Genomic DNA, 288358 nt, shown 5'->3' on the forward strand with positions numbered 1-288358 from the left:
AGTACAATCTGTGGAGGCCATGGGAACAAGTCAGCGCAGACTTCGGGCACCTTCCAGATGGCAGATATATGCTCGTCATAATTGACGACTTCACCAAATACCCGGAGGTGGAGATAGTAACAACGCTCACTGCCAAGGAAGTCGTAGCAAAATTTGAGAAGATCATCGCCACACACGGCATCTTCGAGCGAGTCAAGACCGACAATGGACCGCCCTTCCAGGGACAAGAGTTTGCAGACTACCTCAAGGAATGGGGAATTCAACACCGGAAAGTGACCCCCCCGGTGGCCTCAAGCCAATGGGTAAGTCGAGAGGTTTATGCGCACTCTCAACAAAGTCCATCGCCCACGCTGAAGAAGCCCCTTTGGAGAGGGCTATCTACACGTTCCTGAGAGAGTACCGGCTCACGCCCCATCGCATTACTGAAGCCGCCCCAGGCCCGTCGGCAATGGGAAGGATAGTCCGAGACACACTCCCCAACCATCATACCTGGACTCCAAACAAAGTGAGCCCCCGACGGACTCTGATCAACAGGAGGCGATCAAATGACTACGCCAGTTTCCGACGCAGAGCCAAAGAACCCTCCATTCGGGAAAGAGATCAAGTCTATGTGAAAGACAGATACCCCGGGAGCAAGTTCAGGCTCCCATTTGAAGCGAGACCCTGGACCGGCACCATGGTGACAGCTCAAAGGAGCGGAGAAACTGTCACGCGCAACGTCTCTTTCTTCAAGAAAGCCGCCATCCAACCAGGTGATCACCCGTTCCAAGAGCCAAACCAAGAGATACCTACTTCACCGGAAGGAAATAACAGTCTGCCAGGAAGCGAGCACGGAACCCAAGCGAACAGCCCCACAGCGAGTCACCCGGCCGCGGAGACGCCAAGAACCACCAGCCCCCACTTCCCTACGGGGCCCCGGCCTGCTGGAACACCACAACAAGAGGCCCCGCGGAGAGCCCTATTCCGCGGAGAAGCAGCGGGCTATGGACTGAGAAGAAACCCGGCCCCATCTTCACAACTGGCGGACTTTGCTGTGGACTGAGACCAGAATGACCAGCCCCCGGACTGGTAACAGGCCGGATGGCCTTTGTTTATTTTATCAGTGTAGATCTGCATAATTACTCCCAGGTGACTTTTGTGTTTTTGTTCAAATAAAGGTTAAAAGGAATGTAATGTCCGTGGACTGCGGGTTAGCAGCCCAGTTGATCGCGCACGCAGACGTGCGCATACGTGGGTGTGATACGTCACCCGCGTACGATATAAAATAAAGGAGACGTGGCCCGAGTTTAGTTCGGACCACGCGGATCAGCAACTTGGTGTACCGGGTCCTTATGTCCGGCGCAGTGCTAGCGGCCCTGCGTACATGCGACACAAGGCCCGACACCTGTCACATTGAGCGGAAGAGAAGTTAAATACAGTTAATTTAAATAAAGGAATATCGACTCGCTGTTCTGTTTGGCGTGCTATTTGAAAAGGTGTCTCCGTATTTAGTTCTTTTCTGAATATGCTGCAGGATAACGCTGAAAGCCAACATCCAGACTAACAAACTCTCACCGCGGGCATAGTAATCCTTTCCGTAGTTAAAGAAAACTCCCACCGGCTGCACTTGGCCACAGCTGCAGTCCCTCCCCGCTAGGGTTTTGAACATAGAGCCCGCTGAAAACGCTTACTGCTTCTCCGTCGGTAACCACCAAACTGCAGGAATCCTCGAGTGTCAACAATCAGCCTGTTCACGGTGGTCTGGCAGTGGGAAGTGTATTGTGGGTGTGTGAATGTGAGTCGATATGTAAAGGAAGAAATATGGGGCACGGTGACAGAATTGGTGAATGTGGGTAAGTGAGTGTGCGTCAATAATGTGTATAGGTGTAAGAAATTGTGTTGGTGGACCAAAGCCTGTTAAATATTGGTCAATGTTTGAATAATCTAGCCAGGTCTGAAAGATAGACTGATGCAGTAGTTCTAATTTTAAGCTCCAAAGATTAAAAGACAAAGTGCACTGTAGGAAAAAGGACTTCTCTTTGGCGATGTCTCCCCAATTTTTCCCTCGTTTTCAACAACTAGAAGCTGGTTTTCGACTCAGCCAGTGCATTGAAACCTGCTAAACTGGCTGCAGTGCCATTGTTCCTTGTCTTAAAATATACACATTTTAATTGTAACCCAGCTGGCGAGGACTTTAGCATCCCTGCAAGTCCCTGCTAAATGGTACCCATGGTACGCCTAGTATCTAGGGCATGGGCGCAGGTATTAAAGAGGGTCTCTAATGGCTGCAGTAGGTATTATGCCACCCCAAGGGACCCACACACAAACTGCATGCAGACTGCCATTGCAGGATGTGTGAAATTGTGCAAGCCATTCCAAAATCATATCATCGCTCACCCCCCTGTGTGCAACGCCCAAGTACACTGCATGTACTATATGTAATTTACCCCTACAGCAGGCCTCTGAGCCCCAGGGCAGAATGTATTATAATACATGTGCTGGCGCATCTGCAGAAGTATATTTGTCCCTGTGATGTCTAGTTCAATTGCTACACATTGCAAGTGATCAGGAAGCCATGTTTAAGGTATGTACTGATCACTGGTCATACGAGATACCCAGCTACATAATGGCTTCACTGACACAGCTGATATTTGGTATCAAACATATTGTCTTAATAAATCTGTACTGATGCCAGTGCCAAAATAATAAAGACATGCACCCAGAGGGCACCTTAGAGGTGACCCCTGTACCTCTACTAGTCTCTTAGTGTGCTGGCTGACTGGTATTGACCAACCTGCCACCAGAGATGAGTTTCTGACCCCTTGCAGGTGAGAGCCTGCACTCTCAGAGGCCAGGGACAATGCCTGTCTAGAGGAAGGTGATCATGCATCCTCCAGCAGGATGGCTAGTGAATTTAGCATATCAAATGAGAGGCTTCAAAGGCTTTGCCACCTTTGATATGCACCCTGGCTTCCCCCAGTCCTAGGGAATGCCACCCCCTGCCCTGAGGCCCATTTGGCCCCAGAGCAGGTGGAAGATTAGATAGTCAGAAGGTGTGTCCACTTATAGGCTAGGCACACCCCTAAAGTGGACCACCTGAAGTGGACAGTGGAAGAAGGGTTTCACCATCTGTGGTTTGGGTGAAACTACAAACTCTGGGTCAGGATTATTCATGCTCCTCACCGGAAGTGGTAATATAGGAGGTGTAGACACCCCAGGGGTAGGTAGCCTATTGCTACTGCGCTAGCCTCCCCTAAATGCTCCTAAATTCAGTATTTGGGGGTCCTCTGACACCAGAGCGACAAATTCATCTTACTGGGAATAGAAAAGGTACAAAGACATGACACTGCAAGAACGGAGGACCTTTTCCGAAATCGGCGCCAATCCCCGCCTGGCTGCTGGTAACCTCGACAATTTCTTGACCGACTCGTCCAGAAGCTGCACATCATCCTAAAGCCCTTGGAGGACTGCCCAGTGCTTCAACAACCTCACAGCATCTCATTTGGGGTGGAGAAGCCATCCCTCTTTATTTGCAGACACTGTCTGTACTTGTTCGATACTTCGTTTTGCTGCCCATCAGGCCTGCCAAGGGAGCATCTCGTCTGGAGGTCACCATGGTCTCAGGAGGCTAGCTCCACCTTTCCACTGAGTTTCGAGATGCCAGACCCTCCAGGAGTCCCCCAGCACCAATACCCTATGTACCGGAGCATTTATCGCAACCAAGTGTCCACCAACGCAAAAACTGACCTGATGATGAGGGATTTCAGGACCGATGAGGCTCACACCAAGACTGACCCTGCTGCCCTCTTTTGTTCCCCTTTCCAGTCCACCCAGAAATGATGAGAGCTTAACTCAAGCAGCCGCGCTGGACAAAACACCTCTGCACCTGAGCCCCTAGCCCGTATCCACAGAAACTGACTGCGTCCCTTCGCCCCAGAGACCCTCAGGAGCTGACTTCCCTTTGGGTTCTGCCGGACTTGTCACCAAGTCCTCACTTGCAGACTTTTTGTTACCAGTATCCTTCCATTGACTTTAACGTGTCGCACTGAGGCTACCAACGCAACCAGCACCTCAGCACCCAGACACCCCAGAGCAAGTAAAACTGAACTACTGGTGAACTACCTTGGCCCCAAAGCACTTTAAATCCTAGAGGGCACCCTCAACAACCATTCACAAGTATATGAATGTAGTGTATGTTTCTCCAATCAGATAACATTACCGCATTCGAGGCTCATACCTAAAAATCTGTTATTTGAGCATTTTACGGTTTTACTGTAAAATCCATATCTCTGAAAGTACTTACCTGATTCTGATGATCTTGGTGTCCAAAATTATATAAAAAACTGTACTAACTTTCTAAATTGGTCTCGAATTTCTTCTTACCTGTATGTCTCATTCATTGCCTTTGTGTGTGCAGAAAATGCTTGATAAGAATCAAAAGGAGAGGGAGGAAAGGTACTGGAGCCAGTTCACTTCCCCTTGTATATATGTTTTATCAAAGAGAACTAGCTCTGGAGTTGGTGCTCCTAGCGTATGTTTGTTTTGGAAAGGAAACACATTATGTTTATAGTAAGGCACTCACTCACGAACCTAGTTGGTGGCATGCTTTATCATCGGGCCCCACCCAAGGCACCGAGTGCACCTTGGGTGTGCTACGACGCCTGGATACAGCAGAGCTGGTATTGTGCCATGAGAGTGCAGTGAAAGGAAGTGAGTGAATGTTAAAAATGCTGTCCTAAGGGTCCCTGAGATAAAAAATGACTATATTAATGAGTGGGCCCTTGGCAGTTAATAAAAACGAGAGTCGGATATTTAAGGAGATCTTAAGGTAACTGCAATATCCTAGTCGGTCAACATGTTTCAGCCATACTCTCTTAGTGGTATGGCTTTCTTCAGGACCTATGTGTAGTGCAAAGTGAGTGGTCTAAAAATGTGTTATTAAAAGACCATGTATGTCGCATATGCGCTAAGGTGTGATATGTGGTAGAGGAGAATTTCCTCTAGTGGCGCTTTACTGTGGGGAAGGGAAAGACAAACAAAGAAACAGAGAAACATTTAACATACTGGTGTAGTTGTTTCAGGAGTGGAGTGTCCGTGCTCTTATGCGGGCGCAGTGAGGACGGGGTGTGGTGTAATTAGTTATAATAGACGCCTGGTAATTTATGCTGTACCGAGTGGTAATCAAGATGTGCTTATGTGGTGCATCGTGTAACTTAAAAACGAAAAGCGAAAAAAGCAAAGTATCTTACTCAGACAATATCCGTAAAGTGCCTCATAAGTTCCATGTGGGGACCCGAACTGTAGTAACATATGACAAAAATTAAAAGAGGAGACAAATGCGATTTAAAATTTACCCGCATGCTTGGCTGTGAGAGAATGCCAACAGCGGGGTGGAGGGGCAGTGTTAAATCATAACCCCCTTAGGATGTTCCCACTTAATTCATCAAGGTCTAGGACCCTTCTCAGTACCTGCTTCAGTCGCCATGGAGCTCCGTGGTAGAATGAGTGTAGCTGGGCTGGGAACCGCTGTGACTGGTTCAATGGGTTTCAGATGCTAGTTTAGGCTGTCTTCTGATGAGTCTGCAGGAGAGACTAGGCATAGAAAAAAGACTCGACCCTAGACATAGAGAAAAGACACGCCCCTGTGGACGTGTCGAGTGCTTGTGTGTCAGAAAAAATAAAATATACTAAACTAAAGTTTAACTCATAAAAAGACCCAGAGGCACTGCTAAATTCAGCAGGTGTTGTTATTCTCAATTCAAGTGTGCCTACTTATTGTGGCTTAAAAAAATCTGGAATGTTTCGTGTTAATTTGGAAACATCACAAAAGAGAAGAAAGGTTGAGTGTAGTGTAGGCATACACTTGGATTCACACTGTTGTGTGAAAAAAGGATGTTTCTTTTATTAGGTTAAGTGGTGCTCTTGACGCTAAGGTGGTTATATAATTTCTCATTTTGGGGTGGCCTGTTTAGAAGTTAAAACAGGCAGTGTTGCTCACACTGAGGTGATTATATGACGCATGGTGCTGTGGTTCAAGTTGGATTCAGGCTATTCCAAGGTATGTTGTCATTTAACCCTGTGACGTTTGTGGAAAGCCAATAGATCCAATGTTGCTCCTTAAGTAGTAGGATCCTGTCATTTGAAAGGGTCTGGCTGTTGATATGTTCTAATACAGTCCAGTTTAGGTCATTTGGGGTGTGGTTTGCTCGGATGAAGTGGTCTGTCAGTTTACTTATGTTTTTTCAACACCGTATGGTGCTGCGGTGTTCCACAATTCGGGTTCTGACTTTGCGACTCGTCATGCCTACATAACGTAGGTGGTATGTGCAGGTGATCAAATAGATGACATTATTGGAGTTGCAGTTAGTGTGGTGGAGCTGTTGCCACATTTTTCCTGTCTCCAGACTCAAGCTTTTTGTTGCTTTTGTAAGGTGGCAGACACTGCAGTCACCACAGGGGTAGTGACCTTTAATGCTGGGGAACCCCCATGCATTTAGTACAGTGTTAGGTGCTGGAATTCTGGGTATAGGTGGTCTGGTGGAGACCAGGCGGTCTCGAAGGCTACCTGCTTTTTTGTATGCCAAAAGTGGGCGTTTCCATTTCATGGTGCCATTATTTATTGTGTGCCAGTTCTTGTTCTTGGCTACTTGATTAGAGGCCACATTGTAGGTGGTGACGCAGGTCAAACGTATCATGGTGTTGTCCCGTGTGGTGTCCTCTAGGAGGGCGTCCCTCTGTTGGTTGTGGGCCCTCTTCTTGGTGGTACTGATTATCTTCTCCGGGTACCCGCGTGCTCGTATTTCAACCGCTAGTTCAGAGGATTGCAGTTTGTAGTCTCTGGTGAGACTGCAGTCACGGCGTATCCGTAGAAATTGCCCTATGGTAGGTTTTCTCTGAGGGGCCTCGGGTGGAAGCTACCGAACTGCAGTAAGGAATTACATGATGTAGGTTTGTGATATGTGCTAGTCTGAAGTTTACCCTCTGTTGCCTCGATTTTTAGGTCCAGGAAGGCTGTCTTGGAGTTGCTAGCACTACTTGTGAACCGTAGGAAGGGATCCCTCTGGTTAAGCCACATCAGGAAATTGTGGAGGGTGTTGATCGGCCCTGTCCATATCATGAGGATATCGTCAATGTAGCATCGCCAAAATTAGATGTTGGTGCTGTTTGGGTGGGTAGCTGCCAGGATGTGTTGTTTCTCAAACATATATACTTAGAGGCCAGCTACGCTGGGGCGAAAACACTGCCCATAGACGTCCCGTTCGTCTGCAGGTAGAACTCTCCTTCAAATTCAAAATAATTTTGTTTAAGTGCTAGGGTGGCACACTGCAGAATAAATTCTCTCTGTGCTGTATGCTCCAAGGTGGTTTCATAGACCATATTCCTGAGCATTTGTAAGGTATCGTCCTGTGGAATGCTCGTATATAGACTCTCGATTAGGCCTGGGCGGCGATCTGTGGCTTCGCGGAATTTTTTGCTTGTTCGCTCTTTCATAATGCGTGTTCGTGAGATATTTCTCCCCGAGCACGCAAACAGCATTCGCTAACAGGAAAAAAGCATCGCGAACGGGCGGAACAAGCAATTCTGCGTGTTTGCAGAACTTTTGCGTGCTCACAGAGATTTTTTACCGTTTCACTGAGTTTTGCGTAGCGCGACTACGCAAATTCCACCCACCCCAACTCTCGATATCCAAACCTAAGGGGAGTTGGACAGTAGGGTCAAAATCAGCCCAAAATGCTTAACACAATAAGCCTAAGCTGCTCGACCACACTACCATAAATAAAGCACTTGTGATTAATCAAGTAAGCCCATTAAACCAATATGGGTCATATGGAATTTTTGCATTGTGTGCCCCCACATTGAAACATTACATAAAAAGCCAACTTCCTGCAATCACCTGCTGTGCTTCAAATATGTGACTAAGGGGACAAAAACAGCCACCTCTAAAAAGATTGGTCCCACTTACTATTCTTGCTAGAAGAGTGCAATCTTTTGTATGAATTTATGCCCCACCACATTTTGCACTCACCAAGCATCACTGTATTACAAGCAGCACTAACATAGGTCAGACATGCCACATAGGCAGCAAGACCAGACACAAACTAACATTAACTTCTGGGCATCTCTTTGATCTAAGAGATTCGTAATCAAAGGGTGGAATCTCACTGGTCACGCCTCTTCCACTGTAAAACCAAACACAAATACTCACTTCAATGAATAATGAATACAATCATGGTGCCCTCACCACCATTTTTCTGTAGGTGCCCATCTTTCTTGGTCGTTTCTACAGCACATCTTTGCTGGTTGAAAGAAACTGTGTTTTTTACACTGTTTATTCCGTAGGTTTTTAATTTCGCATTATTTAAATAGGAATTATTTTTCTGATCGCCCATCTGCACAAGAAGTGCCATCAATGGATTCAAGCTAGCCTGGCTGATGAAGGGTGATGCCCTGAATCCAGTCCAGGGATGCTTGTTTCCGGTCTAGGGAGGACCTGGCTTGGCAGTTCGGGCTGGACTGTTCCCAAAAGGAACACGGTCAAGACTGATTTGCGTATGACTGGGTCCAAACTGGAGTGGTGTGGTGAGCAAAAGAATGATGGATTAAACCCAGATCCTTGTGACTGGGGGTGAATGTTTGCACTGTCCAGCATTCTGTCCATCAACTGTTTCTTTTGCATATGTCACCCTAAGTGGGAAGGGTATGCCCAGTCGTGGGTCCCGTGCTCACTACACCACTGGATTGAAGTTAGCCTGGCTGATGAAGGGTGATGCCCTCAGACCGGTCCCAGGATACATGTTTCCGGTCCAGGGAGGACCTGGCTTGGCAGTTCGGGCTGGACTGTTCCCACAAGGAACAGGGTCAAGACTGATTTGCATATGGCTTGGTCCAAACTGGGGTGGTGTGGTGAGCAAAAGAATGATGGGTTAAACCCAGATCTTTGTAACTGGGGGTGAATGTTTGGATTGTCCAGCATTCCGTCCGTGATTCTTTTGCATCAATGGATTTCCCATCATCCATTGGCACAGGAAGTGACATCTCGGGTTACCATCCAAAACCCTCTTTAAAGAAGAAGCCAAGCAAGTATGAAAACGAGTTACTTACCTGTAACTACGGTTATCCAGTATTGGTATCTTTCATAGATTCACATGCCTGAATCATTCCCCGTCGTCGAGGCGGGAGTCCCACGGTAAATAATATATATAATAGCAGTGCCTAAAATTTCTTGTAGTAGGCTGGAAAAGCCCAGAGGCCTAACTAGGCCTCCAAACTTAGCAGCCTATCTACATCATTATGTAAAAAGACCTGAAATAGTAGCCTCAGCCAATCAGCTGTCCTCACCCTCTAGAACCTTCCCAGCCCAGGCAGTTCTCCTCAGATTTTCCCAGCACAAGTGAGAATTAGTATCCATAGAAAGAACTGCCCTACCGGGGAGGAGGGTGGGTGCATGTGAATCTATGAAAGATACCAATACTGGATAACCGTAGTTACAGGTAAGTAACTCGTTTTCTTATCCAGTATTAGGGTATCTTTCATAGATTCACATGCCTGAATCAGAATAGCAAGCAGTAACATCATGTCTGTCGATAGAGGAAGGTGGGAGACAAAGAAAAAACATATATCTATCCCCACTCAACCAGGAAGGTAATAGAGTACAAAACCTGTTTAACATAACATATGCATCAAAACCTTCAAAATATGACTGATAGGACAGCATTATAAATATGTAAACTTTAAAGCAGTATAAGAAAGACTATAAGCTATCCAACCTTAATGAAGAAGATGCTGCAACACTGCATCACCAACAGCTGTGTCATCCTGAACCGCCGACTGCAGACAGTAATGTTCGGTAAAAGTGTGGACACTTTTCCAAGTAGCAGCTCAGCAAATGTTCTCCAGCGTCACTCCAGCGAAAAGGGCCGTAGATGTCGACACTGTTCTTGTGGAATGAGCTTTGACCTTCCTTGATAAAGGTCTGTTGGCCTTGTCATGACAGAAGGTAATTGTAGAAGACAACCACCTGGCAATAGTTGCTTTTGTGACAGCTTGACCGAAGGTGGTTCTTCCATAGGCAACAAAAAGTTGTGTAGATTTACGGATGTCTTTTGTTTTCTGCAGATAAAATTTCAAACACCTTTTCACATCCAGAGAATGTAAAACCCTCTCTGCAGGAGTTTTTGGATCCGGGAAAAAGGTTCTGAGTTTGACTGGTTGATTAATGTGGAATTGAGTGGGCACTTTAGGAATGAATTTTGGATTGGTCCTAAGCGTAACAAAGTCCTTAGAGAATTGCAGAAAAGGGTGAGTAATAGTGAATGCCTGTATTTCACTAACTCTGCGAGCAGAAGTAAGAGCCAACAGGATTGCAACTTTCCAAGTCAAAAACTTCAGTTCCGCTTTATGGATCGGTTCAAAAGGCCTTTTCAGAAGTTGGGAAAGAACAACATTAAGATCCCACTCCGGAGGAGGAGGACGAACTGGAGGGAAAGCCCGGAATAGTCCTTTAAGGAATTGTTTGATCAAAGAGGATGAACATAAGGATGGTTTGTTGGAATTCTTCCTGAATCTGGATATTGCTGCCAGATGTACTTTAATAGAAGAAAAGGCTAGACCTGACTTAGCCAATGACAGTAGGTATGGAAGGATGGCTTCAGGAGGAGCCTGAAGTGGATGAACCTCATTATCTCCACACCATGAACAGAACCTCTTCCACTTGAAACGATATGTTTTGATGGTACTTTGCGCACGTGCTTGCGACAATATCTCCCTGCAGTCCGAGGAGATGTTTAGGTCTTTGAACTCTAGGAAGTCAGGAGCCAAGCGTGCAAGTGCAGCGATTGAGGATCTGGATGATGGATTTGACCTCCCTCTCTTGTCAGCATCGACACTGTCGGTCTGAGCCGAAACGGAGGTTGTTGAGATAGTAGGAGAAGCTCCTGAAACCAAAATTGCCTTGGCCAACGTGGAGCAATGAGGATGAGAGTGCAGTGTTCCCTCTTCATCTTTTGCAGCACCCTGGGAATGAGCGGAATCGGAGGATAAGCGTACGCAAACATTCCGGTCCATCTCATCAGGAGGGCGTTTCCTCTTGACCCCCGTCCTGGGAATCTGCTGGCATAAAACAGGCACTTGTTGTTCTGCTGTTTGGCAAACAAATCCAGCGTCGGCTTCCCCCAAAGCCGAAAATTTTTCTCTACTTGATGTTGTTCGAGTTCCCACTCGTGACAGCCCAAAAACGTTCTGCTGAGACTGTCTGCTAGAGAGTTGCGAACCCCTTGTACATGCTCTGCCCTGAGGGATATGCCGTGACTTAGGGCCCATTCCCACATCTCCTGAGCTTGCAGTGACAGGGTAAGAGATTTCGTTCCTCCCTGTTTGTTTATGTAGAACATGCTGGTGGTATTGTCCGTACGCACCAGCACGGACGAATTCACAATCCTTGGTAGAAAAGCTTGTAGGGAAAGAAAAATGGCCCTTAGTTCCAAGATGTTGATGCGCATCTGTTGGTATTGATGAGACCATCTTCCCTGGATCCGAAGGTCCTGAAGGTGACCTCCCCAACCTTCCATGGACGCATCCGTAGTCAGGGTAAACTCCGGAATCTCTTGGAGAAAGGTGAGGCCCGGGGACAAGTTGTGTGCCTTTGACCACCAGAGAAGAGCCTGTTTAATTTTGACAGTGACTTTGATGCGGTCGTCGAATGATCCCTCGACCTGCTTCCACTGACGAAGTAACTCTTCCTGCAACGGTCTCATTCTGAGTCTTGCCATAGGAATGAGGTTGATCGCAGATGAACACATCCCCAGAAGGGAAGCATATATCCGAACTGAAAGTGACTTTTTTGCGGATATCTGTTTTGCTAGTTTTACGAGCTTGTTTTGTCGCTCCTGTGTCAGGTATGCCTTGCACTGGCATGTGTCCAAGACTGCACCCAGAAAAGTCAATTGTTGACGAGGTTGGAGCTGAGATTTCTTGGAATTGAGGGTCAGTCCTAGATTCGAGAAAAGTGAAAGCGTTCTGCTGACCGCTTCCATTGTCGATTCTCTGGTTGGACCTTTTAACAGCCAGTCGTCGAGGTATGGGAACACCTGCATTCCCAGGGACCTCAACATTGCAGCCACTGGAGCCAGGCATTTGGTGAATATTCTGGGGGCCGATTTTAGGCCGAACGGGAGCACTTTGAACTGGAAATGGACGCCGGCCACTTGAAACCTTAGGAATTTGCGGTGGTTCGGGTGAATAGGGATGTGAAAATATGCGTCTTGCATATCCAGAGAAGCCAGAAAGTCCCCTTCGTTGAGACAATTCAGAATGTCCTTCAACGTCACCATGCGGAAACTCTGTTTCTTTAGATATTTGTTGAGTTTGCGCAGATCCAATATCGGACGCCACTCTTCTAAATTTTTCTCCACGAGGAAGAAGCGAGAATAAAACCCCATCCCTTTTTGAGAAGGAGGGACTCGTTCTATCGCATTCTTGCGTTGCATCTTTAAGGCTTCTTTGAAGAGTAAGCGCAGACGAGGGGGAGGGGGACCCCTGGGCGGCGTTGTTGGAGGCTTCTGCAAAAACTCCAAAGTGTGTCCCTTGCTGACCAAATCCAGGACCCACTGATCTGAAGTTATCTTCCGCCATTGGTGGTAAAAGGCGGAAATCTTGGCGCCCACGGGAAGGGAAAGGTGAGTGGCTGACATCCGGCAAAGCTCATTGGCGCTTGTTAGAATCTCGCCCTTGATTGCCTGAGCATCGTTTCCCTCCTTGCCGAGAGAAAGAACCAGATTGGTAATAGGGCTTGTTGTAGTTAGATTGATACTGTCGATTTTGTTGGTTGGAATAATTGCCTCTTGATGAGTATCCACGGCCTCTTGCTCCTCTAAAGGACCCCCTCTTGTATTGCAGGGTTCCAAGAGATTTAGCTGTATCGGTATCAGTTTTAATAGCCAATAAAGCGTCATCAATGTGCTTCCCAAACAATGACTCACCATCGAATGACATGTCCAAGATTTTGGTTTGGACCTCAGGTCTGAAAGTGGTTGCCTTGAGCCAACCTTGACGTCTAAGCACAATTGCTCCAGCCAATTGTCTAAAGTTGGTATTAGAAATGTCCAGGGCGCAATCAATAATTTCTGATGCCGCCCTTTCGCCTTCTTGCACAATTCTGCGCACCTCCATCTGTTGATCCTCCGGGATCAATTCAAGATATTCCGTGAGCTCAGACCACATTTGTCTATCATAACGAGCCAGGATAGCTAATGAATTAGCAGCCTTAATGGATGCTGCTGCATTTGCTGAAAACTTCTTTCCAATTGCATCAAGCCTTCTTCCCTCTTTGTCAGGTGGCGTTGAAATGGGAGCAGAAGGATTTTTGGACTTCTGCTGCGCAGCCTGAGAAATGACCGAATCCGGTCGAGGATGACCGATTAAACAAGCAGGAGTATCAGATGGTGCTCGATACTTTTTGTCTATCCTTGGCAAGACTGCCGGAATGGAAGCTGGAGTTTTCATTATGTTGAGACCTTCCTTCCATATATAATCAATAATAGGTATGGCCCTGACCACTCTCCGATATCCCTCTTTAAAGTCATGTAAAAAGCAGTCCGACTGCTCAACTGTGACAACTAACTCAAATCGATTAGCAGCTCTCTGCATAATATTGTGGAAACCCCCAATATCTTCAGGTGGAGAGTCTGAAGGACGGGGAGGAGGTGGAGAAGGCGTAGGGATGATATAATCCTCCCAAGGATCCACCGGAGTGTTATCCGGTAACTCTCCCTCTTCCCTGCTGTCTTCACCATCATTGGAAGAACTGTCTACAACTTGAGGAAGTGGAGCAGTATGTTGTTGTGGCGACAATGGAGCTCCTGGCGACGGAGGCCTTGGCACAGTAACTGGAACAGGTGACCCAGCGGGCGCACCGTCATTGGATGGAAATCTCTGGCGATAATCTGCCAACATAGCCTGCAAATCCTGTATTAAGGAAGTTGGTAAATGTGTCGTGTCCTCAGACCGAGGAGGTCTAGTATGAGGTGACTGATATGGTGTTGAATAAACGTCATGCATATATTGTTCTTGAACTTCCTCTTCATCATCCTCCTGATATTTAATATTTAATTGAGAAGGGTGACGGGAAATCCCAAAGGGACCATCATCCTCTTCCCCTTCATCCGACTCTTCTTGCATGTATGTCTCCAAAATGTGCGATGGCAAAAGTGGAGAAATATGGGAATAATCCTGCCTTTTATACGTTTTCATTTGAAAATGAGTGAATTGTATCTTTGCTGGAGGGGAACCATGCATTCGATGAGCAGAAGTCCCGGTAAACGGATTCTCCGTCGACGGTCCTGTCAATGTAAAAGATCTTGCCGTCGACGAGGCTGTCAATGGTATCGTCGTCGACGAGTCCTTCGTAGTCGGGACCGTCGATAATGTCTTCGTCGACGAGTCCTTTGTCGTCGGAACCGTCGATGATGTCGTCGACGGGTCCCTCGTCGTCGGGACCGTCGATGGTATCTTCGTCGACGAGTCCTTCGTCGTCTGGACCGTCGATGGTGTCTTCGCCGACGAGGCCTTCGTCGTCGGGACCGTCGATGGTGTCTTCGTCGACGAGGCCTTCGTCGACGGGTCCGACGTTGGAGTTTTCGTCGACGAGACCGTCGATGATGTCTTCGTGGACGACGAGGCCGTCGATGGTGGCTTCGACGACGAGTCCTTTGGCGTCAATGGTTTCGTCGACGACGGCCTTGTGGTCGTCGACGGAGCAGTAGATTTAGTCGACGGGGCCTTCGTTGAGAAGGATTTCGACGACGGTAACTTGGATTTAGACAGCAATGGTGGTACAGACATCAAAGGTGACGTAATAGCTGAAGTGGTAACCATAGAAGTAGAAGAGGAGGTAGAAGTCCAAGTAGTAGTAGGTACAGACACCAGAGAGATAGTCTTAGCCTGGGTTGTACTCACAGTTGAAGAAGCCGGTGCACTCTTAGAGGGTTCTGAAGCTTTCTGAGAGGTTTTAAACTTTTTCTGTCTCTCAGGAGAAGCATTCTCTGTGGATCTAGCTCTCTTGCTAGAAGTAGAGGCTTTGTCCTCATCATCTGTGGATGAAGACTTCAACCACAAAAGAACCCTTGCCTCCCTATCCCTGATGGTTTTCTGAGGGAAGGTACGGCAAATTCGACAGTCCTTCACCACATGTGAAGGGTGCAGGCAATAAATACAGTCCGAGTGCTTGTCATCCACATGGACTCTCTTCTTGAAGCAGGTCCCACAAGGTTTGAAAAGAGCCTTCTTTTCCGACATTTTAAGGTTTGAAGATCAAAAAACTGAGTAGGCACTCAGGGAGACTCCCTTACACACGAAGTGCGGTGAAAATCTGAGGAGAACTGCCTGGGCTGGGAAGGTTCTAGAGGGTGAGGACAGCTGATTGGCTGAGGCTACTATTTCAGGTCTTTTTACATAATGATGTAGATAGGCTGCTAAGTTTTGAGGCCTAGTTAGGCCTTTGGGCTTTTCCAGCCTACTACAAGAAATTTTAGGCACTGCTATTATATATAATTTTTACCGTGGGACTCCCGCCTCGACGACGGGGAATGATTCAGACATGTGAATCTATGAAAGATACCCTAATACTGGATAAACTTTATTTTCCATTACCCATCTGCATAGGAAGTGACACCTGTCCAGCAAGTGATATCACTGGTTTCCCTTAATGGCACCCTGCACTCCTCCTCCTCCCAAGACATAATTATTGGCGCCAGTAGCACAGACGCACTACGGATGCACACAGCAAGCACACTCAAGGCAAGAAACCCTGGTTTCCCCATTTCCCACCACTCCCCTGCCACGCTCCTCTGTGCTCTTAACCCCAGCCACTACTCGCTGTACTGCTGCCACACTGCATCACACAACACAGAAGCAACACAGAAGGAGCATTCACATGTGTCTAATGTAAGTTCTCATGCACTCTCCCAAATCCTACACCCACCACAGCCACACCAATAGCACCCAACACCCAACTTGCTAACACAAACCATCCACCCACTCACACTTAGCACAAGCCCAGGGGTGAAGTCGCCAACATATTCAAAGATACCATCAGCTGCATCAGCTACAAGGACACCACCACCAGCTACACGGAATATCTCATGTTCAAGATAGGATAAGATAAGCCAACATTTCCTTGGGTGGAACCCTCATATACAGACCACCAGTTTTGTCAGGGATATCATGGACTTTGTCTCACCCTCATCAGCAACGGCAGCACCTTCACCCTCCTTGGAGACCTTAAGTTTCACCCAGAAGACCTGCACCGACCCAAACTCTACAGCCCTTCTAGAAAACCTCTAAAACCTTGGCCACCCCAGCACGTTATCAAACTTGCCCTCACCACCTATTGGCCTTGATTTTCTGCTCAATCAGCAACATGACAGTCAACAAGCCAGAAACTATAATGTAGCCTAGAGTTAATGTTTAACTAAGAACTGCAGTTAGTAAGTAAGGCTTTGTTTAGTTTACATTATTATCAGGATGAAGGTTGAAGAGCCTGATAATGTGCAGTGCTCCACTCAGATTTATGACCCATGCGGGTCACAGAGGTTCACAATGGAAGCACTGAGTAATTTAACTCAAATAAATTTTGTTCTCAACTCAATATTGGAGCATGAAAACAAAATTATATTTCTGAATGCTTTTAATTGAGACAAAATGTAAATTAAGTATTATCTTAATGATTAAGTAAACTCTTCATTTTAATTTTCTCCCTTTTGTAAATTGTCACATTTACAAACAGCAGGCATATTGCTCCCAGTGGCTGGTAGACACAGTGACATATTTATAACTGAAAAACACAATCCTTTTCTTTTAAATGGGAGAAATTTGAAGTGGAGAAAAATGTTTCTCTAACACATTGTCTTAATGTTTTTCTCTACTTTAAATTAAGCTAATTAAGTCATAATGTTTTATGAAGTATGTTTCTTCAGTTTAAATTCCTCACATTTAGACAAATGACTGTATTTTCCTGTTATAAATGTGGCACCTTGGCTACAGGCCACTGGGAGTAAGATGCCTGCTGTGTTTCAAGACACAATGACATTGGAACAATTAAAATTATGAGTTTATTTCATGCATATACTATAAACATAAAGTTAACTCTTCAGTTGAATTTTCTCCCATTTCAAAGTGTCACATTTGCACTCAGCCGGCATCTTTCTACCAGTGGCTGGTAGACACGTTACCACAGTTATAATGGAAAAATACAGCCATTTTTTCAAATGGGAGACTTTTAAAGTAAATATTCCATTAAGTGTAGAAACATTTTCCTTATTCTGAACAGTTTTGCAGAACATTTTTCTGCAGTTTAAATTTCTCCCGTTTTAAAAAGAATGATTGTATGTTGTATTGTACATGTAACAGTGCCACATATGGTGAACAATATGTCCTGTGCCACAAGTACACATGACACAGGCTTTCAGTCCTCCATACACATATACCCCATTCTTTCACACACATGTTCATATATTCCCACAGACCATGCACTCACTAACGCACATGGCAGCCCTATCATAGTACCCCTAGTCAAAGTATTTTATTCAAACCATAGTATTGGGCTCCATGGACATTAGGTTTGAAGTCAATGACGCTGGGCGAGGGGGTGTCTGGTAACAATGCACAAGTTACTTGGCCTTCAGTAGCTCACAACGAGTTTCACTGATAAAAAGTAGTTCTCATTACAGAAAAGGTTAGTGACCCCTGACCAAGACAGACCACACCCTTATCGGTTTTAGCATATACACCCTGCATCACCACAAACCTACCACCACCGGAATTGCGCTGCACATCTGGAAAAGCATGAAGAAGTGTAGTGGGCCTCTGTCCTCTCTCTGCACCAGCCCGAGCACACCAGCAACTTGCGAAAGCTATCAAGAACCTCAGCAACTCGATTACCACATGTGCCAACACCCTGACTCCTTTCAAGTGCAACCTAATGGCAGAGTCCAACCACAGGCCAGCTGGTACACAGAGTAACTAATGCTAGCGAAATACACTGCGAGAAACTGGAGTATAAATGGAGAACAAGTCAAAACACTACAGATAAAGGAATCTTAAAATCAGCCCTTAGACGCTATCACCAACAAATACGGAACACCAGTTGCATAGATCTTGCTATCACATCGACTTTAGCACTAACAGCATCAAGTAAATCTTCGCCATCATCAATGATTTCACCATGCCTCCTTCTGCCTTCAGCAACATCAGACAAGTCACAAGACCTTGGCAACAAGCTCTCTGAATTTTTCTATAACAAAATCATCTCCCATACAGCAACTTTGACACTCAACCAGACCTCGTTATCGTCACAACTCAACTTTCCATCAGGGCTGAAGAATCAACCCAGACCTCATGGCACACTGTCACACTGTCAAAATCCCTACTACGAAGACCATCCACTCGGGGGATCCATGTGACTATTGCCCCCATCATTCTTTCTCCAAAGGACCCCCACTGATCAGCAAAACACTAATACCCATTGTCAACGCCTTCATTGACTCAGCCACATTCCCGCACATCTTGAAACATGCCACCATCATGCCCCTACTCAAGAAACCATCCGCTGATGCAGCCAGGCTTTCCATCTCCCTCTGCCCATACCTGGCCAAGATCTCAACTGATGCCTCACCAACAAAGTCAACAAACACCAGCTCTTCGAAGTAACATAGTCCGATTCAGACCCTACCACAGTACAGAAATAGCACTCATCGCAACCACAGAGGACATCAGCATGACCCTTGACAGAGGGGACACATCAGCCCTCATTCTCATGAACCTCTGCAACATTTGATACTGTCTCACACCCCATCCTCATCTGGATCTTCCACGAAATTGAAATGCATCCAAGAACCCATTCTCAGGTGGATGTACTCCTTCTTAACAAATACAACACAAGTTGTCAGCCTGGCACCTTACTCTTTGAAAGCCCTAAAACTCATGGGCAGAGTGCCCCAAGGCTCATCACTCAGCTCTACCTTCATCAACAAATACATGATCCCTCTGGCTAACGTCACCCCCCCACACGTCAAGAATATCCTCTCCTATGCTGACGACATGCAAATCGTGCTCTTTCTCTTCGACAAGACCCCCAGCAAAAGAAACAAGTTCACCGCTGACATGACTGAAGTCGCTAACTGAATGAAAGCCAACTGTCTCATGCTCAACAATAGCAAGATAGAAGTAATGATAATGATCTTCAGCAAGAACACCTCACCATGGGCCTCCAACTGGTGGCCGGCTGAACTCGGACCCACACCCAGCACCCTTGCCACGAACCTCAGTATAATCATTAACGGCAAACTGGACATGACCGCACAAGTCCACTCCATCAATGTATACTGCTTCCACACCATGAAGATGTTGAGGAGAAGCTTCAAATGGCTCCCAAGCAGCACTTTAAAAACCACCACCCACACTCTAGTCACCAACAAGTTTGTCAATGGGAATACCCTCTACCCTGGCATCACCAAGCAACTCAACAGTATACTACACACCATCCAGAACTCGGCTGCCAGGCTCACCTATAACTTCTCACAGATAACTCCCATTACACCACACCTCAGGCAGCTCCCCTGGCTCCTGATACACAAATGCACTCATTTCAAACTCCTCCCACACACATTCAAGGCACTACACAACTTAGTTCACACCTACCTGGGCAGTTGTATCTCCTTCCATCAACCACCCAGACACCTCCACTCCGCAGGACTCCTACTCATACACATCCCACGCATACACAGAGCCAGATAAGGAGGACAGGCATACACTTACAACACTCCTAAAGCATGGAATGGCCTCCCACTCCACAACAGGGGGCCCTTCTTTCTTCCTGAATTCCACAATAATCTGAAGATCTAGTTTTTCAATTAACCAACCAACCATAGGTGGGGCTAGGAACAGACTCCTGCTCAGCACCAGGATACCCTCTTGGGTGGTAATGTGTTTTACAAATACACATAACATAACAACATGCACTGAAAGAATTAATAATCAAACCAAATTTGATAACGTCCAAAGTTGGCCTGTTCATGGTACCTGCATTGGGAACAGCCCATATCGCCATACATTGCATCTTCCCTCTGTGGCCTCTAGGCAATAGGCATACTACCTACAACATGAGCCTTAGACCTAGTCTCCAGTTTCATCTTCATTACACACTGGGCACTGAGATTGACCGTAGCCCATTGCAGCCCAGTACCTGTACTGTCAGTACCCAAGTGGCATGGTTCGCGGACATTGATGGCATACCCTGTGCACAGCATGTACTTTTTTGGGGCTTTTTAAATGTCCAGAAAGCAAATTTCTTTTTGTAACTCCCAAATATTTAGTTTAATTGCGAACTGTACAAAATTATCCTATAAAAACTGCCCTGGATCAAAGACATTCCAGGCTCATATGTAGGCACATGTATACGTTTATATGCAGTTTTATACAAATTAATCAAGCTAGCCAAAGTTAATAGTGATAAATCTAAGCTCTTCAGCTGGAAGGTGCAACCTAACCAACATTAGAGTTGTATTCACTGTAATGTAATGTGTAGTACCTAAGCCCTGGGTACCAAAGAATTGTGATAGCATATTTTAGCACAGTGTATGTACCTTAATAATATTAATTGTATCACGTTTAAAAGGGTGCAAACCTGAGTTTGGTTAGCCATAAATTCAACATGTATTATACAGGTTACTAGTGGTTCATTTGTGCTGGTGTTTACCAGAGTTGAGCAGTGGCACTTATTTCTAAACATAGCCACTTACTTATGACAGTCTACCGCCAGGTGGTGCTGCCTGACTACTTTTTAACAGAGCAGAGCATTCAACACTTTAACCTTCTTTGAAAAAAACTGAAAGTCAGTTCCATGATTTCAGCGTAAGGTGATCTTAAACAGTACAAATTGTCCCACTAGTAGGGTATGATAGGTAGAGCTGACACTGGCATACAGGTAGTGCCGGCTTGGTCAAATGGGTGGTGCCAGGCACTGTGGTTCATGAAAACTGTTCTTGTACTCTGGCACTGCAGGTTACTTACAGATCTTTGCAGTGCGTGCAATTAAGGCACTCATCCCTGTTGCCAGTTTTGACGGGAGATGTCCAACGCTAAATAACCAGCGTTTCCATTCGTTTTTGTGTGACAGCACTTAAGTCTGTTGGCTCTGGGAAGTTTCCGAGAGAATCGAGGGAGGAGCGCGTGCCTTGGGCAGGCAATGACACATGGAAATTGGTATTTGACAAGGGGCACACGGAGTGATGGACGAGCTTTGGAGAAAATTGTGCTTTTCTTGCAATAATGGCACTGAAGCTGTGCTAAAAACGACACAGATGACAGTGAATGGATCATTACGCCATGCTGAATCATTACTCATCCGTGTAATATCGGCTTTCATCGGTGACGGACGTTAGTATAGGCATGTCTGCTTTTGAACGACCGAAGCAAAAATCGCCTGCGGGAACGCGTGTTATTTTGGGCTGTAAATGTATGCTCGTGAAAGATTCGTGAGTGCGCGCGCTGGGGGCGTCGGTAGCAGAGAGAGCTTCTAACATTGGCCGCAGGCACAAATTAAACTTCAAAAGACATTCATTCATAGTCATTCACTCTGCTCAGACTGATGATTCTGAGGGTGGATTTTTAATAAATCGACCCATGCCCATGGCAAACTGACTCTGCGCGTCCAACTTCGAGCCCGTTAGCTGTCGAGCAAACTCCCCATACACTTGTTTTATTTTATTTTTTGCGGTTTTCCATAGAGCAAACTTGGCCCAACTGCATTAGAGCGCTTTACACTAGAACCAAATTACTTACACATTTTTATGCATGGGAATATGCCGTGATTTGCCCACAACCATAGGATGCTGAGTCGAGGCCAGATTCGAACCTTATTCTTCAGTTCCAAAGTCGGCAGCTCTGGTCATCAGCCACACTTCGTCCAAACCTGCAATTTTCACATAAGCAATACAAAACACCGTTAGTCCAGCAGCTCTTATCACATAGGCTGTCGCACAAAGTACCTAACCACCAACTTTCAAGGGGTCTAGTAAATAAACAACCAGACACACACATTTGACAATAGGCATCGAATAAACTCTTCAGAGCATCTCCTCCTCTCGTCTATAGAACAACTACATGCCCTATATTTTCTGTGTGGGCTGTTTAGCAAAGCACAAGACACATTTCTTTCATGTAAGGTGTAGAGCAACTCACCATACCAGCAACTTAGGTAATGCTAATGTTAATTATTTTTTTTAGAGAGCCCACATCTCATGAATAGGTTCTCACAGCGCGAGACCTACGAAGCAGTTAATTAATCAACAAGTTTTGGGAACAGTAACCTGTTGAGGGCCTTTCTAAAGGAGAGGCAGTAAAGGGTAGCACGAAGTCGGGCTGATAAGAAATTGCAGCATTTAGGATGCAAATTCTGAAAAAGAGTCTCAACCCATTCTTACTTTCCTCGATCAAGGACAGGGTACCAGGATACTGAAGACTGAATGAAGGGCTCTCCTGGAGATGTGCTGCAATGGCCGAAGTTGAAAAAAGAAGGGGGTCTTGGCACGAAGTGCTTCGTGCACTATGCAAAAGACTTTAAATTTAATTTGACCAGGAGCCAGTGTAGCTTATACAACAGAAGTTTAGCATGGGTAGATCTAGCTGGCAAGAAGCTGTACTGGCAGCTTTGGTTTGGACCACTTGCAGCTTCGTCAGGAGAAGAACAAGAATTGCAGTAATCTGATTTGGAACCTACCAAGGCCAGAATAGCCATGTTGCACCCTTCAGAGGAAAAGAAGAAAAGAAGTATGGTATGTTGTTTAAGTTGGGAGGTACAAGCTGAAATTGCTGCATCTTCTTGGGGGACTAGCTTGAGCCGGTCATCAGTTTTAACACCCATTCGTTTTGCTGACAGAACTAGGACACGACACTGTCTTATTTCACTCGACCAGAAAGCACTGGTTTACAGCTCACCGCAAACAATTAGAACCCATTTTTTTCTGAATTGAACTTCAGCCAATTGGTGTGCATCCAGTCTCTAACTTCAATGAGACACGATTGGAGGGCAAATGCAGAAAGACCACTTTAACACATTTTCAAGAGGATCTGGGTGTCATCAGCAACGTTGAATGCCGCGAGATTTGATCAAAGCTGTCAGATTAGCATCAGAGACATTGATAAGGCTTGGAGATGAGGCTGAATTTTAAGAACTCCAAAGCCACACTCTTTTGCCTTCGACATGAAAGGAGGAGGAACATTTTCTGCTAGCAGCCTGATTGGAAGAAATTAATCAAATTCCAAGCAATGCCTTGAAGACCAATATGAGGTAGCCATTCTAAAAATATAGCATGGTCAGCAGTGTCACACACCGCTGATAGACCTGAGAGAATCAGGGCACTGACATTATTGACACTGACTGCAAGGCACAGGTCATTCAATATAAATACCAAGATTATCATAGTAATTCTATTGCGCCCATAGCCTGCCTAAACCTCCTCCAGAATAGAATTGTCTTCATAAATAATATCCAGAGAAGGCTCTGGCTAAGTGTTGCTCCTGGATTGACACAAGCTGGAGCTTGTGGGGAGAGGTTGTGCATGTGGGGGAAGCACTGAAGAAGTGAAAGAGATGGATTCTATTTTAATTAAAATGGCATTTTGCATAAAAATGTTCCAAACTAAAATCTCAGTAAAAACATACTTGTACAAATCACAGAAAATTTGTTTAAAAAGCAATTGTTTTAAGCGAGTCTGCAAATATCAAATTGTGTGTGTAAATGCATACTGCACATTGTTAATAATGCACAAAAAATATAAATACCTAACATTCTTTTACAAATACCACTCATTATTCTATAATCACACAAAAAAGCAAATAATATATAAATCAGGAAATTATAGCACAGTCAGCATCACTTTCTGTTTTTTTCTAGTACTCGCCTCTATCAATTTCAGTTGGTTGTAAACACGATCTTTAACATTCTACATCTCAAATTCTTTTTCAAGTTTCCTTTTTCTTTTTATAAATCTTCTTCCTCCCTGACTCCAGAAATTTTTTAACAGACACCCAGAATTTTTTTATAAAAGGAGTACAACAGTTGCACACATCATTATGATAATCAAAGAAGTTAAGATTAATCTTAATGTTTCACCTCCATATTATAAATCCTTTCACGCACCTTGCTAAAACCCTTGCCTATCTCACTAACTCAGGAACCTACAATCTCCCACAGGCCATGCTCTTCTAAAGCTTGAAGTTCACTTTGTTTATATAAGCGTTAATAACCCTGCTATTAACAGGCATGAAGGTGCAGCATCTTTTAATCTTCAGTACCTTGCAAACACCGCCTTCCTTGACAAGAAGGATATAAGACATTAGTTTACTGTTTGAGAGTGGTGAAAACATACTCAAGCAGTAACCACATACCTTGTCAGGGTGAAGTCACAAGCAAACCCCAAATTAACCTAGGCAACACTCTAGACAAAACTCTCCCCCAAAAAATCTCCTGTAATCCACGGAACAAAGCCACCTCCCCCTGGTTCACTGATGAATTGCGACTCCTAAAAAAAGCCTGCAAAAGATCAGAAAGAGAATGGAGGAAAAATTTTGACCACACCAGGAAAATCGTATACAAGACTACTCTTCTCACTTACAAAAAAGCAATCAAAGCTGCACAAATCCACTATTTTGAGGAGAAAATTAAATCATCTCTCAACTCAGCCCGAGAAACGTACCTAATAGCTAGGAAACTCCTCAAAATACCGCCCCCCCCCCCTGGTGGAACCCTCAGTTACTCGCTGCAATGAACTTGCAGAATTTTTTAACTCAAAAATTGTTAACATCATCAAATCACTTCCCCCTACCCCCCCGGATGCCCTTAGTGCCCCCCCGGACGTCAACCTGCCCACCACTCAGCTGTCAGCCTTCACCCCGCTTACAACTGACACCACCCTCCTAACACTCAGCTCCATCAAAAGTGGTAGCCCAACTGACCCTGCTCCACTTAATATTTTGAAACTAGTCGGATCTACCATTCTACCTTATCTGACAAAACTTATTAACAATTCACTCACCCTAGGCATCGTCCCTCCCAGCTGGAAAAAAGCAATGGTGAAAGCATTGCTAAAAAAAAACCACCTCGATCCACTGGAACTCGGCAACTACAGGCCGATCTCCCTACTCCCAGGTATCAGCAAAATAGCTGAGAAACATGTCAACCAAAATCTCTCCCAATACCTCGAATCTAACAAACTACTGGAACCCTCCCAAACGGGATTCAGGCCAGGCCAGAGCACCGAGACCGCAATATTGGCGGTAGTCGAAGAGGCAAGGAAGATCATGGACTCAGGGGGATCAGTGGCAGTGATCCTCCTGGATCTCAGCGCTGCATTCGACACCGTCAACCACTCAATCTTGATCCAAAGACTCAAACATCTTGGAATCACAGGAACGGCTCTGGCCTGGTTAGAATCCTTCCTCACAAACAGATCCTTCCAGGTAACAGAGGGCACCTTTACGTCCAGGCCTACAGCCATCAACTGCGGGGTACCCCAGGGCTCATCCCTGAGCCCAACCCTTTTTAATGTTTATATGTCCCCCCTCGAGAAAGTCGTCGCCCCCTACGGTATCAAACTACTGACCTATGCCGACGACACTCAACTGGTGGTCTCCCTCAACCAGCAAGACCACTCCATTCCCAACCTTCACACTTGTTTGATCGAAATAACGAAATGGATGAGTAGTTCCCACCTCAAGTTAAACAACGAAAAAACCGAAATAATGTTTTTAGGTAACAAATCTCTATACAGCTCCATTTCCGTATGGCCTTCAGCCATGGGCCCTCCCCCTGTGTCCAAACCAGAAATTAAGAGCTTGGGCATCTGGTTAGATGAAGAGCTCAACTTCTCAGCCCAAGCGCGGAAAACTGCTGGAACCTGTCATGGCCTGTTAAGATCAGCAAGGAAAATACTACCCTTGCTTCCGGCACAATCCCGCAAACTCCTCATCCACGGCCTTGTACTTTCCCGATTGGACTATGGCAACGCCCTATACCTGGGGGCCCCCAAAAAAAAAAAAAACTTCTAGCAAAACTTCAAACGGCTCAAAATGCAGCAGCCCGCATTCTCACAGGAACCCATCGCCGATGTTCAGCCAAACCATCCTTGAAGGCCCTCCATTGGCTCCCCATTCAAGAGAGAATACAATTTAAGGCACTCTGCACGACCCATAAGATTCTGCACGGCAAGGCCCCTCTCATACTCCAAAACCTTATCTCACCTCATACCACCTTAAGAACGCTCCGCTCTTCCAACTGCAATTTAGCCTCAGTACCCAGGATCAGAAAAGCCCGCTCAGGCGGCCGACTGTTCTCATTCAACGCGGCTAAACTATGGAACTCGCTCCCCTCAAACCTTAGAGCCCAACCTAACCTTCTCTCATTCCGCAGAGCACTTAAAACATGGCTTTTCCCATAAAACATTTCTCACTAGGTTATCACTAGGTTCTCACTAGGTTCTTGTCTATTAGCGCTGGGACGCCCATGGGCAGCCATGCGCTCTATAAATCTGTAAAATAAATAAATAAAATAACCTGTGCTCAACCCTCTGGTAGCTTTGCATAGAGCAGTCAGGATTCACTTAGAGGCAATCCATAAAGTATTTATGCAGCACTTCAAACAGTAATAAAGTGAATACACAACACAAGAAAAGTCCCTACCAATTTAGAAAAATTGAGTAGAATTTATTAAATAAAACTAGACCAACATAACAAAATACACTCAGTAGAACCAGAGGAATGCAGTTTTGAAGATTTAGGTGAAAATAGCTCCTAGAAGCACAGAGCGCCACTTGTGGCTATCTGGTCGTACAAGACCGAGAGAAAGCCACAAGTTCAAGCTGACCGCGATAGAGCACAGGTCAGATACAGGGACCAGGTTAGTATTGCTGAAAAAGTTACCTTCTCAATTTCCTTCATGGTGGAAGGGGCCTTGAGGAGCAGGGAGAGTGTCACGGATATCTGTCCGAGTAGCACATAGCTCCGGCCAAGCATCACAGATGGTCATTGCTGTAGCATGAAGATCCTGTTGGCATCGCTAATGGTCGTGGCTGGAGCATCACATTGGCAGTCACTGCGGCAGTCAATGCTGTGGCGTGAAGAGTTGGTTCACAGGAACTTTGTGTTACTGGTAACCAATGTCAGCGTAGTCTTGGTACAAACGGGCCCGTTCGCAAAGAGTCCAAAAACGTCAGAAGAGCTCAACTGAGCCACACCAGGGGTCCACGTTAGAGGGGCACCACTTGGGGGTCAGGAATTCATTCCAGCAGAGGCCAGCAGGGCTCAGACAAGTCCAGTTGCAGGCCCAGGCAGCAAATCAGCTGAGCAGTTGCAGGGAGCCTCTGGAGCTTGATAAGTCCCTGTAGTTCAGAACAGGAGGCCTGGCAGACCCTTGGAGTCACTCCTTCCAGGGTAGAAGGATGGAGGTTCATTCTTCCTTCTTGGCGAGTCACTCCTTCCTGAGAAGAAGGATGCAGGTCCATTCTTCCTTCTCGGCAAGTAGGGAAGCAGGCAGGAGAGCAGCAGTGCAGCAGAGTGGTAGTCCTTCTAACAGCAAAGCAGCACAGCAGTCCTTCTTCTGTAGTATCCTTAAGTCCAGGAGTGTACTGAAGAGTTGGTGTCTGAGGACCAATATTTATACCTTTTCCCTACTTTGAAGTGTGAAGCTTCTACAGGTTTCTCTTGAGTGCATAGCTTTCATGCCTCTCCTGCCATGACTCCAGACTAACCACAGGGTGTATGCAAGACTTTGTGTTAAGGCAGGACACAGCTTATTCAGGTGTAAGTGAGGCTGTGCCTAGGTCAGCCGTCCTATCCAGCCAGTAATGGCCCATCCAGACACCCCTAAGCTCTCTATTGTGTGTGACTGTCTAGGAGGAATACACAAAGTCCAACTGCCACTTATCCCCTAACATGTAACTCAGAAGCAGGCTGCAGGCACTAAATTGCTAAGGTAGGAAAATGCAACATTTCTAATAGTGTCATTTTCATCATTGGAATAAAAAATCTGACTTCACCATAAAGGAGGGATTTCATTACAATTCCAAAGACACCAAACATGAATTGTTTAACTGTTACCATTTGGAAACTACAGCTTATTACATGTAATAAGGTTACTCCAATGTTATCCTATGGGAGAGGTAGGCCATGCAATAGTGAAAAACAAATGTAAGAGTTTTCACTATCAAGAAATGGAAAAGTTATAAGTACATATCCTACTTTCTAAATACACTGCACCCTGCCTCTGGGCTGTTCAATGTCTACCCTAATGTGGCTTGTATGTATGAAAAAGTAAGGGTTGGGCCTGGCAAAAGGTTTGTTTTGCGAGTTGAAAATGCAGTTTAACCGCATCGCTGCGGCGTCTTTTCCCGCTGTGCGCGGCAATTTTTAAAATACCGCGTTACATGACGAGCTCAGCTCGTCATCAGCGCGCGGCAGGTTACGCTCATGACGAGCTGAGCTCGTCATCAGCCTGGAAGGGGTTAAAACTGCACACACAGGCTGCAATGTCAGGCCTGAGACAGGTTTGCAAGGCTACTTAGGCGATGGGACAACGAGTGCTGCAGGCCCGCTCATAGCATTTAATGTACAGGGCCTGGGTACATGTAGTACCACGTTACTAGGGGCTTATAAGTAAATTAATTATGACAATTTGGGAGAAGCCCATGTTACCATGTTTTAAGGAGTGAGCACATGCACTTTAGCAGAGGCTAGCCGTGATAAAATGCATGTATTTCCCTCAATGCCTCTTTTGAGCATTCCTGCTACACTATTGTGCGATCGTGCAGCAGGAATGCCCACTAGACGCCAGGGATTTTTTTTTTTAAAGGTGCCACTGTTTGTTTGTTGCGGGAGCGGACCCTTGGGCAAGGGTCCCTCCCCATTATGCGGCAATAAAAATTGCGTTTTCTGCCCTGGGGCTGAACTTAAATATATATTTTTTTAAATCGGCATACTGGGCCATTGTTCTGGGGAGTGGCCCCTTGGGCAAGGGCCACTCTCATGGGGGCCATTTTAGGGAGCCCATATCAAAATCTTTAGTCTTGGGAAGCGACCCCTTAGGCAAGGGTCGCTCCTCTTTTGGGTGCAATGCTAGATCGCTTTGTTTGCCCCCCTGAGGGGGGCAGAATTTAAGTGTTTTTTTTTAATTGGGCCAATGTGCTGCGGAGTGGCCCCTTGGGCAAGGGTCACTCCCATGGGGGCCATTTTAGGGAGCCCATATTATAAAATGTAGTCTTGGGGAGTTACCCCTTATGCAAGGGTCGCTCCTCTTTTGGAGGCCTATAATTTTTCTTTGTTTGCCCCCCTGGGGGGGCTGATATAAATTTTAATAGATGTATTCGGCCCACTGGGCCAACTGAATAAATGTAGTGGGGAGTGGCCCCTTGGGCAAGGGTCACTCCCCTTTTGGGGGCATACATTTTGGCTTTGTCTGTCCCCTTGGGGGAAGGGGGTAGATTTAATTATTCTTCCATCAGCATGCTTTAGCTCACTCCACCACCCCAGTTTTGACATGGCCATATGCAAATGAATGTGACCATGTGCCTCATGGGAACAGTCCTGCAAAACCATGTTTTCCCTGGCCCGGAAACAACTATCCTGGGACCGGTTTATGGCTAATCAGCAGTCATCAGCAGGCTAGCTTGAGTCCAGTGGCAAAGGGACCCATGTCTGGGCATACCCTACCAACTTAGGGCAATCAAAGCGTACCGGGTCAGACTGATTTGCATATGGCCATGTCTGTACTGGGGTGGTGGAGTGAGCTAAAGAATGATGATGGATTAAACTCAGATCAGTTGACGGGGGGTGAGAGTTAGATTTGCTGAAGTGCTTCGTCCATCATCCCTTTTGATATCCCCCTGAAGGGCAGTTCGGCATATTTTTGTTTGTGTAGAGTCAGTAGCCCGCCACAGTTTATTTTTAATGGTGGGGAGCCGCCCCTTGGACATGGGCTACTCCCCTTTATGGGAGGATGATTGTGACCAATTCTAGTAGCAGTATGTTTTTAGGCCCATCTGCCCTAAGGGGGGCAGAAGCATCTAGACACCAGAGTTTTTAAAATTTTTGTTTTGGGGGTGGCCTCAAGGGCAAGGGTTGCTTCCCTTTTACAGGGGTGAATATTTAATTTATACTCTTAGGCCCACCTACCCCTTAGCTTGGACGGTGGTTTGGTGCATTGTTTGCATATGTGATTGTAATGTTTTTTTCTCCTTTTTATTCTAGTGTAAAGCTTTTGATTCCTATTTGTGGTTTCGACAGTGGTTGTTCTGCAGTTTTGCGTACTTGCAGTTTTTTGGTAAGTAAAACATTAGTGTTGTATTTGCTCCATATTAGTATATTGTAATATACTAATTATTTTTTTTGTAAGTGGTCCCATAGTGGCAGCATATTTAGTTAGTGTTTTGAGCAAGAAAATCTTTGTGTTGTGTTTTGCATTGTCTTATGTCTTTTGTAATTTTCTTTTCTCTTTCTTATTTAGTGGGATATTGTTGATCCATACTGTGTCTGTGCAGAGTACGTGGTGGTGAGTTTAGCTGCTTCTGGCAAGTGAGTGGTATCGTTTTGGATTGTATAGGTATTTTTGATAAAGGTGAATTTTGTTCATTACTTATTTTACATAGTGTTTGTTGTTGTTGACTTGTTTGACAAGTTAACTTTATTAGTAATCATTATGGCTAGCCGTAGAATGACTGCTCAGCAGGTGGTTGGTATACTTCTTGAATCTTCCTCTGAGCCGGATTATGAGACTGACAGTGCATTTGAGGGAGAGGAGGGAGGGGAAGATTCTGGCAGTGAGTTTTCTCTCCACATGGAATCATCAGATGATGAAGGTTCTCTCAGTGCAGATGAAGTGCCTGTTTTAGAGCAGGATACTTATGTGCCAATGGTGCAAGAGCCATCTGGATTGCAGCCTGAGGCTGCTAGGCTTCCTACTGTAAGTGCTAGACTCTGGGTGATCCAAATATGGTGCAGCCTGTGTTGCCTGCATTTAGCGGTGATGCAGGGTGTAGAGTGGATTGTGAATTTTTTTTGCCTATACATTATTTTCAGTTATTTATGGACGATATATTTTTGGGTGAAATTGTTGAGCAGACTAATTTGTATGCTGAACAGTTTTTGAGGGACAACAGTGACAAACTTAGACCCCACTCTAGAGCTACCCAGTGGACTCCCACAAATCTGGAAGAGCTGAAGAAGTTTTTGGGTTTGACTTTATTGATGGGTTTGGTAAGGAAGACAAACCTGGCTTCATATTGGTCTTACAGCCCCTTGATGGCAACAGCCATATTTCCTGCAGTTATGACTCGTGATCGATATTTACTTTTGCTACGCATGCTGCATTTTGTGGATAATTCTTTGGCGTTGCCACGTAGTCATCCTGACTGTGACTGTCTTTTCAAGATTCAGCTTGTTCTTGATCACTTTGTTGATCGATTTTCAGAGATCTACATTCCAGGGAAAGAAATATCTATTGATGAGTCTTTGGTTTTGTTCAAGGGTCATTTGGTTTTTAGGCAGTACATCCCTAGTAAGAGGGCACGCTATGGAATTAAGCTGTATATGTTGTCTGAGAGTAGGACAGGATATGTTATTAATTTTCGTGTGTACACTGGTAGAGATTCCACTATTGAGCCCCCTGGTTTTCCGTCCACTTTTGGAGTTTCAGAGAAAATTGTGTGGGATCTTGCTAGAAGACTGTTCAACAGAGGCCACCATTTGTACCTTGATAACTTCTAGACTGCTGTGCGATTGTTTAAGGAATTGTTTAAAGTGGACACTTTTGCATGTGGCACAATCTGCTCTAACCGCAAAGGTTATCCGAAAGAGCTTGTTTGCAAAAAATTTCAGAGGGGTCAGTGCAGTTCCTTGCGTAGTGAAGAACTACTAGCTGTGAAATTTGTGGACAGGAGGGATGTGTACATGCTGACTACCATCCATGATGAGAGTATTTCACCTGTGCCTGTTTGGGGTCAGGTTGCTGAAGTGCACAAACCTGTGTGCATCCTAGACTACAATAAGCACATGGGCGGTGTTGACAGAGTAGATCAGAGGTTGGAACCTTACACTGCTATTCGGAAGGCCTATGTTTGGTATAGGAAGTTGGCCATCCATTTTTTCAACTTAGCAACTTTCAATGCTTTTATTGTGTTCAAGGAGTGTTCTCCTGCGTCAATGTTGACATTTCCTCAGTTTCAGCACTCTGTGATAGCTAGCCTTGTTGTTGTGGAACAGGTAAGTGTTCCTAGATTTGGAGTGGTGGAAGATGTGGCTCGATTGAAAGATCGCCACTTTCCTAATTACATTCCTCCCACATCTACAAAAGACTTTCCCACTAGGGGATGTAGAGTCTGTTGGCGAAGAGGTTTGCGGAAGGAGACTCGTCTTTTCTGCCCCGGGTGTCCTTCTAACCCTGGGCTGTGTGTGCCTACTTGTTATAGAGCGTACCACACGCAAAATCATTTTTGGGAGTATCCATGAGTGGTAAAATGAACTGCCTGTCAGGTATTGTTTAAAAATGTGTATTCTGTTTTAAGGTTGGCATTAGTGCAATGTATTTAGTTTCAGATTTTGTGTGAGTAGATTTGAATCTATTTGCAATTTGTTTGTGTTTGTTTTGTATAAAAAATGGTAAATGTGATGGCGGTGTGTGTTGGCTGGCGTTTGGCTGGTGGTGTGACTGGACTGGCGCTTGGCTGGTGGTGTGCGTGGACTGGCGATTGGCTGGCGGTGTGCGTAGATTGGCATTTGGCTGGTGGTGTGCGTGCATTGGCGCTTGGCTGGTGGTGTGTGTGGATTGGTGCTTGGCTGGCAGTGTGCGTGGATTGGTGCTTGGCTGGCGGTGTGCGTGGACTGGTGCTTGGCTGGCGGTGTGCGTGGATTGGTGCGTGGCTGTCGGTGTGCGTGGACTGGTGCTTGGCTGTCGGTGTGCGTGGACTGGTGCTTGGATGGCGGTGTGCGTGGATTGGCGCTTGGCTGGTGGTGTCCGTGGACTGGTGCTTGGATGGAGGTGTGCGTGGAGTGGCACTTGGCTGGCGGTGTGCGTGGACTGGCGCTTGGCTGGCGGAGTGGGTGGACTGGCTCTCGGCTGGCGGTGTGTGAGTAGTTGCTTTCTGTTGGTCACTACACACACTGCTAGCTGACCGCCATTCCACACAGTCCATCACTTTTTGTAGTTGCTGTGTCAGGAATGTGGGCATGTGAAAGTGATGGGCCCTTGAATGGCGCTGTCTGCTGGTGTGATGGTTGTAATGTGATGGGCCCGCGGCTGGTGGCGTGAATGTTTTGTATGTGTCACACGTATGAAAGGTGTATGAATGGCCTGTAAAGAGGTTGGTGCCTTGACGTGGCTTTACATCTCACGAGCTGTGAGTCAATGGTTCAGTTTCTCGTCCTTTCAATTATTAACAGTGCATTTCATTTTTGTGAAATGACTTGCTAATACAATTGTATATACTGAATCATCACTCACCCTTGTGCCAAATCCAACCAGTACATGTGTGTGCTTGAGGATTAGATGGCTGTGAGGTAATATTTGTCTTTTTTCTCTTCTCTTTCTGAAGCAGGGTGTACCTTTATCCCTTTTTGTGAATGTTGTAATGTGTTGGTGTTGTGCCTGGTGGTGTGAATGGTCTTGTGTGTATCAGGTATGAAAGGTGCGTGAATGGCCTGTAAAATGGTTGGTGCCTTGTCGTGGCTTTACGAGTTGCGAGACACTGGTTCAGTTTTATGCATTTAATTATTGACAGTGCATTTCATTTTTGTGAAATCTCTTGTTAATAAAATGTTATGTACTGAACCATCACTCGCCCTCATGCCAAATCCAACCAGTATGTGTGTGTGTTTGAGGAATAGATAGCTGTCCTTGAATCTTTGTCTTTTGAGTCTCTCTGTCAAGGTGTACATTCCATCTTAGAATAACCTACCAAATGTAGATATTATTGTTAACCCATGGGAGTACATGGTGATGTCTTTCTTGTGAATTCCAACTTATTTTTTTATCCACAATGTCCTGCAAACCTAAAAATGTCTGTCTCAATTTCCATGCAATATTGTGCCAAAAATCTCACGCTGCAGAAATGAACCCATAATTATGTCAAAACAATTTAGTTTTGCAAGGGAGGTCACCTGGGTTTTTGGCCCCGTGCTCGACGGCCATCTAGGGAAACCTACCAAACCCACACATTTCTGAAAAGTAGACACCCGGGGGCTTCCAAGGAGGTATGGCTTGTGTGGATCCCCGAAATTCCCTTACCCAGAATTCCTTGCAAACCTCAATTTTAGCTGAAAAAATCTGTTTTTTCACACATTTTTGTGTGGGAAAGTGTGGCATCACCGGGCTCACACAAATTTCCTACCACCCAGCGTTCCTCCAGGTCTCCCTTTAAAAATGGTGCCTCACTTGTGTGGGAGGCGCAAGTACCCGCGACAGGCAAGGGCCCAAAACGTAGTGAGGCGACATCAAAATTGCTTATCTCAAAACCACCTGCTTTTGCAAGGGGGGTCACCTGGGTTTTTGGCCCCGTGCTCGACGGCCTTCTAGGGAAACCTACCAAACCCACACATTTCCGAAAATTAGACACCCAGGGGCTTCTAAGGAGGTATAGCTTGCGTGGATCTCCCAACGTTCCCTTACCCAGAATCGCTTGCAAACCTCAATTTTAGCTGAAAAAAATTAGTTTTTTCACATATTTTTGTGTGGGAAAGTGTGGCATCACCGGGCTCATACAAATTTCCTACCACCCAGCGTTCCCCCAGGTCTCCCAATACAAATGGTGCCTCACTTGTGTGGGATTTTTCAAAAAAGGGGAGAGTATGGCCCATGCGGACAGAAGTGGGGTAAGGGCCCAATAACTTTACACGAGAAACAAGAACCCACACTTCGATGAATTTCACACCATATGTTTTTTAGGGATGTAGATAATTCTTCCCCTCGTTTTATTTGTGAAATGATATCACATAAGGACGGTTGTGTATTACTTTTGCACATTTTCACAATTTATGTATGTTTTGTTAATTTTTTGTTTAAATCACATCGTTGCATTGTAAATATTGAATCTTTCATTGTAAATATTGGACACTAAATGGCCATTACGTTTAAGGCTTTGATATTTCTCTTGACTATAGTGACATGTTCTCTTTTTGTGAATATTGATGAATAAAACTGGCGCAACTAATCGCCAAGGTAAACACATTAAATAGTGCTTATCTTTTTTCATCCCTAAAAAACATATGGTGTGAAATTCATCGAAGTGTGGGTTCTTGTTTCTCGTGTAAAGTCACTTGTGTGGGAGGCGCAAGTACCCGCGACAGGTAAGGGCCCAAAACGTAGTGAGGTGACATCATAATTGCCTATCTCAAAACTACCTGCTTTTGCAAGGGGGTCTCTTGGTATTTGGTCCTGTGCTTGACGGCCATCTAGGGAAACCTACCAAACCCACAGATTTCTGAAAAGTAGACACCTGGGGGCTTCCAAAGAGGTATGTCTTGCGTGGAACTCCCACCGTTCCCTTACCCAGAATCCCTTGCAAACCTCAATTTGAGCTGAAAAAATCAGTTTTTTCACACATTTTTGTGTGGGAAAGTGTGGCATCACGGGGCTCACAAAAATTTCCTGCCACCCAGCGTTCCTCCAGGTCTCCCGATAAAAATGGTGCCTCACTTGTGTGGGAGGTCCAAGTACCCGCGAAAGGCAAGGGCCAAAAACATTTTTTGATAGGCAATGTCGATGTTGCCTCAAAATGTTTCGAGCCCTTGCCTGTCGCGGGTACTTGTGCCTCCCACACAAGTGAGGCACCATTTTTATTGGGAGACCAGGTGGAACGCTGGGTGGTAGAACATTTGTGTGAGCCCAGTGATGCCACACTTTCCCACACAAAAATGTGTGAAAAAACAGATTTTTTCGGCTAAAATTGAGGTTTGCAAGGGATTCTGGGTAAGGGAACGTTGGGGGATCCACGCACGCCATACCTCCTTGGAAGCCCCCTGGTGTCTACTTTTTAGAAATGTGTGGGTTTGGTAGGTTTCCCTAGATGGCCGCCGAGCACGGGGCCAAAAACCCAGATGACCCCCCTTGCAAAAGCAGGTGGTTTTGAGATACGCAATTTTGATGTCGCCTCACTACGTTTTGGGCCCTTGCCTGTCGCGGGTACTTGGGACTCCACACAAGTGAGGCACCATTTGTATCAGGAGACCTGGGAGAACTCTGGGTGGTAGGAAATTTGTGTGAGGCCAGTGATGCCACACTTTTCCACACAAAATTGTGTGAAAAAACAGATTTTTTAAGCTAAAATTGAGGTTTGCAAGGGATTCTGGGTAAGGGAACGTTAGGGGAGCCACGCAAACCATACCTGCTTGGAAGACCCCGGGTGTCTACTTTTCAGAAATGTGTGGGTTTGGTAGGTTTCCCTAGATGGCCGCTGAGCACGGGGCCAAAAACACAGGTGACCCCCTTGCAAAAGCAGGTGGTTTTGAGATAGGCAATTTTGATGTCGCCTCACTACATTTTGGGCCCTTGCCTGTCGCGGGTACTTGCGCCTCCCACACAAGTGAGGCACCATTTTTATCGGGAGGCCTGAGGGAACTCTGGGTGATAGGAAATTTGTGTGAGCCCGGTGATGCCACACTTTCCCACACAAAATTGTGTGAAAAAATTGATTTTTCCTGCTAAATTTGAGGTTTTCAAGGGATTCTGGGTAAGGAAACGTTGGAGGATCCACGCAAGCCATACCTTCTTGTAAGCCCCCAGGTGTCTACTTTCCAGAAATGTGTGGGTTTGGTAGGTTTCCCTAGGTGCCGGCAGAGCTAGGGTTCACAAACTACAGCTAGGCACTTTGCCAGAAAAAGGTCATTTTTCACTGTGAAATTGAGGGATGACCATGTTGCGTTTTGCACCGTTTCCTGTCATGGGCACTACGGCGACCCACACAAGTGAGGTACCATTTTTCTCAGAAGACTTTGGGGAACGCGGGGTGGGTGGAAGTTTGTGGATCCACGCAGATTCCAGAACTTTCCACCACAGAAATATGGGAAAATGTGTTTTTTTGTCAATTTTTTAGGTTTGCAAGGGATTCTGGGTAACAGAACCTGGTGGGAGGCAGTCAAGTCACCCTAGTAAAAAACAAGCGAGTGTCCCTTAATTAAACAATGCTAGGAGAAGAAGGCAGGGAATTACTATCAAAAAACACAGAAGACCTCTCCTAGAACATTATAAATCTATAGGTAATATATACATTAATTTATATACACCATCATAGTCCCACACAAGCAAGATTCTTTAGAAAACATATTATTTTATTCTTTGGAATCCATCAATGATAACTGTTTCATAAAAAAAAAATATATATATATATATACAATGTAATTCAGTCAAATGAACATCATACAGCCCCCAATCATACTCATACATCCAGGCATCCTCTCAAGCAACCACAACGCCATACACAAAAACACGAAAACAATACGAATATAACCAAACAAGGTACAGGGAAAGGAACAAAATAATACAAGCAAAAGAGCGCGTTTCGGAAAGGACAAATATCCACAGTTCCTTCGTCAGGGCACAAGGAAAACCATATCATATATACAATATCTTGAAGGCGTGGATTTCTTCAATTTTCAAATAATCAGTCCTAAATAGGAGATACCAAAATCACAAGGGCTGTTTCTTGAAGCTGGTAATAGCGAAAATATACAGTCTCAAGAGGTCTAGATCCAACCCGCCTCTAATCAATATAGCAGGAGGCCCCCTGAAATCCAGGGAAACGTGCCCTAAAGATTCTCTCAAAGGGGACGTCGATTTCAATAAGGGGCTAGTCAAGGTGGACTGCAAGGGGAGCTCGCTAAGACCGTGGTGCTGTTCAATTAAATAACAGGGGGCCAGAAGGAATATGTAGACCCTCCGAGGCACCCAGCAAGTACCAGACGGCCAAGGCACGGAGAGCTCCCTTCAAAACAACGGGGCTGAATAAAGTCAAGTCATCCTATCCTCGATTCCCCTGGGTGTTTAGTTTTAAAAAATGTATAGGTTTGCTAGCTTTCCCTAGGTGCCGGCAGAGATAGGGTTAAAAAACTACAGCTAGGCACTTTGCCAAAAAAGGTCATTTTTCACTGCGAAATTGAGGTGTGACCCCGTTGCGTTTTGTGCTGTTTTATGTCGCAGGCACTAGGCCGACCCCCACAAGTGGGCTACGATTTTTCTTGGAAGACTTTGGAGAACGCGTGGTGGAAGGAAATTTGCGGATACACGCAGATTCCAGAACTTTCCACCACAGAAATATGGAGGAAATGTGTTTTTTTGACAATTGTGTAGGTTTGCAAGGGTTTCTGGGTAACAAAACCTGGTGGGAGGCAGTCAAGTCACCCCATCCTGGATTCCCCTAGGTGTCTAATTTTCAAAAATGTATAGGTTTGCTAGGTTTCCCTAGGTGCTGGCAGAGCTAGGGTTAAAAAACTACAGCTAGGCACTTTGCAAAAAAAGGGTCATTTTTCACTGCCATATTGAAGTGTGACCACGTTGCGTTTTGCACTGTTCCCTGTCGCAGGCACTAAGCTGACCCACACAAGTGAGGTGCCATTTTTCTCGGAAGACTTTGTGGAATGCGGGGTGGGTAGAAATTTGTGGATCCACGCAGATTCCAGTACTTTCCACCACAGAAATGTAGGGAAAAGGTGTTTTTTGGACAATTTGTTAGGTTTGCAAGGGATTCTCGGTAACAGAGCCTGGTGGGAGGCAGTCAAGTCACCCCCTCCTGGATTACTCTCGGTATCTAGTTTTTAAAAATGTATAGGTTTCCTTGCTTTCCCTAGGTGCTGCCAGGGCTAGGATTCAAAAACTACAGCTAGGCACTTTGCCTAAGACCGTGGTGCTGTTCAATTAAATAACAGGGGGCCAGAAGGAATATGTAGACCCTCCGAGGTACCCAGCAAGTCCCAGACGGCCAAGGCAAGGAGAGCTCCCTTCAAAACAACGGGGGCTGAATAAAGTCAAGTCATCCTATCCTCGATTCCCCTGGGTGTTTAGTTTTCAAAAATGTATAGGTTTGCTAGCTTTCCCTAGGTGCCGGCAGAGATAGGGTTAAAAAACTACAGCTAGGCACTTTGCCAAAAAAGGGTCATTTTTCACTGCGAAATTGAGGTGTGACCATGTTGCGTTTTGCGCCGTTTTCTGTCGCGGGAACAAGGCCGCCCCACACAAGTGAGGTATCATTTTTCTCGTAAGACTTTGGGGAACGCAAGGTGGAAGGGAATTTTTGGATCCCCGCAGATTCCAGTACTTTCCACCACAGAAATGTAGGAAAAATTTGTTTTTTTTGGGACAATTGTTTAGGTTTGCAAGGGATTCTGAGTAATAAAACCTGGTGGGAGGCAGTCATGTCACCCCATCCTTGATTCCCCTGGGTGTCTAGTTTTCAAAAATGTATACATTTGCTAGGTTTCCTTAGGTGCCGGCAGAGCTTGGGTTAAAAAACTACAACTAGGCACTTTACCAAAAAAGGGTCATTTTTCACTGCAAAATTGAGGTGGGACCACGTTGTGTTTTGCACCGTTCCCTGTCGCAGGCACTAGGCTGACCCACACAAGTGAGGTACCATTTTTCTCGGACGACTTTGTGGAACGTGGGGTGGGTAGAAATTTGTGGATCCACGCAGATTCCAGTACTTTCCACCACAGAAATGTAGGGAAAATGTGTTTTTTGGGCAATTCTTTAGGTTTGCAAGGGATTCTGGGTAACAGAACCTGGTGGGAGGTAGTCAAGTCACCCCCTCCTGGATTCCTCTGGGTGTCTAGTTTAAAAAAATGTGTAGGTTTCCTTGCTTTGCCTAGGTGCCGCCAGGGCTAGGATTCAAAAACTACAGCTAGGCACTTTGCCAAAAAAGGGTCATTTTTCACTGCGTAATTGAGGTGTGACCACGTTGCGTTTTGCGCCGTTTTCTGTCGCGGGAACTAGGCCGACCCACACAAGTGAGGTATCATCTTTCTTGGAAGACTTTGGGGAATGCAAGGTTGAAGGAAATTTGTGGATCCCCGCAGATTCCAGTACTTTCCACCACAGAAATGTAGAAAAAATGTGGTTTTTTTTGGACAATTGTTTAGGTTTGCAAGGGATTCTGGGTAATAAAACCTGGTGGGAGGCAGTCATGTCACCCCATCCTTGATTCCCCTGGGCGTCTAGTTTTAAAAAATGTATAGATTTGCTATGTTTCCCTAGGTGCCGGCAGAGCTTCGGTTAAAAAACTACAGCTAGGCACTTTTCATAAAAAGGGTCATTTTTCACTGCGAAATTGAGGTGTGACCACGTTGTGTTTTGCGCCGATTCCTGTCACAGGCACTAGGCCAACCCACACAAGTGAGGTACCAATTTTCTCAGAAGACTTTGGGGAATGCGGGGTGGGTGGAAATTTGTGGATCTACTCAGATTCCAGAACTTTCCACCACAGAAATGTGTGAAAATGTGTTTGTTTGTCAATTTTATAGGTTTGCAAGGGATTCTGGGTCACAGAACCTGGTGGTAGACAGTCAAGTCACCCTGTCCTAGATTCCCCTGGGTGTCTAGTTTTCAAAAATGTATAGGTCTGCTAGGTTTCCCTAGGTGCCGGCAGAGCTAGGGTTTAAAAACTACAGCTAGGCACTTTGCCAAAAAAGGGTAATTTTTCACTGCGAGATTGAGGTGTGACCACATTGCGTTTTGCGCCGTTTCCTGTCGCGGGCACTAGGACGAGCCACACAAGTGAGATACCGTTTTTCTTGTAAGACTTTGGGGAACGCAGGGTGGGTAGAAATGTGTGAATCCGCGCAGATTCCAAAACTTTCCACCACAGAAATGTGGGAAAATGTTGCTTTTTTGACAATCTTTTAGGTTTTCAAGGGATCCTGGGTAACAGAACCTAGTGTCAGGCAGACAAATCACCCCATCCTGGATTCCCCTGGGTGCCTAGTTTTCAAACATGTATAGGTTTGCTAGGTTTCCCTAGGTGCCGGCAGAGCTAGGGTTAAAAAACGACAGCTACACATTTGCAAAAAAAGGATACATTTTCATTGTGAAAATGTGTTGTGTTCAAGTTGGGTTTTGAGCCCTTTCCAGTCATGGACACTATGCCTACCCACACAAGTGAGGTACCATTTTTATCGGGAGACTTAGCGGAATTCAGATTTGTAAAGCAACTGTTATTACCTATTGAGTTTTGATGCATTTCTGCCTTCCAAATGAAAGACATTGTGTAAAAAAGAAGTCATTTTGAAAAGTGACCAATAATTCTCATGTAGTATGAGTATTCCCAATTTAAAAAATGTGCAAATGTGTACTGTTTCTAAACTCTATAATTTGTACCCATTTCAGAAATACATAGGTGTCTTTCATACCGATTTTTCCATGTATACATTTTCACACAATAATTGCTATATACACCCGGTACATAATAAAAAGCCATTGCAAATTGCTACTCAGTATTAGACTCTGGGTTCGTCTGGTTCTTGATGAACCTACAAGTCCTATATATCCCCAGAACCAGGAAGGTCCAGCGGATGTAACAATATATTGCTTTTAAAGAGCTGTCTTAATTACAAGAAGTTACAGGTGAAAACGTTGACACAAAAGGCTATTTTCTTCAACTAATTTTCAATTTTTCTAATATTGAACTGTAGGTTTCTATAAAGAATCCTTGATGGATCTACACAAATGACCCCTTTCTGAATTCAACATTTTGTCTAATTTTCTAAAATGTGTAGTTATTTAGGATCCATTATTGCTTTCATACTCATTTTTACCATTAACTGGAAGGAGGTTGAAAGCACTAAAAATAACAAAACTGGGCTATGTCCCAGAAAAATGCCAAAACTGTGTAAAAAATGTTGGTTCTCTGACAAAAGACTGTCATTCCCTAAAAGCTGGGAAAATGGTGATATCAGCCCCATAAACCCTTTTTTGATAACATTTGCAGGGGAAAACCCAGACGCTTTCATTTGTAGCCCTTTTTGCCCATTTTTCTCAAAAAACCCAGAAATGTTACTATATTTTGACTAATTTCTGGGACCCCTCCAAGGGAATCCACAAACCCTGGGTACCTTTAGAATCCCCATGATGTTGGAAGAAAAGGACGCAAAGTTGGCGTGGATACCTCTTGTGGTCAAAAAGTTACAGAGGCCTAAGCGCGCACTACCCCAAATAGCCCAAAAAAGGCTTAGCACAAGAGGGGCAAAGGCCTAGCAGTGAAGGGGTTAATACTAACTGTCAAAAATGTACTCTTTTCAAAGCAATCACATCATCTATTTCACTCATATGATAGACTTTAGAAAACATCACAGCAAGATAACATGATCCAACCCAATTAGGCAGCAAATAAAAATACATAGTCTTACTACACACCTTATAAATTCCTCTCAGAATCAGCTGTTCAGAAAATCTCCAAAACACAATTTCTTTCACACTCATTTTCTCCCACATATTCAACATTCAATTTTTTTCACATTTTTCATTATTATTATTACAATAACTAAGATTAACACTTTAATTATCCTTATTAATATCAATCAAACGAATAATTTTACTGAATTTGCTGTATTCCATTTTCTATAGAAACTAAAAACAAACAATCATCATGGAGCTACACAAAGTTAAGAAAAACTTTTAAAAAACAATAATAGTTTTTTCTTTTTTATTTCTTTAAAAACAAAAATCAAAACAAAACATTACACAATTTTGAAAAGTTCATTTCAGTTCATGCTCTTAAATTATTCTTTTCTATTATAGGTTTGGTATTTGTTCCTCACTTAGTTTTGTCTTTAACAGTCGTTAACATTAAACATTTTAAGGTGTTTTTTCTTCCTCTTCTGATTCACTTTCCAGTTCACTTCCAAAATTGTATTGACAACGGATTATCGGACTGTAGATCTTTCATCCTGACTATTCCTCTTTTTGATATACTGTTGCTAGATATACCCATTCAGGTGGTGCATACTTTCTATTTAGAGTTCTCTTTCTTGCTGGTCATTTATCTACTAGGGATTCACTTTAACTGTTTACTGAATCTAATTTAATTACTTAAGAATCTTCATTGATTGACTTTAACTGTTCGTGTTGACAACAAGCTGGGAATAAGAACACGCCGGCAGGCGGTAAAGTCCTGCTTTGACGGGACGAACACCCAGCTAGCAAGCCACGTTGTCAAATTCTTGGAGAAAGCAGAAAAGAAACAAAAATGACAGAGGCCAGAAACAAGCTGATGCCAATTTACGAAGCGAAACCCAAACGGACACTGACAAGGGATCAATCACTCGATATGAGTATTGGACTGCCTTTAGAAGGCTAAATAGCAAGGCGTTATATAAGTGCCTCACCTTATTTTTTCTATGCTTAGCCCGAAACAAACACACATTCCTGTACTAATTATTACTTTTTATATGTAGTCATTCCTATTTTATATTTTTACACACTAATTGTATTTAATTAATGGTTTTATTTGCTAACAATTGCAATGATTTTAATTAACTGAGCAATAAAGATGATTACTTACTGATCGTGTTGACAGTGCTTTCTTTTGAATATCCTTTTCAGTGACTTGTTTTCTTCAGCTCTGTCTTTTCAACCTGAAATTACTGTTGAAGTGTCTCCATTCATTGATGAACTTGAACTCTGATTAATTTCAATTGCACTATTCACTGTGACTATTTTCTTCCTCAGGGGGTTTTTATGACTCAGTTTTTTACCCAAAGACTTTTGTTATTTGGATCAGAGACTAATTCTTCAAGCTGTCATTCATGGCTTTGCCCATTGCAACAGCACTTGACTCTGATCCAGACCTTGCAACTGGATAGCACTACTTTTACCTTCACCAGGATTTTCACTTTCACCAACCTTGACTTCTATGACCTTCTTGTTGTCCTCACTAATTTCATCAACTTCATTCTCAAACGTTTCACCTAAAGTTTCATTAGCCTCTTCTGAAATTTAGCTGCCAACATGAGCTAGATTATGTGAATCAGTGGCTGTTTTCACCACTTCTTCATCCACCAGCTTTAATCTCTTTGTTTGAGCAGCCTGGGTCCACTGAGGCGTTCTGGCACACTTAGCGGCAGTGCTCGTCGTCATGATCACTTGGTATGGCCCCTTCCAGGGCCCCACCAGACAACTCTTCCTCATATGTCTTCTGACAACTATCCAGTCACCAGGGTTCAAATCATGGCACTGTATTTCTTTTGTTGCTACGGTTGAAACCAGTAGAAGCAGTTACTTTGGCCAGTTTGTTCCTGAGTGTCTCATTCATCCTCTTAACAACTCTTGGAAATTGAGTACGGTATCTACAACGGAACCTCTGATCAACTTGGAAAGCAGTACAAATTAATTACAAAATCCATTCTTAAAATGGGAACCACAATCTGTTTCAATAAAAGTTAGGAGGCTTAATCAAGATATCAGTGTCCGCAACCGTTTTGGCAACTGTCATGCTGTCTGATGTCCAGGTAGGGTGAGCCTCATCCTCTTCAGATTAGAAAACAAGCATACAATAACAAGAATGTATTGCAAGCCATTGTAAACTGACATTTCCACAAATTATGCCTGCAGTTTTGAAAATGGGTCCTCTGATTTGCCAATATGGATTATTTCTGTAACTATTTCTTTCCCTGAATATTTCTCAGATAGTCTAAATATCGTGAACATGAATCATCAGCAACATTTAGAAAATTAGCATTTTCCCAATATTTTCTGAGAGTACTGAGCATGGAATCTCTATCTGGCTGAGACTGTCCAAATATCATGCCATGGAATACAACATATAAATTGGCAGAATATGTTTATATTCAGGAGTAACCTAAAAACCCTGATTATTTTTCTTGTAGCCTAACTTTTCCCATCTAATTTTCTCATGTTCTGTAGCTTCCTCCTGAAGGTCTCTCAATTCGCTCAAAGAAGCGTGAATTGAATTGAAGAAGAAACAATTTACATTTTCAGTAATTTTCAGAAAAGTAATCATTGATTCATCTTGCTCAGTTTCTTAAATTACTGTTTCATCTTCAAGTGTATGGTATCTAGCCACCTCATCAGCATACTTTCGAAGAATGACCAAAGATTTTTTAGTCTCACAGACCGTGTACTTGACTACAGCTGATTGCTTTTGCTACTGTATTGCTTTCAATAGATCATGTATGTAGAGGCTATACTTGATGGGATCCCCAGAAGATGTCATACAAGCTCTCTTTACCACAGTTGACCGAAATCATGTCCCACTCCAAAACCATACTGGCTGTCTGTATACAAGGACTGCTCCAAGCAGGTAATCCTCCCCTCTCAGGCACGGTCACTGTGAACTATTTCCTACAGAAAACTGAAGAAAATGATTACTCAGAATCAATGAGTTCTATTGGTACCCCGGACTATATAGCATATTGTTCTTACATTTTGGTTGCAACACTGATGCTGTCGGCATTGGCATGCAAAATTGTTTCTGGTCATTCACACTCAGCATATAAAATGGTTGTTGGGGGACTATTGACAATGTGTCTTTTTGCATCTGGGGGAAAAAAATAATTCTATATTTTTCTGGATTCTGTCAACATTCCTGTTTCCAGAGTTGGATTCTGCCACAGAAATGACAAGAAGTATTCTTCCTCAACATGCCAATTTTTTCATTCATTCCAATATTATTCACCATCCCTCTGCCACAGCTTTGCATCTCATTCATCTCCATCACTCCATTTCTCATTAAAGGCATCTCATTCATTCCGGCATTTCCATATTGAACATATCCCAAGTCTGAACCCATCAACTGATTCCAGGCATTCCTTTTAAATTGCTTAGTTACACCATCTTTCTCAGGATCTTCAATACCACTATGCTTCTTAAAAGTCTGCATAAGCCTCTCAAAATCTATGCGTAATTAATATCCTTTTATTAGCTACCTCATCAGAAGGAGGGAGCATTATTAGGCGCAACTCTAACAGGTTCTTCAGTTGGTCAAGCAGCAGCAACTTTACATTCAGACCACAAATGACTAGGAACCAAAATTTCAAATAATAAATTCAAACCAGTCCACAGCATTTGCGAAAATGTAGCCAAGCTATAAACTTCCTTGGACCACATTCAGGTTCTTCTTTCAATTTTGGTATGTCTGTAGTAAAGTCATAAAAATCAGACCATGTCCAAGGCACATACACTTAATTCCCTCCATGTACTTCTTTTATTGGAAACTCTAAAATTGTCCCTACTTTTAAACCACAGACTGACCAATACACATTCCTTACTGCCTCCTTTGCCTTCTCTTTACTTGTCATTCCTTTCTTCCATCTTTCTCTTCAAGTCACTCCACGTGCTCGCTTTCTCAATTAAATCATTAATGATAGCTCTTAAAGTCATTAATCCAATTCCTAAAAGTCATCATGAGTCAAATCTATTTTCCAGTTCTATTTCACATTTTTGCTTTTTGCGTATCGTCCACTTTACAATTTCTCCTAATTCAATTTTAAAAAGACAAACATCAATGGTTCTCTTTGAAAGAATATCTTCGACCACAGCTGTCATAATAGGTGAATCAGTCTGAATTTAAGGAACAGCTGAGGCATATATGCACATACTCGACAATGTTATCATTGCAGTATCAGGTGGGGCACTCGTTATTGAACTCACAACAATAGATGTGACTGGTACCTGTGTTGGCACACCCTTACTGTCTCTTGCTGCACCCATGTCTGGTTCTTCACTAGGACCAGGACTAGTTCCCCGGCCCTGTATCCTATCAGTATATGGAACAGGTCTGGGAATCAAAAGGTCATTACAAAAAATACCCTCCTAATCTGAATCATGATTCCGTTTTTTTCTCCCTTATCAGGTTTCTTTTTGTCATTTGTCTCTTACTATTGCAGGAAAAACTCTCACTCCATCCATCGTATCCTCCGTCCAGCACCTTTCCTCTCAATCCATTTGTTTTCTAACCGTCATCTAAATGAGCTTTCTACTTGCTTTGTCCTGTCTTACTTTCCTTCTCAGTGGCCATTCGATCTCATTTGTTCAATGCCCTGAACTGTGTGGGTCTAGGTAACAGTTTTATTTCATTCATAGTTTGCCTTAGGAGATCTAGCTTTCCAATGTTTAAGGTACCCTCTAAAGGAAACTGTATGTCTTTATCAGGAGGGGTTTATTTGTGCCATTCAGAAATCCAGGTACATGTATAAAACCCAATGTGTAAAAACTAGGTCAGGGACAACCAATATTTGCCCGGCGGTATCGCCTCTTTAACCCACAAAATATTAATCAATTAAGAGGCAGGCGCTGGAGACTGGAAGGCAGGAAACAAGGTTTATTCTCTCCGGAGGAGAACACATCAGTTCGGACAGCAGGTATCGTCACGAGGTGCTCTAACCGCATCTCTGAGGCCTGGCCTCTTATACACAGGTTTGTTGCTTTATTACATACAACACATTCTTGGCAATGCTTTGATGTACGGAAAGACATTCTCGGAATCCCCGCTCCAAGCCCGTTCCCACACACATATACAGTAGAAGTCCCCACCCCGGTCACAACAGGTGATGATCATCGCGCAGCTGGACATTCCGCCGATTCACGGAATGTGTGGGGTTGATCGGATCTCATAGGGTGGGGGCTTTGATCAACTCGAGGGTCCTTTAATGGGGGAAGCTTCCTACTGTACGGGGGGGGGCAATAAACAGTATCCGCAGGGCCAGGTGACGGCCTGGGAACGAGGAAGACAAACGGGCGCGCAGGAAAGGGGGTTTGTATCAAAGGGCCTGGGACCATGAAAGGAATGAAGGGAAGTGTCGCGCTGGGAACAGGATGGGGTTCCGAGGCAGAGCTGCGCTGAAGAGGGGTTTATGACCCAAGGCATGTGAGAGTGGGAGGTTGTCAGCGTGCGGACTTTGTGAGGGCGAAGGGCTGTGCTGGGGGCCAGGAGCGTGCAGAGGGTGGTTCTGATCGAGGCACCTAAAATGGCGGGTGCGCACGAAAAAAGTGTGGCATCAGGGGAAAAGGCAAGATGGCGCAGATAATGTTTACCAAAACCGTACTAATTTTCCACAGTCCTCCCTTTAACATTTCCAAGACATCTTGCTGGCCTATTTCCTATTCATGTCTACTGTGGTGGTCATAAGTAAAGAAGTAGGTACCCAGGTGAAGGAGCTGTAAACATAACATTTTAAAATCTTTCGTCTGAGGAGGCGGGTCTATCGATAAACTCGTTTGCAGGAAAGTCATAGTAATGCAATATCAGACAAAAACGATTCTGAAGTGAGAGCATTGAGTACATTTCATGGATGCTTATAGTCATCGGAATGTGAACTGATAGGTTATTACATATGTAGGTTCTGTTCATATTTGGTGGGAGCATAATCAATACAATGGTGGTTGGGAGAGAAATGATACGTAGTAAAAACAATAATCAGGGGTGTCATTGTTCGAAGGGGGGGGGGTTCTATTGTCATGGACCATTATTAGTGAGTTCTCAGTATTCTTTGTCGTCTTCTGTTGGCACGGTGGAGCACCGGCGGTGGAGCTATGAGTCCAGCTCTATTCTAGGTCCCGCGTTGCAGGGCACGACCTTTTCCTCGCTTTCCTGGTCAAAAAGGTCCTTTTCGCCCTGTGTCCTTTCGAGTCGATTGTCAAAGAGTTCAGGTGGAAGAAGAGAGCGTGTGAATAGTCCTTAGGGTAGGTCGGAGGAAAAGTGATGGAGCAGGGCCAGATCGGGAACAGACCAGGGGGACGGAAAATTTCAGGTAGGCGGGCTCATGACCGAGTTCAGAGAGCGGGGACTTTTCGGCACACGTTGATCGTCGAGCAGGGGTATCAGGTCAGCCCTTTCCTCTCATTTTGTCGAAAACAGTGCCTCGTCCTGCAGCTCCTTACTGTCGCGGTCTCGCCTTGGCCAATGTCGCAGATGTTCCACAATCTGTAGTCAGGCCGCGTGCTCCCACATCCGGTCTTTCTCTCCTCTGACAGTGGTACCCTTAAATGAGTTTGAAAAGACAGTTTTTAGAGAATTGGCAGAGGAAGGTAATCACATAAGTCTATTTTTCTCCCAGCTCCAAGCAAATGAGAGACATCCGTTACATTGGGGTTCACAACCAACATATAAATAACTGATGATGGGTTTGCTTAATTTCCTATAACTTTCCTTCGTAACTATTTCGTTGGTGTTTGTTGGTGTTACATTCATTGTCGTGGTACGAGATCCGATACCTATTCATTGCATTTTGCTTATTACAGTTACGTCAGTTCTTCTGACAGAGACCCACTTTCCTAGTACGAGCCTTACGAGGCTATACCGTTCTCCAGGGCGTTATATTTTATTTAAAAAGTGCAACGTGCTATCACCATGGTCTGATAGGTATCTTTCTGAGGAAGGAACATAGGCTAAACATTTTTCCATTCTATCAATGCATCCTACCTTTCAGCTAAACATTTTCTTTCACCAGGGTTCATTGCAACAATTTCTTGATTTTGGCCTAATCTTAACTTTGCAAATATCATTCTAATTCCTACATAGTCTCTTACAACCTGACTACTTCATTAAAAACCGGGGTCTTATGGAAAACAACTAGGGACATAGCAAACTGGGGTGAGGGACTATCGTCTTGCTTTGTGTCATGAGGGCGTTATCTAGCAGAAGGCCACAGTTCAGTTGGTAAGCGTTCAGTGACATTTCTGGAATTCTAAACTCTGTAGCTTGCTTATCAACAAATCATTTCTAGGAACAACGGCTGGCCTGTGTTAGTCGTAAGTTGACCCATCTCTTACAACCGGGGGTGAGAGACATTTATTCAAACTCTCGTCCGGGGCAGCTGATACAAAGCTGGGGCGTTCTGGGGAGATGGGGATGTTTCGATCACTTTTACTGTTTGGGTATTGAGACACTTCGGGACGGGGAGTCGTGTTACCTGAGGCATTTTTATCATAAAAGCCACTGACATGTAGTTCCCTTAATATAGGCCAGATTAGAGAACCTCAGTCGTCTTACCTGTCCTTTCCTTTTCGGCCAATTTTAGGTTTTCATCAATATTTAGTAGAAAGGAGAGGCAGTAACATGGCACCAAAGTGATTTTATCTAAGACAAATTTGTGCAAATACTTGCGGTATTTGGAGCCAATTGGGTGGTGGTTTGCCAATTTGGAGTCAGTCGTTAGGGAGAGTGAGAGTGTGGAAGGGAGAGAGAGAGAGAGAGAGAGAGAGAGAGAGAGAGAGAGAGAGAGAGAGAGAGAGAGAGATGTGCAACAATAGGCTAAATAGTACACGTGCAACATTGGGGGTGGCAGTGTATTAAGATAGGCTATTCAGCGCATTACACAACATAAGACATTACGGGTCTGTGTTAGAATTTCGAAAGCATGCAGTTTGGGACGGACGAGCATTAGGTTGGGTACAGGGGACATGCATTGTGTAAAAGGCACCATTGTGTCGCACTTCTCGCACTCTCGGTCCTTTGACCAGTTTAGTCAACGCTTCAGTCATACAAAAACATTCTCTCATAGTTTCAGACATACGCGATATGTGCCCATTCACGCAACACGGATTAGGGGTGATCGTGTTTCATCATATCATACAACTTATTGGCTCTTTCGTTACAAGAGCAGTTTGTGGGTGTGCTTAGGTGCCACCTTGCAGCGTTAGTCCGCTTCATGTATCAGACATGGCGAGGCTTCAGATCTTCACCATACCTCAGTCGTGATTCCAAAGTAACCTGTAGAGGGAGGAAAAGAGGGGAAGGGAGGGGAACAACATTCGGGCATATCAAATGCGTGGGTACGAAAGTCCTTTACTTACCACATACTCGTCTTATCTCCTCGGGATAGAATCCCTGGGGTCTTGGTTTCCGAAACCGGGGGAGGGGCGGGTAGTGTGGCAAGGATGGCGAGTGATAGGTAGTTCATGAGGGGAAACGGTCCGAGTGTGACATCATAGGCCGTGTATAGGGAAACGTTAAAGAAAATCAGATGCGCTTAGTGCAAGGTATCTAGTTTGTAGATGTATCTAGCTATCGGGGTCCTTAAATCCCTTTCAACGCACATCAGCTCTTCGGCCAACCCTGTTCCCTAGTGTCTTCGAGTACCATCATTTTATAACATTCTGTCATTTACACCACTTCACTTTACCCGTCCTCAGAAGTCGAGGTCCTTCTCCATGCGTTAGTTCCTAAGCCAGTCGCATATTCGGGGGCAGAGTATCGTGCCTTAGATTCGATCCTCAATCCGGGGCTGAGCAACCGTCTTTTAATACCCTTAAAAAGAGAACAAAGCAGAGCGCACAGAAAAACTCTCCCGCTGATCCCACATTTTACAAAAAGCATGCAATACCCATTTCATAGTTTGGAAAACCTTTATTTGCACAATCGTTCAGCATGTAGATATGACAGTGCAATCGTATTTGGTCGGACATGGTAATGGCTAAAGCGCGTACAGTAGGGGGGGGCTATTTTGCAGTATTAAAAACATGTAAAAAGGTTTATTCATTCATTTGCAGGGACCTAAAAACGTCTATCAATGGTTGAGGGATCAAGGGGCACTCATTTCATAATTGGAAGCACAGTCGGACTAGTTGCAATTAAATTCCTATATGCATACCGTGGGCGTGTGTCATAAGCGAGGTTACGTATCAGTTACGGTAATATCATAATGGATCGTACATTGAAATCAACATTTTAACGGGATCCTTTTACGTGTTCGCCAAGTGAAGTATACAAAAGAGCATATACATATCTCAGAACATCAAGTTTCATTAGCTAAAAACACCACGAGGTGTTCGTAAGTTCCTATTGATACCGGCGCCATTTTGGGCGAGGCCGGGTTAGTCCGGAAGTAGCATCAGAATTTTTTTTTCCACAACCGGCGGTTGGACCAGAGTTCCTTTCGGCAGTTCCAAAAAGACTTGTGCTAACAGAAGGAGTGGCTATGTCATGCTTATTTCGTTAGCGATCAAGGCAGTTGTTCCTCGCCGGAAGCCTGCAGGGGCCGAGGGCTCCCAGGACCTTTTTAGAATCTTCAAGGCTGTGGAGATGCTGTCGGAGGTGGGGGCTCGTGCCCCGGTGGGCAAGCGTCCGAGTTACATTGCTGGTCAAAGTTACTCTAGCGGCCTAGACCCGCCTTCTAGGGGGCCCAGACGCCATTTTGAGGCCCTGCAGCAGCCGCCCTTCGTCGAGTCTGCAAGAGTGGAAGAGACCTTTTGGGGTGAAAAAAATGGAACTTCGTGCCGTGGGAGCAGGACATTCGGCTAGGGTGCAGCTGTGGTGCCCCCACCTGGGGGGCGAGGGAGACTCGTTCGCGCCGTCTCCCTCTCCCGGTGCACTCCACGCTGCTCTCTTTCATGGGCATGCACGATGGCCACTCCACATCCCGTGCTCCACAAGTCCCATGTCCAGTGCTGCGGAAGTATGGGCGCAGCCGTTGCATGTTCGGTGCTGCGCAAATATGGGCGCCACAGTGCATGTTCGGTGCTGCGCAAATATGGGCGCAGCCTGGCTGGAGGATTTCGGCGCCGGGCCGGGGCTGGGAAACCTCCTATCCAGGGAGGTGGGAGAGGCCCGTCCGCGTCGCCTCTCCCTCCCAGCCCAACCTGGACCAATTTCAGCGGAGGTATTTGTGATGGCCGGACTGGGGCTGGGAAACCTCCTATCCGAGGAGGTGGGAGAGGCCCGTCCGCGTCGCCTCTCCCTCCCAGCCCACCCCACGAAGAAGAGGATGGGACAGCCATTTCATGCCGGGCCCGTGGTGCCTCCTGGACATCCCACTGGCGATTCGATCGACGGCTGTCAGCAGGCCCCGCCCCACACGTGCTGTGTGTTTCACCTTCCGGATGGGCGTGACCGGTGACCTGCGGCATTTCGGGAACTTCCGGAGTGGGGGTAGGTATTTTGTTTGGACAGGCATGTCTGGGTAATGGGGGGTTGTCTATGCTGGCCTGTAATTGCTTTTTTTTTCACAGAGTGGGGGGGGCAACAGAGAGTAATCAGTCCCATTGCACTCGAAGTTTGAGTTCATTAATGGAATGTATACTAATCTGTCCGAGACTACTCTGTGTATTGTTTCTGTAAGTTATCCGAAAAGGGTGGCCTTTTTTTTTTTTGTGTTAGGGAACAGTAGCGGTAGTACGGGGTTCGTCACCGGGTAACTTAGAGCTAGACTGGGTTTCTTAGCGTTGTTCGATCTATGAGGACTCGAACATGTCGCTGAAATCGGTCTGGCGAAATCTGTGCCATCGGGCATAATCAAACGTGGTGGTTCTATCTGGCCTGTCCATGTCAGTCTGATTCATCTTTGTCTCGCGCCTTTTCCCTTTCTGCCGGCCTGTTATTCCTGTCGGCCCTCTTCTCCTACCCTCGTTCAGTAGAGTCGGGCATTGGGCTTTCCAGTGCCCGGAACATTTACAAAAAGCACATTGGTTTTGCCCTAAGTCTGGTCGTCCTGTGCGTAGTGTCGGGGGATTACTTTCGGGTCGTTGTGTCCTGGGGTTGTCCTGTCGATATATTCCTTTACCTACTCTGACTTCGTCTCTTTTCTTTCGTTGCATTGCTTCTTTGCGCCACATACCGAGACTGTCGAGCATAATAGGCGTTGTCTTATTACTACAAAGGGCTATTTCTAACGTTTCTATTTTATCAAGATCGAAGGATCCTATCAGTGGCCACTGCTTCTCTTGATTTTCTTTGGTGTGCCACAGCTTACTATAGGCTATGGTAACTAATCCATAGTTTATGAACATGTCTTTATTAGGGGTGCCTTCCAGCGGAGCTAGATGGTCCACCTCTAATAAACGGTCCGGGCTGAACCAATTACCAACCAGTGGGGAGAAGACAGACATGACGGCTCGCAACGAGGACAAAAAGTCAGCACTGCCTATCTTATCACTGCGTGCAAAGACTAGACAGAATATTTCTATTCTACGTTGTTTGCAGGCAGTGAATACCTCATGAACCAATAATAAATAATCAATGAACAACCAGTGGGGAGAATAAGTAGGCCCGCAAAAGGTCTGCGTCCTCTACCCTTTCACTATCTGCAAAGGGGAACCTGTTCTTTCCTGTTTGCAGACAGAGAATCTCCAGAAAACAATCCGCGAACAGTAGTTCGGGGTCAAAAACAGTTAATCAGTGTGGGAGAGGGAAATCTCCCGAAAACAATTTGTGAACAACCAATTAATCAGTGGGGGAGAAAGATAGGCACGCTGGCTGCGTTACCTATCCTTCACTGTTTGCAACGAGAAAGAGCCTACTGTTTCTCCGTTTGCAGACAGTGAATCTCCAAATAGGTCAACAAAGAGTAATACTAGTATTTTCTGAACAATTAAACAACCATTTCGCAATTCGTCGTGTCTACACGACCTTACCCGGACCGTATGGACAGTTTCTTATCTTACGAATCCAGCGCCCGATCGTCCTCTTTTCCTCGTATTCCTCGCGGCACTCCTGATGGTTCCCAGTCAGGACCGTAGATCACTCGAGAGAGGTCTGTTCGGAACCAGTGAAGTTCGGATGATCGGCTGCCAGACGAGGGTCTATTGGGCAAGAGCTCTCCCGATCGTTGCAGTCGTTCACTCTGTCGTCAGGACCTCTCCCACTGGATCCACGAGTCACTGATGGGCCCCACGCTTGGGACGCCAATTGTAAAAACTAGGTCAGGGACAACCAATATTTGCCCGGCGGTATCGCCTCTTTAACCCACAAAATATTAATCAATTAAGAGGCAGGCGCTGGAGACTGGAAGGCAGGAAACAAGGTTTATTCTCTCCGGAGGAGAACACATCAGTTCGGACAGCAGGTATCGTCACGAGGTGCTCTAACCGCATCTCTGAGGCCTGGCCTCTTATACACAGGTTTATTGCTTTATTACATACAACACATTCTTGGCAATGCTTTGATGTACGGAAAGACATTCTCGGAATCCCCGCTCCAAGCCCGTTCCCACACACATATACAGTAGAAGACCCCACCCCGGTCACAACAGGTGATGATCATCGCGCAGCTGGACATTCCGCCGATTCACGGAATGTGTGGGGTTGATCGGATCTCATAGGGTGGGGGCTTTGATCAACTCGAGGGTCCTTTAATGGGGGAAGCTTCCTACTGTACGGGGGGGGCAATAAACAGTATCCGCAGGGCCAGGTGACGGCCTGGGAACGAGGAAGACAAACGGGCGCGCAGGAAAGGGGGTTTGTATCAAAGGGCCTGGGACCATGAAAGGAATGAAGGGAAGTGTCGCGCTGGGAACAGGATGGGGTTCCGAGGCAGAGCTGCGCTGAAGAGGGGTTTATGACCCAAGGCATGTGAGAGTGGGGGGTTGTCAGCGTGCGGACTTTGTGAGGGCGAAGGGCTGTGCTGGGGGCCAAGAGCGTGCAGAGGGTGGTTCTGATCGAGGCACCTAAAACGGCGGGTGCACACGAAAAAAGTGTGGCATCAGGGGAAAAGGCAAGATGGCGCAGATAATGTTTACCAAAACCGTACTCATTTTCCACAGTGTCTATCATCATTTTGTACACAAGCGTTCCCTCAGCAGGTAATTTATGACCCTCAATAGAAGGTACAACAGAGATTTTAGACTTTTTCCACACAGCACGCATTATTCTCACCCAAAACGATCCAAAAATCATTAAAAATAAACTTGTGAAAAACAATCAATCGCAGCAAGGCTCTGTCAAAGGTCATCCTATCACAGTGCAGATCTGTCGGCAACCAACCAATGACAGCGCAGCTTTATGGTGACATATTACCGATCCCAGCGCGGCTCTCAGCCTGACTAACCAATCACAGCTCGACTTCCCTTGAATGAGGAAAACAAATGGAGAGCCTGTTTCTCAACGAACTTGCACTAAATAAATACATTAATCCTTATCTGCTCAACCTAAAATATGACAAAATAAGCAAATTAGGATACAATAAATCTCACAAGCAGGAGAAAACATGATCAGCACCCTTCTGGTAATACTTCAACTCAATTCACTCTAGGCGGACTGCCGTCCAATGGAAGTCTAGCCTGGCTAATGCATTTACTCGTGTGCACCTAGGCGCAAAAGAACTCAACCTAGATTAGACAAATAACCTCCTGAAAAGGTAAACTGAGCAATTCAGGAATTTTACCTTATACAGACAAATAAACCACAATATCTTGAGATCTTGAATTTAGATGAAATCGATAATCAAACCAATCAATAATAAAACAAATCTCCAGAAGGGAAAATCCACTACTTTAATGGTCCTGGGTAAAAGAGCAAAAGACTGTACTCCAAAACCAAGACACCCCAAAATGTACATAAATCAGATCTTTCACATTAAACTGGATCAGTGATGGTATTAATCCACAATTTCATAAGGCAACCTTTCCCAGCTTTAAAGGACCTCCGTTACCATCAGAGTTAATGAAATATAGTTTCATTCAATAATTCTCTCTTCAAAAAATGTGGGCCCACTCAATAACTGAGTTCTAAGTTAATGGAAAGTTAAAGTGTTTTATTTCAAAAATTCAAAACAAGCGCCACAAAGTCAATGGCATGAAGGCTCTTAAATGGAGAGTCATTTAGAGTATGTAAAATCAGAAAGCATTCAAAGTTTCCCTGGGGTGTACAATCAGACAAGAAACGGGTCACATCCCCAATATAATGGGAAAGTCTTTTGGCTCACCCCCTAAACCCAAGGGGTTTTATACACAATTCTTGCATAGAAAAGAACACTTTTGGAACATCATCATTGGGCGAGCAAATGTGTAATTTCTTCAGCAAATCAGAGCAAAAAGAAAATAAACATCATTACTTTAACAACAAAGCACTAATCCATTTTCTTGAATAATAAATCAACACCCTCAATGCAAATTTCCTCAGGAGATGTTCGAATACATTTAAAATGCCAGACTATTTGAATGAATAGATTTCATTAAAGTAGCTGGAGATGTGGTTACATATTGCCAATTACACCTGAGTTAGAGAAGTTCGCCATGAGCAGAACAATAAAAACAATGAAAAGTATTCCAGTGTATTGCAGCTTGACAGTGTTGAGAGAGCGCCATGTTTTTTCAAAATTTGTAGGGGTGCACTATAGTCCCAAGTAGTCAGCACCCACATATTTAGAGGACCTATTAATGTAGTATAGCCATGTAACGTTGGGCTGAGAAACAGCATGAAATATGTGTTTATTAATCAGAGACTAATGGGCTTAATCGAAATGCAGTGTTGCCTAATGCAGGAATGTAACCACATGAGAAATGTCGTATTGCTAATGAAATGCTTTGAAATATGTGTTTAATACTGAAAGAATTAATACAGGCTTTTAAAATGGAAGCTAGAGCTCACATTGAAAGTAGAATTAACGTATTATATTAGTAAAATGCAATAATGCATTTAAAAGTGCAAAGGCCTGAGACATGCTGAAGCCGTAGAGGCCTAACTATATTTTTCCTTTGTTAGCCTTAGTCGAGAAGAAATGATTTTCTCCTTGGGAAAAGCTGTCCTCAGTAATATATGAAATTGTAGCTTTGAATGGTTGCAGAAATGTTCCCATGTATTTCAGCTTGCAGGTGCAAGGCCACAAGGCTCGTTAGGTAGAAGAGTCCATTGTTTAGGGGTTAGGATAGTAGGCGCAGATGGAGGAAAAGCTGCCAAGGAATTTGTTAGTGCAACATTTAGCGAGAAGGTGCCTGGGACCCAAGGACACATCACCGGACGCTGGATGGAAAGGTGCCATGCAGGAAAACTCCGAAGATTTTCACCTGCCAGAGGGGGGTACCTCTGGGCGTGTCAATTGATTTTCGGATTTTGTATTAGGGACAGCACCCGAGGGTGGAGAGCAGATTTTGAGAGGGGATTGACAGAACAGGATGTAGTAAGTTGTAGAGAGAGCGTCTTGGGAACTTAGGTAGAGTGAGGTGTAGAAGGAGCATCTTAGAACGAGCTCAATGGTAGATTATTGGTTTAGCAAGAAGTGACGGTACTTCTTTTGAAGTCTTCACCGCTGACACCTTTATTCTTGACTGATGGGAATGTTATGTAGGGATGTCACATTAGAATAGCGCAGGGACAGACTAATTGTTTTCTTTTTCCTTTTTGTAAATGCAGTCCAGACTTCAAGCTGGGACTGTTCTTGGTTGTTTGATGTTACTCGAATTAACCTTGCTTTTTATCCTGAGTCATTTAAGAATCTTGCGCAGGATTATGTTTGTATTAGTGCCAGTTTACTTTTTGAACCTTTTATTGAGATGTTTGTATGTTCAACTATTTTTGGCTTTGTAATAAATCTTTAAAATTTTCAGTGGTAGTCCGTGGTCCTTTGAGTTCATTTGGATTTATTTGGAAGCGGTTTAAAGTCATCAATGCAAGATCTTTCTTTATACTTCTAGAACAGGGAAAAAGGTTCAATCGACCGGGTTTGGGATTCTAGAGATGGGTAAGAAAATCTAGATTAAAATCCCAGCTTCACCAGTTGGTAGCCAGAGGATGGTTCCCTTTCTAGAGTAGGGAAAGATTTTATCTAGATTAGGATATGAAGTTCCCAAGGCCCATAGAGATTAGAGGATGATTGCCCAGTGGATTGTCGGAGGAAGATGGCGCTCCATGGAAACTGACAGAGAGTGACGGTGCAGCGGAAAGCAGCAGTTCATGGGAGAGTGAGTATGAATAGGGTTGTATGTTGTTAGATTGAGGTGTTTATATGTTGTGTTGCATTGAAATGTCTGTTGTATGAAAGGAGATCAGGCTGTGAGCGCGCGCAGCCCGGGAAAATCTTAAGATCAAGGAGTAGCTTAAGTGGTTTAGGTGTACTGCACACCTAGAGTAATTGTCAACCATTGTTAAGGGGATCGTGAGGTACCATTGATCGCCCGCTGGACCGAGATAGGGGGAACGAATATATGAGTGCGTGAGTAACTGACGCTGGCCGTGGGTTACTGAGTGTTTGGAACCTATCAGTTGAGGTGATTGTCCAGTCGTTTCGTGGACAGACAGTTGCCAGTTCGGTGACAATTAGGAGACTGTGGACGTACAGTCGGTGAAGTGATTTCTTGGTCGGAAGTGATCATTTCAGTGTATGGTTGGGACATGTGTGTGAGTGAGAAACGAATTGTAAAGGAGGGGAACTGCTGCGCCGCGGAGGCGTGTGACGTCAGAGGGTGCCGCGCTGGGATAGGGCGGTTAGTGTGAAGCTGCGTTGTGATTGGTGGAGTGTCATCAGGAAGTGAAAAGAGGGCTGCGGGAGAAGAGACGTTGGGTTTCATCATGAAATGTTTTAAAGTTTTATGAGATTTGTTTCAAAAAGAGAAAAAGTTAGAACCCGGGGGGGGGGGGGGGAGAAGAGGCTCCGCCCGAGGATACTCCAGCTCATTATATGGCTACAAATGTTGGGTTGCACACTATATTATGGCTTGAGAATTGGGCTAAGATGACAGATGGAAATGAGGAGTTGACTTTCGCTAGATATGGGACGTTCAGACTGGAAGTGTTGTATCAGTTGAAAGCGATTATGGCTTCTTTGTGACCTTTGCTTAGACCGGCACAGTTTGAGGCACTGAATGCATGGATCAGGGCGGCGCACGAAAGGAACAGGGACAGGCGACAGGAAAGGGTGAAGAGATCAGTCAGGGCCGTCCAAGATGCGAGGTGGGATGCTTTGGAAAAGAGATGGAGAATACAGACGATTGAGGGAGACAGGTTATACCCGCTGTTAGTTAAAGCAGGGGAGGCACAGAGAAAGAACACCGATGACAGTGACACGGATGATAGCTTGATAGAAAGGCTGTTAGCAGAGAGACCCACCCCCATATAATTTAGAGGCCGGGGAGGAGAAGTCGGCCCCGGTAGAGGAAGTGAGGATACCGCAAGCCCCCCCAGAACTGAGGTTGTGGGGAAAATCTCGACAGGAGAAGGACAGAATGTGGGAAGTGGCGGTTCTCAGAGGCTGCCAGATGCTCTTGCAGTAACGGTCACTATTGGCCCCATAGTGTCAGTGTATAATCCAGAGCATACACAAGGTGAGAGTCCATCGCGGATGGGCACGGAAGGGAGCATAAACAGTGAACAAGATTGTATGGTACATGGGGCCGGTCAGATGCCAAGGCCTACAGGGTGGAGTACCCCATTGCCGGAATCAGCAAATTTGGATCCAATGGATCCAATGGATTTGAGGGGCCCAAGACCAAAATCTATAGGGGAGTTGAGGTGGACTTGCGGACATGGGAGTCAGTTGAAGGGGTTCAAAGTGACAGCATAAGAGAGGGATGGGATCATGGGAATACTGAAAATAGGACAGTTCCTTCCAACACCCCTGAAATCTGTAGAAGCAGGGGACAGGACAATGAGTCCAGGGAATTGAGTGGTGCATCTAGTTAGGCAATAAAGGCAAAAAGAATTGACGTGATGCGATTGAAAGCAGAGGTGGATGAGATTGTTGAAGGAAACTTGCCTTTAGAAAGGATTGAGCTTTATGAGCCAGATGAGTTGCTGTTTGTGGCGAAGGTGTGACTCGGAAAGCTAGATCGTCCCATGAGAAACTGACTGAATTAGCAGACAAATATGATGTGGGACATGTCTAAGATAAAAATGTTGCAAGGTTATCACAGACTGCAATATACTGACCAGGATTTGGAAGAGAAAAGAGTGATCGGATTAAAGACCCACATTCGGGAACTGATTATAGGGATACGAGCATGGAGTAGGCTTGACAAACGGGAAGAAAGGTGGTCGAAGAAAAAGAGTGTTAGAAGGAGTACTATTGGGACACCCCCTGCGGGAGGAGGAATGGCGGGAATTGAGGCATACCCCTTGCGGAAGGTGGCCCATGGGGGACATGTGCATGTGCCCTGGAGTAGGGGAGATTTGGTTGCCTTTACGAATGATTTCCCAAAGTTGCGAGAGAACCCAGTGAGTGGTACAAGCAGGTAGAAAGGTTTGTTAAGATCTCGAAGGTGCTGTGGATCGATTTGAACACCGTGTTTGACATTGTTGTTCCAGGAGATTTGTGGATAGCATGCAATGTCGTTGTTGAATGGCCCATTGTGGAGCCAGAGCACGATGCTGCCACAAATGGACCCTCACCTCTTGTAATGAAAAAATACGAGCAAGTGATCGCATGGTTGAAATCTAAGGTACCACCACAGGATATAGATTGGGTGAAAATAGACCGGACGACTCAGGAGCCTAAGGAGACAGGGCATGAGTACTTTGAGCGATTGTTACAGATCTTTAAGCAGTACAGTGAGTTAGATGTGATGAATCCTAGGGACATGGGACAGTTTGTGTCAAAGTTGGTTCTAGGGTTGAGGCATGATATTTGTCTTATGATCCAGCAACATTTAATTTGTTGGCAGAACAAACCGCTGGATGAGATTTTGAGATATGCTAGATACTGTAGCGATGAAATAGACTTGAAGCACAAACAGCTAAAGGACACGCTGATGATGGTCCAGATGCAATCGGCAGACAAGGGAGGTACCTTAGGGAGGAAACAAAATGGACAGAAAAAGGGAAATGGGGATGACTCTAAGCCAAGGGTAGATATCGCGACGTTGAAGAAGACTACAGAGTGCCATCAGTGTCACCAGATTGGACACTGGAGGCACGAGTGTCCTTATAACCCTGCAAATCAGGAGCAGCAGGAGGAGGAACAGGTGCCTCAAGTGACCACGACAGCAGTAGCAAAGACCAAGTCGATTAGAGGGGGGACCTCGGCTCCTTGAGTACAGGTTCCCCAGCCACCAAAGATATCGACATGGACTCGGACTGTTCGGCAGATGCCCCTTCTTGAAGAAGGCGATGATTGTTACCTGGACCCGTTAGCCTGACGGTGCCTGGGAGGGGAGGAGGACTGCACTCTTGGGGCGGTCCTAGTGGTAGACCAGAGGGGACCATTCGTAAAAGCTGATGTTGATGGTCACCCTACCACCTTTTTGGTTGATACTAGCGCTACCCGTTCTACTGTGAGATCCGCAGTAGCCCCAAACCTACCCCTCTCGGGACAGACAATCCAAGTTGTAGGTGTTGCCAATAGGAAAATGACGAATCCTTTAACAGTACCGATTCCTGTGAGAATAGGACGTTCAGAGATAGACATCCATTTGTGGTGTGTGTTTCAAGTCCTGGTTGCTTGTTAGGGAGAGATCTCTTATGCAAGCTCAATTGCACCATCTATTGCACCCCCAAGGGAGTGGAATTACAGACTAATGATGACGATGCTACCTTTAAGGTTGCCAATCAGCATGTGTTCATAGAAATGTACCCTGCCCTGACAGTTGAGGAACTTCCTTATGACCTGCGAGACTCAGTATCCCAGGTGGTGTGGGATTTCACAGGAGAGGACATTGGGTTGATTAAGGGTGTTGAGCCAGTCAAGATTCAGGTCAAGGAGAATGTCGATTTTCCCCGAACACCCCAGTATAATCTGACCCCAGAAACGACTGCAGGGATAAAGCCTCTGATTGAGTCTATGATCAAACAGGGAATATTGGGGAGATCCTGTAGCTCGCCAATAACGGGATTGCAGAAACCAAGTGGGAAGTTCAGGATTGTACAGGATCTTCGCCGGGTGTACAACATAGTTGTTCCATGTTGTCCAGTGGTACCGATTCCATCTGTGATCTTATTTCAGATTCCGTGCCAGGCTGAGTGGTTCACTGTGATAGACCTTTGTCAGGCTTTCTTTTCAATACCTTTGCATGAGGAGAGACAATTTTTATTTGCTTTCTGGCTGGAAAACAGGGTCTTAACGTGGTGTCGTATCCCTCAGGGGTACACAGAGAGTCCATCGATATTTAATCAGATTTTGAAAAAGAATCTTGAGAGTCTAGTACTGCCGCAGAACTCTGTTCTCGTCCAGTACATAGACAACCTCCTTGTTGCATCAGAGACTGAAGATGCGTGCAGGGTTGATACCATTGCTCTATTGAACCATTTGGCAAAGAACGGACACAAGGTCTCGCCAAATAAGTTACAATACTGTTTGAACGAGGTGCAGTATTTGGGACACAGAATTGAGAAGGGCAAAAGGAAGGTGTCATCAGATAGGATCGAGGCAATATTGAAAATGATGGTGCCTTCCACTCAGAGAGAGGTCAGGATGTTCTTAGGGATGGTTGGCTACTGTCGCCAGTGGATTGCCAACTTCTCGCTGAAGGCGAAGCCTTTGCAGAGACTGACGCACAAGGATGTGAGTGATCCGGTACCATGGGACAATGACTGTATGGAGGCGTTCCTTGAGTTGCGAGAGGACCTTTGTCGTGCTCCGGCTCTGGGAATGCCTGACTACAATAAGTCTTTTTCATTGTTCTGCTGCGAACGAGAGGGTTGTGCATTAGCAGTCTTAGTTCAGGAGCACGGAGGTGTCCATAGACCAGTTGCCCGGATGTCTTAAATCCGTTGCTGCAACAGGTGTCAGCATTGAAAGGTGTGAAAGCATTGTTATAGGACATCTATTGACCGTTTTTGTACCACATTCAGTTGAACTGTTGATGACCAGGACCAAGACACAGCACTTGACGAATAACAGGCTCACACGCTACGAGCAGGATATACTTGCTGCGGAGAATGTGACCCTTAAGCGGTGCTCTGTTTTGAATCCTGCTACCTTGATGCCGTTGCCAAATATGCTTGATGAAGATTGTGAGGACCATGATTGTCTTGATCTGACTGAACTTTGCACCAAACCGAGACCTGACATTGTTGATGAACCATTGCTTGACCCTGATGAAACTTTCTTTGTCGATGGTTCATGTATAAGAGACAGTGTTGGTCAGTTGAGAGCAGCATTTGCTGTATGCACCATTTCAGGAGTTGTCGAAGCTGCATGCCTGGAAGGAGTATACTCCGCTCAGGTGGCTGAACTTATAGGTTTGACGCATGCCAGCTTGGCCGTAAAGGGAATTCGGATTACCATTTATACCGACAGCCAATACGGGTTTGGTGTAGTTCATGACTATGGACAGCTATGGTCTCAGAGAGGGTACATGACTTCATCAGGAACACCAATCCGGAATGGAGAATTTGTCAGGCTGCTTCTAGAAGCTTTACAGGATTCTTTGGAAATTGCTGTGGTAAAGTGCACGGCTCATGGTAAACAAACAGATTTCCTATCACTTGGAAACCGCTATGCGGACGAAGTTGCGCGATTCTGCGCTGAGCAAGGTTATTCATTTACTGAACAGGAGATAGAAGGATGCGAGGAAAGAACTGAGTTAGACATGATGAGCTCAGATGTATGCAAGAACAAGTGTCCGAACATGAGAAAATTGTGTGGATCAATTCAGGCTGTGTGAAAGGAGATGTGGATATTTGGGTCTTGTCTGATGGAAGAGCGGTGTTGCCAGATGAGCTGTTGAGTCTGATGGCGAGGCAAATTCATGGTGCAGTTCATTTGGGAAGAGATGCGATGATACGAGTGTTCAGACAAACATGGTACAATCCAAAGTTTCGTGCAGTGGCCGAAGCTGTATGTCAAAGGTGTGTTACGTGTCAACAAATGAATGTTGGGAAAAGCACGGCAGTCACCATGAGTCACATTGGGAGGTCAGGGGAGCCGTTCAACAGGATGCAATTGGATTTTATCGAGATGCCCAAATGCAATCACTTGGGGTACATTTTGGTGGTGGTGTGTGTGTTCTCACGGTGGGTGGAGGCATACCCGACATGCAGGTGCGACACACTTACAGTAGCTAAGTTATTGTTGAGGTAACTAGTGCCTAGATTCAGGGTCCCGACCTCTTTGGAATCGGACAGAGGAACTCATTTCCATAGTGAGGTCATGAAGATGATTTGTACAGCATTGAACATTGATCGAAGAATCCATTGTAGTTATCGACCAGAGGCTTCTGGGATAGTGGAGCAGAGCAACAGAACTTTGAAAGCTCGGATGGCGAAAGTGTGTTCCGCCACGTCCCTTAAGTGGCCAGATGCCTTACTTTTGGTGCTAATGAGTATGCGCAGTAACCCAGACAGGAGAACAGGTCTCTCGCCTCATGAAGTACTGATGGGGAGGGCAATGAGGTTACCAGCGGTACCGTCAACAGCTTTGCTGAGTATCACAGATGATCTGATCCTTGATTATTGTAAGGGACTCGCTGATGTCATCCGTTCTGTGTCCCATCAGGTGTAGGCTGCTGTGGTTCCGGCTTCCAGTGATCTCTGCCACGACCTGGGTCCGGGGGACAGGGTGTTGGTTCGGAAGCATGTGAGAAAAAGCTGTTTAAATGCTCATTGGAAAGGGCCCTACCAAGTCATCCTGATCACGAACACTGCTGTGAAGTGTGGTGGGCTACCGAATTGGGTGCATGCTTCACACACCCGTCGAGTTCCAGCACCCTTGAAAGAAACAGCTCCTCTCTCTGATGAAAATCCAGCTGCGGTGACAAGGCCACAGGAGGGGACAAGCCAAGCTGTGAGGGTGTCTGAAGAAGCTGGTGACTCACCGGATCAAGTTGAGGAGAGTCATAGCGAAAGTGAATTGGAAACAGTCTCTGAAAGGGGAAGTGACTGTGAAAGTGACCCAAAGCCGAACTCAGCTGAAGAGAACAGTGAGCAAAGTGAGCGGGTCGAGAGCAGGAGGACCAGCGGAGCAGGGGAGCAGTGGCCGGAAAGACAAAGGCGACTGAACCTGAGGCTGGTTTCCGAAAGAGATCTTGCCCGGTGTCTGATGAGTCCGAATGAGACGGAGGAGGGAAAGAGCAAACTTGTGAGGGACTAAGAAGATCCAGGCGAAAGAGAGTGCCTTGCCTGAGATACGCGACCCCCGAGTGGACCTACCCTGTGACTGATGCCAGGCATACTGAGATAGGGGAGGATGAGGGCAGTGACGGTGATCAGTAACAGTCCTAACATCAAGTTAGACGTGTTGTTGTTGGTACCAGGACTTTAGATTGAAGGGGTACTGACCATCACTGTTCCGGATCCACCGATTTTAAGCAGAATTCGTCATTTGATTTTGAGTCGATTGCTTTTTCCTACATTTGGCCCTGAAATTTCAGCTCAAGAATGCATTGTTATTCATCTTGAACTCTTGGAATATATGCTAGAAGCGGTTGGGACAAGCCTTATTATTGATGAATGAGACTGTTGTAAATGTTTGCTGTAAATAACCTAGGTCCGAGTGGAAGAAGAAGAAATTTAGGGACTTCCCATAGAGGACGGAGAAGGGTTAGGGTTGCCTGTTGTTGCTGTAATTAGGGAACTGAAATCAAAGGGGACTGTCATCCTCTGAGGTGTGGTTCGAGTGCTTCAATTGTAAAGAAGGAAGAAAGAGACTTTTGAATATTGTTGCAGAATGACTGTTTCGAGAGACAAGTCCTAAGACCATGGAGGCTGGGAGCCCGAATGGTAGAGCTAGGTGCATTGCAGGCACACTTGTAGGAGGAGTAATACTCTTCATTGTTTTAGTAGTTGTAGCCTCATACTGGGCACCACACGAGCAGGCAGTAGAGGTCGAGGGTACACCTACACCTACTACTCCTAGCAAAGAAGAGGTAAAGGTAGGACGTGACAGAGCTTTGCTGCTAGAAGAAAGTCGTAGATTACATGTAGATCTGTCCAAGGGTAATTTCAAGCTTAATGCATATGCAAAGTTGTTGTATGAGTATATTGATGCGATGGATGCGAAAGACTGCTATGTGTGTATGCAATTGCCTGCTTCTGTATACGAGGGTGTTAGGTACCATCATCTCCCATTGACTTATGGAATTTCATGTAGTTTGTTGCTTAGCATATTTTATGGTCGCAATCATTTTGAGTATTTCTTTTCAAATTATGATGCGGTGCTTCCTGAAGTACCGGTATATAAGCATTTGAATAAGTATGATTATTATAAATCAGAGGACAGGCTTGGAACGTATTTTATTCCGACCCAGGAGTTGGATACAGCTTATGCACACCATCATAATTTGACGTGCCTGTTGTCAGAGACCGAGAAGAAATGTATTGATCAAGTGGAAGATAGATACCGAAAACAAAAACAGTTGCGAGATTCAGGACAAGGTAAAGTGGATTGGACAGATGAGGAAAGGTTGCACAAGACTAAAGGGAGTTTTGGTCCAATAGCTTTAGATGAAGTACAGAAAGGGAATTTGTGCATTCACCGACCACAGACATATTATGAGAATGTCAATGTAGGTCACAGCACGTGTGAGCATACATTCAGTCTAGAGTACTATGCAAAGGACTTTTTCCAAGGTGTGGTGCAAGTGATTCCGACGGTGTATTTCGTCTGTGGGAGGAATGCTTATGTGCGATTGCCTGAGAAGTGGTATGGAACGTGCTATTTAGCGATCATTTTCCCTAAGATTTACCATACAGAAGATTTTGAGCTAATAGAAGGAGGACAACATGTGAGAGTGAAGCAGGGTGAAAGTGCAGAAGCCATAGTTGGAGATGTTTTTGGAGCAATGATACCCATGGTGGGAGTGATTCTGAATGACGTGAAGATCCGAAGGCTGGCGACTGTTGTAGACGAATTATCCATGAATACAGCTAAGTCCTTAGTGTTGGTTGAGGGTGAGATGTTGTCGATAAGGACTATGGTTTTGCAAAATCATCTTGCATTAGACGTCCTTCTAGCCAAAGAGGGAGGAGTCTGTAAACTTTTGAAGGTTCAAGAATGTTGTACTTATAAACCAGATAATAGCAAGGATCTGGAGAAATATATAAGCAACATTACTGCGATACATTATGAGATTGAGGACTTGACGGAACAAACTGTTTGGGAAAAGATTGGAAAGGGGTTTGGAAAGATTGGTAGTTGGTTTGCCAATCTTGGGAAGGGGATTCTTGGTTACATCTTGAAACCCATAATAATAATGGTGTGTTGTGTGATTGGATTGTGGGGATTGGTCAAAGCGTAAAAGTGGTACAGGTCAAGTCGATTCCTGGGATACATTATGAGATTGAGGACTTGACGGAAAAAACTGTTTGGGAAAAGATTGGAAAGGGGTTTGGAAACATTGGTAGTTGGTTTGCCAATCTTGGGAAGGGGATTCTTGGTTACATCTTGAAACCCATAATAATAGTGGTGTGTTGTGTGATTGGATTGTTGGGATTGGTCAGAGCGTACAAGTGGTACAGGTCAAGTCGATTGGAGAGATCAATGCGAATGCAAGAGAGACGTATGGAGAGACTGCAGGACAGTCAGGGGAAACAACCTTTACAACGCAACTTTTACAACGCATTACCATTACAACAAAACTTTTACAACGCAAAAACTATTACAACGCATGTATTTACAACGCATGTTTTTACAACGCAGGTACCTTTACAACGCATACCATTACAACGTAAGTATTGGTAAGTATATAATTATATTTAAAATGTTATATGTTTGGGTTTTTTTAAGGGGTATTTTTAGGGTTCAGGGTCAGTTTTCAGTTTTTGGGTAAAAGGGTATTTTTAGGGTTCAGGGTCAGTTTTCAGTTTTTGGGTAAAGGGGTATTTTTAGGGTTCAGGGTCAGTTTTCAGTTTTTGGGTAAAGGGGTATTTTTAGGGTTCAGGGTCAGTTTTCAGTTTTTGGGTAAAGGGGTATTTTTAGGGTTCAGGGTCAGTTTTCAGTTTTTGGGTAAAAGGGTATTTTTAGGGTTCAGGATCAGTTTTCAGTTTTTGGGTAAAAGGGGTATTTTTAGGGTTTAGGGTCAGTTTTGGGTTTTTGGGTAAAGGGGTATTTTTAGGGTTTAGGGTCAGTTTTGGGTTTTTGGGTAAAAGGGTATTTTTAGGGTTCAGGGTCAGTTTTGGGTTTTTGGGGTACAGGGGTACAGGGTAAAAATAAAATAAAATTAAATTTAAATTAAATTTATTTAAATGGGTTTTTGGGGTACAGGGGTATTTTTAGGGTTAAGGGTCAGTTTTGGGTTTTTGGGGTACAGGGGTACAGGGTAAAAATAAAATTAAATTAAATTTAAATTATATTATTTAAATTACATTTAAATTAAATTAAATTAAATTAAATTATATTAATTTCAAATAATTTAAAATAAAAAAATTAATATATACTTACCAATACTTACGTTGTAATGGTATGCGTTGTAAAGGTAGCTGCGTTGTAAAAACATGCGTTGTAATAGTTTTTGCGTTGTAAAAAATTTGTTGTAATGTTATGCGTTGTAAAAGTATGCGTTGTAACGTCATACATCCGACAGTCAGTATCAAAGTCTGAAGAACATGGAAATGCTCAGGAGGGAGAAAATGGCAACAAGTTCTGTCTAAGTCGGTTCTTCCCAAAGGATGGTGTAGGGTGTGATGACACGGGTCATCAAAGGGGGGAACTGAGAGAGCGCCATGTTATTTTGACATTTGTAGGGGTGCACTATAGTCCCAAGTAGTCATCACCCGCATATTTAGAGGACCTACCTATGTAATATAGCCATGTAACGTTAGCCTGAGAAACAGCATGAAATATGTGTTTATTAATCAGAGACTAATGGGCTTAATCCAAATGCAGGAATGTAACCACATGAGAAATGTCGTATTGCTAATGAAATGCTTTGAAATATGTGTTTAATACTGAATGAATTAATACAGGCTTTTAAAATTGAAGCTAGAGCTCACATTGAAAGTAGAATTAACGTGTTATAACAGTAAAATGCAATGTTGTGCTGTGTTGGAAATGCATTTAAAAGTGCAAAGGCCTGAGACATGCTGTAGCCGTAGAGGCCTAACTATATTTTTCCCTTGTTAGCCTTAGTCGAGAAGAAATGATTTTCTCCTTGGGAAAAACTGTCCTCAGTAAGATATGAAATTGTAGCTTTGAATGGTTGCAGAAATGTTCCCATGTATTTAAGCTTGCAAGTGCAAGGCCACAAGGCTCGTTAGGTAGAAGAGTCCATTGACAAGGACACATCAACGGACGCTGGATGGAAAGGTGCCATGCTGGAAAACTCAGAAGATCTTCACCTGCCAGAGGGGCGTACCTCTGGGCGTGTCGATTGATTTTCGGATTTTGTATTAGGGACAGCACCCGAGGGTGGAGAGCAGATTTTGAGAGGGGATTGACAGAGCAGGATGTAGTAAATTGTAGAGAGAGCGTCTTGGGAACTTAGGTAGAGTGAGGTGTACAAGGAGCATCTTAGAAGGAGCTCAATGGTAGAATATTGGTTTAGCAAGAAGTGACGATACTTCTTTGGAAGTCTTCACCGCTGACACCTTTATTCTTGTCTGATGGGAATGTTATGTAGGGATGTCACCTTAGAATAGCGCAGTGACAGACTAATTGTTTTCTTTTTCCTTTTTGTAAATGCAGTCCAGACACTGTTCTTGGTTGTTTGATGTTACTCGAATTAACCTTGCTTTTTATCCTGAGTTGTTTAAGAATCTTGGGTAGGATTATGTTTGTATTAGTGCCAGTTTACTTTTTGAACCTTTTATTGAGATGTTTGTGTGTTCAACTATTTTTGGCTTTGTAATAAATCTTTAAAATTTTCAGTGGTAGTCAGTGGTCTTTTGAGTTCATTTGGATATATTTGGAAGCGGTTTAAAGTCATCAATGCAAGATCTTTCTTTATACTTCTGGGTAAGAAAATCTAGATTAAAATCCCAGCTTCACCAGTGTTCTGCAGAGCTCGTGGAGAGAGGATGTGCGCCAGGGGGAAGCACTGAATGAGTGACAGAGATGACTTCCATCTTATTTACAATGCCATTTTGTACAGAAATGTGGCCTAACTAAAACACGTAGAAAATATACGTCTACGTATCATAGGAAATTCGCTTCAAAAGCAACTGTATTAAACCAGTCTACAGATGTGAAATCGTGTGTGTAAATGCATACTGCACATTATTAAACATGCACAGAAATATAAATCCATAAAATTACCTTACATCTTAATGGCTACAGGACATATCTTTAGAACATCTTTGTAAAGATGGTAAACCAATAGGCAAACATCTGTTAGTTTGCAAACTTCTCAAAGGAGTCAGATTCAGCAATCCTCCAAATGCTAAGTATTCTTTCTTGGGACACATTTCAATTGTCATACAGTTTTTTATTCCCATGCTTGCTAGCTCACTTCTTTTCTTTTCTTAAAAATGCTACCTGAAAACATACCAAAATTCTATGCTTAATATTGTTAATGAGGGTTCTAATGTTAAGGCACTTTACGTTAATGCCTGACAATTCTTACGTTGTGATGAGTATTTTCAGGTGAGTAGGTATACTAAATTTGATAACTTAAGTATGTTTTATTCTTTCTTCCCTAACCAATCACTGCGTTGTGTTGGTTTATGTTTAAAGGAATCTGAAACTAGAATTGCTGTTCTCAAATCTCCTTTATCATCACAAGTCCTCATTTAATCCCACAAAACCTACACATCCATTTTTTGCCCCTGCGCTGGGCAGATGGGTGAGGTGGATCACGGATCTAGCTGGGATTGACATTTCCTCGTTTGGTGCTCATTCTACAGCAGGATCCATGACACCTAATGCTTTTTTCTCCAGTACCAAGTTAGATTAAATTCTAAAAGCTGGTGATTGGTCCATAGATTCACATTTTAGTGCCTTTTATCGCAAGCCAGTGGCTCACCTTCCATGATTATGATGGACATGCATTAAACAACCATGATAAAAACCTCTGGTTTTGCCATGACATGAAAATGTTATTAACATCAGTGTCAGGAAAGATCTGTTTTTATTAAAGACCCAGAGACAAGTGTTATCCCTCGACGTTTCCTCTTGAAGAAGTTTTCCCCCCTCAAATACAATGTTGTTTTTTTCCAGAGCCTATGGTTCCACCATTTTGGTAAATACGTCAACTCTGATACATCGTAGGAGAAAAAAAGGCACCTGTCTTCGTCTATGTTATTTCTTCTTTTTGTTCTGACAGTTCTGCAATTTTAGCTAATTTGTCTCAAGAAGACTTACTGCTCATTGCTTGAGTGTATGTGGGACATGTTAAATTTATTTGCATCGTTTAATATAGTATTGTAACTGATTGGCTCTCTGAGGCCTAAGCTTTTGTGTTTCTTCTATGTTCATATATATATATATATATTTTTTTTTTTTGTTGGCTGCTATTTTATTCAAGGCAAGAATAGAGGAATACATTTTGCTGCTGAGTCTTTAACATTAGGAAAATCCACATTTCCTACTGCCGGTATCCTGACATCATGAGCAGTAGAGGTGACCAGGCCACTAAAGACTAAAGCCAGATGGCTGGCTGTGGCTCACTGCAATGTCATCTTGGACCATCAAGGCCAAAACAAGCCTAGCCTTCTTGTGGCTTCTGCCTGCCACCCACGCCCTAACCTCAAGTACCAAGAATTCGAGATAGAGCATTAACATTTGATGTTAATGAGATGGACAGATACCCATCTAGTTGCTGAATAGCACAATGCTCACCTTATGTTCCACAATACTTCCTACTCACATCAAAACGCGTTTAGGCGCTGTACTAATTAAAGTACAGTACAATATGAAACCAGAAAAACTGGAATCAATCCCAGCGACCCCACTTCGCCAAACTGTGTGATCTTAGCCAGTTAAATTATTACACCGTGCCTCGTTTTTCTTCATTATAACATTACAGTGCACCTTACAATACATGAGTACAGGACATGCGCTGGAGAAAAATCTCTCTTGTCTTTGGCAAAATAGACCTTAATGTTACTGCATGTATAATAACTACTTAGGTCTCATATAGTGTGCACATGACAACTCAGGAGACTTTTGGTTCACTAATGGCATTGTCGTCTGTGGGTGGGTGGGTGTGAATGTTTCTGCGTTCCTGCTTAAAACCTATGGGCCTTATTTATGAAGGACTTGCGCCGCCGGTGCGTCACTTTTAACATGGGAAAAAGTGACGCACCGGTGGCGCAAGGCCTTCATAAATAAGGCCCCATCACTTCAATGAAATAGTAGGCAATTATATAATCTGATGTACTAAGTAAGGTGAAAACCTTTCACATGTTAAAGAAATTGACGTTTTTGAATAGTGGAGAGAATTAAAAATGTTGTTAACAAGTGAATCAGATTGCATTTGCTGCGCGATCTATATGCCAAACATTTTGAAGGCTAGGCTCTTTCTTCCACGAGGTAGGAGAGAAGCCGAGCCATAAAAATGTGTTGTTGTCGCCTGTAAAGGGCGGGCCTTAGGCCCTCATACTGGAAATGACTGAGACGCAGGACACACTGCTTACTCGGTGCAACTGGCCCAGAGCACGTGCGCTCGGCCTCTTTTATTGGTACTGTGTCACATGACCAGTGACATCAGTGGTGGGTGGGTGTTAAGTGTAAATACAGAGTTAGCACTGAAATGCTAACAGATTCTAGGGCACTACATCCCTTCCCAAATTGGTTAAAAATTAAACCAAACGGAAAAAGTCCAAAACCTGTGGGGGGAGGAAAACACAGAAAATAACATTGGACTTGCGTTTTCAAAATGAGTCTCTTTGGCTGCTTGCAAGCCGCAGGCAGTATAGTTCTTGCGTTCAGGGCTAATAGTTCTTGGTGGCGCGGTTCGCAATTGTTCGGCGGGTTCACTCTTTGTCGGAGCCGTCTGTCCGGTGTTCTCAGCTCTTCCTTTGCTTCGCTCTGTAGGTGATGAGAGATAGATGGATGACATGGGTGTCAATCAGTCTTCTGGTTTTTTTCTCTCTTCTGGCTTTGTGATGTTTCCGGGCAGGCCTTAGTGTTGACTCTTGGCAGGTGAATAGAGTAGGTGCAAACATCCCTCTCACTAGGATGCCCCTCTCGCCGGTTTTCTTCTGCCACAAGATGCCCGGGAGGACCTCTTTGCCAGGTTTCCACTGGACTGGTGTTTTCGGTCGTGTTGCTCTACCATAGCCTTCGGGCCGTGAGCAGGGCGCTCCACGAGCCTCACCGTCGTGTCCTAGTTCCACCTGAAGGTTGAGTTGTCGACTCTCTTCATTGCTCGCGAGGCTTTCATCCTCTTGGGTCCTGCAGATGTGCTTCTGTAGATCTGTCTCCCGTGTGGGACTTGCTGCCACCAGAGTTCCTTGAGGCCTCTGCTTCTTGGGTTGCCACGGGTCGGTGTGGAGTGGTCAGTTCATCAGCTGGATGTGTGAGCACTCTCGCCATTCGATCTTCCGCTCAACCCCAGAGGTAGATGTCGCCAACAGTCTATCTTGCTCTCTTCTGCGTTCGCCATGTGGATGGATGACTCGTAGGTGGTTGTCTTTGGTCTGCTCTGCCGGTGCTATTACCAGGCTTGTTCTCCATTGCACTCCGGTGTTCCAGTGCCTGTCACCTTTCTTCTTTTCTTGGTGGCGGTGGCCACTCTGTTCTTTCTTCCTTCTTCTTAACCTGACAGTCGTGCCACTCTGATTACTTCTTCCTTCTTTTCTTCTTAGTGGCAGTGGCCACTCTGTTCTTTCTTCTTTCTTCTTGAAGTGACTGGATGTCACTCTGACTTCTCTTTTCTTCCTTTCTTCGGTGGTGGCGTGCCGCTCCGATCTTTCTTCTTCTCTTCTCCTCTTTTCGCGACGTACCCTGTTCCCCTTTTCTTCATCTTCTCTGGCCAGGCTTCCCCATGCAGCGCGCGCACTCTGCACGTGTCTTCCTGGTCTTGTCCTAGTCCTAGGACACTATCTTCTTGTTACTCACTTCCCAGGGTTAGCGTCGCGACCTTCACATCTTCTTCCTGTTGCTTTCGTTAATTTGTGTGGTTGAAGTTCGTGGGTCTGGGTCTTCGGACCGCGCCTTGTCTGAACTTCTTGGACGTCGTGCTGGTCCCTTCTGCCGAGGTCTGGCAGGTAGGATTTGTGGTGCTGAGCTTCTTGGACCTTGTGCTGGTCCCTTCTGCCGATGTCCGGCAGGTAGGCTTCTTGGTGCGACCATCTGGCTGGTCGACTTCGTGCTTTGTGACCAGGCTGAGTGGTCAGGTTACTTCTGTTTTGAATCTTCAATGCTGCGGGTTGTCAGCGCAACCATTTGCTTTTCATCGCAGTCGAGTTGCTTTGGTGCGCATCTGGGTGCGCTCTTCATGTCTTCTCTTGTGACTTGCTGCTTTGGGCTAGTGCTGTCCGCACTGCTGCGCATTTGCGTCATGCGCTTTCGCACGTCCTGGTGCAGGGTTCCAGAACCATCGTTGGTTCGCGTGGGGGTGTTCCTACTTTCGCCATTCTGCTGCAGCGATGGCCTGTGGCCACTAGGCATCGCTGTCTTCTCTTCTGGCGTGGTGTAGATGCTTCTTGGTTGTTTGCTTCAGGAGGGTTGCTTCACCACTCCGTTGACGTTCTTCTGGTCTTGCTTCTTCTGTTTGGTGCTGGTTGCGATTCTTGTGAACTACTTCGCGTGGGCGCACTTGTCGCGCGTTCTCTTGGATATCCTGTGAGGAGTCGCTGCACTCCTGGCGCGCTTCTGGGGCTTCAGGCGCGATTCTTAAGTTCTATCACGTTCCTGCGCCGTTTCCTCCCAGTGCCTTAAGTGTAGGTCTTGTATCTAGTTTCGCGGACTGTCTCTTGCGTGCTCTTTAGTTCCTTTCTGCTTGAGAGTAGCCAACTGCCAGCAGGTGGTTCTCTATCAGTCTCCAGGCAACGCTTGTGTGGGGGTCATGCAGTCTTGGCGGCGTTCTGGTGGGGCAGTGTTCTTGCCCTTGGTCCTTGTGACCAGTTACAGTCTTCCTTTGTCGTGGCCGCAGGCTGGTTGCTGCTCTTTGTAATCTTTTGCTTTATTGATGCTGTGGCATTTCTTTCCTTCTCTTAGTTGTGGGTGCAATTTCGCATTATGGCCACTAGATGGCGGGGGATCTCGTGGGCAGGCACCATCAGTCTCTCCCTACGTTGTGTGTCTTATGTCCAGTGCAGGGTTTCAGTGGCAGTTAGGAGACTAGGGCCCGGGACCACAGTGAGTGCTTTCACTGCGTTTTTTCAATTTGCAGGCCCGGGTGCACTCGCTCTTTTTTGCAGGGAATAGCTCTTGTGCGCAAAATTGTGTTGCGCGATGGACAGGCGCTGGGGGCTTATTCAAAAGAGTCAGAACAGGTTGGATGCCGTCTTTATTTCCTTGCGCCCCGCCGCTGCAGCTTTAGTCCTCACATGCTGCGCGGCGGGGAGGGGTGTCGGAGTCAGCTGGTCTCCGGGCCGTTCACTGCTTTCGCCGCGCATATACAGCTTAGCGGTGCGGGGAGGCAGGCGGCCACGGCTTGATGACTTTCCCCTCATACATCAGGGTGAGTTCTCATTTATCGGGGCTGCGCCGGGGTGTTCCGATGCTGTTGTTACCGGTTGCTGGCCGGGTGCAGGCTTCGCTCCTTCTCTTCCCCTACCGCCGCGGCCACACATCACACGCGGCGCGAGGTGACAGCACTGTATAGCGGGTGGGCTCCGCTGACGATTACATTAACTGCGGGTGGGCTCCGCTGGCACTTCAGTTCATCGCGGGTGGGCTCCGCTTCAACCATTCGGCGCCCGGCAGCTCTCCTCACGCTGCGGGCGCTGTGCGCTAAGGTTTTTCTTTTCACCCCGCCGCCGCACTTCACACACGCGGCGGGGGACGCTGCAGGCAGGCCGCGGGTGGGCTCCGCGAGCCTTGCTTTATCATCGGGGGGCATTGCGGCCGACGCCGCGTCGCAGCAGGCAGGCCGCGGGTGGGCTCCGCGAGCCTTGTCTTGATTGCGGGGGCCAGTAGCCAGCGCCGCTCGCACTTTTAGGGCACGATTAGTGTTTATAGTTTATGGCGGGTGGGCTCCGCTTTTGGTGGTGTACAGTCTGGGGCTCACCTTCGGCCCACGGGCCTGTTCTTCCGCGGGTGGGCACCGCGATGGCTCTGCTTGTCTTTTCAGGGCACCGCCATGGCAGGGCGGACCACGGCAGGCTGGAGAGGTGCGGGGTGAGCTCCCGGTCACCTCCTCCTTCTTCTCTAGGCTCGGGGCTCGACACACGCCCCACGGGCCTCTCGGCGGCCGGCTCGATTCTTCGCAGGGGGTGCTCTCAGGCGAGCAGTATTCTCTTCCCCTTTTCCTCGATGATGTTGAGAGCTGTGGCACGCATGGACACAGCTACCCTCGTCGCCATTGTAAAGGGCGGGCCCTAGGCCCTCATACTGGAAATGACTTAGACGCAGGACACACTGCTTACTCGGTGTAACTGGCCCAGAGCACGTGCGCTCGGCCTCTTTTATTGGTACTGTGTCACATGACCAGTGACATCAGTGGTGGGTGGGTGTTAAGTGTAAATACAGAGTTAGCACTAGAATGCTAACAGATTCTAGGGCACTACAGTCGCCCACCTCTAATTAGCAGTGTCTCACCTTGAGGCTCTTCATAACCTGTCCTTCCTCACACTAATGTGCTCAGCAGGAGTGCAGCGGGCATTTTAACCCTTCTGCGAATACGTTTGTATTACTTGAGATGTAAACGAAGAGTTACTCACCTACTCGTTGTTCAAGATCTGTTACCAGCATATGAAAACAGCACCACCATGTGGCCAGAGTGAGATTGTGGTAATGCTATTTTGTTGAGCGCCCTCGACACACACATTTTCTTTTCTTTCCAAAGGCCCAGCCCGACACTCAGTGGTCGTAGTGCGTTAAAAAATAAATAAGGTGATGCTGTGAGCAATGGGGGCAGGTGAGTGTAGGAGTGGGGGTCAAAGTCACGACGAAGAAAAACAAATATTCTGTAAATATGTTCAGTTTTTTATCTATTAGGTAGCTACATATAAAGTAAGTCATATCTTAAATGAAAAAATTAATGCTAGTTAAGTTGATAAGTGGGAAATGCACAATCGTATATTATAAAACCTCTGTCAGATAATGCACTTCAGAAGTCTGTGACTGTAACCACAGAGCCACGAAACAGAATCTTGGATGGTGCAAAGGAAGATAGGGACTTGCTACGAAATCCCAGTCTGTAACAGAAAGCATCGTCAGTATGTAAGCCATTATTTAAAACTTACATTAAACACAATATAAGATAGGCTGCCACAAAATGCACAAAAGGTTTAACATGAAAAAAGTGCTTCCACAATATATCTTTTTAGTAATACCCAAAATGTATATAGTGCAATACTTTTTATAACTTCATACATGGTAATAGACTCAATTCAGGTGGGAGACTTCTTTTTTTTGAAGCAAGCAATTGCGTCATTTTAGCTGTCTCCCTCCCGCCTGATGGTGCCTCTGCTTCAATAGATTACCGCAAAACTACTCCCCACTATCTCATTTGGTGCAATAATATGCAAGGACAAAATGAATAATTGGTTGGACAGAACACAATCTTCCTGTTATCGGTTGCCAAATTCTACTGCCCACGCCCAAATCCGGAAAGAATTTTCATTGTTTTCCCAGAGGTGGATAATGAGTGCACGCTACAGTAACTATTGTTTAAAAACAAAGCACGCTAGCCCTCACTCTCTAAAGAGCTTTCTATGGTTAGTCTTCAGCAACCACAAAACATCGTGGAATAAATATCTGACGTCATGTCTAGAATCCCTCCAAGCAAAGGACATATGGTCATCCCCGTTGCCCATTGCAGCGAAAACAAAACTTCTAACCAAACAAGCAAAAAGTCTTTCAAGCGCCCTCGACGAGCAACAGGTCGCCCAGCTCTTTCATGGCCCCTGGGTCTCTAAATTATACACCCCGAAAATTCTCCCGTCGTATCTGGCAGATTCTACAAAAGTACATATAAAACTTCAATTGATGCGATTTCGTTTTGGTCTAATCCCGCTGATGGCATACAAGTTTGGCCAGGGGTACAGGAAAGGGGCATAATCTCAATGCCGCTTTTGCAAGCAGGAAGAGGAAAACCTTATCCACATACTGTGCATTTGCCAAAAACTTCGAGCCCAAAGAAACTTCTGGTTGCGTCCCCTTTGGCTTCTTCTTAATATCAGGACCTGCCAGGAAGCATGACGCCTGCATGAGAGGAGACTCTCCGCAGTTGGCGGCTCGTTTTGTTAAGTTTATTTTAGAAATTAATTCCCCTAACTTGCTTTTTGACCCAGCATGAGTTCCTTTCCTGGTGACATTATTGCACGTTTTTTCTTTAATTTACAATTTTTCTGTTTTAATTGTTCTGTGCACCCTTTTTACTCTTAATATGTAATGTCCATTTCAGTGCATGTACATTGCAATGAGTTTAATTAATTGCGCAATTAAAACTTTAACTTTTTTTTACTTCAATAGAAATCAATGGGGGAAATACATTCTGCTGATAATTTCTTTTAATCTCACACTTTCCTCTTCTAAAGTGTTGGCATGTATGTAACCGTCCTTTAGAAAGCACATGCTTCACAGCTCAGCCGGTAACTCCCTTGCAACACCACTCCAAAAGATTAATTAGGAAGCTGCAAGTGATTCCACCAATTAAAGCCAATACTGGCTTCCAAGCACCCTTTATATTTGCAGATTAACCAGCCGCGCACTTTTACATTTCTTTCAGGAAATCAGGCACCCTGGCAAGAAGACTTTTTTAGCTGTCTGGCCCTCCCTTGGTTTCACAGCACAGGAAACTCCCTGCCTTACACTTCAGCTGAAGCATTTCAAATCTCTGTTCAGGGACTGTTGTTTTACCACAGAAAGTAGGGGAACTTAGGGACATATTACCAAGGGCCTTATCGCCGCTTTAGGTTGAATTTTTCCCGCTAAAGTGGCGATAATTTACTCGCCCTATTACCTAGCTGTCGCTAACACCAGTTAGCGACAGCTAATAGGCGATAGCGGGCATTTAGGGGCCCACTTTGCATGTCAGCGATAATTATCGCTAATGACATGCAAAGTGGGCGTGCCAAGATGTTAGCGACTGAAAACAGTCGCTAACATCGCTATCCCTTATTACCAACTTTTGGAAATAATCGCGCTAAGCGCGATTATCTCTAAAAGCTAACGCCTGCCCAGAGCAGTTCTTAGCCATGTTATCCAATGGTAGGTGGATAACATGGCTAAGAGCATTTGCTCGGTAATGCATGAATATCGCTGACTTCTCAGTGATATTAATGCATTTCGGCCGATTTGTATCGCTTAGGAGATAAACCTTGATAATATCAAAGGCTCCTAAGCGATAAAAATAGCCGAAGCTCGGCGATATATTTTTGCCCGCTAACCAAGCTTAGCGATAATTATCGCTATAGCTTGGTAATATGCCCCTTAAATTTATAAAGTATGGGTACATCGAGTCCCTCACATCCTGCCCACTTCGACCACTGATGACACTCTTTGTTCCACTTTTCTCTGCCCCAGAGGGACTGGAATCTTGCACAGGCCACGTGTTTTGGGTTGAAATGTAAATAAAACAGCCATATTTTTTGAAGAGGTAGATGAGACACTGGAGGCTTGAGCCCAACGCCTGGCTCTGACTAAGCTCGATGTCCTCTTGGAAGTTCAAGTCAAAAAACAAAACAAACTTTTATGTGACTCCTGCCTGCCAGTCCGCTCTAAACTCATGTACTAAGAATTAAAGACAAACCGTTGATGTGAAACAGGAGAGAAAAAGAGATACTCATTTAGTGACTGCATTGCTTTATATTTGGAAGAAGAAAACATGGGATCGATCCTGGCTTCCATGCTTGATCAAAGTTTGTGATCCTAGTCAAATATAAAAAATTTCTGTTCCTCCTTTTTCTTCATTATTGCTTATGAGAGCAACTTGAAATACGTGAGTTCAGGATGAGCAATGCAGAAAAACATCTGTTGTGTTTGATTCAATAGATTACAATGCGGCTCCATGTATAATAAGAATGTAGGGTGCACGTGACAACTGACTCACGTCGTGGTAAACTGATGGCATTATCATCAGGGAGTGGAGCATGAATGTTTCTAAACTCACTTTTCAAAGCTATTTCTTTTAATGAAGGCTGCTCAAAGCCGTGATATAATCCGATTTAATAAGGTAAAATGCTTCCACGTGTTAAACGAAATACACTTTTTTGAATTTTGCAGAGTCATATTTATACTTGTAGGCTTTTCACATGATTTACATGCCAAACCTTTTCATGTCTCCACTCGTGCATAGGCACTTACCTTTGTCGGGGTCCTCGCTTAGCTATTCCTGGTAATTTGTGGGCTCACCATCCTCTTATTTTTTGTTTCAGTAAGATTAAGTGTGCAGGCTATGAGTTTGCGTCATTTCGTAGTTCCATCTCCCTGTCTACATTCCTCAGCTTACCATGCAAAACATGGCAAGTAAATAGACACCAGTAACACTTTCATTGTACTTCATTATTTACATTTTTATTGTAATTTTTACATTTATACCACACCTTTCATCAGTAACTAGGTGTTTGACAATACAAAAAACTGATACAAATCTTGAGAAGCGCATTAACATGGACAAAAGACAGATAATTTTCAAGTTATTTTTCAGAATTACTTAAAAAGCCACATACCCGTATCCTAAAGGAGTGCGGGTGTCGGTCAACGAGACTTGTAAAAAAGGAGGATATAGTGTGTGTTGGTGCAAGGCACGAAGGTGGAACTGTTGAGTACTCCAGGATCCATTGCAGAAAATGTTCAAGTTCATATTGTGGAGAGGGCTTTTTGTAGAGGTGTATCAGATTTTTTTCCCTTATCAATTTTTAATTTAGTGTTCTACACAGGTCAATTTCCTACAGAGTGGCAGAAAAAGAATCAATACTTCCTCTGTTAAATAGGCCAAACTTGGATGCTAAGGAGCCCCTCAACTATAGACCGATCTCAAGACTTCCTTTTCCTGCAAAAGTAATCGAAAGGGCGATAAATGCTGAACTATCAGCCTTTATCAATGATCATGCCATACTGGATTCCTCTCAGTTTGGATTTCGGGCTCAATACAGCGCAGAGTTGGTTCTCGTCACTGCTACGGAGGAGCTCAGACGGATTTTGGACAGTGGGGGGAACGCAGCTCTGATCCTCCTGGGCCTGTCAGCAGCCTTTGATACTGTTAATCATGGGCTGTTGCGGGACCGGTTAAGTTCCATCGGTATCAAGGGCAAGGCACTGTCCCAACTAGGTTCCTTTCTGTCTGAGCGGTCCTGTGAAGTTGCCTTGGGGAACATTGTATCACCCCCCCTGTCACGTTGCCGTGTGGGGTTCCCCAGGGCTCTTCTTTGAGCCCAACGTTATTTAATCTCTACATTACTCCTCTTGCCAGCTTAGTAAGAAGCTACTGCCAATGTATCATATGAGGACGACACTCAGATCGTCGTCTCGGTGAGTATCTCTGCCAGCCAAACAGCATCTAGGTTCTGTGACTGTATGAGCCACATAGCAAGATGGATGACAGACAATTGTCTGAAATTGAACTCCTTCAAGACCGAAGTCTTGTTGTTGGGGAACAACCCATCTGTTTGAACAGACAATTGGTGGCCGGTTGAACTTGGCCCCTTACCTAACCCAGTGCACAGGGCAAAAAACCTAGGTGTCATATTTGATACCATGTTTTCCTTTGAGGTACAAACAATTTGGTCACTTCTGCTTGCTTTTTTACCATGGAAATATTGAGGAAGATTCTTCCTGCCATACCCTCGGATTTGAGGAAAACGGGGGTGTCAGTGTTGATTTCCTCATGGCTGGACTATTGCAACACCCTTTTCTCCAGTGCTCTGAGGCGCAGAATTAATAAACTTCAAACGGCTCAGAATGCAGCAGTAAGAATAATGTTTGGCATTTCTAAGTTTGACTTAGTCTCCACATCTCTGGTCCGTCTTCACTGGCTACCTGTGGCCAACAGGATTCAATTTAAACTATTATGTATTGCGTTCAAATCTCTTAACAATATGGGGCCCATACCATTGAAAAAAATTCTGAAGGCATCCATTCCAACTAGAGCCCTTAGATCTGCCGGACTGGGAAATCTAATTCTTCCTAGAGTTAACAAAGTTACATGGGGAGGTAAGAGCTTCTCGGCCACAACCACCAGCCTTTGGAACTCTCTACCTACTGTGCTGAAGAAAGGATCCAATCTCCTTAAATTCAGAAAGGGCCTAAAAACGTGTCTGTTCACAGCATAACCCCACCTCTTGTTCTACTCTGACCAGTATTTATCAAAAGCAGCGCCTAGACACCCCAGGGTATTTGTTGCACTTTGCAAATTTCTCATCATCATCAGCAAAGTTTGGCGAAATCCCAAATTTTACCTTTCATGAACCTGTAAACTTTCCTAGTTTACCTCCATCTTTGCATGTGCAAAATAATTTTCTGCATATTTGGAGATAACTTTTGCTCAAAATTAAATCCAAGCAATCTAGAAAATGTATGCAAACTTTTTCTCAGTAAGTTTACCTTTTACAGATCTTTTCTAAGCATGATGACTTTGTACAGCAGAAGAACAATCTTTTCAGTTAAAGATGACTCAAAGGTAGCCAATCATTCTAACAAGAAAGGGAGCCCCTACAGCTGGAAACTGTGTCATTGAAGCAGATTCGTCAACTCGGAAAGACCAGTCTAGCAGGAAAAACAGCCAGGAAAGAGCATGAACATTACCTCAAAGGCAGGTGTCTTTGACAACTAACTATCACCTTGTGGTGCTGGGCATTGGAAAATGGTGTGAATTGGACAGCTTGGTGTATATATTTGTGGACTGTGAAACATTGGTCCGCACGGGCTGGTGCCATGTGATATGCCCAGTAATTACTGTTTATATGCAAATTATTAACATTTCGATTAATTGTTATTACTTGTAGCTCATGTGGATAGCCTGAAAATTTGACAAAATTCTCAAATTTCCACTGCTCATTCATGAGTGGGACTTACAGCCCTGTTTATACTATTATAAAATCAGTATTATAAGTACTAGAATGTAAAGAAAAAACTGAACTGGATGAACTAAAAATGAAACCTGGTGAACTCTGAGAAGAGTGTATAATGGTTTGCAAAAGCCAAGACCTAGATTGGAAGTGTAATTACCTAATGCCTACCCAATGATGGTGCCATCAGCATATTAGTTACACACTGACCGATTGTATTTGACATGGTCTATTTAACAAATAAGCATTTAAACTTGAAAATAGAAACAAAATAGAGAGAAGGAAGTGCCAGGTTCTTATACAGTCCACAGGTTTCGAATTAAATTCTGCTAGGTTTGATGATGTCAAACTGCATATCAGGGGATACTGCACTCACCTGATCCAGTCCAAGACACAAGAGCCGAATTGGTAGATATTATGTCAAGACCTCACTACAAGTTGTTTGGAATAGGGTGAGATGTATAGCACATGTGGTAAATGCCATTATCCTGGGGTTTAGTATTTACCACGTGTGTTAAAAGCTTCCTATTCCGGGTATTGAACTAAAGAAAAGGTATAACGTGTGGCAACAGTTTCTGGAACACCAAATTCTGCATGTTTTGCCTTTTTCTTGGTCTTTTCTCCTGATAAATGTTGGCAGGTTTGACCTGTCAGAATATATTAGGGGAAAACTGATAAGGTATTATAATTTTCATATAGCACCTCATTCCAGTCCCTATGCAAGCACTTGTTTGCACAGAATTTAGCCCTTATATTGTACTAGGGCCTAAGTGTGCCTGCTGTTTGAGTTTCATATTTAATAAGTGGCATTTACTGTAATACTGAAATAAGTAAAATCAGTCTGTTTTTTAGATATACCACCAAATATGCCAAAGCTTTCCACGGAAATTCATTATGCGCATATTTCATTCATTCGTTTGTATTACATATATCCAGAAAACCAAGGTGGATTTACTATTCGATGTTTTATTGAACCCGGTCCTGCAATTCCCAAGCTTTATCTCAGAGGTGGTTCACCAAAAGATTTCAGATCCAATTCAGTCGAGCTGCTTAACCCCTTCCATGCTGATGACGGCCAGGAGCCGTCATGGCACACAGTGCTCGTGTCCTGATGACGGCTCCCGGCCGCCATGACCGCACCCGCGATCGGAATGTGCCGCACAGGTGCAGAATCGTGCCCGCGCCCAAGGGGTTAAAGCAAAAACACACAGCCGTTCAAATGTGAATGAGGTACCCCATCTCTAATGGCATTAGAATCAGGAAAGAAAACCCCAAAAATGTGCTCTTGAACCACCAGCAATCACTGAATGCCCTCCGGCATCTTCCTGGTCTAGACTGGCTCACACCTGTTCTACACCTTCATTACTACTTGTTCAGAGTGCAAATTTTGCAGGCTTTCTATGGAGTCAACACCCCGCACGATTACAAGTTTTACCACATGCGGAATTACCCCAGATAACTTCACCTCATTTCCCCCCTACATTTTCCACTTGCTAAAATCGGGAAAAACAGGCAGTAAGCATCTTAATAATTTTGGGATCCCCAAGATATTTCCATTCCGGACCTCAAACTTGTAATGACTGATAAATGGAGTGGTAATACCAGTGAATATCAGTAGCCCCCCCGGTCCAGCATTCTCATCTCATTTCCTGGTTTAACTCGTAATAAGGCCCACAGTAGTTAAATAATAAATTTTTCGAAGAACTGGACTTTAGAAAACGTCATCCAGTTTATTCTCATTAACAAACATTACAGTAGAAGTGTGAAAGCAAGGACTGAACTTCTGTCTCACGTGGAAGATGGCAACTGTAAGTGCAACCAATTCAAACTACAAAGTCAGAGCAGTTATGCTGCTCAATGTTAAGTATGAGATGTTGCACCAACCTTAGAACACACTTTTGCTTTTAGTTGTTAATTTGCTATTACAAATGCAGTACAAAATATATCAGAATGCAAACCAAAGTATGGTAAAAAGCACCTGAGCATCTCACACCTTAAACAGTACAGCTTCAGATATTTGTAAAATGCAACAGAAGAGAAGTGCTCCGCTAGAACAAGAGTATTAAAAAGTTGCAATGACATAAGGACAAGAAAAGAAAATGGCCGACTGTCACAAAATCGAATGTTTTAGTCTGTTACTGAGCGGAGAAACCCACAGGCACAACCGTCATTCCAGCACCATGTCCAATCACTCCCATTGCACAGAACTTTTAGGTGATTAAAGTGGGTTCTTCTGTTTTTAGTGCTGGATTCCAGATCCCAGATCATCCCCAACCTCGTCCCCGCTGGTCATCAAAGACTTGTAACAGAACCTCCTACAAAACTAAAGTTCAGCCTTCTCCGTCCTTTGGTGCACCTCAGCGCCAATGTGATCAGAGGGAAAGCGAAAAGTGATTCAAGAAGTCAGCGTGAATCTTGGAATAATCAGATAAAAAGCCCCTGGGCCAGCCAGCAGCCTGGAGTGCTTGTGGTTCTTCATTTGCAGTATTCTTTCCGGAATTCTAGGCACAAAGAAAAACAGGTTAAAGTTGTGGTTGCTTCACAAGAACTAAGCTAGCAGTTAAGTTGATAGAGAATGAAGGGTGCTCACCGACAGAGATCTCGAGCCATTATTTAGTCTCTGAGCGATGGTCAGAGACTTTGTTTTGTAGCCAAGTTGGCTTTGCATTCCGATACTTGTGATTCTACTCTTCCCTTTAGAAATGTGGGTGCTCAGGTCTGACAATTAAAAACCTAAAAAGCCAGGACAGACTGTGCATCGCCCACCTGTTGTGGGACATCATCGCAGCTCATTCTCTGTATGGCAGCCAAACTGCCTTATGCCTACTTTCTTGTAGTGGTCATCTTACATGGAAATACTATTTGACAGGACCACCCAAGCCAACTTGCCTGCTTAAATTCTGCCAACATAGGGTGAATAAATGTTGAAAACCAAAAAATAGGACATCACATCATATAACCTCTTTCATTGATCCATCAAGCTGATATTTATAGTTACATTGAGATTGCAGTGAGAGGCTTATCGGAATCATCTGAAAGGCTTTGAAAATATAAGAAAGTCTCAAATACATTGGCAGTCTCCAGCATTCTTGGTGGGGACTACTTCCCTATCAGCACAAGCTAACCACTCACAATCGGCTGTGCTCAAATACATTGGCTGGCTACGACCACGTTCGTAGGAACTATGTCTCCCATCAACATAAAGTAACCAGACACATCATCACAATTTACTGTAATAAACAAAGTCTCTCCCGCTGCACTGCACTCTGTCTCCTCTTGCAGATTAGACACACAGACAAGACAGAAGGGGGCATATGTACAAGCCCCTATTGCCACTTTTTGTGACATTTCTGTGGCGATAGGGGCTTTGCCTTATTTACAAGGCAGCGTTCAGCCACTTAACGTGGCTTAACGCTACCTTGTAAATAAGGCCCCCTTTTAACCATTGAGGCATCCCAGGATAAAATATTACACACTGGAGTACCAGGAGCACTTTTTTTTATATTTTCAACAGGTATGCGGCAGGCATGCACAATGAAACATATCATTGGTTAATGCACAAGATGTACATTTTAGGCCTCCATATATGGGATCCTTTTGAATACATTTACCTTTTGGAGAGATCTGCCCTATTGTGGGTTCTCTTCCCCTTATCTGACATGCAAGAGTTGAGGCATTGATAACCCGAACATGGGGTAAGGAATGTAATAGAAGCCTATGGCCGACACTCACTGGCGAGGGCTGTGTATAGTGTGCTGTACAAAAAACTCTCTTGTCTATGATTTAGTAGACTTTGTGGGTGATTTAGGGTTTGGCAGGCAGAGGTAAGTCTGGTGGCTTAGCGGAGTACTCTATTACCACCAAAGCAAGGGTCCTCCACCCTCCACATTTAGAGTTATCCCCCGGCCCTGTGAACATGTCTAAACATTGGCAGGAACCGCTGTGTTTGCCGTGCACAGCAGTAACTATAAAGTTTGATGGATGGTACTGTCAAATGATGGTACCATTCATCAAACCTTTAACATATTTTTGATTTTTCTAAAATAAAAATCCCAAAGCGGGATTTCGTTTTTTGAAAAAATCTCAAAGCGGGATTTTGTTTTTGAAAAACAAAAACTAATGACACCCACACGTGGGATTTTTCTGCCCTGGTGTGAAGGTCATTTAAACGTTTTTACTGTTTCCTACAACGTTTTTCATGGCGGTAAGAGAGAGTGAAAACCGGTCATACGCTCACACACTCTAATCAGGTGGCAGCCGAATGGCCAAGCCCCCTTCCGCCCTCACTCCGTCAGGCCATCCAGGAGTATGTCAGTAATGGAGACAGAGTAGTTCTCCGTCACTGCCATACTTAAGGCCCACCCATCTGTAAATCAGGAGACGGACCTTCAGTTTAGTGAAGATGGTACTCTGTTTCGATGGGAGTGCTTTCTCAACTGAACTCAAAATCACCCCGTAATCTTGTTTCATGCATAATAACAATGTAGGCCAAATACAGGGTGTACATGACAGCTTACTTGCCTCTTAGTTCACCTATACATTTATTGGGGTTTTAATGTTTAAAAATCTTTCACTTTTAAAAAAAATGCCTCTTAACGCAAGTGATATCTGACGCATTAGGGTGAAATGCTTCCACTTATTAAAGAAATACGCTTTTTGGAGTTTTGAAGAGACGTTCATGTTTTAACACAATGTTGCACGATTTACATCAGTGCTTAATTTGGGACCATTTTTGCCAGTACTTGGCACTGTCACGCATTTCTTAACACCCGCACATAATTATCAAAGTCCACCACTTGGAGGTGCTGTCTGCCTTCTTTCAACAAAGCACATCAACAGGGTGTTTAACAATGTAAGTATTCTTTACAAATAATAATACCAGACCACCCAGGCTCTTGTGACATCCATATTTGGCGACGAGGTACAGAGCCTGTGCGTGGAAAAAGACTGATTTAATGGAGATCTACAACTGAGGAACTTAAAGAATAAGGAACTAAGGAACTTAAAGACTTTTGGAACTACTGCAACTAAAAAAAAAAATTTCCAGCCAAGAAGAGGAAAAGGTATTTTATGAGAGCACCCTGATTGACCCCACCAGTGTCCTGTGTAATCTGGACAGCCTGTTTCCCTTGGGTGTTAGAATTTGTGCTGCGTGATTTGGCTTAAATCTTAAGGAATTACAACTGCATGATTTGAAGAAAACTTTTAAGATTTAAACTTATTTGGACTGAATTGTCAAGAACTTTTAAAAGGAAAGATGTGTGCCATGTTTGGGAGAGACACGCCTTTGCCATCTGCTGTGATGAATGGAGGTGCAACATTCATTTGTATTAGACTTTTAAAGAAGTTGAACAGCGTGAGAATGGATATAAAGTTTTGCTTTGGCCTCTCCAAGATAAATGCTGGATTTTATGTGCGGAGCACAGAGTGCGGTGTCTGCTGTACCTTCGACGCTGGCATCTGTGAACAGAGCACTGTGTGCCGTGTCTACTGTGGCTTCGAAAAGGGATATTCAAAAAATGTTTCAAAACCGTGTATTGTTTTAAGGCCCAATGTTGAATTTTGCACATTTCCTACTGTTCAATTCTTTTGGCGATTTTTAAATAATAATGACAACGACTTACGGGAGCAATGGCTCGAGCGCTCGCAACGATTTCTGAGCGTGGTCATCACCTTGACAACGCTGTACTCTCCGTCTTCTCTCCGTCCATGGCAGCAACCGATGTCATCAACGTTGCGTACGCAGCGCGGCGTACGCAACACAACGTATGACGTCATTGACGGCGATATTTGTTGCACATCGCGTCGTGAAGCATCAACGCGTTTAATAATATCCTGACAACAATTTGAATTTAATACGAATTTGAAGGAAAAGGTACTGTTTTCGTACATTGTGAAGAGAGAACTGCACATTTAAAAAGTAGAATTCGTAAGAAGATATGGCACAACGATCTGTGTAAACGTTATACTGGAACATTTATTTTGGAACACTGAAGATCGTTTCTCACCATTTGGGGAGTTTGTTCATTGCTTCGACGTCTGCAATTCTTTTACAAGATATTACTTCGCTGATGTACACAGCTGATGTACATCTTTCAAATGTTGTTGTTTGCAGAAAGACATCGCTGCGTCTGCATCTGACTACTTTTCTCATATTTCAGAGGGAGGTGTTCATATATGTATTTTGGGGAGGACTGCACATCATTTTATTGCCATGTATTACTTCTCACATGATTTGCTTGCATGTGTGTACTTTGCATGTGTGTACTTTGCATGTGTGTACTTTGTATGTGTGTTCTGGAACTGATAGAACACACATGTTTCATGATGGTTGAGGTGTTTAGTTATACTACAGTGAGATAAGATAATATTGTTTTAATTTTGGAAGGTGTTTAGTTATACTACAGTCAGATAGTATCGTCCTTAATGTGAGAGCCATGTTTATGCTCAACGTTGTTTGAGGTGCTCGAGTGTTTTATTTAAATCCGTTGTGGATTACATGTTTGACATGTGCATGGGATGTGTGCATGTGTATTCTGAAGGGGGCCACATTTTGTGCTCATATATTGAGGTGCTCCATTTTTTCATTGTAATTTTATATGTTTACGGCTTGCATCTTAGGATGAGCCATGTTCATGAGATTGCATAATTTTGAAGAAGTTTCCAAATTTTCATGGTAATTTATGTGTTTACGGCTTGCATCTTAGGATGAGCCATGTTCATGAGATTTCAATATTTTGAAGAGTTATAGTTTCGTTTGCTGAACCACAATGTGCTCTAACTTTGTTAGAGGTGTTCAGGTATTTGGAATTTGTGAGAGTGAAAGTTGCTCTATACTAGAATATGTACCGCTTTAGCGCTCTATTATATTAGAGGAGTTTCATTTATTTTCAACATGAAGAGCCGCAGGTTGCTCTTTTGTAGAATAGCAAATGTTTGCTATCTTTGATGTTTAAAGAGCCGCTGGTTGCTCTTTTGTAGAATTTCTTGTATTCACTATCTATTATCTAGTTATTGAACCACTTTTAAGTGCTCTAAGTTTCCAAATTCGCCAAATTATGTAATAATTTAATAAAAAGTATTTAATTGAAGAAGCTTTATTCAGCAGCACAGCATCAAGTATACAGCTTCAAGGTCCAAGTACAACTGACAAAGAGAGACAGAATGCATCACCAGGAAAGTTCTGAGAACCAGAACTGTATGAATACAGTCTCATGCAATTAAAGGAGAAGTGAAGTATAATGCAGGATGTAACACATTGAAACGCTCAACCTGACCATTCTCATGTGGCTCGTAGAGTGATGTCCTAATATGTTTTATGTTGTAAGATTGTAAAAATGACTGCATTTCTGATGAGACCAATTGTACTCCATTATCTGACACTAATGTGGAAGGACAACCCTCTCTAGAAAATACTTCTTGGAAAAACAAAATTATGACCTCAGAAGTAATTTTTGACACAAACTTTACCTCTGGCCACTTGGAATGGTAATCAATAATCACAAGTGCAAAGCGAGAAGATTCAGGTAAAATATTGAATGGACCAGAAATGTCAAAGGCAATTTTACTCCATGGAACCTCAGGCCAAACTACCGGTTTGAGAGGTGGAATAACAACTTTTAGCATTTTGTCTTTGTCACAACACTCACTGCATTCCCTAACCACCCGATCTACAAACCTATCCAGACCAGGCCACCAGAAATTCAATCTAATTAAACGCTTCATGGCAGAAATACCGGGATGGGTTTTGTGCGCCAACTTGAGTATCAACTCTTGAACACCAATAGGTGGAACACACTTGTCACCTTTGAACACAAGATCACCATCACAGAATAATTCATCAGCAACATTGAAGAATGGAACTATATCTTCTCTAACATTGATTTTGTTGGGCCAACCTTCCAACAAATATTTCTTCAAAGTGAGAAACTTTTCATCTTCTTCTTGACACTTAAACCAAAACTGTTCAGTGATCTCCTGATACTGTGAATCCACAAAGTCCTGCAAACCACACACAAAATCCAAATCTTCACCCTTTTTAACACTGTCAATTAAAGTAAGACAAGGCAGGCGTGACAAGCAATCAGCTGTCACATTTTTCTTTCCAGGAATGTATTCCACTGTAAAGCTGTATTCTTGTAATCTGGATGTCAAACGTGCGATCCTTGCTGTGGAATTCCAACCTCCTCCCACTGATAGAATATTTACAAGGGGCTTATGATCAGTCCTCAGAATGAACTTACTGCCCCAGATATATATTCTATAGTGCTCTATAGCCCATACACACGACAGTAATTCTCGCTCAATAACTGCATATCTGCGCTCTGTCTCACTCAGTGTCCTGGATGAGAATGCTACATTCCATTCTGACATATCATCAGTTTGGGAAAGTACACAACCCAAACCATATAAACTTGCATCTGTAGTGATTATACACTTTTTTCCCATTCTAAAGGGTCTCAAAGTCGGGGAACCTACAATATCCTTTTTAATTTCTGAAAAAGCGTTTTCTTGCTCTGTGTTCCAAACAAATTCATTCTTTTGTCTCAAAAGTTTTCTCAAGGGCTCCATTTTTGTAGCAAAGTTAGCAACAAATTTGCTGTAATATTCACACATGCCTGAGAAAGACAAAAGCTGTTCCTTATTAATGGGAGCAGGAGCATTAAGAATGGCCTCTACATTTGATTTTTTAGGAATTAAACCTTCCCCTGAAAGAGTGTGCCCCAAATACTCCACAGATTTCTTAAACAACTTGCACTTGTGTGCTTTAAGGGTAAGACCATAGTTTTGTAGTCTGGAACACACTTCATTGAGATGAACAGTATGTTCCGCATCATTTTTCGAAAAAATTAGGATGTCATCCTGAAAGCATTTAACATAAGAATCTAGATCTCTAAAAATTAGGAACATTACCCTCTGGAATACAGAAGCGGCAGAAGCCAACCCAAACGGCATTCTTCTGCACTGAAAGAGACCCATGGGTGTGATGAAAGCAGTGAGTTTCCTAGATTCCTCCGTCAACTCTATTTGATGGTACGCTGACCTAAGATCTAGGGTGGAAAAGATCTGCGCACCATCAAAAAGTGAAACTAATTCGTTGATATTGGGAAGTGGATGGCAATCTATAACTATGTTAGAATTAAGAGCTCTCAAATCAATACAGACTCTTAACTTTTGATCATGTTTTCGTACGAGAACAATGGGTGAAACCCACTCAGATGATTCAATAGGTTCAATTATATTATCTTTCAACAGATCATCTAGCATGTCCTTTAGTTCAGACCTGACATTGAGGGGTACACCTCTCAATTTTTGTTTCACAGGAATAGTATTGTCTTTTAAAACGATTTTGTGTGCAAAACCTTTCAATTTTCCTAATTGATCACAAAATACTTTATCAAATTTTTTACTCCAAAAGGAGATAACATCTTCTTCCCGTTCAGAAATACTATTAACCATCTCTTGGTCACTACACAGTTCAATGGGATCTTTGGCTCGTGGATTTAGTTTGATACCAAGTTCCCATTGATCTTGCCACCCAAGAACATTTACACCTTTGGACGCTATGTACAATTTAATATAGGCAAATCTACCTCTAAAAGTCAAATGCACATTTAAAAATCCTTCAATTGAAATATTGCCTCCATTAAAGTTTTCAGCTAAAATGTCAGAAGTATGTAATAATCCAATAAAAAGTATTTAATTGAAGAAGCTTTATTCAGCAGCACAGCATCAAGTATACAGCTTCAAGGTCCAAGTACAACTGACAAAGAGAGACAGAATGCATCACCAGGAAAGTTCTGAGAACCAGAACTGTATGAATACAGTCTCATGCAATTAAAGGAGAAGTGAAGTATAATGCAGGATGTAACACATCTCCCCCATAAACAAAATGAATAAGGGGAATAACATATATACAAAATCATAATAGAACAAGGCAAAACTTTGTGGAGCAAAATATTATTCATAGTCTCGTAAAGAAAGAGGTTTCCTGCGAGTGCGGGAACCCAATTTGATTCTGGAAGCAATGGTGTTAGTAGGGGGCTTAGAACACAGACTTGGTGCAGAATTGTGACAGGAAAAGTGGGAATTCACATCATACTGGACAGGGCACTTTGCAATCTTGCTCACATTCCAGACCTTACCATCTTGCGTGATAACAGAATTTTGGAAAACATTTTTGACCTGAATGGGTCTACTATATCTGCTCACTCCTATGCTAATAAATGAAGGTTTCAGAATTTTGACCCAATCACCCACAGCCAAACCATGTTCCTTAGCTCTCCACCTTTTGTTGTACCACAGGGCAGATTTACTTTGTTTAGAAGCTACTCTGTCCGCAACAAGTTTGACATCAACAACCTCCTCACAAAAGGCTTTACATTTCTCTTTGAACCACCAAGGACAAATAACAGAAGCAGGGTCTCTTCCCTTGAGTAACTTGAAAGGACTGATCTCAGTGGTGGTGTGTGGAGTTATGCGATAATGCCAAAGCTTCTCTCTGAGAATATTCAACCAGTTGCCTTTTTCCTTAATGGCATCAACGACAAAGTTCTTTAATACACGGTTGAAACGCTCAACCTGACCATTCTCATGTGGCTCGTAGAGTGATGTCCTAATATGTTTTATGTTGTAAGATTGTAAAAATGACTGCATTTCTGATGAGACCAATTGTACTCCATTATCTGACACTAATGTGGAAGGACAACCCTCTCTAGAAAATACTTCTTGGAAAAACAAAATTATGACCTCAGAAGTAATTTTTGACACAAACTTTACCTCTGGCCACTTGGAATGGTAATCAATAATCACAAGTGCAAAGCGAGAAGATTCAGGTAAAATATTGAATGGACCAGAAATGTCAAAGGCAATTTTACTCCATGGAACCTCAGGCCAAACTACCGGTTTGAGAGGTGGAATAACAACTTTTAGCATTTTGTCTTTGTCACAACACTCACTGCATTCCCTAACCACCCGATCTACAAACCTATCCAGACCAGGCCACCAGAAATTCAATCTAATTAAACGCTTCATGGCAGAAATACCGGGATGGGTTTTGTGCGCCAACTTGAGTATCAACTCTTGAACACCAATAGGTGGAACACACTTGTCACCTTTGAACACAAGATCACCATCACAGAATAATTCATCAGCAACATTGAAGAATGGAACTATATCTTCTCTAACATTGATTTTGTTGGGCCAACCTTCCAACAAATATTTCTTCAAAGTGAGAAACTTTTCATCTTCTTCTTGACACTTAAACCAAAACTGTTCAGTGATCTCCTGATACTGTGAATCCACAAAGTCCTGCAAACCACACACAAAATCCAAATCTTCACCCTTTTTAACACTGTCAATTAAAGTAAGACAAGGCAGGCGTGACAAGCAATCAGCTGTCACATTTTTCTTTCCAGGAATGTATTCCACTGTAAAGCTGTATTCTTGTAATCTGGATGTCAAACGTGCGATCCTTGCTGTGGAATTCCAACCTCCTCCCACTGATAGAATATTTACAAGGGGCTTATGATCAGTCCTCAGAATGAACTTACTGCCCCAGATATATATTCTATAGTGCTCTATAGCCCATACACACGACAGTAATTCTCGCTCAATAACTGCATATCTGCGCTCTGTCTCACTCAGTGTCCTGGATGAGAATGCTACATTCCATTCTGACATATCATCAGTTTGGGAAAGTACACAACCCAAACCATATAAACTTGCATCTGTAGTGATTATACACTTTTTTCCCATTCTAAAGGGTCTCAAAGTCGGGGAACCTACAATATCCTTTTTAATTTCTGAAAAAGCGTTTTCTTGCTCTGTGTTCCAAACAAATTCATTCTTTTGTCTCAAAAGTTTTCTCAAGGGCTCCATTTTTGTAGCAAAGTTAGCAACAAATTTGCTGTAATATTCACACATGCCTGAGAAAGACAAAAGCTGTTCCTTATTAATGGGAGCAGGAGCATTAAGAATGGCCTCTACATTTGATTTTTTAGGAATTAAACCTTCCCCTGAAAGAGTGTGCCCCAAATACTCCACAGATTTCTTAAACAACTTGCACTTGTGTGCTTTAAGGGTAAGACCATAGTTTTGTAGTCTGGAACACACTTCATTGAGATGAACAGTATGTTCCGCATCATTTTTCGAAAAAATTAGGATGTCATCCTGAAAGCATTTAACATAAGAATCTAGATCTCTAAAAATTAGGAACATTACCCTCTGGAATACAGAAGCGGCAGAAGCCAACCCAAACGGCATTCTTCTGCACTGAAAGAGACCCATGGGTGTGATGAAAGCAGTGAGTTTCCTAGATTCCTCCGTCAACTCTATTTGATGGTACGCTGACCTAAGATCTAGGGTGGAAAAGATCTGCGCACCATCAAAAAGTGAAACTAATTCGTTGATATTGGGAAGTGGATGGCAATCTATAACTATGTTAGAATTAAGAGCTCTCAAATCAATACAGACTCTTAACTTTTGATCATGTTTTCGTACGAGAACAATGGGTGAAACCCACTCAGATGATTCAATAGGTTCAATTATATTATCTTTCAACAGATCATCTAGCATGTCCTTTAGTTCAGACCTGACATTGAGGGGTACACCTCTCAATTTTTGTTTCACAGGAATAGTATTGTCTTTTAAAACGATTTTGTGTGCAAAACCTTTCAATTTTCCTAATTGATCACAAAATACTTTATCAAATTTTTTACTCCAAAAGGAGATAACATCTTCTTCCCGTTCAGAAATACTATTAACCATCTCTTGGTCACTACACAGTTCAATGGGATCTTTGGCTCGTGGATTTAGTTTGATACCAAGTTCCCATTGATCTTGCCACCCAAGAACATTTACACCTTTGGACGCTATGTACAATTTAATATAGGCAAATCTACCTCTAAAAGTCAAATGCACATTTAAAAATCCTTCAATTGAAATATTGCCTCCATTAAAGTTTTCAGCTAAAATGTCAGAAGATTGTAATTTGGTAAAATCACACACTTCCTGTAATTTTTCATCAAAATATTGTTTAGTTATGATGGTCCATGGGGAACCAGAGTCTACCATCAATTCTAGATCAACCCCAAGGATGTTAAAATTGCATTTGGGAGATTTCTTGCGAGTAAAAACAATGGTACCCTTTTGTAATATGGACACAACGTAACCTCTGGAAATCTCTTGTGGGGTAAGTTCAGAATCATTAACTGAAGAAACTTTGATGGGAGTGGGATAATTGGGAACAACACGTGATTGTCCTGTTCTTCCTTGTGAGTTAAAACGTCTCTCCCTACAGACATTACTAAAGTGTCCCAACTTACCACAAATGTTGCAAGTTCTATTAAGAGCAGGACATCCTGGGAAAGAAGCAACATGTGCCTTATTGCCACACCTATAACAGGAAACTAAATTGCTACTAACATCAGGTTTCCTGTAATTACTATTCGACCAATTTTTAACAGTGGATTGTGAGGTATTACTATTCTTTGCTTCGTTCTTGGACTTGACTAAGCATACTTCTTCCTCAACATTAGTCTTACTAGCATTGGCACTTTGTTTATCTACAATGTCCATCCATTTTTCAGACATCTCTGTAGATTTAGCAATGGCAATACTCTCTTCCAAACTGGGATCACCAAGGCACCATAACTTATCTTGGACTTTCTTATTCTTAACGTGAACAATAATTTGGTCACGTATCATCTCGTCAGCCATTGTACCAAAATTACAACGTAATGTTAGGGCTCTTAGAGATGTGAGAAAGTCATCGAAAGATTCATCTTGTTTCTGTGCTCTGGTGTAAAATTTAAATCTATTAAGAGCAATATTGGCAGTGGGTTTAAATCTTTTCTCTAATCTGGCAAGAGCCTCAGAATAAACATTGAGACTATCACCACTGCTAGAAGGAGTAGAAATGGGGGGCAAAGTTCTGAAAATTTCTTGTCCTTCTGATCCTATACAATGTAATAAAATGCTCTTTTTCCTTTCAGAACCCATTCGCTCTCCGTCAATGGCTTTCATATAGTTGAAGAATTCCTCCTTCCATCTTGCCCAAGGCAAAGGAGGATCGCCTTTAATTTGCAAAAATTTAGCAGGAGGATCAAACTGCATTTCCAAAGACAGAGTTAAAATTAAAGCAATTGCCACAGAACTTGTAAAATAGTGTAGTAGATCAATATGCACAAATATAGTAAAACATAGAAAATATTGTAAATAGAGTAAATGAAGTAATATCAATCTAATAATGCCTAAATCCAAAGTCACTTGTAGAAATTAGTAAAGTTTCTTTAAGTAAGTAACACGAATAAAGTACCTTCTTTCATGACACGGTGGCAGAACGTTAAAGATAAATGAAATCTCATAAAATAAAATTAAAATGTAGTAAACGCTGTAAACAGCGATGAAAAAGTAGAATTTCCGTGTGAAATTGAGTGAATGGCGCGTCTGTATAATATTAATTAAAGCGTTGACAACCTTCGCGTAGAAAATGAAGTTTCCGTGTAGGATCGGCGAAGGGTTGCTAGGTAACTGGAAACAAAACAAGATGGAGTCACGTTGCATGCAGCGTGTGACATAGGACGTTACGCTGCGTGTAGAGTGCGTTTCAATGCGCACCAGTAGCTGGAAAAAAGACGTGCTGACTTGTAGATGCTCAGTGGGGTGCGTTACCATGCGCACCGGTTGCTAGGTGACTGACGTGTTGAGACGATGACGCTCCGTAGTGTGTTGCGTCTCGGTGTCCAGGCAACAGATCGGTACCTTGGCAATAGGAGATGCGTTGGATGACGTCTATGAAGGCTCAGCGTCTTCGTATCCTGGTAACCAGAAACGGGCTTCGGTGAGGCTCGAGCAGCGATTGAAAGATGCAAAATCTTTAAATTAATGAAATAAAGTCGGAAAAGTCTCGCAATTTTCGCAGTAGGCTCAGGAAACCCAGGAATAAAGGTTGAAAAGGAGCAATTCCAAGTGGGATGATTTCGGGGAGGTGGCAAAAGTATAAAATCCACGGAAATCCAGCAGAAAGTCTAAATTGATGAAAATGGGGTTCACTCCGCTCCTGTGCTGTAGATGGCTGGAGTCCTCGTCGCCAAATTATGTAATAATCCAATAAAAAGTATTTAATTGAAGAAGCTTTATTCAGCAGCACAGCATCAAGTATACAGCTTCAAGGTCCAAGTACAACTGACAAAGAGAGACAGAATGCATCACCAGGAAAGTTCTGAGAACCAGAACTGTATGAATACAGTCTCATGCAATTAAAGGAGAAGTGAAGTATAATGCAGGATGTAACACACCCGCACATAATTATCAAAGTCCACCACTTGGAGGTGCTGTCTGCCTTCTTTCAACAAAGCACATCAACAGGGTGTTTAACAATGTAAGTATTCTTTACAAATAATAATACCAGACCACCCAGGCTCTTGTGACATCCATATGAGTATGATGGTTCATGGGTAGCATTGGTACAGGCATTTGGCAATGCTGGCAGGCCCAGTGAGTGGTGAAGCTGCGGTGGCCTGTTGAGAACTATGTCGGGCCCTGGCACTTATGTTTATACAAGTTAAGCTCTGATTTGCATGGCAAGCATTTTCATGGCTCGGCTTGTGCAAGGCTCTAAGAGCCAGGCCAGACCCTTGCTCGGCTCTGCCTCCGTTCCCCCTGTTATATTTGTTGGCTCTCACACCTCCAGCCTAACCCTTGACACGTCAACTCTTCATGTCCAGGCTATTCACACCCTTTCAGTAACAGTATTCATTAAAAGGCAAGAAAAGAACTGGACACCGGGTCAGGGAGCATCATCAAAGAATCTTTACCAGATGAAACGACGCACATGCTACACCCTCTCGATTAAAAGTCTGCCCTAGGCCCAGTAGGGTTGTATCCTCTGCTGAACTCTAGGATCGTGTCTTCCATCCCTTTTTAAGCCGCTCAAGCCTTTTAAGGGGGATAGTTTGTTTGAGCTGCGGCAAATCACATTGCAAGTAATATTTTGTCACAATTTTGAAATGTTCAAATATCGCAAAGGAACTATATGTGAGAAGCTGCAGCTGGAGGGCATGTCTTTCAAACATAAGATATATATATAGATATATATATATATATATATATATATATATATATATATATATATATATATATATATATATATATATATATATATATATATATATATATATATATATATATATATATATATATACATATATATATATATATATATATGAGATATTACATTGAAGGAGCTTTGGATGGCAGGCATTGCCCCAGATTTTGAAGCCCTCTGCCCTAAGCCACTGCCTACATTTGCCTGTAGGGACGAGTCGGCTTTAAAACCATTTCTTTCAACCCTGTGCCCCACAAGAAGAGAATCACACTCCCGCTACCCCCACTCACATTGCTCTAGAAAAGGGAGAGATGCCATATACATATAAGGAGAAATTGCCTAAGAAAACATACTTTCCATCTACTGCCCACCCACCTCCCTGTCAGATATCCGTGGCTGGCTTTAAAGCACTCCCTCTCCCCTCTCGGCCACAAACCAAGCATCACATTTTCCCATCCTCTGGGGGGAATTATGCTGACATGCCAGTATGCCCCTAAAAATAGCAGAGCTGGCGAGAGCAGCCACTTAGTGGAGAGAGAAAGTGGTGCTTCAGCAGTTCCCTTACCTTTGTTTAAGTCGATGGTCTTTGCTGGCGGCAGCTTATCCAGCTCAGCCTTCTCCTTCAGAATGTTATTCTTGTAATCTGTATAAGGAAAGGGTGTTTAGATGGTCAGGGTTGTCGTCACATCGAAAAGAAACACAGAAGGAGGACTTCTAACCAAAAGGTGACGTCATCATTACTATCACTGACAGGCAGTTTAATCACAGCACATACATTGACTAAACATTTAGGCAGTAAATCAATTAATATTATTTGTATGAGTTAGCCACTAAAAAAGGGCTCCTTAATGTTACACACAGCGTTCATTTTACTAAGGATCATGCTAGTAACTAATTGGGAAGAAACATGAACAACATTACTATCTGTACTAATCATTTGGACAAGACCCTTGGCCATAATCCGAGGCCTTCAAGCCCTCCCCATAACCATTTATACAAATGATTTGAACAATTTGTCTTCAAATCGGGAACAAACATGGAAGAAATACTGCTATCTGTACCAGAACCCCTATAATGTTAATACGAACGCCTTGATCAATAAAATATTATATCGAGAGGAAATGTAGAAACAGGACTCGTAGGTGAATTGTGCCTTCATTACTATTAATTACAAAAAACACAGGTGATGGACAGAATGTAGAACAATGTCATACATTCACCCCAGTACAAGAATCTGGGCCTAAATCCATCGTTTTTTTGCACTCCACACCACCCTGGGTTAGACACTGGCTATATGCAAATCAGCTCTGACCCTGTGCCTCATGGGAACAGTCCTGTCCGAACTACCAAGCCATGTCTTTCCCAGACCGGAATCAAGCATCCAAGGACCGGTTTCTGGCTATCAGCCTTCTTCAGCCTGGATAGCTTGACTCCAGTGGTGTGGAGAGCCTGGGACTCACGTCTGAGCATCCCCAGCACACTCGGGGTGAAATTACAAAAAACACAGGTGATGGACAGAATGTAGAACAATGTCATACATTCACCCCAGTACAAGGATCTGGGCCTAAATCCATCGTTTTTTTGCACTCCACACCACCCTGGGTTAGACACTGGCTATATGCACATCAGCTCTGACCCTGTGCCTCATGGGAACAGTCCAGTCCGAACTACCAAGCCATGTCTTTCCCAGACCGGAATCAAGCATCCAAGGACCGGTTTCTGGCTATCAGCCTTCTTCAGCCTGGATAGCTTGACTCCAGTGGTGTGGAGAGCCTGGGACTCACGTCTGAGCATCCCCAGCACACTCGATGTGAAATTACAAAAAACACAGGTGATGGACAGAATGTAGAACAATGTCATACATTCACCCCAGTACAAGGATCTGGGCCTAAATCCATCGTTTTTTTGCACTCCACACCACCCTGGGTTAGACACTGGCTATATGCAAATCAACTCTGACCCTACTAAGTTTGGCTAGTTGAAAATATCAAAAAAGGTACCCTGGCCATAATGTTACTACCAGTATGTTATGTTATGTTATGTTAATGCTGCACTTTTTGAGCGCACGGCTACCCAGGACGGGTGTCCCGGCGCTTTAGCAAAGAGGCCTGAACATAACCAAGAAAACCCTGAAGCGGATACACTAAAGACGCACAGGTTATGCAGAGAAAAGGACGGTCTTCAGCTCCTTACTGAAGGCCAGAAGATTGTTAGCCTTGCGAAGTGAGAGAGGGAGCTCATTCCAGAAACGGGCTGCCATGAACTGGAAAGACCGGCCTCCCATCCGCACTCGTTTGATCACTGGCACCTCCACTTTAGCCAAGTCGGCAGATCTCAATTTCCTCCGGGGAACGTAGAAAGCAATACGCTTCCTGAGGTAGGCCGGGCCCGCAAAGTGGAGGGCTTTAAACGACAGCGTGAGGATTTTAAACCTGATTCTGCAAGGCATTGATAGCCAATGCAGCCTGCCACGCAGCAGAGAGGCGCTGACTCTCCGTGGAAGGCCAAAAATTGCTCTGGCCGCTGAATTCTGGACAGTTTGTAATCTGGACACCAGATATTTAGGCAGTCCGGCAAAGAGTGCGTTAGCATAATCTAAACGCGATCCCACAAGCGCTTGAACAACATTCTTGCGGTATTGTAGGGAGAGCAATGGGAGAAATTTCCTCACCATTTTAAGAATGCCAAAGCATTTCCCCGCTAAACCCGTAATGTGTGGACGAAAAGAGAGACTGTCGTCAAACACAACTCCCAGATTTTTTACTTGGGAGGAAGGTTTCACGGGAGGAAACATGTCAGGGGGCCACCACGACTTCCAGCCAGGGTCAGGGGCACAGCCAAAAAAGAGCAGCTCGGACTTATCCGAGTTGCATTTCAGGCTCTGGTGCTGAAACCATGCAAAGACTGCGCTCAAACAGTCTCTGATTCTGCCGCCGTCAAAAACCTCTCCCTTCCTGCAGGTAAACAGGAGCTGGGTGTCGTCAGCGTATGAAATGACCCGGGCTCCAAATGCCTCCGCGACCTTCGCCAAAGGGGCCATATGAATGTTAAAAATGGTGGGGCTCAGGATAGATCCTTGAGGCACCCCCACCTCTAGCGAAGGCATTTCCGCGGAGAACGGTGGAGCCCAGATCACCTGTCGACGGTCGGCTAAGAAGGATTGAAACCAATCCAACACCGTCCCCCGCAATCTGACCTCCTTGAGTCTTAAAAGGAGGCCTGCGTGTGGGACGGTGTCGAATGCCGCCGACAGGTCCAGCAAGACCAACATAGCCTTTCCCCCAAGATCGAGCGTCTCCCTGATGGCGTCGGTCACCTCCACCAGAGCTGTCTCCGTGCTGTAATTGGCACGGAAACCAGATTGGGAGTCATGCAGCAGTTTGTTATTCTCAATAAAGGTGGTAAGAGTATGCTGAACATGTTTCTCCGCCACCTTCGCCAGAGCAGGGAGGAGGGAGATTGGTCTATAGTTGGCCAGCTGCAAGGGATCAAGCAGAGGTTTTTTGATCAGCGGGAGAATAAGAGCATGCTTCCACTCTCTAGGGACCACTCCGGAGCTCAAAGACATGTTGAGCAGGGGGTTCAGCAGGTTGTTTACAGCTGACGCCACATTGCTCAGGCATTTAGCCGGACAAGCATCCAAGGGGGATCCAGATTTCAGACGGGAAAGCAGCTCAAGTGAGGTTTCGCAGGAGAGCGGGGGGAACGCCGATAGCGTGGGCCCAGACTCAGCAGATGGGAGGGGCTTTAGATCGCTCTCCAAGACCACAGTAGCTTTCAGAGGCCTGAATCTTTAGGATCTTAGCCACAAAGAAATCAGCGAGCTGCCTGATCCACTCCTCCGTATGGGAATGTACACGGGCACCTGCGACAGGATCCACGAATTCTTTCACAATTCGGAATAGTTCCCGGCTCTTATTGTCAGCCTGGTCTATTCTATGCTCGAAGTAGATCTTTTTGGCTTCGGCAATCTGTTTGTGATATAATTTTATAACACCCCTGTACTTCAGTTTCTCCTCAGGGTCGTACTTGCGCCGCCAGAGCCTTTCCGCCCTTTTACAGTCCTGGCGCGCTTTCCGTAAAATGGAGGTAAACCAAGGAGCAGAGTCCTGACAGGGGGCTGTCCTAGCCGGCTTCCGAGGGGCAAGCTCCTCAAATCTTGCCAGAAGCCAGTCTTGGACTAGCAGCAGGTTGACTTCTAGGTTCCCTGTCATAGTACAAGGATGAGAACAGAGTGCGTCAGCGAGCATATCAGCTGTCACCAGGTGAAAAGCTCTAGATTGACGAGGCCCATCCTTATGAGTTCTATGACTAGTCTGACACTCGGCCAATAAAACAAAATTTATTAAAAAGTGATCAGACCATAGAACCGGTAAAGGGAGGGACACCTTAATCGGCACGGTGGAAAAGATTAAATCAAGCGTGTGCCCTTTGACATGCGTGGGACTGTCGATGAAAGGAGCCAGCCCGAACATCTCGGTAATATCCCGTAATTTGGACGCTTCAGCGTCAGTTGTTGAATCCATATGCAGATTTAAATCGCCCAGCAGCACACAGTGCGCCGAGCGCATACGGGGTACTGACAGTGCCGCCTGCAGGTCCTCAAAAAACGAGCCTATAGGCCCTGGAGGTCTGTAGACAAGAATCCCTGTGCAGGTATGTGAGGCTGACAAATGGAGAATAAAGCCCAGGGCTTCACATCCAGCAATGTTGTCCACAGGGAAAGAGGAGCATTCCAGGGACTTGTCGACAACTAGGGCCACTCCGCCACCTCGGCCTCCCGTTCTGTCTCTCCTTAAGATGGTAAAGTTGGGGGGAAGGGCACTAGCGATGTCCGGTTCGGAGCCCGCCCCCAACCAAGTCTCTGTCAAAAAAAGACAGGAAATCTTAGAGAGCGCGAGGAGGTCCCAGATCTCCACCGAATGACGCGCCAGGGATCTGGTATTTAACAAGGCGCAGTGACATTCTAAGGGAGGAATGGACGAAATACGAGGTGGTAGAGGTACAGGACGCCAAGCACAACCAGGACATCCTTTGCCCAGTTGACGACCACCAGGAAAAAGAGATTTACAATCACGCCTCACAGGGCGAAGCGCGCATAAAGCGGCCGCGCTGTAGACAATCATCCTAGAATGCCTACCCGAAAAGCCAGAGTCCCGCCTCGCCCGCCTCCGAAACGCTGACGAGCGCAGACGGGCAGGACTCTGGCACGACTCAGGCGCAGGGAAGGCGCACCGCTGCGCGTCACCGCTGCGCTGGTCAGGCGAGCTTTAAATAGCGTTGTCTCGGCGTCCCAGGTGACCTGGACGCTCAAAGATGGCGCTCACACTACTCCCCTCACAAAGATGGCGCTCAGCCCAAACCCTCCCGGTAACCCGGATCCGCCCAACAGCGGTGGTGTTCACCAGATTTACAGTGCAGGTAAGGGCCAGAAAGAATTAGTAGCAGGGAGGCAGGCTAAAAAATTAACGAACAAAATCCACAAAAAAACGAAGGTTTTTTTAAAATAGAAGAGCAAACAAGCGCGCGACCAGCGCGGTCAAAAGCGAGGCGCCAAGTGCAAACTTGGCCTCAGGAACCCTAAGCAGTACAATATTATTGTTCATAATAATAGTTTGGGAAATAAATCGTCATATCAGGAATAACGGTGCAGGTAGGACTCGTATCTGTAATCTTATCCCAAACATTATAATTAATAATAATGGTATGGACAGCAAATGATCAAATTAGGAGTAAAGGGGAAAGCTGGACTCTTGTGTAATTATGAGGCACAGGCCCCTCCCACCTCAAGGGATCACAAACATTGCATAGTTACAACAGATCTGGTGTGTTTCACACAGGGACACCAGGCAGAATTTCTGGGACTAAACTCTGTGGGAAATGAGGGCCTTAATTGTAATATGACTTTGACAACATTTTTAATTTTTGTATAATTTGGTTCTATGTATAATGTAAGGGTCTATTATAATAGCGGGTGGATCGCCACCGCCCGTATGGCGGTGGCGATCTGCCCGCCATTACCTACCTATCGCCTCCCATTTCTCCCCTGCCATATTACCATGGCGGGGGGACGTCTGCGGACGGAAAGACCCTCGGCCGGTTTTTCGCCCATCGACAAGTCAACTGGGCGGAAAAGGGGCTGAATATGATGGCAGTGTCTGCAAGACACCGCCATCCATATTACAATACAGGCCAGAAGTGCCTTTCCATGGCGGCAGAAAGGCATGCGGTTCCTGAATATGGGGGCCCGTTGCGGGCCCCCAGGGTGTTGAAGGGTGGGGGTGCACATTGGGGTACCTATGGTACCCCCCTGCATTTACATGCACATCGTGGCAGGCACCGCGCACCATAAGGTGCATCCACAGCATGTGGCGGGCGGTGCTCTGAGCACCGCCCGCCACAATGTTGTGGATGGGGGATGCCACTGCCACTGTGGTGGTGGTATCCTAATTGCTGGTGCGGGACCGCCGCACCACTGGCGGCATGTCCCATCACCGCTAGGGTGTCCGCCTGCCATCCTAATAGACCCCTAAGTCTTGAACAGTCCTGGTACCTTGTCAGGAACCGAGAGTGTCTAAACGGAAGCTGAAAAAAGGGAAAACTCGAGTACGCCAAAGGATGGAAAGGGAGCATCACATCAGATCTGGTCCAATTTATTTGAACAATAAATGTTAAGTTTTATGTTTCAAGTCGTTCTCAGGATTATTTCCTCCTTTGTTCGCCCAGAGTTAAACAAGTTTGCTCGGATGGTAAGAATTTTTTTCTGGCTGCCACTAAATTGTGGAATTCTGTGCCTCTCTCTCTGCGTAGGACGTCGGTCCTGATCAAGTTTAACAAAGCCTTAAAGACCTGGCTCTAACCCACTGACTTGGCTTTTCTTGTTTTTCTTTTTGATTGTTCCTTCTGCTTGGGAGTAGGATCTTTCAGGCACATGCATCAAAGCTTTTTGTGATCGCAAACGATGCGATTCGCAAAAATCGGCCGTTTGCGATAGCAAAATTTGCTTTTGAGATGCATCAAGGGTCAAAGCCCTCGCAATTTAAGAATTCGCAATTAATTGCGAGTTCTCAAATTGCGATTGCATTTAAGAAATCGCAAATTGAGATTCCTTAAATGCAATGCATTAAAGCAAAAAAATCTGCGAATTCGCTAATAGGGGGAGCAAATTACCATGAAGTTGAACTTCATGGTAATTTGCAACATTTTTTAAAAATGCACGTTTGTGCATTTTTCAAAGTTTCATGTTGTGCACACACATGCCCTTAGGGCATGTGTGTGCGCAACATATGTGCACAGACCTGGCACCCTTGAAATCGCATTCTCAATTTGCGATTCTCTAATTGAGATTCGCAAATTGAGAATGTCTTCACATTCATTCCTATGGGCCTGTAGGCCCATAGGAATGAATGGGAAGGCATTCCTTAATTGCGACTCGCAATTTGCGAGTTGCAATTAAGGAATGTTTAGAAATCGCAATTTTTAAGCGATTCCTACATGCATAGACTTTAGCGATTCCTTAATTGCGATTCCTTAAAAATCGCAATTAAGGAATCGCAAAAGCCTACCTTGATGCATGTGCCTGTATGTGCTCAGTTCTCTAGCGCCAGGACCTTTCCAGTAGTTGCGCCCTTTATAAACTCCATAACATAGCATACCATCAAAGTGTTTACCCACGTAATCAAACCAGTATACCCACATAGGCTCACTTCATAGCAGCCTGCACACAAAATCTGTATGTGCTCAGTTCTCTAGCGCCAGGACCTTTCCAGTAGTTGCGCCCTTTATAAACTCCATAACATAGCATACCATCAAAGTGTTTACCCACGTAATCAAACCAGTATACCCACATAGGCTCACTTCATAGCAGCCTGCACACAAAATCAGAGTGGGGGAATTTACAGTGGTCTTCATATTGTCGCCTGATAGTCGGGTGTCTCATGTCGCAGCATGTTTCAGAGGCGGGAGAGTACATTTGTTGCATGCAAAAGATGAAAATCTCGTTCATCCTTAAAAAACATCATTAACACTTTAGGCATCCAACAGACAAACAAACTTGGCAACTTTAAGTTAAGCCACATCTATGTTTGGAGCATCATTAAATGCAATGATCTCCTACCTGGAGATGTAATAGAAAAAGGTGTCTTTAACAAAGCACCCATTTTGGCCATGATGCTGCTATAGTTTAACATTTAACTGTACCTAGGTTGATAGGTACTGTGGGGTCTTGTAAACCAGTGAGTGAGTTGATTTCACCAGGAATCTTTGTATTTTTTGGAGTCTAGAATCTGCCCTATAGGAAGTATGTGCTCTATTTGGACACAGCTCTTACCATCGAATCTTTAATTGTTGCAGTCTCTTCAAACTATTTCACCAGTTTGATCTTTTGAAGAAAATGTTACTTTGCCTCACTCACACTTTTAGGATTTCAATGACCACTAAATAGAGTGGCCCATGTTTACACTACAAGATGTCCCTCTATTTGAGCCTCTTTAAGCATCTCTTGTCACAGCTACAAATTGACTCCACTAATTAGCGATTCAGGTCACTTTAGTGAGACTTTTGCCCCCTTCTTTTCAGTTCGAGAAAGAAGGCTACACTAATTGTAATTGTACTTTACTAGTGTGAACTACTCATCTGATAAGGGATGTAGTGCCACGTTTACATAAACAACTGTGGGGTTTCCAGGCCTTATAGTACTTAGCTACAGATATGAAGCATTCATTGAGTAGAACACTGGAGAAGATTGACATACCAAGCCGGATCTCCTCACTTTTGCATGGGGTCAGCTCCGATTCATCAGCAGCAGGCATGTTAAGATGGAATTCTCTTCTGAAAGGACAGAAAAACAGATTTAGGGCAGCAGATTAAATCACTTTTCAAATCCTTTTGGCACCCATTCCCTGCACTTCCAAGCAAGCATGCTGTTTCATTATGTACAGTGAAGATGTTTCCTATCAAAGTAAGCCTACTGCTGACTAAGGGTGATGCAGTATCTTCCTACAGATAAACAATATGGTTGTCTCCTTAGTGAAGTTTTTCAAATCCCTTAAGTAGCTTCCAAGTTCTCAGTAAACAAGAGTGAATCTATGTACTGTAAATATTGATTTATTTCAATGTTTCTACCATGTGATGTAGAATCCAAGGGGCAGATGAGTAAACTCAGGATATGGTAACATTAAGGCTTAGATTCAGAACATGAGAGCCCCTTAGTGTGGGAATCTTCAAGCTTGGAATTAGAACATTCAAGGGCCTATGTAAGCATATGAGAGCCCCTTGGTAAGAGGGTATTCAAGCCTGGGATCAGAAAATACAAGGGCATAAGAGTTGAAATACTGACACTGGAAACAATAGTTCTTAGGTATGCAAAGACTAAGGGCTGGGGTAAAACCCTCTGGGCTGCATGGTATTGCAAAACTGAGGCTTGGGATCGGATGTATGATGTTACAACGCGATCATTTAGATCGCGGTACATTACATCGCTGCTTATACAATGCAAGTTGTTACAACGACTTGTGCTGTAGGGGGCTGGCCTTAGGAATAGTATGATTTTTTATTCCAACTCCAGCCTACGTACAATAGGGAAGGTGTAGGAATAGTAAATCACACTATTCCTTAGTCTAGAGCGCCCTCCAGTGCAAGTCGTGATAACGACTTGCATTGTAAAAGCAGCAATGTAAATGTATTGCAGTGTTTTGACCGCGCTGTTAAGGTCGTTACCCTTGGGGGGGGGATCAGACAGTTGGTGTTTCTAGGCATTGTCTATGCTTTCCTTATCCGGAGCTATAGTCTTTGGAATGTACTTTGATAGCCTGCCAACTGCTATATTAGACAGTTGTGCAGAACTTGAAGCTCTAGGAAAGCTATTAACACATACTATTGCACATATTTATCCCATAGTACAACTTTCTGTACTTTTAATAGGATGTCATCCATGGCCAGTACGCTTGGCTACTACACCACCCTTACTAGACAGCCTCATTCCTAAATCTTTGTTCAGACAGTTTTGATATTCACTCCATCACAATGAGTTTTCATTCATAACATGGTTTAAGATGGATGTAGACTGGATTCCATGTGCGTTCTTTTGGAAGAAAGGTTACAGATTGGGTGTCAGTTTTCTTTATGGCATGCTTGGACTTTCTAGGCCTTTGATATATAATTTTGCCATCCATTTTTTATTTTATTTACCTGTCCTTGATTTGTGCTCATTATTGAGAAGGGGTGTACAATGTGTGGAAATGTGGTAAGGAGTCAGCTGGGTTTAAATTTCAGCAGTAGGGATCACTCCTGTAAAGTGGTGCTCGCCGTGGGAGTACTATGGGGCGGTGGGGCGGGGCGGGGGAGGGGCAGGGTGGGGGGTAGTAGATTCCGACATACGACGGACAGGAATAAGGTAAGTAATTAAATAAATAAAACAATTTACCTTACTCGGCAATGCAGCGCGCGTAAGGTAAACTGTTTTATTTATTTAATTACTTACCTTACTCCTGCCCGTTGTATGTCTGGTACTACTACCCCCCAACCTGCCCCTCCCCCGCCATGCCTCACCACCCCGCAGAACTCCCACGGCGAGCCGCCACTGCTCCTGTATAGCATGTTGAGCTAGTTGTGCAAATTTTCCAAAATTAAACAATTATGCCACGTAATTACGCAATTTTCCTGGCAACATCTTGCTTAAATACACAGGAACAGAATGAATGGCCAGAATGCGAAAAGTTACTGATTATGCGGTTTGTACTTTTTTTTTGCGGACAATACATCTTCATGTGCAAATGGATGTGAGGATGTATTTCGGGCTAAAATATAGCGCCAAATGCTGATTTTGTATTTCACATAATGACGCCTAATTTTGATTAATTTAACTGAAATTTCACATAAATACTCAAATGTAAATTATGCAAATTTATCACACCCCCTAAATGTCTTTCAAAGCAGGAATACTCAAACAACAAGAGAGGTAGGGATAAAGGACACTCCTATTCCCCAATTAATAACTCAAGAACAACAAAGGAGTGACGAGAGATATAAAAGAAACCAACCCAAGATGATCTTGCTCGGATATATAGTTTCAAAATATAAAGAAAAAACGAAAAGGAGAAAAGGAAGTACACAATATCAGGGTGTATGACTAAATGAAAAGCAACTTTTATTAAAAAGTAGAACCCTCACTCAACAACATAGTTGATGACATGCTTCATCATAGGGTCCACCAAGGAGACAAAATGTCTCCTTGGTGTGCTGCCACGCCTGAATTACAGCGGAGCTGGTATGTAGAGGACGCGTAGGAAGGTGCTCAGAGAAATAAGTGGATTAAAAGATGGCGGACTGAACTCCAAAACAACTTTAATGAAGAGTCAGACCACGATCGTTAGAAACAAGTGATTCAGACACTACTGGCTATACATTTGAGCCAAATGTATCCTGTGGAATGTATAGGTCGACATATTTCTGCTTTTAATCGCTAGCTCAGCAAAGCTTTCATCAGGACCAGAATAAAGAATAAAAATAATAAAAACTCCCCAGGCGGTATACGCACCCTAAGGCGTACCCTAACCTTGGGGATGTCTGTGCACGTAGAGGTAAACTCACGGTTTTACCCGATGTAGGTAGTCTCAGAATTTCCAAGGCCTACAGTTCTGAAAGAAAAAACTTATATTCAAACAGACATCCGCGTTAGACCCCAGTACCATTGTTCGGGCCGCGGAAGTGCAGTCAGTAGGTTGCCTGTGGGGACCCGCCAAGGACGAAGTAAGCCTTTTCCTTCTATTTCTGCCTTTATAATTACAAGCCATTACAGGGATAATTATCGTAACATTAATAACGATTGCGGGGATTGTAATTCGATTTCTCTTCACTTGGTAGAACATCCTTGCCGTGAAGAGATCCCCTGCAGCAGTGCCCATGTAGTACTATAATACAACAGTTCAAGTAAGTGCAGCACTTTGGTGCCACAATCTTTTATTTCATTTTGACGGGGGTCCCTTCCTTTCCTATTTTTGGGAAGAAGGAGCAATAAGTTTGGAAAAACGTACCCAAAAATGCATTTTTTGGTATCCTCGTAGAAAGGAGGCAAACCAAAAATACCCAGGTATAATGTTGGATAAACTAGTTACAACAATGATATACCGGGGTTTTAAATGTTGTGGGTAAAAGTTAATTCCACTACATTAATGATGGATTTCTAAAGGCTGGTCCATTGAATACCCGGAGTGGTTTCTTTTTTTTCAGAGATGATCTTCTTGCTGAAACCATCATTATACCCTATACAAAATTAAGGAAGTACACAGGGGTGTTTGGTTATTTGGCTGTGATACATTTGTCAAATTTTACGTGCTCACAACAATGTCACCAATGTTGTTCTCTGATGTCTGTTTGAATATAAGTTTTTTCTTTCAGAACTGTAGGCCTTGGAAATTCTGAGACTACCTACATCGGGTAAAAACCGTGAGTTTACCTCTACATGCACAGACATCCCCAAGGTTAGGGTACACCTTAGGGTGAGTATACCGCCTGGGGAGTTTTTATTATTTTTATTCTTTATTCTGGTCCTGATGAAAGCTTTGCTGAGCTAGCGATTAAAAGCAGAAACATGTCGACCTATACATTCCACAGAATACATTTGGCTCAAATGTATAGCCAGTAGTGTCCGAATCACTTGTTTTTAACGATCGTGGTCTGACTCTTCATTAAAGTTGTTTTGGGGTTCAGTCCGCCATCTTTTAATCCACTTATTTCTCTGAGCACCTTCCTACACGTCCTCTACATACCAGCTCCGCTGTAAATCAGGCGTGACAGCACACCAAGGAGACATTTTGTCTCCTTGGTGGAACCCTATGATGAAGCATGTCATCAACTATGTTGATGAGTGAGGGTTCTACTTTTTAATAAAAGTTGCTTTTCATTTAGTCATACACCCTGATATTGTGTACTTCCTTGTCTCCTTTTCGTTTTTTCTTTATATTTTGAAACTATATATCCGAGCAAGATCATCTTGAGTTCCAAAGCAGAAAGACATAAACTGGGTATCAGTTAATATTATACAATTTACCTTGCGCGCTGCATCGCTAACTCGGCGATGCAGCGCGCGCAAAGTAATTTGTTTTATTTATTTAATTACTTACCTTACTCCTGTCCGTCATATGTCGGACTCCAGTACCCCCCTCTTCGCCCCACCCCACTGCCCGCAGCACTTCCTCGGTGAGCCACCAATGCAAAACACAGTCTTATGTTAGCGCTCTGAGGCAACTGCATAGTGACTTACAGCATAACAAATGACTTCATAAATAATGAGTAAATGATTCTTAGAGTGCGCATCTTAGTGATCTCCCAATAGTTGTTTTCAGTGACTCTTTCTTATGTGGACAATCTATGCAATTTACTATTGTCATTGTACTGTATCATTATGAATTAATTTATAAAAATAAAAAAAGTAAATAAGGAATACATGAAAGGCAATAACTTTTACTTACTCATCTGATTTCTTCACACTATAGCCAACCCCTAGATGGGAAATACAAAGATTACAATTAGTCAAAGGAAATCCCCTCAATGAAAAGTTGCCTCATCTGTGGGTTTAGCTGTGGGGATCTAACTTGGGGAGTGTTCTGTGTGCAGTAGGCTGGCAAGATAGAACCACGTCACCGGGACCCCACAGGTTCATCCATGAGCAGCCCAATCTGTCAGTCTAGTCGAATTGGCTCTATCCAAGAATACAGGGGCAGATTTATGACGCACTTGCGCCACGTTTATGCCGCTGTTGCGTCACGCAAGGCGGCGTAAACGTGGCGCATCCCTACGAACGATTTACAACGTGACGCATCTAGGCAGATGCGTCACGTTGTAAAGCCCTGCGCCGCTTGTGGGCGTTCCGGCGCAGGGTGGGCGTTCCGGGGCAGGTGCGCCTCGCAAAAGTGGCTGAGTGAAATCTATAAGATTTCACTCAGTCACTTTCAGGCCAATGCTGCGTCAAAAGCCTGCGCCTGCTTGAAGCAGGCGTAGGTCTTGACGCAGCATTGTGGAGATGGGGCACCCCCGAGCCTTGCTGGAGCTGCGTCGCGCTTGCGACGCAACTCCAGCAATGCGTCACCTTTACGGCACAGATGCGTCACGCATCTGTGCCGTTTTTGCCCCATGGTGCGCCGCATCATAAATGCGGCGCACCATGGGTGGCGCAGCTGTGGCGCACTGTGGCGCATGTTAACTGGCGCATCCCTGGGGATGCGCCAGTTAACATAAATCTGCCCCACAATTTCCAAATTGCAATAGTATGCTGAGTAAAACATAGTGTTTTGGTGATAAGAAGGCATGTGGCCACCTCACTGTATCCAGGACATGCCTAGCTGGTAGAACCCCTCAGTTTTTTTTTACTTGTCAATGTTGCACTGGCTGTGATTTCCTGAACCTCAGCCACTCAAAATATCTCCTTTCAAAATCTGTCCATGTTCTGTGCCATTTGGATCCAAAGCTTGGCTACCCAGTGGCCATGCGGATATCTCTATGTAATAACCCAGTGGCGTAACCCAGTGGCGTAACACAGGCCCCCACAGCCCCTGCGATGCAGGCGCCCCCCAAAATTCCAGGGGTGGGGGGGCCTCAGCACAGTATTCTGGCTGTAGAGCTCCCGATTGAGTCAGAGGGGGTGGGCCTCCACAAACCATGCTCGGAGGTCCCCTCAAGTTTTGTTACGCCAATGCAGTAACCTGCAGATATAGAAGCATTAGCTTTAAAGTCACCAAGTACCCTGGGCAGTAGTGTAATGAAGGTGCAGCAGGCCCTCATGCAAACAAGCATATGGCCCCTCGCACCCTGATCACCATCCCTTCAGATTCCTGACCCGTGGTGCCACTGCTCTTGCTCCACCATTGATAACGATGACCCTTGACAGGGACTACTAGCTTATTTCCCTATGGATTACTTCTTAATCAGCCCATCAACATTCACTGCTTACAAGTTGTGTTGTCCCACATCCCACTGCTGCTGCTCCTCCAAATAGTTGGTACCCCCAAACTGCACTTCTTCATTGTCCTCTATCTGTTGCTCGATCAAATATTTAGTACAGAGCCCAAGAATGAGAGTAGAGATAATGTAGTGATAATCAGAAGAGAGATGGAAGAGTAGGCAGAACAAGTAAGCTACATGGAAGGCAGAATGTGTGAGAGTAATGTGTCTGGAAGAGAGAAAGCAACATAGTGATTGAGATGGTAACCAGTCATAAAAACACAAGCATGTTAAAGACTGAAGGGTGGTCCTATCGCGAGACGGTCCAGCGACACGTTCCGCAGAACGAGGAAGTCAAGAATGAGAGAATGAACGAAACATGAAGACATATGTAAAGTGACACAGATGGTTCGTAGGCTCAGATAGGTGACTGATTGAAATGCCAGGCTAGTAAAGCCCCAGCTGAGAGTGAAACATTACAGAATCCACAGATGAGAGGGTCACACCACAGTAGTGTCAGCAGAGAGCGCAATACTACAGAAGTCTCAGCAAGAGTGTCACACTACACAGGTCCTAGCTGAGAGTGCCACACTACAGGAGCCTCAGCTGAGAGTGCCACTGTGAAGAAAGCCCCGAAGAGAAGAGACAGTCACAGTACAGGAGACATTGAAATGAGTGGCACACTACATAGGTGCTATCTGGGAGTGCCACTCTGTAGAAAGCCCTGAAGAGACGAGACAGCCATAGAACAGGAGGCCTTGAAGTGAGTGCCACACTACATAGGTGCTATCTGGGAGTGCCACTCTGTAGAAAGCCCTGAAGAGACGAGACAGCCATAGAACAGGAGGCCTTGAAGTGAGTGCCACACTTCATAGGTGCTATCTGGGAGGGCCATTCTGTAGAAAGCCCTGAAGAGAAAAGACAGCCACAGTACAGAAGACCTTGAAGTGAGTGCCACACTACATAAGTGCCAGCTGGGAGTGCCACTCTGTAGAAAGCCATGAAGAGAAGAGACAGCCACAGTACAGGAGGCATTTAAGTGAGTGCCACACTACATATGTGTTAATTCGGAGTGCCATCCTGTAGAAAGCCCTGAAAAGAAAAGACAGCCGCAGTACAGAAGACCTTGAAGTGAGTGCCACACTACCTAGGTGCTGGCTGGGGGTGCACTCTGTAGAGAGCCCTGAGAAGAAGAGACAGCCACAGTACAGGAGACCTTGACGTGAGTGCCACACAACATAGGTGCTAGCTGGGAGTGCCACTCTGTAGAGAGCCCTGAAGAGAAGAGACAGCCACAGTACAGGAGACCTTGAGCTGAGTGCCACACTACATAGGCGCTGGCTGGGGGTGCCACTCTGTAGAAAGCCCTGAAGAGAAGAGACAGCCACAGTACAGGAGACCTTGAAGTGAGTGCCACACTGCATAGGTGCTAGCTGGGAGTGCAACTCTGTAGAAAGCCCTGAAGAGAAGAGACACACACAGTACAGGAGACCTTAAAGTAAGTGCCACACAACATAAGTGCCAGCTGCGAGTGCCACTCTACAGGTAGCTAAGCAGAGTCTGTCCCGCTACAATAGCCGCTGCTTGGAGGGCCACCACACAGAAGTCCCAGCTGTCTATGCCCACTATAGGATGCCCAGTAGGGTGTATCACTTGATAGAAGCCTCAGCAGATAGTGTCCCCCTACAGAACCCCCAGGGTAAACTGTGGTACAATTGCCCTCATACTACACCAAGCCAGAGCGAGCCGGAGAAAGACAATTTTGGTGATGGCCAGCATCAGTGAAACCCAATGATGACAGGGCTTCCAGATGAGGCTGCAAGCGCATCTGTTCTCACCTCTCTTCTGTCGTTTCCGGGTGACGAGGACTACGATGGTGAGGAGAAGGATGAAGAGGAGAAGCGTTGCCAGGATGTAGCCCAGCTGTTGGAAGAAGTGGCTGCGGTGCTCCGGAATGATGACGTTGATCACTTTATGCTCGGTTCCCACACTCGAATCTAGAGAAACACAAGTAAGAGAGAACTCAGCCCATGCTTGCTCTTGTTAAGTGTGCTCCTTGTATAGCAGTGTGAATTTAAGTATTATGTTTCTAAGCTGTACATTGTACGCCACTGCGAGGAAACAGGATCAAGAAAGAGGGCAAAAGAGGCACATGGGAGGGACGGAATAGAGGATCAGGCGGGATAGGAAAGTGCATGCAGTGGGACAGAAGAAGCGAACAAAATTCTATGATGTTGGCCTGCATAGCATTTATGATGTTGCAAAGCTGTTTCTAAGTAATGCTGGAAATAGAAGAGGGAAGGAGGGAATAGGAGAAAGAGAAAGAGGAAACATTGTGTTCTGTCATGTTGGCTGCTCTAAAAGCACCAAGAAGAACAAGAATGTGAGTGGGATAGTGAAGGGCATGCGGAAGAGGGAAAGAGAACGCGTGGGAGAGGGAGGAAGGAAACAGGAGAATACATCGTGTTGCTGCTTGTTTAGAGCTTTGCCTCACTAAGAATTACAGACTGGAGTTTGTTTCTACTTCTCTGGCCATTGTTTTAGCTCCAAGTTGCACAGTGCGATATTTCCTTATTTTTAATGTACAGACTAGTATAGCACAGAGCTTTACATGGGTAAGGGGTTAGCTCTGTCACTGCAGAATTGCTTCCAGTGTCCTTTCACAGGCACATAAGTGCTCATTTATTTCATAATGCAACCCTCATGATGAATCATAACTTCATAACACAAGCAAACCTGATTTTTCTACATTTTATGAATTGCATATTTTTTAACTTCAGTGGTAAAAATGCTTGTCTTATGTTTGCCCAGTTTCACAAATCCATACACTTTGAGCTGCCCAAGTCCATGTTTTTTTCTATGAATTCTGGGACGTGTAGCTTTGTTTTATAATGGAATAAACAAGACTACAAGTCTCTGGATTCAAAGAAAAAAACCCGGACTAGAGTAGCTAGTCACGCATGAACCTGAGAACCTTTGTAGGGACTGCTGTCCCCTTTAGCATTACTGAATAATTAGTGTACTTAAATTGCATCACAAGAGTGCTATTGCCACAAGAAAGGATAATTGTATGTACATTGGTCCGGATGTACAAAGTAATTTAGTGGTTACAAACCATGCAGATTCAGTAAATCACAGGGTTTGCAACCATTATGTGTCTTTTTCGTATGTTCTAAACCCATTTTGCAATACGGTAAATGCGAACTGAAACCCAATATGGGTTTAGAAATGAGTCGCAATTTGGAAAGAGCATGCTTATAACATGCCTCCTCGACAGCACCACCCCGGACGTAGCATTCTTCACCGAAACCTGGACCAACCCCACCTCGGGACCGGACATCGCCATCGCCATCCCCCAAGGATACAAGATCTCCAGGAAGGACCGCCCCACCCACCCAGGAGGAGGAATCGCCATCGTCCACAAATCCAGCCTCCGCCTGAGCACACTCCCTGACGAGTCCACAGAACTGATGGAACACCTTCACTTCAAGATACTGGCCAGCCCCACCGCCGCCCTCCGAGGAACCCTCATCTACCGACCCCCTGGACTCCGGGGACCCTTCGCCAACTCCATCACGGACATTATCTCCCCGCAGGCCATCGCATCCACCAACTACACCCTGCTGGGAGACCTCAACTTCCACCTCGACAATCAACTGGACCCCAACACCACATGCCTCCTGGACAACCTCCACAACATTGGACTCCGCCAGATCGTGACCGAGCCCACGCACTCAGCAGGACACACCCTCGACCCCCTCTTCACTACAGGAAACTGCATCACCTTCAGCCACACCACCGAACTCCCATGGACCGACCATCTTTGCGTCCACTTCACCTTCAGAACACCCACCATCCACAGACACCAGCACCTGCTTCCACAAAGAAACTGGACCAAAATCACCGACGACCAGCTCACCTCCTCACTCAACAACTCCACCCCAACCATCGCGGAAAACGACGACCCCAACACCGCAGCCCGAACCCTGCGTAGATGGATCTCGGACAGCACCAACACCATAGCCCCCCTCAAGAAAAACAACAATACCCGTGCCAAGAAAGCCAGATGGTTTACCACCGAACTTCGAGAATCCAGGCGCACATGCCACCGCTTCGAAAAGGCCTGGAGAAACACCAAATCCACAGAAGCCCACAACAACTTCAGAGCCGCCACCAACGCCCACCATCAACTCATCAGAGAAACGAGGAAAAAAGCGATTGAAGACAGAATCTCCACCCACACACACAACAGCAAGGAACTCTTCAGCATCATCAAGGAGTTCGCCCAACCCACCAGAGAGTCTACCGACATCCCTCCCTCACAAGACCTCTGCAACAAACTCAGCACCTTTTTCCACCACAAAATCAAGAGCATCTACGACAACTTCGACGAAGACAACCAACACACTGAACCCTCACCAACCACCCCCGACACCCGGACACCAGCGATTGATGACTGGACAGCCCTCACCACCGAAGACACACTGAAGACAATGAAGTCAATCCACTCTGGGGCCCCCACGGACCCCTGCCCCCACCACATCTTCAACAAAGCCACCGACACCATCGCACCCATGCTCCGCCACACCATCAACCGCTCCCTGGCAACCGCCTCGTTCCCCGATGACTGGAAACACGCCGAGGTGAACCCCCTCCTAAAGAAACCCTCAGCGGACCCCACCGACCTCAAAAACTACAGACCCATCTCCCTGCTCCCGTTCCCAGCGAAAGTCATCGAGAAAGCCATCAACAGCCAACTCGCCACATTCATTGAAGAACACAACATCCTCGACTCCTCCCAATCCGGCTTCAGAAAAAAACACAGTACGGAAACCGCCCTCCTCGCCGCAACAGACGACATCCGCACCCTACTGGACAAAGGAGAAACAGTAGCCCTCATCCTCCTCGACCTATCAGCGGCGTTCGACACAGTCTCCCACCGCACCCTAATACGCAGACTCCACGACGCAGGAATCCAGGACAAGGCCCTCGACTAGATCTGCTCCTTCCTCTCCAGCGGGACGCAGCGGGTCAGACTCCCCCCTTTCCTCTCGGACCCTACACTTACCACCTGCGGAGTTCCCCAGGGCTCCTCCCTCAGCCCGACGCTCTTCAACGTCTACATGGCTCCACTTGCCCCCATCGTCAGAACCTACGGACTCAACATCGTGTCATACGCAGACGACACCCAGCTCATCCTCTCCCTATCCAACGAGCCCAACACCGCCAGACGCAACTTTCGAGAAGGCATGGAAGCCGTTGCCAAATGGATGAAAAACAGCTGCCTACAACTAAACACTAACGAAACAGAAGTACTCATCATGGGCCCAAACCCCGACGCCTGGAGCGACACCTGGTGGCCCACCGCCCTCGGAAACCCGCCAACCCCCACAGACCACGCACGCAACCTGGGAATCATCCTGGACTCCGAGATCAAAATGGAATGCCAGATCAACTCTGTCTCATCTTCCTGCTTCCACACCCTCCGCCTCCTTTGTAAGACCTTCAAATGGATCCCCCTCGAACACCGAAAGACAGTCACTCACGCCCTGGTCACCAGCAGACTCGACTACGGCAACGCACTCTACGCCGGAATAAACAAAAACCTCATCCGCAAGCTACAGAACATCCAGAACGCCGCCGCAAGACTGGTCCTCAACCTGCCAAAACACTGCCACATCTCCCAGCACCTGCGCACACTCCAGTGGCTCCCCATCGAGGCAAGAATCACCTTTAAGATGCTCACCCACGCACACAAGGCCCTCCACGGCACCGGACCAGCATACCTGAACAGCCGACTCAAATTCCACGCACCCCAAAGGACCCTACGATCAGCCCAGCTCTCCTACGTCGTGGTCCCCCACACCAGAAAGACCAGATCGGGAGGCCGCTCCTTCTCCTTCCTCGCGGCCAAAGCATGGAACGCCCTTCTGCTCCACCTCAGACAGACAACATCTCTCCCCATCTTCGCAAGAAACCTCAAAACCTGGCTCTTTGACAGACCCCCTCCTTGATGGAATGGAACCCGCACCCCCCCCCACCCCTAGCGCCTTGAGACCCTTACGGGTGAGTAGTCGCGCTTTAACAAACCCCTGATTGAGGACATCCTTCCAAATGTGATTCAGAATGCTGCTTATCAATGATTTGTGATCAGAATTTTAGTTTCAAACCATTGATAAGTTGCTGACTCTACAAAGGAGGTGATAACTAGTTAACTACAAGGAAGGAACCACCTTGGAACTGAAGGAGCATGAAAATCTCCATTACAATTTAGCATCACTAATGGAGAACCTGCATTGGGCTTCAAAAATGAAACTGCCTTTAAAACAGTTACACGCAGACATTTGGTGCTGCAAAGTGAAAACATGCGGCTTTGATATTCACAGGCCTTAGTCAGATGCTTTCTGCTTAAAAAAATATGTAACCCATGTACAAGTAAGTCATAGATTGACTTAAATGTCTTTAGTTTTGTTTTTGTTCTCACTATTGAAATGTGATTTATACTTGCAAAAATGTTAAATGTGTATTAGTAGAATATTACGTATTAGAATTAACACAACATTTTATAATGTAGAAATGCAGAAACAGCTTTTGTAATTTAGCTCTTGCTCTGTGCGTTTCAGTTGGCCTTCGAGATAAGCAACGGAATTTCTCTCTCTGTATGAAAAAGGAACTCTTGGCATAATTTACAGATTGTAACCTGGGAGCCTTATCTATTTAGTTGCTGGAAATGTTTAAACAAAGCCTCTGTTCATTCTTTGCTTTAGAGAGAATAGAAAAAACACATATTTTAAAAGTGCATTACCATGTTATGTTTAATGTTTCTTGCTTACTTAAAAAGTTATTTTGCAGCTCATGGTATGTGTTTATTTAGAAATAAAATGTTTCTTTAAAGGAAGGTTAGGAGGTGAAGTTATATTAAATAAGATGCAGAATGTGCCGGGGGATGGAGTTTCGCCTTTCTGATAAGATGATGTATACAGTCTGCTAAAGGGTAGAGGTGTCCTTTTGGAAAATGCTGTATTCCTATTGGATGAAGACGAAGTCACGCTACATGCTTCGCAACATTATTCTTTGATAAACGCGTTCCTAGCTTAGTAGTTTCAGAAACCTTGCAGACAGATTTAGAGATGGAAGGTTGCAGAGGAGTTTCAGACTTCGATGCAGAAATGAAAGGAGGAGAGCAGATGTAATTTGCAGATGCAAGGAGGAGAGGTCAGGCCTTGATAGAGAGCAGAACAGAGGCAGACAAAGGCACATTAGATGCAGGTTTTGTTCCATTCTGACTTTTATTAAAATTCCCAAGCTTTATGCTTTGACTAACTGGCTTTGCCAAGGCTTATTTGTGCTACGCTTTATTTCTCTTTATGGGAGATGCTGCATTTATTAATTATTTATTTAGCTTCATGCTAAGCTCACTCTAGCTTCTATTCTTGAACTCCTCATGAGTTCTGACGGACATCATTTGTGCCTCATTTTCTTAGAATAGAGCTTCTTTTATCTATGGAACGAGCTGTATGGAAATTTATGATATGCTCTGTACTAACCGTATTTTTCTATTATCAGTTCTGTAAGCTGATTGATACCTGACTAATGAATGAAGACTCAAAGAATCTTAAATTTTGATTAGATAATAAATCCCTTTAAAACTACTCACAACTCTCATTATTGGCTAAAATCTTTATTTGCATTTGATTATTTGCCCACGTTTGTGTAGGATTCTTATGGTCATAACACAGTGGAAATGACCCTTCACCTTGAGCGGAAACAAGGGTAATGGTAATAAAAGGTAATGGTGCCACATTTCTAAAATTTTCAAAGATATATTAGCATGAGATTTTTGCTCCAACGGAACTCATTTGCTTTTGCGAATGTGAAAACCAGAAAACCACTTGCAAATCTTAAACTTAAAAACCTGTTGCATGTAAAAAAAAAGACTTCATTTAAATATAATCACAGGGGTCTGCTGACCCCAGCGGGCCGCCATTCATTCAATGGCATCCAACCCGAGAGGGTCACTTTTTGTGACCTACCTCATGAATAGTGATTAGGTAGGTCCAATTGTGCTCCACTTTGAATGCTGACTTTGCAAACTATTTAATAGCACATAGATCAGCTCACAAAATCAGAAACAGTTTCTCAAAACGTTGGTGTACAATTTGCAACCACTATTTGCTAATCAACTCTTTTTGCATATGGCTTATAATTCCTTCTTTGTTTTCCAGAGGGAAGCTAAATATACCCTTTACAGCTGGACTTATTATTGTAGCCTACTTGAGGACCTTAGTCTGAAGTGAAATAAAAACAACAACAAAAAACACGTGTAGTTTATGCTGTCAAACGTCTGTTGCATGCCTGATAAAGAAGATCCCATTTAACGATAAATTGTGGAAGAAATCTTTCTTTGTGTACAGCTAGATTCCTGCAGCTCCAGTGAACTTGTGGTCTTATCTTTTTCTAACCCCGCGACCACAAAAAGCAAAGTAAAGGTGTTATTGCATTCTTTACTGGAAGCTAACATTCTAGAAGAGGATACTTCCGGTTTTCTGTGGCAGGACTTCCTGTTGTGACAATGCAATGTAATATCATACGGACGCAACCCTTTCCCAGTACGAGTGGCAAGTAGACTCTCAAGAAACATGCTGTAAGACATTAAAACACATCATAACTGCTTGAGCTTCCCAGTGAGGTAACAAAAGCATAGGGAGCACTCCTGCAAGGCACTGAGGAGGCCCCACATGAACAATTACTCTGCTACCTGCTGGTTTCAGCCACCTCATCTTTGCAACCTACTCCCAAGATATCAGCAAGTTTTTCAGTGATACAAATAGCTTCACAAAAATCACCACATTCTGCAGGTAGAGAGATATGGGCACTTCAAAAATAGTGTTGGTGTTATTTACAAAATGGGGGTTGTGGTTAGTGGCTCAAAAAGTAGAAATTCTCTGTGACATGGACAGCCAAAGGGCACAGACATAGTGATAGGAGCATATTAAAGATGACAGTAAACAAAAACTGCTACTATTGCACTATAACAAAATCAATTTGAAATACACCAATGGACCCAACCTCTCATTCCTCCGCTATTTCTACCCTTTACCAATGTATCACGCCCCTTTCTCACCTGCACTCATGTCCTGTAACTCTGTCATTCTCGTTTCTATATTTCCTAGTTGTACTTCCTTCCTATCCTAATCTCATCCCTCTCCCAGTTTCCTTAACTCCATGTCTGTACTCCTATTACATCCATATCTTCCTGCTTCTCCTTCACATCCAAATTAATGTCTCTTATTAACATGCCCTTAACCCTCCAGTTCCTGTTCTCTAATGTTTATGGGACAGTTTTGCACACTCCTCTATTTCTCGCAATTACTTTGTACCTCCATCTCTCAATAGTTCCCTCTGTCTGTGCCAATTTGCTTCTTAGCTCATAACTCTATAGCTTTCATTCTCTAAAGTGTATTGCTGCCTATTCCACACTCACCGCTATCTCTCCCAGTTTCACTTGACCCAAACTCTTGTTCTCCACTCCATCCTTCAACTTATCTTCTCCCTTTACACTATATGAGCTCTAATTTCTATACCATTCATTCTCCCTTTCACATCCAATTCTATCTTTTACTTTTAAATAACTCTAGCCATTCAGTTAATCTCTTGCTTCCAGCCCCATTCCTCTCATTCCCTTACTATCATCACTCAATGGTACATCGCCACCACATCTACCTTGGTAATGATCTCTCTTCTACAATCCTAATTTTCCAACTACCTCACCCTTTACCCCATTTTTTACTGTGAGACTCCTTTCACGTTGGTTTCATTAACTTTTACTTCTCTTAGCTCCTCACATGCATTTTCCAGCTTCCTATTTTCCTCTTACCTTTATCCTCACTTCTTGAATTCCACAATAAGCTGACAACCTGGCTTTTGGAGTAGTCCCATTTGGGCCTTGGCATCACTAGACACACACCTACTCAGCACCTGGATAAAATTCCCCATTTTTCTTTCAACTCAGTGTACTGTTTCTTCCCTCAGTTCTCACTATTGTAAGTTCTATGTTTTTCACCTGTGCTATCTCTCTTTCCATTTCCATTGCACCACTCATTGGGTTCATCCATGACCATACAGTCGAAACTCACTATCCACTTTGGAATGGATCTCTCTCTCTCTCTTTTTTTTCCTCCCACTCTTGCACTGTATCTCGGGCATGGTTTGCTGGTCTTGCTCTGTTTGCCATTCCTCATCCTTATAACTTACTCTTTCTATCCTTCTATCTCTCACTTGCTTTTCTTAACTCTTGTATTCTTTTCCTGTCACTTCCTTTCTGTGTATGCATTTTCCTGGCTGATTCATTTCTTGGTATTTCTTCCCGGTCTTGAATTCTTGGTTATTTTTTTCTTCTTTTTCATTCTATCACCCTCATCATTCTAGTTTTTTTCCATCCTTTATATTTTCTCGCTGTTAGATATTTTCTCTTCCCTTTCTTTCCTTCGCCTCTCTCTTTTTCTTTCCTTTTTCTTATACCCTACCTTTCCATGTCCTCCATTGTTTATTGTCTTTCACTGTTCCTTTGCATTACTGTCCCTTCTTTTTCACTCATATTTTCTTAGTTTGTCTCTGTGACCATGCCGAGTCCTACCTCCCCTTTAGCCCCACACCGTCGGTTCTGTCAAGCCTGTCTCTTCCGTACGACACTTAAGACCGTTTGCCAAAGTGCTGAGATCACAGGTAGGGAGAATAGGGTTCACTACAGTTCTTGCAATAGAAAGAAAAAGCAAAGGGAGCAACAGAGCAAGAGTCTTTCTACAAAAATGTGCAGCACGGGCAGGAGAAGTTAAAAATACTTTAAAATACTTACACTCAGGGAGTGGCTAGCGTCCGAGCAGCATGGCCACAGCCTAGAGAGGCTCCGTGATCCCTGCAGAGAGCCCAGCCGATCCGTATATTTTTCCGCAGTTCCTTTTGCCCCCAAACAAAGGAGAGTGCAGAGGAGGGTGCCTGGTACCTAGCGGTCATGCTCTGGCTGCGGTACGAGACTCCCAGTGGTGACGGCGGCGCGGGACATTTGGCGGCCTGGTGAAAAAGCGGAAGCCAGGCCTCAATTTTCACGACTGTCCGGCTGCGGTGCACTAGGGCCCGAATCGGAGGGGTTTGGAAGGAGCGAGTGGCAGAGAGCTCCCCCACCCCCGAGGCCGACCGCGACGTCACGATTACCTGCGCTGCCCAGAAGCTGGGGGGTAAATGCGGGGACACCCTCTGTAAACTGACCTGTGGGCGCTGCATACTCCCTGCGCGACGGAGGTGTTGGTGCTTGTGACTCCGTCCGCCATCTTCCTGCTCCACGCGGCGCAGTCACAGGTGCCCGGAGCGTCTGGTGGTGCCCTGGATCTGGCGCTGGCACTTGGAGGCTAAACTATTCTTGGCTGCCCCTGGCGCTGCTACGGACTTTCTCCTGTGTTGCGTGGGCAGCCTTCAGATGATTTAGAGAGCAGCTCTGACATGATCCACCCTGTGGAGGCGATGAGGTGCTGGGAGGCGGTATAACTGGCAGTTCTCTCCACTATGCTGCATGTTCACAGTTCTACAGACATTGTAGGCGGCGGAGCGGTGAGGCATCTCCGGAGGGACTAGGCGGCTGGAGAGGGCGCCATTTTATCAGACATCAACGCAGCGGTGCAGTTTGGGCTGCAGGTCCATTTCTTGCAACGGAAGAGAGAGCTGAGGGGCAGTGGTGTCGCGAAACCCGACAGGCCGCGTGAGCATTAAGTGTTCTCAGGCAGGCGGCAGCGATTAGCGACTCCGGCCCGCATGACGCGAACACCTGACCTGCAGCCATGAGTAACAGAAATGCAAGGGGTCCTAACCAGTCAAAGCTTGATAAATTTGCATACACTAAGACGCAGGCGGAGGCACAGGACAAAGAGGCACCATCTTCCAATGGTGCAAGTGCAGGTGCGACCCAAGGGGTGACCCTACAGGATATCATGACCACCTTGAATAAGGTGGATTCGTGCATTGGGACCCTTGCTGTAGATCTGGCCTTGATCCTTGCTGACTTCAACAAGATGTCCACCAAGGTGTCGGAGGTTGAGACCCCGACGGCGGCCCTGTCTACCGACACATCCACCCTGAAAAAGCAGGTAAAACAGCTGGAGGCGGACAGTAAGCTTCTGGCGGCAAAGCTGGAGGATCAGGAGGGGCGATCGAGGCGAAATAACATCCGCCTTATAGGTGTGCCGGAGAACGCAGGCGGCCCGGCCTTGATCTCTTTGTGGAGGATTTGGTCATGACTCATCTTCAGCCGAAGGGATTGTCTACTTTCTTCTCCATTGAGAGAGCACATCGGGTCCCTGGAGGAAGACCGAAGACGGGAGCCCCACCACGGCCCATACTAGCCCGTATTTTTTATTTCAGAGACAGGGATGCGATCCTGCAGGCCACGCGTAAAGCTCCTCCGATCCGAATAGACAATGCTACTATTACGATCTTTCCGGACTACACAGCAGCAGTCACGAAACAACGCAGAGAATTTCTCGCTGTCAAGAAGGCTCTCCGAGAACGGGAAATCAAGTACTCTATGCTGTTCCCCGGCAAACTACGGGTTGAAGCCGACGGGAAGGCGTGGTCCTTCTCGACACCTGAAGAAGTGCAAGACTGGCTGGATGGCTGGCGCAAGGTCGCCAGAACAGGGCGCACTGGAGATCGGGAGGCACGGCGAGGCGATACCCAGACGGATATGGAGCAAGATTGAATGCAAGGCTTTGACATGGCGTGTGACGCCGAGTGACAAATGGGCATAAAGTGCCGCGATGTTGCCGCTGTGTTGGTTTCTAACGGACACTTGCACTCATGGCACCCTTAAGATGTTACCGGTAGAGTCGACAGTTGTACTTATGCTTTACTCAGCTACTGAACAGGTACTTTCCACTGTACAAGGGTGATGAGGCCTAGTGTTGTGCTACTACTATACCCTCGACACTGCCGGTCTTTCCCGGTTCCTCAGACAATACACAAAGAAGGGGCAACGGACTTATAAAGTTGTTTGGGGAGGGGGCTCTGGGGGGCAGAGGGTGTTCTTTCTTACCCCCGTCGTTACAGAACAGGGAAGGGGTACTAAGCACTCTGCTTTGTTGGGGTGGCGGGTAGTTTTGACTCCGTCGAGCAGGGAGGCAGGGAGGGGGGAGGGAGAGGGGGGTGAATTGCTGACAGTTGTTTTCTGGTTTGATTTTTTTTCACTAGGGCGGAAATAACAGAATGTATAACTGATATAACTTTTTTGGAATACTGCATTGAGGGTTGTTCGAAGTACTGTACTACCTGTGGCATAAGGCATAATGACAACACACTCGGAGGTTGGTTCGCTTGACCCCCTGAAGTCCCCAATAGCTCCCTTCTGATTGATCACATGGAATGTGCATGGGCTGGGAGATAAGATCAAAAGGGGTCTGTTTAAGGCGAGCTGCACCGGCGGTGGCCCTGTTACAGGAGACGCATTTGGTGGGCTCGGCGTGTAAGGCCATGGATCGTTTTGGATATAAAATGATAGTGTACTCAATTCTCCTCAGGTTCGAGAGGTGTGGGCATCCTGGTGCGTAAACATTTTCCATTGATTGTACACCAGACTCGGACGGATGATCAGGGTCGATTTGCTGCCATGATGTGTCAATGGGAGGGGAGACGTTTTAACGTAGTCTCAGTATACATTCCCCCGGCCCTTCAGGCGGTGGCCTTCCCGGCGCTTATTGCATTTATATTGGGTCTTCCAGAGGGAGAACTGCTCATAGTAGGCGATTTCAATTCAGTGGTGGAAGGAACCTTGGACCGATACCCTCCCAGTGTAGATACACTGGGTAGCTCTCGCATGGGGGATTCATAGACGCCCTGGGTCTTACTGACGCATGGAGGTACAGACATCCCACCTCACGATACTACACTTTCCTGTCAGGAGTGCATAATATCCTCTCCCGCATAGACTACTTCATGATCTCCGCTGACAGCCTTCCCAATCTGACAGACATTGAGATTCGTCCCCGAGGCATTTCAGACCACCTACCCATCTCCCTGACTAACACAACACATACTAAGGTACGACGGCGCATTTATCCCATCTACCCTGGATACTTACATATCCCCAAGATAAGGAAAGATATCACAGCAGTTACGTGAGATTACTTCCAAGAGAACGCGGCATTGGTGCGGTCCTCCAATACTTTGTGGGAGGCGTACAAGGCGGTGGTGCGGGGGCAGGCTATTGCATCCATAACGGGTCATAAAGAGCAGCTCAGGAAGAGTTGGATACCATGGAATCCGACCTTGCCGAGGCCACTGATCAGCATGCTGACAATCCCTCACCGGCGACTTTGCAGGCCCTACGCCTTAAACAGTGCGAACTTCGGGAACACCAGCGTGAAGCGGTTAAAGTACGGCTGCAGGCTACCTGTCACAAGATATACGAAGTAGGGGATAAAGCGGGTAAACTCTTACCATGGTTAGATAAGAAAGAAAAAGCACAGAGGACGATAGTGCAGCTACGTACTTCGTTGGGTTCGGTGGTGACCGCTCCGCAGGACATAGTAAATACACTGGCTGAGCACTTTGAGCAAGTATATGCCTCGTGCTCGCACATGACGATAGAAGAGGCTCAGACCTACATCAAAGATATAAAGATGCCAACATTATCGGAGGAGGCGGCCCTCCTACTGGACGCTGATCCCACGATTGATGAGCTGCAGGCAGCCATCAACTCCCTACAATCCGGTAAGGCGGTGGGGCCCAATGGAATACCCATCGAGCTTTATATAAGGACGTCGGATACAACTGCCCTGCATCTTTTGAAAATGTTTCTTGAAAGTTTGAAGGTGGGGAACTACCTCGAGACCAACGAATGGCAACCATAGTAACAATTCCGAAGCCTGGTAAACCCCCCGAAGACTGCTCGTCATATCGACCCATATCCTTGCTTAATGCGGAAGCTAAGATCCTCACCAAACTCCTGGCAACGCGCCTGACCCCGCACCTTTTGACTTTAATTCACCCGGATCAGTCCGGGTTTATGCCTAACAGGAATACGGCCCTTAACCTCAGAAGACTAAACGCAGTAATGGCACGCATACCATACATCCAAGAACCTGCAGTTATCCTATCCCTAGATGTGCGCATGGCATTCGACATGGTGGAATGGCCTTATTTTTTTGCGGTCCTTAGGCATTTGGGCTTTGGCCCCAAATTCTGCGCATGGGTGCAGTTGCTATACTCGCGTCCCCTGGCACATGTGGCGGTTAATGGACATATCTCGCGGGACTTTCCGCTTTCATGCGGCACGCGCCAAGGCTGTCCGTTGTCCCTGTTGTTGTTTGCCTTGGTGCTGGAACCCCTGGCGGCGTGGATCCGATGGGACCCAATGATTCGGGGACTTAATTGGACAATGACCTGGGAAGACCGCATCTCCCTTTATGCTGATGATGTGTTGCTGTACCTAACCTCCCCCAGGCGCTCTATTCTGGTACTTTTAGACATCTGTAAAATCTTTGGTTGGGTGTCTGGCTTTACTATCAACTGGTCAAAATTAACCCTATTTGTCCTGCGGGGCCCGCCCCCACTGCTTCCAGTGGACTGCCCACTAAAAATTGCGGACAATAGCTTTAAATATTTGGGCATTTATGTGACACCCCAAACAGAAGAGTTTTTTCAAAGAAATCTGTGCCCCCCCCGGAACGGTTCAGGTGAGACGTGGCACACTGGCACGGCCTGCCGCTGACCTTGCTGGGCAAGGCAGCCCTTTTTAAAATGATGTCACTTCCCAGATTTGTATACGTTTTGGAAAACACTCCGTTTGATGTGCCGCCAAAATATTTCAAAAAGATAGTGGCGGCTGTCTTCAATCTGCTCTGGGGACATAAAGTAACGCGCATAGCACAGGGAAAGTTGGTGAGGGGATGGTATGACAGCGGGATAGCCCTTCCAGATATACAATTGTACTACTGGGCGGCCCAGTTAAATATAATTATTCAATGGATACACGCACCTCAGACAGAGCCAGTGTTCCAGGCGGACAGACAAGGGCTGGGAGAATCGGGAATCATGTCTGTGCTATACGACAGAAGTAGATCAACCTCCCTTATTGGACCGACCGCACACACAGTTCACATATGGTACACAGCGCAGGTACGATTAAAATGCAAGGGTGTTATCACGCAGATGACACCACTCTGGTCCACACGGCAGCTCGGGCGGCTTCAAAACAGTAATGGATTCCAGGCTTGGGATCTCATAGGTATCTCCACGGTCGGGGATTTATGGGGAGAAATGGTTCTGTTCGAACAACTCAAGATCCGCTATGAACTAGCACCCACGGAGCAGTTACGATACATGCAAACTAGGCACGCACTGCACTCGGTTCTTACGCCTGGTACTGACATCCCACAAACCACCCCCTTAGAGGACAGACTACTGACTGAACATATGTCCAAACGGGCTACCTCCTTCACTTATTGCAAACTAATTAACAACATGCCGGACCCGATGCTGGCACTCAGACATAAATGGTCCACTGATCTGGGAGATATTGAGGATGCAGACTGGCAGACAGCGCTGTCGTCTCCCCGGGAAGTAGCCATATCATCCAGACTACGCCTAGTGCAGTTAAAGATACCATACCGTACATATTACACCAGAGTAATCCTTTTCACAATAGGGAGAGCCACACATCGGTTTTGCCTCCGCAAATGCGGGGAGGAGGGGGACCTTTTACCACACCATATGGCAGTGCCCGCAAATTGCAGCCTACTGGGTCCAGGTGATGCGTACAATATGACAGGCTACAGGGGTGTCCCTCATACCGGAGCCGAGGCGCTGTCTCCAAAACCTGTGGGAACCAAATGATCTTTCCTACCCCGCTCAGGATTGGGTAGTGTTGGTGATGATGTTTGCCAAACGTAATACTGCTAAGAAATGGGGATCCGAAGATGCACCAACGCTCGGAGACTGGTGTAAAGATATGGACGGAGCTATGTTAGCTGAAAGGGTTGTATACACTCACCGAGGATGCCCCTGGAAATGGGAGAGGGTATGGGGGTCTTGGAACACATTCAGGGGCTCTATCTGTGACCCACCTATGCATGAAACGGAAGACATGTCAGAGTGAGGGGGTAAGGGGTGGGGGTGAAGTTGGCACTTCAGTCGCCAATAATAGCGACTGAAGTGCAACATATATTAGAAATGTGTGTAGTACCGACGATATTTGTTTTTGTATGTATTGGACAATGCAGTAACCATGTAATTTAAAAATGCCCTCTTTTCTTTACCGCAATAAAAAGTTTTCAAAAAAAGAAAATATTTACACTCACACGAAGTAACTCATAAGTAGAAACACCCACAACAGGTAGCAGTCAGGTAGCAGCACTGTAAGCTTCACATACACACAAAACAGGTATGTTATTGGCAGGAGTGTATGTGATTCCCTCACAAAAGGGAACAGGTGCAGCACTGTTAGCAATGAAGAGGTGGTGGGGTGGGTGTAGGAGGTGCGGCAGAGCACGGGGAGTAATAATTCATTAAAAACACACTTACCTGAAGCTGCCGGCCGCATCGCTCCTCGCGCCTCTGTGTTCTGCTGTACTATATCCTGGTCCCAGCAGGCAATGGGGCAGCATTGCACTCCCTATGCAATCTGTGCTCTGCTCTCATTCTATGAAAGCAGCGCAGGATTGGTCTGAGTGGGCTGAAAAGGTTTTCCGCTCAGGACAGGGAGCCTGTGCTGTTTCTCCAGCCCAGCTGTTCAATACAGCCTGGTTGTAGAAAGCTAGGTGCGCATGTGTGTTTGGCCTGCCTGAGATGGCGGGCCAAACACACAAGCGCACTTAGAAGTGCACTTGGCACTCCTCCCATGCCCCGGCCCCACCCCTGCCTGCACAAGCTGGCTCAGAGCCAGCAAATGAAAAATGAAACGATAATGGTATACCGTTTTATTTTTCACTTGCTGGTTCTGGGCCAGTGGGGCAACGCACCTCCGCCATTGTGGAGGAGCCGCCCCAGACTGTTAGCACTGATGTAAAGTTTCTTTAAGCAGAAGAGGAATAGCACCCAGAGATGGACTGAAAGCTCGCTGGAGCAAAACAGGCATGGCGGGAGCAGCAGTGCAATATTTCTTCCCACAGAGAACAGACACACCTCAAGCAGCAGCAGTGGAAGCTTTCCTCACACAGGGAAGGAACACAGTATAAAGAACAGCTTTGTAAATCAATTGTAAATCTAAAACAAATTAGGCATCATAGTGAGCAGCAATGCAAGGTTCCCGTGCAAAACAAGTCGAACATAGGCAGCAGCTGCACAAGTTTCTCTCACACGAAAGATGAAAACTAGTGCAGCAGCTGTAGATGTCTGGCTCACACAACATACTTTACTAGAAACAATGAGCATTGCAAGCATCTCTCACTAAGTGGTTCGCCAGGGAGAAAGGGAGCAATGAGACCCACCCTCACTAGAGTTAGAGTGTGGGCAAATGCAGTGCAAGCATCTCTCCCCAAAAGATGTAAAATACCACAGCAGCAGAGCAAGACTGCTGCTGGTATTCATTTCCATCCCTATCACAGCAAATAGGTGTCTCTCTCTCTCCCCACCTCTCTCTCTCTCTCTCTCTCTCACTCTCTCTCTCTCTCTCTCACTCACTTTGAAATGACTTTTTAAATATTTCTTTGAAGCATGCCTGCAGGCCTCTTTCAAAACCAGATTTCCGCAGCATCCAGAAGCTACTGCTGAACTTTTATTAATCTTCCCCTCTCGCAGGCTTGATGAACAAACCAGCTGGGTCTCGGGGATTCAGGACCTGCAGGGTGCAAGATATGACAATAACATATAGACTTGAATTTGACTCCAGCAGGCAACAGTACTTTGAGATAATAAATAGTATATCAATGTAACCCTCTCAGACGCCCAAAAAATGGGCTCGTTGATACAACTTCAACCGGTGTTGACAGATCTCACCAATAACTTTTGAAGGCCCCCTCCAAAAAATCCACAGGCCTCCCTAAACAAACAACTACCTAATATGATTAACCAGCCTGGGGCTGCAAACTCACGTTTGGGGGGGCATAACGCTTGCCATTTGCTTCCTGTCACTGTGTCTGGGCTCTCCCTCCCGCCGCCGCAACTACACCCAGCGGCCGCCGAGCGGAGGAGAGAACCACATCCCCCAGATGTCCTAGCGGCATTTGCCACAGCCGCCTGCCGCCAATCACGTGCCTGGAGGCGCTAGAAAACAACAGCGCAGCCCCGGTGGAGCGGGGGCTGCAAACTCACGTTTGGGGGGCATAACGCTTGCCATTTGCTTCCTGTCACTGTGTCTGGGCTCTCCCTCCCGCCGCCGCAACTACACCCAGCGGCCGCCGAGCGGAGGAGAGAACCACATCCCCCAGATGTCCTAGCGGCATTTGCCACAGCCGCCTGCCGCCAATCACGCGCCTGGAGGCGTTAGAAAACAACAGCGCAGCCCCCGCGTCGCGGGACGCGCGTGGGCGGAGCCCGGGCAGAGGGCGGGCCGTCTGTGGCCGTCCGGGGCCGAAGGAGGCCGGGCGGGGCCAATCCCCTAACACCTACCATTCCAAATGAGTAAGAGGAAGAAAAACCTGATTATGGAGGAGGGGGGCAAAAATGCTAAGGTGCCCAGGCATTCAAATTCTATCATGTCATACCTTTCCTTAGCAGTGGGGACACTAACAAAGGAGATTGCCAATGCTGAGCAAGAATGGGCATCGCTCTGACCTCCCCTCGAACAATAGCACCGTCACAAACACCGGAGGCTGTAGTACCCATTTCTACTAATATATCCTGCGTCCCTCTGGAACCTCTTGTTACCATTGTTAACCTCCCTCCTCTGGCCCAAACAAACAATGATTTTGTGCCTACCCTATCTGTTACACCCCCAAGCGCTCCCCCTCAGTTGGCTCCACAAATAAACAAACGTAAGAAAGGGATAAAAGCCAACACAACGCCAGCTATCGTTGATAATCCGGTCAGTTTGGAGGACAAACTAGAAGAACATTTTGTGGCCAGGATTGAACCCCTCTTGGTGGGCATTGCCAAAGACATTGTGGACACTTTAAATACGTGCCTGGAAGGTCTCTTAAAGAAATGTTCCCTCATTGATAGAATTGCACGTTCGCTATCTCCCAACATCGTGTTAACAAGTGAGGGTCAAACTGAGGAAGCGGGCAGGGGCGTGGTATCAGCAGGCAACTTGCCTAATATTCTCCCCACAAGTGGTATCATGCATAAAGCCATTAGGCCCCAGGCTTTAATCACAGTTCCTCCCCAGGTGTCGGTTAATGCTCCCATTTTGGGCTCCCAGCCAATGGCCTCGCCCCAGAAGTACCTACCGCCCCAGAGGAGGGTCACCCCTAGCTCATACAAACTTAACCTTCCCCCAGAGGCGTCTCCTCTGGTAGCGGTGTTTATTGGGGTAGACCCTCTTAGGGAAGGGGAACGGGAATCAACCAGGGACCTCATGGCCAAAGTGAAGACTTGGTGTGCTGAGAAATGTTGTGGGGAGAACATTGCAGATATGATTATTCACGCAAGGAGGGTGGGCTGGATTGGCAAACATCCAAAAACTACATACGGTGATTGCGTGGTTATAAATTTTTGCAGGGCAGATGTGGCTGATAGACTTTTTTGGGATGGCTCGGCGATATCGACTGGGGACCATCTGAGACCAGTTCCCCTAGACTTCTTCTATCAACCCCCAACCTACCCTACACCGAAAATTAATTATCAAGCCAGATGGCAGGGTTTGAGGGCAGCAGTGGTACGCAGAAACGCTTATGCTTGCACACAGACACAATCAGCAATAGCTCCAATTGCCCCTTTGATAATGACCCAACAGAATTCCCAGGATGCAATCGAGGAGGGTGGGCTGAGCTTGAGTAACCACTATGCCCCTCTGTCTGGTATGGACGATATGGATTGACTACCAAGTGTAGAGTTAACTCTGATTACTGATGAAAGTAGGGCAAATGGAGTTGTAGGCTGTAAAAGTCTTAGTTGGAACGTCGCAGGCATTAGTTCGAAAATGAGCGACACTGAATGGGTCAGTTTTATTTTAGATCACAATGTCATTGCTCTGCAGGAAATGTGGGACATGACGTCCCGATTTTGGTTGGATGGTTTTGTAGGCTTTGCCGTAGTGGCAAGCCCTAGTAATGCGGGTAGAGCAAGGGGGGGACTCCTGGCTCTTTTTTCACTTGATCTCAAGGGGTCACTGAAACAGATTAAATATGACGCCCCAAATTGTTTAATTGTAGAAAGGGAAATTAGTCCCTCGAAGAGCACCCTGTTCATCAATTTTTATAACTGTGTTAACAAGGACTTTGGTGGGGACAATATTGCCAGATTGGATCTGTTTTTAAACGCAGTCAGTCAAAATATCCATACTAGCTATGACTTTGTGTTAATGGGCGATTTTAATATTCACCCCTGTGATTTTAGCTGTGGCCAAATCGATTGCATGGAGACATTGGACCTAGAGGGCCCTCATTTAGAGCACACTAAGGCAGGTGAAGAATTGGAAGATCTCCTGGCCAACTTCAACCTCTTTGAATTTAAGATGAGGGGGAGGGAATTTAGGATATCAACCTTTAAGGGGACAATGCCAGGGACTGTTATTGATTATATTTTTGTGACCCCTGTTATCCTCAACCGAACTATTTCTTATCGTACAGTCCCCTCCCCCTTTAGTGATCACAATCCTGTCCTCTTGGTGGTGGCTTGGGGGGATTCCATGGGCCCCAACCCGGGACAGGCCAGTCCTGGACCTGCTTTACGTTCAACTGATCAGGGCAGACGGCTGAAGTGGGCGAACGTGGTTCCTGGTGATTTTTATACTGACATTGGTCCACTGATAAAGGACCAGATCACGATTTGTCAAAATCCATCATCACAAGGCCATGACATCATGGATGCCTTTCAGTTGATATGCAGTAAAGTTTCTTCTAACCTCACGGTTCAACGGGGGAAGGGAGATTTCAAACATTGTCGATGGTTTGATCCTTCCTGCTCTAAAGCCCTTAAATCCCTAAAATCGGCTCTTAAAGCAAATCCTAGGGACAGGGCTTTGGTTGCAACCTTGCGTAAAGATTATAGGAAAGCTATTAAGAGTAGACAGGATTGTATCAAACAGGAGGCTTGGGAAAATGTAATTTCTACCGACATCTTGCGGGATAGTAGGCAATTTTGGGCTGTAATTAACCACCCTTACTTCTCTGAGTCATCCAACCTAGATACAGACTGCGTCATCCCAGATGACAAGTGGTTGGCACACTTTAGTTCCGTTTATGGAGTTAGCGGCACCATTACCCACCCACTTAACATGTCCCTGTCGGAGGTCATGCCTTTGTACTTTAATAGTGCCGAGGTTGAGAAAGCAATCCGCGCAACCACCAGGAATAAAGCCCCTGGCCCGGACGGGGTACCGGCTGACTTTTATATACATTCGCCGAAATTATGGGCCGGTATCCTGGTGAATGTGTTTATAGCAGCAAACAGTACCCCACTACCATCTACATGGGCGACTTCCACAATAATTCCCATATTTAAAAAGGGCCAAAGGGACGACCCGAGGTGCTACCGGCCTATAGCCCTCTTGGACTCTGCTATAAAGATCTTGGGCAGAGTCCTTTTGGCTAGGCTAAGGGACAGTATGGAAGGCTGTGGTGGTCTGGCCGACATCCAGTACGGCTTCAGAGAGAAAAGAGGCACGATTGAACAGTGCTCAAACTTACATCTGTTGATCTCCAAGTACACGGTGGCCAAGGAGGGGTCACTGTACTTAGTGTTCATGGACCTCTCCTCGGCCTTCGATTTGGTCAACAGGTCTAAGTTATGGGAAACCCTTCTGAGGATGGGGATTGATGAGGCCCTGGTTGGGTTTATAGCCTCCCTCCATCGGGAACTTTTTGCCGTAGTGAGGGTTACAAAAGAAGGCAGATGCACGTCCCGATTTAATTCAAAGCGGGGAGTTAGGCAGGGCTGCATATTAGCACCCCTGCTATTCACTATTTATATCAATGGCCTAGGCAACTACCTAGAGGGGGCTACGAGAGACGTTCCGTGTGTAGGAGAAGTTAAGATCCCTGCTCTCCTATACGCGGACGACGCAGTACTTATAGCTCGTACTGGCGTCTGTCTCCAACAGCTTTTGGATGCATTTGGTTCCTTCATGGACCGGCTTGACTTGAAGGTTAATTCTACTAAATCTCATACTATGGTCGCCGGACCACAAAAGAAAAGGGCCATGGTGAAAACATTTTGGTGTAAAGGAGAGGTAGTCTCTAGAGTTCCCGTTTTCCCTTACCTTGGCGTGCTTTTTGACAGTAAGGGTACCTGGGGACCTCAGGTACGGGCCAAAAGCCTAGCGGTGATAAGGACATCATCGGCCATCCTGGGTTTCGCCAAAAGATTGGGCCATAGACTGATGGAAGCCATCTTAAAAGTGTATAACAGCAAATCCCTTCATGTGGCACTATATGGCGCGTCTTTATGGGGCTATGTATGCTTGGATAAAATTCAGAAGGCAGAAAATAGATTCCTACGTTCTCTTTTGTGCCTTCCTCAATCAACACCAACTTTTTCCATTCATGCGGAGGTAGGATTGGACTATGTCCAGGATAGGCTGAGATTGGCGCCCTTAACATTCTGGCTCAAGACATGGTTAAATACAGAATTGACCCTAAACCATCTGATTATGAAGGATGTCATGAGTCTGGAGCATAGCAGTACAATCCCATGGCTGGCCTATTTTAAAAAATCTTTTATGGACCTGGGACGACCAGATTTATTTACTGACCCCTCTGGCATTACAAAACAGGATGTGGCTGTTATTAAAAAACAATTTATGTTGAGGGAAAGACTGGTTCGAGAAGAAACAGAATTGTTAAAGCCCACAGTTAGACGTCATTATTTGTTAGTTCACTCTCCTGCACTTGAACCTTATTTATGTTTTGTCACCAACCCATTTAATAGGTTTCTGTTAACGAAATTTAGGTTTAACCTTATCCACTTTTATTTGGGCAGTTTTAATTCTTGGATAAAACCAGAGCTAGCACCACCGTGTACTTGTGACAATTTTTCAGTTCAAGACACTATGCACTTTATTATGTTTTGTGATTTCTTCTCTGATCAGAGAAAAAAACATCTGTTACCTGTTTTAAGGGAAGCTGGCTTCTACCAGGTGAGACCAGCCATGCTTTTTCTACAATCATTGGAAAATATACGTATCACATTCTCCATGGCTAATTTTTTAGTGGCAGCGGCTAGATCAAGAAGACGCAAGAACCTTGTAATCCCCTTTGTATAAACTGTTTTTATTGACTTTTAAACATTGTTTTTTACTGTAACACCATGTCATATGAATTCGATTGAAATGAAATTGTTTAATTCTATTTTACTTGTATATAATATGTTTTTTATGTCCTTTGTATGATTTTTAACTGAATCGAATAAAGCTAATTTGACTGACTGACTGACTGATTAACCAGCCAAACCTCTATCTCTTATTCGTTCTCTAAAATTGAACTGAAATTCTTTAGATGTTTGCCAATCGTGTTTTCTTTTGAAAGGCATGTACATTTGGAAATATGAAAGGTGTGCTTCACTCGTTCATCAAATATCCTATCCCTGTCTTTTCATACCCCCTGGCCGCCCTCGAAAAACATTCCCAAAACGCAGAGGGGTTCATTTTTTCTTTGGACCAGCATAACTGTACAGCTGTTTACAAATATATAATAACCTTCAAATCAACTAAGGGCTCTTTTTATGAAGATGGAGACCTCCCCCACCTCACCTCCCAAACCTCCTCACACCGGGCCCTGAATCCACCACAGACGTTTTAACATTTGCATACACTTTGCCTTACTCCAATAAAAGATGTCGCACCTCCTTACAATCTACTTCGTCCAAAATACCAACAAAGAATTCGAGTCACTTGCTGCGGATGTTAATTGTGCGTTTGTTAATTGTGGGTTTTACTTCCGCAGTTTCAGGCTGATGAAGAGGCGGCTGAAATTGAAAACAAATGGACACATATTTTTTACAAACACATGCCACCCGCAATCTATGTTACAGAGTTTCGTGAAAAAATTTAAGTAAATCAGTCTGATTGGTTCTGCGAGAAACAGTCAGTCTTGCTGTAGTTCTCGTGCCATCAGTTTGCATATACCTTTAGAAGTTGTTTCTTGAGTCCCTTTTTTTGTTTTTCGCTTTAGACTAGTGAAACTGGAATTTTCCACAGTAGACGCATGTTAAAAGCTGCTTCCTTTTTTTAATTGCTCGTTTCGGACATGTTGTTTGTTTAGGCAGACGTCTGGCAGGATTATGGGTGCCCGTCTAGTCTAGCGGCCAAGGCCAGAGTCAAGACGGGCGCGCCTCTTCGGTGGGGCAGGTGCCTTGTCTGGACGCTACCTGGCCTCAGCTGCTCGGCTTTTTCCACTGCTGCGTGGCCGGCTCTGCAAACCTCTGCTCAGAGCATCGGGCATCTCTCGCTGCACACCCTTGGCTAATGGAGGATAACATAACGTGTGTATTTGTAAAGCGCACGTTCACCTTCCGACAGGTATCTTGGCGCTGAATAATAGATGTTTATTGTTACCCAAGTCAATGGTACTCGTTCTATTGACCTCAGGAGGATGAAAGGCTGAGTGGACCCGCTGGAATTTGAACCTGTGACCATAAGCAGGGCGGCTCGCTCAAAGCCAGCAGCAAAAAAATAAAACGTTATTTCAATATCGTTTTATTTTTAAGCTGTTTGCCCAGCCAGTGTGTACAGGGAAGGGCGGGGTCGAAGCATGGGAGGAGGGAGGAAGAGTGCTACGTGCAATCCCCAAGTGCTCATGTGTGTTTGGCCGGTCGTCTCAGGCCGACCCAAACACACATGCGTACTTAGGTGTCTCTAACCAGGCTGTATTGAACAGCCAGGTTAGAGAAACCCCACTGACTTCCTGACCTGAGCGGAGCGTCTTTCCAGCCCACTCAGGCCAATCTCCGCACTGATTGGACAGTGAGTCTGTGACATAGTCACAGTGTCTGCTGAGACAAGGAAGTCCCAACAACGAGACGCTATACGCGGGAGTGGCCGGCAGCAGGAAACTTTAACTTTTATTTTTTTAATAATTATTATTATTATTATAGATAGTCCCTTGTCCCCCCTTCCCCGTGCCCCCTCCTGCGCTCCTCCCACGCCCCTTCACCCCACCCCATAACTAACTTTTTGTATGTGGCAGCAGGCACTGCCAGGAGGCCAAACACAGGCCCCTACAGTGGGCGTATTAGTCCAATAAGCCACCAGACTGAGCTAGGATGTATATAATAATGGTGGACTGAAGGGTGGTACTGTGCCTTTAAAGACACATAAAGTCACTCTCTCTCCACCCGACAAAGGGTCCTTCTCTCCTTCCTTTTTCTCTCTGCCTCTATTAGACATTCTCAACCTCTCTTCAGTCACTGCAAAATGTGGCAAAACTCAGCCTTCATTTGTAAAGAAAAAAATCTAAGTGTCAAAGCCCAAGGTATTTCATGGGAGGAGACTGCAACTTGCTCACACTGCATGGCTGCCAAATGCAGTGTTGCAGGGCTGCCAAATGCAGTGTCACCATTAACTACTGCACTATATTGCACTAAAGCAAATGTGGCAATCTGAATTTTTCCATACTGTACTGTCGTGATGGACATGTTCTAGTGTCTCAGCAGGCACTTACTTTGCCTGCCACTCCCTCGATGGCTGGACACACTTTCACCCCATACCCAACCAACACAGGTGTCACAAGTGATGTGAGCCTGCAAATATAAGGGTCCGGGTGCACATGCTTGTGGCCAGTTAACGAGTATATCCACGGTGTCTGTGTCCATCATTTAGTAGCATGTGGGCCTAGGGTTCACAACACTACATTGGCGACAAGGGGTTCTGACCCCATGCCGTGCAGCCCAGGAGGTCACCCCGTGATTGAGGAGAACGGGACCGGTACTTCTGCTGCTGCCTGCCCTTGGAAGTGGATCCATGTAGCGCTATGGGTGCGACGCTGATGTCGGAGGCGTCCAGACCCTCAAGGTGAGACATACAGCGCTGCCCACCTACCAGTGAGATCTTCGTCAGGAAGAGACGTGGGAAAGAAATAAAAGGCCTTGGGGAGCTCTCTGCAAGCACCCGCCAGCCGCACCTCTTCTCCGGGTGCCAAGGCCACCACCTGCATGAGCCTTGCTGCTGCATGAGCCTGAGGTAGGCAAGCAAGGTCCAGCAAACGTAATGGGATCGAAGGAGCCAGCTATGCTCCCACAACAGGCTGCACCATTCCCCCCCACCAGATCTAGATACCTGCTGCGCCGAAATCAGTTTCTCAGCAGCGTAAGGAAAGTTCATGAAGGGTGAGAAGAGTGTTGTGCACGCCCCAAGCAGGTGTCTGCCGCCTCTGTAAGGAAAGCAGAGCAAGCATGCAGAGAACCTGGTTGCCTGCTAGTAACCCAACATTCCCCCAGAGAAGAGAGAGGAGGAAAGGCCTAATGTGGCCCGAACGCAGAAGGGAGAGCCTCTACATCTCAACTGCACTAGCTCAGCCCTGCAGAGGACTAAAGACTGCCATGAGATTATGCAGGGAGTGCCCCAACACTGCTGTAAGACTGCATCGTACATCAGCCCATTACTGGCAGGAGGAGAGCCTCATGTCCCAAAGTGGCAAGCTGCGAACACTGCAACAGGAAGAGAACGTAGCACAATGCCACATCATGAAGGAAGAGAAGAGTGACAAACCTGTCTCTCTGAAAAACCGGGTGAACACAGGTGTGCTGGATAGCTCAACAAGGGGAGCAGAACAAGGACACATACCACTACAAAACAAGAGTGCACCAGCAGACACAAGACAGCCACCAATGCGGAGTGACATCCTGGGAGACAGCTCAACAAGAGACCAAAAGTAAGCAGCAGCAAGTGTGAACCGCATATCCCTCCAACACATACCAATGCGACCGTCAAAGACCAGCCTCAGCAAAGACACTGAGCTAAGTGGCTGCAAAGTCCCTCCAGTCATCCTCACTCCCGGCGAATCATCACCACCAGTCATCCAGATCTAATGGCAACCGCAACGTCATTGCCATGTGCATCACCCAATCCAGCAGAGGAGCAATTCATCACCAAGGTGGAGCCTTGCAACTGCAAAGCACCAAGAGACTGAGGCACTCCAATCAAAGTGAGAGACCCAGTGTCCGTGGCTATCTGACATCCCTTCTGCCACAGTGTTCTATTGGCAAGCACTCTGACTATTACGTTACCAACCTTGGTTATTGCACAAACAAGGTTGTTGGATTTAAGTTTTTCTGAAGAGTCTGCATCCTGGGAGGCCAAATGCAAGGGTTGCTGAATACAAGGCTATCTGGTCTTGATTATACTTTATGCCTCTTTCTTTCACTACTTACACATCCATCTTTATTTCTTACCTTTGCGTGGTCTTTTGCATCCCAGCTTTCTCCCTTTGTCACAGTTTTCCTATTGTTCTCATCTGCCTTCTTCGTACATTTTCTGACTTTTTCACTCTTGTAGTGAGTCAAAGTCTGATTATGAAATATAAGTCTCAGTCCCCAAAAATAAGTGCCAGCACCGACTCATACAACCACCAGCATAAATTGAATACTTCTCTTACCTCTGTAGCATATATGCAGGGTCATAAGACAACTGTGTTCCTAATGACCTAATTCTATACTGATTTATTTTACCAACATATTTTTGGAAACTCCATATAAATGGTCGTACTATATTGAAACTGGGATGAACAACCTCTTGCACAATTGGCCAATAGTTGCTGAGCTAATCAGGAGGGTGACCTTTGAGAGTATGTATAGATGTAAATTAAGCTAATTTGGTCACTGCGATGATCCGTGGGCGGAAGGGCAGGCCAGAGTTAAATTTCAGCAATCAGCATTTTACCCAGTGTTACTGGAGCCGAAATAAGGACAAGGGGCAAGAGTCATTGTAGTGGAAGAACCTCTGATTCTCAGCAGCCAAGGAGAAGGCTTTTGTTTTTTATCTCTGAACTGAGTCGTATGTTCCACAGCTGCACTGAAGCCAGGTAGTCACCAACTCTGGCCACTCTCTTGAATCCCTGCAGACATTAGTGATGTGTGTGATGTGATGTGAAGTGTATTTGTATAGCGCGCTACCACTCGAAGGAGCATCTTGGCGCTTTAACTCATACAGCTGAAAGATGGTTACAGCTACCCTGTTCCCTCCCCCTAGGAGAAACGCTAGTTAGAATTAGTACTTTGCATACTGAGTCCGCCAGGCTATAGATCCATGTTTTAAGAGATTTCCTAAATTTCAGTTCAGAGGTGATCGCGCGAAGATGGTGGGGTAGTTTATTCCAGGCCCTAGCTCCTATTACCACCAGCGATTTTCCTCCCTTAGTGGCCAATCTGAATTTTGGGACAATCATAAAGTTGGCTGTAGCGGATCTAAGTTCGCGGGAGGGGTAGTATCGCCTGAAATTTTTGTGAAGGTACAGTGGGCCTTGTCTATGGAGAGCCCTATAGGCGATTGTCAAGACCTTAAACAGAATACGCTTCCGAATTGGGAGTCAGTGAAGAGCATCCAGCGCAGCAGAGGCCGAGGATTTTCTCGCCCACCTGAGTACCAGTCTTGCGGCCGCATGCTGAACCATCTGAAGTCTATGCAGGGCTGATTTATTTGCTCCTGCATACAGACTATTACAGTAGTTCAGTCTAGATGTAATAAGTGCTACCGCGACTGTACGTCTGGCTGGCAAGGGTAGTAGATCAAAAAATTTCCTAAGGCCCTTTATGATGTTAAAACATGAGCCAGCTACTTCCCTTGCTTGCTGTTTGAACGAAAGGGTCTCATCAAATTTGATCCCTAAGTTTCGTGCTGCTAAGATAGTACTTGGCGGGGCTTCTGCATCCTCTGGCCAACACGACTGAGGGGAAAAGAGTTGTTTAGACCGAACGGCAGAATTTCCGTTCCAGCGGAGTTACACATAAGATGATTATTTGTCATCCACGTGAAAGTCGCAGTCAGACACTCTTTCAAAGTCTGTTCGGCACTAGCCATGTCCTCGTCCAAGACTAGGACTTGCTGCACGTCATCAGCATAAGCTATTGTACGGATGTCAAATGAGGAGATTAATTCGATCAGGGGGACCATGTACAGGTTGAAAAGAATAGGGCTCAAACTCGAGCCCTGTGGTACCCCTGACAACAATGCTTTCTCCTCAGAACAGAACTGCCCCAGCATAATAACCTGCCGCCTGTGCGTCAGGAAATTTTTGAACCACTCTAACACGGTGCCCGCTATGCCTGCACTAGCCAGGCGATGTAACAAGATAACATGGGACACCGTGTCAAAGGCTGCAGATAGATCTAATAGGATCAGAACTGCCTTCTTGCCCTGATCCAATGGCGTACGTATGGTCTCTGTTGTGAACAGCAGAGCAGACTCTGTGGAGTGATGGACTATAAAGCCATCTTGATTGGGATGGAGAATATGTTTCTCCTCCAAAAATGCCATGAGCTGCTTATTTACACAGGCTTCTGCCAGTTTACAAAGGACTGGGAGGAGCGAAATAGGTCGCAGGTTGGATAGGATCGTATGATCCTGCAACACCTTTTTCTGTAGGGGTCTTACTGCTGCAATTTTCCAGTGGGCAGGAATCTCGCCCATCTGGAGCGATGAGGTAATGATGGAGTTTATAACGGGATTCGCCTCCTCTACTATAGCTTTTAACAGCGCTGGGGGGCAAGGGTCAAACGGTGATCCCGACTTAATTGAGGATATAGACTGGAAGGAGTCCTCCAGGCTGATCGGGGCAAAGGTTTTCCAGCATGCTGAGTGAGAGTCTATAATATTTATATTGTCCCTTGCCTTCAATTCACCCAGCTTGACCTGAGGGAAATCTTTCGTGAGATTGTGTATTTTCTGTTCGAAGAAATCCTCTATCTCGTCACATAGAGTCTGGGGTGGCGGGATTTCCTGTGTTAGAATTTTAGGATTCCTGAAACTGTTAACAATTTGAAAGATTTCCTTCTGCTTATTTCCTGTGGCTTCGATCATAGATGTGTAATAAGAGGATTTAGCACGTTTGATTGATGCATGATTTTGCTTCCTAGCTGTCTTGTACACCTCCTGTTCATTCCTATCATAATGGCGACGCCATCTGCGTTCCAAGACTCTCACTTCTCCTAGTGTTTCTTTTAGTACACTCGTAAACCAGGGGGAAGATTTTTTCCCTTGCCTAGATCTAGACGTTGTCCCTCGAGATTTCATCCTATCCCCTATAGCCCTCATCCACTCCTCATACCTCTGGTTATCAATCATAGTGTTCCCTAGCATGGAGGGTTTGCTCTCCTTCACCCAGCTGTTGAGATCTGGATGTTCTATAATTTTCCCCCAACGTAGAGTAGGCCTTCCATTGTTTTGTACTACTGTTTTAGTAGCCTTATTAACATCTACCCTAAGGCTGAAAGCAATAAATTTGTGATCAGACCAAGTTTGGGTCAGGGGGGGGTTCTACCTTCATCGTGTCCAGGTTGGAACTGATGCAGTCCAATATATGCCCTGCTTTGTGGGTGGGTTCCACAGTTTGTATTGTCAGCCCCAAAACATGCATGATCTCTCTAAAACACGACACAATGGGATCACTAACATTTTCCAGATGAAGATTTAAGTCTCCCAATAAAGTAAAGTTGGCGAATTTAAGGGTCAGGTTGCTCAGGACTTCTCCCACACTTTCTAAAAACTGTGTTGGTTGTCCAGGAGGACGGTATATCAAAGCCCCAGCAAAGGTGAAGGAATCGTGAGCCTGAATACTAAGGCCGAGGCTTTCTGCTCCTTTTATGTCTAATAGTTCTGTTGTAGTACATGTTAGGGAGTCCCGGTGGATAATTGCCAATCCCCCGCCCCACTGTAAAGGTCTGTCCAGCCTCTGAATTAGGAAGCCTGGTGGTAGAGCATGTACAATGTCGGAGTTTGACCAATCTCTCAGCCATGTTTCAGTAACTAATAAACAATCTAGATCATTTTCTAGGATGAGATAATATGTATGTAAACCATTCTTACACATGGAACGTGCATTAATAAGGCCCCCGGTTAACGTCCTACATATCCTTTTCCCTGTCGGACTTTGATGTGGTTCCAATACCTGCTTACAACCATGACAGCTTATAGGACCTACCCAGGTCTCTACATTAAGGGCTTCATGACAGTGCTTAGGCTGTTTATTCAAGGATAGTATAAGGTCTCTAGACAACTGATAGGTGGTATTTACCTGAGTAGTATGTCTGGCCCCTGGCCCGTCCTCAGCGCGGACGGGCGCAGACGGGCTAGACTTTGGATGTCATCAATCAATCAGTAGATTTCACTCAATCAATCAGTAGATTTGTAGAGCACTTCTTGTCACCGAGGAGGGTATCCAGGCACTGGCAGGGTCCAGTTGATTAGCAGAATAGCCAGGTCTTCAGGGGTTTTCAGAACTCTGCAAAGAGATGTGGAGGTCCACAGATGAAAGGGTAATTCATTCCATGTCTTCGCTGCTAGGTAGCAGAAGGAGCAACTTCCGCATCTGCTATGCCGGACGCAGAGTGAGGATTAGAGAAAGGAACATGGAGCGGAGGTGCCTGGTGGGCTGATGGACATTCCAGCAGTGGTTCTAGTAGGAGGGTCCCCAGTTGTGTAGGGCCTTGTATGAGTGGACTAGGAGCTTGAACTGGCATCTTTTCTGTACAGAGAGTCTGTAGTTGTCGGAGGAGGTGAGTTGCAATCCCTGCATAGAAAGCGTAGGCATAGTCCAGTCAGCTGGAGATGAGGGCCTGGGTGTTGGTGCGTCTTGAGCTTTGGGGTAGTCATTTGAATATCTTACAAAGCATGTAGAATGAAGAAGCAGGACGAGGAGACGGAGTTGACCTGAGTCTTCATTGTTAGCTTGTTGTCCAGAATGATGCTTAGGTTCCTAGTGTGGTCAGTAAGGGTAGGGAAACAGTCGAAACACCGCTGACTCAGCCACGCGTGTTCCGACATCGCAAGTGCAACCACGCTTGTCTTAACCACGTATAAGCCTTAACCACGCGTATGCGTGGTTAAGGCAGTGTGTGCGGTGTAGCTGCTGGCTGCTGCAAGGACGGAAGCAGGAAGACCTCGCCAGGAAAAGAGCAGCGGTTTGGTAAGTGGTGCTAGGCTGGGTAGTTTTCTGGGCTGAGTAGTTTTCTTGGCTGAGGGGTCCGGTAGTTTTCTGAGCTGGGAGGTTGGGGTTGTTTTCTGGGCGGGTGGGGGGGGGGGGTCAGGGAAGTTCATCTCAAATTGCAGGCCATTGTCTCTCATCATCCAGGCTAAGGGAAGCACTGAGATGTTGAAAAATTGGGGTGAATTTGCAGAACCCTGGGAAATTCCACAGAGAAGAAGCAGCAAAACATGCGGTGCCTTTTTTTCTCATGGACCTAATTGCTTGGGTCTCACTCTAGGCAACTCATGTTGGAAAGGATGTGTAATACACTTTTTAAAACACAGGTGTATAATAAAGGAACTTAAGAGTTAAAGTTACTATCGGCAGATAAAGTGACGTAAGAGGTTTCACACAAAGATGAGTAGAACTTGAGGTTGGCAAAATTGCCGGGGGCAAATATCTTTAGAATGAATTGCAGGATTATCACCTGGCAGTTTTACCAGACGATTCAGCATGGAAAATAACTTGATATCTGTTTCGCCAGCTGGTAAAACGGCATGTTTTCCCTGCCAGCTCCCTTAGGTAACACCTAGAGAGATCAGCTCAGAGAAAAGAACAGGTCCAGTCACTATTTTTATCCAATGCAGAATCTGAAATCCGAGGTAAATACTGTGCTCATTTCTGATATATAACTGCTTTTCGTATGAGGTCATAATAGGCCAATGACAGAGCTTAGCCTTTAACCCTGAGGCTCTCACTGTATTGTTCTCACTGACTTGATAAGACAGTGCATTGAGCAAAGTCATCTACACACCTAATAACTGTGTAACGTGTAAATCAGAGGTGTAATAGCTGATAGGGCCTTGTCATTTGTTTATCATTTTGGCGTCAATAAATTAATATTCTTTCAATTGGTTAATAAATAACAGCAACTGCCATGGCACAATGCAGTTTGTACGTCATGATACATTCTTTTACCACAGTGGACTGCCCACACAATATGGAGGAGGCAGCTTCCAGGGGCCGAGAGCTGAGAGTCTCTCCAAACAAACAGATTCTGCCACCTAATGAGGTCCCTGGGGGTCTACGGTATTGTACTCCTCGAAAACGAGTGCCATGCCCAGGTGACTGTATCTTTCTTGGTTACCATCTTCTTAGAGACCACCTGTTATTCAGGGGTCTTTTGAAGCTCGCCTTCAAGAAGAAGCGGAGGAGGAAGAGATCCTTCTGAAGAGAATAATTCAGACACTATTTTGTTAGAAGTCTTTTAGTTTTCCGTCTCAGAGATATATTTGATGCTTGGGATGGGATACTTTAAGTACTATCCTATGAGGGACCAAAAAAAGAGATGGGTGGAAGATGTGAATGAATCCCAGCCACCGGAAATTGCTAGGGCAGCATTCCATCTATCGCCCTTTGGCTCAATGCACTGCTCCAGACGCGAATCAGCCTTATGCTGATCAGCCTAGATCCTAATCCAATAACATCATCCCAGGCTGAAGTGCCATGTGACATGCTGTTCATATAACAACTAAAGGAATCCCAGACCTGTTTATCCAGTGTTGAGTCTCATCAGTGAGATGCAGCTTGAGTCCCATGGCTCGGTGAACATGCAGTCCATTTGTGGGTGCCTCTTGCATTGTCTCTGAGGAAACTTTGAGTCTCTGACCTATTAAATGTGATCCCGCAGAAGGGGATATTTTGGATACCATCTTTTAAACACCTTTCAGTCTCTCATCTCAATGTCCCGGAGGATCAGTTAGTCTTCCAGAAGTTTCTGGGTTGGTTGGCACACACTTTGAATGTGCGATGGTCCATTGCATGGGTACTGGCATAGGCAGCATTTTGTGACAACTCTCCTCCAGAGCTGTTGAATGAGGAACAGAAGCGGAACTATAATGATCCAAATGGACGCATTCAGTTTATTCTCTTCCATCCCAGACCCCATGTGACACTGCTGGCAGGGATACTGCACAGTTCTTTTTTTATAACAAATTGGAACCTCCCGCGCTTTTTCTGACACACACCACCACTCTTTTCAGCACTCGGTAGGTTGGATCCACATCACGAAATTCATGACTCACTTGTTCCAAAACACTTTCAACAAAGCCCTTGGCAGACTCTGGGAATAAGTATTGTTTGCTAGTTCTGTCTCTCCTCTTAACTTGTCTGTAATCTGTTAAATAGTAGGTAGATTTAAGTCCTCCTGGAAAAACCTTCAATTTTACTGATTGCACATTCATGGTGTGGTAAGCGCTGCTTTCTCTAATCACAGTTTGCATTTTATTTTTCTAAATGCAAAATGTGCTCTCTCTAACCACACCTCTCAACATAAAATAGACCTCATTTGTAAATTTCTTGATCGGGCAAAAATAGCAAGCTCTAAATTACCAATTAAAGACACCAATGAGCATGAATTTGAAACAGGGGGAAAGGAAAACACATCTTATTAACTTAATTATAATTCGAGGTATCCTATTCAGGACCATTCTTATATTTAATGATGGAGAGAGATGAGTTGGGCTCTGATTGGTTAGCAGGGCTGTGAAATTATGTATGCAATTCTTTCGTTGGTCTCAGAACCTAGGGCCTCATTTATGAGGCCGTGCGTCACATTTACGCCGCCGGTGCGTTTGTAACGCACCAGTGGCGTAAAAAATGCACCTTGTTGCGCCATATTTACAAAGTGACGCATCTAGGTAGATGTGTCACTTTGTAAACCCCTGCGCCACATTATACCTGCGCCAGGTATAATGTTTGCAAGGGGGGGCGTATTGACGCAAGAAAGGGTCATGGAAGTGACGCAGTGAAATCTATGAGATTACACTGCGCCACTTTTAGGACTCAAATGCGTCAAAATCATACGCCTGCCTCACAGCAGGCGTAAGACTGACGCAAGCCCTTTCACATGGGGCTGGCCCCATGTGAAAGGACACATTGCTGAAGTTGCGTCACTTTTGTGACACACTCCAGCAATGCGTCCCTTTTGCGCCTACAGATACGTCAGAAATACTGACGTATCTGTAACTCCTTGCGCCATGATGCGTCATACTGTAAATATGATGCATCATTGGTGTCGCAAGGAGGGCGTAGTGAAAAGTGACGCATCGCTGTTTTCATGCAGCGATGCGTCACTTTTCATAAATGATGCCCCTATAGTCTAAGGCCAGCCAGACTTGACAGTGCGCAAGTGGACCTTCCATAGTGACAATTTATATTCTCTCACCTATGACGTGTTTCGATTTTGGAGGGTGATGATACTGTGTATGTTGCGGCGCACATGATCGCACCTTTTTTCCCCAATGTTACATATCATTGATCATTTTTCACATATTTAAACCAATATAATAAATAATATGTGATTACTCAATAAAACCTTGGCATTTGTGGTCGATGTTAGACAAAGAATAGTAGTATGAATTAACAGGTGTGGAGTTTTGCTACAGCAGTGTTTGTGTGTGAGTGAGTGAGTGAGTGAGTGAGTGAGTGAGTAAGTGAGTGCGTGCTTGTGTGTGTGTTTTCAATGTACCAGGATCCTATCTCAGAGAAAACCCCAATAATGGTGAACATTTGTACCTCTAGAGGGGGTTAGAGGCTGGTAGGTCTTGTTCAGAGATTCCTTCTCCTTTACTGGTTCCACCACTGACAGCCTGAAGATCCTCCTCTCATCTATCCCGCAGTAGTGGTGATGAAGGTGGCAGGAGTATGTGCCTTCATCTCCATGCCCCAGCTCTGATATGGTCAGAGAGAAGTCTCCTTCTGTGAAGGCCAGGTCGCTGATGTCCATCTTCCTCCTAATGAAAAGAGGGCCATAGGACCGGCGCTCACCAGAGGCGTAGAGGTCAACAAGGCGGTCTGCGCGGTCGTGGGGGACACCGGGAGGCTGTCGGTCCCAGTGCACCACTTGTTGGTCCTCCTCCCGGAACCTCTCTGTCCAGAGGTGGTCTCGGTTTTCACAAGGCAGTGTCACGGTGGTACCAATGAAGGCAACTATCACAACTTTCACTCCATCCCAGTACATCTTTGCTTTTCTCTCTGTAAAGTAAAGCCAAAACACAAAATTAAAATTATTTGCTCTTATGCCCATACTTTGTTGGGTGATTGCAAATTATCAACACTGGCAATAAACTGTTGCTTAACTTGAATTAGACCAGCCATATAGTTATTTGCTGCCTCCTAGTAACTAAAAGATGGATGTTTAGAAACTCTATCAAACTAAACCCTAATCATATTTAAGTTCATTGTTGTGGGCATATCCAGTAGTTTAAGCCTCAACACTGTTGAAGAGGTTTTTATAAAATAAATCCTAGTCCAGTAAGATCTGATTCACCCTGATACCATTCAAATATTATGAGCAATACTGATAAGATGACACTAAATGGTTTGGTTCATCTCAGAAGGCAAAAACTGATATTTATGACCTCGTCTTCCATGCCTGTGCTATGACTCAGATGTTTAAAAGGACCAAACAAGCTCTCCTAAGAGGTGGTGAAACAAAGCTCAATGTGTTTAAAAAGCTGCTGCATGAATTCTGGGGTATTTCCCCTAGGTACAGGACAGCAGACTACGACGAGAACTCTATGTTGTCTGCCTTCTGCTAGAACTATCAAGTTTACGGCACTCTTGAGGTACGTTGAGGTGCATTGTGCCATTCAAAACGTTGGTAGCACCATCTGGGTCAACAACCCGTCCAGACTGTGAATCTACACAGACCCCTATTATTGTGCAATATGTGAGTTTCTTATTTAGTATTTGGGAATAAGAATCCAGTATGGCTCAGTTGAGAGTGGTAATTTCTAAAGCTGACTAAGCCCGCCTCTCTTTCTTCTTGCTGTCTCTGCCACGGCTGGCTTGTGGGAAATGCTTGCCTAACCCATGGACAGAATAATTACAGGGCAAGAAAAAGACCTGCAGAGTTTCATCTGTTGTGGTTAGAAGGATGGAAGCAATATGCCATAGAAGGAAGGAGCAAGGGTATAGCAAAGAGGTTTCACCCCTCATCTCAACAGATCACCAAACATTCAACTCCTCCAACCAGCAGGGACAGCAGGAGGGATCAAAGGATGCCAGTACTGGTGCTATCATATACAATAATCTTCAATACCATACCTCACAACCTAAGTCATTCAAAATGAGAGACTAGGGGTAGGCGAAGAGCTGTTTATGTCTTATTGGGATATATTTTAGTAAGATACTTTTTTATTGTCTGGCAAAGATCCTAAGCATTCAGGGGCATATGTACAAGGGAATGGTGTAGCGCTGTGCCATTTTCAAAAGGAAGGGCTGTGCCGTATTTACAAGAATACGGCACACCCCTGTGTTTTCTCTAGCAGTGACACTAAAAATAGCGCCAACACAGATACTCTTCCGCCATAGTGCAAGGGTGCCCGTGTTGCTGGGATGATTGTTTATGTGCAGGAAGGTGTCTATTCCTGCACATCAACAATCAATAATAGAAGTAGAAAATCGCCATTATTTAATGAATGTTTTTGAGCATGAAGGGACACCTTCATGCACAAAAACAATCATTAATGGCGTTTTGCTCTTTCTGTGTGTTTTTCAGAATGCAGCACACATTGAAAAAGCAAAAATGAGGAGAAAAAAAAGTATTTCTCCTAGTTGCGCCAATCTAACTCCTGCTTTTGCATGGCATTCGTTTTTGGCGCAGCCTCAGATTTGGAGATATTTGTATATAAACAACCACTTTGTAAATATGGTGCAGGTCATTGCACCACCAAATGTAAAAAAAATAGACCTTCAGGTGCTGCAACACCCTTGTAAATATGCCCCAAAATCGGCAAGATAAAGTCCTACTCTCTGGTGTAAAACAGGAGTTTACATTATGGAGCAAGCAACTCCTATATTGCATGTACTTGTGTATTTATGAGTGTTTATTTGTTGGGCTTGTAGGTCATTCGGCTCACTGATCCGCAACCTTGCTAGGAGATGTGTGACCTTCAGCAGCCCTTCAACTTCCCCATGGTGAAGGTAACTGTAATAATGTCATTGATGGCCTGCGGTCTTTTCTGTGTTATTATAGCTCTGCTGCTTCAGGAAAATTATCCACACCAGCTGCAAAATTTGCAGATTTCACTAAACATACATTTGTTTCTAATTTAAAGAGATATAAGGTTACTCGAGCGTTGCATTTGAGCATTACTGTGTTGATGCCAATTCAAGTGTACATGGTAGTGTCTAAAAGCAGCATGCTTCAATTACTTACCGGTAATTGCATCACTCTGAGCCCTCTTCCCTCGCTTTGTCTGGTGAGGCAGGAATATCTTAATGTTGTAATGAAGGGAAGCGAGGGAGGGGACCGCGAGGAATATATATTTTACCAGGGCGCTCGCAGCCTAGAAATTGTGCATCTTTAAGGTCTGGAATCTTTAAGCACCTGAGGTGACAGAACTATATAGTAAGTGTATAATTCACAATGTGTTCTATGCAGGGCTTTTTTTCGCTGATAAGGGGTGATTTTGGGAGTCCCCACTCTTTACTCATAGGAAAAGTCCAGTCCTGAACAGCACCCAGCGGGACTGTGCAGAATAAAAGATGTGCACTTTTTAGTTTATGAGTGTTTACAGTTCTGTGTGAGCCCTGTTGGGGTAAATATTTCGTATGTTTTATACGTACAATTTTACTATGGGAGGTAAAAGACTATATTAATAAAATAGTACATGAAAGACAAAAGCATTAATTTCCCGGAAAATACCATTTTAAATAGCATCTCCGGAAAGGGTTTAGGTTCCTTTCTTAAACAAGCACTGGCAAAGACAAGAGGTTGTGCCTTGTTTTTTGGTGATGATGATTTGCATTGGTAAAAGTGCAATGCCTTTTGCCAATGCTATTCATCATCAGTGGAAAAAAGGCGCAATGATGCAGCCACTGTTGGCAGTCACACCGTTCCATAGACACGCGCATGTGATATCATGTATAAAATTACACGAGCACCATTTTCCTTTATGTTTTGTTGTCTGACCTAAGAATCCAGGCACCATTTAGATTGCTAAATAAAAAAAGAAGTTTTAAGTTTGTGAAAATGCTTTTCTGGAGGGCCGGCAGCAATTTACCCTCTGCCCCTAGAATTTTTTTCTATTTTATTTTATTAAGTTGAGGGGAGTCAGCAGAGGTGGGGGTTTGTGGAGAAGATGGGGAGGAAGCAACAGTGAGTATGCAGGGAGAGCTTAAAAATAAAGTTAGGGAGGTGAGGGACAAGCAGCACACGATGGAGATGGCAACATGGGGTATGGGGAGAAGCACACAGGCAAGCCAAATGGTGCCCGCGGGGGGGGGGGAGGGGGGGACAGCAGGAGGAAAGCGCATGAAGATGACAGCAAAACCGGAGTATACAGGTGTGTTGGGACAGCATTTAAAGAGGAGACAGGGCACAAGAGAGAAACATCTAGAAAACATATGCACTCTCATGGAGTGCTTAACCAGAAAAGAAAAGGTAGTTCCCTAAAAGTGAACAGTGAAAAATACAAGTTAGCCAAGCAAAAGAATGATAAAGAGACTATGCTCCAAGGGAGAAACAAACACAAGATAGACAAGGAAAGCCATTGAATCAGAAGCAAGCAATTACGAGTGACAATAAAGCCAACCAATGAGAAGTAATAGTCTTCAGTTTCATAGCTGTCTAATTTACTCAGTCCTCTCTCATAATTTCGTCCTGCTTTGCCACATGACGACTCTTCATGACAAAAACTTAGTGAGGATCAAATCTAAGGTCTTCTTTTTTTTGTTGAAAAAACCTTGGTTGGTCTTCTTTCAGTAATTAATGCCAAACGTCCCATGGAATTTTTCACCAGTTGCACAGATTACATTTTAACAGGAGTTGTCCTGAATCATGATATCTGGAAACTTTCTCTTGAACCAAAGCCTTTGTTGTTTAGGATAGCCTTTGAAAGATGAGCTGGATGATCACACACCTAGACTGCACAATCACAATAACATGTATGGTGTGTTTTTTGTTTTTACAGTCCTTTACACCATCCTGGGCACACTTCCATGCTCTGTAAGGGACAGAAGTAGTATAGAGGAAGAACAAAATGGAAAACGTGTTGAAGAAGCAGGAAGTAAAGTGTGGACAAAAAGTAAAGAGGGTAAGAAAGCACAGAGGAGAGAAAAGTGACTGTGATGCTACATTTGTTGCATGCATGGTATCTATATCATCCACCGTGTGACTGCTTCAAGGCACTACATGAAAGCAGAAAAGAAAGAGGCGGTGGACAGGAGGAAACAAGGGAGGTGAGGAAAGAAGGGATGAGGGGAAAAAAGAGGCATAAATGTCAATAAGGTGGGCATGGGATGCTACATCATGACGATTTCTAGCATGACACTTACACTGACTCATGACTTCTTATACACACTACAGTGAAAAGGAACACAGGGAAGGAAGGGAGGGAGTAAAGGAGTGAAGGAAGAGAAAAATATCAAAAAGGCATAAGTGAGAAGCAGAAGGATATATGATCACTAGTGTTACTTGGGTGATACGTATGCCACTCTATGGCCTCTTCAAAGCACTGAAGGTGGATCCAAGGAGCGTGAAAAGCGGTAAAGATTGCCTGCCGTGCAATTTAGATGACAATAATCTATCGTTAATGTTTGGATGATCGGATCCACCTGAGTGGGTTTAGAACAATATGCATGTTGCCTTTCCTTGGAGGCACTAGGATGGGTCTCTGAAGATTTTTTTCCCCAGTGGCTGGAGGGTGCGTTCTCATATGGTGCTTTTAGAGTTTCCATTTTTTAAGCTTTAAAATCATATATTTGGCCACGTTAAAAACCGGATGACAAGGTATGTCAGGCATCAGCCTTATCACTCTACATGAGCTAAGATGGCTGCCTTTTCTTGAATAGCAAGAGCACAACGGAGACAAGCCCTTTCATGTCTCAATCGTGGGTTTCCTGCAAGCCTTGCTAACCACACCAACTCCGACCGTGAATTCATCTCCCCTCCCCACTGTGTCATGTATCCCTGAGTGCTAACTTACCAGACTTGGTGACGTTGAGCTGAACAATCACAGTTTCATACACGTGGCAGTAGTGGTGGTGTAAGCTGCAGTGGTAGTATCCTTGATCACTCTGGGCGACATCTTAAAAGAAAGCAAAATAAGGCGTTGGGTGTGTGCTAAAATTAGACATTTTGGGTGGAAAACAAGATTTCTCAGCCAATTATGTTAATTATTTGGGTCCAAACTCATAGCCTTCAAAAGCCTATAAGTAGGTTGACAGCCTTAAGAATTGAACTTTTTTGAAACAGCCACGCCTCTTTCCACATGATGGCCAAACCGCACCTATTTTCATAAGACTGCCATACCACACATCTGTACACAAGAATGTCAAACCACACCTCTTTCCACATGACCACCACCACTCCTCTGTACACAAGACTGCCATGCCACTCCCCTTTCCACAAGCCTGCCACACTGCACATCTTTTCACAAGACTGCCACACCACACACCTCTTTACACAATACTGCAATGCCACACCCCTTTCCACAAGACTGCCACCCACACACACCTCTTTACAGAAGAATGTCACACCACACTTATTTCCATAAGACTGCCACAACACACCGCTTTCCACAAGACAGCCACAGCACACATCTTTACTCAAATCTGCCACGCCACTCATCTTTTCGCAAGAATGCCACACCACACATCTTTCAGCAAGACTGACATATCATTCCTCTTTCCACAAGAATGCCCGCCGGCATAGTCTTCAACATCTCGTTCCACTGAACTCCAACATAACCTCTTTCCACAAAACTGCCAAAACGCACCTCTTTCTACACGACTGTCGAATCACACTTTAAAAAAAATATATAGCACGTCACGCCTTTTTCCATCAATGTCACACAGGACCTCTTTTCACCAGACTGCATCACCGCACCTCTTTCCACAAAAATATCACACCTGCATAGATGGCTGCAAGACAGCGCCTTGAGACCCTCATGGGTGAATAGCGTGCTTTATAAACCCCTGATTGATTAATAGATTGATTGACTCTGTTCCACAAAACTACCACAAGACCTCATTACACGACATTGCCTGTTTTCCCTTACCACCACCTTTTCAGTTAGCCTCCTCATTCTTAGCCATTCAGAAGGTTACATCCCTCTCTAAACCACATGTTCTTTGGCTTGAGCACACCTCCATATAGGGTCCACGCAGGTTAGTTAGCATGTGCTGTACTTCTGCATCTGGGGTCATTGGTGGGTTGTCAAGACATCGCTTGGTGACTGCAGCGCCGAGCACAGGTTTAGAATTCAAGGAAAAGAGGAAAGAAAGCAACGTGCTGCTCTACCTCTTTAGCACTACAGCTTCCCCCTTGACCAGTGCTTAATTTGTGCTGGTGGTTTCCGATGCTCAGCACCAGCATTTATTTGTCAATTCCAGCACTTGTGGCAGTCTGCCATTGTAGAGGTGATCACAATCAACTATTTAAAATCTACAACTTACTGAAATGTAGAACTTTAAGTCTGTTCCATTCAGGTGAACCAAGCAGACAACTCTCATACTCTATAGGCTGTAGAAGCCCAACACATGGTGTTCCTGATGACATACAGTCTCCTATTATCCTTAGCTCCACAGTGACCAGTGGCCACCTTTGATTTGAACTTCATGGGCCCTTTATCAGCATCGCAAGTGCCTAGATACCCAATTTCGGGCACGCGAGTATACTCTGACACAGAGTTACGGTTCATTCCCCCATCACATGCTTAAGAAATCATAATCCAGGTGGATCCTCTATCCTCAGCTATGAAAAAAAATAATAGGGCAAATAGCAGTCTCTGGGAAAATGGCATTAAGAGAAGGGCTTTCCTGCTATGTAAAAAAAAACAAGAAATACTACAACATGAAGGACGCTTGGTGGAAGCGCCAACCTATAGAGCAGCTGTGACTTCAGATATTCCCACTGAGCCTACCTCTTATTATCAGAGAGAAGTTTCCGTCTGAGAAAGCCGCTTCAGACATGAAGATCCTCTCCTGGTTGTAGGGGCTGTAGATCCTCTGCTCTCCGGCCGAGTACATGTCCACCAGCCGCTCAGCCTTGTAGACCCCGCCCATGCTGTAGAGGTCCCAGTGCACCACCCGCTGCCGGTCCTTCAGGCTGTCCTGTGTCCACACCATCCGGTGGCTCTGGCACTGCAGCCGCGTCTGGGAGCCCACGGACGCGGTGATGTCAGACACCTCTACCACTGGGTTCACGTCATCTGCAACAACTGTGGAGAATGGGAGAAAATGGAGATATTAACGGTTATGTGAATCAGTGAGGTTATACATTCACTTGTCATGCCAACAGTGCCTCTTCCCAAATAGTTTGAACTAAGCAGAAATGTTTCACTGAAGAACATTGCACTGGGACAGAATGAGGACAGTTCAAAGGGGCTGTAACCCTGCACCAATATCAAATTAGATGGAATATACCCATATCCTCTCTATGCCACCAGCAATTATTGTTATAAATGCAGTAAGTTAATTTTGTCTGACACTGCCTGGTTCAATCTTTTGATGATAAGAAATGAAAGGAACAATCTCTCACATTAACTGAAGCTGGGACTGAGACTTACAAATTTTAACCCCGATTTGCAAGCAGGGATATTAAAAAGAGTGAAATCTACAGGAGTAGATTTCTTCCTACATTTAGAGTAGATTGAGTTTTTGGAAGTTCAACAAAAAATCCTAAACATAATCCTAGAAATTTATGGAGACATTTACTCATTCAGCGTTTTCACCAGGTGGAAAATCTGCAGGAGTAAACCTAGCGGAAATGTGGATTTAGACCTTTAACTTTTTTATTGTTTTTCTCTACAGGGAAAACATTTGCCACGTGCAGCATCCAATTGCCCTGCTAGAGCTAGACAAAGGACTATAGGGATCTTTTCTTCTCTTTCCGTACTGGAAATAAACCTCCTCCTGGCATTAACACTATTCATTTTAAGTGCATTTTGAGGGAGGGAAATTATCTCCAAACTTACAAGTTATGGGTTTCCTCGGCATATTTTACAGGGACCACCTGCAAAGCCCCCTTCCCTAATGCTAAATTTAAGCTAAATAAACGTTCCCGTGGTGGCATATTTTTCACCAGGGCAAAGGTATTTTTACTTTAAAAAAAAATCCACCATTCCAGATTCCGTAAATCCGGATGTGTGATTTCAATGGGGAAATGTATTTTTTATACACTTATGTCAGATGTGCAAAAACATTTCAGATCGGTCCCTCAAACTCTTAATTGCTGAAATTTCAAAGCAGAGAAGAGGAGATAAGGCTGCAGGGCGTGGGAAAAGGATGTTTTCTGGAGTATGTTTGCTAATCATGAGCTCAGATCACCCTTGCTTATGAATGAGACAGAAGGCCATGGGTCTCAAACCTTTTCTGTAATAAGAGCTACTTATGTTCAATGAAAATCATCCTGAGATACTAATGTTCTTACTGTTGGAATGGTGATGGCATCAGGGTAAGATTATATTTGTGGCCATCTTATTTATGAAAGCTTACGAGCAGTGATCCCCTCAGTTCATCAGGCAGGGTTGCCAGAAATAATGTAAAAAAAAAAGGCTTTGTCAATGTGGAATGCTTCTAGATGCGTACTACGTAAAAGCCATATCTCTAGTGCCCTTGGTTTCAAATCAATAATATTAGTAATAAGTCTCATCAGTGCTGCAGGATTGATCTGCCAGTATCAACTTTAAATATATTTTGGAAATACAACTATTTTCCTCCAAACATCAGCTAATGAGTTCTGAAAATGTATACATTTTCATCTCAAAGACATGCTTTACATTTTTGGTAACATATACTAACTCCAACCAAGCAAAGATTCTGATTTACTAGGCTGGGCCGAACACAGTAGAGCTACTCACAGATATCTCGCAAGGTTCTGTAGCTCATGAGCTACCCGGAGAAGCCTGCCGTAGGCAAATCCTGGAGTCCCTGGTGTGAAAAGTCCCAGGCATGTAGGTTTTTTAAAGAACATATCAAAGTGCAAAACAACAACGTGTATCAGTGACCACTGTTAAAAAGTACTAGCTGCAAAATCAGCCCTGTAACAAAATCGGACGAAAACCGGCCCTGGCAAAAAGCTCGGCAGCACCCAAAACTCCCCGCGTCCTCCCCCCCCCGGGGGAGGAGGGGCGAGGGGGGGCCAGCCGAGCACTTTGCCAGGGCCGGTTTTTTGTTCCCAGTCCGGCCCTGGAGGATGCCCTCATGTTGGATTGGAAGGGACAGTAGATTGTCTCCTTCCAAGCTCAGGGCAACATGGCGGGAGACTTACTGCTAGCCTGAGATTTGACCTTGTGACTCTTAACACTGTGGGTCCTGTGCTGGTGGACTGTAGTAATGTCTAGGTCTGAGTTTGGATGTATGATGTTACAACGCATGCTATTACAACGCATGCCTTTACGACGCAAGTTTTACAACGCAAGTCGTTACAACGACTTGCGTTGGGGGGCACTGGATAGTGAATAGTTTAATTTACTATTCCAACTCCAGTCCCCGTGGATAGTAGGGAAGGTGTTGGAAACTATTCCCTATCCTAGAGCGCCCCCCAGCGCAAGTCGTTGTAAAAGTTGCGTTGTAATGGTTGCGTCGTAAAGGCACTTCGTTGTAAAAGTTGCGTTGTAAAGGATGTTCCCCCTGAGTTTAAGGCACTGTCCCTAGTCTGTAATGCCTTCACAATCTTACAGGATATCGTGGCAACCATATATTGCCGATATAATAACTGCATGAGTACCACATGAACAACACATGCAGGTCAACATGCTCTCAAACACGCATGTTCTATGATACACACTTATATTAACAATGACTCTAAATCTTTTATGTTCTCTGAATCTGTCGTATAAGATAGTTTGGTCTGAAACATAAGCCCTTCAGAGGGATGACGGGTTTCCATCACTACTCGTGTTCGCTTTAAGGACCTGTTGCCACTTAGCGGAAAATACAAGAAGCTCATACGTTTTCCATTGAAGTAAGTAAGCTCTTCAAAAAGGATGGATGCTTCACTAGTGCCTAGTGATGTGGGCACTGAGTCAGAAACTATTTAGTATATTGTTGTTGATTTATATTGCATATTGTTAGCGTGTGATGTCAGCAAGCACGTACAGGGGCACACATAAACAGAAATAAGGGTATTGATTTGCCGATTGAGTGCAATGTAGATGTGGATCAAGGATGTGCTGTGGTCGTGGCGCAGTGGTCCAGAAGCAGCATAAGGTGGCAGGAATGGTTGAGAAGAGGTGTTGAGAGGAACAGTAATGACATATAAGAAGTGCACAATGAAGGTGCACATCTCTTATGTGCAAAAAGGCCAAGCACGGAGATTGTGTGAGTAGTTTCGTATGCAAGGGCAGGAGATAGGCTCTCAATTGTTGTACAGTGTGAAAGCCACAACGGCTATGGTGGAAGAACAGTTATATGTGCCAGCACTGGAGTGTAACTAAAAGTCCCACGTATTGTTCATTACAGTGGATTTATATTTGGAGCACAATGTAATAGTCATTTGACAGAGAAAAGCTCATTTCGATTCGATTTTTGAATTCTGTGCTAGTTCTTAGAACGAAGGGTTAATCTGGAAGAGTGTGTCATGCCATGGTAAGTGCCAGGGCCCAGGAAGCTGTTGGCAGAGCTCTATGGCTGTGTGAGTCGCAGACTGGCAGCGGTTTCAGTATTTTTGTGCTTCTTGAGGCATGGAGGTGCATCAGAACTTGGATAAGATGCAAGGGGACTGCTGGCAGTGCTTCTGAGACCAGCATCACACAAGCGATAGTCCATCCATAGCGCAATCTTTAACCAGAGACTGAGGATGGACGTTGTGTCATGTTGTAATGTTTTGGGTGCACTTGGTGGTCTTTCTTTGAGAGGAGAAAAATTTGGAATTAGGTGTAGGGGAACAGCCAAGTCTTGACTGCCAACAGCAAGGCAGGATAACTGTGAATATTGCTAACAAGAAGCAGAAGAGAGTGCCGAGTTTGGCTGGTTATGTGGAAAAAGTGGAGCCGCCTAGTTGCGATTTGATGAGATTTCAATTCGGATTAAGAATGTGCCTGGGTCAGGCGGGCCATAGTCTTATTTGTTGCAATGGAGGTCCAATACCATGTAGGGTCCAAAGAACAATGCATAATGCCTTAAAGCAAACTCTCCTGGTGAAAGAAAGTGAGAGATTTACATGCAGGGGTTTGGTAACATGATTCCAGGGCCACAGATGGAGTATGAGTCTTGCCTTTAAGTTCTGTCCCCTTTGAGCCTTCATAGCAGGTACTCTGGAGCACATAAAGTGTGTTGATTGGTGTGGTAGGGGCATGAAAGCAGAAAGGCAATGGTGACTTGAACGAAGTGAAAAAAAACAGGAAAGGAATAAATGCAACTGAGCAGTCTTACATGAAGGAAGCAAGTCTTGATAATCTAGTTGACTTGACTTAATGGCAAAGAGTAAAGGCATCATCAAAAATGACTACAAAGGGCACATTTACCAAGAAATCATGCAGTGCAGTAAGTCACCTTGCTGGGCTGCATGAAAGGGAAAGGGCAGAAATGTACAGTATTTAACATTATACAGGGCATTCCTGACTTTTCCTTGGGCTCGGGAACTCATGGCCGCCTAGTCCCAACGCATGCACCCTTGCACCTTGGTTCAAGGGGGCCTGCGATATAGCAAGATTGTTTTTGTGCAGGAAAGAGCACCTTCCTGCATCAAAACAATACTCGGTGGCATTTCCTCTTTCTATGTGTGCTACAGAATGCAGCACACATGCAAAGACGAAAAAACTAGTAGAAATAAAGATATTTCTTCTTGCTACACCTCACTAGGGGAGGCGTAGCATTTTGACGCATTCCCAGATCTACCAATGTCGGTAAATCTTGGAATGCACCAAAATCCATGGGTGGATGCATGGGAACAGCCACACTCCACCTGTGCACGCCATCCTGGGGCGGAGTAACGCAATGCTGCGATCTGTGCTGCGTTGTGTCACTCTAAATTTATCAAGCCAGGCAGGACCACACTAGGTGGCCTTGCGAGGTTTGATAAATTGAACTTATTTATTTATTTATTTTATTTATTTGAATATTTTTTGTAGCATGAATATGACTGTGGGTATCGGAGCGCCTTACAAACTTACAGAGAGCAGAGCAATAATAAGAATTATAATATATTCAAGAAGAGATACAAGGTACAGTAGTACCAAAAAAAGGGAGGGTAAGCGTACAATGTACAGAGAGCAGTGGAGATAAACCAATAAAAAACTAAAATATCATAGTCAATAAAACTGATTGTTCAGGCAATGCCGAGAATAGGGAGGCTAATGCCAGGACTGATAAGTTGAAAGCACTAAAGTGACCGGTGAAAAGTAGTCATGAGTGTGACTGAGGAATCGGGATGGGTGTCTTAGAGTCTGGGGAAAAAATGTGTTCATAAGGAGTGCTTTACCTTTTTCTTGAAGAATATAATTGAAGGATTCATTCTGACTTCAGGAGGCGATAAGTTCCAAATTCTCGGGGAAATCACAGAGAAAAATCAGTTGTAAGTGTTCTTCTTGTGGGATTGCTGTGGTTTCAGAAGTAAGGTGTTGGCACTTATGGATGATTTGGAGCCACCAGAGAGTTTGAGCTTCTGAGAGAGATACTTAGGGGTTATGAAGTGGAGGGCTTTATGTATCAAGCAGGCAATTTTTTGCTGGATTCTTGCTTCGTAAGAGAGTCAGTCGAAGGATTTCAGATCGGAGGTGATGGAGTTGTTTCTTTTTGAGCTGGGGATGAGCCTTGTAGCAGATTGGACGAGGCCCTTAGAAGAGCCGTTTGGATCTGGGCAATCCAGAGAGGGTTGTACTTCCATAGTACAACCTGGGAATCACTAGGGCTTGAACAGCATGTTTGAAGTCAGTGGGGGGAGGAAGGGTTTTAATTTTCTTAGAATGTTCATTTGGTGATTCCCTCCTTTGGTGTTGGCACTGATGTGTTTCTGCATGTTGAGTTTCTTGTCAAGAGTTAGTCCCAGTGATCTCGCTGAGTTAATGACTTGTGGAAAGATGAGGGCTGTTAGATGTATCAGCCATTCTTCAATGAGAGGTGACTGGTTGGGTGGGGCAATTAAGAGGAATTCCGTCTTTTGGAGTATTAAGTTTGAGGTGATTGGATCCTAGCCAATTTTGAGTTTTCTGTAGGTTTGAGTTCCATTGCCCTTGTGCCCCATTGGATGGTGCAAGTTTGATGCAACTCAATGATAAATATGCCCCCAAGTCCTTTTAATGAGATGCAAGGAGTTGGCTGGGTTTCAAGTGCAGGAGGACACCAAGAAGAAGGCGCCAATTCGGAAGAAGATCTATTAGACAATATTTTGGTCTTGTGGACATTCGGCTTCAGTTTGCTTAGGGCCAGCTAGTCGAGATCCATAACGAGACATGATCTCAGGAAAGAAGAGTCATGTTGTACAATTTTTAGTATGACCTAGGTGTCTTCTGTATAGCTGGAACAATTCAAATTAAATAACTGAATTAGGCAAGGAAGTGACCTGAGCTAGACATTGAATGAGGAAAAAGCAGCCGTACAGACTTGTGGTACACTCAGAGTCAAAGGGCACCTCAAAAGACATTAAGTTGGAGAGGAGATGTTCTGAGGTCAGGTTAAAACGTTCTGGTTTTCTTGAATGCCAATGTCGTAAAAGCCAAATAAGAGGGTGGGGTGTCGAAAGTGTCAAACACGGATGACAAATTGAGCAGAATTTATTTTGCATACTTATAACGCGCTGGGAATCGACTCCCTGAGGAGTATCTCCGCGCCTTTTTGGCAGCATCTGAGACCAAGGCCTGCTCTAACAATATTAAGTGAAGACTTAGTGGGATTAATAGTTGAACAAGAAAGTTTTTAATTTTTTCCTAAAAGGAAAGTGTTCCTTACAGGTTCTAATGTCATAAGGAAGATCGTTCCAACACTTTGGTCCAGCTACAGACAGAGCCCTTCCACCTTGTCTGGTCTTACAAAACCTGGGGACACATAACAGCTCTTGATTACCAGATCTCAGAGTTCTAGCAGGGATGTAAGGGACAAATTTTTTTGTTAGATAGTCAGGACCTTTACCAATGAGACATTTATGGATGATGCAGCACGTTTTAAACAAGACTCTCTGTTTCACAGTGAGCCAATGTAGTTGATTCAGTAATGGTTTCGAGGGTGTACGTGCTGGGGCATTCAAAACCAAGCGTGCTGCCGTGTTCTGCACAACTTGGAGTTTGTTAATGATGCCCTCATTGGCGGCTAACAGCAGCCCGTTACAGTAGTCCAGTCTGCTCAACACAAGCGACTGAACTAGCGTTTTCCTGGTGGAATCAGGTAACAGGGGGAAAACCCTTCGGAGAAGACCAATCACATGGAAACAGGAGCCTACCACTTGATTGGTATGATGTTTAAAAGCGAGCTCCTGATCCAGTTTGACCCCGAGATCTTTTACCACCTCTTTGGGTACGGGGACTGGGCCAAGGTCTTGAGGCCACCAGTCGGGAGTCCACAATCTTTTGGCCTCTCCAAAAAGCATTACCTCAGTCTTTGAGACGTTACACTGAAGGAAATTTGCTGCCATCCATTGGGCCACCTCTTTCATCCCCTGGGCAAAGGAGCTGCGTACCTCAGGAGTCATGATTTTAAAGGGGAAGAGGAGTTGAGTATCGTCTGCATACGATACAGGAATAAATCCGTGGGATCTCATGATGTTAGCCAGGGGTGCCACGTAGATGTTAAAAAGTGTAGGGCTCAAGCAGGAGCCCTGTGGCACCCCCTTAGAGATCTCCACCTCCTCTGACTGGTACGGACCCAGTGTGACTCTCTGAGTACGCTTGATGAAAAAGCTCTTTAGCCAGGCCAACGCCTTGCCACCCAGCCCGATGTTAATGAGTCTGGAGGTCATGATATCATGTGACACAGTGTCAAACGCCGCTGACAGATCTAAAAGCACCAGGATAACGGAATAACCCTTATCCTGTAGCATATGGAGATCGTCAGCGACGGACAGCAAGGCGGTCTCAGTACTATGCCTGGGTCTGAACCCCGATTGTGAAGGGTCAAGTCCTCCTGCACTTTCTATATATTTGGATAAGTGCCGATTTACAAACTTTTCGAATGAGGGTGGCAGTACCATTTTTGTGGAATCTCATATTGTATATTTGTATATACCTGCCATTTTCAGGAGAGTATTTCTTGCTTAGTTTGATTGAAGACTGTTGTAGATAGATCGTAGGACACTTCTAGTTAGGTTACAGATAACTTTATTGTAGAGCACAGTTGAGCGCACACCTCGCCAGCTGACCAGACCCTTCAAGTGACAAGAGTGGAACACTGACATATAAGCTAGAATACTCAGAGGTATTCTCAAAGGCTAGGGAAGTAGAATGTTCTTAGTGAGTGATGTAGAAAACCAATTTGTGGCAATGCTCATTATATGAATTCACTTTGGGGCGGAGTTGATTTGATGAGGGGTAGGTTTATGTACATATATCTTCCTTATGTTGCAAGTGTAATTATTTTTGTACAGGACAGTGGTCCCTAGACAAACCATAATTTATGAATGATAGATATAGACTGAATGAGTACTATATTCCTTGTCCAGCCGGACAGTTTTTATTTGAATAATAAAAGGTTTTAACAAATTACAAAAAATGACAGCAGGACACCAACCGATGTCCGACTAACACACTAAGAAAAAGACAAACAAGAGTTTCAGGCAATATGAACAGTCTGTGTAGTACAATTTACAATCAGACAATATTGGTTACACACTATTGTTGGCATACAGTAGCACAATTCAAACACATATAGTGTGACACAGTCGACGACGTTTCGAACCTATAGCAACTTAAAGGTTCATCTTCAGGACATCAATTCTATGCCTTGTCTTTTTATCAGAAAAGTCACAGTTTAACTTTTTTGCCCATAGTATGAGCACTATTGCCATAACACATATAATTTACACCAAGAAGGAATTCAAGGGAAGAAAGAAGAAAACAAAACAAAATACAAGGATTAGGGCATTTTCCAAAACATGTTGGAATCACACATTTAGTATTGTTAAACAATTTAATAATCATCAATGACCAAACAAAACCTTCCCATTGTTACAATTCATTCATTTAAAATTAGACAATGTGAAAACCGTGTCCAAAGTGACCTAAAAAGCGATAATAGACCACCGTGAATTTAATTACGCATGACACAGTGCACAAGGGGAACAGTGATCATGCCCAACACGGAGTGGTCAAACAACAATAAAATACAACCTCCACCATAGACGGACAACTTATCTACGAATGGCAAGGGCGTGGGTGTACCTGCAAATCTGGTATACAAGCCGATAGCCTGAATAATTCAGAAAGCCTGTATCAGAAAATTAGTGATTAATATTGTGACCATACTAAATTCCAATGGCCAAAAGATTCCCAAAAATTATGCATGCCAGATAGTTAGCTTACCAAGTACCAGTAATTGAAACAATTGAACCTCCACTGTAGGGTAGGGCACTGTAGAGGGAGTAATGTCGTAATTAATATAAACGGAACAACATCGCTTTAAGCAATAGTGGTTGGGGGCAGCAGCACAATTGATTCCTTACCGGATAGTTATAGCAGACGGGCCAACAATGGGTTCCTCGTCCTCAAGGGGAAATCGTCCTCCCGGACCTAATTCCGAAAAGCAGGAAATACCGCGAACGAAGTCACGTGGTACTTGGAGGGCCAATCGCGCTACAATGTGGCGTGGCCATCTTAGAACAGTTACGGGGCTTCGAATAACCCACAGGGTTAATGTAAACCCACCAGGCCCGTACTGGCTATCAATGGAACCGGGCGTCATGTTCAGAGGATCGTACGTAATGAAATACCAGGGAACCAGAAACGGAATCACGTGGTTCCAGGACGGCCAGTTACGCTACTTACAGCGTGGCCATCTTGGAGCAGTAACTTGGCTTGGAGTAACCCAAGGGGCTGATATAAAACCACCAAGGCCCATACTACCTAAGAATGGATAACAGGCGTCATGTTCACTGATAAGCCTAGAGAGTCGAAACCGGGCAGACATATTTACATGTTCTATGGACAAACCCGGTGCATGCAAACAACGTGAATTTAGGAAGGTGTATAAAAATAAAAAATAAAAACGTATTTATTAAAAATAACAATTAAGTGACAATACAGAAATATATCAAATTTTCAATTAAGGAAGGTCACAATTTGTTTGGTTCTTTTTTAGAGTATTCAACAACAGCGTATTAATTAAAATGAGGATTACATGATTTAAGTGTATCAAAACCTTAGTTAAACCACGGAAGCACTAAATATCGTCATGCAGATTACAGTAAGTCAGACATTGCAAGATAGACCATTATCAGTGGTTATCCATTCTTAGGTAGTATGGGCCTTGGTGGTTTTATATCAGCCCCTTGGGTTACTCCAAGCCAAGTTACTGCTCCAAGATGGCCACGCTGTAAGTAGCGTAATTGGCCGTCCTGGAACCACGTGATTCCGTTCTGGTTCCCTGGTATTTCATTACGTACGATCCTCTGAACATGACGCCCGGTTCCATTGGTAGCCAGTACGGGCCTGGTGGGTTTACATTAACCCTGTGGGTTATTCGAAGCCCCGTAACTGTTCTAAGATGGCCACGCCACATTGTAGCGTGATTGGCCGTCCAAGTACCACGTGACTTCGTTCGCGGTATTTCCTGCTTTTCGAAATTAGGTCCGGGAGGACGATTTCCCCTTGAGGACGTGGAACCCATTGTTGGCCCGTCTGCTATAACTATCCGGTAAGGAATCAATTGTGCTGCTGCCCCCAACCACTATTGCTTAAAGCGATGTTGTTCCGTTTATATTAATTACGACATTACTCCCTCTACAGTGCCCTACCCTACAGTGGAGGTTCAATTGTTTCAATTACTGGTACTTGGTAAGCTAACTATCTGGCATGCATAATTTTTGGGAATCTTTTGGCCATTGGAATTTAGTATGGTCACAATATTAATCACTAATTTTCTGATACAGGCTTTCTGAATTATTCAGGCTATCGGCTTGTATACCAGATTTGCAGGTACACCCACGCCCTTGCCATTCGTAGATAAGTTGTCCGTCTATGGTGGAGGTTGTATTTTATTGTTGTTTGACCCCTCCGTGTTGGGCATGATCACTGTTCCCCTTGTGCACTGTGTCATGCGTAATTAAATTCACGGTGGTCTATTATCGCTTTTTAGGTCACTTTGGACACGGTTTTCACATTGTCTAATTTTAAATGAATGAATTGTAACAATGGGAAGGTTTTGTTTGGTCATTGATGATTATTAAATTGTTTAACAATACTAAATGTGTGATTCCAACATGTTTTGGAAAATGCCCTAATCCTTGTATTTTGTTTTGTTTTCTTCTTTCTTCCCTTGAATTCCTTCTTGGTGTAAATTATATGTGTTATGGCAATAGTGCTCATACTATGGGCAAAAAAGTTAAACTGTGACTTTTCTGATAAAAAGACAAGGCATAGAATTGATGTCCTGAAGATGAACCTTTAAGTTGCTATAGGTTCGAAACGTCGTCGACTGTGTCACACTATATGTGTTTGAATTGTGCTACTGTATGCCAACAATAGTGTGTAACCAATATTGTCTGATTGTGAATTGTACTACACAGACTGTTCATATTGCCTGAAACTCTTGTTTGTCTTTTTCTTAGTGTGTTAGTCGGACATCGGCTGGTGTCCTGCTGTCATTTTTTGTAATTTGTTAAAACCTTTTATTATTCAAATAAAAACTGTCCGGCTGGACAAGGAATATAGTACTCATTCAGTCTATATCTATCATTCATAAATTATGGTTGTCTAGGGACCACTGTCCTGTACAAAGATATATTCCCTAAGGTCCCTAGCATATTGCTTCCTTGGGTTCCCTTGTGTAATTAAAATGCAAGTGTAATTATTGCCATCAATATATAAAGTGATGGGGTGCCTATGTATGTGGATAACAAGGAACGTAGAGAGAGAGAGAGAGAGAGAGAGAGAGAGTGAGTGTAGGAGTGTGTGAGTCAGCGAGTGTGTGTGTGTGTGTGTGTCGGTGTGTGTGTGTGTGTGCCATGTGTGTGTGTGTTTAAAGGCCTTTTTGACAACCACACAGTGTTCTGTGCAAGTCTCATGAGTAAGAGCCAAATCCATGACATTACAATTATAGATTCTCTCTTCCCTCCTCTACCACCTTACACAAGACCTGGCTCTATGCCAGTTCAACAAAGGCCCTTCTTACAATTCCGTCCCTCCTCGCCGTTGAGTCAGACTTGGGCACACTAAAGATCCTCGTAGCGGCACGACATGAACCCCACCCACGGGTACTGTTCTTTCCAAATACACACAGCAGCTTTGATTCTTATTTACATTCAGAGGCGAGAGCTTCAGAAAGGGTACCAGTGGCAAAGCAATGGTGATCGCGCCCTATAGTCTGCCAAGACCGCCTACTCCTAAACTCAGAATGGACCTCCATTCATGTTCTTGTCCACAGTAGTTTCACTTATTCTGCCAAGAGCGCTATATAAACCAATTAAAAAAAAGTGCTAAACTGCTAGTAATTTCCTGTTGAAAAAGAAATGCAGGAAGTTAATAGCTGTCAGCATTATAAACAGCCGCCTGCTGGTCCCACCATGTAATATCATCTCTCTGAAAGTCCTGTGTACTTTTGCGCAGACTGCAAATCCTGGGTGCACCATATTGGGCTGTGGAACCAAGCAAGCTCACCTCAGCAGCCCCCAGGTCTCTCCAACATCTTCAAGGCAGGGACATCTGTAGTGCTTAATTTGCACATGTGGGACTTCTGCAGCTCTACAGTGCATATGGCGACCGCTAGGAAAGTGACCTTTGAATCCGTAAGGAGGAGTGGCAGAGTGCTCACGAATGACATTACGGGCTCCAACAAAGGTCTTAATGATGAACCAGCCCCAGCTAGTGGATGGGGTCTCCTGAAGGCAGCCAGTCATGTACCATCTGCCCCTCAGAATATGCCTTTCACAAAGAGGATGCTTGCCTGTCTACCTCAGGTTTTCTGTCATAGAGCGCACCATGTGTACCACCTCAAGAGACCTCTACCTGACAATGCACATGAAAAACTCAGGTTGAATGGGATTTACTCCTTCCAAGTGGGAAAGTAACATATGCTAGCTAAAATGCTACTAAAGGAACACAAATGGAGCCAGGGCCTTTATGGGCCAGTTGGCCAATGAAAAGCCGCTACTGGGCATGTGGTAATTGGGAATGGCTCTTACCGGGCATGTAGAAACTTAGAAGTCCTCTTTCTGGGCATGGTGACACTTTAAATATCTGTCCCTGTGTACATGGAAGCCAACAGTATATTGTACTAATGCTGTCAAGAGTGCAATGCATGGTTTACTGGGAAAAAGGAAATGAGCAATATCCACTTTACTGGTGTATTATGGAGAAGCTGCAGTCATGCATGCTAAGTTTCTTAAACACCTTTCCATTTTTTCACTAATGTCCCTGCCCTCATTTACTATACAATAAAATATTTTGTTTGAGCTTTGCGAAGAAAAACCTTTGTGGAACCCCAATTCCCTGTTGGAGCAAGTTTCTTTTAAATCTGTCAGTTTTGCTTGCCAAATGGGCTTTAATATTTGTCATTTGCGAGAGAAATGCCAATTTCGCTCATCAGGTAAAGTAATTTTTGTATCCTACCAGATGCTGCCCAATGTTACTGGTCCAATGTTTTTTTCTAAATACCAGATGGAGGATGCTAGCGTGTGTACCCTAGGCTCAACATAGTTTCCTAGTGAAGTTGCAGTTTCTCTTCAGCAAGTCCTGTACTATGAAGTGGACCATTTCTGCTCACCAGGCTCTGTCAAAAGTATCTTCAGAGAAGATTTTAAGGCATGGGCAAAGTGGCTACTGGCCCAGGGCCCCAGCCTTTCTATAGGGCCCCCTTAGAGAGCCAGCTCTGTTCTGTAGAGAGTCTTGCCCTGATTACCTTGAATAATTCTTAAACAAACTGTTTTAAATATGGTTTTCTTTTAATTCATTTTTAATGTGGGTCATGTGTGAGAGTCTATTGCAGACATTTTGGACAGACATGTTGTGTTTATGTTTCATGCAACATTCATAAAAAAGATTCTTTTGGATCAAAACAGGGCCTCATGTATGACAAATGGTAGTGCGTCACAGAGACTATTTGCAGTAATATTAGTGAGCTACTGCTGTGTTACGATATTGAAAACACAAGTCATTATCCCTGAATATTAGATGGAAATACATTTATTCGGATTAGTGCACCAGTGCACTATCAGTTACCTGGCCAAAGAGGGCATGAAAGAGCTGAAATTAGATCATAAATTCAAAGCTTTGCTGAGAAGGGGCCCCAAAATCTGCTTGGCCCAGGGCTCCCAAAATCCTTAAGATGTCCCTGAGTATCTTAACTTTAAACAGCTGATAGATTTGGATTCTGTAGAGTGAAACGGATTTCTGAAGCTTCACTAATTGAATGTGCCCTGAATTCGGGTGGTGGTGGAGAGGGGGCAGCACTGACGAGGGCCGAGACCCCGCCACCAGTGTCATCTTAAGGATGAGGAAAATATTTTGGCACCCCAATACTAGAACTTAAAATTTTATTATCCATTTCCTGCTAATTCAACCCCACATAATGACAAAGAATACGAAAATATGATTATCTAAAAGATGACACTGCCTAGACAGACAGATAGAGTCAGAGGTAGAGGTCGGCAGAACACGTGAGAGGTTTAGATAGAAAAACGGAATAGACAGGTCAAATAGAGAGAAGATTCATGCCTTAAAACGTCTCTGACTGCCACCCATTCAGCATGTCAACTAAGTGCAGGCATTTCCAGGGTAGCTTTGGGTGTTAGCTGGGTCATCACAAGGGGAAAATAGCCGAGGTCAGGGCACAAGTCCTAAAAAAAGAGGTGGGGGGACGCTCCAAGTTAGGTGGTGTCACAGGAAGTGGCGTCATGAGAGGAAGTGACGTCATGAAAGGTAGTCCCCAGCACAGTGAGCTGATATTTAACTTTCACTGTTACTGGTGACTTTTTGTACCATGATTGTTTGGCATTCTTGCGTGCGGCTGCATGCATATATACGTCTTTGTTCTCTTTATATTTAAATAAAGGATGATTGCCAAAAATTGCGTCAGACTTTGAAAATATTCTCACCAAATGGACAGTACGGAATCGAAACTCACTCAAATGTTTAGTCGAATTATTGGCAATATTCGAACAACTTTAAATAATGTTGCAGATTGAAGAGAGACTTGAATGGACAGATGTCGTTTTTAAAACGGGTACACTTTATCGTCTTTGTAATTTTTTATTTTGAAATGATGGCTTCAGCTTGAATTCTGTTTTTGGGGTTATGCTTTATTCCCACACTGCCAGTTCTTTCACAAAAATAGCCTGCTGTTTGGCTTTCCACATGATTCAGGCCACCATGACTACTCCAGAACTTACATAAAGGGCAAAGCAGAATTTTGATAGGTAGCGCAATCGCGCGCTACACAAGATTAACAGCCTGCTCTGTACTTGGGAGATCGACGGGGCGGCCTTGCGGGCAAGTAACGCCATCATTTAGAGTCCTGCTTTTGGGTGGGGTGGACGGCGTCCACCCGGTAAAATTATTGGGGGGACGCCGTCCACCCGCGTAGTACCCCGACTCAAGCCCTGGACGACGTTCTTTGTCCAGTGTCCCTAGTTTTTTGGCCTCTCTACTCCTGTTACAACATGTATTTATGTAATAACAAGCATTTGCAATGCAATAGGTCTCGCATTAGGAAAGTTTGAGCTATTGGTATTGTAAATGACAATTTTTTTATTTATGTGTTGGTTTTGAAAATAGCTAAATTAATAGCTTTTTCATTTACAAAGCCAATAGTTTTAACTTTCGCAAATGTGACACCTATAGCATTTGTAATGCAATATGTGTTGTATTTACGCGACTTAGATGTATTGATATTACAAATAACAATGGCTTTTAATTTTTTTAATCATTAATACTTAAATAAAAGTTATTGTAATTTATAATGGCAATAGCTTTTGTAAATAACTTTTGTGAAGATTATGTTCATTGTATTTTATTGTGACGAAAATCCAAGAACAGAAGTGAAATATTAACATCTTTTTGTGATATTTGTAATAAAGCTTGAAACATTGAGAGAACATATTTGAACCAGTTGTTGTTGAATGGTTGCACAGATTGATGCTGTGGTGGCGCTGAGTGATGTGGTGGCTACGAGTAATGCTGTAGCATTTAATGATGCTGTGGTAGCGCATAGTGATGTTGTGGTGCCCCTGAGTGATGCTGTGCTGGTGCTGAGTGATGCTGTAGTGATGCAATAGATAGCTAGAGTGAGTGTGATAGATAGATAGAGTGAGTGCAATAGATAGATAGAGTGAATGTGATAGATAGATAGAGGGAGGGCGATAGATAGATAGATAGATAGATAGATAGATAGATAGATAGATAGATAGATAGATAGATAGATAGATAGATAGATAGATAGATAGAGTGAGGGCGATAGATAGATAGACAGAGTGAGGGCGATCGTTAGATAGAGTGATGGCGATAGAGTGAGTGCGATAGATAGACAGATAAAGTGTCTTTATGTTGCATTGAGTAGAGTGTAAGTATGTGGCATGTAATTATGTAGCACTCAGTGGTAATATGGGGAGTGTATGTTGTATTCAGTAGAGTGTAATTTTGTGGCGTGTAATTATGTGGCACTGAGTGGTATTTGGAGTGTATGTTGCATTGAGTGCAGTGTAATTATGTAGCATATAATTATATGGCACTGAGTGGTATTGTTTGGAGTGTATGTTGCATTGAGTGCAGTGTAATCATGTAGCATATAATTATGTGGCACTGAGTGGTATTGTGTGGAGTGTGTGTTGCATTCAGTAGAGTGTAATTATGTGGTGTGTAATTATCTGGCACTGAGTGGTATTTGGAGTGTATGTTGCATTGAGTGCAGTGTAATTATGTTGCATATAATTATGTGGCACTGAGTGGTATTATGGGGAGGTTATGTTGTATTCAGTAGAGTGTAATTGTGTGGCGTGTAATTATGTGGCACTGAGTGGTATTATTTGGAGTGTTTGTTGCATTGAGTGCAGTGTAATTATGTAGCATATAATTATGTGGCACTGTGGTATTATGTTGAGTGTATTTATGTTGCATTGAGTAGAGTGTAATTATGTTGCGTGTAATTATGTGGCACTGAGTGGTATTATGAGGAGTGTATGTTGTATTCAGTGGAGTGTAATTGTGTGGTGTGTAATTATGTGGCACTGAGTGGTATTGTTTGGAGTGTATGTTGCATTGAGTGCAGTGTAATGATGTAACATATAATTATGTGGCACTGAGTGGTATTGTGTGGAGTGTGTGTTGCATTCAGTAGAGTGTAATTATGTGGTGTGTAATTATGTGACACTGAGTGATATTTGGAGTGTATGTTGCATTGAGTGCTGTGTAATTATGTGGCGTGTACTTATGTGGCACTGAGTGGGATTTGGAGTGTATGTTGCATTGAGTGCAGTGTAATTATGTGGCACTGAATGATAGTGTGTGAGGGTGCAGTGTGTGTGAGGGTGCAGCGTGTGTGTGGGTTCTAATTTTGCACAAAAAAATATATTAAAAAACACTGTTGTAGGAGTTGTAGGGGTGCGACACAAGGAGATTAAGTGGCGGCAAAGGTGTAAAAAACAAAAAGCAGTGTTGTGGTAGGGGGGGGCGTTAGCAACAATGTGCTCCGGACGAAGTGCCAACAAATGTTGCATACACCGGCCCTAGTGCACGAGTGCATGCTTAGACAGCCGCTTGTGCCTGCCGCAGTACATCCTCTTACTCTTGGGATGATCAAAAACCTGCATTTTCTGAAATGTGCCCGTGAAATAAAAAAGCATTCGTTATTTCAGACTGTAAAAACATTGTTGTGCTTAAACTTTCTTAGGCTGTTGCTTTAAGGCTCATAGCTGCATTGAATACTATATTATCACTTTTTAGAAATATTGTGTGTGTCCACTGTTTGCCAAATAACAACAAGCATTGGCAAATGATGAGGGAGGTGTGCCTATATTGAGTGACCACATGAGGTGGAGGAAAGAGGGAGGAACAGGAGAGGAGGGAGCAGCCCCCGGATGTGGTGTAACAGCCAAAGTGGCCGACCGTGAAGCTGGGGAACCATGTTCGAATCTCGGCATTGGCTCAAGCATCCTGTGATTGTGTGCAAATCACCGAATCTCCCTGTACCTGAAAAAGGATTGTGTCCATCTGTAATGTAACTGGTGATCATATAAAGCGCTCTGATCCCTTCGGGTCGAGTTTGTTCCATATAACACTGCAAAGAAATATAATTTTAATCAAGCAGTGTGGTGAGCGGTATGAGGGGGTGGCTTGGTGGGGATGGCACAGGGATATTAAGTGGCGGCAAAGGTGCAAAAAACAACTGTGTTGGCTGAGGGGTCAGCACGAGGAGATTGTGGTGGCAGAAGCTTAATAAACACAGAAGCAAAGAGCATGGTAATTGAAACTGCAGCTGTAAGCCTTTCATGAAGCCAGTGCAGGAAGTAAACAGTCCACTGAGCAGCGGTCAGGTGTGGGATAATGGCCAGAGCAGCCTACTTTCAAGATGGAGAACCAGGTTCGAGTATCGGCTCAGGCATCCTGTGATTGGTGCAAATCATTTAATCTCCTCATGCCTGAAAATGTAATGTGTCCTTCTGTAATGGTGTTTATGTAAAGTGCTCTGATCACTTTGAGTCCAGTTTACGCTTTATAATTTTGCACAAAAAAATATATACAAAAGCAGTGTTGTAGGAGCTGTGGGGGGCCAACACGAGGAGATTAAGTGGCGACAAAGGTGTAACAAGCTGCCAGAGGCCCATGTGCTGGGAGGGGGAGGGCTATTAAATGAAGTGGGATAAAGCGCTCTGATCCCTTCAGGTCGAGTTGGTGCTATATAACACTGCAAAGAAATATAATTTTTTAAATAAGCAGTGTGGTGAGCGGTATGGGGGGGGTGGCTCTTGTGGCATGCGTTTTTCACTGTGGGTATTTAATTGTGGCATGCGTTTTTCACTGTGGGTATTTCGGGCTGTTTTATAGTTTAATGTGGCTCTGTGGAGCGGTGGAAGAGACTGCAGGCATTTGTGGCGGTGACGGCGCACAGGAAGGAAGACTCGTCAAAGATAAAGATCGAAATGCAGAGGCCCATGAAAGGAAGGGGGCGGAGAGGAGCCGGCTGGCGCACGAAGTGGCTCACAGATGCAGATCAAAAGGCCATGAAAGGAAGGGGGCGGAGAGGAGCCGGCTCGCGCACGAAGTGGCTCACAGATGCATGGTGGCAAATGGAAGCATTTGCATAAAGCGCGTGATTGTGCGCGTAAGCGACACACAATCCGTTGGCAGCACTTCCAAATGCCCCTCTTACTAAATCTCTCGCCATTGCGATCGCTTACGCGATAGGCAAGGCAAGATCTAACAAGAAGAGCTAGTAAATATGGGAATGTGGTGGCAGATGACCAAGAGGCACTGGTGATAAAAGAAGCGCGTGAATGGGAAGAGCGGCCGTGGGAGGTGGGAGGGAAGTAGGAGAGTGGTGGGGGGCGTGGAGCGGCAGACCTTGAAGTGTGATTGGGGGCAGACAAATGGTGGTGTGACGTGGCTGGTTCATTGAAGTCTAGCGCGAGGCTGATGGGTTTGCCCTGCACACGAGTCTCACACGAGTGCTCCACATGAACTGGACGCTATCCGCTTGTTCAAGAAGTTTGTTTCCCCTGCTATAGGTTCGAGCTATTAATCCCTGCGGGATATAATAGTCGAGACCTAAAAAGGCAAGCCTGACATATTGCTTTGTGTTGCAACTAACATGACAAGTCCACTAGGCGGAGTTAAACACTGTATTTACCCTTTGCCAGAGATACGTTTTCTTAATTATAAAGATGCTCCTTGTAAACAAAAGAAGGGCCATGCAGAGGTTTTTGCCTGGCACCACAAAAGTGTATGACATGCCCGGTGGTGAGTTAAATAATTCGCATGTTCAGCAAAGCAAATCTCAGCCTGTCTGTCTGTCTGGATGGCAGAAGAAGTGCCTGGCTGGCAGACACTAACCTGACCCACTGCTCTCCATGCCCAGGCCCGTGAAATAAGAACACTAGACTGCAGTACAACCCTCTGTTGGTCTGGCAGAGGGGCGAGACTTCGGTCTGCTCTGAAGTTCATTTTTATGGCATGTGTCCATGCCAGAAGGGGACGGAATGCATTGGAAGCTCTTCCCCGAAAATCCACTCCTCCCAGCCTTACCCTGAAGCCCTCGTCCTAAGCCCCTCTCCATTTCACTCAATAACACGGGTTTTTATTTCTCATTCCCACAAAAAAGATTCAGTGTTTCATGCTGTTCACTGTAGCTGGGACCACTTTAGAATGTGTAAAGAGATCTTCATAAATACTACCCCAAACCAACCTGTAATGCCAAATATACAGTGTTCCCTATTGGTTCAGTTTAGTAACACACTCATCTGATTAAATACAAATGCAATGTTTTGTTTGCATTGAAAGCAGTCTAGCAGTCAGTGCCTGGGATCCTTAATTTGCATAAAGGTTTTAAAATAAAAATAGTAACATCATAATATGCATCAGAAGCAAAGTAGCCTATTGATAACTTTCAGAATGTTGAATCTGGCTGGTGGCTGATTGTGAAAGAGCTTCTAAGGTGTGAGTATTGTCTCCTGAGGAGACACTTACATTTTGCAAACCTCTGTTCATAAAAAGTAGGAAATATGTAACCAAAGGAGCAAAAAGGGGCAAAGAACCAGCAAGAGTGACATAATGAGACAGGAGGTATAGGATAGTGGAAGAAAGAGGCAGGTGGTGGAATCAAGACCTCGCATCCTTGGTATGTGGGGAGCCCGGGATTTGTGCAGCACCAGCGACGATCTCTTAAGGCAAACTTTAGGTCTCTGCATTATTTATTTATTTTTTCAAATAAGTATTTCTCATACAGTCGACTTAACCTTGCCAAAGTATTCTTCTCTGGGTGGAGCTATAGGCACGAACTCACTGTAAACTCCCACCTGAGCAGCCATGGGTCTAAAGGCGCTATACAAAGACTGCACCAGTTATTTCTAATGTCCACCGGGGCACCAGCTTTCATGTGCAATAGTTTCACATTTGGACATTTAGATAGCAGCCTCTTTTCACATCTGCTAACAGGGCCGGACTGGGGAACCAAAAGCTGTGCTGGCAGAAAATGCTCAAATCAGCCCTGTCTGTCTGACTGTCTGTCTTTCTTTCTTTCTTTCTTTCTTTCTTTCTTTCTTTCTTTCTTTCTTTCTTTCTTTCTTTCTTTCTTTCTTTCTTTCTTTCTTTCTCCCCCCTCCTCCCCCTGCCCTCTCCGTCCCCTGTCCTCCCTCACTCCTCACTATCTCTCTGCCTTCCACCCCTCTTCCTCACTCTCTTAGAGTCTCCCCAAAGAGGCGCCTGGAGGACCCTGGGGTCTCATATCCGGCCTCAGAGGGCCCAGGCCACAGGGAAATGCCCGGTGGAATAAAAGGCATGTCCGACGACGCAGCCCACCTCAGAGTTTTGAACTTTTAACCAGTGTGTTTACACATGATTTCACAATTAAGCCTCAAAAACAGACCAGCGCTGAAAAGTCTAGAGGAGTAAGTCATGCATGACTCATGCTGGCCCTGTGTCTCTGGGCTGCTGTTTATGAAGCCCAGTACAGACCTGCATAATCCCCACCAAGACAAAAAAACAACTTTCCCCTTTGTAGCCAGGTGCGATTAAAATTCCCCTCCAAAAGCTGCTTTTGAGTGAGTCACAGACAGAAGTTGAGGTTATGTCCCATCTGCTCTATATTTACACCGCTGGCTGCTGGCACGTGGCCTTCACATGTTTTTGACAGCAACAAGCAGGCCCCCGCACGCTCTGGTGATGTGGCACCGAAAGCAGTTCTATGAGGGGAAATAGAACCACTCCAAAGCTACATTCATCCGTCACAATGCCGGTTCTTTTATTATTGAGATTTCTGCATTCAAACTCCGTTGGCAATTATATCAACCAGGTTTCCTCCCACAAGTACACAATATTTACAAAAATTAAAGGCCATCAACAAACTTTTCAGAGATCAGACTCAGAATTGATCCAAAAAATACGTGGGACACTCTCCAAATATTCAATTTGGTTGACATCAGCAAATTGATCAGCTCTCTTAAAATCAGTTCCTCCAATGGTTCTTATTCTTACATCAGCCATAGTAAAACCCTTTACCCAGTGACTCTCATACCACTCCTCGACGCCATCAATTAGACCCCCTTACTCACCAAGTAGTCAAGACTCCACTCTTCTCCTCTTAAATGTAGGTAACCTAGGCTTTGAAGAATTCAGCAATGAATGGGCCACGGCGTACGTCCCACTCCGCATCAAAATATTATAAACAATCCCTGCAAATAAAACTCGCAGTCACACAGGTATATATTACCTGCACCGTATGGTTTCAGAATTCACTGCAACACTGAAACAGTTTTATCCAAATTGTCGACCACAACGCCCTACTATACAAGCAGTGAAGTGGCGTAGGCATGGTAGGGGAAGTCTTAATGTAGACTGCCTTTTCCCTCTGCAGTTGCCACAAATTGATCTAAATGTAATCAACAAAATTCCCTCTCCTACATGTTCCTTTTCAGTTATTGTATTCTTCTGTATTATGATCCCCAGGGCATCCCTTTCACTGGTTAGTGAGATCTATCTATGTGCTGATGTCACCTAACTCCAGCTCAAGGTGCTCTCAATGCCTGAACTACTTAACTATTGAGACTTACACGTCACCAGACTCTCTAAAATGAAACCCAACGAAGACAGAGAAATCATAACCTTCACAAGTAGTGGAAAAAACAACACTGGTCTCTGGCTTGACAACATAGCACTAGATGACGTCTCGCTAACCATAACCACTATGTAAAGTTTCTTGGCTACCACAACAGCACACTACTATCATTCAAATCACAATGCCAAAAAAGCTCAGACTGCTGGGTACCACTTCTGTCTCATCTACAAAATCAAAACCTTTGTACAACTGGCCACTAACCAAGACACAGGACAATAATTTGTCTTCTCTGATATGGACAAATGGAAAATTCTCTCACTGGCCAACGTTGAGCAATCACCATAACTGGTAAGAGAAATTTGAAACACATCACCCAATCATCATCTCCTTCAAATGGATGCTAGTTCAAGCCTGCATTAACACCAACTCATCCTGCCTTGTCTAAACTACTCTGGTCTCAAGACAAAATACCATTTCTGGGAGAGAAGCATGATTTTGAGAAGTTGCAGAAGCTCAAAGCAGAAGCTCTCCCACTCTAGGCTAGTAGGTATAGAATCAGAAAGAAGTGTTCTCTGCCCATTTCGGTACTTTGGGATTCCCACCACTCCCTGTCTGCTTAGCGCCTATCCTGATGGTCGTCAAAGGAAACCCAAATGCTTACCATGTTCAACAAAGACTCTTAACTAAATTAAACTAGAGTAAATCATTTGACTACAACCATGCCGCCACTTTACCTTCACAAATGTTTGTAAGCTGTGCATGCAGCCTTCACCCAACTCTATTGAAACACATAGAAACAAATAATATTAAAATATTCCAACCACCTCTAGGTCGTGTTCCATTATTCGGTCATCTGTGAAGCACCCAGATGCTTTCCGAAGAAAGGTCTGTGCTCAACAATGCCAAGAAATAAAAGAGGTATTAGGCAGACTGATCATTCTGTCTGTGGAAAGCTGGTTAGTACTGTAAATTAGCAGTGATCCATGTGTGATTATGACATATTTGCTGACAGACATTTCTCCAAACATAGATGCATATTCTCACACTTTTCTACATGTGCTGATCTTGTCACCTGGTTACTCCCTTGCCGTAAGCACAGTGCCATCTTTGAGATTTTTTGTTGCCATAGGGCACCGTTGAGTGGCTGCTTGTGGCATAAGACAACTGCTTACAGTGGTCATCATGTAGCACCCACCAGCAAAGAAGAAACATGGTACAGTCCAAGTTGAAAGCTAGTCTTTCATTGCATGTTAAACATGTGCATGTAGTCCATCAGTAACATTACATGCCCATGGGCCTTGCACACAGAGTATATACAACAATCCGTAGGGTGAGCACTGCCAGCACTCGCAGCATGGTGCCTCCTTCATGTATTATCCAGGACGGACCAAAGCACCTTGAACTCCAGTCTCCCTGATCCTGCTATCAACCCCAGAACACAAAGCACCCCATAGTTTCTGGAAATTGACAGAAATGCAGAGAAAAGAGAACTTGGACTTTAACGTTGTTACTTCTGGAAATATCAACGCCATGTGTGTTAAGTAAGCCCAAACTCCCAGGTTGACCTGTTTCTAAACACTTGTACTTTTGTCAGACTAGGGAACAGCACAGAGATTACTAGTTGTGGTCAAGAGTACACAAGACTAAGCTAGGATTAGAACGCAGGGCTAATTAGCTATGACATAACCACATCCCCTCCACTGTCCCTGTGAGTAGTTGTCAAATTACCACACTTAGGGATTTTTAATCATTTTGTCTATTCCTCACACGGTTTTCCACTGGCCTGATAGCTTCTCACAACATTGGTCCATGGACCCCAAATATGCCACACTGTCTGCTCAAGAGCCACCAAGCTTCTTACCATATTTGTCTGGGTGCCATAGGTGTACCTCACAGCCGGTCCACGTTACCCAAAGCTTTCCACAGCGTCTGCCCTTTTCCCTCATAGATAACACACTGTCTGCTGATGGGCAACAAATCTCTTCACAGTGTCTGTTCAGGGTATTATGTTGGCCTTATGTGACTATAAGTTCAAAAACGTCACCACAGTAAGCTAGAAAACTGAAGAAAATTATGAATTCTTGCAGTAACAAGGGTAATAGTGTTAGACTGGAAAATGATTATGGATGATACATGGCAAAGAAGATTAAGGAAATAGGGAAGTGCCTCTTTGATAAAAAAAAAATAATAATAATGAACAAGCTGTATCTGCCCTTCCCAAAGAGTCAACAAAAAGCAACATTTTGTTTGTTTAAAATGTCTTTATTGCATTTGTACCTTTTCACATATACCCCTGAACAAGAACCATGGAGCGTTCATATGATTCACGCTTCTTCATGGTTCTTGCAGTGTAGATCTGTGTGCCCCATGCTCTTCACACAGAAGGTCCGTTATCACAGGCAAATTAGTTTCTGCCCATGTGCCTGAAGCTCCCTACAATGCCCTTGTGCCAAAGTCTCCTCACACTCCTATCATGAGTCCCAAACTTAAGAACGTATCTGATGACTCCCACTCTTGCTCACTCGCACATTCAACTTTCTGCCCGCAGTCACTGGACACACGGTATGAAGCTACCTGTGCACCGACTGGCAGCGTTCACGCCACATCTCAGGGCTCACCTACTCTCTGCGGGGGAGCATCTTCGACAGAGTAGACAACTTCAAACTTTTGCTCCTCATGAACGCTGATTTACTTCCACCGCAGTTATTATGTCACAGACCTGCCCACTCACCCGGTTCGACCGTGTGTCACACACTATCGGTTCTCTTCACATGGTCACCTGGTGAAGAGTCAATGTCACATGGCAGCAGGGAAGGACCGCTGGAAACTCCTGCATTCAGTGGGTTTCCATTCCCAGTTCATCTTTGGACTGGTGTCCTTCAAGGGATGTGGAAACCACCCTGGAAATCGACTGCAGAACCAACAGCTTTTTAGGTTTTTTTGGAGGGGGAAAGTCCTTGACGGGGGCAGAGGACAGGGCAGAACAGCCTTTCAGGCAGTTCTCTGCATCAAGCCCTGCCCCCCTTTAAGGCCACTCTCCTTTCTCACATGACAAATTACATTTTGAAGGTGGCAGGTCTGATGTCACCACCTTAGATAAATGGTGATCAGCATTCTCTACTCAGCGGTCCACTCTCTCTACATCACCTCGTCTTCGTGTCATGCCATTTCGCTGCGTGCTCCAGTATGAACGTGACTGCATCCACTGTTACTGACACCTTCTTTGGTGATCTTCACCGTGGGTGCTATGCTCAAAGTTTTCCCACTCCACACAGAATGCAGAGTTCCGAAAAACTCTATGGAGTGGTGCTGAGTGTAGCTTTTCATCTCTCGCGGCTCGCCAATGGTAAGTTGGCGAGCGAGGAAAATACAAAGCTAGACCACCTCCCAGTGAGATTTCTCAACACCCAGGCCTGATTCTCATCTTCTATTGGCATTTCAAGCTCCGCCGCTTTTGGAAAATCATCTCATTTCTCCCCGTATTATCACTATTTTGCATTTGTTCTTTGGATTCCTTTGCTAGTGTTTCCACTCAACTTTTATTTTTTTAGATATGCAGAGCCGCAATCACCCCCCGCTATTTTTTTGAAAACTCAAACAAGCTTACTACTAAGTGGGAAGTTTGGTACAATTTATTTAAAAAATATTGAATGGCTGTTGACGAGTTCTATAAGTTTTGACAGAAAAAAAGGAAATGCTTTATTACAGAATTTACTTGCCAAGCCCAGATCTTTACAAGCAGCTATCTAGATGTTCTCCACCTCCTGCCACAACTACAGGAGACTATGTTAATTTTGATGAAGCTACTGACCATTTAAAGCTTCATTTTAAAACTGACCCTCACCTGGTGATGGGGAGACACACCTTCGGTTTTAGATATCATTAGCCTAATGAACCAATTGAATCCCATTTAGAAGCTTCATGAATATGAGTCTCTCAATGTGATGTTGATGGCGCAATTGACTCATATATAAGAGATCAAATATTGGTTTGTTGCTATAAATAGAAAATTAATGCAAGAAAGGTATCCAAAGCTAAATACACCATTGACATTGACAAGAGTGTCAAAGTCACCATAGGTGTTGTTAAATAAACTGCTGACTATAGGCAATGTTATGGAGGTGTTTGTTTTATTTGAAGGAGAGTATCTTCTGAAATTGCTGAAGACCAAACTAAAGATCAAGAAAACACGAATACCATTTTTTTGCATAAAAGGTCTAGCTTGTTATTCCTGCTGTTTGGTGTTGCTTGTGCCACATCTGTGTTTTCAAAGGCTAATTGATACTCTGTTTGGGAACATGTAGGAGTTGCAACATTCCAAGATTACTTGCATATTTCAACTTCTACCACAAAAGAGTAAATATCTTGGTGGGGTACGGTTCTCTGGAAATTAGAGGAGAGTGGAATTACCCTTCAGATGGATATGTGCACGTTCCTATGCAGGGAGTTGAATACTTGAGATACTACATGTAAGACTGAGTTATTGAACATATGTATCGCTACTGAAAGCCATCAAATATGTCCCTGAACCTAGAAAATAGAGACTAGTGGTTTTGTTTTGGGTTTATATAAATAATGTTAGTTTTTTGGAGGCGCTTTCCACTTTGACAAAGACTCTGCGATATCTGCTAAGACATCGTTTGTGTGGTTCAAGCAAACATCTGATGATTTTATAACGCTGAAAAACAGGGTAATTGAAGCCACAACGCTATGTTTAGCAAGACTGTAGAGTGCCTCATAACTGTAGATGCCAGTAGTGTGGTGGGTATTGGTGCTGTATTTACCCAGTTAATAAGCAATAACATTTGTATCACTGCTTTTGCCTCCAGCACATTGTATTCTGCAGAAGGAAGATACTCAACCACAGGGAGTGAGCGGTTGAAGATTTCAAGACCTTTCTATGGGGCAGAAATTTCACTATTAGGACTGATCACAAAACATTGGGGCATATTATCAAGACAGGCTATAAAATTATCGCCTGTCTAGAATTCCAATAGAAGCCCGGGTTAGATGTGCAGGACATCTAACCTGGGCTTCTATTGGAATTCTTTAACGCATATTAGCAAGCCCTTTATCACCGTTTGGCGATGATTTTAATGAGGTTGTTGCTAATATGCCCCTAATTCCCTTAGAGAGGTAGAGGTAAATTCTTGCTAATGAAGATGATGTGGTCAATTCTGTGTTTGACGTCATTAGCTCCATGTCTGAATGCATTACAGAGGGGGATTGGGTGAGCTCCATATGCTGCGACAAAATTATAAAGGATGTCAAAAGTATGCTTTAAAGTGGCCAAGAGAAGGATCATTATCCAATATTTTGCACAATTTGTACAATGGTAAGGATGATTTGCCTTATGTGGTGATGTCATACTCATATTGAGAGAAGATATAATTGCCCTTCCAGATACCTGGCAGTTGAACATTGTCAAAATGGAACAAAAATATTATCTGGGAGAAACAGGTAGACCCCGGGTGGCACTTTTTGGGTTGGGGACGGCGGCGAGCGCAAGGTCATTTTTCTCTCACTTGTCTACACCCGCTCATCAGCATCTGCCCACCCCAGCGCGTCGGTGTCTGTCGCAACCCTGCGCTCTTAGCTTCACCGGGCGGCAAACTATAGGATTGCCCCGGGTGTCAAAAGCGCTAGCTGCCCCACTGTGCTCTCCATCTTCTATAAAGATTCATGCAGGGCAACTAGGCACAATTATGAGCTTTTGTTATGTATATGTATATGTAAGCAATAGAGGTGGGGGCAAGACAGCAAATTCATAGGTAGCTGAGACTGTGGCCTGACTTGTCCTTAGGAGCCAAAACATGTGCTAAGTTATCAATATATTTGGCATGCAAGACTCCCAACAGAGATCTCAAAATCTGATGGAGATTATATAAATTTGAAAGCAAGTATTTACTCAATGTTGGTTTTAATTTAATACAATAAATTACACCACTGCATTGGTGATGATTATGGAATGTATGTTTCTAAAGATGAACTTAGAAAAATTAACAAACAAATACTTCTGAGCCCTGAGGATGTTGCCATAACGCAACCAGGAAAGATATCAGGGAGTCATGTGACATGTATATATGGCCAATGTTGTTAAATGTTAAGCTAGATTATTCCATATTAAACCATACAGGGGAGACATTTTTGTGTAGCACACAACCTGAACTAAACTCCTTCCTAGCGGTCTCAAGTTTGTCTCTCAAGTAAAATTAGGCACTCTTAAATTTCCTGATTTGCCTGGGTTCACACAAATGAGTCAAGAAAAGAAGCTGGGATTTGGGCCAAGTTGCTGGTAACACGTTTTGAAATTTAGCCTTATGCTTGATGGGTCCTTCTATCTCGAACTTAACAACAAAGGACAACGCTTTGTGTTCCATTCTCTTGTGATCACAATTATTACACCATATTTAATTAATAAGCCTCAATCTGAATCAGTTTGACACTACACACAACAAGCATTGGCAAAGCTAATTGGTCTCACTTATTTGTAACGCAGTGGTATGGTATTTAAAAATATATTTTATTTTGCATCAGGCTCTTGTCATTCTAATACGTATCTGTTGAAAGTGCGAATTGTGTTGGAAGCAAATTCAGAGATCTCAACATGAATTATTCCAGGCAAGAGTGCAGGGGTTGCTCCTCCGTTGGAGTGGAAGAGCATTGCCCCACTTAACCCCCCCCCCCCCAAAAGCCCCAGCGATGAAAAACAAAATGGTAATTTATTACCATTTTATTTTTCATTCCCCGTACCGACCCGAGCGTCAGGACATGGGCGGTGCTGATGCTGAGTCACAGCAGCAGGGAGGAGGGTGGGCTGGCTAATGCACTGTTTAAAGTGCGCATGTCTTTTTGGCCGGCCGTCTTGAGACGGCCAGCCACACATGCGCACTTTAAACCTCTCAAACCAGCTGTTTTAAGACAGCTGGGTTGCAAGTAAGTGCAGGCCTCCAGAGTGCTGTGGAGCGCCGAGTGAGGCGGCTCCTTTCATTCCTGGTGCTGCTCACATCACATGCTGCATGTGAGCAGAGCCAGGATTGGACAAGGGAGATCCAGCATCCGGTTCCAATAAAGAAGAGGCCCAGAGCAAGGACATTGCGTCAGGTATGTTTTATTTATTTATTTTAAAAATATTTTATGTGTGCGCCTCCCCGCCGGCCCACCTCACCGTAGATGCCAGTCGCCACTGCGAGAGTGCCTGACTCGTCTTCTTGTTCTTAGCAAACTGTTACCTGCAGTTCTGATGAATCAAACAAGGACACACGTGGAGTGGACAAAGTCGCCTTTCTATTTGTAGAGGGGCGTCTGCGCTCGTGGGTACAAAGAAAATACAACACCCCCTTAATGCAAAGCAAGCAGTGGCATCACTTTTTGAGTCCCGCGACTGTCAGCATGTGTAACCACTGCAACTATCTGTACACATTCAATACCAGGCCGTGTGGAGCACTGTAATCGCTCTGGCTCCATGCAGAGCACTGTAATCTCTTTGGCCTCATCCGGAGCACAGTAATCTCTCTGGCCTCATGCGGAGCACTGTAATGTCACTGGCCTCATGCAGAGCACTGTAATCTCTTTGGCCTCATGCGGAGCACAGTAATGTCTCTGGCCTCTTGCATTGCACTGTAATCTCTCTGGCACCATGCAGAGCACTGTAATCTCTCTGGCACCATGCAGAGCACTGTAATCTCTCTGGCACCATGCAGAGCACTGTAATCTCTCTGGCACCATGCAGAGCACTGTAATCTCTCTGGCACCATGCAGAGCACTGTAATCTCTTTGGCCTCATGTGGAGCACCGTAATGTCTCTTGTCTCATGCGGAGCACTGTAATGTCTCTGGCCTCATGCAGTGCACTGTAATCTCTCTGGCCTCATGCAGTGCACTGTAATGTCTCTGGCCTCATGCGGAGCACTGCAATGCCACTGGCCTCATGCAGTGCACTGTAATTGTCTCTGGCCTCATGCGAGTTCTGTAATGTCTCTGGCCTCATGCAGTGCACTGTAATCTCTGTGCCTCATGCGGAACACTGTAATGTCTCTGGCCTCATGCAGTGCACTGTAATCTCTCTGGCCTCATGCAGTGCACTGTAATGTCTCTGGCCTCATGCAGTGCACTGTAATCTCTCTGGCCTCATGCAGTGCACTGTAATCTCTCTGGCCTCATGCGGAGCACTGCAATGCCACTGGCCTCATGCAGTGCACTGTAATTGTCTCTGGCCTCATGCGAGTTCTGTAATGTCTCTGGCCTCATGCAGTGCACTGTAATCTCTGTGCCTCATGCGGAGCACTGTAATGTCTCTGGCCTCATGCAGTGCACTGTAATCTCTCTGGCCTCATGCAGTGCACTTTAAGCTCTCTGGCCTCATGCAGTACACTGTAATCTCTCTGGCCTCATGCAGAGCACTGTAATGTCTCTCTAGCCTCATGCAGTGCACTGCAATCTCTGTGGCCTCATGCGGAGCACTGTAATCTATCTGGCCTCATGCGGAGCACTGTGCACTGCAATCTCTCTGGCCTGATGTGGAGCACTGTAGTCTCTCTGGCCTCATGTGGAGCACTGCAAGCTCTCTGGCCTCATGCGGAGCACTGTAATCTCCCTGCCTCATGCGGAGCTCTGTAATGTCCCTGGCCTCATGCAATGCAATGCACTGTAATCTCTTTGGCCTCATCCGGAGCACAGTAATCTCTCTGACCTCATGTGGAGCACTGTAATCTCTCTGGCCTCTTGCGGAGCACTGTAATGTCTGTGACCTCATGCGGAGCACTGTAATCTCTTTGGCCTCATCCGGAGCACAGTAATCTCTCTGGCCTCATGCGTAGCACAGTAATGTGTCGGGCCTCATGCGGTGCACTGTAATCTCTCTAGCGCCATTCAGAGCACTGTAATCTCTCTGGCCTCATGCGGAGCACCGTAATGTCTCTTGTCTCATGCGGAGCACTGTAATGTCTCTGGCCTCATGCAGTGCACTGTAATCTCTGTGCCTCATGTGGAGCACTGTAATGTCCCTGGCCTCATGCAGTGCACTGTAATCTCTCTGGCCTCATGCAGTGCACTGTAATCTCTCCGGTCTCCTGCGGAGCACAGTAATCTCTCTGGCCTCATGCGGAGCACTGTAATGTCTCTGGCCTCATGCAGAGCACTGTAATGGCACTGGCTTCATGCAGTGCACTGTAATCTCTCTGCCTCATGCAGAGCTCTGTAATGTCTCTGGCCTCATGCAGTGCACTGTAATGTCTCTGGCCTCATGCAGTGCACTGTAATCTTTCTGGCCTCATGCGGAGCACTGTAATCTCTCTGGCATCATGTGGAGCACTGTAATGTCACTGGCCTCATGCAGTGCACTGTAATTGCTCTGCCTCATGCAGAGCTCTGTAAAGTCTCTGGCCTAATGTGGAGCACTGTAATGTCTCTGGCTTCATGCAGTGCACTGTAATCTTTCTGGCGTCATGCAGAGCACTGTAATCTCTCTGGCCTCATGCCATGCACTGTAATCTCTCTGATTTCATGCGGGGCACAGTAATGTCTCTGGTCTCATGCAGTGCACTGTAATCTCTCTGGCCTCATGCGGAGCACTGTAATGTCACTGGCCTCATGCAGTGCACTGTAATCTCTTTGCCTCATGCGGAGCTCTGTTAATGTCTCTGGCCTCATGCAGTGCACTGTAATCTCTGTGCCTCATGTGGAGCACTGTAATGTCACTGGCCTCATGCAGTGCACTGTAATTGCTCTGCCTCATGCAGAGCTCTGTAATGTCTCTGGCCTAATGTGGAGCACTGTAATGTATCTGGCTTCATGCAGTGCACTGTAATCTTTTTGGCCTCATGCAGAGCACTGTAATCTTTCTGGCCTCATGCAGTGCACTGTAATCTCTCTGGCCTCATGCGGAGCACTGTAATGTCACTGGCCTCATGCAGTGCACTGTAATCTCTTTGCCTCATGCGGAGCTCTGTTAATGTCTCTGGCCTCATGCAGTGCACTGTAATCTCTGGGCCTCATGTGGAGCACTGTAACATCACTGGCCTCATGCAGTGCACTGTAATTGCTCTGCCTCATGCAGAGCTCTGTAATGTCTCTGGCCTAATGTGGAGCACTGTAATGTCTCTGGCTTCATGCAGTGCACTGTAATCTCTCTGGCCTCATGCGGAGCACTGTAATGTAACTGGCCTCATTCAGTGCACTAAAATCTCTTTGTCTCATGCGGAGCTCTGTTAATGTCTCTGGCCTCATGCGGAGCACTGTGCACTCTATTCTCTCTGCCGTCATGTGGAACACTGTAATGTCTCTGGCTTCATGTAGAGCAGTGCAGTGTCTCTGGCTACAATGGAGCACTGTCATTTCTCTGGCTTCATTCAGGGCACTGTAATATCTCCGGCCTAATGAGGAGCACTGTAATCTTTCTGGCCTCATGCAGAGCACTGTAATCTCTCTGGCCTCATGCGGAGCACAGTAATGTCTCTGACGTCATGTGTAACAGTGTAATTTCTCTGGCTTCATGCAGGACGCTGTAATCTCTCTGGCTTCATGCGGAGCACTCTAATCTTTCTGGCCTACTGCAGTGCACCTTAATTTCTCTGGCTTCATGCAGGGCACTGTAATCTCTCTTCCTCATGAGGAGCACTGTGGAGAAGTGTGGCTCAGGGGTTAGAGGCAGCAGACCCGGAAGCTGAGATCGGTCCTGGACCAGGGTTCAATTCCCCGCCTCGGCGGGGTCTTGGGCTAAAAATTCCACGGACTCGATAATTCTTGCCCCGGTGCCTCCTCGACTCACGGGTTCACACTCTGCGACTCTGGGCAATAGCTTGCTTAATCTCCACAACGGCCCCTCGTGGCGGGATGCCTGACTTTCACCTTGTGGATACCCTGCTATCTCACAGGGGAATACCAGGAAGGGTTCCCTAAGCAAGCGCCGGGAAACCCACTGCCGGTAGCTGTGCGCTATATAAGCTCAACTACATTTACAATATCTCTGGCCTCATGAGCACTGTAATCTCTCTGGCCTCATGTGGAACACTGTAATCTCTCCGGTCTCATGCGGAGCACAGGAATGCCTCTGGCCTCATGTGGAACACTGTAATCTCTCTGGCTTCATGTGGAGAGGTGCAGTGTCTCTGGCTACAAATGGAGCACTGTAATCTATCTGGTTTCATGTGCAGCACTGTCTTTTCTCTGGATTCATGCAGGGTGTTGTAATCTCTCTGGCCTCATGCAGTGCACTGTGATCTGCCTGGCTCCATGTGGAGCTTTGTAAACTTTGGTCATCTCACCCCCCACCCTGCAGCCCATTGCTTTGTTAGTTGGGAAATGTGACATTCACACACCCCGTATTTCACTAAAATACGCCCCTGACTGCACTTTAAAATTCACGCTTCATTTTGAACTGTTGCACATATTTTTATTTCCTAACAAAAGCAATTAAGCAGGCATTCATTGCTTGATATTTACAATCCAAACACTCATTTCTTCATACTATTATGTATTTCAATAAAGGGAACTTCAGTAAATGGAACTCTGAGCGCTGCTAATGGAAACCATGCGCGCAGCCACCCCAGATGTAGAAAGAGGCTTTGTAGAGAAGGCGGTGGTGACTTCGGCATGGCAGCTGAACCAGAATGGAAATCACATGAAGTTAATGCAAAGGTCGGGTAGTGGGTTTGTAGAAGTAAGAGGGGGCTGTGCCGCAGCGGGTGCTCTGAGTCTCCTCATATGGCTGCACTGAGATTTAGAACAGTTTGGCCAAGATTTGCGTACCACTCACAAACACAGCGCCACACCTAAAGTTGCCGCGCTGCGTGACAGGAAGAGAGCAGGAAAGCACCATATATGTAGATAATGGGCAATTGCCTCCTCTCTCCCTAGAGCCGGTGCTATCAAACTACACCACTCCACGTTCACACTTTTGCACCTTGGTGCAATGATGGTTGTGTGAGTCTAGCATAGGTTGTGCACTGAAACGGTACCCTTCAAGTACATAATACTAGGCTTAGGCTAACTTTAAAACTTTTTTCTACTTTGTAGTGTGTTGTACAGTGCAGCACACATACAAAGTGGGAAAAGTTAGAAGAAATAAAAACATTTCTCCTTTTTAGGTCGAGCCTAGAGCAGCCTGCATGCGCTTCCCGCCCTGCGAGACTTCATGTAAGGGGCTTAAGACAGCTCACCACACGCTCGTGCGTATATGGCCTATTGCTTGTGGTTACCCGCACGGGTGCCATGTGTTTTGAATTATCGTGCCCAGACGCGTGCACGATAATTCAAAACACATGGCTCACTGTGGCGCGCGAACGCACCACTCGCGTGCTTGTCCAATGACAAGCGTTGCCTACTGTACAGGCAGCAGTATATTATATGTGCTTACCCAGCCTGGTCAGAGTTTAACCTCGAAGCACTGTTGGGACGATCGGTTAGTTACAGAGCCCCTTAAAACAACGGCAGCATCATACCAGTGTCAAAGCCGTAGATCCGTTCGATAGTGATGCGTGTACCGCCCCTTTAAGTGAAGCGTTCTGCCAAAGACGAGAAACAGAGAAGGACTAAAAACACGAGCCAGGAAGTGCGATGCGCGCGGTCATATGGATTGAATGTGTTCCGGGTACTGCGCTCATGAGTAAGGCCTGTGGTAAAGGAACTGTTTTTCCTTTAATGTATGTCTTTGTTTCTTGCATAGTCTGCCCCTCCTTATCAGCCCATCAGAAGCACAATCCATTACGTTTGATTTATTCCGCCACCTACATGTTCCGTTTTCTTCTTATGCCGTGTTGTTACTAATTTTATTTGTTTGTTTCGGAGTAGTTGGTGCTGCCTTCGTAGTTTGTTTCCAAAAAAAGTACATTATTTGTTTTGCATGGCTTGTCTGTGTTGACAGTGAATATTATAAACATCGTGTTTCCAATAACTTATGCCTTCGTTTTTTTGACGCTTGCCCTGTGAGAAGCCGTGTTCCGCTCACAGTTGACTGAGTTTGTTCCGATGTACTGGCCTCTTCGAGATGCCACCTGCCTCCCATCCCCAGCATTGCTGGCTGTTCAGAAGAAGCTGTTTATTATGAGTTTCTGCCTTATAAGTGCCGGCTTGGTTTCCAGCACTTCTGTGGTATCTTCCATTCAATGGGAACCCCTCTCCCTTAGCACCACTTTCTGTCCCCCATGACATGTCGGTTCATCTTCCCACCTTTGCCCTCGCACCTTCTGATGTAGATAGATTGTCGGTGGTTGTGAGTGCTCTGTGAGGCTCCTGCGTGAGTCTGACCGAGAGACGAGGAGGTGGCGCTGTGACCGAGGCGGACGCTGTTGTACTTACAATAACATCTCTTCACATCTACTTATTTCTCCTGTGGTCGAAGCTGGATCTAACACTGGCGACAAAGGATGGGATCATTGAGCCTCACCTGTGACAGCGGAGACAAAGCCTTAACACGCGTGTTGGAACGTGAGGAATCCGGGAGAAAAGGACTTCTCTCGCGGTGGGTTGCCGTGAGTACAAATTGTCTTCGAGAGAAGCTTCAAATTGGTTTATCAGCACAAAATTGAGCGAGGTGTCATGAGCATAATGTCACAGATACCCACTCTTTTTCTGGCCTCTACCCGGCATCTATCCTGCATAAAAAATATATATGTGATTGCTCGGGGATACTAATTGTCTTTGGGGTACACTTGGAATGCAAGAACTTACTAGGTTCATCTAATATTGGCCGTGTTTGAATTATCCCCCAGTTTCACCTTAGTAGGCCCCGTGAGTCTGAGGGTGATTGATCTTCCGAGCCTTGTGCAATTGTTCTGCTCGGTAAACAGGAAGAGTAAATCCCCAGTGGTTGCTAAAGCTAACCAGCATTTGCAATGCAATAGGTCTCGCATTTAACCAAGTTTAAGCTATTGGCATTGTAAAACACAATGCGTTTTATTTATGTTTCAAAAACCAAAACATAAATAAAAGGCATTGTCATTTACAATGCCAATAGCTCAAACTCGCGGAAATGCGAGGCCTGTTGCATTGCAAAAGCTTTTTTTTCAGGTTCCAGTACCCCCTGGGGCCCCACTCTGCATATTCCTTACATTTACTGCCTTAGTGTGAGAATGCATTTCATGAAAAGGAGTATAAAGTAGGGTTGCCAAAAGAAAAATACCAGACATGTGTTATTTATAGATCCCGTAAGGACCTCGCCTTGACACTAAATAGTGTTGTAAATAAAACAAGCATTGGCATAGCCAATAGTTCTCGCTTTTGGGACCTTATAAGTATTTAGTTATGCAGCACAATATCCTTGGTGCTACAACATCAACCGTTGCATGGCTCAACACTTATAAGGTCCCAAAGGCGAGACCAATTGGCTATGCCAATGCTTGTTAATGCCTGCTTTCAAGTGGTTTTAATTTGTGGAGCAAACCCCTGTCTTCTATTGCGAGTAGATAGGGCTTTTCACCCACAACAATTGGTGGTTAAGCAGGAACATCCATGTAGCATCCATGGAACACTCCCTTGAAGCTGATTCAGTGCTTTATGTTGGTATGCGTTACTTTTTCTTACAAACCAACACAACTACCAATTTGCGTTGGTTTGTAAATTTGCAAATGAATTTGCGTCAGGTCTCGTTATAAAAGTAACACATATCCGAAACAAAGCCTTTGTAAATCTGGCCCTCCAAGGCACCTCTGACCTAGGAAGCACACCAGTGTGCACCTCCACTCTAAAGCCAAGTACAAACCAATCATTGGCAAAGCCAGTAGGTCTCACGCTGAAGACCTATTGGCATTGTTAATATTTTTAAATGCAATGATGAGCCACTGTGTCATTTTGTAGATGAACACATGTGAGCACCAACAAAAGGACACTTTTTTTTATTTACAGATTTGAAACAGCAAGTTGATTTAAACAAAGTATTGCAAAGCGCTTCTTTTTTGAAAAAAAACATTAAATGAATGAGCTTGTTGGGAAGTGGGTAGAGGTGTGACGTAACACAGCATGGGGAGAACATTGGGAAGAATGACATGGATCACTGTGGGGCGATGACAGCAACATAAGTGTGGATGGGGAGAGGAGCACGCAACAGAGTGCAACAAGAAGGGAGTAGAGCACATGAGGGAGACAGCTTGAAAACATATGCACTCTCACTGAGTGCTTAAACAAAAATAAAGAAGTAATTCCCTAGAAGTGAGCAGAGTCAAAGAGGCAGTAAAGAGGCTTTGATCCATGGGACAGCCAAACACAAGATGGACAGGCTGAAACAATGAAAGCCATCCAGTGGAGAGCAATCAAATAAGATTGATAGTAAAGCCATCCAATGGTAAGCAATGGGCGGGCTACAAACCCCTGTATCTTCTTGGCAACCCCATAATATGTTTTTAGTATATTTAAATCCATAGCTATGTATCTTGAAGATATATCTATATACTTATATTTATATATATTTAACTTCACCAGGCATACTGACATGTTGATTAAGATGACTGAATTTTGTTTAAATAATAAACAATTTCTGTTTCAAGATTCATTATTTCAACAGTTAAGAGGTGTGGCCATGGAGCCAGCTTCTCCCCCAGTTACGCATGTCTTCACATGGGCTGGTGGGAGGAGCTGGTTCTCATGAAGGAACACACCAAGTATATGAATAACAATGTAAAGGCCTGGTGGCGATTTATTGATGACCTCTTTTTGGTGTGCAGGGTACCCAGGAAGAAGCAGAAATATTTGTGAAAGATCTCAATGTTAACCAACTCAATCTGCAACTCACTGCATCTATCAGTAAAACTACAGTTAATTTTTTAGATGTAGAGTTATACACAAATGGAGACAGATTGGAGACCAAACTGCACAGAAAGGCCACTGCTGGCAATGCAATTTTGCATGCCAGCAGTGCCCACCCGGGTCACCTTATACAAAGTATTCCCTACGGTGAATTGCTGTGGTTAAAACGAATATGCAGCAATGACCATGATTTAAAACTGGCACAAAATTATTGCATATCCAGATTTAAGGAGAGAGGCTACACCAACAAATGTTTAGAACTAGCCCTTACAAAGAGTAATTTAATATCTAGGGAGAATGTATTGACTAAACAGAAATCAAGTGTAGGTGAACCAGCAAGTGATGCCAAGAATTGTAGATTTATTTTGAAATTTAACAAACAAGAAAAGGCAGTCAAAAGCATCATTAACAAGAATTGGCACCTTATTCGTGCTGATCTGGTAATTGTGGTACTTGTTCCGAAAAAAACGTCGATTACTTACAGTAAGGCCCCTTCAATGAAAGATGTATTAGTCAAAAATGACCCCTTTGGTACACCAGTAAAGAACAATGCATGGTTTAATCACAGAGCTGGGTTTCACAAGTGCAGGACTTACAAAGCCTGTCAACACGGAGTAACTACTACATTTATGAGACTCCGTTTGGAGGCCAAACAAGAAAAAATGAAAAGTCTTTGAACTGTAAAACATATCATGTGGTATACGTGCTTGAGTGCACTTGTGGGCTAAAATATGTAGGAAGTACCATACTGCAGGGACATAAAAGGGTGCTCCAGCACTTAAGGCCCATCAAGAATAAGGATCACCCACCAAGCGGGAACTGAAGGGGGTGATGAGTTGCGGCTACTTGCTTCTTTCTTCCCTCGGAGGGCTCCTGCCCCTGTACTGATCGAACTGGAACAATGGACCACATTGTATTGTTTATAACATGAAGAATAATGCACCAGGTTATGTTTTTGGTACAGATTTGGCTATGTCAGACTACTCTACTACTTGTATCGGGCGAGAAGCTCCAACGGCTCACCAGGTACCCCTGATATGGTTGGGAGGGCGACAGGCACTCTGCCTAGTTGGGGTGTGGATAGTTTTAAATCCGCGGGCAGGGAAGCAGGGAGGGGGAGGGGAAAAAGGGAGGGGGGAAATTGTTATACTTTGGTGCTATGTTGTGGGGTTTCATTGGCGATTACTGCAAGGTCTTTCCTAGTCACAAGTCACCTGTCCTATTGGGTCCAACCGCGAAATGTCAGCTCCTCCAGAGGTTACCTACCGCTCGAGACGTCCAGGTACCCCCCGACATCACGCCCCTAACACCGCCGAATTCTTGTCGAACATGTCACTTTTCCCCCGGTCACAGACTCGAATCCCACATCCACTCCCACCATGCCTCATACCACCTCTAGGACCATCACGATACTCTCGTGGAATGTCAACGGACTAGGGCACAAAATAAAACGTAGTATAGTCCTTCAGTTTCTACGACGACATTCTCCAGACATAGTAATGCTACAAGAGACACACCTAGTGGGTAACACGTGTCAGGCACTCCATAGAGGTGGCTACAGATTACTAGTTCATGCAGGGTTCACCTCTGGCTCCCGAGGAACGGCGATTCTTGTTAAAAAGACTCTAGCCCTAACCTACGTAGCCACATGGGCCGATCCACTGGGCCGATTTGCAATAGTTGAGGCCACCTGGGAAGGGCGCCCCCTGAACCTTGCGTCGATTTACCTCCCACTGACCCTAGGCCGGGACTCTCTCACTAGGCCCCCGACTCCTGAACCTGCCTACTGGTGAACTCCTCATAGGGGGAGACTTCAACATGACGATGAACGACGACCTGGATCGTCACCCTAAGCGCATTTCACACAGACATAGTACTACCCTATCAGACTTCGTCCAGGCAATGGGACTTGAGGATATCTGGCGACACCACCACTCTGACACGCCGTATTTTACACACTACTCTAGCGCGCACAGAAGCATGTCCCGCATTGACTATTTTCTTTGTCCCGCAACAGACTTAGATTTCTTCACACGACCTAAGGGCCTTCCCCGCGGTATCTCAGACCACTCTCCTATCACAGTAGAACTAACGTACCACCGCTCCTTCACCCGAGGCCCTATAATTATTAACTCCTGGCTCCTCCAGATCCCTGACATCAAGGACAGCCTGATAGAACAGACAGGACACTACTTTGAAGAAAATGTTGGTTCAGTGGGGTCCGCAGTCACAATCTGGGAGGCGTACCTAGCGGTTATCAAGGGAGAGGCATTAGCGATGAAAATGGGATACCTACGTAAACACGATGAACAGATTTGCCAGGCAGAGTCTGACCTCCTTAGGCTTGAAGCTTCACATAATGCAACCCCCTCGGCCGAGACAGCACGCCGCCTTAGTACCCAACAGCTTGTATATAAATCCTTGGCTCAAGAAAAGGCGCAGGCCCGCTTACTCCACACTAGACACCGTATATACGAACACGAAGACACCGCAGGAAAGATGCTGGCGTGGCTGGAGCGACCGGAACAGGGATCCAGATGGGTCTCTTCCATAGTGAGGTCGGACGGATCCAAGATCGTGGATCCACAGGCCATCGCGGAAGCCTTTGCTGATCACCTGGAGACGGTTTACACAGCGAGAGCGTAATACTCCTCAGAAGAATCCAGGCAACTGTTGGAGGAAATGCGCTTGCCCACCCTCTCAGAGTCAGACAAAGAGACTCTAGATGCAGACATAACTGTAGACAAGCTCACCACAGCAGTATTTAGCGTAAATTCTGGCAAGGCCATGGGCCCAAACGGTGTTCCCATTGAGTTCTTGAAAGCTATGGCTCTGGAAACGGTTCCCCATCTGAAGAACATGTTTGAAGAAAGTCGGGACAGAGGTATCCTACCTCCCGCTCAAAGGCTGGCCTCCATAGCAGTTATCCTCAGGCCTAATAAACCACCCTCTGACTGTGGTTCCTATAGACCGATCTCTCTTGTCAATGCAGAGGCCAAAGTCCTGGCCAAGTTACTGGCGACTCGCCTGCTCCTCGTGCTTCCCTCCCTAATCCATGATGATCAATCAGGCTTCCTTCCGGGCCGTAATACGGCCCTCAACCTGCGACGGGTCAATAACGTCTTAAGTCGGCAATCTACCATGCAACATGATGCCGCCATTTATCCCTAGACGCCACGATGGCGTTTGACTCGATCGAATGGTCCTATTTGTTTGAGGTTCTTCGTAGATTTGGCTTCGGACCAAAATGTATCCAATGGGTGCGACTTCTCTATACCGACCTATCGGGTCAGGTGCGGGTCAATAACCATACATCTCATCAATTCCGACTCCACAGAGGGACCCGACAAGGTTGCCCTCTGTCGCCACTACTATTTGCCCTCACCCTGGAACCCTTGGCCCACTGGGTTCGCACAGACGTGTCTACCAGAGGCCTCCAGTGGAATGATGGGATTCTAGACAAAATTTCTCTCTATGCAGATGACATTCTGGTATATGTAGCCTCTCCCCGATCTTCATTTAACAGCCTTTTTCATGTCCTCACTAACTTTGGGAAATATTCGGGCTACTCGATTAATTGGTCCAAATCTACACTCTACGTGCTGCAAGGTTCCCCGTCCAAGCTACCTAAAGGATTTACCATTACGACAGCTCCGGATGGTTTCAGATACCTCGGTATCTTCATCACGCAAGATCCGGCGGTGTTCCTGGACCAGAATCTAATGGGCCACCTGCGAAGGCTGCACAAGGACGTAGCACACTGGCGCTCTCTTCCACTGTCTCTCCCTGGTAGAGCTGCTCTATTCAAGATGCTAGCACTCCCGCGTTTCTTATACGCCCTACAGAACTGTCCCTTCCCAATCCCAGACTCCTACTTCAATGCCGTAGACAGTAACATACGTCAACTGGTATGAAATGGTGGGGCAGCCCGCATAGCCCTCCACAAACTCACCCAGAGCTGGTATGATGGGGGTATAGCCCTGCCTAACTTGCGTCTCTACTACTGGTCGTCGCAACTAGTGGCCATTAACCACTGGATTTATGGCTCCCCCCTAAATCCGGCCTACCTCCTTGACACGCTCCAAACCGGGCGAGAGAGATATCTGGGGCCCTATATAGTAAACCAACCAGGAAAAGGTATATTGGGCCCATGGGGAATACGATTGCGATATGGCATAGGACCAATAAGTGTTTGGGATGGTCACATAAAATCACTAAAGCGACCCCTCTATGGTCAACGCAGCAGTTATGTTCCCTCTGCTTTTCTCAGGGTTTCGATAAATGGGACATTATTGGGATTTTCACAGTGGGCGACTTAGTACACAGAGGCAAGCTACTAACTTTTGCAGACCTACAATCCAAATACTCCCTAGCACCTTCGGAACACTTCCGATATCTCCAAATCAAACATGCCCTCCTCCATGCCATCCCCGACCTTACTTCCGTACCTGAAAGTTCCCCCTTGGAGGATAGACTACTGTCAGAACCTCTCCCCGAAAAGGCCATATCCCTCACCTATCGTAAGCTTTGTAACAACCTCCCCGACACCTTCAGACCCCTACGAAATAAATGGGAGGAAGACCTGGGGCTTCTAGAAGAAGAGGAATGGCGGGCGGCTTTAATGTCTCCAAGGGAGTCGGCCATTAACCATAGATTCCGACTAATACAACTGAAAGTCTTACATCGAGAATACATGTCTGCTCTCACACTAGCTAAAATTGGTAGGCGCCTAGACACACTATGCCTCAGAGGGTGTGGCCAGCCGGGCACCTTCTATCACATCCTGTGGGACTGCCCGAAGGTGCAACAACTTTGGGAGTGGGTCTTAAGAAACATGAGGGCTTCCCTGGGTAAGTCAATTCCACTATCCCCGAAAGAATGTGTCCTCAATATATGGGGAGCTACAGACCTGAACGAATTGGAATTGCAGTGGGCAGCGCTAGCCTTCCTATTGGCCAAACGCTCCATCGCTATGAAGTGGGGTTCCCCAGAGAGGCCTCTGGTGGTGGGTTGGGTGGCTGAGATGGATCGTTGCATGCTTGCTGAGAAAACGGTGTACAAAATTAGAGGTTGCCCCACGAAATGGGATAGTAAATGGGGACACTGGAATAAGTTCCGAGGTGAATTGTGTGACTCTCCGTCGCTTGAACTGGCTATGTCCCAGACTTGACCCAATTCTTGAAATGCTGCTCATGTTATTAATGTGACTATGATACAACTAGATTCAGATATATGCTTTCTATATGTGACTGATTTTTGACTTTGCCGTCTTTTGAATAAAATCTTATGTTAAAAAAAAAGAATAAGGATCAGTCGTACCCAGTAGCACGTCATTTTAATGAAGTCCATGGGGGTGATTCTAAAAATCTTAAATATTTTCTTAAAGATTCAGTCCCAGTAACTAAAAATGGAGGTGACCATGAAAAAATTATTCGGAAACTAGAAAGTTTTTACATATTGAATCTCGATACCAAATACACAAAAGGGATGAATGCCACAGAGGAATTACACGCCAGTCTTCTTGGATAAAAACCTAATGGTGAAGAGTATAGTTAACAACATCAGGTTTATCATTTAAGTCGTTATTTAAAATTAATGGATATTAAAAATCAATATGCTGTATATTAAGGCCAACGCTCTCCTCATACTTTTAATAATTTTAGCTTTATAGGTTCTTTAGCACTGATAAGTTATAGGCACCAGACACTTCATTTAATATAATTTTGCACGTGGTAACACTATTGGACAAGTACAAGCGATACAGTGAAAGGTGATAGACTTTCATGGTCCTAATTTTGTAGAAATACCATAGGGGATTGACTATGTAATTGCAATAGTAAAATAATATAATTGCTTTTTTATTGATTAAATTAATGTGGATTGTGAAAGTTTTTTTTAAATTAGTATCAAATGAAATCAGGTATTTATACCAGTATTAGCATGCACAAACTTGCACATAAGTCAATATGTATGTATTTATAACAAACAGGATTTTATCCAGTTATTCATCTATTTATCTGTATACATATTTATATATATATATATATATATATATATATATATATATATATATATATATATATATATATATATATATATATATATATATATATATATGTTTAGATAATGAGTTATATGTATTTATGCAATGAAAAATCCTCATTTTCCACATTACCTCTATAAATTAAAAGTTAATGGAAAAAGCACCCAGAAATGGAATGACCAATAAGGGGAGGAGAAAAAAACAGAATTTTATTTTTACACGTTGCCATCCTTCTATGTCCATGACCTCTCAGTGTTTCTAAATTTATTCACATCACTTTAAGAACAAAGTCACATGTGTATTGGTGAAAAAAACTGAAAGAAATGGTAACTATTTAAACAAACCTCTGTGCTAGTAGCGCGTCATGTGATCAAGTCCCCTGTGAGGGACGAAACGCGTCATGGCGACCATGGTCTGTTGGGAGCAACAGGAATAAATAGCCAACAGTAAACCTTTACCGAGTCCGTACTCTTTTTTCAGCCGACAAAGCGAGCGAGAAGGGAAGGAGTTGTTTTGTATGTATAATATATATTCCACATTCCACCCTCCACCTGAGTCGCAGTGGCCTCTGTTATCTTTTACTGGGAGGTACCAAACAGAGAAACCTACATGGCAGTTATGTAGGCTTCCCCACACGCACTGTGCAGGTATTTCACTTTTGACACCTCCTTTAGGCCTAAGGAAGCACAGGTTGTCGAAGAAGTTCTAAGAAATGTTTTTGCCAGGCTGCCGATGCTACCTTTTATCCTTCCGGCTCAAGTTTTTTCCTTTCTTGGGAAATTGATTTATATTTTGGGAGCAGATCAACAGAACTTACAAACATTATTATTTAGATCATGAAAATATTCTATTTCGTACATCTCAACAGACCAGATTCAGGAGGGATACTCCTGGATTTTTTAACCAAAGTGGTTACTGGCCTAAACTTGCCTTTGCTTCAATGTATGTCTTTGGGGAAAATAAAATCCCTGATTGTCTTTTCAAAATCTTCCTCTTTCTAGTTTCAGAATGTTGGCATGTATTCTATTTCCATATTCCTCCTCTGACCCTTCTGACATCGTATTAATTATTTATTTAATTTACTCTCGTCATCGTCAGTCGAAATCCCCCCTCACCGGGCCGCACATGGCTGAACTTAAATGTGATTTACTCCTGTATATCCGGGCCTGATTCACCCAGCATTTTCTGTGAGTATTTTCAAAGAATAAGATAAATGTACTAAAAGTGATTCCCCACCCCATAAGTTGAACCAATTCCATTACCTCTTTGTGACACCGAGACCCTGCCTGGTTTCCATGTATTTAATCGAGCAAAACTTTAACAAAACTTCACATAATGGCTCCTACAGGGACTCCAACTGAAATACAATCCCGGAACCTATTTAACACAGTACTTTGATGCTTAGCAGTAAAGGTTTAAAGGTGACCTTGGCGACCTTTCTTGCTGTGAACAAAGACTGCCCATGATTTTTAATTATTTTGCACAATCTGACACCCTTCTGTCAGCTGGGATGTGGCACCCTTGTGCTAGGCAGTGAGTAAGTGTAAAGTGGAGCTGGGAGAGGGATCTGGTCTCAGAGCCTTCCTTCTCCCCCTTCCACAGGCCCTGCTGGGAAATGTGCTGTGTTTGCACAAAGTTTGCTTGCTGTTCTCAATAATATGTTTTTCTTCAAGAAACTTGTTCCAGGCCGCCATACCAGGAATTGTGGCAACTCTGAGACAGAATATGTGCTCAGAAGCCAAGCCATCTTTGGCGTGGAGCCCACATCTATTTATTTATTTAACGTATCTGCCGTAAAGTGCTGAACATGAGTAACCTCCAAATGGCTGAATGCCATGGGTGACCATTTAAGCTAGTGTGGCTTTTTATTAACTAACAGTCAGGGTCGGCTTTAGCACTGTTGGTGCCTGGTCTTTTGTGTTGCCCCCGTGACCTGCTCCTCGGATTCCCTCACTAGTACCTGCAAAAGGTTCCTCTCATCTTTCCATAATACCTCTCTCACATACATTTCATTTGTTATAAATCGCTGGTTAAGGCTGGCTTTACTATTCCACTCAGCTATCCACATAAAACAATCTTCAGATATTGGTTGTCATGTGGTGTTCATGCTTGCTATTTCTTGAATGGGTTGCACATTAACATCAAGGCATTTTGTAAATGGTTACTTTGAGCCATTTGAATTCCCATTAAGGTATGGTGGATAAGCATCATGTAGTCCTTCTGTTATGATTCCAATATAACATGATGTGCCATTTATAATAGACAGCCACTGTATTTTTAATGGATTTACGTTACTGACACGTTGACATAAACAATACAACACCATAACACAGCATAACATAGCAAAACACTAATGTAGGAAGCTGGCTATTTATGTGATATAAAAATAAGTTGATATACCATGTAAAGAGTCCAGGGGTTCCCTTATGAGTGGACAGGGGCTTGCTATGCAATCCCATAATACTCTATTAGGGGGTAGTGTGGCCGAGCAGCCTTAGACATTTGCCAATACACACAATGGTTAATACATGGCAACACGACTCAAGAAGGAGATCCACATCAATTTATAAAAATAGCAAGCATCTTTATATATGATTTGGCATCAAAGAAAGTGCAAGGTGCAAATCAGATTCGGGAGCCGAATGTGTTTTGATTGGAATCGGTCTCTGTGAAAAGAGGCTGCAGGCTCTGGCTAAGAAGCCAGTTGGGATGAACCAGCAAGTGCATTTACCATACATGCCTTTACAACGTAATTCGTTGTAAAGGCATGCGTGGTAAATGCACATGCGTTGTGAAAAATTGCGGAGTGATGGTATGCGAGGTCAATGACCTTGCGGAGTAATGGTATGCGGACTGAAAGTCCGCGGAAAAAAAGATACGGAGTAAAGGTTGATTACCAGTGGGCTCAGGCCTTGTGATGCCCGGTTCTTCTCTGGGGTTCTTCTCTGAGGCCCAGGGGCGATGGGTGCAGGGGTGTCCTTAGGCCTCAGGTTGTCCTTACGGTAGCAGTCACAGTTGAGGGGGCCTCCGTGCAGGGGCTGCAGGCAACATCGGGCAGTCCAGGAGGGGTGAAACCACGATGGACTCAAGCTCTGGGGAACTATGTTGACACGGGTGGTCCACTTCAATGTGGGCAGGAGGCACAGGGTGCAGTGGTGGCTTCGGGTTTCGTGTTTTGGGAGTTCGGAAGCCTCAAAGTCTTCTCTTTTGGAGATTCTTTAGGAAAGGTCGGCTGTCCACTGGAGGTCTTGAGTCTTTTATGAAGGCAGGCAGTCCTCCTACGTTTCTAGGGTCACAGCTGCAGGACGAGTCGACTTTTGCACCAGTTTTGATGAGGGATGTACACAGGCCGGCTGGGTTGGTACCAGGTCAGCTGCTTTTCTTAGGTCATCACGATCTGCTTCTCTGGAGCCAAGGACTCCCCTAAGTACTGAATTTATGGGCATTAGGGGAGTGTAGGGTAGTAACCAATGGGCTCCTGACCCTTGGGGTCACAATGCCCCCATTTGGCCACCTCTTGTGGGAAGTGGGCAAAACCCTGTACCAGAATTCCTAAGTATGCCATCACAAAGATGGCTACTTCTGAAAAAGTGTGTCCACCTCACAGTAGCCCACCTTAGTGGTGGTACTAGTCTGGAGATGGAACGCATATCTGGATTGGGGGGGGTGGCTTCCTCTCCTTCGAGGGGGGCCAGATTAACATTCCAAAGGTGGCAGCTTCTTTGAAGCTCGCTGGCCCAAGTGGCGTAATCAGCGGGTCTTACTGTGGTAGGGGGTGTTATACCCTCTTCCCAGAAAGGCTTTTGTTCTGGGTCTCCTGAGAACAAAGGCTCTCACCCTAGGAGGCCAGAACAGTTTCTTGGGTGGCAAGCTGCCGAAACCAGTCAGCAAGCACACCAGAGGCTGGAAGGATATCAGGGAGAACCTCTAAGGTGCCCCCTGGGTGCGTGTATTGATAAATCCAACACTGGCAACAGTGTGTGTTTACCAATACGGGATGTTTGATACCAAACATCCTTATTTTCAGTGAAGCCATCATGTAGCCGGGGAACATTTTCACCAGTGTCAGGCACATGTTTTAAAACAGCTTCCCTGGTCACTTGTACTGGCAGTCATAGGACTGACCAGCACAGGGGCATATCTGCTCATGCCGTTATGCCCTCACATGTAATATTCAGCACCCTGCCTTTAGTGTTAGGGGAAGTGGCACACATGGATGTGTGACATGTCGTGTTTTCACAATTGCCTGCACCATGACACGCAGCCTGCGATAGCAGCCCTGCATGTGTTTGGTAAAGGGTCCCTTAGAGTGGCACAAGTTGTGCTGCTGCCCTTAGGGACCCTTTTTAGTACCTCGGGCCTAGGTACTAGGGGTACCATTTACTAACTACTTACAGAGAGTGTGAAAGTTATTGACAATTGGGGGAAACAATTGAACAGTTTTAGGGAAAGAACACCAGTACGGGAGCCCTGGTTAGCAGGAACCCAGTACACTTCAGTCAAGACCATAACACAGCATAACACAGCAGAACACTAACAAAACAGCATATCACAGAACTATTTAATGTGACACAAGCTAACAGCACAGCATGCTTCCATAATACAGGACACATGCATGACACAATAAAATACAGTGTAGCATAACACAGCATAGCACAGCAGAAGATAACATAACACACCACACCATACCATCCCACAGCACATTGCTGCACAATACAACAAAACACACCACACCATAATATAAACAGTTTAGTATAACTCAACACAATACATGTTAACATAACACAGCATAGTGCAACAAGATCAATATAAAACAGCACACATAACATAACACTGCACAGCACAATATAATGCACATAACACATCATAGCACTGAACACAACATAACACACTCTAATACAATGAACAGCATGAAATAACATAATACAAATGAACAATACAACATTGTACAGTATTTCGACACAATGTAACACACCCTACATCACACCATCACACAGCAAATCACAGTATGACAACATAGGAAACCTAAACATTTCTTATTATCCCTTAAAGCTACCCTTCCCTGAACCTGAAAGACTCCTTACTCAGGAAAGAAGGGCAAGTGGACCAAGTGCGAGGTTCATGGGGGAGGTCTTACCTGGTTTAATATCGGGGGCTCGGCTACAGGAATTGTATCAGACGCCAAGGGGCCCGGATCATAGTGTAGCCTTAGAGGGCCCTCAGGTTTTACATCTCCCCCCAGCAGCCGCTCCGTTGGTAGTGGTATTGCGGAACGTCCCAGGTCTACGAGAGGGCCAGACAGAAACCACTGACCAATTGATGGCGTAAACCATGCATTGGCTCCCCAACCAAGTGAAGAATACGGGGGTGGGGGACTTGGATGTTTGTAATGATATGATAATGGCCAGACGATGCGCTTGGATTGGGCACTCAAGGAAGGAAGGAGGAGGGGATTGTATAGTCGCTAATTTTAATAACAAGCGAGTTGTGGGATTTCTGTTGAGTTGCCTGGGGAGTACCATTTCAGATTTTAGTTCCGATAAAATTGGTCTTTTACCATTGTGTTATTTTTTATAGACCGCACTTTATCCAGAATGGATGGTGGATGCCGCGGGTACAAAACAATCACAGAACACAACAGGAATTCAGCCAAAGACTACCTTTTTTAAATCTAGCTAATAGATTTGCTCCATTGTCAGGTTTAGACTGTTGCGATTGACTACATTCCTCAAGTCCACTCCGCTGGAGAATTCTGTCACCCAGTTACCCCTGTCCCCAGTGATTATCTCGTCCACCCAGTTAGATATTCCAGAGGATGTGGGAAGGAGCTCGAGCGAAGTCAGTATAGTGGAATATAAGAGTAGGCCTATAACAGAGGTTGAGTTAAAGTGTTTGAGTCATCCACAGTCTGAATGTTTACACATAATGACATGGAATGTGGGGGGCTAGGAATAAATAACAGGATGCAAACTGGTACAAAACTTTCAAGCATTGCGACGTGGTTTTAATACAGGAGACATGGCTTACAATGCTTTCTTTGTAAACGGTTTTAAGACTATTATAACTAATGCTATACCATCAAAGGCAGGTAGGGCCAGTGGTGGTTTAGCCGCACTTATTTCACTGTCTTCTAGGTTGACTCTAAACAAATACTACACCAAGTTGCCGAACTTCCAGTTTCTATTTTTTTCCGTAGAAGGAATACAGGATATAACAGTTATAAACTTTTACAATAACATTTTTAATGCTTCGAGACATGAGGTCATCTTATCTTTGGATAACAAGTTGAGGGACTTCATGAAGAATGTAGGTCAGGACTGCTCCCTAATTGGGCGGGGGACTTTAATTTTGAACCATGTGATCGTATAGCGGGAATTCAATGTGGTTAAGAAGAAGAACTAGGTAGTGCTTCTGCACATTTCTCACATAAGAACTACAGTGAAAATATTCACCTTCTTATGTCTAAGCATAACCTGGAAATTACGGAGAAGATTTTAAAAGGAAGTAGACGGGAAGATAGAGATAATATCTATACATTTGAAGGAGTACGATCATCCTCATGTATTGATCATTTTATCACCTCAATAAATCTAAGGGCCTTAATATTAGAATGCTTTGTTCAACATAGATTCTACCTAACCAGAATAAGACTGTGCACTTTACATTTCTTATTTGCATTGCCAAAAAGGGGTAAGTGGTGTGCCATCATGCCGAATTGTCTGTATGATGGCAGGTCTAAACAAAGTACCCTTAATTTTTTATTGTTTTGTAAGTTTTATACAGAAATTAGAAAGATGTATCTCAGTCCCATTTTTAAAATTAATAGCCTGTTTTCCTATAAAACTGCTTTTAATCATTTGCGGAACTTGGAAAAAATTTCAGTATGTAGCGCAGTTATTTGTTATATAATGATGGCAATGAAACAAAGGAATGAACTTGTTCACTTAGAAAGATTGAATTATGAAGTAATGTAAGCACACCTGTTTAGTGTTGTGCTCATTTAATCTATGTGATGAATTGGCATCTCCTGATGTTTTTTTAATTTAGATGTGTTTCTTTTTTAACTATAAATGGATTTTAGAATTTTTGTATAGTATGCTTTTGTGGACATTTTGTATGATCCGAATAAAGCTTGTTTGACTTGACGTGACTTGACTCCTTACTCACCTTTAATGCTGTCCATCCCTAACCTTGAAAACCCTTTAACACTACCCTTCCTTGAACTCTAAAAGCTGGTTGCTACCCCTTATTGGCACCCAAATCAGAACCCTACAAAACTCTTATACCCCTCAATGCTACCCTGCCTTATACCCTAAAAACTCCTTGCTACCACTTAAGGCTGCTCTTCCTTGAATCCTAAAAACGCCTTACTGCCCCTTAACGTTACCCATCCCTGAACCCCAAACAACCCTTACTAACTCTTACAGTTACCCATCTCACACCGTAAAAACTATTTTCTACTCTTTAACACTACTCTTCCCTGAATCCCAAAAACTCCTTACTAACCCTTACCACTACTATTCTGTGAAACCTAAAAACACTATGCATTTAAGCTACCTTTCTTGAAACCTAAAAACCCTTCCTACCCATTTAAGTTACCCTTCCCTGAACCATATAAACCCTTTGCTGCTAGCCTTACCTGAACCCTACACACGCCTTACCATCCATTAATGCTATCAATCTTTGAACCCCAAAAAACCCTAATTATCCCTTAATGCTACCTTCCCTGAACCCTGAAAACCCATGACTCCTTAACAGCATGCATCCCTGAACCTTAAAAACCCTTACTACCCATTAATGCCACCCTTCCTAGAACCCTGAAATTGCTTTGCTACCACTGAACCCTAATCTTCTCTGAACCCTAAAAATCTTTTGACCACTTAATGCTGCTCATCTCTAAATGCTAAAACATCCTTATCACCCTGTAACAATACTGTTGGACCCGGCCTCGTGGCGCGGTCCGCTCTGCCCTTCACACCCTGTGAGCACGGGCCTGCACCCTGAGTTTCCTGCGCAGCGTCCCTGTTAGCATAGCCTGCACCCCGAGCCTGGTCGTCCGACCCCCGATAAGTCCCGTCTCTCGTAACCAACGACCCGGCTCCGTGACTATCCCGTCCCACTCCCGGCTCCGAGCGCCTAACCTTGCATGCCCCACAAGGCCCGGCAGCCATTTTCCTTCCCGAGATTCCCGTCTCCCTGGGCCTAGCGTGACCCCGGCCCCAGCGAAACCCAGACTCCAAAGGCGCGCCAGTCCCGGCTGGGGGGTAAAGGGCTCCCCGAGTGAGATAAGCCAGGGAGTTTCGATGGCACCTCCGGCCTCCCCTGAGAGACCGGTATCTGTCACACCTCTGGCCTTCCCCTGTGGGCCACTCCTGTTCACACCTCTGGCCTCCCCCAGTGCTGGCTCCAGACCCGCTGGCGTCTGGGACCCATCGTCAAAGGATCAAAGAGCCAACCGCCGGACCTCGCCAACGACCAGCCCCCAGGGCATGAGACCTCCGCCTGCGAGGGTCTGGACTTCAAAGGGCCAATGAACTATATCTGGGCCCGCTCGACAACTAGCGGGCAGTTGTATCTTGGACCTGAAGCCCTGCTGATCTGATCGCGGCTGACCCTAAGACAAACTCAACCTCGCATCCTTGAGCCCTGCTGACGCTGTCGCGGCTCCCTCTTCGCAACAAGGAACTGAACCCCCTGAGCCCTGCTGACGCTGTCGCGGCTCGAGCTGAACTTGCAACCATCGGAGCCCTGCTGACGCTGTCGCGGCTCGTCCTCTCGAAGACCATCGGAGCCCTGCTGACGCTGTCGCGGCTCGTCCTCTCGAAGACCATCGGAGCCCTGCTGACGCTGTCGCGGCTCGAGCTGAACTCTTAACCATCGGAGCCCTGCTGACGCTGTCGCGGCTCGTCCTCCCTAAGACCCTCGGAGCCCTGCTGACGCTGTCGCGGCTCTTCAAGACCTTCTCCGGACCGAGCCCTGCTGACCTCATCGCGGCTCGAGGAGTACTCTAGTCCGGCTGAACCATCGAGACCACCATCACGACCCGAGCCGACTCGACGTGAGTGAAGCAGCCAGTGCAACCATCCTCCCGTATCTCCCGGCTCGAGGATTGAGAGCTGTGCGTAGGGTACGCATCGTACTGGCCCAAAGGCTAAAGACTGTCCCGCTTCCCTCTTCCCGAATCCTCAGAGACTCTGTGATTCCTCGATCCTTTCTGTACATAAGAGTGCTTCTTTCTTTTTACTACATATAAAGAACTTGTCATTGAACTTCAACGTTGTAGTGTCTGTTCATACGTGTGGTGTGAGCTCAGTGTGTACGATCCTAGACTCAAAGTCCTCCCCGGTGAGGACCTCACGATAAGACTCGGCAAGATCTGTGGGAGAAGTGGGTCCCGGGGTGGTTGGGTGAGAACAACCTGGCCCTCTGAGATCGCCCCTTCTAACATTGGTGGCAGCGTCGCGATAAGAACCTACGTCTAGGGATCGTACAGTACTGACACACTACCTGAACGAAGAACAACCATGAGCCTCATGAACGACAAAACCACCTTCCAGATGGAGCTTCTGGGAGACTATTCGCACCGAGAGCTCAAACAATTCTGTAAGGATCTCCATATCCCGACAACGGGATTGAACACCAAAGAAGATCTTCAACAAGCCCTAACAGCCTGGGTGGAGAGCGGAGCAACACCTCCAGCACCGACAGAAGTCGATGGAGAGGGAGCACCCCTGACCGAAACCCACGCCCAAGAGCTTGAGAGAACGGAATCCCCGATGAGGAATTACAGCACGGAGAGAGGTCTGTCGCAAGAAGAGATGACCGACCGAGAACGCAATCGAAACCATGAGCTCGAACTAGCCCGTCTGAAAATGGAGGGAGAGCTCAAGCTGGCGGAGAAGAAGCTAGCCATCGAGCAGTTGCGGCTGCAAGGAGAACTGGAGTAGAAGAAACTCCAGAGAGAACACGAAGGGAAAAGACTCCAGCTGGAGCACAAGCGTGGCCTGAAGGAGATAGAACTAAAGGCCCGGAACGAAGACAACCGAACATCGGCGACCCGAGAGGCCGTTCCCCCTGTGGAACCCAAAGTCCACATACCCAAGGATGTGGTCAAGGAGTATTACAAGAATGATGACATCCAGCAATGGTTCAAGGCCTACGAGGTCGCCATGACCTCCCACCGAGTCCCGCAGAAGGATTGGGGGGCCGGGCTATGGGGGCGATTCCTGAGCGAGGGGAGAGACACCCTGCTCGATCTAACCTCCGCCGAACAGACCTCCTACAGCCACATGAAGGAGGCCCTTCTCACGAGGTACGGACTCACCCCTGAAATGTACCGTCAACGCTTTAGAGAATGCAAGAAAATCCCCGGCACCACCTGGGTGGAATATGTAAACTTCTACAGCAGGGCCATGGAAGGGTGGATCAAGGGCAGCAAAGTATCCACCTTCGAGGGGCTCATCGACCTCATTGCCTATGAACATTTGTCCCTAAACTGCTTTGTAGAACTCCGACAGCACCTTCTGGACAGCAAGTTGGCTGACCCCCGGAAGCTGGCCGTCGAGGCCGATCGATGGGTGAGCACCAGAGTTCCCAGGGGGCCCGGAGGAGACTCTGGCCGTAACGACCAAGGATCTTCCCGCCAGAGGGGAGGGGGGAATCAGAACAGACAGAGGGGGTCCCAGGTAGGGTCCCCGCGCAGTCCCCCCAGAAACCAGCCCGGCACCTCCCCTCCCACAGCGCGCGCAGGGTTCCCACCAGCCAAGCCAGGGCCCCGAGTCAGCCAAGCCTGCTTCCATTGCCAGCAACCAGGGCATTATGCCAATGACCCCCGATGCCCTCTGTTCAGGAAGCCCGCCGCTGCGGGGCCCCCAGCGCGCCACATCACCTCAGTAGCCCTAGAAGAGGAGGGGGAAGAGGAGTTCGAGGGGGCGGACCCAGCCGCCATGATGTTAGTCTCCCTGGGAGATAGGGAGATGGTCCCAGGAGCCCCCCTGCCCGACAACACCGAAAAGTACCGACAGCAGGTGACTGTCAATGGCCACCACATAGGGGCACTCCGAGACACCGGGGCCAGTATCACCGCGGTCAAACGTCACCTAGTCACCGAAGCCCAAATTGTTCCCCACATCTCCTGCAGGGTGATCGCAGCGGACAACTCCGTCCGCACCTGCCGGATTGCTCAAGTCCCTTTCGAATGGGGAGGCGTCTCCGGAGAGTTAAGAGTGGCGGTCCGTTCAGACATGCCCGTGGACTGCCTGCTCGGCAACGATCTAGAGAGCTCCCCATGGACGCGGGTTGAGAAACGGACCCACCTGGAGATGGTGGGCCTGCCCGAATGGGCCTGTGTGAGCACCCGGTCGATGACCGCCCGGGCGACTCACCCCGAGGGAGTGAACCTTGAAACCACACTGCCAACCCCTGAGGACCCCGAGGTCCCCGAACCCTTTGAAAACACCAAGCTGTCCCCCGGAGAGAGCTCCCCCCCTGACGCAGGCCCCCTCGGCCCTGACGTCGAACAGACCCCGAGCCTGGACGACCTTCCTGAGCTGGCCCAGTGGCGCCAGGAAGGAGGACCGTCCCGCGACGAATTCTGCCTGGAACAGACCTCCTGTCCGTCCTTGGTTGGGCCACGGCAGCAGGCCGCCGCCCAGGCCGCAGGTGACCAGTCCGGCTCCCACTTTGTCTATTGGGAGAACGGCCTCTTATACAGCGAAAAGAAGTCGGCCGAGCTAGGGTCAGCCCGAGTGCTAGTGGTCCCCCTACGCTTCCGCGGCTTCCTCCTCAACCTGGCCCATGATGTGCCCCTGGCGGGACACCTGGGACAAGATAAGACGTATCATCGCCTGGTCACCCACTTCTACTGGCCAGGCATGCGCTCAGATGTGGAGACCCACTGTAAGTCCTGCCCCACGTGTCAGTCCAGCGGGAAGAGCGGAGGGAGGCGCAAGGCTCCCCTCCAACCCTTCCCGGTGGTCAGTACCCCCTTTGAAAGGGTGGGAATCGACATCGTAGGCACTCTCGACCCCAGGACCTCCTTAGGTCACCGCTTTATACTTGTCCTGGTGGACCATGCCACCCGCTACCCCGAAGCCATTCCCCTCCGGACGGTGACGGCCCCCGTAGTGGGGCGGGCCCTCATGGAGATCTTCTCTTGGTGGGATTTCCCCGAGCAGTCGTAAGCGACCGAGGGACCAACTTCATTTCGAAATACATGAAGTCCCTCTGGCAACAATGTGGGGTGACCTACAAATTCACCACACCCTATTACCCCCAGGGGAACGGTCTGGTGGAGCGATTCAACCGGACCCTCAAGGGAATGATCATGGGTCTCAAAGAGCCCCTAAGGCGTAAGTGGGATGTCCTCCTCCCCTGTCTCCTCTTCGCGTACCGCGAAGTCCCCCAGAAGTCCCTGGGGTTCAGCCCCTTCGAGCTCCTCTATGGACACCCCGTCCGAGGACCCCTCAGTCTGGTCAAGGAAGGTTGGGAGACGGCGGCCCCAGAGCCCCCTCCGGATGTGTTTCGTTACATCCTGGCTCTCCGTAACCAGACCAGAAAGTTCCGAGAACTGGCCGAGGCCAACCTCAAGGTCAGTCAAGAAGAAATGAAACGGTGGTATGACCAGAATGCCACTCTGGTCGAGTTTCAACCCGGACAACAGGTCTGGGTGATGGCCCCCGTGGAACCCTGTGCACTACAAGACAAGTGGACAGGGCCCTTCAAGGTGGTGGAGCGTAAGAGTCAGGTGACTTATCTCATCGATGTACAGTCCCCCAGGAACCCCTTGAGGGTCCTCCACGTGAACCGCCTCAAGCCCCACTTCGCCCGTTCCGAGTTGAGTTTGCTCCTCGCCACGGACGACGGAGAAGAAGAGGACACGGAGCCTCTCCCCGATCTCCTGTGCACCCAAGAAAAAGATGGCTCCGTAGAGGGAGTAAGGCTCTCCTCTTCCCTCTCCTCCGAGCAGCGCGAGGACTGTCGCCAGTTACTGGGACAGTTCTCGGACCTCTTCTCCCTAACTCCCGGCATCACCAACTGGTGCGTCCACGACGTGGACACCGGAGATAGCCCACCGGTACGGCACAGAGCCTACCGCGTCCCTGACAGAGTCCGGGCCTGCATCAAAGCCGAAGTTTCAAAGATGCTAGCCCTAGGAGTGGTTGAAGCCTCCGACAGCCCATGGGCTAGCCCTGTGGTTCTGGTTCCGAAGGCAGCCGCCCTCGGCGCTGTTCCCGAGCTGAGGTTCTGCGTGGACTACCGCGGGCTCAACGCAATCACCAGAACCGATGCACACCCCATCCCCCGAGCAGACGAGCTTATTGATCGCCTAGGAGCTGCTCGCTTCCTTAGCACGTTCGACCTGACCAGCGGATACTGGCAGATCGCCCTCACCGAAGGGGCCAGGGAGAGATCAGCTTTTTCCACCCCGGATGGTCATTACCATTTCCGGGTGATGCCCTTCGGAATGAAGAACGTCCCCGCCACCTTCCAGAGGCTGGTGAACCAGGTACTGGCTGGGTTGGAAGAGTTCAGCGCTGCGTATCTGGACGATATCGCAGTGTACAGTTCCCACTGGTCCGAGCACCTCCAGCACCTCTGGGCGGTGCTGTCAGCCCTGAGGAGGGCTGGCCTCACCGTTAAGGCCAGCAAGTGCCAGATCGGACAAGGGTCTGTAGTCTACCTCGGGCACTAGGTCGGAAGCGGCCTCGTAGTCCCTCTCCAGCCCAAGATTGATGCCATCGTCGCCTGGGAAGCCCCCACGACCCAGACGGAAGTACGAGCGTTCCTAGGGCTCACTGGGTACTATCGGAGATTTATCAAAGGGTACGGCAGCATCGTAACCCCTCTCACGGAGTTAACCTCCAAAAACCAGCCGAAGAAAGTCAGCTGGACCCCCACCTGCCAAGAGGCGTTCGAAACGCTGAAACACGCCATGTGCACTGCTCCAGTCCTACAGGCCCCCGACTACTCCCGAGAGTTTGTAGTCCAGACGGACGCGTCCGAGCATGGCATCGGAGCAGTCCTGTCCCAGATGAACGAGAACGGCCTGGACCAACCCGTGGCATTCATTAGCCGGAGGCTACTCCCTCGAGAACAAAGGTGGAGCACCATCGAGCGAGAGGCCTTCGCGGTGGTTTGGGCCCTGAAGAAGCTGAGGCCCTACCTGTTCGGTACTCACTTCCGGGTCCAAACAGACCACCGACCCCTCCGGTGGCTAATGCAGATAAATGGGGAGAATCCCAAATTGCTGCGCTGGTCCATCTCCCTCCAGGGTATTGACTTCACTGTCGAGCACCGGCCTGGGGCTGACCACGCCAACGCAGACGGCCTGTCCCGATTCTTCCGCCTCAGCGAAGAGAACCCCCAAGAGGATGGGTAGTTCTCCCCGCCTTCAGCTGGGGGGGACGCGTGTTGGACCCGGCCTCGTGGCGCGGTCCGCTCTGCCCTTCACACCCTGTGAGCACGGGCCTGCACCCTGAGTTTCCTGCGCAGCGTCCCCGTTAGCATGGCCTGCACCCCGAGCCTGGTCGTCCGACCCCCGATAAGTCCCGTCTCTCGTAACCAACGACCCGGCTCCGTGACTATCCCGTCCCACTCCCGGCTCCGAGCGCCTAACCTTGCATGCCCCACAAGGCCCGGCAGCCATTTTCCTTCCCGAGATTCCCGTCTCCCTGGGCCTAGCGTGACCCCGGCCCCAGCGAAACCCAGACTCCAAAGGCGCGCCAGTCCCGGCTGGGGGGTAAAGGGCTCCCCGAGTGAGATAAGCCAGGGAGTTTCGATGGCACCTCCGGCCTCCCCTGAGAGACCGGTATCTGTCACACCTCTGGCCTTCCCCTGTGGGCCACTCCTGTTCACACCTCTGGCCTCCCCCAGTGCTGGCTCCAGACCCGCTGGCGTCTGGGACCCATCGTCAAAGGATCAAAGAGCCAACCGCCGGACCTCGCCAACGACCAGCCCCCAGGGCATGAGACCTCCGCCTGCGAGGGTCCGGACTTTAAAGGGCCAATGAACTATATCTGGGCCCGCTCGACAACTAGCGGGCAGTTGTACCTTGGACCTGAAGCCCTGCTGATCTGATCGCGGCTGACCCTAAGACGAACTCAACCTCGCATCCTTGAGCCCTGCTGATGCTGTCGCGGCTCCCTCTTCGCAACAAGGAACTGAACCCCCTGAGCCCTGCTGACGCTGTCGCGGCTCGAGCTGAACTTGCAACCATCGGAGCCCTGCTGACGCTGTCGCGGCTCGTCCTCTCGAAGACCATCGGAGCCCTGCTGACGCTGTCGCGGCTCGTCCTCTCGAAGACCATCGGAGCCCTGCTGACGCTGTCGCGGCTCGAGCTGAACTCTTAACCATCGGAGCCCTGCTGACGCTGTCGCGGCTCGTCCTCTCTAAGACCCTCGGAGCCCTGCTGACGCTGTCGCGGCTCTTCAAGACCTTCTCCGGACCGAGCCCTGCTGACCTCGTCGCGGCTCGAGGAGTACTCTGGTCCGGCTGGACCATCGAGACCACCATCACGACCCGAGCCGACTCGACGTGAGTGAAGCAGCCAGTGCAACCATCCTCCCGTATCTCCCGGCTCGAGGATTGAGAGCTGTGCGTAGGGTACGCATCGTACTGGCCCAAAGGCTAAAGACTGTCCCGCTTCCCTCTTCCCGAATCCTCAGAGACTCTGTGATTCCTCGATCCTTTCTGTACATAAGAGTGCTTCTTTCTTTTTACTACATATAAAGAACTTGTCATTGAACTTCAACGTTGTAGTGTCTGTTCATACGTGTGGTGTGAGCTCAGTGTGTACGATCCTAGACTCAAAGTCCTCCCCGGTGAGGACCTCACGATAAGACTCGGCAAGATCTGTGGGAGAGGTGGGTCCCGGGGTGGTTGGGTGAGAACAACCTGGCCCTCTGAGATCGCCCCTTCTAACAAATACCCACCCTGAACCATGAAACCTCTTTACGGCCCCTTACGGCTATCCATCTATGTAACAAAATAATAATTTCCAAGTTCTTAAAGCTACCCTTCCCTGAACCATAAAAAACTATTGCTGCTGCTTAAAGCTACCTTTTTTTTTAACGGAGTTATATATACCGCGAACTTAACCCTTCCCTGCATCCTAATTATGCCTTGATGCCCCTTAACACTACCCTTACTTAACCCTAAACACTTCTTACTGCCTGCACTTCCTTGAACCCTAAAATCCCTTTGCTACAGCTTAGCGTTACTCTTCCCTGAACCCTACAAACCCCTTAACAGTACATTTCCCTGAAGAATACTAACCCTTTACTGCCCATTAACACCACCCATCCGTACACTTTAAAAACCCTAAATACCTCATGATGCAACCCTATATTGGACCCTGCAAACTCCTTACTACCCTTAATGGTCCCTAACCCTGAATCTTAAATGCTCTACTACCCCTTAACTCCAGCCTTCTCTGAAACCTAAAAGCCCTACTACCCATTAACAATTCACTTTACTGAACCCCAAATATCCCTTGCTAACCCGCACAGCTACTCGTCCCCAAACCGTAAAAACTCCATCCTACTACTATGCTCTCCCCTACCTGACAAAAAAAACTTGATACCCATTAACACCACCCATCCCTGAACCCTAAAAGCTCATTACCACTGCTTAACGCTACAGATCCCTGAACCCTAAAGATCCCCTACTACCCCTTAACTCTACTCTTTCCTGAACCCTAAAAACCTATACTACCCCTTAATGACACCCAACCCTGAACCATAAAGACCTTTATTACCCCTTAGCGCAACTCATCCTTGAACCCTAAAATACAACCCTTCCCTGCCCCTAAAAACCCCTTACTACCACTTATCAATACCTTTTCCAGATCCCAAAAATCCCTTACTACCCATTAATTCTACCCCTCCATGGCCCTTAAGAGTCATTCCTACCCCTTTACGCTAAATCTGACTGAACCCTAAAAACCTCTTGCTACCACTTAACGCTACCCTTCCCTGAACCCTACAAATCCCTTAACGCTACCCTTCCCAGCCACAGTGGACATACTTGCATACATTTACCAGGTTACTCCAGTATATCAACGGCACCATTCTCCAGTCCAGGTCATTCCTGTAACAACCTATTGCATTCTGGGAGATGTAGATTCAGTTAATTTCAACTGAAGTGAATGGACTATAATCCTAAAAAACACGATTTATAAAAGGAAGTTGATCGAGGTGTCGCTGATGACGTGAGGCCTGATTCATAAAGGTAAACTTGCACTTTTGTGTAAGTTTACTTTTGTTTGGTATTCACAAACTAGTACGTTTACGACTGCGGAGACTTTTTATGTGCAGAGTGTGTGCCACAGTGCATAGTCTCCCCTGCCGTAAAATGAATATTAGTATAATTAAATATGTACTTTGTGAGTACCAACAAAAGGTTGTATGACAGAGGCACGCATGACTAAACCATGCACTCTACTCTGGTACCTAAACCACGAATGCATCTGAACAACATATTCCTCTACCACACATGGCTTTACCACGCAATTTCATGGTAAAGGCATGAGTGGTGTAGGGATGTGTGGTAAAGATAACACCCTATGTCACCTGCCCTTAGCCCTAACAACTAACCCTCCCCCAGGTCTAAAATGTACCCCAACCCCACCATGAGTCCTTAAAACTTCTCCGACCACCGAGCCCTAAAAAAGTCTCCGATCCGTCCAAGACCTAAAACTACCACAAATCCCCCTAAGCCCTATCAACTACCCGAGCCCTAAAAAGTACCCCTATCCCAAACTGAGCCATAAAAACTTCCCAGAGCACCTCTGGGCTCTAAAATCTACCCTGACCCCAAAGCCCCAAAAACTACTCCGACCCGCCTGAGCCCTTAATACTACCCCTACCCGCCCCTCGAGCCCTAAAAACCACCCCGATCCCCCTGAGCCCTACAAACTACCCTGACCCCCCTAAGCCATAAAATCTACCCCAACCCTTAACAAGCATTGGCATAGCCAATAGGTCTCGCTTTTGGGACCTTATATGTATTTAGCTATGCAGCACAAACTCCTTGGTGCAACAAAATCACCTGTTGCATGGCTAAACACTTATAAGGTACAAGGTTTAGACATGCAACAGCTGATGTTGTTGCACCAAGGATATTGTGCTGCAAAACTAAATACTTATAAGGTCCTAAAGGCGAGACCTATTGGCTATGCCAATGCTTGTTTAGTAGGGTCGTTCAGTTGTACATAATGTCTTTTTGGTATATGTAGAGCAAGAAAAATGCTTATAACACTTTTTCATTATAACTTTGAACATGCTCCACAGCAGCCATGCTGCTCTTCAACACAGCTTAAAAACATTGGCAAATGCAATAGCTTTCGTAAAACACCTATAAGGTCCCAAAGGCGAGACCTATTGGCTATGCCAATGCTTGTTTAACCGACTGTCATCTTTGTGCATGCCTTGCCCGTTTCGAGTTTCTTTTTAACAAAGCTTCTGAATGTTTTCGCTTTTTTTTTAGTGCACGTTGGGCTTGCCAAAAAAATCTAATTTTTAGCCCAGCGATACTGTTTGCATCTCAGAAAAGGAGCCAGCGGTCATGCCGTCAAATGTAAAGGTGTTAGTCAATGAAAGAACGCTTGTGGTTCAAACCTCGTTTTCCAACCCAATCAACCTGTCATAGTTGAGCTAATGCGCTGTCATTGAGGGTAGAAACAAACTTTTTTTAAAATAACAAGAACATGTGCTTCAGGGGATAGGAGTGCTGAGAGCAATCGCTGCAGGACTTATTGGCCTTATATGGAGCGGTAAATAAGAAAAATACATTTATATTTGAACCAATTCCTGTCTTTTCTAAAGCGAACCAACCCGGTAGCAAATAGCATCTGCGAGACTCTCCAAAATATTGAAGAAGACATTTTTTTTTTTAAAGAGCTGCGAGGGGTGTGGAAGAGCAGGTTGAGGGAACTGGAGGCAGGGAGGAATAGGGAGTGGGCCGGGCGGAGTTACAGGTGAGCTTTAGGCTGAAGGCAGGGGAATAACCATTATCTAAAAAAAAAAAAGCCAGTGTGGGCAGAAAAAAATTGTGGTGCGGGGAAAGAAGGAGCCGTATGGAGTGTGTGTGAGGGAATATTGGAGGGCAGAAGCAGCAGACAAGAAAGAGATCATGTGGGGAAAGGAGGAAGCAGCATAGAGCGCACAAGAGGCAGTGCTTGAGAGGGCAGGAGCATAAGGAGGGAGAGAGCTACCACGGAGGTGGAGCAGGCTCGGGTCACGGAAATAGTGGTGCGGGGAAAGAAGGAGCAGCATGGAGTGTGTCTGAGAGAATATTGGAGGGCAGAAGCAGCAGACAAGAAAGAGGTCATATGGGGAAAGGAGGAAGCAGCATAAAGCGCACAAGGGGCAGTGCTTGAGAGGGCAGCAGCATAAGGAGGGAGAGCGACCACGGAGGCGGAGCAGGCTCGGGTCGCGGACGCGGAAGGTGAAGCAGAATCTTCCAGGGCAGCGCAGGACGAGGTAGAAGCAGAGACAGACATGGGAGCTGGCGGACCGGCACTAAGGAGGCCAGGGAAACAAGTAACAATAGTTTGGTGGGGGTTAAATGCTGTTTGCGAGGAAGCGGAGTGCTGAAAGCAAAAGAAACAAGTTTAAAAAAAAAAACACTGGGGGGGGGGAGGAGAAACACGAGAGACGGCCTGCGGCCGTCAAAGTGAAAGTACGGCCGGCATTGCTGTGGGGAGGGGGGAGGAGAAATGCGGGGGCCTTTGAAGTGAAGCTTCACTTGGGTGTGAGAGGTGTGGGAGGAGTGCGGCTCGGCTGAGCCAGAGCGCACGCTGGGGGAAGCTTGTGGGGCGGAGCTGCTGGGGAACAGATGGCAGATGGCTGGCGATTTGATGCTGTGCACGCGCATTTTAGGTCAATGCGCTTGCGCATTGACCTGAAAGCGCACGGGCACAGCACCAAATCGCCAGCTAGTTAAACCTCTGTTTAAGCCCCTTTATATCGAGCTCCCACTCAATGCGCATGCGCATTGAGATAGGTCGCTCGACCTAAAAACTACACCCCACTCCCCAAATCTGGGCCTCAGCCCCACTTACCTCACTGCGTCCTCTCCTGATCCTTCCTGTTCCTGGGTCCGCTCATCTCAGCATCTAGACCGCGTATTGCTTCCTTTTGAATTGCGTGCTGAGACTTGCAGAATGCGATTTCGCAAATGTCTTAAAACCCACTTGTTTCCTGCTTGACTGCACTAATATTGCCGTTTTTATTATCTGATAGTGTCTGGAAAAGCGCTGGGATGCCCAAGGGTAACTGCGCGCTATATAAAATTTTAATAATAATAATAATAACAATAACATTGCCTTAACCGTGGTTAAGGCAAGTGTAGTTGTGCTTGCGTTGGGACAGCATGTGTGGCTCTGTCCGCGTTATTCAGGACGTTTCCCCCAAAATAATAAAAAATGGAATGCTTACACAAAAGTGTCAATTTACCTTTGTGAATCAGGCCCATGGAGTAATATCATAAATATATGCTCAATTCAAGCTCTCTGCATACAGAATGGGCACAATGGTCAATGTGGTACAACTTCCTAATGGTCATACGTGCAAAGATTGAGAGCCCAGGTTCACGCATTCACTGGAAATACCACCTGAAAGGATGATGGCATGTCACCCTACTTGTGCAGGTATTCCCAGCTGAAAAACCAAGACAATGTACAGTCAGTCATGCTGGTGGTTGCACACTCTTTAGAAACTCTTGTTTTTTAAATTGAATTAAGGGTGGTGATCTCACTCCTTTCCATTACAAAAAGCTGGTTCGCCAAGTCTTAGGTCTGCCTGATGCAGAAGCTATTAAATAATGGTGCCAAACTCATGATTATGTAACAAAGTAAATTTAGTAGATGATATCAACCTTTGGATTGTAGTTCAGTCAGTCTGTTCTTCCCTAACAGGGGCGGCTCCTCCGCTAAGGCGGTGGGGAGCGTTGATTCACTAAGCTTAAAAAGAAAAAGAAAATTTAAATAACCCAACATTATTAACGTTACGTTATTATCATTTTCTTCTTCTGTAAGGAGCGAGGTGGGCTGGGCTTGTCTCACCCGGGGAGAGGGAGAAGGAATGGTTGCTGATGCACTTTAAGTGCGCATGACGGCCTGGCCGGCAGTATTGGTGTTTTCCACTGGCTTTATTGTACAGCCTGGGTGGGGAACATGCCCAGGCTCCCAGTCATCATCAGAGCGCCGAGCCACAGCGCTCAGACCTATCATGAATCTAATGTAAGGCAACATCGTGATTGGCTAAGGGAGTTTGGGAGCCTGGGTGCTTCCTGTTCCTGTTTCCACGTCGTAGGAGAGGCGGCGGCTGGCGACCGGCCATGACAATTTAAGTTGTTTGTTTTTTCTGAACCCCCCCTCCACACCCCCGCCTCTGTTCCCATCCAGCTGTCACTGTTCCCTAATGAAACAAATTGTGACTACTGTAGAAAATGAGGTACTCTGTTTATGGGTGTAGGCCCCACTCATTTTAGGATATACTTTAGATATATGCATTTTTCACCCATGGATTCCATTTCACCTCTGATTGGGTTTCCTTTAATTTTCTTGTATCATCCATCAACTAGCGTTTGCAAAGATCAGGAGTCTGAGGAGTAAAATTTAAAAGCACGGTGACACAAACGTTTTCAAAAAATTATATAAATGTTGTCATGAAACTGCAGTATCGGTGCAAAACATTGATGCTGCCCATCCTAACCCTAACCCTCCTTTGGCCAATGGCAGGTGGTGTTGCTTGAACCCTCACCTTATCCAAAGGGAGGGTGATCATAAACATTGATGGATATATGCATTGTTTGGGCATGGGCACAAGACAGTGATATTTTTGCCTTACATATCAAAAGAGCTGCACAGAGTAGATCAAACCAAGAGGAGGTACAGAATAACAGAAAAGCTTCTATACCATAAAAATATGGACATGCTTACTTCAGTGGTATTGGAGTTATACATGGAGAAACTTCGCTAAGGGAAAACCTATATTATCTGCAACAGTGGCAAGCTTTAGGACCCCCTATAAAACTTTTAATCCATTCAAGTGCTCTGCCCCAAATCTGTCATGATCAGAGACTGCATACTGATTGTTGTTACTGGCTTTATATTCTCCACATATGTTATTTGTGAGCATGATACAAGAGTGTCAATATTGCCAGAGTGTTGAAAAAAGATCAACAAGAGGAAACAGGAAGGTCCTTTCCAGTCCATAGTACTACGACATAACGAGGCTAGGAATATCGTGATACTCTAACATCCAGTGTTGGCTGACAACATTAAAATATGGTGAGGCGCGAGTCCCAAAAAACTCATGATATATGTTGCATGGAGCCACATCCGGTCTCTCTCTCCTCAGCGGTGACTCCAGCAGGCAGCAGGAAAGGGAAGGAATTCCTCCCTTGTGCAACATGGTTCCAACCACTCTGCAGCTCCAGGATGGGTTGGAGTAGGCTAACGCAGTGCTCATTTTGAGGCTGGGGGCCTGTGGCTGCAAACCCTCGGCTGTTTCTCAGTCCTAGGATTGTGCATGCTGAAGTGTGCCTATTAGATTGGCCGGCTGAGGCAACCGGCCAATCTGACATGCGCACTGGCAGGGGCTGCAGTAATAGTGCAATTGCACGAAACAGCCTGCCCTCTACCCTCACGCTGTAACAGAGCGAGCCTGCGACCAAAATAAAATTGCATTTATTACCATTTTATTAATGTGTGTGTCTGCTGCGCTCACAGCAAGCGGGCCGATGTTCCTCCGCCATAACGGTGAGCCACCGTCCGCTGCTAATATCATGGACAGAAAATCGAGGGCCAAACTATCGAAAGTTTAGCGCATATATAGAGGAAGTGTAGATTTACTGTTCTAGACTCTACATCCATGCACCTTGAAGGTGAAGGGGAGTGGTGTGTGTTTGCATGCGTGCGTGTGTGTGTATGTGTGCACGCACACGTGTTTGTGTGTGTATGTGTGCGTGCGTGCATGCGTGCGTGTGTGTGTGTGTATTGGCAAGGCAAATGTATGTGGAGTTAGGTATAAGAAATGTATACTTACTTTCGATATTTTGACCTTCACTATTCTCACAGTAATATTTGGTGGCATCAAGATTCCAACCCTGAAATTCCAGGGGTACACCTTCCAGGCCTTCCCAACTTGAGCAATTGTCTTTCTTTCGCCTTACACTCAGAGCCTGATAATCATCTTTAATGTAGCAAACGCCTAAGGAACATTTTATTCTTTATTCGAGTTGGCCTTTTAAAAGTCTTTCATTTGCCGCATGTTGCCTAGAAAGACCAAGGAGGAAGCGTGCTGCATAGAGACTTCATTGAAGCATGAGAACTCTCTGAGGTGAGTAGTGAATCAGATATTTCAAGGGTTAAACATTCCCCCAATTAGTAGGTTCACTCATACTGAAAGCGATACAGTGCCACAAATGGCTCCTGGTCTGTACCTGTCTTTACTGGAGGGCCTGTACTTTCAAATAACAGGGAAAGCAGGCAGAATGAAAGGCCTGGTCCACCCACCACCACGAACCTCTGACTGTAACAACATGTCTGCATGAAATTTGGTCCAGACCCCTCCTCCTCTCCATAAGGCTGTGATTACAACCACAAGTCTGCAGGGGAGAAAATCTTTGAAAAGTGTTTCCGCAGAGCGCCATCAAGACTGTGCCCCCCCCCCTGCGACCAAAAGACTGTATGGATGAGGCTGGATAATTGCTTCCTTGCCCCTCAGGACCAACCCCCTGATTGAAACCAAAAGTCTGCATACGATAATACTTGCATTATTGACTCCTCACATCATCCCATACGTATGTCCCCACTCGACACTCTCCTGCGTGTAAGCCTTGAACAGCACTGTCCTACAGCATCATCAACCACATGCCTCCCGATTGGAACTTGGTGTCAGCTTAGAAAAACTCCCGGGTTTAATTCATCACCAAAAGAATCTGTTCTGGACTTAGTGCTTATTTTGAGCCAGTGGTTTCCGGTGTTAGGCACCGTCACTTAATTGTCAACACCAGTACTTATGACAGTCGGCCACATGGTGGCATTGTGTGTCTGATTTTGAGATTGGCACAACAGCAGTTGTTTATTAATTCACTGTGCATTAAAAATGACTTATACCTGCTGCCCAAGCCGTTCTTACAGGTTTGGGGACCTGGAAAAGTCTGCATTGTCACAATTGTAGGTGTGTGATGGCAGTAGTTGTATTAGTACTGTCATTGGCAGCACTAGCAGAGGCAATGGGTGGTGTAACCTGCAGTGGCCCCCTGACAAGCGCCCCGGCACTTATTTTTTTTACAAATCAAGTACTAGTTCTAGTCCTGGAAGCACAGAGCTGCAGAGTAAAACTCCCATATTTGTACTTCTCACATATCATCAGGCAAATGCCTTCATTGGAACCACAAGTAGGCCCTGGTGAAATGTATTTTACACCAGAGTAATCTTGGGTAATTTACCAGAGTGTGCCTTATGCTTGTCACACAACATTCCCCAAATTACGCCGTTGCACATGTGGGGTGATTTTTAGCACAGTAACATCGGAACAAGGCAAACTACCAGAATGCAAGAAGTTGATTTTCACAGGACTTGTGTTTTTGCACTATTCTATTTTGCATGAAATGAATCCTGACATCCAAAATAGTGGGACAAATACTGGTGTTACATTTTGCGAATTTTTCAGATTTTTTGTGGAAATTTTAAGTAATTACGAAAAAACTAATCACGTGGGTTGTGCTCACTCTTAACCACGAGCTGGCAGATTGTAGCACCCGAGTCACTGTAATGCGTCTTCTTGAGAAGTACCTTGGCCACACAGCACCAGTCTCCTGCTCTGCTAACTTTATTTGAAAACTGGATTTGGCGCGTTAACTTTGAACTCTGAGACACAACTCGTTTAGTCTGATCCTAGAATAACTGTATAAAATAAATATATAACAAATATATCTATATGTTAAACGTAACCTCGTGAAATGCCGCTGAAAATCAGTATAGTTAAAAAATGGTGAAAGATTTAGTGAGCCCATCAAAATCATATATGGTGACATAAACAGAAATTCAATTACAGTAACCTTCCCGCTCTCCGTACTTCCTCTAGAGTAAATTCGCTATGATTGATTGGACTTTTGGATACTTCTGTCCTTAAAAGTACAAACCCCTTAACCTTCTGCAGTTCCACCCTATGGCGATTGTAAAGGTACAAAATGCAGCAGTGTGGATGGTACACCCTCAACCATTAGTTCAACTAATTCAAATTACCGGGAGGTGCTCGGATGCTCCCTTGATGTGTCCTGATTGGAACCACAGATCTGCAGAGCACGCAGATCGAGGCTTTCTCATCTCACGTCCGGTGTGGGCCACCAGTGAAACCACATGTCTGGGTAATTTGAAGGCAGGAGTCTTGCCTTCCCGCGGCATCTTCCGGCACATACATGAATGGAACCACAAGCCTGCATCAGCGAAGGCAAGGGTCACTGCCTGCTTTATCCACAACCACTAACTCACCATTGCTTACGGTCATTGTTTAAGTAATTCTGTTTGATTGCTCCTATTCCCAAGGCTGCTCACAAAAAACGTATGCACTTAGTAAAAAGAAAGCACACACGTGTTATATTTACAATGAAAGTTGATATACATTAGCATAATATTGGTAAATCTTGCATTTGAAGCGTCGGAATTTGTAACTTTCCTTCTACCACATCAGTTTTCCTACAGATTCCACTCCTGTAGCGCACATCTTCTAATTGGCCCACTTTACCTACTTCTCACCCGCCTTTAAATCAGGTCTACTCAACATGTTAGGTGTTCCCAATACTCTTGCACAAGCATTTAGGGGTATGTATGAAAATCCAAGTTTGCGATTCTCAAATAGCGATTTTTTGAGAATCGCTATTTGAGAATTGCAAATAGGGATGTATGTAAAAAATCGCTATTTTTTTGTGATTTCTTAGTTTTCCTTAATTGCGATTAGCAAATTGTGAAATCGCAATTAAGGAATACTTTCCCATTCATTTCTGTGGGCCAGGAGGCCCATAGGAATGAATGTCAAGTCATTCTCAATTTGCGATTCGCAATTCGAGAATCGCAAATTGAGAATAATTTCAAGGGTGCCAGGGTGTCATAAGGACACCCTGATGCACCCCTGAAATGAACATGTGTGCGCATATATGGCACCTTCACAAATGCCAAAAAGTGCATTTCTGAAAGAAATCGCAAATTACCACCAACTTGAACTTGGTGGTAATTTGCGATTTCTTAAGGAGAAATCGCAAAAATTGAAAGCTTGATGCATAGCATTTAAGGAATCGCAATTTGTGATTCCTTCAATGCTTACGCAAAATTAAGGAATCGCAAAATTTGCGATTCCTTATTTTTGCAATGCGATTTCCCTACTACATACCGTTTTGCGAATTTTTTGTCGCAAACGCTGCTTTTTTGCGAATCACAGCGTTTGCGACTAAAATTTTCATTGATACATCTGACCCCTGGTTGTGTAAATGTCACTCAAGTCTACATCTTTATGGGCATTCTCATACGTTACTACTGAAAGGCTCTGTGGGACTCCTTTCTTCACGTTACCCTAATTACACCTCTGGTACAATCACCCCGTACGATGGTGGTGGAGCACCATTGGTTGCTGCATGTGGAGGAGGTAGGGACTTTCCTGGTTGCTTTCTTTCCCACCCCTCAATTTCCTCTGGGCAGGCTTTTTGAGGGGAAAGGAGAGATGGAGTGAGGAAGAAGGGTCTTGGAGGCGATCACATTGACCTTGACCACAAATGTATTCATCATTATGTATTAGGGCGAGCAGTGGGTTTATAAACCCTGGACTACTGAGAGCCTCCTTGCTTGTACCTTCTTTCTGCCTCCTTCATGGCTCGTCTGTTGACTGTGCAGCACCAGATTCCAACAACCACTTCCCCGAACCCCTTTACATACTTAACCCCTTCCCTGTGGTGCTAATTACGCCGCCGTGCAGGGATTTAATAAGGGGGCGTAACCCCTTGCGTCCTCAGGAAGGTCCCTGGCTGTCCTACGTCACGGTAGGCGTGTGCGGAGGACGGCCGGGGGCCGTCCGAACTCCGCCCACTAATTAATTCTTCCACACAGGTGGGGAATTTGTGTTGCGCTGTGGAATCGGCGGCGTTCGGACGGCCCCCGGCCATCCTGAGCACACACCCACTTTGACGTAGGACGGCCGGGGCCATCCTGAGCACACAAGGGGTTAATGCTAGTGACATCCAGTGGGAATAGTCAGAGCATTACCTCTATCAACCTAGATACTTCTTCATTATGTACAGCTATTGTCTGCATGGATGGGAGTAGGGACATGAGGGCATATTTACAAGGGGATTGCACCACTGGAACATCACTTTTACAGAAATTCCGGTGGCGCAATGCCCTGCTCCATATTTACAAAGCGGCATTAAGCAACTTTGTGTGGCTTAATGCCGCTTTATATTGTCCCCTTTCACTCAGATATCTGCGTGAAAGCGGCATACAGTGGGTGTTTTGTTTGCTTTCCACCACAACACACATTGCTTTTTGACTCTGCCCCAGATTTACAAGGATGTGTAAATCTAAGACAGCACCAGAAACTAACACCATTCAAAAGCAGGTGTTAGACTGGCACAACGAGGAGAAATACTTTTATTTCTGCCCGTTTTTGCTCATTCTGTGTGCGGCAGCACAGATACAAAGAGCAACTCGCCTTTAAAGACTGTTTATGTGCAGGAAAGTGCACCTTCCTGCACATAAACAATCATTCCCTACTACACAGACACCCTTACACCACAGTGCAAGGGTGTCTGTGTTGCAGGAAATCCCCCCTGCTATGCAGGCACCCGTGCACTATAGCGCAAGAGTGTCTGTGTTGGCTTTAGGCAGCTATTTTTAGCTCCATACGCTTGTAAGTACGACGCATCCCGGCAATATTGAAATGACGCAGCGCTGTGCTGCAAAATTGTTCGCAGAGCCATTTCTTAGTAAATATCCCCCATGGTCTTTTGACGCACCAGATGGGGAAGGGCTGACCTGCTGCTGGTCATAAACCTCTAACTGAGGCTGGGACAGGTCTGGGGATGGACTGGCCTGCTGGTGGTTCATATCCTCTAGCTGAGGCTGAACACAAGTCTTGGGAAGGACTGACCTGCTGGTGGTCCAGATACAACTGCAAAGCCTGGGCATGGTTCTTGGGAAGGACTGACTAGATACTCTAGTTGATGCTGAGCACAGGTCTCGGGAAGGACTAACCTGCTGTTGATCCTGATTGCCTCGCTGAGGTTGAGCACATGTCTAGGGAAGGACAGACCTGCTAGTGGTCCAGATACTCTCGCTGAGGCTGAGCATGGGTCTGGGTAAGGACTGACCTGCTTGTGGTCCAGATCGCCTAGCTGAGGCAGGACACCGGTCTAGTTAGAGGGAGCTGATCTAATTGTAGTCCAGACCCTCCAAGCTCAACCTCGAATTACACTCAAGATTTTGTTCTTTATGGAGTATGGACATTAAAGGCAAGAGGGAACCCTGTAGTGGTTCCTGGTATCTTGGTAAAATTGTTCTCATTCTGCATTTTATATCATGATGATGTGCTGTGGAAAATGTCAACATTTACAGTTTCAAGGTGATCCGTGGCGCTTCGTACATGCCTGGGAGGCCATGTAAATTTGCAAATGATGCATCTTTTTATGCTATTCTGCTGTATATGAATACATGTATGTTTTATTTTGACAGGTGCTTCGCCTTGCTCCTTAAGTATATCTAAGCTACATCCGGAAAGAATACCAAATAGCATTTCACTGTATTTTCTGATTGTCTCTCGTCCTTGTCCTGGGTAAATAATGAACCATCCTATTGCGGCAGGGGGGTGTAGGGACGATTTGCAGGAGTATGGGGCTATCCCACTTCATGTGATGTCATCCATGCCCTTGCTTATTTTTTAAACATTTGTAGCGTTGTGTATCACGTGTAAATTGCAGATGCCTAAATTATGAATATTTGAGGAGTTCGGCTGACTGGCACTGCGGAAAACTTGCTAAATATGCCTATATATTTCTGATTTGATTGACAGGTGATCAAAGGGTTTCTATGTGAGTCGTTCGTTTGTAAAACATCCTCTTTCTACATCTGTCAGTGACTTCTAACTTTCAGGAAGTTGCTGAAACCGCATCATTCATAATCAAAGCCTATGCAGTGATCAATCTGCAATAAAAACCGTATCTATGAATTAAATCTGCTTTTCTTATCATCTACTATTTATACCACACAGGCATTTTAGCGATCACAGAGGGACTTACCAAATCATGATGACTTGCTAAAAGTTGTTAAATAACAACATTATAAATAAATCCGCAGGTTTTATGCAATTCTGCTGGAGTGGTGTTTTCTGCATAATTGTGGATTAACTGTACTTGCCACAGAACCCATCTTTTGCATCGCTTGCAGATTTTAACAAAAAAAAAAGTTTCTAGCTCCAACAAATCAAACGTTACTCGAAAAATGCATTTGTGGAGCTGCACATTGGCAGACCCCTTGAAAGGTTACAGGTCAGGGGTCACCTTTAAATTGCAGACTGCTGCAGTCAGGTGTTAAATTGAGACTAATGAGGCAAATCGTTAGCCTAAGCAATATTGATGTGGTTTAAAATGACAAAATAGTGAAATAATACAGCCAAAAAATGTATTGCACTTTTGCTGCATAATCTTCATTTTTTTCAGCATAATTTATTCAACTCCTTCTGCATTCTTTGATCCTCTGTTGCTGCATAATTATAGAGGCCCCGTTTATATTATATGGGTCCAGATTTCTAGGGACATATGTGTGGCCAAGTACATTTTCTAACAGCATTTACTACTGTCAGCAAGTTAACAAAGGTATACGCATTTGGCAGCTAAGGGGTTTCTGCATCAACTGAGGAACTAAAGGCCATGGGCCAGATGCATCAAGCATCCATTTTGCGATTCCTTATTAGCGAAAAATAAGGAATCGCTAATAAGGAATAGCAAAATGGAGTGCATCAAGAAATCACTACAAAAATAGCGATTTCTTAGAATTCCTTAATTGCGACTCGCAAATTGCGAGTCGCAATTAAGGAATACCTCCCCATTCATTCCTATGGGCCTAGAGGCCCATAGGAATGAATGGGAAGACATTCTCATTTGCGAATCGCAATTAGCGATTCGCAAATTGAGATTGCGATTTCAAGGGTGCAGGGGTGTCCAAAGGACACCCTGTTGCACCCCTGAATTTGATCTGTGCACATATGTTGTGCACACACATGCCCTAAGGGCATGTGTGTGCACAACATGAAACTTTGAAAAATGCACTTTAGTGCATTTTTCAAAGTTTTTGCAAATTACCATGAAGTTGTACTTTGTGGTAATTTGCGTGCCCTATTAGCGAATTCGCTATTTTTGAAACTTTCATGCATTGCATTTAAGGAATCTCAATTTGAGATTCCTTAAATGCAAACAATCGCAATTTAGCGAATTCTCTATTTGCGATTTTTGCATTTGGGATGATGCATCCCAAATGCAAAAATACCGGTCGCAAAGGGGCAGATTCTGAGAATCTGCCCCTTTGCGACCGGTTTGTAGCTTGATGCATCTGGCTGCATATGTATCATCAACCTGATTTGCGATTCTCAAATAGCAATTTTTTAGAAATCGCTATTTGAGAATCGCAAATAGGGATGTATGTACAAAATCGCAATTTTTTTGCGATTTCTTAGTATTCCTTAATCGCAATTAAGGAATACTTTCCCATTCATTTCTATGGGCCAGAAGGCCCATAGGAAAGGGTGGGAAGTTATTCTCAATTTGCGATCCACAATTTGAGAATCACAAATTGAGAATAATTTCAAGGGTGCAGGGGTGTCCAAAGGACACCCTGTTGCACCCCTGAAATCAGCATGGGGGCATATGTGGTGCACATACATGCCCTAAGGGCATGTATGTGCCTCACATTACCCTTTGAAAATGCAAAAAAAGTGCATTTTTCAAGGAATTCGCTAATTTGGTGGTAATTTGCGATCCCTTAAGGCCAATTTGCATTTTTTTATGCTTCATGCATTGCATTTAAGGAATCGCTAAATTTGCGATTCCTTAAATGCAATCGCAAAATAAGGAATCGCAAATGTTGTGATTCCTTATTTTGCACGCAGATTTCTTTGATACATACCAATTTGCAGTAATGTGTTCGCAAACGCCGAAATTCTGCGAATTTCGTCGTTTGCGAGCGCATTAGCGCTTGATACATATGGCCCTATGTTGGTTCAGCCCTCCAGTCTCACCCACCAAAAACCTACAAGGCATTGAATCTGATGTACAGACCCTGCTCACCACCGCAAAACTGAATCCGAGTCTGGTCTGTGATGGAAACATCTGAACTGCCAAACAGCGGTCTGCCAAAATGCGCTGGGATGCCATATTGATTTATTTATTGTGAAAGTTTTATATAGCACGACCATGACCCTTACAGATATCAGAGCGCGTCACAATTGTTCGGTGAGTAGAGACAAATAGAATCAATAATATCATAGTTGAGAAAAATACAGGATATGGCAACACCCAAATAAGGAAAGTGGTGATTATTAATACAGACCTTTTCGGTACCATATCTTTGTTTGGTTTGGTTTACTTGTCGAAAGCTTTCATGGGAGCCTAGATGCAATCATGTTTGTAGCATGAAGAGACATTGTCAATGATGCACCACATAAAAAGTGTAGAATGGCATGGCAGCGTGCAGATTAAAAGGAACAATTCCATGCATTACAGTGCAAGGCAGAATTAAAGATAAAACTATAGGCTCCTCAAACATCCAGACTACCCATTCTCGTGAGCTCTCCCAGGTGCATAGGGGGTGGTTTCTTTCAGGTGTCCCTGCGTTTTTCTCTAAATAGATGTTTACACTTTCTGAAAAAAATACCGTAGATCAATGCAAGTCAATTGAGATTGTAGGCTTTTATAATGTTTCAGTGAGATATACCTTTTGGGATTTCTCAGATATTAGCAAGGAAATGTCATGTCTGCCCCTTAGATAAAGAAGGGGAAATAAACAAGGTTCCCCGCCAGTCACTCACAAGCGGGATCAAACACACCCCAGACAGACTCAGAGCAAGCACAGCTTTCCAGCCAGGCACTCCTCCAAGGCATAGTGCTACCTGTGCAAGACTGCGCGTCCGGGTTCCGCAGGGGTGTATGAGACATGGGTGTGTAACTCAGACCCCAGCAGCCACTGCGGTGCAGGGCACCCCCCCCCCCCCCCTCAAACACCCAGGGCAATCCACACCTGGGGGGCGGGGGGGGCATTGCGCCCAAGGCCAATATATCTGTGAGCTACGGGAGACTCCACCCCCCTCATCACACGCTGCAAGGGTGTCGGAGGCATCTTTCTACGTCATGCCGCTGAAGTGCTCCATAGATGCAACTACAATACAATACAATAGAGATAACTCTAATCACTAGAATATGCAGTAGACCTTTGTACTATCTACCATTTCTATGTGACTCTTAGAGTATATCCATGTGTATCTCCTCCTTGTGTGACTTTACATCTTGTACATTTGCAATTTGTTTCTGTTTGTATCTTTTATGTAACGCATGTAATCCTAAATCCTTATGTTTTTCAACTGGTTCTTATGTAAAGCGCTCTGACACCTTCGGGTAAAGTTCGCGCTATATAAAATCGCATAAATAAATAAATAAATAGTGCGCCGTGAATATGCCGTTGCGCATCGAACAGCCTCGAACCTGCTTCCAAACCGTGACATGAACACAAGGCCGACAGCCGAGCTGCATCCCTCACCTTGCAAGAGCAACAGCGGCCACAGGAGCACTGCCACCGCTCTCTCCATGACTTCGGTCTGTCCTGTTCTCACTTCTTTGGAAAACAAGTTGAGCGTGGCTGATTTCAGGCCAGCGCGGCCCGGCAGGGTGTAGATGCAGAAGAGAAAGCCCTCAGCCGTGTGCGCGCGGATTCCGCCTCCCGTGTGCCCTGCTCTCCTGGCCGGCCCGTCCCCTGGACCTGCTGCTGTGTTGCCGAGCTCCCCTCTCTGCCTCCTGTGAGCCCGGCTGTCAAGCCCTCCGGCAGCACTGAGCTCCGAAAAACACTCCCACCCCCGCCTGCCTCCTCCCTCGCCTCCCCTCTCTTTACAGGCAACCAGAGTCCCAGCACTTTTCTACTTAATCCAGCTGTTGCTGGCCCTGCTGTCACTCATCCAACTGTGCATTCTTTCTCTCTGGCCTTTTATCTTTTTTTGATCATTTCCTCCTCAAATGGTTCTGTTTAGGCGCCTCTGAAGATGTGGGACTGCGTGTCCCTGCAGTGTATTTGTCTCGAGCTGTAAAGTCGTCGTCATCTCTTGGGACATGTACCAAAACACACACACTGGGTACGGGGAGGGGTTTATAATCTGTTTTCTGGTCCTGCTGGGGTTTGTTTTGTAACTCACGAGAGGGCGGAGGGGCTGCTTTGGGCTCTTCTCCGCAGGGTTTACTTAGCTGGCCAAACATTCATCCGCCTTCTGGGAAGACAGTGAAGAACTGAAACAAGGACACACATCACTTGCACAGCTTCAAATGGCCCGGTGCTGACACAGCAGCGACCACTGCGTCTCCTGGCTTGTACCAGGGAGGATGCATGTGTGTACTGTCACAGTCTGGGTGTGCTACATCCGTGCAGAAAGAGGGAAGTCTACTGGAATTATCCGTGTGTGATAATGCATCATAATGCAGTGGTGATGGCCTACCCTTACAAGCTGCAGACTCTACTTCTTGGGTGAGGGCGTAATTCACAACAAAGAAGATACTATAGCCACCTTTGCGGCACAGTGCACCATGTACAAATTAGCAATATATGCAGCAAACGAGAGTACGGTAGAGCCTCCTGATAATCTCCTGCACCCTCCCATGCTATTGAAGGTAAGAGATCAGCCTTTTCAGTGAAATGTCACTCATCAAAACAGTCCATCGACCCCTGTGTAAGTCTGCAACTGCAAACAGTCTGTACACTACTATCCCACAGGAAGGCCAGTGCCAAGGTGCTGTACTTCAACATGGACAGCTAATCCACCCTACCATTTAACATCACTCTTCCGACTGTTAGTCCCACAAACAAACCTACCGCCCACCAATCATCAAGGTCTGGCCATTCTACCTTACCACTTAACATCACTCTTCCGACTGTTAGTCCCACAAACAAACCTACCGCCCACCAATCATCAAGGTCTGGCCATTCTACCTTACCACTTAACATCACTCTTCCCACTGTTAGTCCCACAACCAAACCTACCGTCCACCAATAACCGTAGTCTGGCCATTCTACCTTACCATTTATCATCAGTCTTCCCACTGTTAGTCCCACAAACAAACCTACCGCCCACCAATACCGTGGTCTGCCCATTCTACCTTACCACTTAACATCACTCTTCCCACTGTTAGTCCCACAACCAAACCTACCGCCCACCAATACCGTGGTCTGCCCATTCTACCTTACCACTTAACATCACTCTTCCCACTGTTAGTCCCACAAACAAACCTACTGCCCACCAATACCGTGGTCTGCCCATTCTACCTTACCACTTAACATCACTCTTCCCACTGTTAGTCCCACAAACAAACCTACCGCCCACCAATACCGTGGTCTGCCCATTCTACCTTACCACTTAACATCACTCTTCCCACTGTTAGTCCCACAAACAAACCTACCGTCCACCAATAACCGTAGTCTGGCCATTCTATCTTACCATTTAACATCAGTCTTCCCACTGTTAGTCCAAGAAACAAACCTACTGCCCTCAAATCTCTTTTCTGCTTCAAACATCTCCTTTCAAATGCCTGAAGGCCCAAACTAGAGGTAACACCTACACACGATCACTCATTCATACTTCGCAATAGCCTTCTAGTAGATCAAGCCGTGGAAAAATGTGCACCTTTGTTCGAATGAAAAAGTATCCTCCTGTCTAAAACATGGATCACATGCAAAAAATCTTCAATATAAAGCTGCCGAAACATAGCAAGGCATGCCACAAACAAAAAACCTAAGACTCGCTAGTGCATCTCAAGATGGCATGCACCAAATAACAGAAAAACATTTTTAAAGAATAGAAAATCCACTTCTCCAACAAAATAATTAAGTCAGTGAACTGGCCACGGTAATTTGTCAAGTTAGTAAAAACATCAATAACTTCTGCGAAGCACATGCTTATTTAAAGGTCAAACTCAGAAACTGTGCTACTCACGGACCATAATCCTGATCATTCAAGTTAAAAAAGATCGAGATAGAAATCAACAACAAAGTGCAGTCCAGAGAACAGAATAACACATTTAGGGCCAGATGTAGGTCGCCAATTACCGGTCGGTAACCCGACCGGTAATTGGTTTTTGAGATGTAGAGGGCCCGAATTTTACCGAATCAGTACATTTACCGATTCGGTAAATCTACAGATTCGGTAAAATACCGAATCGGTATATGTACCGATTCGGTAAATCCAGATGTAGCTGGCACCTCAAAGAGTGCCACAGGCCCTTTAGGAGTCGGTATTTACCACCCAATCCTATTGGGTGGTAAAATACCGAATTCCAGTGTACATGCACATCTGTGCATGTACACCTATGCCATGTGACACACAGACATACCCTTAGGGCATGTATGTGTGCCACATGGCACACAAGCCTGCAATTGGGGTGCTACAGGGTGTCAAAGTGACACCCCGTTCCACCTGCCAGGATTCAGTATTTACCGATTCGGTAAATACCGATTCGGTATTTCCCATTGAGTCCTATGGGCTTCAAGGCCCATAGGAATCAATGGGAAATACCGATTCTGTATTTACCGAATCGGTAAATACCGAATCTTACAGAATCGGTAATTGCAAAATAAAAATTACCTACATCTGCCTACTTCCAATTTACCTACTCTTAAATACCGATTCGGTATGATTCGGTATTTAAGAGTAGGTAAATCGGAATTACCTACATCTGGCCCCGAATTTCATACAGATGACACTAGAAGAAGCACTCACCATTCTGAAAGAGCTCAGATCCTCAAACAGCACATGTAAACCCTGTCCTCTGTTATGGAGCCACCCATGAAAGACTAGGGGGCATATTATCAAGAACGGCGATAACATTATTGCCACTTTAGCGGCAGGAAACTGGTAGTTGGTAGATTATTAATACCAAACAGACCTTTCTCCTAGTTCAGGAGTGTGGCATGTATAGTGTGGCCATGTATAGTTCTGTTTAGAGGTGACACCCTGTCTTTTCAGCTGACATCCAGTGTGCATGTCAAGAGAGTATGTGTAAGGTACAGATGGTAGCAAGACTCAGTCAGTCACCTTTATTAGGTTCACAAAGGAACCAAACAAAAATGAATAAAAACACAATAGATACATTTGGTAAAAAACAATCAATCACAATATTCATAATACACAGTAATACATGGGAAAACATCAAATCAGTGGATACATCCTTCTCAACAATAAAATACAATGGCAATTATGGATAAACACATAATTTACAAACAAATCTATATCGCATTTAAGGGCCTTCTAATCTTCCTCGCCTGACAGATAACGTTAGCCACAGATAAACCAATAAATGGAGTGTGTAGTTGTTGCAGCCAAATTAAAGCAGGTCTGCATTGGGTAAAATTTAAATTATTTCGCAGTGGGATAGTATTGCGTTTCTTTGCAACAATATAAAATCCTCAAAAAATTGGAATTGTAAGGTGCTTTGTGTGGAGAACCCATCAAAAGAGCACAGAGGGAGATTTTATTTTACGCCATGTATTTTAGAGAAAGCAACCAATAAATGTGCAGTACTTAAGCAAAATCTTTAAGAAAAAATCTATGTTGTGCCTTTGCAACCACTGTGATGTATGGTTGGGTGATATCATGTGTTAAAAAAGTCAGTGTGACATGAATGTGACCTTTTACCCATCCTTTCTCATTCTATTTTCTCTAGCAAAAGGCATTTTAAGATCTCTTTTGCTCACTCTCATCATAGATTCTGGGGGCCTTATTTACTAGGAATTAACGCAGCGCAGTGCCGCAAGCCATTTGGCTGTGCTGCGCTGCGTTAATTCCAAAGCACAGGGATGCGTCATATCTACAACGATATGACGGATCTCTATGCTCTCCCCTGCACTGGTGCACAATTTGCTGCTAAGGGCAGACGCAGGCACGCTTGCATCATAGTGCAAGGGTGCCTGCATTGAGGGGGATAATTTAGGTTTCCAGTGCCTTTTGAAGACCCAGGGGCTTATTTACAAGCCCCTCGCGTCACCGGTGGGTCACTTCTTGTGACGTACCTGTGTGGCTTTTCGTGTCCTTGTAAATATGGCCCCATTACACGCAACATTTTGTGTGAAAGGGGCGTGCCACACATAGAATGAGGAAATCACCCCTTGTGATTGATTATGTGCAGGAAGGTGTTACTTCCTGCACATAAACAATTGTGGCACATGTGCTCAAATTCTACACCATCCAGCTTAAGACAATCACGGAGAACTCTGGAGAGTTAGGAAACAGAAAGTAAGTTACACAGCACCGTAAAACATTAATCTGTCATTTGCTAGTCGGAGCTGCAACTACAAATCATTTTTGTTTCCAGTTGCAGTGCAAGACCTAAGTGCATTTGAAAACAGATTTAATTTTGATGACGAAAGGCCTCCTTTCCCAACTTTAGCTCCTCCGTTCACAGTGAGTTTCAGCTGTATTTCTTACCAGTCACAGACTGAATTTAAAGGCCCTGTTCATAATTATCTAAGCAAAATAACTGAATAATACTTGTTTTTAAGTGATTCAGCACAAAGATATTCTTTTGCCTCTCAAAAAACGACTTTGTTTCTTTTTCTTTTTACAATACAGTACAATAGTGCACTTTTCTGCAGGGAGTTTGTTGACTTGAACAACCTCCCTGAGGTCCATTTCACACTGACCCAGTGATGTACACATGAATTCACAGTGCCTATATACCTTCTATCCAAAATAGGTGAGCTTTTAATCTAACTCCCATTTTTTTATCTTACTTGCCTGGTAACAAATTCTATTCTACATGTGGATGTTTTTCATCAACAGGGCACATTAGGCGCAATATAGAAGAAGCCTTACTTTGAAAGCAATTCGAAGACCTGTGTTTAGTGCTTAGTACAGAATGCTGTTCTATTCATGGAAGTTTTCATTAGAAAGGCATCTTAGGCTGACCATATTATCTCAATGTTACCTACGCTATATTAACATAGATGAATACTTGTTTTGGAAGCAATTTGAAAACTAGTATTGAGTGTTTAATAAGAAATGTTGCTCTATTCAAGAGAGTTTTTATTGGTTAGGCTGACCACATCATCCTAATGGTTACCTGTGCTATCTTATTTCAGCATGTATGAATACCTATTTTGAAAACTGTTTGAAGACTGATGTTTAAAGGTTCTCTTGAATGGTGTACTAATTGCACCAATCATTTGGTATGTATCAGACACATACTTTTTCAGTCACTACAATTTTATGATGAATGCTTACCCAAATGAGTGACTAATGTAATTAGGTAGCTTACTTATAGGTGTCTTCTATATATTTCTGCGTCCTTATGATGACTTGTTTTAAATAATCTAAGTTCAGGCATCAAAACATCAACAAAAACATTATATGTGGACTGTTTTTCAAGAAACGAATGGTGGCTATCAACACTCGCTTAGTGGGGCTTGATTTCTAATATTCTATTATCCCTATTAGTCACATGTATGCACTTTCTGCATCACTTTCACTGCACCATCACCCCCCTTTTTGGAGCACTTTGTGTTAGACAGAGCAAATATAAGTTTTACTTCTCACTGTCAACAATCAAAGAAAAAGTTGCTAAAATAAAATAAAAGGATAAATGTGTAATGCTAAGTTTTTAGGGTTAGTGGTGTTTGCATCCTCTTCTTGACACTTTGCATTGGAAGTCAAGGTCCATAGGGACCACCTTTTTGGTAAAAATAAAAACCTTATCCAATCCAGACACTGCTCTCATGCTGCATGAGAAAAGTGTCTGGATTGGCTAGAGCAGGCTGGTTCGGTGCTCCGAAGGCCTGTGCTAGCTCTACAACCCGGCTGTCGTAGACACCCGGGTTGGAGAAGTTGAATTGCGCATGTCTGTTTGGCCATAATAATGTAGCCGGCCAAACCAACTTGTCCAATTCACACTGAAAGGGTGACTCGCCATTGCTACCAATCAGCAGCAATGATGCATTGGCCCTGCCCTGTCCTATAGGTTCGGCAGAAAGCCGAAAATAAAATGGTAATAAAATCCTTTCATTACCATTTTATTTCCGAGCTTTCCACAGCTGTGTGGGGAGGAGGCGGCACTCGTCTGCTCCGATTGAGGAACCCCAGCTGTTACTCATGTTTATAACTGTCATCTCTGTTATTGGTTTTAGGCCAAGCTAATTGCAAATCTAAAAATTGCAGCAATATATTTCTCAAACTGTAACTTCTTATTTCCTTCAAAGGACGTCAATTACACGAAGAGTCAAAATACAGACCTAAATAGGAGAAGGTGTTAGTATTAGTTATGCTTGTGCCGTATATAAAATGGGTACAAGGTCTATTATTACCCATAAAAATTGTAAAGTTATTTAAAAAGTTTTGCAGACTAATCTCTATACGCCCAAGCAGAACAGCATCATCTGCGTATAGCAGAACAGATACAAGGTGTGTCAAGGTGTGTACCTATTAGCGGCCTGTCCCTGCCTTGCCTCTAGCCTCTAAAAACTGCTCAATGTTATTAATGTATAATGTAAAAGGGAAAGGGGCTAAGACACAACTGCCTTACTCCCCTACAAATTTTAAGCTGTCCACTACATTCCCCATTTTAGCTATAATGGACAATGGCTGTTTTATCATGAACAGCTGTCTATGGAACTGGACATTACAATTATTGACCCCCATGTGACTAACAAAGTTGAAGGCACTCAAGAGGTCCTGGAAGGCCACATTAATTAGACCTTTTTGTCATTGTGTATTTACTGATTAAAAGGTTTAAATTCAGACATTGTTCGATGGTGCAAAACCCTTTAAGAACCCTAAATTGCACATCGGTTAAAATATAATTCTTGTCCATCAACATTTCCAATCTAGATTACAGTATTCCCCCTACACTTCCACCATTGAATTTAGAAGGGATCCTGGGACCGTATCATACTGGGCCTGATATATCCCCTTTTTAAAAAAAAATCAAAACAATCACTGAATAAGTCGACTCAGAACGCAGAACACTTCTAAATGCTACTCTCAGCACGTTTGTCACTATTGGGGCCCAGATATCTATATTTCAGTGAACATGTCCAATGGAATCCCATCGGAGCCCGGTGCTTTCCATTTCACACTGTCAGCAGTAATCACCTCTGAAAGGTTAAACCCAGGAGGAGTTGGAGATGCAGTCGCCTCACGCTGCCTCGTTTCCATTAGGGTACAGAAAAACTCAACAGAGGGAAGTGCATAAATATGGGCAAAGTGGTTAACCCAAGCATGTGGAGGAATCAAAGCTTCATCAGTGGAGCATGTTGCCTCTCTAATGTGGGGGGCATTTATAGCGTTCCAAAAGGCGGTATTGACTGACTGCTTTCTAGCATTGATTAATGCTTCACATGCTTCTTCTTTGATAATGTTTTCCTGCCTAGATAAGGTGCTTTTTTAAAGAAGCCTACATCTTTTCATCAGTCCAAGGTCTCTTGGAAAAAAATTAAGGGTCTGTGGTGCTGTGCTGGTGCTAGTGTTTTTAAAATTAATTCAAGGTATAAACAACATAGGGCCTGATTATGATGTCGGGCACACCTCTGCACGCCCGACACCTTTGCAGTTTGGGACCGCCCGACCTTAGGTCAGCGGTTCCGACAGCATGATTACGAAGCGACTGCCCATAGGGGGGTCGAGAACATTAATTTTTCAATGGAAGCTTGTGCGACGGGCGGAAAAGGCCTGCAGCACAAGGTTCCATTGAAAATGGATATTCGTGAGCATCCCTGCACCATGTGGAAGCCACCATGCGGTGCATGCCACACGGTGCAGGGATGGTTAGGGGGAAAACAATGGTACCTGTGGAATTGGTGTGAGAATAAACTTTGTATTTATAACAATGGTACAAATTGAGCACAATGGCAATAATCTAGGAGAAGGTTTTTGGATTTTCAAAAAAGCACTAATAAAGCCCAGTTGGGAAAATGCATAGTAATTTGTATTAAGTTAAAAAAAACTCCTAACAAAGGGGGGTTCAGAGAACCATATTCACTGTCCCAAGTGAAAGGTGAAACCTATAAACTAAGTGATAAATAGTGAAATAAATGAAGGTTTCAAGAAGATACAGAAAGCAAAAAGCGACCAACTAATCAATTTACAATAAACATTCACAGTCTACTGTAACAATGACGGAGGCTGTGTACAATAGTTTAGGTTACAATAGTGTCGACAACGTTTAGACCTCTTCAGAATTATGAGGTCTCATCAGGACCTACGATTTTGGGGGGACACGTGAAATAAAATGGGAAAAGGGATGAATGAGTGACCTAAATAAAAAAAAATGATGGATGGTCAAATGAGTTTGAAGGGGATGCAACTATAGTACCTGGATTGGTATGGATGTATTGTCAGACGTTAGTGCATACACCAAAAGGAAGTGTAAATGAGGGAAGTGGTACTTACATAGGGCCCAGCCAGACGCTATAGAGAAGAGAAATAAAGTTAGGAATCAGGAAAGCATTCTATTAATCCAATCTTTATTAGATACACGCAGCCATCCCTTCCAAGTACCCACCCATTCCATAATTTCCCTACTCAGGATTGCACTCCAACACAACTATTTTGCATTGAATGGAGAATTTTTCCAGGAATGTTCTGGAACATCAATGGGTGTGGTTTTTGCTCCCAATTTGGCAAATATTTACATGGAAAACATTGAAAAACTGCATGCTCTCTCCCATCAGAACAGATATCGCCCCAACATATTATGCTGAAAACGATACATTGATGATATTTTTTTGATTTGGTCAGGCACAGAGGCAGATTTTGAAGATTTAGTTACACACATGAATACAGTACAGAAATATTTGTCTTTTACTTCCACTATACACAAAACAGAGATAAACTTTCTGGACTTGACCATAAGACCTCAAAATGGGCTTTTGTATACTGGTCTCTACAGAAATCTAACAGAAAGAAACACCTTGTTAGCTTATAAAAGCAATCACCCTCGAGTGTTGAGAATTGGCCTGCCCTTTGGCCAATTCCTGCTTCTTCGCAGGAATTGTTCTCGGATAGAGGACTATATGAAGGAAGCCGAAATTCTAAAAAACAAACTGACAGATAGAGGCTATCCCAGAAGAGTAGTCAGAAATTTCCTGAAATAAGTATGGTACTGTCCACGAGAGGAATTGCTTGTTACCAAAACAAAGACACCTCTCGAGAAATTGGTTTGTGTGATGACTTTCAGTCCACACACTCATCGGATTTGTAGATTAATTCAAAAGAACTGGCACCTGCTTGAAAGTATAAGTCCCACTATTGTAACCCCATTGTTTGCACACAAGCGTGGAAAAAACATAAAAGATCATCTTGTACACTCGTCCACACAGAAAACTGCTGGTCAACAACTTAGAACCATACATCTACCTGGGGTTTTCCACCAGTGAAAGGGCACTACTTCTGTAATAATTGTGTGGCTTTTGATTTCTCTTTCAATACAAAGATGTTTGAACATAACATCATCAAGCAGGAATTGAATTTCTTTTCAAATTGCAATTCGCAAAATGTGGTATATTGCATTTTGTGCCCGTGGTATTTAGTGTACTTTGGACAAACGCACATCTGTTAACATCGAAGCCGTATAAGGTGCACGGTTCTAAATGCCCCTCTGGTAGCACACTACAATGAAATGAATCACACAACAGAAGAACTGAAATGGCAAGTAATCGATGTGGCTACAGTTCCGGAAAGAGATGGTGACATTGGACTAATTCTACAAAGGATGGAATGCAAATGGATAGAAAGAGCTGATTCTATCACCCCTGGTCTCAACACTGCAGAAGAATGGCATGGCTTTGTATCCACACTTCTAATATAACAACCTTTTGAATGTTGGTTGGATCCGTACCGATGTTTACATTGTAAAAAACTCAGGTATCATGTCACGAGTGTTTATAATACTTCAGAATATTGGCATGTGTGCTTCACCTTTTGTAGGATATTTTTCACTTAACATTGTTCTCTATGTACCCAATATCAATGTGTTTGCCACTCTTATCCCAGACAAACACATTCTGTGAGGTTACCAACTATTCACCCCTTTCAAACCATTACACAGATGCAGGCCCATTACTTTGCCGTTAAATGGGGACTCCTCTGACCCACTGTGAACATCCTTGCCCCACATGCTTTGAGACCTGCACACTACAGCCCAAAATTATGCCACAGTATACCAGCAAATAGATTACTCAGCCTAAACCTTGTACACATAGACTGGTAATCCCTATCATAGCGCGCTTTAGCGAATCGATAACCTCGATTGCTAGTACTGCCTTGATGCTCCTCCATACATCACTATAAAGAATTAAATTGCTGCATGCCAACTTTATTTTCATTCGAGCCACGAGCACTCAGATAGGATTTCCCGATCGGAGTACAGTCCAGCTAATTGATCCTGTTGATCGCTAGTACTGTTTACCCTCTCCACTCCATAAGCGACCGGCATTTTCCTGCATGCACACTGTCCTTGGATTTTCATCGATGAAGGAGACAGACTGACGCTGTTCTCCACGCAGCAGGGCAAGAACAAAGGTTTGGGTCCTGTGTCTGAACTGGCTTGGACCACTCAAATATGCTAAACAAACAGAGTAGCCAGACAGATTTGTTTTCAGGTTTTTTTTTATCCCACCCAGCGAATTAGTTCTGGAGGGTCATCTATTTTATTTTAGATTTTTTTGTATTTTTAAAAAAACATTACACCATCTCATTTGTATATATCAAAAAAAGACAGTCAGCAAACAGTGAAAATGTACATATAAACAAGTGAAGTGTGCAATAATGTACAAGTGCTGTACAAGTGCGTGAAAGTAAATATTGCCAATTCATACAAGCAACACCAAAAACAGTAAATCAAATACCTAATGATCAATTCACATTAGGAACCAGTCCTTTATATTAAGTACAAGGAGACAGGCGGAAAAAACCAGTTCAAAAGCAATGCCTGCCTGTCTATCTAAGCCGAGGATGGGAAAATGAATTGATGGGTTACAAGGCTAGGGATAACACTGTATAGTTTTAAACAGCCCTAGTGGCACCCTTGTTCTGTTTCCAAGGCTCAGTGTCAACTCGTTTCGAACCACAACGTTATTACGGGTTCTCCTCAGGACATGGACTGGATAGAGCCCAAACTGAAAATAATAATAATGAAAAAGAAAAGTGATGTCAGCTTTGTGCACCGCTATGAAGAAAAGTTAAAAACTCAGACTCAAGACTCATTGGGGAATTGTAAACGGTACCTGGGAATGACAGGGGAATGTCACTCATAAACTGATGCAGTGTAATGGAAGCCCTCTCACGTGCCGCGGTTCTGTAACCGGACGAAAATGTGTATCAGAACAGTTGCCAGCGATAGTGGTCAAAACATATAAATTGTATACATTAATGAGTAGAGCGAGGATGGGGGCCTACCTGTGTGGAGGGGCGTTATTAACGCGAGTTAGAGGTGGAGTATCGAGTGGATCAATGATTAATAGAGAAAGTCCAGCGGGAGCCAACCTGAAGGATTAAGTGGAAGATGTTTTTGTAAATTGCCACTCATTATAACTGCATTGATGCAAATGGAATCATTAGCTACTACCCGCTTGACACTCACAGTTTTGTGGGCGACCCGCGGCGTGGCTCAGGGATCTTCCATGCGTCTCAAAGTAGATTTTCTCAATTCGTGTGGCTCATGTTGCTGAATATGCAGCGCAGATTTGCCTGAAGAAATGCCGAAGTCAGCTTTTAGAAAAGAGGCTGCGCTATCTTATACAAAACGGAACGCGCATCAGCGCTGTAAACTGAAAATTATACTCACTATACGGCTGGCACGATCTGTTCTCCTCACTCGCGGGCGGCGTATGGCATTAGCACGCCGCGGGCGTGAGAAACTCAGTTAAAGGAGCCGCTGTGGGGTCACATTTTTGGCTGGGAATGATGGGACATGTAGTCCGCATTCCCGGCAGGCTTCTTCGATCAAAGCCGGTGAAAGTCGGGTATTGGGCTGGGAATGATGGGACATGTAGTCCACATCACCGAAGTACTGTTTCGGTCAGTAAGGCTTGCTGATAGTGAGATAGCCTCAATTTACACTGCAACATATAACTCAAGACATAATAAAACTGAAATATTATTGAAACATGCTAGAACCGAAACCACAACGAACACGTATATCATAGGAAAAACATTGTGCGATGTTGTCAATCGAGACAGGGGTGGCTCACAGATTACTTGTTTCGGACAGATCATTAAGTCCGATGTTGGCTGTGTCAAATTTGAGTATCAGGTATGCTTCCCTCTGAGATAGTCGTATTTCAGGGTCGCCGCCTCCACCCAATTTGATAACTGACAGCACAGTCCATTTAAGTTCTTCCGCCTTGTGATTCTTCTGTAGAAAGTGCGCCACCAGCGGGGCAGTGAGGATTTTATTATTAATTCTGGACCGATGTTGAATGATCCTCTGTCTGACTTCTTGTGTTGTTTTGCCAATGTACACCTTTTGGCAAGGACATTGAATGGCATACACCACATACTTTGTTTTGCAGTTGGTATGTTCCTCATGCCGCCAACATTGCCTGCCATCTGTAAATAGGGAGCCCTCGACTGTAAGGTTACACACCGAGCAAGTACCACATTTTCGGTGCCCCTTCACTGGATTCGCGCCAAATATTGTACTCTGAGTATCGCGCTTCTTTTGGGGTCGACATTAAGTTCAGTCTTACTTATGACTCAAAATCATTACCATTTCTAGACGTGGAAGTTAAGGCAACACCGGACGGATTGGCCTGCTCCCTGTACCAAAAAAAGACGGACAAAAACAACGCCCTACACTTCAAAAGCTACCACCCTCGTAGTCTCAAAAACAATCGTCCCTTTGGACAATTTCTTAGGGTAAGAAGAAACTGTTCAAGAAATCAAGACTTCGACATTCACGGGCAAGCACTGGTCAAAAAACTGCAGGACAGAGGCTATCCAAGAAAGCTTCTCAAGCATTCCTTGAAAAGGGCAAGGTGGACACCCAGGGAGCATCTACTTGAGAAGAGATCCAGACAACCAACGCAACGTATGGTGTGTGTATCAACATTCGGACCCCACACACACCCTCTACAGAAAATCATTCGCAATTCTTGGCATCTAGTCGAAGAGGTCCTCCCTGACGTTGGATCACCCCTATTTGCACTTAAAAAGAACTACAGTATAGGGGAACAGATCACATCAACACGACCCCAAAAGAAGCGCGATACTCAGAGTACAATATTTGGCGCGAATCCAGTGAAGGGGCACCGAAAATGTGGTACTTGCTCGGTGTGTAACCTTACAGTCGAGGGCTCCCTATTTACAGATGGCAGGCAATGTTGGCGGCATGAGGAACATACCAACTGCAAAACAAAGTACGTGGTGTATGCCATTCAATGTCCTTGCCAAAAGGTGTACATTGGCAAACCAACACAAGAAGTCAGACAGAGGATCATTCAACATCGGTCCAGAATTAATAATAAAATCCTCACTGCCCCGCTGGTGGCGCACTTTCTACAGAAGAATCACAAGGCGGAAGAACTTAAATGGACTGTGCTATCAGTTATCAAATTGGGTGGAGGCGGCGACCCTGAAATACGACTATCTCAGAGGGAAGCATACCTGATACTCAAATTTGACACAGCCAACATCGGACTTAATGATCTGTCCGAAACAAGTAATCTGTGAGCCACTCCTGTCTCGATTGACAACATCGCACAATGTTTTTCCTATGATATACGTGTTCGTTGTGGTTTCGGTTCTAGCATGTTTCAATAATATTTCAGTTTTAATATGTCTTGAGTTATATGTTGCAGTGTAAATAGAGGCTATCTCACTATCAGCAAGCGGTACTGACCGAAACAGTTCTTCGGTGATGTGGACTACATGTCCCCTCATTCCCAGCCCAATACCCGACTTTCACCGGCTTTGATCGAAGAAGCCTGCCGGGAATGCGGACTACATGTCCCATCATTCCCAGCCAAAAATGTGACCCCCAGCAGCTCCTTTAACGGAGTTTCTCACGCCCGTGGCGTGCTAATGCCATACGCCGCCCGCGAGTGAGGAGAACAGATCGTGCCAGCCGTATAGTGAGTATAATTTTCAGTTTACAGCGCTGATGCGCGTTCCGTTTTGTATAAGATAGCGCAGCCTCTATTCTAAAAGCTGACTTCGGCATTTCTTCAGGCAAATCTGCGCTGCATATTCAGCAACATGAGCCACACGAATTAAGATAATCTACTTTGAGACGCATGGAAGATCCCTGAGCCACGCCGTGGGTCGCCCACAAAACTGTGAGTGTCAAGCGGGTAGTAGCTAATGATTCCATTTGCATCAATGCAGTTATAATGAGTGGCAATTTACAAAAACATCTTCCACTTAATCCTTCAGGTTGGCTCCCGCTGGACTTTCTCTATTAATCATTGATCCACTCGATACTCCACCTCTAACTCGCGTTAATAACGCCCCTCCACACAGGTAGGCCCCCATCCTCGCTCTACTCATTAATGTATACAATTTATATGTTTTGACCACTATCGCTGGCAACTGTTCTGATACACATTTTCGTCTGGTTACAGAACCGCGGCACGTGAGAGGGCTTCCATTACACTGCATCAGTTTATGAGTGACATTCCCCTGTCATTCCCAGGTACCGTTTACAATTCCCCAATGAGTCTTGAGTCTGAGTTTTTAACTTTTCTTCATAGCGGTGCACAAAGCTGACATCACTTTTCTTTTTCATTATTATTATTTTCAGTTTGGGCTCTATCCAGTCCATGTCCTGAGGAGAACCCGTAATAACGTCGTGGTTCGAAACGAGTTGACACTGAGCCTTGGAAACAGAACAAGGGTGCCACTAGGGCTGTTTAAAACTATACAGTGTTATCCCTAGCCTTGTAACCCTTCAATTCATTTTCCCATCCTCGGCTTAGATAGACAGGCAGGCATTGCTTTTGAACTGTTTTTTTCCGCCTGTCTCCTTGTACTTAATATAAAGGACTGGTTCCTAATGTGAATTGATCGTTAGGTATTTGATTTACTGTTTTTGGTGTTGCTTGTATGAATTGACAATATTTACTTTCAAGCACTTGTACAGCACTTGTATATTATTGCACACTTCACTTGTTTATATGTACATTTTCACTGTTTGCTGACTGTCTTTTTTTAATATATACAAATGAGATTGTGTAATGTTTTTTTAAAAATACAAAAAAATCTAAAATAAAATAGATGACCCTCCAGAACTAATTGGCTGGGTGGGATAAAAAAAAACCTGAAAACAAATCTGTCTGGCTATTCTGTTTGTTCTCCACGCAGCGGCAATTCATCCTCAATAATCCGGACATTTAATGATACGTATTCGCTGATACCTCGCGGTATTTATTACTGCTTCTCACATGCGGTAAGCCTTTATTCACAGCACCTCGTATACTGAGAGAGCACGGGCAATTACTGTGGTAAAATATTGATACAGCCTCCTTATATATCCATCCAGATGCATTTTGCTGCGTAAATATCCTTTATTACGAATTTTTTATCTCGCGGACTTTGACTCCCCATACCTTTTCTCCGCATTGTCTCCTACCCTGCATACCATTACTCCGCATATTTTTTACATCGCATGTGCATTTATCATGCATGCCTTTACAACGAAAATCGTTGTACAGGTATGTATGGTAAATGCACATACGATGTAAAAAAAGGAATTTGGGCAATCCACGTCGTTGTGAGGAATCAGGCTTTTCCATTTCCTCACATCGACGTGCACCGCCCCTGACAGAGAGAGGACGTGATTGAGGAAGCAGAAGCAATGAGAAAATATGAGAAGAAAAAGAGAGAAACCACGAGGAGAGAGAGGTAAGGGGGAATGGGCCTGGGATGGGCGTTAATTTTTAAGGGATTAGGATAGTGTTTGTGTAGTGTAGGGTAGTGTTTTAGGTTTTAGGGTCGTGTTTGTATAGTGTAGGGTAGTGTATGTTTAGTGTAGGGTGGTGTTTTAGGGTCGTGTTTGTGTAGTATAGGGTAGTGTATGTGTAGTGTAGGGTAGTGTTTTAGGTTTTAGGGTTGTGTTTGTGTAGTGTAGGGTAGAGTATGTGTAGTGTAGGTTAGTGTTTTAGGGGTTTAGGGTAGTGTTGTGGTGTGGGTGTAGTGTAGGGTAGTGTTTGTGTAGTGTAGGTTAGTGTATGTGTATTGTAGGGTAGTATTTTAGGTTTTAGGGTCGTGTTTGTGCAGTGTAGGGTAGTGTATATGTAGTGTAGGGTAGTGTTTTAGGGTTTAGGGTCGTATTTGTGTAGTGTAAGGTAGTGTATGTGTAGTGTAGGGTAGTGTTTTAGGGTTGTGTTAGAGTAGTGTAGGGTAGTGTATGTGTAGTGTAGGGTAGTGTTTTAGGGGTTAGGGTAGTGTTGTGGTGTGGGTGTAGTGTAGGGTAGTCTTTTTGTAGTGTAGGGTAGTGTCTTAGGGTTTATTGTACTGTTTGTGTAGTGTAGGGTAGTGTATGTGTAGTGTAGGGTAGTGTTTTAGGGTTTAGGGTAGTGTTGGTGTAGTGTAGGGTAGTGTTTGTGTAGTGTAGGAAGTGCTTTAGGGTTTAGGGTAGTGTTAGTGTACTGTAAGGTAGTGTAGGGTAGTGGGTAGTGTGTTGGTGTTGGTGTAGTGTAGGGTAGTGTTTGTGTAGTGTAGGTTAGTGTTTTTTGCAGGGTACTCTCAATTACCTTTAAAACTTTTACAATGAGTATACCTTTAACATGCATGAATTTGCGTTGTAAAGGTATGCGTGGTAAAGGCATATTCGATGTAAAAGTTTGCGTTGTGTTAATTTGCGGAGTGATAGTATTTGCGGAATCATTTTTGCGGAGTGATGGTATGTGGGGTATTTGTATGTGAAAAACGTCACATATTCATTTAGCTGCATAGGACTTCCAAATTCATCTTGGTGCTACACTGGCGTGTATATTGGACACACGCGGTCAACATTGTCAGACCCCCCTATACTTACAGGGGTAAGTTGTCTCTATTTGAGCAATTGCATTATCAGAGTGCTGTCACACAGCTCATCCTGTTAATGATTCCTACCTTTATTTCTCCTCACTATTGCGCCCAGCTGGGCCCAATGTAAGTAAAACTTCCCCCATTTACACTTCCTTTGGATGTATGCACCAGTCCAGGTACTATAGTTGCATCCCCTTCAAACTCATTTGACCAGCCATAAATTTTGTTTCATTTAAGTCACTCATTCACCCCTTTTCCCATTTGATTTCAGGTGTCCCCCCAAAATCATAGGTCCTGATAAAACCTCCTAATTCTTAAGAGGTTGAAACGTCGTCAACACTATTGCAAAGCGAACTATTGTACACAGCCTCCGTCATTGTTACAGGAGACTCTGAATGGTTATTGTAAATTGATTCGTTGGTCGCTTTTTGCTTTTCTGTATCTTCTTGAAACCTTCATTAATGTCACTATTTGTCACTTTAGTTTATAGGTTTCAGCTTTCACTTGGGACACTGAACACGGTTCACTGAAACCCCTTGTTAGGAGGACTTTTTTAACGTAATACAAATAACAATGCATTTTACCTACAGGGCTTTATTTGTGCTTTTTTGAAAATCCGAAAACCTTTTCCTAGATTATTGCCATTGTGCTTAATTTGTATAATTATTATAAATACAATGTTTATCCTGATACCAATTCCACAGGCACCATTGTTTTTCTGTATTGTAATATGTACCCTGGTTCCGTGTGAGTAGGGTGGTTCGTGTCTCCTTTGAACACAAGATGGTTAGGGGAGCACCATAGGTGCCCGAAAGGCCCCATTGTGGAGGGCCAGGGGGGAAGCGGCCCTGCTAGGGACCTCCAATGTCACTTTCCGACAGCCATTCCATATCGGAAAGGCCAACATGGAATGGCTGTTGGAAACCGCCGTCATTAAGGGATTATGCTGTCTTTCCAACATACCGACGGGCTCCTTGAGCCCATCTGAACCACAGCGGAATCCCTCGGCAGGTTTAACTCCGACCGCCATCATCCTAAAACGGCAGACGAATTGTAAACCTACTATGTTATGCGGAAAGCCTCCAATCACCCAACATCATAATTGGGGCCTTAATATCAATTGTTAGGAGATTATGGTTGCTAATGCATATTGGGAACATTACAAGTTGTCTACTACTGTATTAAATTCTCAGTCACAAGAATATAATCAATTGTACTACAGTGGACACTTCAGAAAAGGCCGGGAGCTGCTTGGCTGTGACTGGACAGACATCGGTGGCCCAAAAAATAATTTTAACATGAGATTTTTTTAAGGCTCACCATGTGCATTGTGAATAAAGTGAGACGATACCGTGTCCTTTCAGTTCACCATACCACATACATCCTTTGCTGTTAACATGCATCTGTAGGAGTTAAAGTCACATAGCAAGATAGAATATAAATCTTTTCCAGGTTGTTGGGCAAAGGAAATCAGATCTCTTTCCTTAGCTAGGATAACATTTGCACTAAAGTAATCAAATACACTATTATAAGAACCTATTAAGAGGAGATCCCAGCCACCTCTGAACTCGTTAATATGGGCAGTTGAGATGTTTTTAAGTAACTTGAAAGGTTGTTGAAATCAAAGTCGCTAGTCCAAACTTTGCTCTACCAAATTTAGAAGGAATTACATGCGAGCAATAAGATGAATAACCATCCAGATGAAAGGAGCTTGTAAGTACTGGTGGGAGTAACTTGTATAATTTGCAGTAGAGTAATTAGTGTAAAATTACACAAGTTTATGTAGAATTATGTGAGGAGCATAACCCAGAATATAAGTAATTAGTGTAAAATTACACAAGATTATGTAGAATTATGTGAGGAGCATAACCCAGAATATACTGCTATTTTCCTAACGAGAAAAAGCTCCCTCTTGTCTAAATTGACCCAACAATGCATTTAGCACTAAGAAAATAGTGCAAAATGCAACAGAACATGAACAGCAGCGGCCAGCAGTCACTCACACTCTGTAAATTTCATTGTTCTGTGCGTCTGTGGTACGATTTGTGTACCAAATTACTCATAGTTACTTGAATGGTCTTAATCGCATAATTTCGTGTGTCAAATGAGTAATGCAAAATTACCAAAATTACTCTGATTACTACGGCGAAGTTCAAATTTCACAAAGACCTACTGGTGACCCACGTTTATTGAAAATATAAAATATAATGCTTGTATTTGAGACACACCCAGTCTGGGTGTGCCAGTTTAGACCTACACCAGCAACGTTCCATAATAAAGCCGTCACAGAGTCTTCAGAATGAGAGACAAAACAGGTATTATATTGCAGACGTGTAATTTTACAGCTCAGTAATTGTGGTAGGCGCGATGGTGGGGAGGGAGAATAAATGATGCTTGTTGACTACCCAGCACAGCCGTCCTCCAAAGATTGTACCTGACCAGAAGTAATAGTCAACTCTTGTCAATCCTGCACATTTAGTGAACCTAACGGTGAAATGTGTTTATAGGTCTACACATTAAAAATCTGTGGTGGGAAATATGCCTGGTAATATGATTACGGGCGTGACCCAGATTAGCATAATTACCAAATGGGACAGCTGTCCTGTCATTTGTGTTATAAAAGTGACTCAAGAGGAACGGAAAAAAACAAAAACAATGGATTTAGGCCCAGATCTCTGTACTGAGTTGAATGTTTGACATTATTCAACATTTTGTCTATCAATTGTTCTTTTTGCGTTTGTCAGCCTGAGTGGGACGGGTATGCCCAGACGTGGGTCCTGTGCTCTCCATGTCACTGGATTCAAGCTAGCTTGGATAATGAGGTGTGAAACCCTGAAACCGGTCATAGGATGCTTGTTTCAGTCCAGGGAGGACCTGGCCTGGCATTTCGGGCTGGCCTGTTCCCATTGAGAGCAGGGTCAAGACTGATTTGCATATGGCTGAGTTCCAAATGGAATGGCATGGGGAGCAAAAAGGCGAATTTAGACCCAGATCTCTGTACTGGGTTTAATGTTTGACATTGTTTAACATTCTGTGCATCAAATGATCTTTTTTCATTTGTCACCCCAGGTGGGATGGGTATGCCCAGACGTGGATCCTGTGCTCTCCATGCCACTTGAGTCAAGCAAGCCTGGCTGATGAGGGGTGAAACCATGAAACCGGTCATAGACTGTTCCCATTGGGAGCAGGGTCAAGACTGATTTGCATATGGCTGGGTTCAAACTGCAATGGCATGAGGAGCAGAAAAAACGATTGATTTAGGCCCAGATCTCTGTACTGGATTGAATGTTTGACATTGTTCAACATTATGTCCATCAATTGTTATTTTTGCATTTGTCAACCCGAGTGGGACGGGTATGCCCAGACGTGGGTCTCGTGCTCTCTATGCCACTTGAGTCAAGCTACCCTGGTTGATGACGGGTGAAACCCCGAAACCGGCCCTAGGATGCTCGTTTCCAGTCCAGGGAGGACCTGGCCTGGCAGTTCGGGCTGGACTGTTCCCATGAGGATCAGGGTCAAGACTGATTTCTATATGGCTGGGTTCAAACTGGAATGGCATGGGTGCAAAAAAACGATGGATTTAGGCCCAGATCTCTGTACTGGGTTGAGTTATTGATATTGTTCAATATTCTGTTCATCAATTGTTCTTTTTGCATTTAGACCCAGATCTCTGTACTGGGTCAAATGTTTGACACTGTTCAACATTCTGTCTGTCAATTGTTTTTTTGCATTTCTATTCCTGAGTGGGATGGGTATGCCCAAACATGTGTCCTGTGCTCTCCATGCCACTCGAGTTAAGCTAGCATGGCTGATGAAGGGTAAAACCACAAAACCGGTTCTAGGATGCTTGTTTCGAGTCCAGGGAGCACCTGGTCTGGCAGTTCGGGCTGGCCTGTTCCCATTGGAAGCAGGGTCAAGACTTATTTGCATATGGCTGGGTTCAAAATTTAATGACCTGGGGAGTAAAAAATGATGGATTTAGGCCCAGATCCCTGTACCGGGTTGAATGTTTGACATTGTTCAACATTCTGTCCATTAATTATTCTTCTGTTCTTTTTGCATTCGTCACCCCGAGGGGGATGGGTATGCCCAGACGTGGATCCCATGCTCTCCATGCCACTGGAGTTAAGCTAGCCTGGCTGATAGGGGGTGAATCCCCGAAACCGGTGCTAGGATGCTTGTTTCCAATCCAGGGAGGACCTGGCCTGGCAGTTCGGGCTGGACTGTTCTCATTGGAACTCATATGGCTGGGTTCCAACTGGAAAGCCATGGGGAGCAAAAAACGATGGATTTAGTCCAGATCCCTGTACTGAGTTGAATGTTTGACATTTTACAACATTCTGTCAATCAACTGTTCTTTTTGCTGTTGACCACCCAGCACAGCCATCCTCCAGAGGTTGTAACTGACCAGAAGTAATAGCAGACTCTTGTCAATCCTGTACATTTAGTGAACCTAACCGTGAAATGTGATTATAGGTGTGAACATTAAAAATCTGTGTTGGAGGAACATGCCTGGTAATATGATTACTGGTGTGACCCAGATTACCATAATTGCCAAATGGGTCAGCTGTCCGATAGTCATATGGGTTATAAAAGTGGACTGCAGTTATTTTTCTCTAAGACAAGGGTCACTTATTCAGAAGAAACCAAACTCTCTCTGCAGCTGACCTGGTCTAATGTTTACAACCGCGCAATCAGCATTACTGGTTTTAATCCCTCCCCCCACCCAAGGTGCTCTGCGTACCATATTAATAACATCCAAAAATTCTGTTGCCGGCCCACCCTAGTTCCCAGCCAATACGTAACCTTGTTTCTAAACTCTCTCCATCCCTCCTTCTGGTTATTACTTAGAGGAGAGACGTCCATTAGCACAATTACAAACAGGGTGGGAAGGTAATTGAATATAGTTGATAAAAGTTCCATATTCAGATCACCAGGGCAAGGGGGTAGCAGAACCATGGATGAAAGTACATGGGCTGATCCCCTATTCCCCCTATCTTTCGTTGGAGCATGTAGTATGTTCGGTATATTAGGACCTGGACATTCACATCATGATCCATAAGAAGGCTAGAGGTGCTTCCTCAAACTGGATTCGTGATTGTTGGGCAGCACATTTATATTATCTCTTGTTGACCCAATCTGTGTGGGTTTCACTAGCTTTATGAAGTTGGTAACTGTGGCCTGTAATGAATCCAGCTTATTCTTGACCACATTAAACATCTCTTTAATGAGATGCTCCAAGGACTAGTAATTGTTGTCCAGTTTCACATATAAGGATCTCATTGAAATTGATGTCTCCTTTTTATCTACAATGATGTTTAAGGCCCTACAGATACATTTAGGTTTCTCAGCAACAAATTACCCCAACATTCCTCCCTCGTGTTTCTTATTTATTTATCTCAATGAACACCGTTTCTTTGCCTGATAGCAGACATACACCTCATGCATGTGTGCACCGGAATGCACACACTCACTTTTATGAAATTGTTTTACTCCATACTGTTCGACGCTCTCTGTGAGGTAATGTTTATCTCACGATTGAGCCAGCACATCGGCGCCCGTTCCATGAGCCTGAAACATAGCAGCCACATGTGACATACGCCTCCTCTCCCCACGGAATCATGACCAAAGTCTTTCCACTCTTGCGGTCAGTTGTTTTTATGATACCTTTGAGTGGACAACGCATTATTGGCAACACTTTATTTCTGTGGTGAAGTTGCCAGCTCCGGAGTGTTTACTTTGTGTCAGAGCGTGTCATGCTTGAACTCAAGTGTCTCGCCATTTCCTCTGCTTAACTCCTCCTTCTAATAAAAGCCGCCCGCCCCTGCAGCAAGTCATTGGTGCGATAACGTGTCCATTAACTGCAGTCTCTCCATTAACTGCATGTGGGATTTATCCTGGCTAGTAGAATTAGTCATATTACACGCTTGCATGTATGTAATCAGGCGCCCGCTACTAATTACAATATAGAGACAGAAATTTATTTTATTAGACCAACAGAGAATGTACAACGCGAGAAGAATGCAGCAACTATCCCTGCATGGGTCACTTCTTCAGATGTAAATATCCAATATTATTGTGCAGACAGTATTCAGTGCTGGTCATTCAGCCACACAACGCCACAGCACCACTCAACACCACAGCACCACTCAACACCACAACACCACTCAACGCCACAGCATCACTCAACACCACAGCATCACTCAACGTCACAGCATCACTCAGCGCCACAGATTCACTCAGCACCACTGAATGCCACAGCACCCCTCAACGCCACAGCACCACTCAATGCCACAACACCACTCAACGCCACAGCATAACTCAATGCTACAGCATCACTCAATGCCACAGCATCACTCAGCACCACTCAACGCCACAGCACCACTAAACGCCACAGCACCACTAAACGCCACAGCACCACTCAACACCACAGCACCACTCAACGCAACAGCATCACTCAACGCCACAGCATCACTCAACACCACAGCATCACTCAGCGCCACAGAATCACTCTGCACCACTGAATGCCACAGCCCCCCTCAACGCCACAGCACCACTCAATGCCACAACACCACTCAACGCCACAGCACCACTCAGCGCACAGCATCCCTCAATGCCACAGCATCACTCAATGCCACAGCATTACTCAACGCCACAGCATCACTCAATGCCACAGCATCACTCAGCACCACTCAACGCCACAGTACCACTCAATGCCACAGCACCACTCAACGCCACAGCACCACTCAACGCCACAGCATCACTCAATGCCACAGCATCACTCAACGCCACAGCACCACTCAACACCACAACACCCCTCAACGCCACAGCACCTCTCAATGCCACAGCACCACTCAATGCCACAGCACCACTCAACACCACAGCATCACTCAACGTCACAGCATTACTCAACACCACAGCATCACTCAATGCCACAGCATCACTCAACGCCGCAGCATCACTCAGCACCACTCAACGCCACAGCACCACTGAATGCCACAGCATCACTCAGCACCACTGAAGGCCACAGCATCACTCAGCACCACTGAAGGCCACAGCATCACTCAGCACCACTGAACGCCACAGCAGCACTCTGTGCAACGATTCAACAACAACTAGTTCTAATATGTTCTCTCAATGTTTCAAGCTTTTTTTACAAATGTCACAAAAAGATTTTAATATTTCACTTCTGTTCTTGGATTTTCATCACAATAAAATACACTGAACATAATCTTCCCAAAAGTTATTTACAAAAGTTTAAGCTATTGCCAATATAAATTACAATAAGTTTTAATTAAGTATTAATTATTAAAAAAAATAAAAGCCATTGTTATTTGTAATATTAATACATCTAAGTCATGTAAATACAACACATATTGCATTACAAATGCTATAGGTGTCACGTTTGCGAAAGTTAAAACTATTGCCATTGTAAATGACAAAGCTATTAATTTCGATATTTTCTAAACCAACACATAAATAAAATATTTGTCATTTACAATACCAACAGCTCCAACTTTCCTAATGCGAGACCTATTGCATTGCAAATGCTTGTTTAACATGTAGCTTATGGCACTGATTTTTGCTACTTTGCGGGGGTAACACCATGTGGTCGGCTGGTGAGATAAGTTCAATTTTCTGGGGTATTATTTAAAACACATGAATTAGTTACTCCTGAGGAACTGTTGCTAGATGGTGTTGAATTTGTGCTACGATCTTGGTAAGAGAGAAGAGCACAGAAGTAGCATGTTTCAGAGGCAGCCCAGTGAATGGTTACTAGCTTCTCCTCCACATTGCTTATGTCCTTATTGCTAGGCCCAATAGCATTACTTAGGAAAGATGCAATAGCGGAAGAAGCAACCAAGTCCTTTCCCGATATTGCCATGGCTGCTTTTCTTTTTCCCATCTCGTATTCAATTTCCCAACAAAATTACAAATAAAAGAGGGATGGCCGGGCCTGACCTCTCTTGGGGTCTGACAGACTCAGACGGGCCCGTCTTGGCCCAGTCTTTGCCCAAGGTGTTTACTAGAGGGTTAGAGGCCACCTTTAGTAGTAATCCTCTCTCCAAAAAGGTGCAGTCTGGGGTGACACGTCCTACAGTGAGCCCTGTGCAGCCTGAAAGCATCCCAAGACTCCATATTGTGGTGAGAGCATGATTGATCTGACCTGCAGCATCCTATTTGGTTATCCCCGGGTTTAATATGGAATAAGAAGGAGGATGAAAATACAGATTCTCCAGACAGTGGACGTGTGTTGCATGCCTTCCTGTAGCTGAAGTGAGGAGCACTCAATCCTGAAGTGTAAGAGATTAGAGACAGGGCTACCCTTTTAAATTCTGTGAGCATTTTTTAAAAGGGGGTTGCTGATTAGTCCTTTCTGAATGCCAATATTTGATTAATGACAGCAAATGAGTTGGCAAATTCTGTTATTAAGGTGAGGAGATTTGTAGTTACTCTTCTCTGCTCTTTGCCTGATCACTACTACAGAAAGGCTGATGATGGATCAGAGATTTCAGACTTAGCTGTGCCCATACTATGGCTAATCCTGCTTACAGCAAGCATCATAGATCCCTGCTGCGAGAGCTGTCACCTTGCCCAAGCCCTGTATCAGCACTGGAGCCAGAAAATCTAATTTGAAAGAGAATCACCATAAACCAGTTGGTGGACTCTAGGCAGTTGGTCAACATTCCCTGTCTAGAAAAAGAGTAAAGGTGGAACTCAGACCGTCCCACTTTGTTCAGGTTCCAAGTTCTTCTTGACGAAGGAAAGTTTTGCTCGGCAGAGCACTCGAAGAGCTACTATGATCCATAGATTAAATGCGCATGACACCCAGAGGCATATTTACAAGCCCCTATTGACACCACAGCATCACTTTTAGCGATAGGGGAGTTGCCTTGTTTACAAAGCAATATTAAGCTACTTAATGTGGCTTAATGCTGCCATGTATATAAGGCACCCTTTCATGCTGTACTTAGCATGAGAGGGGAGGGCAATGGGTGTTGCGGTGGGCGTTCCAATGCAACAGAAACTCACACTATGTAGGTGGGTGATCAAAAAAGGGAAGAAAAGGAGGGACTGGGGAGCACTATTGTGTTAAGACGAGAACCCTCACTCACCCTAAGGTGACATGCTTCATCACTGGGTCCCCTCTTCACACTGGGACCACAAGGTACCCAGTGTGGGCTATTACTCTCCCGTATGAGAGGAGCTGGGGCTGTCACACGCACTGTAAGTGCTATTTCTTTTGTGGGGAGGGAGGGGCAGAGTGCAAAAATGATATGTGAATTAAAACTATCTCCTGGTGGGTAAAACGATTTTTATTCTGGCACCCCCAATGGATAGGTTTAAAACTTCCAATGCAACACCTGTTGATTTTGACACTGCCCCCTATTTACAAGGGTGGTGTAAATAGGATGCAGCGCCAAAATTAAGACCAGGGAAAACCTGGTCTTAAACAGACGAAATGAGGAGAAATGCATTATTTCTCCTCAGTGTCGATGTTTCCATGCGTGCTGCATTGTGCAGCATACATAGAAACAGCAAATTACCATTGATTGTTTATGTGCAGAAAGGTAAACTTTCCTGCACATAACAATCAAATAAAAGTTGCAAAACGTCATTTCAAGATTGTTTATGTGCAGGAAAGTAGACCTTCCTGCACATAAACAGTCTTCCCCTCAACGCAGACACCCTACCACTATGGTGCAAGGCTATCTGCGTTGGAACTAGGCTGCTACCTTTAGCGTCAGTGCAGGGTGAAACGCAAGGCTGCACCATATTGTTTTAAATGGTGCAGCCCCGTGTTTCTGAGCATTAAACTAAGGAGTCTAATGCTGCACTCTGCAACTTAGTTGTAAATATGCCCCCCAGGGCTTAGTTTAAATTGGGGGTTTCCAGGTCCTCTGCACCAGCACCACTTAATTGTCAACACTGGCACTTATGTCAGTCTGCCACATGGTGGCCCTGCTTGTCTTATCTAGAGATGAGCACAGCAAGATTTGCTTATTAATTCAATAGTCATTAAAAATGACTAATACCTGCCGCCCAAGCAATTCTTATAGCTTTGGTGGCCTGGAATAGAATGAATTGTCACACTTATAGGAGTGTGATGGTTAGTAGGTGTGCTGGTACTGTATTGGCAACACTGAAAGGGGCAGCGGATGGTGCAAGCAGCAGTGACCTTTTTGATGAGGGCCCTGGCACTTATTGTGTTTTACCATATAGGCACGGATGGCAGCCAGGCTTACAGGAGTGAGAGGGGAATCACCTGAAGTCTACTTAACTTGCTCGAGAAGCTGTTGGTCTGCCTTGCGTCTCAAAACACTATAGCCCAATTCTAACTAGACCTCTCCTAGTTCTTACGCGTTTGTAATGTTACACACGGCTTAGAAAAAAGAAGTACTATTAAACAGACACCCACACCTTTTTTTTTTTTTTTTAAGCTGTTTTATAGCGCGCTCAATTACTGCCGGAGTATCCTGGCGCGGAAGAACAAAAAAAGAGTTTTAACAGCAGACCCTGATCCGACCGAAAGGACTAGACAGCCAATCTAAACAGATGAGTTTTTAGCGCTTTCTTAAAAGCCGTGAAGTCAACAATACCACGCAAAGAAGCCGGGAGCGCATTCCAAGCTCGTGCGGCCTTCACTGCCACTGAATGCCCTCCCAACCGGACACGCCGGAAACGCGGAACCTGCAACAGATGTTGAACGGCTGAACGCAATTCTCGGTTGGGGGAGTACCGAATGAATCGCTTCTTCAAATAGGCGGGACCCAGCCCATTGATGGCTTTATGAGCCAGAGTCAGAATTTTAAAAGTGATCCTATGCGGCACCGGCAACCAATGCAGGCTCTCCAGGTAACTCCTAACGCTGATCCGCCTGGAGATATTCCCCAATAATCTGGGGGTAGCGTTCTGAATAATCTGGAGCCGCTTTACCAAGTAGGCCGGAGAGCCACTAAGCAAAGCATTGGCATAGTCCAGTCGCGAGAGGATTAAAGCTCTCGCGACTGACTCGCGTGCCGAAGCGGGCAAATAAGGAAAAAACTTTCTAAGAGACTTCAGGGTCCCAAAGCAGCCTCCAGTAAGCTTCTTAATATGCCCCTCAAATCGAAGGTCTTCCCCAAACCAGACCCCAAAGTTCTTGGCCAGAGTGTTCGAGGCACATGGCATGGGGAAGCCATCCGGCCACAGTAGGAACCTAAACTCAGGGGGGAACTGGCCATAGAGCAGGATTTCGGTCTTGTCCTCATTGCATTTCAATTGAGAAGACGCTAGCCAATTGAAAACTGAGGACAGACAGTTCTGAATCTGCTCTGTCTCCAGAGCCTCTCCCGGCCAGGTAAACAACAGCTGCGTGTCATCCGCGTATGCTATAATTTTGGCTCCCAAATGTTCGGCTAAGTCAATCAGGGGGGTCAGATATATATTAAAAAGCAGAGGGCTCAAAGTCGAGCCCTGAGGGACCCCTGTCCTGAGAGGTCTATCCGATGATGAAAAAGGAGGGAGCCATACCTGCTGAGATCTTGCCGTCAGAAATGAGCTCAGCCAATCTAATGCGAGATCATTAATTCCAATGTCTGCGAGCCGGGCCAGGAGACGTTGGTGGGGTACCGTGTCGAACGCGGCAGAGAGGTCCAATAAAATTAGAGCTGCTCTGCCGCCACCGTCCAGACACTCCCTAACTGCTTCCGATATTTCCACCAGGGCCGACTCCGTGCTGTGAGCAGCGCGGAACCCGGATTGGGCCTCGTGTAGAGCTCCGGATCTTTCCACAAACTCATTGAGCTGCTGGAAAGCCAATTTCTCGCCAATTTTAGCCAGAGCAGGAAGCAATGATATAGGCCGATAGTTAGAAAAAACAAAATGAAGGAGTACCACCAGTGAGAATTCACAAGTCACTGTGTCGGTGGATGGTTTTCACAAAGTAGAGGAAAACTCTTTTTCTTAAAAACCCCTCACTCATCACCTAGTGATGACATGCTTCATCATCGGGGTCCACCCTAATGACCTAGCGTCATCAGGGTGTGCTTCAACACCTGATTGCAGTGGAGCAGGTTGTGAGTGGTGGTGCGTGAAAAATGAAAAAAATCAGTGAGTTAAAAATTGTCCTGGTTTGAACTTGTAAAATAAAGATTTTTTATTGGCAAGCAACTGGACAATATTAAAATCGTGGCGAGATAAAATAGGGCAACAATGAGCCCGTGTATCTCTATAAATAATAGGGTCTATGTGTTAGGTCTACATGTTTCAACCTTAATGGTTAAGGTTAACCAGGTTTTCGTCAGGACCATACAACCAAGTGGTGGACGGTCTGCGTCCCCTAAAAGACGCACCCAATCCTACCACATGGGACCACTGGATGGCGAAAATGCGCCCGTGGTGTAAGCTCGCTCCACACTGGGTGAGCTAAAAAATCAAAAAAACCTGTAAAAGAAATTACCGACATTTGTCAAAGTATTGAACATATTTACAAGCCTGTAACGTAGTGCAGTGCTTCAACGTTGTGTCAGCATGCTGTCACACCCAGTTACATGGTGAATTCAGTGGTAGCATCATACGTCTAGCGTTACCAGTGTTGGGCTCTACTCCAGCATACTTCTAGAGGAGGGAAGTGCAGGTGCGAAATGTGGGACAGTGTAGATTACCCACAACTTGCACACAGAGGGAATATCGTAATTTTCTCTATTCACAACTCACACGCAGTTCATAAAATGGTCACCGCGTGTTACTTCCTCGCATACCGACTAGTTGGTGCGAGACTATATCCAATTCGATCGTGCATGCATTGTCAAAGAGAAACTGTACAACACAAAATAAGACAAACACAACATAGACACAAGACAGACAGAAAGTATATATAACCAAGGCTCACTCTCAATGGAGTGTTCAAGGACTTCATGGGACGGGGGAGGTTACCCTCTTTAAAACGTATTCTGAAAGAGAGTGATATTATTAAGAGGTAGATAAATGCGGGTAAGAAATATCATCCAACTCGTGTCCTGGGCGCGTTCGTTTTTGGCGCTAGTTGAAAAAAGACACGCCCGCAGGAAAAAGGGTACTTTTACTCACAGTTAGTTGCCGAGGTATTCAGTTTGTAACCTACTGCCTGCACCGCCCCGCTAGTACTGGGCTGGGTGAAGGCGCGAGTGAAATAGAGTGTGGGCGCTTCCGTGATGGGCGTGGTTAAGCCGCGATCACGTGCGCGGAAGGCCGACAGGAATACTAGGACGGTGGCCGCATAGCCTCAATTGGTTACAGTTAAGGCGAGGGATCGAATCTCGTGCTGGGTAGTTGGGGTTAATCCCAGGCTAGGAGGTACAATATTCCAAAATTATTAAATATTCAAAAGACCATCAGGAGTATTTCAGTAATTGTGTACAAAGACCTGAATGGCTGGTGAAATATTGGTAATAGCATCGTAGATAGCCATATTAAAGGGGGGGTTCTGAGATAGAACTGGGGTGTATATTACCAGAAGACCCCAACAAAAGACCAATGTTATGATTTAGGCGTGGTCATACTAACCAGAACGGACCATGACTAGTTAAAATTACAAGAGTGCTTCGGTCATGTTTGTAGACAACTCATTAGATGGTTAGGAGTAGGCTGAATATTGCTTAAAGGGTAGTGGGTAGGCTTAAAGTATTGAGGCCCAAGGGACATTATCATTAAGGCCCGTGATATGAGTGGAAAGTCGGTACACCCAACGTTGTTCTTTCTCATGTAGGATCTTTTGGGAGTTGGGTCCGTTTGGAATCTGCTCAATGACAGTCCATCTCATGTCATTCGGAGTGTGATTCGCATCCAGGAAATGGTCCGTCAACTTGGTGGCGTTTTTTCTGCAGCGTATTGTGCTACGATGCTCACAAATACGTTGTTTGACCTTTCTGGTCGTCATACCAACGTAGTTTTTTCCGCAGATGCATGTGATCATGTACACAACGTTGGTGCTGTTGCAATTCGTGTGTTTACGCTGTTCCCACACTCTGCCTTCTTCAAGATTCAGTGTTTTCGTGTTCTCTGTCAGATGGCATACACTGCAATCCCCACATTTGTAGTGCCCAATAATTGGTGGCAAGTTCCACATTTCAGTAATGCTAGGGTTAGAGTTGATCGTTGCATTCTTTGGCCTTGTGTTGACAAGGCTGTCTTTTAAACTTGGTGCTTTTTTATAAGAAAAAAGTGGTTTGTCCCATTTCAGCGCGCCTGTGTTGAGGATTTGCCAATGTTTTTTGATGCTCTTACTCACATTGTTTGAAACGGAATTGTACGTTGTAACACAAGTGAGGGGAATAGAATCATTCCGGGACATGTTTTCTTCAAGTAGAGAATCACGAGGTTGATTCCTTGCTCTTTTTTGGCACTTCTCAATTATTCTGTTTGGATACCCTCGTTGTTTCAGTTTGCACGTGAGGTCTTTAGCTTGAAGTTTATAATCTGATAGTTTGCTGCAATTCCGCCGTAGTCTCAGATATTGGCCATATGGCAGGTTTTCTCTGAGCGGACGGGGATGGAAACTCTCGTACCTCAGTAGATTGTTCTTGGCAGTGGGCTTAAAATGTGTTTTGGTTGTTAATTTCTGCCCCTCTTTCTTAATTTCTATGTCCAGAAAGATCATCTGTCGTTTGTCAAACGTGTGAGTAAACTTGAGGTGTGGATCTCGAGTATTAATCCAGATAGTAAAGTCTCTGAGTGTTTCTTCAGGTCCTTGCCAGATTACCATGACGTCGTCGATATAACGACGCCAAAACTTGATGTGATCTCTGTAGGGGTTCTCTTGTGTAAGGATGTGCCTTTCTTCAAAGTTATGGACATATAGCCCGGCTATACTAGGAGCAAAGACACTGCCCATAGATGTACCACCGATTTGGAGGTACAGGGAGCCTTCGTACTCAAAATAGTTCCTTTTGAGTGCGAGCATGGCACACTGTAAGATAAACGCTTTTGGTGTCTGGTGTTCCCAACTGTTATTTTCCAGAACGCTTTTAAGAACATCCAGGGTGGCATCTTGAGGAATACTCGTATAAAGGCTCTCAATGTCAAAACTGAGTAGGATGGTTTCATCGTCTACTTGTACATTGTTCAGGAGTGTCAGCAGGTTTTTTGTATCTCTGAGGTACGTTGGAGTAGTTTGTACGATCGGTTTCAGAAAAAAATCGCAAAACCTAAAGAGCGGTTCCAAGACTGAACCGATCCCTGACACGATCGGTCTTCCTGGCGGGGGGATTTTTCCTTTGTGCATCTTTGGCAAAGTATAGAAATACGGGATTTTCCCTTCCGTTTTACAGAGGTAATCCGCTTCCTGTTTAGAGATTGCACCAGAGGCCTCAGTTGTCTCAACAAGTTCCAAAATTTCTGCTCTCAATTCCTCAGTCGGATCTCTTGATAGGGGTTGGTAGCTCTTGATGTCACTGAGTAGCCTCCTGCATTCAGTGTCATAATCACTCTTATTCATGACAACAAGGCCACCGCCCTTGTCAGCTGGTTTTATTATGACTGAGGCGTCATTCTTCAATTGCAAAATTGCTTCGCATTCTGCCCTGCTATTGTTTTCAAATTGTCTGGGTTCCCTCATTTCATCAATGTCTTTGAACACGGCCTGTTCAAATGTGTGGATTTCCACAGGGATAGTGTGTGGAGGTGGTGTGAACTTTGACTTAATTTTGAGGCCTGTTTCGTTAGGTGTTTCGTCATTTTCACTGCTTGGGTGTTTTTCAAAGAATGCTTTGAGTTTCAATTTCCGAAAGAAATTGGCCAATTCGCAATGTAGTTTGAATTTGTCCAAATGTCTCGTGGGTACAAAGCCCAGGCCCTTGTTCAGCACTTTAGTTTCAGTTGTAGTGAGACTCCTTGAGGAAAGGTTGGTGACTAGTTCGTCTTGTTGCTTGGTCCTGGTTTGCTCGCTCCTGCTCTGCTCCTCGTATTGTTGCCCACTGGGTCCTCGTCTTCCCACTGTACATTGTTTCCGGTTCTCTTCCGACCTCTGCCGCGCCTGCCTCTGTTCTGAAAAGGAGGGCGGTACTGGCTGGGTGGAAAGAAGTGCGGTTGGAATGGTGGTTGCCATCCATACATGGGGAATGATTGATCTGGCATGAATGGTGTCGGGAAAGGAGGTTGGTTGTATTGTGGCCATTGATAATGTCCTCTAAATCCTCCTCTTTGTCTTTGTCTTTGGTTTCCATTCCCTGAACTACCACTATTGCTGGAGCTGTTGGACGTGTTGCTGGATGCATCAGAGTCTTGATCTGGTCCTGTGGAAGCTTTGTAGTCAGCATCAGAATAGGGATAGGCCTTTACAAAGGAAAAGCGTTTAAGATCCTTCTGGAACTTCTGTACCTTTTGTTGGGTAAGGTTGTCCCTATATTCATTCATCTCTTTGTTGAGATCATCTAGTTTCTTTTTATATCCCGTGATGCTAGCTTTTATCTGTGCTTCAGTCACCTGTATTTCGATCTGGATTTTTTCAGAGAGGCGTAGGGCAGTCTTGAGGATCAGCATGATCCAATCATGGGTACAATGCCATGCTATACGTGCCCAGTCTCTTCGGAATTCATGATCGTCCAGAAAGATACGAGGGGCATTAGATACTAGTAAGCCTTTAGGTGCCATTTGGTTTGTCACATATTCCTTTAATATAGTGCCGTGTAGAATGGTTCTTATTCTGTTCTTTTTCATTTCCGTCAATTTGTCCCAGTCTGATGTCTGGGATATTGTACTGCTTATGTTTGCATCCGCAAACGCCGCAAGATTGCCCATGATAGAGTCGATTTCATCAGTCGAGAATGTTAAGCCTTGAGTGTCTGCCATGGTCAATAGTTGTGTCGCCTTCTCCGTATAGACAGTAAAGAAGACAGTGCTGCTATTTAATAACTCTCACAGCTGTGCGCTGCCAAGATATACAGAAACAATGGAGAGAGCAAGGGTTATGTTCACCAGAGTGAACGGGGAGTACTCCTGTACCCCTGGATACAATAGTAGAAAAAACAAAATGAAGGAGTACCACCAGTGAGAATTCACAAGTCACTGTGTCGGTGGATGGTTTTCACAAAGTAGAGGAAAACTCTTTTTCTTAAAAACCCCTCACTCATCACCTAGTGATGACATGCTTCATCATCGGGGTCCACCCTAATGACCTAGCGTCATCAGGGTGTGCTTCAACACCTGATTGCAGTGGAGCAGGTTGTGAGTGGTGGTGCGTGAAAAATGAAAAAAATCAGTGAGTTAAAAATTGTCCTGGTTTGAACTTGTAAAATAAAGATTTTTTATTGGCAAGCAACTGGACAATATTAAAATCGTGGCGAGATAAAATAGGGCAACAATGAGCCCGTGTATCTCTATAAATAATAGGGTCTATGTGTTAGGTCTACATGTTTCAACCTTAATGGTTAAGGTTAACCAGGTTTTCGTCAGGACCATACAACCAAGTGGTGGACGGTCTGCGTCCCCTAAAAGACGCACCCAATCCTACCACATGGGACCACTGGATGGCGAAAATGCGCCCGTGGTGTAAGCTCGCTCCACACTGGGTGAGCTAAAAAATCAAAAAAACCTGTAAAAGAAATTACCGACATTTGTCAAAGTATTGAACATATTTACAAGCCTGTAACGTAGTGCAGTGCTTCAACGTTGTGTCAGCATGCTGTCACACCCAGTTACATGGTGAATTCAGTGGTAGCATCATACGTCTAGCGTTACCAGTGTTGGGCTCTACTCCAGCATACTTCTAGAGGAGGGAAGTGCAGGTGCGAAATGTGGGACAGTGTAGATTACCCACAACTTGCACACAGAGGGAATATCGTAATTTTCTCTATTCACAACTCACACGCAGTTCATAAAATGGTCACCGCGTGTTACTTCCTCGCATACCGACTAGTTGGTGCGAGACTATATCCAATTCGATCGTGCATGCATTGTCAAAGAGAAACTGTACAACACAAAATAAGACAAACACAACATAGACACAAGACAGACAGAAAGTATATATAACCAAGGCTCACTCTCAATGGAGTGTTCAAGGACTTCATGGGACGGGGGAGGTTACCCTCTTTAAAACGTATTCTGAAAGAGAGTGATATTATTAAGAGGTAGATAAATGCGGGTAAGAAATATCATCCAACTCGTGTCCTGGGCGCGTTCGTTTTTGGCGCTAGTTGAAAAAAGACACCTCTTAATAATATCACTCTCTTTCAGAATACGTTTTAAAGAGGGTAACCTCCCCCGTCCCATGAAGTCCTTGAACACTCCATTGAGAGTGAGCCTTGGTTATATATACTTTCTGTCTGTCTTGTGTCTATGTTGTGTTTGTCTTATTTTGTGTTGTACAGTTTCTCTTTGACAATGCATGCACGATCGAATTGGATATAGTCTCGCACCAACTAGTCGGTATGCGAGGAAGTAACACGCGGTGACCATTTTATGAACTGCGTGTGAGTTGTGAATAGAGAAAATTACGATATTCCCTCTGTGTGCAAGTTGTGGGTAATCTACACTGTCCCACATTTCGCACCTGCACTTCCCTCCTCTAGAAGTATGCTGGAGTAGAGCCCAACACTGGTAACGCTAGACGTATGATGCTACCACTGAATTCACCATGTAACTGGGTGTGACAGCATGCTGACACAACGTTGAAGCACTGCACTACGTTACAGGCTTGTAAATATGTTCAATACTTTGACAAATGTCGGTAATTTCTTTTACAGGTTTTTTTTATTTTTTAGCTCACCCAGTGTGGAGCGAGCTTACACCACGGGCGCATTTTCGCCATCCAGTGGTCCCATGTGGTAGGATTGGGTGCGTCTTTTAGGGGACGCAGACCGTCCACCACTTGGTTGTATGGTCCTGACGAAAACCTGGTTAACCTTAACCATTAAGGTTGAAACATGTAGACCTAACACATAGACCCTATTATTTATAGAGATACACGGGCTCATTGTTGCCCTATTTTATCTCGCCACGATTTTAATATTGTCCAGTTGCTTGCCAATAAAAAATCTTTATTTTACAAGTTCAAACCAGGACAATTTTTAACTCACTGATTTTTTTCATTTTTCACGCACCACCACTCACAACCTGCTCCACTGCAATCAGGTGTTGAAGCACACCCTGATGACGCTAGGTCATTAGGGTGGACCCCGATGATGAAGCATGTCATCACTAGGTGATGAGTGAGGGGTTTTTAAGAAAAAGAGTTTTCCTCTACTTTGTGAAAACCATCCACCGACACAGTGACTTGTGAATTCTCACTGGTGGTACTCCTTCATTTTGTTTTTTCTACTATTGTATCCAGGGGTACAGGAGTACTCCCCGTTCACTCTGGTGAACATAACCCTTGCTCTCTCCATTGTTTCTGTATATCTTGGCAGCGCACAGCTGTGAGAGTTATTAAATAGCAGCACTGTCTTCTTTACTGTCTATACGGAGAAGGCGACACAACTATTGACCATGGCAGACACTCAAGGCTTAACATTCTCGACTGATGAAATCGACTCTATCATGGGCAATCTTGCGGCGTTTGTGGATGCAAACATAAGCAGTACAATATCCCAGACATCAGACTGGGACAAATTGACGGAAATGAAAAAGAACAGAATAAGAACCATTCTACACGGCACTATATTAAAGGAATATGTGACAAACCAAATGGCACCTAAAGGCTTACTAGTATCTAATGCCCCTCGTATCTTTCTGGACGATCATGAATTCCGAAGAGACTGGGCACGTATAGCATGGCATTGTACCCATGATTGGATCATGCTGATCCTCAAGACTGCCCTACGCCTCTCTGAAAAAATCCAGATCGAAATACAGGTGACTGAAGCACAGATAAAAGCTAGCATCACGGGATATAAAAAGAAACTAGATGATCTCAACAAAGAGATGAATGAATATAGGGACAACCTTACCCAACAAAAGGTACAGAAGTTCCAGAAGGATCTTAAACGCTTTTCCTTTGTAAAGGCCTATCCCTATTCTGATGCTGACTACAAAGCTTCCACAGGACCAGATCAAGACTCTGATGCATCCAGCAACACGTCCAACAGCTCCAGCAATAGTGGTAGTTCAGGGAATGGAAACCAAAGACAAAGACAAAGAGGAGGATTTAGAGGACATTATCAATGGCCACAATACAACCAACCTCCTTTCCCGACACCATTCATGCCAGATCAATCATTCCCCATGTATGGATGGCAACCACCATTCCAACCGCACTTCTTTCCACCCAGCCAGTACCGCCCTCCTTTTCAGAACAGAGGCAGGCGCGGCAGAGGTCGGAAGAGAACCGGAAACAATGTACAGTGGGAAGACGAGGACCCAGTGGGCAACAATACGAGGAGCAGAGCAGGAGCGAGCAAACCAGGACCAAGCAACAAGACGAACTAGTCACCAACCTTTCCTCAAGGAGTCTCACTACAACTGAAACTAAAGTGCTGAACAAGGGCCTGGGCTTTGTACCCACGAGACATTTGGACAAATTCAAACTACATTGCGAATTGGCCAATTTCTTTCGGAAATTGAAACTCAAAGCATTCTTTGAAAAACACCCAAGCAGTGAAAATGACGAAACACCTAACGAAACAGGCCTCAAAATTAAGTCAAAGTTCACACCACCTCCACACACTATCCCTGTGGAAATCCACACATTTGAACAGGCCGTGTTCAAAGACATTGATGAAATGAGGGAACCCAGACAATTTGAAAACAATAGCAGGGCAGAATGCGAAGCAATTTTGCAATTGAAGAATGACGCCTCAGTCATAATAAAACCAGCTGACAAGGGCGGTGGCCTTGTTGTCATGAATAAGAGTGATTATGACACTGAATGCAGGAGGCTACTCAGTGACATCAAGAGCTACCAACCCCTATCAAGAGATCCGACTGAGGAATTGAGAGCAGAAATTTTGGAACTTGTTGAGACAACTGAGGCCTCTGGTGCAATCTCTAAACAGGAAGCGGATTACCTCTGTAAAACGGAAGGGAAAATCCCGTATTTCTATACTTTGCCAAAGATGCACAAAGGAAAAATCCCCCCGCCAGGAAGACCGATCGTGTCAGGGATCGGTTCACTCTTGGAACCGCTCTCTAGGTTTTGCGATTTTTTTCTGAAACCGATCGTACAAACTACTCCAACGTACCTCAGAGATACAAAAAACCTGCTGACACTCCTGAACAATGTACAAGTAGACGATGAAACCATCCTACTCAGTTTTGACATTGAGAGCCTTTATACGAGTATTCCTCAAGATGCCACCCTGGATGTTCTTAAAAGCGTTCTGGAAAATAACAGTTGGGAACACCAGACACCAAAAGCGTTTATCTTACAGTGTGCCATGCTCGCACTCAAAAGGAACTATTTTGAGTACGAAGGCTCCCTGTACCTCCAAATCGGTGGTACATCTATGGGCAGTGTCTTTGCTCCTAGTATAGCCGGGCTATATGTCCATAACTTTGAAGAAAGGCACATCCTTACACAAGAGAACCCCTACAGAGATCACATCAAGTTTTGGCGTCGTTATATCGACGACGTCATGGTAATCTGGCAAGGACCTGAAGAAACACTCAGAGACTTTACTATCTGGATTAATACTCGAGATCCACACCTCAAGTTTACTCACACGTTTGACAAACGACAGATGATCTTTCTGGACATAGAAATTAAGAAAGAGGGGCAGAAATTAACAACCAAAACACATTTTAAGCCCACTGCCAAGAACAATCTACTGAGGTACGAGAGTTTCCATCCCCGTCCGCTCAGAGAAAACCTGCCATATGGCCAATATCTGAGACTACGGCGGAATTGCAGCAAACTATCAGATTATAAACTTCAAGCTAAAGACCTCACGTGCAAACTGAAACAACGAGGGTATCCAAACAGAATAATTGAGAAGTGCCAAAAAAGAGCAAGGAATCAACCTCGTGATTCTCTACTTGAAGAAAACATGTCCCGGAATGATTCTATTCCCCTCACTTGTGTTACAACGTACAATTCCGTTTCAAACAATGTGAGTAAGAGCATCAAAAAACATTGGCAAATCCTCAACACAGGCGCGCTGAAATGGGACAAACCACTTTTTTCTTATAAAAAAGCACCAAGTTTAAAAGACAGCCTTGTCAACACAAGGCCAAAGAATGCAACGATCAACTCTAACCCTAGCATTACTGAAATGTGGAACTTGCCACCAATTATTGGGCACTACAAATGTGGGGATTGCAGTGTATGCCATCTGACAGAGAACACGAAAACACTGAATCTTGAAGAAGGCAGAGTGTGGGAACAGCGTAAACACACGAATTGCAACAGCACCAACGTTGTGTACATGATCACATGCATCTGCGGAAAAAACTACGTTGGTATGACGACCAGAAAGGTCAAACAACGTATTTGTGAGCATCGTAGCACAATACGCTGCAGAAAAAACGCCACCAAGTTGACGGACCATTTCCTGGATGCGAATCACACTCCGAATGACATGAGATGGACTGTCATTGAGCAGATTCCAAACGGACCCAACTCCCAAAAGATCCTACATGAGAAAGAACAACGTTGGGTGTACCGACTTTCCACTCATATCACGGGCCTTAATGATAATGTCCCTTGGGCCTCAATACTTTAAGCCTACCCACTACCCTTTAAGCAATATTCAGCCTACTCCTAACCATCTAATGAGTTGTCTACAAACATGACCGAAGCACTCTTGTAATTTTAACTAGTCATGGTCCGTTCTGGTTAGTATGACCACGCCTAAATCATAACATTGGTCTTTTGTTGGGGTCTTCTGGTAATATACACCCCAGTTCTATCTCAGAACCCCCCCTTTAATATGGCTATCTACGATGCTATTACCAATATTTCACCAGCCATTCAGGTCTTTGTACACAATTACTGAAATACTCCTGATGGTCTTTTGAATATTTAATAATTTTGGAATATTGTACCTCCTAGCCTGGGATTAACCCCAACTACCCAGCACGAGATTCGATCCCTCGCCTTAACTGTAACCAATTGAGGCTATGCGGCCACCGTCCTAGTATTCCTGTCGGCCTTCCGCGCACGTGATCGCGGCTTAACCACGCCCATCACGGAAGCGCCCACACTCTATTTCACTCGCGCCTTCACCCAGCCCAGTACTAGCGGGGCGGTGCAGGCAGTAGGTTACAAACTGAATACCTCGGCAACTAACTGTGAGTAAAAGTACCCTTTTTCCTGCGGGCGTGTCTTTTTTCAACTAGCGCCAAAAACGAACGCGCCCAGGACACGAGTTGGATGATATTTCTTACCCGCATTTATCTACCTCTTAATAATATCACTCTCTTTCAGAATACGTTTTAAAGAGGGTAACCTCCCCCGTCCCATGAAGTCCTTGAACACTCCATTGAGAGTGAGCCTTGGTTATATATACTTTCTGTCTGTCTTGTGTCTATGTTGTGTTTGTCTTATTTTGTGTTGTACAGTTTCTCTTTGACAATGCATGCACGATCGAATTGGATATAGTCTCGCACCAACTAGTCGGTATGCGAGGAAGTAACACGCGGTGACCATTTTATGAACTGCGTGTGAGTTGTGAATAGAGAAAATTACGATATTCCCTCTGTGTGCAAGTTGTGGGTAATCTACACTGTCCCACATTTCGCACCTGCACTTCCCTCCTCTAGAAGTATGCTGGAGTAGAGCCCAACACTGGTAACGCTAGACGTATGATGCTACCACTGAATTCACCATGTAACTGGGTGTGACAGCATGCTGACACAACGTTGAAGCACTGCACTACGTTACAGGCTTGTAAATATGTTCAATACTTTGACAAATGTCGGTAATTTCTTTTACAGGTTTTTTTGATTTTTTAGCTCACCCAGTGTGGAGCGAGCTTACACCACGGGCGCATTTTCGCCATCCAGTGGTCCCATGTGGTAGGATTGGGTGCGTCTTTTAGGGGACGCAGACCGTCCACCACTTGGTTGTATGGTCCTGACGAAAACCTGGTTAACCTTAACCATTAAGGTTGAAACATGTAGACCTAACACATAGACCCTATTATTTATAGAGATACACGGGCTCATTGTTGCCCTATTTTATCTCGCCACGATTTTAATATTGTCCAGTTGCTTGCCAATAAAAAATCTTTATTTTACAAGTTCAAACCAGGACAATTTTTAACTCACTGATTTTTTTCATTTTTCACGCACCACCACTCACAACCTGCTCCACTGCAATCAGGTGTTGAAGCACACCCTGATGACGCTAGGTCATTAGGGTGGACCCCGATGATGAAGCATGTCATCACTAGGTGATGAGTGAGGGGTTTTTAAGAAAAAGAGTTTTCCTCTACTTTGTGAAAACCATCCACCGACACAGTGACTTGTGAATTCTCACTGGTGGTACTCCTTCATTTTGTTTTTTCTACTATTGTATCCAGGGGTACAGGAGTACTCCCCGTTCACTCTGGTGAACATAACCCTTGCTCTCTCCATTGTTTCTGTATAGGCCGATAGTTAGTCAGCACAGCAGGGTCAGCCCCGGCCTTTTTAAGCAAAGGCAGGAGCTTAGCCTGTTTCCACTCTGGGGGCACAGTGGCTGATTTAAAGGAAAGGCCGACTAAGTGTGTCACCTCCTGAACAACCACATCGGCAACCGCAGCCAACACTCTTGCTGGACATGGGTCAGAAGGTGACCCAGATTTCAAAGATTTGATCACGGCAAGAGTGTCAATAGTTGTAGGAGGGACAAACTCCGTCATCCTGGCCGATGGAACCCTCAGAGGAAGAGAAAAATCCAGCGTGGCATTTGATAAACTGGTGGCAGCAAAATTTAACTGAATAGCAGCTATTTTATCCTCAAAAAACCCGGACAAACTCTCACACCAGGCCTTTGAAGCTGGAACTATCCGCTGTTCCGCGCAAGGGGCAAGAAAGCTAAACACAATCGCAAAAATCTCTCGGCTGCTATTGTTGGCTTTAGCAATTCGATTGGCATAATAAATACCTTTGGCCCTTTTAATACTAGCATAGTAATTTCTCTGTTCTTTACGTAGTATTTCCTTGGCCAAAGGGCAATAGAATTGACGCCAAGCCCGCTCTAGTTTTTTACAGGTCTGCTTGTGAACACGCAACTCCGGGGAGAACCAAGGTTTAGAGGGAGTGGATGACCTACACATTCCTTGGAAATTGCAGCTGGACAGATATGACTGTCTGAGGTTTAGCATTCCAGATCTTTCACATCTGTTGAGAGAAGCATGACTGCTTTCTTGAGATGACCATGACTGATCTCTCGAAATGTCACATGTTCTTTCCAGTATTTACAGGGGCGGCTCCTCCACTATGGCAGAAGAGCATCGCCCCCCAAAAACAGCAGAAAACGAAAACAACACTAGTTTTATTTTTCCTTAACTGCCAAATCTTGGTGGTGGGGCCTGGTAGTGACAGGCACTGAGGGGAGTGGTAGTGCACTCCCATCACTGCGCATGATGGTTTGGCCTGCCGTCTCAGGCCAGCCGCGGCCGGTGGTTGGAGTACCTGCCGGGCGGTGAGGTGGGGAGGGGGAAGGGCAGGGTGGGGGGTAGTAATGTATGGATTACGGAGTTTAACAGGTAAGTAAACATATAAATAAATAAAAACGAATTTCGTTTCGCGCACTGCATCGCATTTGGTGATGCAGTGCATGTAACAACATTCGTTTTATTTATTTATATGCTTACTTACCTGTTAAACTCCGTAATCCATACATTACTAGCCCCCGCCCTGCCCCTCCCCCTCCCCACGTCACCGCCCGGCAGGTACTCCCACCACTGGCCACGGCTGTCTCAGGCCAACCAAACCATCATGTGCAGTGAAACTATCTCCAATCGAGCAACACATCTGGGTTGGACAGAGCAGGCGCAGACTCACAGTCTGTCCTGGAGTGCACACTGATGGTGCTGAACCCAAACCTGAAGCTGCTCTCTGTGCAAGAGCAGCCTCAGGATTGGCACAGGTCATTTTGGGAGCCTCTGCCTTCCTAAAGAGGAGCGCGATGCTGGACGCGGATGGCTGAAGGTAAAAAATTATGTATTCCCACTCACACCGATGAATCTTAGTGCCCCTCCACCTTCCGCCTTCCCGACCCCCGCTTCTCCAGTACACCAGCCGTTCTTTGTCCTTGTCTCTGGATGAAGCACTCAAATGATCTAAAGAGATGTGCCAGGGATGGACGCTGTCTTCCTCATCTACCTCTGGCATCAGTCCAGAAGCATCTTTAAGCATCCCATGTAGCCCTCCGGTCTTTCTGCACTGGCTCCAAAACCAAGAGCTGATACAAAAAAATCAAACCCACTCTCTCTGTTTGAAATGAACGTCTACTTGAACATGATTCGACTGAATGGTATCACACTCAGATTTAAACAAATTAGGTCTGAGCATGCCAACAAATGTATCGCTAACAGATAGAGACTTCTTTCTAAGCTCACCCTCAGGTCAGAAACCAGTTCAATCTGAATGGCTTATCATACCTTTCCAGTTCTGGTGGATTTTGGGTAAATCTCACAACTTAATGACATACACAACTGGAGTTCAGCCAGAATTGTACCAAGCTCTTTGAACTAAAGCTCCTCGGTTCAGCGCCTGTTTTTGAAAGTATATCTTCAAAAACATTGACCGTAGTCTCAGACTTTCACAGCTTCAGTGACCTTGGATGGCAGCCAAAGTTTCTGAACTTAAAAAACATGTCAGATGAATTACTTTCTGTTCTTACACTGAAACCAAATGTCCAATCTTACATGAGCGTATCAGCGTGCTTGGTTAATGCACTCACTTGATTAATGTATGACGCAGAAGGGCAAAATAAAGTATTCATTCTGTATTCATAATATCAAATGTTAAATCTGTAACAGCTTCATTTACGAATATTATAAAGAGGTCACATACCATGTTCCCAGTGTGTGGAGCACCAAAAAGAATCAACTTGTACAGGGAATGTACTGACGTTGACTTGAGCTCTGAGGGCTCAGTTTGCCTCATTGCAGTGGCGTAGTGTGGGCGGAGCCACAGGGGTGGTTGCCCCGGGTGTAACATTCCTGAGGGGCGAACAATTTTAAAAGAAGAAACATTTGTGTTGGAAGGGACTCAGGAAGTGCTAACAGCCCACGCGTTAAGGAGCGTAATACTTGCCTTGCCCAGTGCCCCTGGCAGCCCACGTTGCGCCGTTGCCTCCATGTTTAGTTCGTGTGGCATACTCAGTGAAGTATTGATAAATTACAGTACGGCATTCAGCATCCTTCCAGCATGACTAGAGGTACCTGCTTGCTGCTGCCTCAACACGATGCATGACCTGCAAGGATCAACATCACTGCCACTCTGGATGACCTTCCCATTGGCCTGGAGGTTGCCACTGCGGAAGACGAGCTCCCGCTGCTATGGCCTGCCTTACTCTTCATTCCCAGTCGCAAGATCTGAGAGGCAGATCTGATGCCTTTGAACCTTCACTCACTGACGAAAACATTCACAGTACGACCACAATGAGCTTATCATCAATATTCAGTCCGAGGGGCATCCCAGCCGCCAGTATGTAACACAGGGCCTGAAAAACAAGGTTAGATGAGTCTGGCTTTTAGGAGACTAATGATTGCCAGCATGAACTCTTCTGCTCAAGGTCTGAACGAATTGATCTATAGGCTACGTAGGATGGTAATTGCTTGCACTGTCTGATAGCGAGATCGCACCTGTGCCTGGTTCTTGCCTATGACTTTTATCACTGTTAAAGTACTGTAGATGTCGTTGCCACAGGAGCTGAGTTAGCCCACTGTAGCTGGTATAAGGAGTGTTGAACATGGCTAGATCCCTTTAGATGTGATTATAGATCACTGAAGCTGTATCCCCAGTTTGTGTGTAGTACTCTGTTTTTGCTGTGATAGTAAACTAAGTTTTTTTTTTAGTAAGACATGCACTGGACAGTAAGTTTTCATGCCTTTATATTGAATGTTTGACTTCTGAGTCTCTGAACCCTACGCTATCTCCCGAGAAGCCTTAGACTGTTTGTTCTCGCTACCTTGAGAGTCAAGTGCAGAAACGGTGACTTGGCCAGTCTGCAAAGCCATAGTTGAGTGGAGTCCAGAGTCAAAAGTCGTGACTCAGTAGGCCGCATCTGCACTGTGCCCCACTGAATGGGGTTGGTCAATGATTTATAAAAGTTTTTCTCATATTTATTATTTATTTATTATTCACTGAATGGTGTAAAGAGATCTGGGCCTATGAAATGACATAAGGCTTGGGCCCTTGCGGAAGAGGCAAATTTATATTTGAGTTTCCTCATCATCATTAATTGACTGTGCCCTTGAGCTAATGCCAGGGAGAGAGTTTTGCTTGGCAAAGATTAATTTGAAGTGAACATGAAGACCTAAAAATTGAAACTGAAAAGGTTTGACGAAAGAGTGCACAAAACTTCCATTTTCTCAAGCTAGCAGCGTCACTTACCTTCATGAAGTCAAAACTCCGTAATTTGTACCCCTTTAGATAAAAAAAGATAATTAAATTGCATTTCCGTGAACGAATACTACAAATTACTTTGGAATTGTTGAACAAATGAAAGGAGCTGGAGACTTTCCAAATTAGATCTAGATGCAGAATATAATTGGCTACCTATTAAAAAGATGAGCAAGTTGCCATATGGTCTATTTAATGCTCCAAGACATTTCAACCCGTTGCATATTATTTTTAGAGATTAGCTTGATGCAATTGCGTTGTTTCTTTTGGCTGTTATCAGGTGGCTAAGAAGAACATAAACAGCATGTGAAAATGGTGATACAGAGATAAATAAATATATATATATATATATATATATATATATATATATATATATATATATATATATATATATATATATAAAAATAAATAAATAAATATATATATATATATATATATATATATATATATATATATCCCTGCTAAAATGCTAAAATCAATAATGGTTCATGTAATACTCAGTGGGTTTACTTATTTCGTTAGGGCTTCTCGTCTGGAAAGTGGCTTCGGATAACTGCAGACTACTTGAAATCAGAACCCTAGGTCAACCACTAATCGAGGATATTCAGACCAGGCCACGGGTTGTCTGCATTTATCAGTGATGTATCTCAGGCTGCTGAATGTTGGTGGCCCAGTTCACAGAAGTAATTGAAAGAATATGCTGTTTGACTGGAATGAAAATATAGAAATGGAAGTTAAGCAACTGAACAATATTTTCTTTTCGGTTGTTGCAACAACCAGGTCAAAAAACTTCAGTTTGAAAACTGAGGTACCCATGAGGGCGTAAAACTTCTAAAATGTACTCTCATTTTATGGGAAAATATGATAGCCCAGTGAGAAATCAATATCAAATATAGGCAGAATATGGTATTGGAGGTAACATTCAAATCCTATCTTTTTAGTTGACTCTAGTGCTCGGCCTCCCATCTTAATGTTTCTGAATGTGATAACTGACCTTAATTTCAGTATTCTTCTTTGTGACCAATCAGTAGAGGATCTGGCAAAAAAATTCAATGATGTCTTACTGTAAATATGGAATTTGTGCACCGCGTACAAACAATTCATAAACACCTCATAAATATTTCTCTAATCACCACCAACAGCAACTTTACTGAAACACCCACCAACTGATATTCATTAATGCACACTTCTGAAACCCATCTGCACGGAGCACCAAAAATAAAAATGGAACTAATTTGTGTTCAGTATTCAGTATCCCTAGGTTGAAAAACGAGACCTAGTTTTTCTGAATGAGGAAGCCTCACCCATGTAATGTGGCCTTCTTCATCATAGGCTTCCTCACCCCACCCTTTTAGGGTAGTACTACCAGTGCAGACTTTAACTCATAAGTATGCGGGAGAACTTGACAAATTGTAATTCCTGGATTATAGCAGGGATCCAGATATAAATTTGGGGTACACCTACAGGGTTTTTCCTTTATTGATAGGTACCCTAGGTATGATAAAGATGGCAAAAGGGAATGTTTCTTGGGACAATGACCCTCACATCTATTTTCCTGGGTGGGTATCACACTGCTGGCATGGTGACAGCCTCCTCGCCCGTGCACCATGGAAAGTGCTGCATTTATTTAGTGCTGGAATAATATGGATTCATCTTAAATTATTGCACCAGACAAATGAGATTCCTCTTGTTTTCTTCAGTGCCTGAAAATGTTTAAACGTAAATGAGTGTGTTAGGCATTTCCACCTAGCTATTGCTATAATGGCTCAGACTTTATCCTGCATCTGTCCACACCCACAGTATCTCACACTCCGCAGCTGAGTTTAATACCTTCAGCCATGGCCACCCCTTCCCTGTCCCGCTATCCCTGGTCTGCTCAAGCCCTGCCCAGTACCAGCACTGCCAGCTCCATTTCTAACCAGCTCTGCCTCAGACCGACTTCATCGCTGCTTAGTTCATAGTACCGGATCAATGCTTATCCCTGTATAGAGTATTAGCTCCTCAGTGCACCCCTCAGTGGTGCCATTTCCCCGGTCCAGCTCTGCCAATTTCTGTCCCAGTCATACTTCATCAATAGCCGCTATAGACTCAACTTGCTCTGATGTGGCCCAGCTTTGCTAGTGCAAGTCCCTCTAGCCCTTCCATGTTCAGTGTTTGCTTTGCCTTGATAACACTTTGTACCAGGGGTGGCACCCTTGTTAAGGCAGAGGAGCATCGCTCCACTAGTTAAAATGCCCCCTGATGAAAAATAAAATGGTAATAGGTAATATTGCCATTTTATTTTTCATTAACTCTGCAAACCCCCGCCCGAGCCGAGTCTCAGGATGAGGTTTGGGCCGCTGTTGACAGGCAGCAGCAGAGAGGAGTAATGGGCTGGGCACTTTAAAGTGTGCATGTCTCTTTGGTCGGCCGTCTTGCGATGGTCAGTCAGACAGACGCACTTTAAACCTCTCAACTCAGCTATCTTAGACAGCCGGGTAGAGACAGAGCCAAGGCCTCCAGGTCTCTTTGGAGCACTGAGGGCTTGCACCATTAAATCCTGGCACTGCTCTCATGCTGGTTAAAAGCATGAGAGCAGCACCAGGATTGGTTAGGGGATTTGCTGGCCCGAGGAGAGAAGAACACCAGGACATAGCGAGAACGTACAGCAAGGTCAGTGTGCTATATTTCATTTTATTTAATGTATTTTACGCTTATTGTGCCCTAAATTGCCGACACACATTACATTACCGTTTTAAAGTTAAACATGTTTACTTTAAAATGATAATGTAATGCATGTGGGCAGGAATGTAGTTTATATATTTGTGCCCCCTTTTGCCTGCCCCCCCGCCCCACCTCCATAGCTGGCATCCGCCATTGCTTCGTACAGCTCCAGGCACCCTGCTCAGCCCCAGCTACAGCCTTGCCCAGCACCTGTCTTGCCTAGCTTCACAATTGCCCAACCCAACTCTTGCCCAGCTTCACTCCAATTTTGCAAAGATCCAGAGTTACTTGCACCCCATCCCTTGCCTGCTCTAACCTCACCCTTTCTAGTGTGCCCTAACTCCAGCAGTGCCCAGTGTTAGTCCTGCCCAGCTCCAGCATTGCCAAATTCCAGCCTTGCCCAGCTCTCATCAAATGCATTCCCGGCATGCTGCTAGCAAACCTGTCTGGCACCAACAGTGCCCAGCTTCAATCCCTCCATGTTTCAGGCATGTCCATCTACATCCTTACCCAACTGAAGCACTGTCTAACAACAGCCTTGCAGAGATAGCCAGAGGGATTTTGTTTAGGTTGATCAATGACCAAAACCATGATATCAAAGTTTACTCATCAAATATTTTGAGAACCTTAATCATTGTCTGCCATCCTAATCCAAGCGCCTAGTGATGCTTTACATGAAAAGTTAAAACCACACTTATTGGCAAAATATAACATTTAAATGAAAAGCCAAATAATACATATCACACACTTACAGGGAAATGTAGGTTGTTCGTGTATAACTATAATTGTATTTATATAGCACTTACTACCCCTGGTGTGAGCGCAGCAGAGCGGGGGCTGCCTCAAGCTCCGCAGCACTATAGGTGGAGGGAAGCTGGACCCCTGGCATGGGGTTTTTGCTGTAAACTGTGCACAAATGTCCCTTGTGCGGTTATTTTTCTGCAGAGAGAGGAGAATGCTGATGAGTGGCTGCGAGTGGGCATTTTGCCCTCATTTGCCTATTGGAGTGCATGTCTCTTGGTTCTCATGCTTTGCAGTGTTGAATTGAGTGGGCCTACCATTCTCTGCTTTGCTTTTATAGCCTTGTTGATGTGATTTGTTTTCATCCCTACGATGAAAAGAAATCTGTTTTCCCTACCAGAAAAGAACTGCAGACAGGAGAACTGGTTTCGGGTGGCTTGATTTTCAAGTACCTCTCTGCAGTGCTGCAGACACAGCTTTTGTGTGGGGTGATGCTCCTCACAGCAGGGTCACCTGCCTGGAGCTCCTGCATCACAGGCACAAAGGGGTGTCACCTATCTATCTGCTCCTGGCTATCAACAGCCACAAAGACAGTGATCAGGAAAAAGAATAAAGAGCGATTTTACCTAAAGACCCTTCTTACTCTAAGCATAAGACTGCATCCCCATTTATCCCCATCATCTGACAAGTGACAGTGCCACAGGAATGACCTAATGGAATTTCTATGGGAACCTTGTCTTCGTTCCCCTCAATTCATTGTCGAGGTCCCCTCCCTCATGTATTCTGATACACCACAACTGTTTGGGAAAACAACGCCCCCAAATTGTGGACAGGAATAGGTCCGGAAGTTCCAAAATGGAACCTACAGACCTTCATCACTCTGCTTCGTCTATAGATACACACATATACTACAATAGCCACATACACAAATGCACAAAGTGCACTTGGAAGGGATTAGGTTGCAAAACAGGGTATAAATCTGACCACGCCCTGGTGAGACAATCTCAACCAGTGGCAAATAAATCATTTTCAGTGAATGAGGAAAAAAGCCTTTTATTTTCAGAATAGTGAGGGAAGATATTTAAAGAGACCTTTGTTTTTTCTGCACCACCTCCCTTGTAGGCTTTGCACAAAACAGGTTAGGGCTCTTAATGTTTAAATGATATGTACACTTGGAATCACATGTTTAAGCTGTCTGCCCCGGATATGGTGCAATATGTATAATATTGTTTTTTTCTCCAGCTTACATTCTCCGATTTTTTGCTATCTCAGAAAGCCTTCTCCCACTTTACTCCTAAAACCAAGCATGAAAAATTGACCTTGATGTACTTTCTTACTTTAGAGTGACCCTCTTCTTACCTTCCATCCTCTGCAAACCTTTTATTTCTGAGTATAGCCTCCTCTCAGACTCATGCCAGCCTGCCTCAATACTTCTTCTTATAATTCTGAAATAGGCTGATACGTAATTTAATTGATCATCTTTAAAACTCTCTCTCTGTAATCTAACGTTGCCTAATCTCTGCCAGCCTGTCTCATCGACCATTCTTGTGAAACCACATGACTCACACTAATGATCACGAGTAACTGGCATTAATATATCACAAAGTAACTGGAGTAAATGTGTGCATTTTTTCTTGAGAGCACATGACTAATCACAATCACCAACAATAACTACTAGATGATCCACTAATCTTGAGTTCCGGAGTAGCATGCCACTCACTGTAACCCGCTTCAAAGCCTATTCAGGGGCTATATAAATCCTATTACAAATACAATTATTAAACTGGTTTTTAGCTCAAATTTGAAACAATGGATAACATTCTGACATAATCTGTGACGATTCATTCTCATCTCTTGTGAAACGGATAGAACTGAGTTTGGGGTGAATGAAAGTGGGGACATCCTTCATAGCTCACTGTGCTAGATTATGATTGTAACTAGCAGCCCGTCCCGACGTTGTCCGGGGGCAATCAGGCTTGCTTACAGCCTCCCTGCGCTCCTGTCCGCTAAACTTCACCTTTCCTCCCCGCGCTTGTGTCGGCTGCAGTCGGCCAAACCCAGGCCCCCAACCACCTCCTCAGCCCACCGCGGGCGCCTCTCACTTACCTCAGCCCACAGCTCAGTCGGCAAAAGTTCACCGCTCCTCCCAAGGCCCTGTGTGCTAAACTTCACCGCTCCTCCCCGCGCTCCTGTCCGCTGCAGTCCGCCAAATCCAGGCCCCCAACCACCTCTTCAGCCCACCGCGAGCGCCTCTCACCTACCTCAGCCCACAGCGCAGTCGGCAAAAGTTCACCGCTCCTCCCCACACTCCTGTCCGCCACTCCTCCCCGCACTCCTGTCCGCCACTCCTCCTCGTGCTCCTGTCCGCCGAACCTCCCTGGGCTCCTGATGATGTCATCACGCACGTCGTTAGCGCACACGGCCGGCGCTACTTCCAAGGGACTACTTTTTTTTAACGAATATTTTTTAAAGAACGTATATTTTTGGGTGGTATATAGTCTATGTCACTCTGCAGACCGTGACAATTCCAATGATGTATTGGGTGTTTGGATTGGCGCTGTGGTTCCCGAGTTTACCCGCCTCAAAGGTTCACAGTTCTCTTATTATAATAGTAGTATAGATTTATGAACTGCACAGTAACAAAAGAATCTCTGTGACAATAGCAATATCCCACAGAGGTATGCACATAAAATACATAAAAATGATATGCCAGCACGAAAAAAGTACGCAGGCTTCACATCAGAATTTGAGGAGCTGA

The 288358-nt window shown here is 44.9% G+C and overlaps 1 protein-coding gene across 1 annotated transcript; it reads right to left on the minus strand.

Moving 5' to 3' along the window:
• Positions 1 to 85300: 85300 nt before the first annotated feature.
• MXRA8 (matrix remodeling associated 8) lies at positions 85301 to 236485 on the minus strand. The gene is made up of 9 exons (XM_078642394.1): positions 236256 to 236485; positions 158755 to 159051; positions 156817 to 156918; positions 151400 to 151858; positions 116468 to 116626; positions 113162 to 113192; positions 108445 to 108521; positions 100258 to 100335; positions 85301 to 86085 (listed from the first exon to the last, which is right to left on the minus strand). Exons 1-9 carry the CDS (start codon positions 236302 to 236304, stop codon positions 86060 to 86062), a joined length of 1278 nt encoding a protein of 425 aa, XP_078498520.1. The 5' UTR covers positions 236305 to 236485; the 3' UTR covers positions 85301 to 86059.
• Between the last annotated feature and the right edge of the window lie 51873 nt (positions 236486 to 288358).

Source organism: Lissotriton helveticus, chromosome 5_1, assembly GCF_964261635.1.
Source record: "Lissotriton helveticus chromosome 5_1, aLisHel1.1, whole genome shotgun sequence".
Classification (NCBI taxonomy): domain Eukaryota; kingdom Metazoa; phylum Chordata; class Amphibia; order Caudata; family Salamandridae; genus Lissotriton; species Lissotriton helveticus.

What these genes read in the sequence shown, in the direction of transcription:
- MXRA8 (XM_078642394.1), bottom strand. Translation starts at nt 236,304, where the DNA reads ATGGAGAGAGCGGTGGCAGTGCTCCTGTGGCCGCTGTTGCTCTTGCAA. An exon ending in GCCTCTAACCCCCTCTAGAG is followed by an intron (nt 116,627 to 151,399) that starts GTACAAATGTTC and finishes GTGTTTCTCTAG; the next exon opens with ATTCGAGTGTGGGAACCGAG. An exon ending in AGTGTGAAGAAATCAGATGA is followed by an intron (nt 108,522 to 113,161) that starts GTAAGTAAAAGT and finishes CTGTCCTTTCAG; the next exon opens with AAGAGAATTCCATCTTAACA.